This window comes from Alligator mississippiensis, chromosome 4 (assembly GCF_030867095.1).
Source record: "Alligator mississippiensis isolate rAllMis1 chromosome 4, rAllMis1, whole genome shotgun sequence".
Lineage (NCBI taxonomy): Eukaryota > Metazoa > Chordata > Crocodylia > Alligatoridae > Alligator > Alligator mississippiensis.
In genome coordinates, this window is record NC_081827.1 from 84,209,456 (window position 1) to 84,497,813 (window position 288,358).

Below are 288,358 nucleotides of genomic sequence, written 5' to 3' on the forward strand. Positions count from 1 at the left end.
TTATGCAAACACATAAATCAGGACAAAAATCTTTTTTGAAATAAAATGAAAATATGTTATAATAGATGCTTGACTTTTAGTTTATTGGGTTTTTTCCGCTTCCAAGATGGCAACCTCCCAGAGTACTTCTGGGGGCAAGGGGAGGGACTTCTGGTCGCACTTCTGGTCAAGATGGAGACCGTGGGTGGGGCACCAGTCAAGGAGTGGGGCTACCATTGTGGCCCTTGACAGCTCACCAAAACCCATTAAGCAGCCCTCCAGCTGAAATAATTGCCCACTCCTGCCCTAAGATGAACTCAGCCCTTGTTGCTGCCACCTGGCGCCTGGCCAGAAAGATTACATACACAATTGTTAAAAACAGGGTCGTGCATCCTATTCTTCCTTTTGAGGATGGATTTTAATCTAAATATGCTTTTTAGATAACATTTTCAATGCAGACAAGGATTCTATGCAAAAATTGGAGGGGTTTAGAAACAAATCCAGTCCGCAGAGTGCTTCTGAAGCAAATAATGTATGCCAGGAGCTTAATTTTCAGAGGTATAAAAACATAAGGGTATACAAAAAAATCATTGCTGTTTTGATGCTTTATTAAGTGGCAATTTCCTCTTCATTATAAACAAATACTGTGAAGAAGGGTTAAGCAAAAAAACTCATTGAAGACAGCTACTTAATCCACAAGGAAAATGAATCCAGCTTAATCCATGTCATTTGTTCTATAAGCAATGAACTGTTATGCTGAAAAAACCCAAGAGACTCTACTGATCTCTCAGCAGATGCCTACTAGATGAAAAAACTTTTCACCTCTGCAACCTGGACTCTCAATCCATTTAATTATGTCTGCTCTTTCAGTATGGATGGATCTAATATTAATTTTTTGTGATACTCTGTACTCTTTTCAGTTCTTTTAATTATCTATTGATGCTCCTAGGTTTTTCAACATTGTATTTTCTTTCATTTTGCCCTCGCTCTCAGCACTGGGCTTGCTTGATGTCAGCCCTTCTATAGCATATGTTTAACATGTTGAATTTAGGGCTGAAATTCTATATATTTGGTAGAAAACCCAATAAAAAGGGCAAAAAAATGCAAGAGCCAAACTATTCAGCAGTTCCACAGTGACTGAATGACTAGCTCCTTAAAGAAGCTTTCAAGGCCTGTTAGAAAGAAAGCATTTAAATAAAAACCACTGGTGAATCTACAGAAGTAGATTTAGTAATTCAACCCAAGAACTATTTCTCTCCAGTGTTCTCTCTGAATGAACTGCGTGCCATTTAGGCCAGTAATACCAGGAAAAGATTATAATTTTCTGGACTAATACAAGGAAGTACTTCTTTACATAGTATAAGATGTAGAGGTATTCCATAGTCTCCCAAGGTAGAAGTCTGGGAGGAGTTCAGGGGACAGTTGCAGAAGTGGATGGGGTCAGATTTAGAAATAGGAGGACAAGTCTCTGCAGGAAACAAATTCACCTCAGTTTCTCTACTGGAAAACATTTATTGTGTGTTCTCTAGATCAAATTTCAAGCTGTTTTCCCATAGTGGAAGCCTGATAACAGTACTTTGGGGGTGTAGGTTGTAGCCATGTTGGTCTAAGGACATAGGCAGATGAGGTTCTTTGGGTAAATCCGATATCTTTATTAGACCAACTCAAATAATAATAACAGTACTGGTACCTACTTCCTTTTCTGATTGCAAGGAATGCAAGATAATAATATTCATCAAATAATATGACCTACTAAGCAGTTTACTTTGTTCTAAATTACCTGTAACCTTGAAGGAGAAAGGCTTGGGGAACATTCTGGATGCCCAAATAAAAACCTCAGCTCCAATGTGCAGCATTGATTTTAAGAAAGCTAACAGATTTAAGATGCAAAAAGGATATGATGGAATATAATGTTGAAAATGCAATATCATACAAATCAACAATATAACCTCATCTGGAACACACTGTATTATATGCTGATTGCCTTATTTTCAAAAGAATGTAGCAGAAAAACAGGGGGGTGAGAGATAGACAACAAAAAGGAGCAGAGAGATGGAAAAACATTGGTAGATGGGGAAAAGAAATAAATGGGACTGTATGATTTTAGGAGCAAATATGATAAAGAGAAAGTCAATCTGGCATCTGATTAAATAAACTGTTGCTTACAAAAACTTATGCCTCTCTGAACTGGTTGGTTTTTAAGGGACCACTGCTCTTACCTTGACTTCTGCCTGGAAATGCTAGATAATACTAACTGCAATTTTTCCAGCAAAACAGATATGTGATAGAAATGCAGATTTGTCAAACACAAAATATTTTGTGGAAATGTATCACCTGGATAAATTTTTAATTAATCACAGGCAAGGTTCCTGCCCAATGCTAAGGTTTTCTGCCTGATTTCTTACAGCTGACTGAGCAAGTTGCTCAGCAGCTGGGGTTCCCCTGGTCCCTTATTCAGTGTCAGTTTCTTTAGAGCTGTGAATCATGGCTTTACAACAAACTGATCATGCACAACCCCAAAGTCAGGCAGTCCAGGGTTGCTAGTCATTCTGCGAATCTTACATGCTCAGATTCTAGCCAGACCAGGGCGCAGACAGAAGTGACAATTTTCACCCGATCTGGCCACAGACAGCAGTCTACAGCCATGGCCAAACACAAATGCACAGCTGCAGACCACTTCAAAAATGGCTGATCAGGCAAAAATCTGAACCCTCGTTCTTCTGTAACTTGTGTCTGCACTGCCTCCCAGCCTGTCGCTGTTTTCAGAATGGGAATGGGGAAAGAGAGTGGAACTTCTGTTGGGTCTGGGGGATTGTTGTAATTCAGAACACTTCCTGCAAGGTGTTCTCCATTATGGTGGGGAGCTGCACTTCCGTCTGTGCCCTTAGTCTCAGCAGGAAGCCTGGAACCACTGAGAACCTGGCTGCAGCAAGGGCTCTCTCAACTTCTAAGGGCCAGATCCAGGTTAGACTAAAAGGTGCCTACATCAGGTGTCAAAGCATGCTCAGACATTATAGCCTAGGAAAGCGATCCACTGGTCTGTCTCGTATAATAATTCCCACATGCCTATGACTCCTCAGTCAAGGACAGATGCCCAATGCATGCAGGGATTGGAAATGATAGCAACCTGAGGGGAATGACTCTAACCCAACATATGCAGTTCACAAGATGATAGATCATTGATTCAAACAAACGTGTCCAATTGTTAAAAACAGCTTTTTAGTTTTATGATCTGCAATAAAATAGTGTGCATTCAGAGAGCAATGATCTTGTTGCTGTCTTACCAGGAAGAAAGATGTGAAATTCTGCTCTTGTCTCTGGAATTGGTCACTGGCTGATCAAGTTCTTGAGATCAAACTAGAGGGATGAATTATAAGCTCTAATATTACAAAACTTACATTTCTATCACACCAAACACAGAAAGCTTGTTAGTCCAATGGTGCAGGTGTTTCACACTGCTGTTAAAACAGCTTTTAAATAATATTAGTACATATTGTACTAGTATCTTTTAAACAAAGGGTTTTTTAGCAGCTGTCTCCAGTGCACTAACAGTGAGATCACTCAGGCTGGAATAAGTGGAAGTGAATCTGCTGTGAATCACTGTGAAGCATTACTTGAAAATAGTGCAGTATGCCCAAGGGCAAATAAAACAATCAGAACTTGAAAGAGTTCAACTTTTGAGGCTGTTTATTCTGCAGCAGTTTCAGTACAGGCCATACTGATAGTTTTTCTAATGTCTTAAATCAAACAACAGGTATCCACAGCCTCAAGTTAAGAAATATTAACATCTGCCAGGTTTTAGACTTGAAACACTGCAGCAGCCTTATCTGCATGGAATTCTTACTGCTGCTTCTCTGGGAATCCCTTTTGCTGTCATCTGGCAATGCAGGTATATTCACCAATGCTCTTACGACTGTCACTTCCAAATAGTGACTAATCACAAACCCTTGGGGTTCATGTTCAACAACCAGTTTGCAGCCAGTACTGGCATATCACACTGGGTACTCAAGTTTCATACCTACAACACTAATGCAATCTGTTACTTGAGAAAGAACACTATTGTAGACCACCCTTACTGACATCCTTTGGCAGTCAAAATAGTCATCACAAAAACAGCAGAAATGCATGTAAGTTTCCACATCTTTCAGGTCACTTCTAAAGCAATGAACAAACCAACACATAAGAACTGTTATTTTGTTGAGCACCTGGCTCAAGCCTGAGCTCATAACAGATACAATGCTTCTTTGCTCGCATGGTATTGTACAATTGACTTAACTTAGGAGAGCCATCAAAGTACACTACAATTCAAAGAGCTTCTGAGAGAAGAAAAATGAGGTCCATGATTAACTTATGGAATTGAACTCTATGTAAAAATCATACTGATTATGTCAAGCTACTATATTTGCCACTTAACAGCGTGTACACAACAAGTGATGCCTAATTATCCAAAATACTTTAGACATATGGAGTAACAGCAGTCACTAAATCATAAAAGGGTCCACCATTCCAAAGTGCCCTGTTTAACACCGTTTTTTGTGTACATGGGTTTCCAAAAAAGTTGGCACAATGGCCACAAACTAAGGATGAAATGCTTTATTAGGAAACCGGAGAACATTCTTAAAACTTAAAGTGTCATAATTTGCACCAGTTTCTGATTCACAACTTGACAGATCTATTTCTGATAACATTCTGTTTGCCCTACAGAAGAAAACCAGATTTTCCTAGGTAAAATCAACTAGCTCTTAAAGAGCCCATAAAGGTACGCATCCCCAGCAACCACTGTAAAAATACAGGAACATACCAAACAATCCACAAGAACAGTAAGTCCAGTTCTAAATACTGGTGAGCTGTTGTTCTTCAGGAATCCAGACCATGTAAAATCTTTTATCACCCTGACTGTCTGCAAATTTTGCATCATTTCATCATTTGCATTATAGCTTTTAATAAGGAGTTCAACAAAATATCAGCTCTTAGATATTGAACTGCATGCTTTTAACTGAAAGAAGTGAGATAATTTGCTATAAATCTACATTTGATTCCACTCCAAATATGGACTCCATAGACACTTCAGATTCACTCAGTTTGAAACTTCACCTTGAGATCTGAAAGGTTTGGTCTCATTTATTGCCAAGAGTAGTAAAATGAGTTTGTAAGCTACATTAGTTTGAAGTCAGGCAGAAGGCAGGGTATAGTTGCACCTTATGAACTAACTGAATGATTCTGCAGATGAAACGCTGCACTCAGTTAAGGTGAAATCTTGCCAGACAGACATTAAGTACTCCAGTAAAGTGCTTAAGCCTATGCATAATTTAAAATATATATATAGTGAGCAGATCATGCTATATAGTATTCAGTGTCCTGTAGGACAAAGTCTTTCCTCCCACAAAACACTGTTGTTTCCAGAGATTGCCTTTACTTATACCTCTATCCCAGTGGAGCTGCATAGGTGTTACAGGCAGAATCCTTGTAATTTGAATGTAGCTAATAATTCTTGGTTAGTGATGTGCAAACAGCAACAGAATGCATCTCTCGGCTGTATTGCTTTTGCTAATAGAAGTAAAAAGTATGAAGAAAGATGTACTGATTGACAAAATGCATCTTGTTTCCACAGTTCCTTTTGGAGTATGCAAACATTTAAATAACAAGCAGAACCAAGATTTCCAAAGGAATTGAGACATCTTGCCTGCATAGGTATACTTGCAAATCCTTTATGCATCTCTGCATCTGAGTCTGGCCACTCATCTTGATTCCATTGTAGAAACTTATAACTCATTACATCTTCTATGTCAGGCATTCCCTGACAGCACTTGCACTTGAGCTGAGCTTCTCTGTGCCCCATCAATTGTTCAAGCTTTAATGAATAGACCACAAGCTACTGATTTCTTTTGGAAGCTAAACCTCATGAAGAGAAGACTTATTTTGTTATTAGGAAAAAGGATGGATGCATTGTTGTTCATATTTTTGAATATGTCACTGAACAATTAAAAAACATAGAATCCACTTTAGTTTGAATTACCTAGTGTATGCTAGAACAGGTCTGCACATGTACTTAATATAATGTGCATTCACTGCACAAATAATTATAAAATTAATGGGTTTCAATGTTATTATCAAGTCTCAAAGACCTTCCAGTAACTTAGAATAAAATATTTTGCTCTTATAATAACTTTGCCATGGCAAAACCCCCTAAATTCACCATATCCATATAGAAGTAACACATTCAGATATGGTAATGAGAAAAAATATACTACCACTGAAATTGTGTTACTTATCTGATTGAATTCCTATGATTATACTGACCTCTAGTGATGACTATTCTGGTTAGATTTTTTTTCAGAAGCATATGCATTAATATATTTTTAATGTTATTTCCCTGTTGACTTCAGTGGTAGCTAAAGGTACTTAGCACCTTACAGGGAGTGTGGAGCAGCTCATTGGTTCAAGTCTTATATTTATTATTTAAATTCATACTTTTAAATGATTGACACTACATGAGTTGAGAGAGTGCTAATGAGTGCAGAGAGGATGCTTAAAATTTCTCCCTTTATGTTAAGCTTCAATAACTAATTACCAACACAGTTGTAAATTTGACATTTAAAACTCTGTTTTCAGGGAAAATAAGATGTTACACATATTATAATATATAAATATATACCTATACATGTGTATGTGTATACATACCTACATGAGACACACACGCAAGTTATTACAGGCCTGATTCAAAGCCCATTGATGAAAATATGGGTGCGTGCACGCACGCACGCACACACACACACACACACACACACACACACACACACACACACAGAGTAGGTAATTACTTTTTATGATCTATAGGGTGATTCCAAAAATGGGCCCCAAATTTCCTTTCTGTTTCCACGTCAGACAGTTTCCAGGTTATACAGACTAAATATACATATCCTATTTACCCAAATCCAAAATAATTCTCCAATAAGTAGATAGGTTCGAGGCCTGGGCTTCAGTCTTCCCTGGCTTGTCCCTTTTTTTTGGTTGTGCCTCTCAGTACAGGCCCACTTCCCTGGACCTTGGCTCCTGAGCCCTACCCTGTTCTGGCCCCTGGCCCCTGTTCTGTGTGCTTGGGACCAGCCCTCTGGATCCCCAACCCCAGGCTGGGCTGCCTGTCCTGGAGTGCCCCACCAGGCACCCTTCCATGGCCTCCACACCTACCCACAGAACCTGGTCCTCTGGTCTGCAACCCCTACCACCCTTTGAGCTCTCACCTCCCAGATCTCCTGGGTGGCTAAGTGCTTGCCTGCGGACCCCAGATGCTGGCCTGTGTTGGGTAGTTTCATCACGACACTGTATGCGCCTGCCAGCATGACTAGGGGACCCGAAGACTATAGAAAGCCTGAACTTCTACATTTAACGAAGTCATGTCCCAGGTACATGTATTAATTTGCTTTGGAGATGCGCAGTCCACCATAGTTATGTAACTGCGGTGGCAGGAAGATTATGTTCATGAAGTGTGCGGTTCTAAAAGCTGTGGGGAGTCCAACAGTGGTGGACAAGTGATTCAATTAACAATTGGTTCAAACACGTTATTGACAGGCGACATGATGTAACTAGTCTAAAACCCGTGTAAGTCATCACCTCGGCACTGGGTGTGATTGTGCGTGAGTGCGAGCAAGTGGCATTTGGTGTGATCATGGTTGTGGATTTGATCTTAGGTGGAACTGAGAATCTGTGGAGAGAATTGGTGGCATGAGTCCTTGCGAGAGTGAGCAGCAGGGAGCCTCGTTTTCTCCGATTAAAAAAAATCCCCAGTTTTCAGTTTTAAAAAAGTAACCCCAAATTCACATTTTTCGTGATTAAAATGAAATGCCACTGGTAGATAGATACATAGATGGCTTTGACGTGCTCAGTACCTGATTAGGAACAGCGGAGAAATCCTCATTGAGTGTGGTGGAAGTGGGAGGTGCCGTTCCGTTATCCACACGAGGTCTGAGTGCTCCGTACTTCCATCTAGTGTGCGGATGGTGGTGTTGTCTGATTCTGTCTTGTAAATACTGTATATACTGGTTTGTTTTGTGGTTCTTGTTTGCTGTTATTAACATTGATTCGTGAATTTGTTATAATACACACTTTTCCATTTAACATTTATCCTGGGGTCTTGTGGTTATTGGTTTATTGCCCTCCAGGCAGGGCCAGGCAATAGGCCAATACCTGGAGCAGAGACTCTTTTTGGCCCGCTAAAATAAAATCAAGCTGACAGGTTAAGAGGCCTATCTGTGCTTGTTTAATATAGAGACCCTGCTGGCTCCTTTCATGCCAGACTGACTTATCAACCCCTCTCTCTCCAGAGCGTATGCAGGGCCACCTTGCTTTTGGTGCTAGGTTTATATGCCCTGGAGTGCTGCCCCTTCTGGTCAGGTGACTCCCATGTCATATACAGGGGTTTCTGCCTGGAAATCTGCCCCACAAGCAAGCTTGTTGCAGTGCAGCTAGCTTCTGCTCAGCTGCCTGCTTACACACCAAGGCCAACCTGCTGCACTTTCCCCTTAAAGTAACAAGAGACTCTGAAAAACTTTTAGTCTCCTTGTAACAGGAAGCCAAAGGTATGTGTACAGAAAAACCCAGAGTCAGCCTTAGGAAAAATGGAGCCCTGGGTGAACTTGTATTTCGCTCCCCCCGACCCGCCCCAAGTTACTGACACTGCTGCCCTGCCACAGAAGGGCTCCATCCAATAGGCTGGGGAGTGCCTTTTGCAGGGACTGACAGCTGCAGCCCTGTGGAGCCAAGATGGAGGGAGCAAGAGCCTGCAATAACCAGCCGACAAGTACTGGCATGTGGACTTCAGTGCCCTGCAGCCACCACAGGGCTCCTCCAGGGCCTGACACTGAAATGGCTGTGTGCCAGAGAGACTTAGCCGGAGCACTCCTCTGCTTCCCTTCACAGGCTGCTGGTCTCAGCCTGGGGCTGCCTCCATGCAGCACCCTGCCCCACCTAGGTGGGAGCAGATGCTGCTTCCGCCCCAGTGCATGGATCCCTAACAGCCTGTCCCACCCCATCTCACTGAGGCTCCCTCCCCACTCCCCACCCTAGCATTACACAGGGTCCTGAGGAATGTCCCAGGCTGTCACCACTATCTACCACTCATAATGTGCGTGTGTCTGTGGCTCCCCCCAACCATGGTGCCTGCCCAGTCACCCACGTTGTCCATCAGTAAGGCTGGCTCTGGTGACACCCATCAAAGACAGAATCACACATGCTTGGGAAAATTTTCCAGCTTAAAGAATATTCCATTTTATAGGGATAGCTTCCCAGCCCCTCTACTCCCTGCTTGCTCTGTCTGCTTTTTGCCATGTCCCAACTCCTTTGTTCCATGATTTCTGTCTGTCAGCATCTCAGTCTAGCCCATCTACTCCTTGGACACAATATGTGCACGCGTGCGTGCGCGCGCGCGCGCACACACACACACACACACAGAGTAGGTAATTACTTTTTGTGTGTCGCAGGGCACCTTAATGCCTGCTCCTAAGAGAGGAGAAACTGCCAGGGAGAGAGCCCTGGCAGAACCAAGTGAGCACAGCTGTGGGTTGCTGGAGCAACTAAGGGGAGCCAGCTGCCTGTAGGGGGCAGGGCCTGGCCCTTATAAAGCCCAGGGCCGAAGCCAGGCTGGCAGTTCTCTGCCAGCAGCTGGAGAGGCAGGAGCTCTCTCGGCCGAGATATGGGAAGGAGCCTAAGTTGCAAGTACAGCTCAGGATAGCCCTGGAGGCTTGAGCTATGATGAGGAGTTATGGCCAGGCGGCTTGCATTTGTGTTACAGCCTAGGGGCTTGTGGTTTTGCTTTGTGTTTGTGTTATTACACCCGGAGGCTTGGGTGAGGCTGTAGGGGTTGGAGGAGGCCTCAATTACTCGCACGCCAGTACGTGAGCAACTGGCGGCGAGGAGCGCGGCCAGCAGGTCGCGGGCGCAACCCATAGGTTGCAGACGGGGACCTAGACCCCGGATTGCGTGTGGGGGAGCATAGACCCCAAAGGCGCAGCTCGCACGCCACTGCGCGAGCAGCTGGCGGCGAGGAGCGCGGCCAGTGGGTCGCAGGCGCAACCCGTAGGTTGCGGATTGGGACCGAGACCCCGGATTGCTTGTGGGGGGAACATAGCCCCCGGCCCCAGGAAAGGGGTGGTATTACTGAGTAGCCCAGTGTGGGCACAGCGAGCCCCAGAGAAGGGGGGAGCGCCATACTGAGCAGCCCTAGAGAGCGGGGCCATACTGAGTAGCCCAGTGTGGGCGCGGCGAGCCCCCAGAGAGGGGGAACGCCCTTGTACGTTATTGAGTAGCCCAGTGTGGGCGCGGTGAGCCCCCAGAGAGGGGGAACACCATTGTGTTTTATTGAGTAGCCCAGTGTGGGCGCACGGGCACAGCGAGCCCGGCCGCAGGCTAGTGCGGCAATACCCCTCAGACCAAGGTAGGGCGCTGCGGTTGCCCCTGAGAAGACAAGGAGTAGCAGCGCGGTGAGCCAGAGTCAGGGAGGGTAGCCGTGTGGTTGGCCAGGGAAGGGCCGGGGCCCACTAGAGAGTCTCTGAGCGGAACCACACCGGCAGGGCACGAGAGAGGGAGCCCAGAGTGGGCCACATTAGAGAGGAGGCCCGGAAAGCGGGCGTATAGACCGGACAACGTCCATTACATCTGCGAGGCTTGGGGCGTGGTATTAGGGGCTGGTAGGAGCCACGCATAGCCCATAAGGCTAGGGTGCTTGGGCAGCGCCCACTGTACGGGGAGACCCACGAGGGGTCCAGGAGCTGACAGGCCCGAGGAAACACAAGGCAGCCTCCCTACTACATATTCGATCAAGACGTGGCGGGCGAGAATGGAGGGTGCCCTTGGGCCGGAGTAGCGCGGTGAGAGGGCCTCAAGGAGATCACGGCCCTCCGCGAGGACCCCGCCGTGACAGTGATATATAGGGTGATTCCAAAAATGGGCCCCACATTTCCTTTCTGTTTCCACATCAGACATTTTCCAGGTTATACAGACTAAATATACATATCATATTTACCCAAATCCAAAATGATTCCCCAATAATTAGATAATATACATGTAAAAATTATAAATTTGTTATAATTCTACATGCATAGAATCAAATTATTGGTCTTAAATTTGTCCCCAGCACTGCTGGAGTGGGGAAAGTAGTGACAGCAGGGCAGATGGTGGGGGAAGCAGGTCATGGCAGAAGCAGTAGGAGGGCAGGCAGTAGGGGAGGTGGTAGGGGCAGGCAGTAGGAGGGGAACGGGGGTGGGGGGGTCAAGCAGCTTGACTTTTGCCCCTCACCCCCCCCACATCTTACCACCTGCTGCCTGTCTGTGGCCCCCCCACTTGCCCCGCACCCCCCCCAACCCATACCTCCTCCACATACCTGTCCTATGCTTACCTCTGCTCTGACTCTGGATCTAGCTGTGGCTCCAGCTCTGGCTCCATCAGACTGACCCTGTTCCAGCCTGGGGCATGAACTGTGTTTGCTTTGGCCCCAGTGGCCTCATACTAGTGGCAGAGCAGTGTGGTAGCTACAGTCCTGGCTCCTAGACCTGGCCTAAGCTGATATCTTAGAAGATCTGAAGCAGGACATTGAGTGGTTTTTTGGTACCCAGTTCAAATCCAATCTAAGTCAACAATGATTAAAAGTTGTTACTGTAGCGGGCAAACTGAGTTATGCTCAGACTCTTAGCATAACTTTAGTCCTTTCCAGAACTAAGCAATTAAATTGTACAGAGTGCCTTATAAGGCACTTGGAAAAGTGAGTGTTATGATTGGTATGGTGGGCTAACCAGTACAGTCTTTTCCCTAAAAGAAAAGGAAACCAATAATGGGATAGGATTGGAGTACCTTATCTAAAAAAGATGAGGTAAGAAACTTGAGGATTAGCAAGTTTGATATGAGAAAGTTATAAATGTAGTGGACAAACAAAGAGATAGTGTGTGTTCGTGTTGCCACCCTGGGGAGACAGGGGCAGCCTTACAATTTTTGCTTTGAGTAACAAGGAATCCAGAAACTAAGATCCCACGCACCCAGCAGAGGATCTGAAGCCGGTACCACCGGAGGTTGCTGCTCTAACATCTAAGGAACCGCTTGCCAGGTCCTATTACAAGGAAGAATACTTGTAATCAGCCTAGGGGTTACTAAATAAAGTTCACTTGATACCAACTTGGACGAGGGGCCGTGTCAATCCTTGGGGGTCTCTGGTAAAAAGGAATCGTTAGGGCAACAGTTACTATCTTGTGGCTGTTTAGTCAGCTGCTTGAAATACATTTGATGGTGTAGCTTTGTCCTTGAACAGGCTGTCAACATGACAGAAAGCACTACTGTTGTTATTTTTCTGCACCCCCACTCCCCTTCCCATTTTGACAGTCCCAGCAGAAAGGCAGGTGCCTGAACTCCACTCTCCTCAACTGCATGGGCCTCACTGTTCCTATTACTGATAGAGAGGTAACATTTGAAGCTCTCCAAATACCTTTGAAGCACTCTAGACAACAAACATACAGGTAAGTATGGCCAAAGAATCACTTAAAAGGGCTAAAGCACCTAAAATGATTCTCCAAAAATGAAAACCATCTTTGAAGTGCTTCCTACAGTAGTAATTTTCAAACTGGTGTACACACAGAGAGGTGGTGGAAGCTCCATCCTTGGGGGTTTTCAAAACCTGGCTAGACAAAGCTTTGGCTGGGATGATCTAGTTGGGGCTGGTCCTGCTTTGAGCAGGGATTGGACTAGATAACCTCCTGAGATCCCTTCCAACCCCAACTTTCTGTTATTCTGTATCCCCAGGGAGTATGCAGCACTTTGCCAAGGGGTAAATGGTTACATTTGAATAATGGCAGTGAAGCTTCTAATTGGTCAAAGTGCAGTGATAAATGGCATTGCCACATGTTGACCTCAGTGTGGACACTCTACCTAAGGAACGAACATGCAGAGATGCATGGGGTATAAGGGGTATAAGCAGCAATATTTTTCAGGTAAGGGGTATGGCAGCATAAAAAGTTAGAAAGCCACTGGTCTACAAAATGGTCAGTTCTCTGGTATATGGATAGCTGGAGGAGAGCTGAGCAGGCAGCCAGCGAGCACTTTCCTGTGTGCTTGGCTATCGTCTGCAATATCTTGCACCTGAGAAGCATGCAAAGGATGTATCTCCAGCCCCTTGGCTGGAAAACAGAAATACCTATGTGACTCAGTCTCCAGAAGTTCCTGTCTCCTAGTCTTGGAAGGCCAGACACACACAGGGATTCCTGCTCTCCACCCATGGGGCTGGATAGCAGGATTTCTCACACGTCTCTCAAGCTTCAGAGGCACTGAAGGACATGTGAGAGTGCTCATTGGCTGTCTGCCCCACCTCCCACATGGGCAGGGAGAGAGAAGCCACAGACCCAAGCAATCACTATTCATACCCCCTGGCTGGGGAGGACTGCTGCCATATGCTGTCATGGCAAATTTGAAGTGCTCCAATATGTGTGGGAGCTGCAGAGCCACAGAAGTACTTAGAGCACTCTAAATTTGAAGCACTTAAACTATACACCTGTCTGTGGCCATTATGAACTTGCTTTGTGAATAAGAAAATTAAGTTAATTTTTCAAAGCCAGGATTGTCACAAGTACTAAACAATCCACATGGAAAATATAGAGAGAAGGAAAAAGAATTAAATGTTTCTTACACTGTCTTTAACGCAAAAAAGAAAAAAAATTAACATTGTTACGGTTGCTTCCATAAGATATTCTGTACCCTGAATTATAAGGACGGAGAGACTAGTGAATATACATGTCTAAATTTACTTTGCATGAAAGCCCAAATTAATAGTATTTTCAAGAAGTTAAAAAAAAACTAAGCACAACATTCTTTTGAATTAAAATTTTAAATTGCTTCAGGCAGGCAAGATGTACAATGTTGCTTCAGGACAGCGTGTCCTAGAAATCCAAAGCGACAATGTCTAATTAAAAGAAAAAATGGTTTCAGCAGCTTTGCTCTACTACAATACATGAATGTTAAAGTGTACTGCTTTCTGTTCTGCATAGTTTCCCATCTTAGGGTTAAAACGTGTTCTAGATTTTCTATTCTTTCTCTGGTTAGAGAAAATATTCTGATGTATATATAACTGCCTACATGGCTTTGTGGTAGTGTTGGAGGGATGCTGTACCCATGATGGTTTAGTACTGGGCTGGCCAATCTGTGGCACATGTGGCACAAGTGGAATGGGCAGCCTGTGTGTGTGGCACACAACTGATTGGAGAGGGAGCAAGGAATACAATGACACAGGACATGTTCCCATGAATGGCAACATGTGTTTCCCTAGGGACAAGTAGCAGCGGCACACTTTGTGCCACTGCTACTTGTCCCTGCAGAACACCCATGCCATGCACTCTTTGGTGCATGGCACTTTAGCCTGGGTGGGGTAGGGAAGGCTGGGACCAGCAACTGCTCTGATCCCAGCAGCCTTACCTTCTGTCCTGGGGGCATCAGGGAGCTGCAGCCATGGCACTCCTGCAGCTGGGAGCCTGGCCAGCTAGAGCATGGCTCCAGCTGGCCAGGCTCCAGTTTTGGGTGGTGTGTGCTGCACCCTGCTTTTTTTAGCCATGGTTTTTTTTTTACCCTGGGATCTTTTGGGATCAACCCCCACCCTACTGTGCTGCAAAGTATCAGTGCAGGGAATGTCTGCATGTGCGACATGTGGTGCCACATGGGTCTGTGGCACCGCATACTGAACATCCATGCTCATCTGGACACACCTATATGGGGCAGAAAGGAGAGCATCAGATCAGGCAGAGAGAAGGAAGCAGAAAATACAGGGCAGGAAGCAAAAAAATAAAGCAGCAGATCACAAAGGGAGCACAGAGCAGGAAGCACAGCAGCAGACTGAACAAGTCATTCAGGGAGGGCAGAAGGCTAATTTGTGGAATATCTGTCAAAAAGGTTGGATACCACTGGTCTAGAGAATATGTGAAAGAAGACCCTTTTGGGTGTTATATTTTATTGGACCAACTGTATGGTTGAAAGAAATCTTAGGCAAGCTTTCAGGCATAAGGCAATCTTCCTCAGTTAAATGGCTTTAGTTGTTACAGCATGAATTTGGGATCAAAGCTTTCTGCAAAATCTATTGGATGCAGTAGGAGGCAGTGACTGAAGATTTCTAAGTCCTACTAAATGCTTTGGGGGATAAGCTTCAACATATTTTTAAAACTTTAGAGAGGACACAGCAAAAGGCACTGGTGGAATCACTGGATCCCACGGCTCCAGAAGGAAGTTCCAGAAGAACTATCCTTCAAAACAGCTTTGCTTTTAGGAAAAGGCAAAGCTTGGGGTACCGACTGGAAAGTTTATTAATTGAAATAAATGTATTTTAAAACATGTACAGAGGTAACTTGTTCATCTGCATATACACTGAGTAAAGTATTAGTGTCCTCTTATTTCCTAGCTTTTATACATAATAATTAAAGTCTGTGAACGAGTACTCAGATCTGGATTAAGACACAGAAATAAACTTGGAAACTAAATAAGGGTGAAAGGTGAGGTTAGATAGGACCACATTATCTCAAGACATCGGCCATCTGTGATGATAGTAAACTTGTAAGAGCAACTGCTCTTGTGAGATATTGTTACCTTAAACACCATGAAAAATGAAAGAAGAATAAAGTTCGTCTCAGTCTTGGAAAAACCAGGGAAAATTCACAAGCTTGAATCCATTTATTAAAACTGAAACTGAAACATGCTGTGTCTGGTTGAGCTTGTGTGTTCATTTTGGTTTGTAATGAAAAACTTCCAGTAATGCAAGATCAAAAGTTTGCTAGAAAATAGTTAAAAGGAAAGCATTTAATTGTTTCTGGGCTTGCGCAGCTGCTCCTATTAAAAAAACCACACGATAAACAACAGTTGTTTTGATAACTTGTTAGTTTCAAAACTGTGCTCTAATTCTGATAACTTCATATTCATATAGGAGTATAAAGTGTGGCAGATCAGTCAGTCAGACATCTGGATGTGAAACTTTAAACAATGTCCCTTGGAAGGTTGAATGGGAATCCACTTGCATAGGTCTAATACCTCTGTAATTCTAATGATGCAGCATCTGTGAAAGTGTCTTTCTGCTGTATTTTCTGCAGTCTTGCAAGCCTATTTGTAATAGGTTATGCATAATAATCTTGACTGTAATCATTACTTTGTAAATTTATTATTGCTCTTCTTTGTTGGTCTTTTCCATGAAAAATTTTGACCCGCTGTAGGTTGTTTTCCAGGCAATACTATTCCATTCTCCTTTTTAAACGTTTGAGGGCATTTACTTTTAATCGTTCTGTTCCTTTGATAATTGGATTTTTCCTGTGTGCTCTTTAATTTAGCTTGTGATCTCTATTTTTGCCCAATTCCACTCCACTTGCTCCTGCTAAATGCTTTATAACTTCCTTGTCCAGCCTCAAATTCTTGTCTCAGCATGAAGTGAAGGGGCATTCACCATGCTGCTGCACAATGTTCTCTCCTTTCCCCATGAAATAGGCTGATAAAACACTCCTAGAATCTGATTGAATCAAACATCAATTCTCCCAGATAACAGGTTGCTTCTTTCTGCTTCACTAAACCAAAACCATGCAGTGAAAATGAGGAAAAGATAAGAAAAAGAGGTTCCCTAGTCAAACTCTAGCAGATGTTCACTGCTAATTGTAAATGCACTGAGAATTCAAATCATCTTCTCAGCTTTGTTCTCCATCTTCTTGAATAATCTCTTAAATTTTAGCTTTAAAATGTTTGGAATAATTTACCACAGTTAACTATCAGTCTGGTCATCTTATTCACAATACAATTCTCCTTTCCTTGCAATCAATAGCAAACATTCAAAAATAAGTGAAGAGTCAGTCACCAAATATCAGGGTAAGAGTTAAATGATTACCATCCAAAACCATGTCAAAGCTGTCCCTGTGTAGAGTGTGTCAAAGCTGGTATGTATACTGAAATCCTTCTGAAGTGCCAATCAGATTTGCTAGCAAGTCCAGCTAGCCATATCTATTATTAGATTCAAGGTTTTTTTCTTTATATAGATAAAAAATAAGGTTTTGCTTCAATCTGTACTGTACAGCCAGGGTCAAAGTTAAATAATGACTTGAATTGTCAAAATTTCCAACTAGATTAAACTTCAGCAACATGCTGAATATGCCGCAGATCTTCATAACCACACATGCAGCATAGACTTTTTTAATTTGCATTTTTATCAGGTTTGAGACACTACAGTGTACTTCTTGCATCTTATTTTTACAATTTGCATTTTATCATCTTCAGATCGTCAGTGTGAAATACTTTGTAATCTTATTCTTTGATTTTGCATTTTTATATTTTTTCCTCTGAATTGTATGAGGTATCGTGGTTTTCTTTTGTTCATTTCTCCAAATCAGTCTTGGCTTTTTATTTGCTTCCACTTCTTCTTGGCTCTGTAGTCAAAATACATAACAGAGCAAAATTTTGTATATTCTATTATTATTAATCTGTTCTTCTGAAGACTTATTCAGAGTGTAAATGCTTAGAATTTATAATAGTATTTATACTTTATTTAAATAAAGAGAAATGGCCAAGTCTTAATAATCTCTGCACATCCTCAAAATGCCTATAAATACTATCTTTTACTCAACAACTTCCTAAAATGCAGCTTTAAGTACTGTGAGCTAAATTCAGTAAAAGACTTAGGCACCTGACCACAGAGTGGCATTCATTGCTGGTTTCTAGACATAGGGAGAACTGGGTGCCTCAGAATGGGTTCCAGAAAAAGCACACATGCCGAGTAGGAAGCTCCTCAGAGCTAGCCAAAAACTGTGAATCTGAAATCCCACTTTTTCATAATTAGGCATCTGACTCAAGGCAGTAGGTAGAAATCTCCATTTACTTAGGTTCCACAACCTGAAACCTTCTCTTGATGGTGGGTGCCTATAAATATTCTTTCAAAGGATGCACTAAGTGGTGGTGGTGGTGGTGTCACCTACCTTTTATATAATAGCTTAGGGCTGAGAGTTCTCACCTGGATGTGGAAGACCTGGACTTAACTTCCTCCTCACTATGACAGGCTCAAACAACCAACCTACCAAAAGACTTAGGCTGAGCAACACGTTTGCAGTATCTCCACTAGGATTAGGCAGGAGACAGGGCTGAGTTGCTTAGGCCAGGAGAATACTGGGTATATGTGGAAGCAGAATTCTAGATGCCTGGTAAACTTTAAAAATCAGAGGTATCTAGTAAGCTGAGATGCCTCCAGGGGTAGGCAACAACAGAACAAGAGATATCTGAATTGCAATTTTGGGCCGAATTTATGCACCCCAGTCCTTTATTGAATTTAACCTTTTGTGACTGTGCGTCTGTGACAGGGGGCCAACTTGGGGCTGGATCTCAACATAGCCCGCCCACATGTCTCTGTATGGGCAGTCCACCCAGTCTTGCCTGCCATGATTTGCTGTTCCTAAAAGTGTGTGAGGCTGCCCATTTTATGCCCCAATGCCAGGGGACACTGTCCACAGCTCTATACCATCCCTACACTATGGCCCATGCCTTGCAGATGGCATCATAGGTTCTTAATAGCTTTGGCCTCACACTGGGCCCCATAACATTTGAGTCTGGACCGCAGCTAGATCCCTCCTAATCAGGTGGTCTACTCCGCCCTCATCCTGGGCTGTCAGCTCCCCAGACCTCTTTCCCTCTCCGTTGTGGCCCCCCTCTGGGACCTTTGGCCACACAGGCCCTGGCCCACCTCCAGGCCAGTCAAAACCCCAGGCCCCCTGGCTTTGTGCATCCCTCACAGTGGGCTTTCTAGCCCTTTTGCCATCCTGGTTCTGGCTCCAGCATTGACCAGTCGAAGGTTTTGTCTAGGCTCTCGCACTGCTCGCCCACTCTCTCTCACATGGGTCCACCAAACACAGGCCTTATGCCCCTGGGTTACCCACCAGGTTGTGGGGGCTGGGGTTATAAGGTGCCCTTCCCGCCTTTCACTGGGGAGGCAACTGGCCTGGCATTTCTGGGGAGCTACCCTGCCATAGGCAGCTCCACCAAAATATCCTTCCCCAGCAGGGTGCACTTTTCAGTCATACCCAGGACCAGGAGCCTCCTGCAATCTCCATAGCTCCTGCCCTTACCCCCAAGGTGTTGTGAGCAGCAGCTTAGCTGGGTGTTGTCTTTCGGCTGCTTGCAGCAGACTTTTGCTTCTGCCATGTGGACCTGGATCTAAAATGGTCGCCTCATCAGGGCTTGCCCACACCTGCCAGCTCTCAGCCTCAAAGTGGCGGACACCAAAGGAGCTGTCACACACCTTCCCCCCTTTAAACGGCTACCGGGGGGGGGGGAGGGGAGAGAGTGTCTCCCTGCTGTTCACCATGCAGGCTCATCTGTCACCTGCAACAGCCCACTAAGTGGCAAGCACCCCAATGCTGCTCCGCCACAATGTCCATATGTATTAAAGATATACATTATGTATACAATCTATACAGGTGACTTGCAAAAATTTAAGCAAATATAGGTAAATGGAAAAATCTGTTAAAGGTTGTTTAATAACCTCAGTCAGTCAACCATGGAGCCTGATCCTGCACTCAAAAACTTACTAATTTAGCAGCAATTCTAGCAGGTCAGGCAATAAATTTCAGCCCATTAGTAGGCATTTGTCAACTAGAGGATTTTGGTTAAAGTAACAATTTTGAGGACCAGGTAAGACTTTTTGATACAGTAGAGATAGAACCTACCCTGAACCACCTAGCAATTCTCATACCTGGAACCAGGAGAGGATCACAGAGACACCACCACAAGCAGTACAAGTTACATGATTGATAGGTCTCCTTGTCTCAGATCGATGCTGAATGAAAGATGCCACTAAGGTTTACCATACCTAACTTCTAGGCACCTACCTGGCTCCCAAAGTGAAATCCACTGCTGAATTAGATGTGTAGAACTTATAATAGAAATTATACTTTATTGCAATAAAGAGAAAAGTGTCATGAAAGTGAATACACCACAGAATAGGATTTGCAACAGCCAGCAAGCTAAGTGTGGAGCTGCATTAGCCAACACTAAATGCTGAAGAGAGTAGCCTGGTGTGGCACAGGGAAGCTTGCAGCCACACAGCTACTCATGGTGCAGTGTAAGCAAATCCTCCTGCCACTGAACACTGCCAAACTCTAGCTCTGTAAGCCGGATCCAATAGCTGCACTGGCCAGATTGAAAGCATCCTGCCACCATTTTGAAGTGTGGGAATGCTGATACATGAGATGCGGGAGGCTGCTGGAGCATGGCAATTATCATGCTCCAGCAGAATTGATGAATTGGGTCTACTCCAATGCACTGGAATTACAGTGCATTGGAGCAACCACTCCCTGCTCATGTACAGGCATTCTAGATGCCTAAGTCCTTTTGTGGCTCTGGACATAAGTCCCCTAACTTCCAGCTATTGCACATTAAATATTATACATGGAGAAACCACTAGAAAGGGACAAAAGCCCAACTTTTAGTAATCTAGTTTACAAAACCATACTACTTTGTCCACCACTACAAGCCATTGGCCATTCTATTCAGTAAAAAGTGCCTAGTTCTTGTCTGTAGAGGAAGTCATGCATCTGTCTGACATATCAGAAGCACACATAATAGTGACCTGTAAGAAGCAGTTCTTGAGCTAATGTGTAAAAGAACATAGTCTCAACAAGAAAGAGCTAACAACTCAGACTTCTTAGTATCACTTAAAAACAGTAATTTTGGGCTGGATATCTTTTAAAAGTGTTTTCCTGATTCTAGCTGGAGACATAATTAAAACAGAGATGTCATTTTTAACATTCACTGGAAGTAATGCTTTAAAGCAGGTACCTGAATGGATTTTTTCAGACTTAGAGTATGCTTTTGTATGTGGGCTTCTTTTTCTCCAAATTGGTGCATTGTAAGATGCTGAAGTGCATTTGTCTGTTGGAAAATATATATATTTTTATACTTTTGCTTGCAATCATAGTACACAGATTCTTATCCTGCTACACAAGCTAAACAATATTATTAGCTAAAGTATCAGCTGACACATCACACAAATTACATGCCATCTTGAAATAAAAAATACCATTAAATCAGGACTTAGTCACCAAATTGTTAAGAAATTAATTGTATTCCTATATCATGTTTTCAGGAGACTCATAGAAGCTCCCAAACCAGAAGAACTTTTCCACTGAGATCATGGAATTAGGCAGCACAACATTTCCTTTGTAGAAGACCTCAAATGTAGCATAAATGCCCCTGGACTAGCAAAGTCTATTTCTTACGTATCTCTTTAACCTTAAGTTTTGGATGCATGGAATAGTACTGAGGGAATATAACAAAAGGCAGTCTTGTGCTGTTGTCCTATACCAGAGGTTCTGTTGCAGGATGCTGTGAGACCCCCTCAGAGGTGCCATGGCACAAGTGCTACCACTGTGGCTAAGTAAAAGTGCTCTACTTAGTGCACAGCCAGACCAGGAAGGGCTATGGCACATACATGGTCTCCTGCTTCATTAGGGTTCTCTAACAATCCTAAAGCAGGCAGGGGGCCAATTTGTGTGGCAGCTTTTTCTGATCTGCTCCCCACATACTCTACCCCAAAACAGAGGCATGTGGTGCAGTGACATCAGCTCTGTGTGCCTTTGTTTCTGTGACACTCCATGAAGATTCAGGCCAGGAAGGGCTGCACAATGAGGTGGCTCTTCTGCCAGCTTTAGGCTTATCAAAGAATTCTAATAAAGCACGAAAGTATGCACATGTTACAGCCCTTCCGAGTCTGTCTGTGCACTAGGTGCATGGGGCAATTTTATCTGGTGGTGACGGTTTCACTCTGTTGAGAACCACTGAGAGAAGCTGAAGCAGCCCAACAGTGGTTCTCAACCAAGGATGCTGCCAAATATAAAAAGGTGGGGAATCATAGAAAATCAGGATTGGAAGGGACCTCAGGAGGTCACCTAGTCCAACCCCTGCTCAAAGCAGAACCATCCCCAACTAGATCGTATGATGTTTTTTCTCCTTCTTTATATTGTATATGTTTATATTGTATATCTTTATGTTTATATTGATTTTTACTGTTCTATATTACTGTTTTACTGGTACTATATGATTTAGGCCTTATGTAAGTTAGCATAAGTCATGTCAAGTTTCCATTTTGTTTCCATTTTGTTTGTCAAGTCTCCATCCTGTCCCCAGGCCCGGTTGTGTAACCTATGACTCACACATACCCCTCCTATGTAACTTGATTCCTGAATGAATGGGGATGAATGAGGGTGCTTGAGAGACAATGGCAGTAGGTCTAAAAATAGCTCCCTCTGAATGACCAAACCATCAATACCTGGACCAATGACCCAGCCCTTGGAACCACTCATCAGCATTCAAGAAACAAAAGATGAGGCAACCCACCATTGTGCCAGGCTGCACATGCTCAGTAAGAACACCTGGAGCCCTCTGGGACAGGACTGACATTGCCTGGACAGGCCCTCCCCATCGGAGATCAGAGGTAGTCTGCCCCATAAAAACGGGTAGTGAAGACTGACAACTTGGGACGCCCTCTCTATCTGGACCAGCACCATGCCACACCACCTATCCACCCAGAGGCCCTGCTGGCGACCCCCCTCTGGACAACTCCTACTGGACAAAGACCCCTTTCCAGCCTGGATACGTAGCTATCACCCCCACCCCCTCTTCAACCAAGGACTTGGACTCTGCTTCTCTCCCCCACCTGGACTCCAACCCTTCCACTGCTTCTTCCTCCTGCTGCCATTATGAATGCATGTGCATGTGTGTGTACCAATAACTTCATGGGGCTGTGTAGTGTGTTGTCTGTTTAATAAACCTGCTATTTTGAAACCCTGAGTTGGGTTTTTGTCTGTTTCCTGACTTTCCTCCTTGCCACCACTTATCTGCCCCCCCAGTCTCTAAGCTGTCATCCTGTTTCCAGCCCCAAGCTCCCAGGTTTCTGCCTCTCTCTCTCTCTCCCTTTCCTGGCTGTCTCCTCCTTGCCATCACTTATCTGCCCTGCCCCCCAATATCTCAGCTGTCTCCCTCTGTTTCCAGCCCCAATCTACATTAAGTAACCCCAAGTCTTAGTTCTTCAGCCAGCTTCTCTCTAGTCCATTGGTTCTACTCTAAGGTCTGGCAACTTTCACTCCCCACACTTTAACTCTCTCTCACCTTAATCTTCCCCCAGGTACGCCAAGCACACACATATCTACCGTGCCATCCAAGTTAGGAACTTACCTATGTGTAGGTGGGTTGTATGTGTGTAAACTGGTGAGTGTGTGTATATATATGTCACTGTGTGTATGATATATGAATTAGTGATCTGTGTATGTGTACTGAGTGTGTGCGTATGGACAATTGATTTTCGTCTAACGTTTGGGGTGTATAGGGTATGTGCTTGAATTGGTGACAGGTATGCATGTGCCTAGGCTGGTTTGGATGTGTATGTGCCTGAGCTGGTAGTGTGTGTGTGTATGTGTGTGTGTACGCACCTAATTGATTTGTGTGTTTTCATATGTGCAATTGTGTCTCACCCTCCTGTCTAACAATGCAATATCGAGATCCTGAGAGTTGGCCTGACCCCACAGAGCAACAAGATGATCCCACCCAAGGCTACATCTTAAAAACCTCCAAGGATAGATAGTCCACAACCTCTCTGGGTAACCTGCTCCAGTGTTCTAAGCAAGTTTTTCCTGATATCCAACCTAAACTTCCCTTGCAGCAACTTGAGACCATTGCTCCTTGTTCTGTCATGTGCCACCACTGAAAACAATCTAGCCCCATCCTCTTTGGAACCACCCTTCAGGAATTTGAAGGCTGCTATTAAATCCCATCACAGTCTTCTGGGGGTTGCCTCCCCCATTTAGTAAAGGATCCATACTGTCCCCAATCATCCTTTTGTTGTTGACATACTTGTAAAAACTCTTTTTGTTACCTTTAAAGTCCCTTTCTAGCTGCAACTCCAATTGTGGTTTGGCTTTCTTGATTTCATTCCTGCATACCCGAGTGTAACAGGGGGCCTGCTCGGGGCTGATCTGTGTGGCCCGCGCACCTGTTCTTGGGGCAACCGCCCACGTTCTCGCCCGCCATACCTTGATGTTAATTAGTCAATTAGATGTTAAGAAGAGGGAGGCTGCCCATTTCCTGCCCTGATGCCAGGGGGTGCTATCTGCGGCTCCATTCCTCCCCTACACTGCAGCCCAAGCCTCACAGATGGCATCTAGATGTTCTCATCATCACCGGCCCCCATACTGGACCCCAGAATCCTCCTGATTGAACCCCAATCTAGAATCCTTTCATCAAGTGGCCTCTTCCACCATCACACTGACCCACATAGCTCCCCTTGGGTGTGGTCCCCCCACTGAGACCTTCGGCTCCTCTAGCCCTGGCCCATCTCCAGGCAAGTCGGGACCCCAGGCCCTCGCTCTTGGGCGTCCCTCGTGGTGGACCCCTGGCCCTTCGACCCTTCCGGTCCTGGCCCCAGCACGGGCCAGTCAGGGGAAACTCACATAGGCCTGAGTCTTTGGCCCTTTTCTCATTCTCTGAGGGTCTACTCTTTGGGCCCTTCAAACAAAGGGGTAACCCACCTGGTTGTGGGGGCTAGGGGTTAAGGCACCCTGACCCGCCTTTCACCGGGGTGGTAACTGGCGTGGCATTTCCTGGGGGCTCCCACGCCACTGAGAGCCCCACCAGGCCACCCACTCCCAGCAGGGTGCAGTTTTAGGTCATGCCCAGGACCAGGAGTCTCTTATCCTTCCCCTATTGCTCCTCCCTTACCTCCAGATGATAGCAACAGTCCTCCAGCCAGGCGATGTTGTTGCCTGGCCTCCAGCAGCCGAACTGCCCTGTTTATATGGGCAGCTCTGAATCTAAAATGGCTGCCTTCATTAGGCACCTGGCAGCTGCCAGCTCCAGGCCCTTAAAGTGGGAGGCACCAACAGTGCCCTGCCACACCGAGCAATACCCTTATACTCCTTCTTATCTGTTTGTCCAAGTTTCCACTTATAAGCTTCCTTTTTATATTTTAGCTTACTGAAGAGTTCTCTACTAAGCTAAGCTAGACTTCTGCCATATTTGCTAGTCTTCCTGCACATTGGGATGGTTTATTCCTGCACCCTCAGTAAGGTTTCTTTAAAGTACAACCAACTCTCCTGGACTCCTCTCCCCCTCAGACTGGCTTCCCAGGGGATCCTGATCATCAGTTCCCTCATTGAGCTGAAGTCTGCTTTTCTGAAGTCCAGTGTCTGTACTCTGTTGTTCTCCTTCTTTCCTTCCTTTCCTCAGGATCCTGAATTCAAGCATCTATTGGTTACTGCTGCTCAAGTTGCCATCCACTACTACATTCCCCACCAATTCTTCCCTGTTTGTGAGCAGCAGGTCAAGAAGAGCATGGTTCCTTGTTGGCCTCTCTAGCACTTGCACCAGGAATTTATCCCCTACACTCTCCAAAAACCTCCTGGCTTGCCTGCACACTGCTGTATTGCCTTCCCAGCAAATGTCAGGGTGATTGAAGTCCCCCATGAGAACCAGGGCCTGTGATTGGGAAACTTCTGCTAGCTGTTTGAAGAAAGCCTCATCCTGTACACCCTATCTGTAGTAGACACCCACCATGACATCACCCTTGTTGGTGTCCCCTGTGAACCTAACCCAGAGACTTTCAACAGGCCTATTTCCAGTTTCATACTGAAACTCTGAGAAATCATATGGTTCTTTTACATAAAGCACAATTCTTCCTCCTATTCTCTCCTGCCTGTCTTTCCTGAACAGGTTATATCCATCCATGACAGTGCTCCAGTCATGCGAGCTATCCCAACAAGTCTCTGTTATTCCAACCATGTCAGAGAGAGGAGGGCTCTGAGGGTATAACACCATTACATTTACTTCCTCATAACAGAGTATCTATCACACTGGCTAACCATCTAGCATACAGATGCAATTGTAACAAATATTGCTATTAATATCTTTTCTTTTAATTAACAAAATGCTTTGATGAATACCAAAAGGATTCCTATACTCTCTACTGCATTAACATATTCTACCCCTCCACATTAATGATCCCTAAAATTCATTACACTCAGTGAATTTTTAGTCTGATTTTGAATTGATAGAAACTCAGAAATTACTGATCTGAAAGTGATTAAAATACATGGGATTTATTCTGACAAAGTTATTAAAATTTGAGGAAAATGCAATGTTTTTCATAGAAAAACAACCTGGGTTGGATTCATCTTTGTGTGTACAATAAATAACTTGACCTTAACTGTGATGTTGCAATTACTCCAAGCAAATAGTAGCCTATCAGCTATATTTGATATTTTAGTAAGCACAAACATTAAAAAAATAATTTTCAAATGCTGTGTAACTTACAAATGCTTGATGAAACCTTAATAATGCTCGTTTAATGTAGCTTTTGTGTGTGTGATATGTACAAGTTTAAGAAGAGGATGTTCTCAACATTTGTAATAGTCTGAGAACTTTCTATCCTGGAATTTCACATATAAGGGTATCATCTTGAGTATGAGAAAAACTAACAGTCTCTTGAAAAGCTCTTCCTGGCTCAAGAGGTGCATGGGCCAACCAGAGGTGACACTCTGCTAGACTTGGTCCTGGTCAAAGAAGGCAACCTGGTTACCAACTTAAATATAGAGGGAAGTCTGGGCGACAGCGACCATAAAACCATCATGTTCACTGCCCAACTTAAGGCACGCGAATCTGATAGAAGGATTGAAGTCTTGGAGTTCAAAAATGCAAATTTCAAAAAGCTTAGGTCATTAGTAAGGGAAGTGCTGTGGACCAGGGACCGAAGGCAGAAGGTATACACAAAGAGTATACCTTAAGGGCATGATCCTTGAAGCATAAAGGAAGTCCATTCCCATGAGGAGAAAAGGTAACAGAAGGGCTGGGAAGCCCTCTTGGCTTCCTCTTAAGAAAGAGGCTTATAAACAATGGAATCTTGGGGCAGGCCCCAAGAAGGAGTATTCCACGACAGCCCGCATTTGCAGGGAACAGATAAGAAAGGCTAAAGTGGCGACCAAACTTAGATTAGCAATGGGAATTAAGAACAACAAGAAGTCCTTCTTTAGGTACTAGGGAACAGGATTAAAAAAAAATAGGAGTGTGGGGCCATTGCTCAGCAACTCAGGAGAGCTGGTTACTGGCACCCAGGAGAAAGCTGAACTCCTGACTGACTACTTTGCTTTGGTCTTTTACCAGACCCAGGGGAAAACAATGCCAGGTACAGTACAGGATGAGCACAGTAGGAATAATCACCCTCCTAATATTGCCATAGAATTGGTTTATGACCAATTTAAAAAATTATATATATACACAAGTGAGTGGGATTGGATGATGTTCATCTGAGAGTGCTTGAAGGAGCTGGCCAAAGCCATTGTGGAACCCCTGGCAAAACTCTTCCACAACTTGTGGCACTCTGGAGAAGTCCCTGAGGACTGGAAGAGGGCCAGTGTTGTGCCCATCCACAAGAAGGGCAGGAAGGAGGACCCAGGTAACTATAGGCCAATCAGCCTAACTTCCATCCTAGGGAAAATCCTAGAAAAGTTCATCAAGGAGTCTATCTGTGATAAGCTTGCAGAAGGTGAGATTCTGCATGACAGTCAGCATGGTTTTGTCACGGGCAGGTCTTGCCTTACCAATCTCATCTCCTTTCATGACCAGGTAACTCACCACCTGGACACGAGAGAACAGGTTGACATTGTGGGATACTAGATCAAAGGCCTTTTGGAAGTTTAGGTATACAATGTCCTTGTGAGAAAATTGGAGGATTGTGGGCTTAACTCCGAGACAGTCAAGTGGGTGAGAAACTGGCTGCAGGATAGGAGCTAGAGAGTCATAGCAAATGAATCTGTGTCATCTTGGCAAGAAGTGGGCAGGAGTGTCCCACATGGGTCAGTGCTTGGTCCAGTACTTTTCAACATCTTTATTAATGATTTGGATGTGAAGGGAAAGAGCTCACTGACCAAGTTCGCGGATGATGCCAAGTTATGGGAAAGCGTGGTCACGCTTGAAGATAGGCTACAGATATAAGCAGACTTAGACAGGCTAGCAAGTTGGGTGGATCGGCATCTGATGAAGTTCAATGTTGAGAAATGTAAAGTGCTCCACATTGGGATGAGCAACTCCCAACATACCTACAGGCTTGGCAGCACTGAATTGACTAGCACCACGAATGAAAGGGACCTGGGGATAATAATAGACCATGGTATGAATATGAGCAGGCAGTACAATGCTGTAGCCAGTAGGGTAAATAAGACTCTGTCATGCATTAATAGATGCATCTCCAGCAAAACCAAGGAGGTGATTCTTCTGCTCTACTCGGCACTGGTGAGACCGCAGCTGGAGTACTGCGTCCAGTTCTGGGCACCACACTTCAACAAGGACATGGACAAGCTTGAGAAAGTCCAAACAAGAGTCACTTGTATGATCAGTCTTAAAAGGCAAGCCATATGAGGAAAGGCTGAGGGATCTGGGACTCTTCAGCCTGAAGAAAAGAAGGTTGAGAGGGAACCCAGTAGCAGCTTACCACTACACTAGAGGAGTACATCAAGGGCTTAGTGAGCAACTGTTCACCAGGGCACCTGAGGGGAAAACTAGCCACAATATGGCCACAAACTCCTGGAAAAGCAATTCAGGTTCAACATTAGGAAAAACTTCTTTACAGTCAGGGTGTCCAGACTGTGGAATAAGCTCCCTCCAGGGGTGGTACAATCACCTATCCTGGAAATCTTCAAAAGGAGACTAGACAGTCACCTTGCTGGGGTCAGCTGACCCCCAGTTATCTTTCCTGCTTGGTGCAGGGGGGCTGGACCTGATGATCTTCCAAGGTCCCTTCTGGCCTTAAAATCTATGAATCTATGAAAAGAAAAAGGAAAAAAAAAAGAAATTGCCAGAATTTGTGATGGCTCTGTCATGTTTTCTGATGGAGTGGTATGGCTATGACATTTTTTGGGACAGCAGTGAGAAATGAAAGCTTGTCCAAAAAAACACTGCTAATTCCCAGAAATACCTTTGGAAACAGAAATCACAAAGGGCAGGAAAAGCCAAGCTGCTGGATTGCCAGTGATAGTTAAAGTTTTGTTAGTTTAATAAGACAGGTCAGAAGTTAAAAATAAAGAAAAGGCCATAGTGCAAACTTTAAGCTATACTTGGAAAACAGGCTGCCAGAATGAAAGAGACAGGACCTCAGAATCTGACCTGAAGGTTTCTTCTCAAATTCCTGACATGTACTAGGTATTGCCAGGAAGGCAGTGGGTTTCTTCAAAGATGGAACAAGTGCAGAAAGAAAATGTCACTGGTCCCATTCTAAAAGAACTGCAGGCAGAATACTAATTCTGTCTTCAGACTGGCTGAAATAGAAAGTGACAAATAACCAACCTTAAAACTGTACATCACAAAATGCCACAATAGATTTTAAAAAGATATAAAAAGCTTCAGTAATGTCCAAATCCCAGTTTGTATAATAGAAAGTAATATCATAAGAAGGATGTTTGTTTGGTCTCCTGTTGAGGGGAAAAAAGAGACTGAATGTCTGTTAGGGGGAAAGCAAGCTTTTCACTACCGAGTTGTTCAATTAGATCATCTTTGGAATTAATATGCAGCACACAGACTAAAGTAAAAAATGGAACACTGGATTATAAAATGTCTCAAAATGCTTTAAAAATTAATTACATTATAAAAGAATTTATTTAATTACACTAAACCGAAGGCATAGCCTTTTGTGCTCTCTCTCTCTTTATTGAATTCTTAAATTACCTTTTCACATATATAAAGGCAAGAAGAAATAAGACAAAAAAGAAAACCTGGAATAACTAAAGAAGAAAACAAGCACACTGAGACAACATAATACCTGAACCAATTGACTGAACAGTTTTGAATGCTTTGTAGATAATGGATTTAATTAAGAAACTAATGAAGATCAGATGGCATAAAAGCAGTGCTTAGATCATAGCCTGACTGTGCAGGATGAAATACTATGAACATGTATATAGCTAAGAATTCAAATAACTTTCTCAGTAAATTATAATATAGTGCACCTTGGAGTAGTTTCATTTTAAATCTGTTTGCATGCCACATGAGGGATATAAGATGATAAAATACTCAATGCTGTCTTTAAGAAACTTCAAGATTTCTCTACAAATTATAGAGATCTCAAAAGACAGATTTAAAACTCATATGAGTAACTCAAACCAGAAAGGTGCAAAAGAGTGGGACAATAAGCTGTTCCCAGCCTATAATGCAACAAGTTTTAAGAAAACTTTCAGTGCTAAATTATCATCAATCTGTTCTTGGATTTACAAGAAATTCCTCCTGTCCTGTTTCACTCCTGTTCAAGACCTGGTCAAAATCGTTGCTAGGGACTGCAGTTATTGCTAGTGCTCCAGTGGACAGTAGTTTCTAATATGGTAGGGATGGGGAGGGGGCCATGGGCCAGTCCCTTCTCCTCAGGTAGAACAAGTGACTAGACATGGGAACTAATTTATCTGGACCTTTTGTATATAATGGACTTGCTACTCAAGCAAATTGTGGCTGCCTTTACTTTTCAGCTTCCCCAGAACTTAATGACATTTTCTCATTTTTATTTCTGGATTTTGCAATAATTTGTTTAAGATTATCTGACATGAGTCAAATTTTGCTTAGATATATTGATGCAGGGAAGTTACAGGAGCATAATTGGGCCCAATGGTATACAGGATGACAAGGATTCTTGTATAATTAAGAGCCCACCTGTGGATATATTCAGTTTGGATTCTTTACTGAAGCTGACATTGCTGTTGGTCACATTTGTTGATCTTCCAGATTCTGGCGAATAGAAAGAAGTGCTTCTCCCAGAAGCTTTTAGAGAAGGAATATAAGAAGCATTCTCAAAATTCTGCCTTTGATAACTTCTTTGGCAATTTGCTTCACTTTTTGAGTGAGAACCATGCGTTGCTGGAAGTAAAAAAATACATTACATCAAACTTTCAAGATACTTCCTAATATCTGACATATCAGTATAAAGGATACATAGCATACAAACACACACCTTTTAACTGATAGGAGGTTGTGTTTGATCTCAACAGAGAATCAGAAGTGGAAACTGACATTTTAAAAACTCACTTTTTAATTGGTTATTTAAAACTAATTAGTCAAGTATTTCCTTAAAATACCTTTCCCCAAATATGTACTAGATGAGTTTTTTGATTCCTCAGAAATCCATTTCTTTTTCTTCACTCCTTTAAAGTGATGTTTCTTTACAGGTTCAGTGTAGTTCATTCCTAAAGGAATATAGTGATATGGATTCATTTTTTGAAAATATACAATATGACAAAATCCCTTTATTTTCCTGGTTCCTCTCTGATGTAATCATTAGCAGGGATGTTTTACTAATCTGCAAAAGCCATTTCTCTCAGTTTAAGTATTGATAGTCAGAGGTTCCTTTGTGGTCGTCAAAAACCTTTTCTTCTCTGCTTCACTTCCCGGTATCAGAAGTTGACATGACAGCCTGGGAAGTCAGGATATTATACCCTGCTTACTACTTCTCTCCCATCCCCTTATTTTGTTAGTGTTTCATGACTGGATTCTTCTGCTTTATTGGAACCACCATCACTAATATTCTAACTGCTGCTTTCCTCAAAGAGAAGCATGTATAAGAAATCTCTTCCACTCTCTTTGTGTACTTGTATAGCAATTGCATGCATTGTGGTCTTTGTGCTTTGTGCTCATTTCCTATATTTTAACTGGATCTTAACTATATGTCAAGCAGTTGTGGTCCATCAGTGAAAGGACCCCTTTTATTCATTGAATCACCACAAGGTGATTTGAAAAAAGAATTACTAGAATTACTTTCCCACATTTCATATAAAGCTCTTTTTGGACAAAAAGCTTTCTTTTACATAGTAAAAAGCTAATTCTGAAAACAGTCATGATAAGTAGAAATATGAGCAAGTTTTGCCTCGTTAAGAACAAATCACGATATTTCAAAAAAAATGTGAAGTTTATTAAAGGAAAAGCTCATGAAATCTTGCGAGTGGACTTCAAATTTAATTTATAAAATACAGTATTATTAAAGTAATAGATGTTTTTTGTCCAAATCATAGTTCACCAAATAAAAGGCAGAAAATCTGAGTTAATAGTACATTGAGGTGTCATAGATTTTATGGCCTACAAATATCCACTGTAATTCACGCATATATTCTACAACAATAGTTTTTAACCTGTGGTCCATGGACCCCTGGGGGTCGGCAAACTACGTCTAAGGGGTCCACAAAATATGACTATGATCAATCAAAAGTATGTGATTATCCACACTTACAATTCAAAGGGGTTCACACCTCCATCTGAAATTTCTAAAGGGATCTGCACCTCCATTCAAAATTTTTAGGAGTCCACAAATTTAAAAAGATTGAAAAGGCTCTACAACTATGAACTAGGCCTCTTATGCAGCATGCATGTGCAAATCACAGTCCTTTTCAAAAGTTAGTATATTACACCCAAGGTAGAAGTCCATGTAAATTGATCCAAAGCACAGAAAAGCAACTATGGGAGCTGACAGAAGTGACATTTGTCATATGATTAGTTCCCTGAAACTGCTCTACAGCTGTGCCCTGACAGAAGTGCACAGCTGCAGAGCACTTTGAAAGTGCCTGATTACACAACAAATTAACCCTCATCTAATGAGGGTTCAGATGAAGGATCTCCATAGCAAAGTGCCATTATTAATTTCTGGCAGTCCCTGTGCGTGATCATCAGGGCTTCCCATCCCCTGTGCTGTCTGCAAGATGGGAGTGGGGAGAAGGGAGGTGGGGGAGCTCCAGGCTGGGGTTTGCTCAGCCTGAGCTGGAGGGGTGACAGGTGGATTGGAGCCCCTCCACCACACAGCCTCCCCAAGCCTCTCCCCCTCCAACTCAGGCTGGGCAAAACCCAGCCTGGAGCTCCCTGCCCCCTTCCTTCTCCCCACTCCCAACCTGCAGACAGCACGAGAGCTGGGAGTGAGGCTGGGCTGGGGAGAGGAGAGGCTGTAGGCAGGCAGCCTCTCTCCGCTGGAGTGGCTCCAAAGTGAAGCTTGATCCCTCCAATCAAACAGCAAATGTCTGTTTGGGTTGGGGGGTGGGGGTGGTGGGGGCGGATCTAACTCCTGGTGCTTTCTGTGAAGTACCATGAGTTAGAGCAGGGAGCTGCACATCTGTCAGCACCCTATGTTACTGAGTGTAAAAAACACATTAAGGGCCTTGGCATAAATTCTAGGCCTGTGCGAAGCTTCAGGTGTTGATATGATTTGGAGGAGATTCAGCCTAATTCAGTAGCCAAAACTCTGAATCCGAAGTGAATCAGGAGACCAATTAAAATGTCTGAATCAATTCAAAGCTCTCCGAATCGGTTTGGAAAAGATTCGGAGAGCTTCAACGATTCAGGGAGTCCCCACTCACTGTAGCAGGGATCTGGACCTGGACTCCATGCTGGTAAGTAGGGAGTGGGGGAGGGGTAACTGGAGGATGGGGGAAGGGACCATGTGTGGGACCCCTACCAGGCCCCATCCCCTACTTATTCTGCCAGCCCTGCTGAGCACCCCCTGACCCCTGCCCACTGTCCCATCATGGCCCCGCCATGGCTGCCTTGCCTGGCCCCAGCTCCTGGCTCTTTAAAAAAGCCCCCACTCACCAGTGATCCCTGCTGCCCCCCACTGCCCCACACTGCACAGGAGGCTCTGCCACAAGTCCCCTGCCCCCTGCCCACTGTCCCAGCTCCCCCCATGCCTGATCTGCCCGGCCCTAGCTCCTAGCCCTTTAAAAAGCCCTGACTCACCAGATGCTGCAACAGCCTTGGAACTTCTGGAGGCTTGTTGCAGAGCTACCCACACAGTATGGGGCAGTGGGGGGCAGCAGGGATGCCTCCCCCCACCTGGCAGGAGCTGGTGAGCCAGGGCTTTTTTATTTTACTTTTTTCTTTTTTTTTTTTTTAAGGGCCCGGAGCTGGGGCCAGGCAGAGCAGCCATTGGAGGGGCTGGGAGTGCAGGCGGGGGTCAGGGGGCTCATGACAAAGCCCCTCACACAGTATGGGGCAACAGGGGGCAGTGGGAATCACCCTCCTACCTGGCAGCAGCCGATGAGTGGGGGCTTTTTTTTTTTCTTCAAGTGCCAGGAGCTGGGAGAGCAGGCAGGGCAGCCATTGAGAGCAGGTGGGGGATGAGGCCAATTCAGAGATTTGGCCGATTCGGCTGTGGCTGAATTGACTCAGGACAGTCACCTGAATCACCGAATCAAATCACAGTCCCCTAAATCGGACGAATCTGAAATGAATACTAGCTGCTTCACACAGCCCTAATAAATACCTCCATTTTGTATATAACCTCCATTATATAAAATTTATAACAAGCTTTGGGTAACCTTGTAGAGAGACAGGCTTCCAAGGCTAGATTCCATGTTTTTCCTGATGTATACAAGAAAGCACTGGCTAGGTGCTTGAAAATAGTCACATAAACAAAGCAACGGAAACCCATTACATTTAGGAACAACATTCATTGCCAAGACTTGAAACCTAACTGATAAGATTTGAGGCCATCCTAGTTAAACAGTTGTTAAGTATTTATCATAAATGCTTCACTTAGCTGAGGAGGGAGTCTTCAGGATCAACCTCTTCATTATCGTATATCCTATCAGGTTGTTGATAGATGTCATTAATAATACACATGATAGGTGTCATACACATTGTATGTGTATATGTGTGTATGTGTGTGTGTGTGTTTGTGTGACTATATATATATATATATATATATGACAAGCCTGTGTGAAGCAGCTAGTATTCACTTCAGATTCAGCTGATTTGAGCGGAAAGTGATTCAATTTGGCGATTCGATTCATTGTCCCAAGTCGATTCAGCTGCCGCTGAATCGGCCGAACCTCTGAATCATACAGGCCGCATCCCCCGCCCACTCTCAATGGCTGCCCTGTCCGGCTCCAGCTCCCAGATCTTTAAAAAAAGCTCCGTACTCACCAGCTGCTGCCAGGCCAGCAGGGGGGTGGGGTGGGGGGGGGGAGGGAAGGCAGCAATCCTTGCTGCCTCTGCTGCCCCGCTCTGCATGGGTGACTCTGTCATGAACTCCCAACCCGTGCCCGCTCTCCCCACTCGCAATGGCTGCCCTGCCTGGCCCAGCTCCCGACTCTTTAAAAAAAAAAAAAAAATGCCCCCACTCATTGGCTCCTGCCAGGTGGGAGGGCAATCCCCACTGCCCCTACTGCCCTGAGATGCATGGAACGCTCTGCCACAAGCCCCCAGAAGCCCCAATGGCTGCTGCAGCAGCCAGTGAGTGCAATGCCTTTTTTTTTTTAAAGAAGCAGGACTCGGGCCCAGGCGGGGGAGCCATGGAGGGGCTAGGAGAGCAGGCGGGGGTTGCAGGGTGCTCAGAGGGGCTGGGGGAGCAGGCAGGGGATGGGTCCTGGCGGGGGTCCCCTCCCCACTCCTTCAGCCCCCACCCCCTTCTTACCAGCACGGACCCCAGGTCCAGCTCCCTGCAGTGGCAAGCAGGGACTTCCCAAATCTCTGAAGCTCTCGAAATCTTTTCTGAATCAATTCAGAGAGCTTTGAAACAATTTGGCCCCTTTTATTGGTCTCCTGATTCAATTCAGATTCGGAGATTTGGCTGCTGAATCAAACTGAATTTCCTCTGAATCGAATCAGCACCTGAAGCTTTGCACAGCCCTAATATATGATTGCACTGAAATCTTTGCACTGAAAGGCACACACTTTGCACTGAAAGGCAGCTGGCAAGACCTTTAACACTATATTACCTGCTCTCCTACAAGAAAAAATGACTCTGTCTCCTCTTACCTCTAGCTGACCTGCATATGCACTACTTTTTCTTCTTGTCCATTCAGGTCATGCTGGGAAGAATTCTAAAGTTCCACTACATATGTTTATGTGGAACATTTTATTACTTTTTGACATATCTATAGTTTATAATCAGAATTTATCCTTTATTTTTCCCTTCAAAAGATCCAAATGATAAGCACGTAATGACTAATCAACAATGACTATGTAAATAAAACCTGCCAATATTTTTCAGCTGAGAAAAATATTGCATTAAAACATGCAACAACTCAAACATGTTTTGGTATTCTGTAGTGCAAACTGAGGCCCCTGTAGACTTCAAGTATACTTGATAATGTCTTTGATAATTTTGCTGATTTAGGGCATCCACCATTAGGGGCCTGATTCTGTGGGATGCCACACATACTTAATTCTGATTAACTTGCACTGGAGTTGAGAGTGCTCAACATTTCATTTCAGGATTGGACAAATTGGGCCTGATCTTATTCCACATACCAGTATTAGGTACGTAAGCATACATTCATAACCTGCAGTTATCTTAGCCTTAAGACTAAATCATAGAAAGCAGTAAGGAGGTGGACCCAACCACTTTTGCATTAACTTTTTTTTTCAGGGACTGAAGAAGGGTGGACTATGAACACAACCATTGGATCCCATCCAATAAGTAAAACAGAATCTGGGCCTTAGTTTTGAAGAAGATTATGATAATAATCTTGCTCACACTGAAGTCAATGAGAGAACTGGGCCATCATAAAAATATTACTATCTATATTCATGAGGATGAAAGAAGCCAAGATGTTAATTGAATTTCATCAAGTTACTGCATGTCTGTAGTAGTCAGAAGATACAGGTCTTGCCTTATACGTCCAGCCTAATTACCAAGTGAGCAAAAACATTTTCCAAAATTACAAGAAATATAAATAATTATTCAATACCTTTTATATCTGAAGGTTTTGATATAATTAACTGTTTCCCCCCATTTAATGCTTCATTTTTCTTCCCTCCACCAACTCTGTTCCTTTGTGGCACATAACAATCACCCCCTACAGAAAATGATGAAGCATCACAAAATTAGGAATAAAGGAAATAAATGTCATGTCCTTATTAAGATAAAATAGTTTAATATAGTTTTAGTGTGAAGAATGCAAACTATTGACTTCATACTTTTTGTCATACACTTTTTACTAGTTTTAGTTAAATAACTATATATTAAAATTCTAAAAATTAAAAGCAAACAGAAAACTCATATGTAATATATAAAGTGGAAATTTAAGATACTTTTAACTCATTTCTCAGTCTGACTGGGTTTTCATAATTAATTCTCCTTCTACACAAATACTTCTAAATAACAGCTTACAAAACATAAACACAGATACATTTATCACACGTTATATGTACAGGGATCAAAGAAAGAGATAAGCATATTTATAAAATTCTATGTAATTCTTATTTTTGCTACTACCAAGCATTCAAAAAGAAAAGGAGATTGCCAATTCTAGGCAAATATAAATTTCTTAGTGGGTTTAATGCTATTGGTATTCATAATACATTATCTTATTTACCATATGATTATTAATAATAACAAAATATATTTCAAAGCATCTACCAGTATTTCCATTTTCAAGTCTACAGGGCATGAGAATACTTCATCCTTAATTACTTACCTTGGGCTCCATGGATGCAGACCCCTATGACTGCAGAAGATATCACTGAAGAAATCAGTACAGATAAAACAGCTTTTAAGATTTGGACCTATGTGACTGCCAAAAATAAGAAGTGTGTTCACCTTAACTAATGATATTCTCTCAAATATAACTATTTCTGAAAGCATCCTGCACCAGTCTGTTATCTCTTTGTCAAGCCTTTCTGAATGAACTATATAATGTTTCTTTATAGCCAGGGTAAAACACAGAAATAATCTTTTTTTCTGGATTAAATAAATAACCAACTCCGTTTCATCACTAAATTAAAAATATTTTGTTCACCCTGTAGCTAAAATAGGTAGAATCCAAATATGAAATACTAATTTTTTTTTATAAAAAGCACTGAAAAAAAATACCTTACAGAAAATAAATACAGTGGAAATAAATTTCACTGGAGAATACTTGCAAGGCTTAAGTGCTATTGATATTCATAATACCTTTGATTAATTTTATCTACCATAGGATATTCAATAATGACAACACATACTTTAAAGTAATTACCTCCATTTTCAAAGGAGCCAAGGTCCGTCCTGGTGTTTCCATTTAATGATACTATTATTTCTCCTTGTCTTTTTATATTATGAAACTTTGCTGGAACTGAAACACCATCACCTGGGAAAGCAATAGAGGAAAAGTATTAGCCAACTTATGCTGAATCATTTCATTTGTGACACGTAAATAGATATGGGATAGTAAATGAAGTTATGAATAACACTGTACAATTCAGGCTTACACTGATTTTTTGGAAAGTGACACATAAATTAGCATTTTCTTATACAGACTAATGGGGAATTATCAGTAAAACATATATGGATACCAAAAAGACATAACAGAACTAAACCACAGAGTACAAAGCTGAGGCAATACATTTAAATTTTGCTAATTCAGAAAATACAATTTACTGTATTAAAACTTGTGAATTGTCAAGCGGGTATTACACACAGGGTGCATCTACATGTCTCCCTACAGTGACACTGTTATTGCACTGGGCTTTAGTACTTCCTTTTGGAAGTAGTAAAACAGCACAGTGACTGCCCATACTGCGCCATGCGCATGGTGCACAGGTAGTTTTAGCCACTATTTCACCATAGTGGCACACTAAAAGAAGGGAGTGCACCACTACAGCGAAGTAGTTGCTGGTCATGTGTAGACTCATGTGATCACTATGTCATACAACGACGTAGCACATCGTTATGGTGACACAGGGTGACATGTAGACGTGCCCATAAACTTGCCTTAAGATCAGAAGGAAACATATTATGGAACATGTTAGCCATGTTCTGTCCCTTATTGGTGAAAGAATACTTGATTAGATCATACTAAGAGCAAACAATGTTTACTGCACACATATCAAACATATTTATTTGTATTGCCAATACAAATTAACATTTCACTTAAAGGAATTTAATTACGCAGGTGATAGGGGGCATGTCTACATTTACAATTAATACTGCACAGTAAGCATTCCTGAGGAGCCAATCTACATGTGCTCCCTGTTTGGAGCAAATCTGCTCTCAACAGAACAGCCCAGGACAGGGCTGCTCCAACTCTGCTCTGGTTCCCTGCAGCAGCCAAGAGGAGATCCAGCTTCATGCTGAGTGTTAGCCCAGGGGACAGCAGAGAGTCTGATGCTGGTCCTCATATGCACAGGGCCAGGAGAGCTCTGCCATCTTCAGCAGCAGCTGTCTCCTGGCCCTTTGCACATCAGGAGGGGTCCTGATGTACAGGGAGCCAGGAGACAGCTGCATCTGCAGAGCTCTCCTGGCCACCTGCACATGGGGACAAGTCCCATACATAGCAGGGCTTCCGTGCACAACCAGCAGCTGGCCCAGAGCTGTCCCACTTCTGGGGCAGCTCCGAGCCAGCTCTGGGCTGCACCAGGATTTCTCTGAGCAGCCCAGAGATGGCTGAGAACTGTCCCTTCTGGGGCAGTTCCTACTCAGCTCCAGACTGCACAAGGATTCCCCCTTAGTGTTGGGGCTGACCGGACACAAATTTGTTCCCAGTCAGTGTCTACATGTGCACAGTAACTAACTGTATTTACAGGTAGTAGCTAACTGTGCAGAGACTAATTTACTGTATAGTAAATGTGAGCGCATGTAGACAGAGACACTTTCCCATGCAGCAGATCAATGTACTGTGCAGTAAAGCATCTCATGTAGACACACTCAGGGTCTCTCTACTCAGCACTGGTTAGGCCTTATCTGGAGTATCGTGTGTAGTTTTGGAATCCACATTTTAAAAAGGATGAGGAGAGGATCCAGAGGTGGTCAGTAAAGATGAGAAAGAGCTTGGATAACAGTCTTCAAATACGTGAAGGGCTGCTATAAAGGAGAGAGAGAACACCTTTTCCCTCTTGCAGCAGAGATGGACCAATGGCTTGAAGTTTCAGTAAAGTAGGTTTAGATTGGATATCAAGAAAAAACTTCTTCACTGTCAGAACAGTGAGTCAGTGGAACTAATGCCTAGAGAAGTTGTGGATTCTCCATCACTAAAGGTGTTTATGAAGAGGTTGAACAGCCATTAGTTGGGGATGATACAGGCTTAGCTATGCCTAGTTTCTATTGTGGGTACTCTCTATGTTTCTGGGCTTTGCTAGTTGTTGCATGGGGTTTGGGGAATTCTTCCCCCTTTTCCCCCATCTCTACTACATGCATCAGGGTTTTTTTTAAGCCTTCCTCACAGGCATTGAGTGTTGGCTGCAGCCAAGGCTGGGACTTTGACAGGGGTATGCCAATGCTGCTGCTGGGACTAGAAGCCAGAGGTTCCTGGCTGGAGGGTCTTGATCCTCTGCTCAGGGCCAAACCAATTGCCATATTTGGGGTCAGGAAAGATTGTGTGGGTTTTTGCCTTCGTCTGTAGCAGTGGATGTGACCCTCTACCTGGGATCTCTTGACCATAAATTAACAACCTTTTACAAAAGAAGGACATCCCCCTGCTTTACCTGTGGTAGGTTAGGGTGTTACGTCTTGTGTCAGGGTTGACAGTAGTTTTACTCAATTACATTATGGATTTGCATAGGATGGTTTGGATAGGAATGATCCTGCAACAGGGAGGGGATTGGACTAGATGATCTATGGAGGTCCCTTCCAGCTCTACTTCTTTATGATACTAATTAAAGAACTACTACTTGTAGTAAATCTGCCAGTTTAGGTAGATATGGTCCAAATTTAGATCTAGAGAATGCTCCAGTCTTCTCTAAAATCTGGGGTTCATGTTCCACAGAAACATTGCTGTTCACTGTATTACATCTATTTTGCTAGCTAAGGTATATAGCCCAGCGGTACTGTCATGTTATTTGAACATGATGTCATTCTCTTCCTCACATTTATCTCTGTGTAAATGTCCTCTAATCCTCTCCTATGTGTTCCTTTTTTCATTGTTATTAGTCATCTGACTGATTTTTACTGTAATTAAAGTACCTAAAGTATATCTTTTCATTTTATATCTTATATCATATGAAGAACATAAACTTATCAAGGACTTTAACTCTTGTGAAACGTTATCACAAATGGACTATAGGGAAGAACAGCTGCTTTGCACTGCAAGTAGGTAGTAACTTCATATGAACGATGTTTATTAATTTAATCCTCTCTCAGATAGATTAAAAACACAAACTGGTTCAAAAATGGCAGAACCCAGTCTAAGATTTGTCCCACCACCACCACCACAAGGCAAATGTGTGTTATGTTCGCTATCGATCTAAACTACACTGCTGACAGAAAACCTCATAACTTAGATTAATTCTACCTCAGGCTTTTTGAATGTCTGTACTTAGCCTTGGGGACAAACCAGGCCATGAATCTCAACACAGTGTATGTAGGTATATTAGTCTCAGTTCTACTTAGCTGGTGTGACTTTAATCCACAATACTGTAGTCCAGTGGTGCTCAATCTTTTGGCCCAGTGAACCAGATGAGTGGTGTGGGGCAACTCTGCCAGTTGGATCTGACTCCATACACCAGAACTGGGCCCCACTCTGCTTCGGCCAGTGCCATGCACCAGGACTGGGTCTCAGGCTGCTTTCAACTGGCCCTGCGTTCCTTGATCGGGTACTGCACAACCTTGGCCCAGCCTCACATACTAGGACAGACCCCATGCCACTCCGGACAGCCACATTGGCCCTGAACCTGCATGTCCCATCCAGCATGCAGGACCATGCTATCCAGTGTAGACTCACCATGGGTCCAGAAATCCAGCAGCAAAAGAGAGGCAATTAATGCTGCCATTGCTACTCTGCCACAAAATTTTTAGACCTAGAGGGAGCCCTGCTGGCCAGATTACATGGCCCCAGATGTATTGGATATGACCTCCAGGCTGGGGGTTGAGCACCACTACTACAGTCAGTGGAGAAGGTCCATTCTACACCAACAATTTATGTGCAGTCAAATGCCATTACATTCTCAAATGGTAATGAGAGTATTTCTATTAGTTTCATTATGGATAATAATGCTTTTGGAAATGTTCAAAAACTAAATGTCAGACAACCTAGTAGCAAGAAAAGTAAAATCTTTATTCTTGATGTTAAAATCATCACAAGTCAAGTACTTGCCTTCCTGTAAATCTCTGCCAGTTTCCATAGGCTTCAAGAGCTCAATCTGCAGTGCTGAAGACATAATTTTTACTGAGTAGTTTTCCTGAGGAGTCTGGATTCTGTAATACTCTCCTAATCATGTATACCCCAGAAGAAAGAAAAAAAAATCTTTACTATGCTGATTAAATAAATAATTTTAGAAGACTTAATAATAAGATACTTACCAGATTTATAACATATTTCCCTTATTGCTCTTTCTTCCTCAATGTCTGCAGGAGTCTTTGTCAATAAATTAGAGATACCTGTAGAAAACATTTTTAATAGTTAAGGTCTTCCTCAGCATTATTTCAATGTTATAAACAATTTCATTACAGAGAAGTGGTCACTTTATTCCTTTCTGTTATAGGTTCATCCCAACCCTCTGATTTTTGGATTTCAGACAGAAAAGATACTGCTTAATGCTAGATACTGTCAGCAATACAGTCTTAATAATGATGCATGTCAAAAGGCTGATTGATGACTATTATGATGATAATGCCAGATTTTCACTTTTAATGATGGTTTAATTAAAATCACTTACAAGGCTTTCTTGAAGTCCTCAGTCTTCAAAGGAAATGTACTCACATATAAGGGAAAGGATCTTGTGTTGACAAGATTTTGAATAAATGGCTATTGAGTTGTTTGGCGATGCCCTACGTATACTCAATAAATCTATGATCATTTGTTTGCAAGAGTCCTGGCTAGTGGCCTTGGCTACAGAGGAAAAATTCTCAGGCTTAATTCACAGAATCATAAACAAGGGTTAGAAGGGACCTCAGGAGCTGATCAATCCAAACCCCTGCTCAAGGCAGGATCAATCCTAGCTAAGCCATATTTTAGATGAGCTCATTTTAAGCTGATTTAATTAAACCAGTTAAAAACCCTACACATACAATTTAAGAATGACTTTTTTGATGGCTGACCTGAAATAAGATGGTCTATGTAGGGATCTCAATTGACATAAATGAAATTGTTTAAAAACATTTAAAATTAAATTATCATTTGTAGATGCACTCTAAAGCTGCGTCCACCCGAGCGGGGGGGCGGGGTGGGGTGTGTGCAGCAGCACAAACAGTAGCGGCACAAATTGGTTCCACTACTTTGTGCTGCAGTGCACACCCCTGCTAACACAGTTTGCAGTGGGACACATTGCCCCACTGCTTCATGTGCTGCAGGAGGGGCTGGCTGGGGCACAGGGCATTGGGGAATCTTGGTAGCAAATTTTGCCCCAGTGCTGCAAATTAGCAGTGTGGAGCATGGTTTAACATGCAACATGCACAGTTTGAGGCATGACAAAAAGATTTGTGGCACCACAAACCACACATGCCTGCATGATTGGATCCAGCCTAAGTCTATGACTCTGCCCCAAGACTGGGCAGCTACATGCAGTCTGCATTGTCATTCAAACAGCCACTTCAAAAGGGAAAAAACACACTAACACACTAACACACTTCTATGGCTGGTGTAGCCCAGGCAGTTTGTACAGCTTCCATTGGAGAGAAAACATGGGAATGTTCTGACCTGCTACAGATATGTCCCTGCTAAATGGGTAATCTCCCAACATATCATTTAGCATCATAATACTTGATCAAACAAGCTGTCACTTATGAAAGCTCATGTCTTTCTGAACCATTTAGTCTCTAAGGGTGAATCTAGATGAGTGCTCCCATGCTTTTCTCTGGGGACAACTAGCAGCAGCATAGAGTTGTGCTACTGCTAGCTGTCCCTGGGGAATGCCCCTGCATGTGCACTCCGGTATGTGCCAAATTGACCTGGGTGGGGTAGGAGAAGCTGGAGCTAGCACCTGGGCTGCTCCCAGCAGTCTGACCTAGGGACCTCCTGAGGCTGCAGCAGTGGCAATCCAGGTACACGGAGCCTGGCTGGCAGCCAGAGTATGGCACTGGCTGGCCAGGCTTCAGTTTCAGTTTCAGATAAAATAAAAATTATATTTACAGTTTTCTTCTTGTTCCTCCTCCTCCTCCTCCTCAAGGCTGATGTTTATGATCAGTGGAGGGTGAATGGGTCTTAAAGTGCTTTCTTGACCTTTCAGGGGTTCTTGGCTAAGGGAAGGATGCAGAGTACTTTCCTGAAAATCTTGTCTGTGTGTGACATCTATAGGAAACAACATGATGTTCAGTTTGCTAATAAGGCAATGGAGAACCTGTTTCTCAATATTTGATTATACTTCTGAATCATAATCCTGTTACTTTGTTACAAAGAAGCAAATGGCCAAATAGCATCTTTTAGTGTCTTGAGCAGGGCACTGACAAAGTCAATTCTTCCCAGCAAAGAAACACATGAAGAAACTGACTCAGAGGACATGTCTACATGTGAGCATTTACAGCACAGTAACCAAAATTATGCACAGTATGGGCGTGCGTCTACACGTGCATGCCCATACTGTGCAGTAAATATGGTGACTTATGCCAACTTGAGTGTAAATTTGATACCTGCATCATGCAGGTATCAAATATATGCCCAATTAGTTACTGCACAGTAATGCATGTGTAGATGCCTTACTGTGCAGTAACACTGTGTGTGGACTGATTTGGTATTAACTTTAGTCCCAAGTCATTCCATGCACAGTGTTAATGTGCTTTACTGCCTGCATGTGTAAACACTGGCCTAATCCCACTTACTGCACAGTAATTTACTGCAAAGTAAATTTAAGCTGGTGTAAATGCACGTGTAGACACACCCGGAGAGGCACAATGCCTACATGTAATAGTTACAATGAACTGGCAACTATTTTAAGACAAAATGTAATTTTTATAACAGATAAATGCCGTTTTAATATGTGCAATATTATTATGGAGAACATAGATTTATTTTTTTTTCCAATTTGCATTTTCTACAAGTATTTTAGAAATTTATCAAAAATAGCAGCAAGTGAAACATTTTTATAAAACCCTCAAAGAGTTGAGCAATTCCTTCTACTATGTTTGTTAGCAATTCAGTAAATGCTGAAGATAAAGAATGACTGTTTTATTGTTCTCAGTCAAATATGATCCATAAAGCAGAAACATTTTGAAGTTTGTAATATGTAATGGCTTGTTCTCCCAGACAAAAAGAGTAACTGTACATGAAGAGAGCCTGTAAAGATTTACTCCACCAGTGAATAAGACTCAATTTAATTTATCCATATACGTCTAGCTGTGAGTCATGTTAATTCTTCAATATTTCTTCCAGTTGGCCTTGTATATATTTGCTACTTTTTCAAATGTTCTTTTGAAAACAGAGCTTTCTCTGTTAATATTGCCTTAGGTTACCTAGCATACTATGTTTGACCTGAATGTGTATCATGATGGCAGTTGCAAGACACAGGACCCAGAAAACCCAATTCTATGAAACAGATGGCTTTGATGAAATATGAATGCTCCTTTCATATGGATTTTCTCTGAAACAGCAAAGACTCCTATACCAGGCTGCATTATCTCTTATAGTTATGGTAGGAAATGGGAACCTTTTGCCAAAATCAAATGCCTAGTTTGAAAACTGACAGTTCAGTCATTATGGGAAATATGCCACAATATAGGACATTCCAATGTTATAGCAATGATGAGTGGTGCCATTATTAAGATAATGTTGTTAAAGAAATTAATGTACAAAAATCTAAACTACTTTTTAAAAGTCTGAATTTAGATGAGTCAAATATAAACTAAAGATTCACCACATGTACATTGTTTAAGGACCACATACAATTCAGTATTGACTTCAGCGTGAGTCCTATATTTTTAGGATCCATACAGATCCAGATGTTGACATCAGTCACAAAGATCTGCAGTACATTATTAAACCCTATTGAGTCAGTTCCCTCTTAGACTGTGTACATGCATTCAAATAATCTGAGAGAATTCTCCCAGGTTTGTCTTCCTGGTACAGAAACATACCTGGACCTCTGTGTACAGATATTCAAATACTGAGGCCCTGAAGAGCAGAAAGCCTGCAGTGCTGACACTGTGCAGCCAACCCTGTGCACACATCTCAGGCATGCTCTGCAGGCTTCCTTAGTCTGTAAAGTGACAGATTGCAGCTGTGCATAGGGCAGCCCAAATTGGCTGACCCAGTCTGCCTACAGTCAGCTTGTTTCCCTGTAGTACAATGTGGAGATTGTGAAGGGGGAGTGTTCTGCTCTCTGCTGGAGTAGCAGAGTCCAGAGAGTCTCCCTGGGGGCAGGGGAAATGGGGAGAAGCTGGAGGACTACGTTCTCCTCTGAGAGAAGTCATGGCATGTATAGACATTTGCTCTCCCAGGGAATGATTTAACTCTGGTTGTTCTCAGGTTATTTTTCTCCTGGAGTGGCCATTTTTAGCCTGAACTTCTATATACTTGTGTTTTCTCCTGGAAGAACAGTGACTCTCCCAGGAGAAACTGAATTAAGGCCTCTGTATGAGGCCTTAATTCCTTACCTTATAAATACAGTCACAGTTTTGGTTTAAAGAAACACAAGAAAACAAAAAGTTCTACCATTATTAATCTCTCTTTTTTATATATAATTTGAGACTGACTAATCTATATGGTTTTATTTTAAGCAGCTAAAACTCAGCAGCTAGACCAATACTTAAGCACCTTGTTTAACTAGAGTCCAGAGTGAGGGGGAGTTGGCTAGGGAGTTTGCTTGAAAACTCTCTCATTCCTTCACTGTAAGCTTGCTGAGAGGAATGAGGTTTGCAGGGGAAATGAACTCTTCAGGATCAAGGAACAGCTAACAGGTCAGCTACAGAGGAGTTTGCTAAGGAAGGTCTGCTTGGAAAGAGTGAGAGGCAGCAAATTTGAAGACCCAGGGAGATGGCTGGAGGATGTTGCAGTCCCAGAGCCACTGCCACTTCCAGCCCTTCCTCTGCTTGCACCTGTGAGTTGTCTGTCCAGGCAGAACCATATACCATTGAAGCTCCTACCCAGGTCCTGGTTTGGTGCTGTGCAGACTGAAGCTTTCAGGTTCCTTCCAGTGTCAGCCAGGTGGGGGAGTGCCTGAGATGTAAGTGGTGCCTTCTGGTGGTGTCCCTCAGTGAGAAGGCAAGAGAGCTAAAGGAGGAGGTAGCAAGGCTCTGAAACATCCTCCACCAAGAGGACTTCATCAATTCCATGCTAGAGAAAACCTCAAGGACTGTGGAGGAAGGACTGCCAGAGGTAGGGCTAGAAAAGGAAGACAGTATGGACTCCCTGGAAGCTGGAAGCTTGTGACCTCTGGCACCTAGAAGAAGTCATCATCCCCACCTGCAGTGGTTTGCCTGAAGAACAGATACAGAGCGCTAGCAACAGAGAAGGAGGAGTGCATTCCATTGGTGGAAGAGACCAGGCCAGAAAGGTGGGGAGGATTGGGACCACTGCCACAAAGAGGAAGTGTCAGGTGGTGGTGACTGGAGACTACCTTCTGTAGGGAATGAAAGGATCCATCTGCCAGCCTGACCTGGGAGGTCTGCTGCTTGCCTGGAACCCAGACCTGAAATGTCATGAAAGGTTTATCAAGATTTATCCAACTCTCTGATTACTACTCCATTCTGTTCATCCATGTGGGCACCAACAATACTGCCAGGGTTGACCCTGAGCAGATCAAGAGTGACTACAGGGCTCTGGGTGCAAGGGTGAAGGGAATGGGGCAGAGGTGGTGATCTGCTCGATCCTTCTTGTCAAGGAGAAAGGCCCAAGCAGGAGCAGATACATCCTGCAGATCACTACATGGTTGCATAGGTAGTGTTGCTAGCAGGGATTTGGCTTCTTTGATCATGGGATGTTGTTCCAAGGAGAAGGATTGCTAGGAAGAGACAGGATCCACCTGACAAAGAGAGCAAAGAACATCTTCACAGACAAGCTAGCTGAACTACTGAGGAGGACCTTCAATTAGGTGTGCCAGGGGATGGAGACCAAAGCCCTGAGGTTAGTGGGGAAACGAGTGACCCAGAGGAAGCACAAGGAGGAGGGAGCAATGGGGGAGGCCTTTTCACTCATCCTAAAAAAGTAGGACAATTGGCTAGTTACCTCAGGTGTCTGTACATGAATGCACAGAGTCTGAGAAACAAACAGGAAGAACTGAAAGTCCTAACTATGACATGATTGGACTAATAGAAACTTGGTCAAATTGCTCACATGACTGGAGTATTGTCATGAATGGATACAAAATGTTCAGGAAGGACAGGCAGGAGAGAAGAGGATGAGATGTTGCACTGGATGTAAAAATCTGAAATTTTTGTATAAATTTGTTGAAGATTTTGTATGATTGCTCAAAGCTCCAGTATGAAATGTATGAAGCTAGGTTATGAAGATAGGCTTGTTGAAAGTCTCTAGTTATGGTCAGGGGAGAAAGTAAGAAGGGTGATGTCATGGTGGATGTCTGCTATAGATCACCAGACCACAAGAATGAAGTAGAGGAGGCTTTCTTCAAACATCTAGCAGAAGTTTCCCAATCACGGGCCTTGGTTCTAATGAGGGACCTCAATCACTCTGACATATGCTGGGAGGGCAATACAACAGTGCACAGGCGATCCAGGAAGTGTTTGGACAGTGTTGGGGATAACTTCCTGGTGCAAGTGTTGAAGAGACCAACTAGGGGCAGTGCTCTCCTTGACTGTGCTCATAAACAGAGAAGAACTGGTGGGAGATGTAGAAGTGGATGGCAATTTGGGCAGCAGTGTCCATGAGATGATTGACAAAAGGATCTGACAAAAGGAAGAAAGGAGAGCAACAGAGTAAGGACTCTGAACTTCAGAAAAGCAGACTTGACTCCTTCAGGGAACTTATGGGCAGGATCCTCTGGAAGACCAGTCGGAGTGGGAAAGGAGTCCAGGAGAGCTGGTTGTATTTTAAAGAAACATTACTGAGAGAGCAGGAACAAGTCATCCCAATGTGCAGGAAGAATAGTAAATATAGCAGGTGACCAGCTCGGTTTAACAGGGAACTCTTCAGTGAGCTTAAACACAAAAAGGAAGCTTGTAAGTAGAAGCTTGGACAGATGACTAAGAAGGATTATAAAAATAGTGCTTGGGCATGCAGGGATGAAATCTGAAAGGCCAAAACATAATTGGACTTGCAGCTAGCAAGGAATGTGAAGGGTAACAAGAAGGGTTTCGACAAGTATGTTAGCAACAAGAGAAAGGTAGAGAAAGTGTGGTTCCCTTACTGAATGGGGGAGGCAACCTAGTGACAGATGAGGAGGAAAATGTGGGAGGCTCAATTCCTTTTTTTACCTCAGTTTTCACAGGCAAGGTCACAGCTCCCACACTACTGCACCAGGTAGCACAGTTTGGTGAGAAGGTGAGCAGCCATCAGTGATGAAAGAACAGGTTAGGGACTATTTGGAAAAGCGGGATGTGTACAAGTCCATGGAGCCAGATGCATTGCATCCAAGGGTGCTGAGGGAGTTGGCTGATGTGACTACAGAGCTGCTGGCCCTTATCTTTGAAAACGTGTGGTAATCAGAGGAGGTCCCAGATAATTGGGAAAGGGCAAATATAGTGTCCATCTTTAAGAAATGGAAGGAGGATCCAAAGAATTACAGACCAGTCAGCCTCCCCTCAGTTCCTGGAAAAAACATGGAGCAGGTCCTCAAGAAACCTATTTCTAAGCACTTGCAGGAGAAGTGATCAGCATGGAATCACTAAGGGCAAGTCATACCTGACCAAACTGATTGCCTTCTATGATGAGATGACTGGCTCTGTGGATGTGGTGAAAACAGAAGACATGATATACATTGACTTGAGCAAGGCTTTTGATACAGTCTCCCACAGCATTCTTGCAAGCAAGCTAAGGAAGTATGGGTTGGCTGAATGGATTGTAAGGTGGATAGAAAGCTGGCTGGATCACTGGGTTCAACAGATAATGATCAATAGCTCAATGTCTAGTTGGCAGCTGGTATCAAGTAAAATACCCCAGGGGTTGGTCCTGGGGCCAGTTTTGTTCAATATTTTCATCAACAACCTAGAAGATGATGTAGCCCTCAGCAAATTTGTGGATGACACCAAGCTGGGAGGAAGAGTAGATATGCTGGAGGGCAATGAAAATGGTGACGGGGGCTAGAACACATGACTTCTGAGGAAAGGCTGAAGGAAATGGGCTTATTTAAGTATGCAGAAGAGAAGACTAGGGTGGGGGTGGGATTTGATAGTGGCCTTTAACTATCTTAAGTGTGATCCCAAAGAGGATGCAGCTAGACTGTTCTCAGTGGTGGCAGATGACAGCCACAAGGAGCAATGGTCTCAAGTTGCAGCAAGGGAAGTTTAGGTTGGATATTAGGAAAAAACTCTCTCACTTGGAGGATGTTGAAGCACTGGAATGGGTTACCTAAAAAGGTAGTGGAATCTCCATCCTTGGTGGTTTTTAAGGCCTGGCTCAACAAAGCCTTGACTGGAATGATCTAGTTGGGGTTGGTCCTGCTTTGAGCAAGGGGTTGGACTAGATAACCTCCTGCAGCCGCTTTCATCCCTAATTGTTTATCATTCCACAATACAATTTGATCTGTAAAAAAGAACTTTGTATTCTTTAGGAATATCAAGTTCAGTAGCTTTGCCTGCAAAGTCTGAATTCTTGTCTGTAACTTCAGTTCTATACATCTTGATCCCACTCTTGAAAGCCAGACTAGACCAAACTCCATTAGAAGCAATATGAGTTTGTCCTTGGGAAGGTTTGAGAAAGAATTTATCATTTTCCCCAGAAACAGTCCATCTTCCAGAAATCATTGAGTAAGAGAAAAATCATTGGTAAGAGGTATTTGCTTCAGATGTTCTCCTAAAACACCCAAACTGGAAAAAACTTAAGTGATGTCAAGAAAGGAAAGATGAGCACTTAAAGATGACCTGGACGCAGGCTGCAACAGTAGAATTTTATTCTGCCTGCAAATGAGTGAGATTTGACACGTATGTGATGGAATACTAAAAATGCCTTGTGGACTCTTGTTCCATATGATGCCCCAGTATGGACTGCTGGTGACATTATGTCTAGCCATGAATAGTAAATGATTGTAGCTGGCTGTTTTTTTCATTGCAATTCCTAACTACTGTATACAGTCTATCTAGGATCTTAACATTTTCAAATGGTTATCATTGTAATTTCTAAGTGCTAATGACCAGATCCAAGAGTGTACTTAAATTGTATTTTATGCACATAAGTGCCATTTAGAAGTCAATGTCCAAATAGATCATTTCCAGAAGTCATTTGCCACTGGGAGGCCATAGGTTGGTAGTTTTTCGCCAGTATGGGTTTTTTGGATGCTTAAATTCTACTACACCTGACCCAGAGGTGCCACCATCTTGGCATTTATATACTGAAAAAGACCCTTCGGGACTCACCAACAGTACATCCCTCCATTTAAGCCCCTGTGGGACTCAAGATCATAGCTAACACACACAGACAACAGTTAGCTCAACACATGACATAGTAGTTATGACCATTTTCATTCAAATGAAGAAAAACCACAAGAAGGCGTGTTGCTGACAGTTCCACACACTTTTTGTAAAGTAGACTAGTGGTTAGAACACTTGCTCAGGAAGTGGAAGAGCTAAATTCTTCAGGGTTTCCTTAGCTTAAAGGAGTTTTAACCCTACTTCTTCTCCACACATCACTGGAACATGCAAGGAGTAGGACTCCATAGCCTTTTGATGAAGGCACTCTCTAAAAAGTGAGTGCTAGGAATCAGAGCATGGGCAGGTGGCCTGTTCTAATGTTTAAAGCCAAGACTAAGGCCCAAAGTCAGGAGGTAAGCCAGAAACTAAAATCCAGGGTTAGAAAACCAGGGGCTAAGAATTAGGATCAGAAAGCCAAGACCCAAAGTCCAGAGACAAACTAAAGTGAGAAACTGGAATCAGGAGTCAGAATCAAAAGACAAGTGTCACAGAGCAAGGTCAAGGCCAGGTTATCAGAGACAAAGACAAAGTTGCAAGCTTTAGAGCATTAGGCTTGATGAGAGTTCTAGGTTTATGGCCTGAGGCCTGCCTTCCTAGAGCCAGAAAGCTAATCAGGCATTCAATCAGATAGCTCCTGAGGTTCTGGATACTAAGTTCTGGTCACTGCTCCAGTAACTGCTTATGCACTTTGCATTAAACCAGTGATTTTCAATCAGGGTGCTGTGGCATCCTGGGGTGCATTTAAATTCTTTCAGGGGTGCCACAGTGTGTAACACAATGCTAGCACTGTTAGGTGTACAAACATGATTCACAAGATAAGCCCACAAGATTTTAAATGGGAATCCAGAGTGTTAAAAAGACCACCAATCAGGATGTTCTTTACAACAGAAGATTTCCTCTATTATTTTTCTGTGGTCAAAAAGAAGTGAAAACTAAGAGCTTATATTTTTGAGGTGTACTTTGAGTCTATCAAGGGGTGACTTGAGTCTAAAAAGGTTGCGCGCCATTGCAATAAACTCATTAGATATAATATACAAAAAATATTGAGATCAGGGACCAGAAGCTGGAGAGTGCCCTCATTACTGGGCTGCAGATTCATTTTCCCTTCTGCTTTCTCTCTCTCTGGCTCAAAAATTTCATATTTACTTTTCAGAGAAGCAAAACTTCATCAGGAGAGGAGAGTTGACCGGGTCATTAGCCGACTGATAAAGATACTCCCAGGTGGGACATGTGGGTTTGAACTCCCTGAGGCTACTAAAGGCCAACAACCTGGCCTGTACTACAACCTAAGAATATGCCATAACTACTAGGATATTATATAAAAGGTTGTACTGCTACCTCTGATTGTATTTTAAAAGTGAAGAGCAAGTCAGTCTTACGTGATTTAGACACCTACAGGAAGGGATATCTAAAGGGGTTCTTCTCTCTCCTTGGAAGAGGAGAGGGATTTCACATATATCCTCTTGTCAGAATTTTCTATCCTTAAGTGCCCCCCACTCAATGTAATAGTAGTTCTGAATCCTGTTGTGAAGCACTTAAGTCTCCTCTTTCATTATAGGTACCAAAGTTAAATTTGTGACTTCTACTTCGGGGCACGGGTGCATAAAATTTAGGTGGAATGTGGGTGATCCAGCTTCAAATCCCTGTCCTGAATCTACTCTTATGTTCTGGCTGCCTAGACATATGCTACTCTGGCATGGGTGTCTCTAGCTTTGTGTATGTGTTGGGGGAAAGAACTTACAAAACCTCTTTGTTTCTTTTGGAGCAGAATAGAAAAATCTCTATAATTTTTGCTGGATGGGAAAACTACTTCCATCCCAGTTGTAATCTCAAACAATGCAAAGGAGGATGAATTCTTGTTTATATGTTGACATTTGGCTACTCGTGTACTGTCAAGAAATGGCACAAATATTTTTGCATGTCTTCAGCCCTTCAGACTGAAAATTAAATCATTTGGATCAGTAATGTGAGAAGAGCAGCCAGCACTGGATGACAGAAATGGAAAAATTGTTTTTTTCTTCTGATATTAAGATGAAAAACACAGATGGAATGGATGATTTTAGATGGTGTTTCAGAAAGTCTACCTGATGAGCTATGCACATGTGGTGCTACAGTAAGCAAATTGAAAGGATTTTTCTACAAAACAAAATCCTTAAATGTATTTGACTTTTTATACACAATCACTGAGCATTGCAAACAAGACATGACAGTCATATAGTACATCCAAAGATAGGCAGCATTTAAAACATTACAGGCTTTATCGTTCACTTGTGGGGTATATAACTGAGCTGTTACTGAGCACATCACCTTTGGTATAACTGTTAGCTATGGAAATTCCTAACACCATGACTGAAGAAAGCTGTATGACAACCCTAGTAACATAGTTAGTTGCATTCCTTTACTAACTTTGGCCTGAGATCATATTTAACCTCATTAAAAATATTGTAATTCTTCACCTAAATAGGCATTTAATAAACATGTGTCTAGTATGCTTTATGTATGTCTAGTAAGTTCCGAGCTGCTATCTATTTAGCATATCTATTTCAAAGTCCAAATTACTGAGAAAATATTTTTACTCACTGCTACTAGGTGGTAAAAAAAGTCCATTTATATTACGTGGTTTGCTATGATGAAAGACGCAACTGATCCTCACGCAGCCTAAAGGCTGAGTTTCCCAGAAACATGAGATATTGGTGTATTTTTGCTATAAAAAAAAGAGTTTTCAGACATCATTATTTGAACCAACTACAAACAAATAGGGCAATGATTAAAAACAATATGGGTTAAAAAGGAAGAGTGTATTTTTCTGGAGGCTAGCACTCCATGGGCGCCTATACAAGTGCAACAAGGCTGCTCTGACACACTGCAATTACAGTGCATTGGAGTGCTAATTGCTGTGTTCCAAGAGACTTCAGCATCTCATGTATCAGCATCCCCAGACTGAAAAATGGCAGCCAGGGAGCCTTAACTAAAGCTTGTTCAAGGAGCTTTAGCTAAAGCACCCTCAGTGCCATTTTTCAGTGTAGGGACACTGATACCTGAGATGCTCTAAGGGGGGTGGGAGTTAATTTTGATGGCTAAAATTGATGTTTATTTTTAAGCATTTGTTTCAATATTTACCAATTGAAAAAGTGTCAGGATTGCGCAAAATAAGGGGAGCTTTTTGATTTTTATTGATTTAACGCACACACGCGCACACACACACACACACGTGCACGTGCACACACACTGTAACTGCTGCAGGAGCTGGGGGCCATGCCAGTAAAGCTGTGCAGGGAGTGGGAGTTGAAGGTGCAGTGCTGGTAGCGGCTGGGAGCCCAATGCTACCAGGCCCTCACTCTGCACAGTTCCCAGCCAGGCCAGGGGCCAAAAACCCATGGAGCCTGGCCCAGCCTGGCCTCTGTGGGAGTTTGGCCCCTGCTGCAATTACACAGGGGTTGGGCCAGGCTCTGAAGGGCTAGGGACAGACTTTCAAAAAGCCTGAGCCTGAATCGATTCAATCTTTGCACGTTAATCTAACCTGCCTAGGCTGAATCAGTCTGTAACTATAGAGACATCCGCTCTGGACTGAAGAAATGCAGGTACATACCTGCAGTGGCTCAGGCTGGGGGATGCTAGAGTAGCCCTCCCTTCCCTTCTACAGTGCTGAGCTGAGGTGGTGTGTGGCCAGGCCCTAGCAGGATGCTTTAATTAGGGAGGGGTCCCCCCCTTGCTGGTCAGCAAGGGAACCAACAGGGATTTACACAGCATACATAAAGGGGAGTTACACAGGGAGCATTTATCAGCCCATAAGCAAAACAAAAGTATTTCTCATTAGTTCAAGTTCTTTTTAAACAACTGTTTCCAAGGAAGGAATGGAGGGACATTACCAGCTACCTGCTGATTAACTCAAAAAAGCCCTAAGCAGACACTGTGCTGTCTGCCTTTGTTCTTTCTCCCACAGCAGAGACTGTAGCCAGCATGTGGTATGCTAGCTAATGCTGAGAGGTGTCTGCATAAGGCAGAGCAGAGTGGGGAACCCCTGCTTGAGTAGGGAGTGGTGAGAGGGAGAGGGAGCAGGAGGAATCCAGGCAGACCCTGCTCTGTCGGCGGTCTCTGCCGGAGCTCCAGCCAGGGAGAGGCCAGCTCAGCTGGGCTGAAGCAAAGAGCATAGTGCCGCCCATCAAAACACCTGGGATTCTAGGGGACTCTGATTTAATTTAAACCAGGAAGGCGTCTGGGATAGACATTGCATAAACTGGTTTGACACAAATCAGTTAAGTCTGATACTACATTCAACCAGGTTTATCTCAAACTGGTTTCAGCCATTTTCAAACTGGTTTATGTGCACTGAACTTCTGCTCTGTTACAGGTTTAAACCAGTTTCTGATCACTTAAACCTGTTTATGTGTAATGTCTGTCCCTAACCCAGGATTTTGGCCACTGCTCTGACTACTCAGGGGCTAAGCTCTGTAGGAGTTTGGTCCCTGCTTCAGCTGGGACCTGGGCACAGCAAGTGGTTGGCAGTACTAAGTTCTGAGCAGCTACCAGCTTTGCCCCTCCAACCCCCTCTCCTACCACAGCCTTACTGGTAGGGTCCCTAGCTCCTGTAGTGGAATATTCTCACACACAGTGCCCCCTGCCCCAGATTTCCTTACTTCCATCTCAGATTTTTAAAAATTTCTCTTTTATGTAAAATGTGATGATTACCAATGGAATTATTTTCTGTTGGTCTGTGAATGTCAGGTGAAATTAATGTTTATTGATGTCTATCAATAAAAATCAAATCCTGTCAAGCCTAAGTATATATAGGTTTTAAAGCATGTAGTGTGGGTTATCCAGGTATTTTAAAAACAAACAACCATATAAACACACAATATCTTTTATCTTGCTGCCAGAAGGATTTCTGTTTGATCTTGGTGTTAGATGGGAGGTTAGCAGAGGTGAAAGCCACTTTCCCTTAAGAGTGTGTACTTCAGAACTTCCAACATTTTACCTTTATTTCCATATGTCTAAATCCACAAAGTTGATGTGAACATCTTCCCTCTCTCCATAATGAGCAGACAGTATCACTACCAAAGGCTTTTTCACAATGACGGAAGTGGCACTTTGAACCCTGAAAGGTAATAGAGATGATTCTAAAATCCATATCATTCACTCATATCGGCAGTTGCTTTGTTATTATCTTATTAAAATTGTTTGTATTAATGAGAAAGTAGAGCATACCCTGGTCCATGTAGCACACAATTATTGTTCTCTGAAACACCTGTAAATTATGGAAAAGATTTAGGACCTGATTCACTGACATTAGTAAAATTACACAAGGCTCAATTCTGTACTTAACTACACAGATGTAAACCTCAAGTCAATGGGAATCACAAATGAGCAAAAATGAGCCCATTAGTCTCAAGCAGCTACTAATTTATACTAGCACAAGTGGAAGAAATTTCAGGCCTATATGATAATTGTTCTGCCCAGTTTAACTTGAAGTAACTCAAAAGATGCAGTTATCCACTACTTAAAATTTTGGGAGGCTATTCTACAGTCTACTGGATAGTACTTTTCTTTATAGTCAACCAAATTTTTCTCTTGTCCAGTTCTATCTTATTATTCCTATTGATAGCCTGTTAGAGATCTTGAAATAGTTTTTCTCCCTCCTTGTTGTTTCTATATTCTTCAGATTCTTGCAAATGTTATCAGAACTCTCTCTTAATCATGCAGCAAAGCCATATAGATTTTTATTCATGCCCCTGTTCCCCACTATGTAAGAGTTACACAGATGAAGGATGTAGGGGGTGATATATAATCCATAAGAAGCTGGCTGCAGCTTCCTATGCCCCAGGCTCTGACTCACAGAGGAAGAGCAAGTGGTAGGTGTCATGCTCTAACATTGTCACTGATATAAACTCCATAATAGGGTTTATGAAAGCAAGAAATCAGGCACAAAGTAATTCAGTTTAACTATATCCCCGCTCCCCTCACCCAATCCCCAAGTCAACTGCTGATACACTTGTTTCTTCCCCCTTTGCAATGGGAATGTTGCAGGGGAGGTGGGTAGAGGGAAGGCAGCTGATATTAAACAGCACAGAATTAATTTAGAACATGGAGAATCCTGCCCTTAATCTTTTCCTAAAATGTAATGATTCCAGGCTTTTAATTTTGTTTGCTTCTTTTAATTCCATTCATTTGGTCAACTCTGGTTCTCAGTGGTTCACCAATACATGCATTACTTTAGGTCAGGGTAATAAAGATTGAGGCTGAATACCCCCTGTGAAGCCATTTTACTGGGAATTCAGAGGTAGGGTAAGTAGAGGTGAGGCCTGCTGCTGAATTCTCTGCTATGGAGACCCATTGGAAATATATGTCAGCAGTAGGAAAGATGCGTTAGTCCCTGCACTGCTGCTATTCACCCCACTGCCACCAACAGGACTGGACCTAGCTCAGGGGCCCATGTGAGTTTATCAACCCTGCTCTAACTGTATTTTCACTACGGCTGAAGAGTCACTTGTGTCAGCTAGCTTTTGTCCGCAAAAACTTCCAGAGCACAAAAATAGAGACGTTTGAGAATTACTGACACAAGATTTTTCATTGGAAAATATCAATTCAGCAAGAAAGGCTTCTTAGCTACAAAACAGAATTTCTCGTCAAAATAAAAAATAATATCTACTAGAATAATTAATAGTCCACTGCATATGACACTCACCTGAGAATGAAGAAGACTCAAGTTCAAGATATGAGTGGGTTAGGCAGAGCAGAGGCTTGATCAATGGTTTCTCAAATACCAGGTAAGCAACCAGGCTATTGGCTATTCTAAAGCAGGTTAACCTCAGATTTCTCATTAAGAAAATCCCATGTTTTCCTTCAATGCAGGATAAGAATTTTTCTGAAATCTCAAGTTTTACAGTATATGAAAGATTTTTTTTCCCCCAACCAGCACCAGGTAATTATAAACAGACCCACGAGTGCTGTTTGTACAAACCATTATTTTTGGGATAAAATCACTACTGCTGGTAACCTATTACGGATTTGTGGAGAGAAGGATATTTAATCACTCAGTAAGCCTCTAACATTACAAACAGATGCATAGCATAAACTCCTTACCACTCCTTTGACTTTCCCATAGTCATTCTTACATATAATTCTTCAATGGGTAATAGCATCTACAACGTTGCCATTTCAAGAAATGAGTGAGGCAGACAGACACAGGTAGCTGGTTTATTAAAACCAGACAAAATGCCTGTTCCTAATAAGTTTATAAATGTTGTTTCCTTCAGGTTGTGTAAGTACTGTTTTAATTAAAACAACCATGAGGAGTAGTTTTCAGGTAGCATTTACAAAAATGCACTCTACAAAGTGCATGTTATTTATGAATTTAACTGAATGAGTTAATGATATAAGGTGAGAAGTAATGAGCTCTAGGTCTGAAGTTCATGTCAAAGGATAGTTCCCAACTTCTCTGACAACCAGTTTCTGTCTGCACATCAAATATACCTATATGGACACATGCACAAGCTATACACATTGGTATATGAAAAAGGTAATAATTTATACTATAAACTCATCCTTACAATCAAGGATGGAAACCACTATAAATTTTGCAATATTTACCTTTATGCAGGTGGAATAAAAATAGAAATAGCAGTCATTTCCAACTTCTGCCATTTTCACGTTTTGTGCTTGTATTCCACTGTCTTTATACGAATAGTGTATAATCGTAAAAGTAAGAACCATCAATGAGAATGGAAAGAAAACTCCTTTTTCTGAAAACAGTGGTTTTCAGGATCTAAGGATATTTCCTTTTAAAATAACCTCCAATTGCTAGTGTGTCTCAAAATTATACTTAAACTAATTTATAAATCAGACGGTACCTTCTCCAGGTTTGCTCAAGCGTTGAAACACTGAAAATGGTTGCTAGTCATTGCACAGATTCAAACTTCCAGAATCTCTCCCATTGTTACAATAGTTCTTATGACATCATCACAAATGAGATCACCTGACCCTTCAGATTCTGACCGCTCACTTACTTTCATTGCCCTTGCATAAAATAGAGAAAACAAACTAGTTCCAACTAGTTGGTTACCCTGGTGTTTCCTCTGACATAAAACAGAATGGGAAACAAGTTATCGTAGCATGTTGAAACAACTGTTTGATGCAAGAACAATAGTCCTGAGAGGGGAAAATCTGGCATCAGGACACAAACATACATCTCCTATTTTGTCACATTTTTAACTGAATTCCTTTCTGTGTGCTGATGTTTTGAGGGAACACAGGCATTTTCCTCTTTCAGTAAAAATCCTTGCAGCTTCTAGCCACTAACCTGTTGGCTGCGGATTGCTTTTTCTTGTTCCCATCATTTCTACTTCTGCAAAGGAGTATTGGACTCCACCTGAGATCATGCAGGGAGATTATAATTTACCTTCTTTATCCAGATCCTTGACGACTTGCCCAGTAATGATCAGGTCAAATCAGGGTGCAAATAAGGCTTTAATCCAGTTTAGCACTGAGGCATGATTTATTTGGTCAGGAACTTCAAGTGAAAGGAATTCCTTTGCGCTTTCTGACATCAAGGCCTGTGCAAATCAGCCGTTCTTAGCCTTTTAGACTCAAGGCACCCCTTGTTAGATGCAAAGCGCGCCAGCCCTTGCTACACTCAATAGACACTTGGAAAATGCCAGCTCTGCACTTCCTCTGATTCTGTTTGGCTAGGAGGGAAACTCCCCTTCCCCTGCAATTCTTGTTGCACAGGTCTCAGAAAGACCCTGGGCCTTCCAAAATTCTTTCCCTTCTCTGGACACCAATGGGAACCCGCTGGGATTTTGGTGTGAATGAATGGCAGGCACTGGGCCCACATGAGAGTGTCAACCCTGCCCATGCCAGGGAGTGAGACACAAAGCAAGCTCTGCTACCTAAGTGCACCTGGCAGTTAGAGACAGCCTCTCACTGTTTTAGGCTGGGCATAAGGAAAAACTTCTTTACTGTCTGAGTCCCCAAGGCCTGGAATAGACTCCCCCCTAAGCAGCATTCCTTCTAAGCTGTGTGGCATGCATGGCTGTGCAGGTGCACACATGCCATGCTGCCAGACCTGCCTGCGCACACCATACAGCTTAGGGAACACTGCCCCAGAGGTGGTGCAAGCACTTACTCTGCCCACTTTAAAGGAACATTTGGATGCCTAACCTGCTGGGATCCTTTGATCCCAGCTGACTTCCTGCACCTTGGACAGAAGGCTAGACCTGCTGATCTCGTGAGGTCCCTTCCAGCCCTAATGTCTATGAATCTATAACATATTGACCTCCCTGCCTGCCATCTGACACCTCCAGGGAAGGAATCCTACCTGATCTACCCATCAAAGAGCTACTCAGCCCCGCTCACAAAGACACTCTCATGGACTCGGAGGAAGATAGCCTTCCATCTTCAGCTCCCTCTGTACAAAAATTAAGTTTATTTCCTACCTATGGGGATGTTTCACCAGCCTGTACCCTCTATTCTTTTCCCAGAGCCTGACAAAGGGACTTTGATCCTGAAAGCTTGCAGAGAAGGACAATTTGGCTTGCGATTTCCCGGTTGGTCTCCTGAAAGGTATCCTTTTGGTACCGAGAGTTCCAGTTTTCCATATGAAACCATGAATCTTTTTTGCATGACGCGGATGTATGACGCTGCCTTTTACAACTCCTTCTCTAAGAAAGCCTCATTTTGATGAGGGCCCTTGTTTTGTTCTGGAAGCAAGGAGGGCCATGACAACACTGGAGAGGGTCATGGACCAGGTGATGAGCTGGCAGCACGTGGGGAGCATATCTATATCTATATCTAATCTATGTACCCACATGGAAAAAGTGGTGAGCAATGGCAACGACGCCTGCCGGTAACCATTGCCACTAGAAGCGAGGAGCTCATCTCCGGACACCTGAGGGCGCCGCCGCAACCCCCCGCCGGGCTCCGTGGGGGCGGGAGCCCCTCAGGCCCCGCCCCGCCGGACTCCCTTTCCCAGCGCGCCGCGCGTCGGTACAGGCTCAGGCGCTGCGGGAGCGGGGAGCCGCGGCCATGAGCCGCCTGGGCGCAGTGCAGCGGAAGGTGCCCTGCCTCTTCGTCACCCAGGTCAAGGAGGAGCCGTCGGCCAAGCGGGAGCGCCAGGTGCCGGCGGGGGGGGAGCTCGTCACGCGTGTACCCCCCCCCCGGCCGGCCCCGCTCCGCGCATGCGCGCTTGGGAGGGGGCGGTGGCTGCTGCGGGGCTGATGGCCATGGGGCAGGAGCGGCCCCGCCCCTGGGCGCTGCCCGGTGGCCCCGCGTCCCTTCCCGACACGGGCGTGGGGCCTGGGGTCGTGCCACGAGGAGGTGGCGCCGGGCCCCGAGAGCTGAGGGCGGATGCGGAGCGTTTGGGGGCGCCTGTGGCACCGGTAGATGCACAGCCCGACGGGGGTGCAGACGGAAGTGCGGGTTGCCCGCTCTGAACCAATTCTGGGAGATGTGCGACCGGCCGGTGTGCCCGCCACGCACCACACATGCGTGCTCACACGCTTGCGTGTCTCCGTTACAGATGATGGTGCATAGATGTTAGGTCAGAAAGGCGTGGGCGACTGGGGCCTCTTGAGTGCGGGGCGGGGGCACCTGCAAAAGCTGACAGCAGCGTGGGCCGCCAGAGCAGAGCTGGCAAGTATGCACAGATGCCACTGGCCGTGTCGGCAGTGGCCCTGTCAGGGGGAGCACGTGCCCCCACTATGTGGGAAGGCAAATGCTTGTTTCTGTTACCGTAGTCCAGTGGGTTTTTTAAATGTATAAATTGGATTTAACATTATTTATTTTAATGAATGTCCTATCACTTAGCTCATGGTTGACTCTCTCAGGAGTCTCCTGGACATTTATATCTACTTCCTGGAGACGCCAGGGCAGTCCTGAACAGTTGGCAACCCTAACAGAAGTGCGGCTCCCAGCTGTAGCTCGGAAGGATTTTTGCCAAGTGTTCAGAGTTACCCCCAGACCAGACAGAAGTTTGCTGCTGGCTCCGAGGAGGAGGGGAATCTATCTGTGGGCTGGGAGCCAGCACCCAGGTTCCTGTAGCAGTGGTCTGGGCTCCCTGTTGTCAGAATGGGAGTGGGGGAAGGCAGCAGAGGGAGCTGGTTCTTGGGGTGTCCCAGCTGGTGCTGAAGGGTGGGGTGGGTGAATTAGGGCCTCCCCCACCTCAGCAAGGCTCCAGTACATCCATCCTACTGTCCAGGGGGGCTGAAAAGCCCCCAGACTGAACTCCTCCACTCCCTTTCCCCCCTCCCATTCTGAAAACAGTGACCGACTGAGAGCTTAGCAGACACAAGTTATTAAAGATGTTACATTTTGAAATGTCTTTATCTGATGCTTCGTTCAATGAGAGGTCAGATTTTTACCCAGTCCCCCTTTCTGAAGCTGTCTGCAGTTGTTCACTTTTGTTTGATCGGGGCTATAGACTGCTTTCTGTGACCAGATCGGGTGAAAACTGTCACTTCTGTCTGCACTCGTAGTCATAGAGAAGCTGAGCTGGAAGTGACCTCCAGGGATCATAGTCCAACCCCCTGTCTGAGGCAGGATCAGCCCTATCCAAACCACCCCATACAAACCATCATCTAAACTCGACCTATGACTACCATCAACTTGGCAAGATGACACCCAGAGATGTCCAACAGGAGCCCACTGTTAGACCTGTCATCCACAGCATTAAAAAGCCTCCTGGGCTGGTGCAGTGTTTTGAGTTCTCTTGCAGCAAAAAAGATGCTCTGTTGTTTTTTTCCCCCTGCTATGGTCAAAAAAAGACCAACAGTGAAGAAGCGGAGGGGTGCCTTGAGCCTAAGAATTTGACAGCCATTGCTCTAAACAGAGAAGATTGCAGGTGCAGAGAAGGATTAGACACCTAATTAGACAAGATATTTTGAAAATAAAGGAGGATTCGACAAGATATTTTGAAAATAGCCCTAACCAGAAACAGCCTCGTTGAAGCTATTTCTAGATGCCTTGTAAAACAAAAAACAGGATCAGGTTGACAAGGGCTTCTGGGTGTGTGTTGAGACTCCTTGGAACACTTACCTCTTTAAGGAAGAAAGGGTTTGGCTCAAGACCCCACAGTATCTTAACTGGTTCACAGCGTTTCTTTCTTTAATCGCCCCTTCTCACCCTAGTTTGTTTGTTGCCACCAACACCACCATGTCTGATTGATAGGCCTTCCATAGCCAAACTGAAGCTTATGAGCAGTTAGTCTCTTGCTAAATGATGCTTAGAATCTTTGTTGTCATGGTAATGCTGCGAAGGCATCTCTTGAAATTCTGTGGCACCTGCCTGGATCCCTTTTGCATTCTACCTGTACTTCAAAAAGGGGGGAGCAGGTAGTCTTTAGAGATCAGTGAAGAAGAAAAGTGGGAAGTAATCTCAGCCATTTTTTAAGGTGACTTCATTCTTATATTTTGATGCATTTTTAGACTTGTGATGTGCTGCGATATAGTGGCATTCTTAGATAATATTAGAAAATAGGAATAAAAGAGAAACATAGTGCTGATTTATGGGCACTCCTAATTCCCTACAATCAGTGTGGTAAGATGGTAATCGCCTGTGAAAGACTGGATTTTAATCGATGTTTTTAATAAATGCCTTTTTCAGCCGTTTAAAGTTTTGGCAACAGAGACTCTAACTCGAAAGGCAATAGATGCAGATATATACAATGCAATTCCGACTGAAAAGGTGGATGGAACCTGCTGTTATGTAACTACATATAAAGGTAATGGGGAGGAACTGTATAAGGACTCCTCACATTGACCAGTACTTCTGTATTGTGCATAATTTATCTTCCTTATATATTTTTATTGGAATCTTGGAGCTGGGAAACAGAAAAACCAAGCACAAAAACAGCTTTATTATATAGATGCACTTATCTGTAAAATTGTTCTGGCTCTTAATTTAACACTTGAAATCAAAGCCAAGATAAATAGCGTGTTGTTTAAGTTAATGTGGTAGCCAAAGAAAACTTTGAACTGGCTCTTCAGGGTGACATTTTGTATTGAGCTTATTGCCTAATAAATTCTTGTAGAGGCTGTTTTATTTCCAGAGCTGTGAGGAAAGCTGTGGTTCAATGCATTGTTGTTGAAGCCTTGAAAATTTCTCCTATTCTTACATCTGTCTGGAAGAGTATTTCTAATCTGCATGAAACATGTATGCCCTGTGGCTTTTAAAAACATAACTAATAAACCAATTTATGCATAAAAGTAGATGAAATAATAGTCTGAATATAGTTGTTTAGATTTCTATACAATAAAATATCATAAATGTTAAATATATATAGCTGCAGGACTACTTCTTTTTTGGAGGCAGGAAAGAATGGAACATTTGCCAATGGATAGCTTAACTATTATATTTTCAGTTCTATGATGTTCAGAACATTATTTCTGCTACTGCTTAATGCAGTCTGTTTTCATATTGAAACTTCAGGGCGACCATACCTATGGGCGAGGTTGGATAGAAAACCCAACAAGCAAGCTGAGAAAAGGTTTAAAAAATTCCTGTATTCACTAAGAGATTCCAAAGGTTAGTGAGGACACTTCCTTTATTCCCCTCACCCTTTTTTTGTTAATAAATGTGTTAAGGTAGGACAAACGCTTCTTATTAATCATAGTAGACTACATTGTATCTGTCCCGCTTACACAAATTAGATAACTGTGTAACACAATACCAGTCCCAATTCATAGCTTTTACTTGCTTTATAATCGGGGATCTTGGTTTTCTTTCATAAAAAAAAAAAGGCAAATTCTCTGATAAACCCTGCAAATACGTGATTAAAATTAAAGGCCCCATGGCCCTGCTGGTGTCTCTGACATGGCCCCCCCCGCCCCAGCCCCTTGGCCTTGCTTGTGCCTTTCACTTCCCCCTGCCCCAGCCCTCTGCCCTGCCAGAGGTGGCCCCCAACTGCTAGGGCTATGGGGCCAGGGAGCTGGGTTGGCAGCCCCCCACCCCTAGCAGGAGGCAGTGGCTGCTGCAGTGGAGTGGAGTCTGGCTTCCCCCTGCTGCTTGCCTGCTGCAGGCTCGGGTGGGGAGGACAGCTCCCTGCTAGAGTGCGTGCTCCCCAGGAGGGACCTGTGCCCCCAGATCTGTGCATGGGGTAGGGCAGGTTGCACACTGCAGGCTTGTGCGGGGGGGGGGGGGCAGCTCCCTCGGGACTGCATGCCTTTCACAGGAGACAGGAGGGACCCATGCCCCCAGATCTGTGTGTGGGGCAGGGGTGGGGGCAGGTGTCGGCTCAGGCTCGGGCTTCCGCCCTGCTGCTTTACCCCAGGACCTCTGAAGTCCAGTGGGTATTATCTGGCATGGCAGAGAACAATGGGGCTCCATGGAGAAGCTGCTTGTTGCTGTGAGCTTTGCGTTGCCCTGGCAACACATCCCCTGCACGCGCAGCTGAGGTGAGGGCAGTGGTCCGGGGTTGTGCTGATCGAAGCTGCTGTGCACGCAGGAAACATGTTGCCAGGGTAGTGGGTAGCTCACAGCAACGAACAGCTTCTCTGCGTGGCCCCACTGTTCCCTGTCATGCCAGGTTGTGCCTGCTAGGCTAGGCAAAGGCCCTGGGGTAGGGCAGCAGGGCAGGAGTCTGAACCTGCAGCTTGCACCTGCCCCCACCCCATGCACAGACCTGAGGGGCACGGATCTGCCCCCTGTCCCCTGGAGAGTGCACACAGTCCTGGGAGCTGGACCCATCTCCTTCCCCTGCCCTTCCCCCACCAGACTAGCTGCCCCAGGCCCCACACTGCATGGCTGGGTAGCAGTCCCAGCCCCCACAGGGACTCAATTCCAGTCCCCCATGCACCTGCTTACCTGCTGGAGCTGCTCTCCAGGCTGCCTGGGGCCATGTGTGTGTACATGCACATGGTGCTCCCTGTCTGACCGTCCTCCTCCTGCTCCCTCCCAGTCCCCTGCAGGCTAGGAGTCTGCCAGTCTGCAGAGGGCTCATTGCAAAGCTTCAAAATCCGCAGGCTTCTCCCCTGAAATTAAAAAATCCGTGTTTGTCTCCAGTAAAAGGTAAAATCCATGGTTTACTTTGTTTTTCCATGGGGAACAGAAAACCCGGATCTCTGTTTATAATATATGTGGGTTAAGTGCTTATACTGTTTGAGTGTATAGAAATTCTGGGCCCACTTGTCTTGTTTTATGACATCACTGTACTCCCTTTTTAAGTATATAATTGGTGCAACTGATAAGCTTGCTTCAATTCTTGGCTGCTGTTGGAGGCATTGGACACTGCAAAGTAAGATGAATAGCCTTAATGAGATACAAAAAATCTTAGGACGGACTGTTTGTGTATTTAATGAGCATTGTTTGTATTGAGTTTGGGGAAGGGCACAGTCCTTTTTTATTATTGAGGCTATGAACTTAAAAAGGAGTATGGTATTACACTCATTGCTGCTCCACAACCTTTATTTTCTTTGTAAAATACCATACTTAGTCAAAATTGTAGTTACAAAGTATACAGAACTAATTAAGCACTTATTTCTCACTGTGGTTGTATTCCAAATCCTAAAACTTCCTGCATGCTGATCTTCATTGTATATAATATTCTGTTTCTGTGCTGGAATTGAAACTTTTTGTTTAAACATTTTAGTACAGCAAATAATGTTTTAATATTAAACAATAAAAGCTGTAACGAGATTAGATCACCTGCTCATAGTCCTTCTAGGCACATTCTTTAAAGGCTTACTTTGAAATTAGCTGAAATTTTGTCAAAACACAACTATTTATTGTTTTTTAGAATTTATTTGGAATATTGAAGAAGATTTCAAATATGTCCCGGAGTGCTGGATTCCAGCAAAGGAAATACAGCATTCTAATGGGAACCCTTTGCCTGATGAAAATGGACACATTCCAGGTATATAGAGAGAGAGAGCTCAATTTAAATGAAAAGGGGAAATTTTCTGTACCTCTGTAATCTATTAGAATTAGTCCAAGTGTTGAATACCTCTTTGTTTAGAAGATACAGTTCAAACACGTTATTTCCTTAGTCATTCAGTAGTGCTTTTTTCTGCCACAGTAGAAATTATTTTTGTGGCATTTGGCTGCATTGTAAAAAGCTTTGGACTAAAAACAGTTATAACTTAAGTTCCTCTGACCTACATCTGAGGTAGTGTGCAACTCTTTACCCTCCCCGCTCCCCTTTTGTCTCTGGGTTAACTTTTTCTTTGTAATTACTTGCATAGCTCTCCATATTACCTGCAAAATGCTGAAGTTTAGACCACAGGAATCAGAACTCGTGGTAGAGGTGATATCTTTTATTAGACCAACTAGAATTTTGCAAACAAAAATCTTTATTTGCAAGCTTTCAGGCACAAACACCCTTCTTCAGGCATAGGAGAAAAGATTGTAAAAGTTCTCCCAGGTAGAAATGAAGGTTCATTTTTCATAGGAGAGTTGAAGGTTAGACCATTGCTTTCTTACGCACATACAACTTTTAACGAGTCTCAATTAAGGGATAACATGGAATACTTTTCTTATAGGTTGGGTGCCAGTGGAGAAAAACAGTAAACAATATTGCTGGCATTCATCTGTTGTAAACTATGAGGCTGAAGTAGCTCTTGTATTGAAACACCGTGCTGATGACCCTGGACTTCTGGAAATCAGTCCTGTGCCATTATCAAACCTTTTGGAACAAACACTGGAGCTTATTGGAACTAATATTAATGCAAATCCATATGGTAAGCATACCTCATCATTAATACTTTAATGCTGTTAAGATTTTCAGTGTAATAATTTTTAATGAATGAAAGATTTTCACTTTCTTTGAAATGGCTTCAGTGAGTTCCACAAACTGAAGGAAACTGGTACATTCCAAATTTCCTTCTAAGGAAAATAAATGGATAGCTACAACTTTGCCTGAAGGTTGAGGTCCCAAAATATTTTCAGGCACTTCAGTAATTCACTGCCAACCACACAATCCCTAAACTCTTTATGTTGTAGGTTCTTGGAAGAAATGCCACTAGATTACACTTTGCTCCTTTTTCATGAAATGGAAACTGAGTACCAACTGCAAAGAAAGATGTGATGGGTTGTTTTTTTTTGGAGGGGGGGGGTTGTTTAGGTCTAGATAGCTATTGTGATTCAAAAGCTGATGAAAACTGCATTTCCTCCTTCAGTGTAGACTTCAGTGAGGTCAACCCTTTGCTTGGGACTGATCTCAGCTAGCTATAGTGAGGCAAAAATAAGCCTAATTTCTACTAGGATTGGATGGGTGTTTTGGTGGAAAAAACAACAATCAAAATTGTCTGGAGGTAATACTGCCAGCCTTTACTGAGACTTTCACTGCGTATTAGCAAAGTTAGGTGAAGAACTGGGAAGCAGATTTGTTTTCCATTTAAAGAAGTATGTTCTCATAACCAACGAAGGAAGCAACTGTCCTTGGCAAAGCAGCTTACTAAACTTTAAACTGTATCTCAAGAAAATGTTTCTTGAAAAATATACTGAGTATATAATACAGTGATCAACATTGGAGTCCTTTCATGGGAAAACTTTAAAAAAATGCTTTTTGTACAATTTTCTTAATGCAAAATTTGCTGCTTTAGAAGCACTTGTTATGAGTCACAAGCATTAGTCAAGGGCAGTAGGGATCATTTTTCATTATGAAATATTTGGTAAATACTTTTGGAAGAAGTATGGCCTTGGTTACATTTGGGTACATTAATTTCTTTGCATAATTATATGACAATTAACAGACAAGCAAAAAAGACTTTGCACAAAAGGAATTGTTTTTTTTTATTTTTGCAGAAGTAAGCAAATGAAAAGTTTAATTATTTAGTGGTACTCCAAAACCTAATACATCAACTGCAACTGTATAGCTGTTTACATTTATGGAGACTTTTAGCATTGCCTGGAAAATCGGCAGTAGTTCTTTTTGGTCATCCATATAACCACATCAGAGATTTTGTGTAAAATCTGTCATCTTGACTTTTGATTCTCTGGCTCATAGAGGCAGAAATCTCTTAATTTGCAAATGAAAAGGCTTGGGGCAGATCTGGAGAAGGACTTAAGCATCTTATATTCAGTTAGTTAAGCACCTGTCCCCCTGTATACTGCATAAGGGAGAGTTAGGTGCCTTGGAAGGGTGATTTGAAAAACCCGCTGCTGAGTTGAAAGCCATTTAGAGCTAGCCAGTGGGATATGCAAAGTATCGCACTGGGCACATCTACACATGTCCCTACGGTGCTCTTGTACTAAGTGACAGCGCGGTAACTTTAGTACCAAAAGGAAGTACTGAATGATGGCACAGTAACAACTCATACTGCACCTTGTATGCTGTGCATGGTTATTTTTAGCTGCTACATTGCCATAGCAACATGCTATAGTGAGGGAGCATGTTGCTATGGCATCGTAGCTCCAGCGTCACAGTTTGTGACCGATGCTACATTGCCGGAGCATGTTGCTATAGCGATTTATAGTATCGCATGTAGACACACCCACTGTGTCTGAACTCCATTTAGATGACTGCAAAGATAAAACTTTTGTACGCTTGGGATGTGGAGCCTGGAAACTACTATACTTCAGAAACACTGAGGATGCTTACTGTTTAAAATGTGACTGGAAGAGAAGGATTTAGTGCCGTTATCTTCTTATATGCTAACATAGTGGATAAGCACGTGCCCAGGAAGTGGAAGCCTTGGGTTGCAGATAGTTTTCAGTCTGAAGGGATTTCAGCCTGCTTTTTTTCTAGTAGCGTGGTAGGTCATTAAGCATAAAGGAATGCAAGATTTGCAAAGCCAGAAGAACAGCAAGTAATAATGAGCCTGATGCTATAGATTACTAAGAGATAGTTACCAGGGTTAGTGAGACAGAGGGTAGGGCAGCACCTTGGAGAATAACTAGTTTAGAGAGGCATAACTTTTTGTAGGAGACTCCTAAGGTCTAACAACTTCAGAGACTGTTGGTTCAAGTTAACAGTCTACTGCAGGGGCAGGAAATTTATTTTGGCTTCTTTTTAATTAGGTTTTTTTTTTTTTTTTGGTGAGCTGTTTGAAGGTGGCATAGGTAGTCCTGTCCCCTGACAGTTGCCTTGCCTCCTGGTCACTACCTTGGGACCAGAAGTCCCACCCCTAATCCCTGACCTTTGCCACCAGAAGTCCCTCCCTTGGCCCTGGAAGTACTCCTTGGGGGAGGGGTTGGGGAAGACGGGTTTGCCATCTTGAAACTGGAAAAAACAAAACAAATAATGTACTAAAAAAAAAAATCCGGTATGTACTATAACTTATTTTAATTTTATATAAAAATATTTTTTTCCCAGTATGTCTGTTTGTAGTGTATATAGAAGTGATGACATAATAGCTCAAAATACACTCTAACTTTTGTGTATTGTGGGGGCAGTGTGTTTGGGGAATGGGTGTGGGGGAGGGAGAGGCTGGTTATAGAGGGGTATGGGTGTGAGATACATGGGTAGGGTAGGGGTGGGAGAGTGTGGATGTTTGAAGCGGGGATGTGTGTGGATGTAGTGGGGGTGTGGAATTGTGTGTGGGATTATGGTGGGGCAGCTTCCAGTGGGGCTGTTCCTGGTGCTGTTTCAGCCAGCCAGGTGCTGCTATGCTCCCTTTGCCTCCAGCAGCTGCTGCTCCTCCCACTCCTGCCCCATGCTGTGCTACTCTGGGAGAATGGGGGGGGAGGGGGAAAAGAGTGAGTTTCAGCTCAGCTGCTCCTGATAGTGAGGAGAGCAAAGGAACATCCAGCCGACTGTAGCCACACATGAAATAGCCCCACCAAAGGCTTCGCGCTGGCTGGGAGGAGTGCAGGCACTGGCTGCCTGGATGGGAGTGTGTGGGACTCATCCCCATGTGAAGCATCGCAGGGGTAGCTGCGGGCTGGATCCAGGCACTTGACAGACCAGATCCGGCCCACAGACTGTATTTTGCCTGCCTCTGGTCTACTGTCTCCTGTAAAAGCTTATACCACTCTGAAGCAGTCGAAGGTACTACCCTACTCTGCATTCTGCCTGTAGCTTAGTAGTAAGGGCATGTAACTTTGTTACGATGCACGGTTCTAGGTTTTAAATCTTTGCTATCAGGATCATGTGCATGGGGGGTGTCTGCGTGTGCTAACCATACTCATTTAATAGATGCACCTTCTGCCATGCAAGCTGCAGAGGCAGTTATTTAATTTCTTACAAAGCTGAATCTTTGGATTTATCACTGTGTGTATACTATTGCACTTTCATGGGCTTAACTTTTAGAATGTTGCTTAAGGGTAAATGGTTGCAGTGGAACCTGAAAGTGATAGACTTCTTTCTTTCCAATATGAAGATCAATCAATCACTCACACACACACACGCCTCGGTTGCTATACGTGACTAGGTTAACTGTTTCTTTACGTAGGATTAGGAAGTAAGCAGCACCCTGTACATCTTCTTGTACCACATGGGGCATTTGAAATAAAGAATCCACCTGTGCTGAAACACAATGATATACTGTCCTGGCTTGACAATGGCACGGAAGGTAAAATAGAAGGAATTGTATGGCACTGCAACGATGGAACTTTAATCAAGGTAACTGTAGACTGCCATGCGAAAGTCTGCCATACTTAAACTCCCTAATAATAAAATACATTTAAACAAACTTCTAATATTCAAGGTGTAGGATCAATTAAAATGTGTACCACTGAATATCCTTAGGTGAAAAATCCATCTAGCTACTATGATGCAGTTATAAATGGATCAGAATAATTAATTCCCATACACTGAAATATTTTTCAGTTTCAGTGAGTGAGTATTTGAATAATGTTGCACTCTTGAAGTAGCCCTAGAGCAGAGGTGCTCAACCTTTTGGCTCTGTGGACCAGATAAGTCAGCTGGGGCCAGTCTGCAGGGTGGATCAACTCCAGTGCACTAGGATTGGTCTGTGGGGGACCCAGTGATGCTCTCAGCCCTGGTATGTTCAAGGATGGGGCTTGGGGGGCCAGTGCTGCCCTTGACCTTGCCTGGGCACAGGACCTGGGGAACCCTATGGATCTGGAAGCTTGGTGGCTGGAGAGCAGTATCATTGTTTTCCCACTACCGAACTTTTAGACCTTTGGGGAGCCCTATAGACTAAATGACAGGCTGAGCACCCCTGCCCTGTAGGAAGCATGTCAAACATCAACTACACATTCTTTATGAGCATCTTTTCCCAATGATTTTCCTCTCCCCATCTAATGATGTAGCTTTTCCAGTTCTCCTAGCATCCCCCATAGCACTGACTGATAAAATCAATTATTCTTTAGAAAGTGGTATAATTTATGCTGTCATTCTCCTATGTTGCTTTCCATCTAGTGTTGTAATAAAGAATTGCCAGATAACATGGGTGGCAGGAAGAGCAATCAGATCTCGCCAATTATTTGTGTTCGGTACACTAAAACAGTGTACAACAGTCTTACTTTTAAGTACCGTCCATTTTAAAAATTTAAGCATGCCTATCCTGTATAGGTAATATTTAACAACCAGAGCTATTTTTTTATTGTCAAACTGTTAGAACAAACAAAACATTCAGTGCCAATGTGATTGCTGTACTCAAATTGAGCTCTGGAGTCCTCAGATGTCATATGCTTTTTCTCTCATTTGAATGACAGCTAAACATACAACCTCTTCCTAATGCTTTTTATCAAAACACTTGATGTCATTGCTGTATAACACATGGCCTTAAAGTTTGAGACCAGCTGTAACCAGTCATTATAGAGTGAATGATTTAAAGCAGCAGAAGTATCATAACTTGCTTTGGAGAGCACCAGGAAAGTAAGTTGCTTGCAGTGGTATTACCAACTTGCCATTTTCAGATACTGTGTACCATAATTCTGAACTTTAAAGTAGTAAAAGCCAGGACTGTCCAACTGGTGGCCTATAAGGTGTTAAGTTGTGGCTTCTGAGCTCCTGCCCCCTCCCATCTGTGTGTCTGGAGCAGTAGCTGAAGTATCTGGGCTTCCCCTCCTTCCTTCAGCTTCCACTGCCTCCCCTCACCTTGGGGTGCAGGGCAGTGGGGTTGGGGAGAAGAGAGTAAAGCCAGGGCCATGTGGTATAGGGAGGGGTGCACCTGCACAGGTACATGGTGCTGCAGTGGGGGTGGGATATCCAGGCAGGGCAGTGGGGGATGAGGAGCATCTGCTATCTGGGGCCTGAGGTTTGCCCTGGTGTGGCTTCTGGCCACTTTGAAGTTGGATAGCCCAGTAGTAGTAAGCCAGAATTGCTGGTCAACTTTGTCAAGACACTGATGAAAGATGCTCATTACAGGTGGTCTACGTGGTGAACTTTTACACTGACTTCTTCTTTCTCTTTTTCCTTAGCTCCATCGCCATCATCTTGGTTTGTGCTGGCCAATTGCAGAGACGCATCTGAATTCTCAGCCAGTTGTTGTCAGTTGGACTAAATATGACTATGACTTTGAACCACCCAGTTTGTTTCACCATTTTTCAAAGCTGGATGGCCAAAGATTCAGTAGACTCAAAGATATAAAATTTGATTTCTAAGAAAATAAATCTAACTTGGTTGCCTAGGTACTGCTGTACATTCCTTCCACCTTGCCTACAGAATAAAAAATAAACTTTTGCAAATTATTTTGATGGTAGTTTTCCATCTACAAAACTATTGTTGTTGGACATAAGTGACCAGTTCGGTGTAGCAAAAGAGCACTAGTGTAGATAGCACAGTTATAGGTTCCAGAATATAAGCTCCTTTAACTTTTGTTTTGAAAGATCCTTAAATATTGAGTCTACCTTTTTTAAACTGTTGGGCTTGGGAATAATACAGTGTTAGCCACCCCAAGCAGCTTTTATAGTGAATGAAAGAATGTAATGATGGCTTAAACTCAGTGAACTGTAAAGGTATCTCTATGTTTATTTTATATTCCACATATCAATAATGGGATACTGTCAAGTTTAGACCTGAGGCTTAGAAAGAATTGAGCAGTATTATCAGTGAAGATGGATTTAAAGCAGGACAATAACCTGGCCCTGAAACTCTTTTGTTCTGTTCATGCAAGACAGCAGTAATTTTTTTATCTATAAGCTGCAGCATTATTCTACAGCTTGAAAACCAGGTAGTGTAATTTGTTAAGTTATGAGTGTTTCTATTTTGTTGAAGCAAAAACTTTTGTTTATTAATATCATGTAAAAACCACCAGTACTAATAATTTTAAAAATGCTTAGTTATTCAAAGGAGATGAAAATTGGCTTTAGAATACCTGCTTTAAGTCCTAAACGAATTTCGAAAACACTTATCAACAGCTGCATGTAAAGTAACGTTTTAAAACGGAACATAAAAATAAAGACTATTTAAATTGCTGTTTATTCTGATTCCCTTGGTCTGTCTACAGCTGTATTGTAAAGATATATACACCAATAAAGATCTACAAAAATACTGAAAACTTTCAGATAAGTTACCTGTACATCTACATATAAAAATATTTACTGGCATGCTGATTTAACCTCTTCATTCTTGAATTTCTTAAGTGGAGGTGGGAAATAACGCGTGGCTTGAATATCAAAAGGACCACCTGTCAATTCCTGAATTACCCTACTAGTGTTAGACAGCAGGAATACGTTATTTACTACTTGCACTGGAGGCATGAAAGAGTAGAAGTGGTAGGAATAGTTCTAGTCCAACAACATATCTCTTCCAAGCATGATGAAATCCTTTTCTCTCTCCTGATAATTCAACACAGCATTACAGTAGCGCTTCTGAACTAAAGCATACAAGGCAAAATGAGTGGGGAAGATAAGTGTAAAAGCTAAACCTCAGCTATATATAATATATGAACTGATGACATAAGCTTTCAAAAATAACAAGCTTCACTGGCATCAAATCATTGGTCTTAACAACTTGTGAAAACAAGTCTGAATATTGAGTGATACGCAAGTTTTCATATTGATGCTTGCACTAATTAACTGCAAATTAATCAATAGAAACACTAGCGGGGATATCCACTTTAACTTCAAACTGTTCAGAAAGCCTCTTTAATCTCTCCTCTAAGATGATATTTTTTTTCACTTCTTCATTGTAGTTATATTTCAGATCCTCAATTTCTTCAAAGAAGGAAAGATCGAAGTTTTCCAGTTCTTTTCTCAACTTCTTGATTTCTTCCTAATTAAAAAAAAAAATCTGCATTACCTACTTTGAAGAGTTTAAATCGATGCATGCTTCTGTGTGAGAGTGCATAAGAACAATTACTGAATTTCTTTCTCCTTTAGGGGCTAGATTTAAACGTGCACAAGCATCCCTTTTCATACTGGACACTGACTATCACACAGGTACTTATTACTTCCACCGGCAAGGGATGCAAACAACTATATTGAAGTAATGCAACAATACTGTTCTACATTTTCACTTAGTTATGGAAAGCATGGCAAATTTCCTCTCATTTGGTTTTCTTGATTGCCTGGTCCAGGGGGCAGGCAATTATTTTGACTGGAGGGCTGCTTAATGAGTTTTGGTGAGGTATTAAGGGCTGTGAGTGTAGTCCCAACCCTTGACAAGTGCCCCACCCCCCAGCCCCTGACCTTTGCCACTGCGAGTCTCTCCCCTAATCCAGGAAGTACTTTTAGTAGGGGTAGGGGTTTGCTTGTATAATGGGGGTGTGGTTGATAGGGGGTGGATGTGCAGAAGGGGTGTGTGTGTCCGTGTGGGGTTGAGGTGTGGGGTGTGTGGGACTGGTGTGTTTGGCGTGTATACATGGAGTATGGGGAAAATGACTGTTTCAGTGTTAGTGTGGGGCTGTTGTATGTGTGCGTGGGTTTGATGAGGGTAGGGTGTGGGTGCATGCATGCGGAGGTGTAGGGGTGGGTGTAAGTGTGGATGTGTGTGGTTGAGGTGTAGAGTGTTTGTGGTTATGGTGGGGTTTGTATGTATGTGGGGTGTGGTTGGGGTGTGTGGGACAGTGTTGGGTATTTGTGTGGGTATAGAGGGGGTGGGGTGTGGGTGGGTTGGGTGTGCATGTGTGGGGGCTTCCCCCCTGCCTGTTCTTCACAATATGGCTGAGCCCAGCCCCTCCACAGGCAGGGGGAGGGAAGGAGGGAGATCAGTGCTGCCTTTGCCTGGCTCAGCATGCTGCAAAAGGGAAGGAAAGCAGCTGCTGCTGGCTGCAGCAACAGAAGCCCCTATGAGAAGGGTGCGGGGGCAGGGAGTCACACCTGGCATCACCAGCTCTCCTAGTCTCTGTCCTATGCCTGCCTGGAGAGGCTACAGACGAGCCTCCACTGGCTTCTGCTGCTGTTGCTTTTCTCTCATCTGCCTTCCTGGCAGAGCTGCACCAAGTGCACCCTGGCTCCTGCTTCTGCTCCCCCCCTCCTGTCTGTCCTTGCCTGCCGGTCAGGGCTTTGTGAGCAGCTGAGCTCCTTCACACACCCCCACCCCTCCCTCAGCACACACTCCCCTGCCTGGCACAAGCAGGACCAGAGTGAGCTGTAGGCAGAGCCCACCCTGCTCCCCTCAGCGCTGCAGCTTCCCCTTCCTACCTGCTGTTCTGAGCGCTACAGCAGGGACTGGATGAGGAGCTTCTGGAGGCTGGGGGAGCCCAGCAGGTCCCTGGGCAGTAGCAGCAGCAAGAGTCCTGCTCAGAAGCTGTGCCTGCTGGCAAAGGAGGCTGGGAGCACAGCATGCTCTGCCCTGGGTGGGACTCAGCCCCAGGAAGAGCACATCAGGGGTAGCCGCAGGCAGGGCTGGATACACTTAATTGGTAGGTGCCTGCTGGTGGGCCACATGCAGTCCACGGGCCATACTTTGCCCACCCCTGGCCTAGTCATTTGGAAGGTATGTAAATCTAACATACAGGATGGAGAAATCTTTGGCTATATTAAATCTGTGTCATATGGGGAGAAAGGAAGGAGCCAAAGAATGGCAGTTACTGGCTACCAAATTATCCAGGAAAGAAGCAAGTGTGAGCAACTTGATGGTAGAACAGTTCAGCTGCTCAGCATACTGGACAATGCCAAACTCCCTCTCTTACACTACAGGCACAAATTCACAAGAGTCTCTTCAGAGATTTCTAGAGAGTTTCAAAGTAATATTTTGAGACATAATAACTGAAACTTAAGAAGGATTCTACCTTCAACCTATACCTAACTTTGTATGGTCATAAGTGAACCGAATGGCAGACATGCAACACTCACCTTAAGTTGCTGCTTTTCTAGTTCTGATGCTTTCAGATGTGTCTGAAGGTCAACCATATCTGTCATTAGCTTGTCAGTTCTACCTCTATCCAAAAACTCATCTTGTTCTACAAAAATAAGAATTTAGGTTACTAAGTTAAGGCACTGTAAGTTGGGTTATACCATTAACGTGATCAGAATCCTATGCCCATTGTCATTTCACAGTTACCATTTCAGTAGAAATAAAACTATTCTGTTAATGTGCATTTATCCAGTGTAGCCTTCAGTGGTACAATCTGTGCTACATCAGTGTATCTGAGACTATATCAGGTTTTATACTGCTGAGCTACTTTCCCTTCAAAGAAGGCTCTTGACAGGCAATAGACTCTTAGCTTCTCTTAACTTGGCATGGTAATGAAAAACAGTTCCGAAGAAATATAAAAAGATATTTGCTTGTCCCAGGCTACCCACCAAGTATGGCACTTTACAATGTAGGCTCTCAACTCCTGTCTAACTTCCATAGCAATCTTCTCGCCTGTTACCCAATCACAGGAAACAACATTCCTTTCTAAAGCCCCCTTAAGTCTCCTTTCTACTGCAATCTGACAATTGGCTGCAGCTGATTAAACTTGGGTAAGGCAGGGGGTGGAACTCAGGTGAGATTCATCCAACCAACCTGTGACAATATCCTAGAATATTAGGAAAAGAAGAGATCTGTTACATCTGCTTGCATATATTATTTTTGGTCAACTTTTAAATGCTGTAATCGATGGTACTCCTCTTCTATCACTTCTCTTTGAATAATGTTCCAGCTTAATTTGTGTCCACGACCCCTATTCATTGTTGTGAGGTTATTAGTGGATAAATTTAAAGCATGGTGTTTGACATACTGATTTAATGTGTGTAGAACTGAAGCCATGCAAAATTAGCGTTACAAAGGTTGTGGGGCAGTTATCCACTTTTACTGTGGTTTGGCAAATTGGGGAATGTGTTCAACTTAAAATTCTGGTTAATATTATTAAATTATCACACCGTTCTCACTATAAAGTTGTTGCATCACATAAACCTTTCAGTGTGACAAGACTCTTCATCCCAGACAAAAATAAGATACTAAAACTTAACAGGCAACTGAAGAGGCCTATGGCAAGCGTTTGGAGCAAAGGCTGCAGTAATTATTAGAATGGGGAAACGGAAAGAGGAGAAGCCTTGCAATAGGGAGCACTCAGCTGTTTTCAGTGGTAGAAAATGAAAAGAACTACCACAAGATCCTAAGCAAGGGATGCCCAGAAGAGTGAGCCAGAAGTTAGTGGTACTGTATGCAGGATGTTTGGTTTTAATTAAAAAAAGATTTGCACTATATTTTCCTTCAAGTAAAGAGAAATGATGGACAGAAAGTGTGCGCCTGTTTTTAGGTACGTGTTACAGTTGGGTGCAATCAAAGTTAAACTGCAAATCAGAATGCTCCTGGCTTTATTTGAGGTGGGAGGGTGGTGAGTTATGTGGGGAGTCTAAAGAATAGAAATAAGAGCAGAGAACCATATACAGTAAAAGCTGTGTTAACCGGCATTTTACTAACCGGAATACTCTATTAACCGGAATTTCTAATATCCCCTGAAACAAATCCTCACTTTAGCAACAGGAATCTTTGCTGAGTCTATCCAGTATGTGCATCAAGTATTTCTGTTATTTACATTAGTGATGATGCCAATAGAGGAGTTGCCAGGAGCCCTTCCAGTTGATATCCGCGTACGTGGAGAGAGAAAAAAAGTTTGGTGGGGTCTGAAGTGCGTGCATGCATGCATGCACCCCTCCCAGACAGGAAAGTCTGCAGGGGAAGGGGCAGGGGGAAGGGAAAGGGATCTGTGTGGGGCAGGGCGGGCTCAGATAACCGGAATTTTTAGATAAATGGTACCCCCCTTACCCTACTCATGCTGGATAACAAAGCTTTTATTGTAGTTGGAATGAATTCCAGGTCTAATGAGGCAAAGCTAGACAAAGCTGTACTCCAGGACAGGGACTATACCCTGGATTCTGTTCAAACTGAAGATTAAAGCCCATGCATTTCAACAACCAATCTTCTTCACAACAATCTAGTGAGCCTCCAGCAGATAGGATCTGCGATGTGGTCAGAAGAGCTCAGATATTTGTACCAAGACTCTGCTAATGTGTCTCTTCAGTAACTGCAGTTAACTGGAATCTGTAGCATGGCAGGGCAAGTCAAGAGTGAGGACAGCCTCAGGCACAGAGTGAAGAAAAGTCTTTTTCAGGTACTGAAATTGATTACCATTTGCAGAGCCTCCACTTGCATTTATACCTCTCTGATGCTTGTACGTTTCCATTTGATGAGCTAGTTCTGCTTTTTCCTTTTCCAGCCGATTGTTTGTTAACCTGTAAGACAACATCAAATTCTGTGAAGAGTATCTAGAAATGTCATTATTACTGTAAAAATAATATTTAAATTCTCATTTCTGTATATTCTGGAAAAGGGTGTGTTTTCTTATGGTACTCACCTGAGAAGCTGAAGCTCTCTGTTAAGGCCTTGCTCTGTTTTAGCATCTTCAGGAAAATGTTTGAGAAGCTCAATCTTGGGTAAAAAAAACAAACCCATGCATGCAAATTAGGAGACACCTCATATGACAATATCTATAAAAACTACTTGCAAACTCAAAGTCGTTTTGATCATCCCATGCATCAAATACAAGAAAGGGAAAAGTGTACAGCAAGGCAGCATAATGAGAAAATGTTTACCATATTAATCTTGGAGAAAGAGACAAAGAACTTTTTATTGGACAGAAAACCTACACCATAAACATATTCAAGAAAAAAAAGAACAAAACATGTACTTGATCTCTCTGGATATTGGTAATATCTAAGCTTCTATAGAATTATCTACCAAATTACTGTGACTAGTCTATGAGCTTTACATAAAGAAAAACTATATGTACAGAAGAGTCTAGATAACTAAATCTGGCTCAAAGATGTAGCAGGATTTAGAAGAGTGTTTACATGAATTATGGCTATTAGCCCTCTACTTTCAAAAGTTTCACTAGAAATCTATCTGCACGTCTCCCTACCTACGTTTCTTTGTAAACTTTCACTTCTTAAAACCAAATGGCTTGATCCAAGTAAAAAAAAAAATCATTATGAATTTTACCTGTTCTATTTTTATGTTGTTTAAAGGTGATTATAATTAACATATACCTTTTAAGCAATAAATCATAGGGCCTGGTTTTGCAATCCTTATAGAAGTAAGTATTACTTATTCATAGGAGTAAATAAAGTTTGTAGGAGCAGACCCATAATCTATGGCTGAGAAATTACCTTTCCTCGCCTTTATTCTGTTCTCTCTGGGGGATTCTGGGTACAGGGAATAGGTCAGGCTCAAATTGCTTAAAATTCTTGTGGGATTTGTTAGTACCATCAAATGCAGAAAGAAAGCAATCATGAGGTGGCACTGACATGGACAACAAATTATTAAAGAAATAGGACATTCATCAAAGAAATTACATAAATACAAACTACTAGGAACTGTCTCATTACAGGATGGTATCTTCCCATGTACAGAGTTGGAACAAATGGTACTAATAATGGCAGGCTTCAGATACTCCTGAAAGTGAGAGGCATGAGAGTTCTGCTCCAAGCAGCCAGGGAATGATGCTATTTTAGACTAGTTTTGGTGAGTAATCTTTCAGAAGAGCTAGTCTTAAAAAATAACTTAGATCAAATAATCACAAGTTAATTTTAATTGAAATTAAATGGAAGTCTAAAAATAGGTCCGTGATTAAGGTTTTCAATTATAAAAATTTTCACATTTCTTAAAAAATTAACGGTGCTAGCTAGTGAAATCAATGGGGCTTAATATTTCCAGGACTTAAAAATGAAGGTGGCTTGGACTTTATTTAATTCAAAGATGAACATGTATTTGGAAGCTACGTCGTAAACAAGGGTAAAATATTTGTAATGTAGGGTTCCAGACCCAAGCAGAAGAGTAATTCAAGAGAGAGACCTGGAGTAAACACAGCCCACAAAGAATAGGAAAAGGAACAAATTAGCAAAGAAACCTGTGTGTTGGAGGTCAGAAAGTATGAAATCATGCAAGTCAAGCTGGCTTAGACCTTGCAAAGGAAACGGCAAAAAATCATTTGGCTATATTAAAGAGAGGAAGAGAGAGAGAAAACAAACAAGGTAAGTTTGCAAGGGTCAGACTTGATGATCTGCTCAGGTCCCTTCTGACCCTACCAACTATGAAACTATGAAGTTATAGTGGGCCTGCTACAAGCAAGAATTGAGATGAATTAAGTACAATGCAGGTATGGCCAAAACAGTAAATGAATAGCTTGCCTTATTTAACATGAGCAAAGCACAGAGCACTTAAATTTTAAAATGTTTCAAAATAATTCAGTATTCTGTTTATTGTGTTGTCTTTTGACTGCCTACATATTTCTGGATAATATCATGCAAACATTAAAAATAAAGGAAAAAACCCCAGATATTAATCATAAAAGTTGAGTCTTGAGGTTAATTACTGTGTGATAGTTAAAAGAATTCTGCCAAGTTGGGTTAAAAGTTTGGTCAAACTTTTAACATTTGAATATATTTGATTGAAAGACTGAAAAACAAGAAATCAGTAAGATCTGCAAAAAATAGGCTTGGAAGCACCTCTGGGTGCATCTACACATACAGTTAATGCAACTTGATAAACTCTGGAGTACGTTGCTTCTGGGCACAGCATCTACATGTGTGCCTGCAACAGCAGCATTTTGAGTTGGGGTGTAGCAGCCTCAGGCTGGCAGTAGGCTCGGGGGGGGGGGGGGGGGGGGGGGGGTCAGCCCTGGGCTCCACTCAGCATCATTAGGTGGTGGAAAGGTTGGCTGGGGCACTAATGTGCTGAAACTGCAGAGCTGTGTGGCAGAGCCTCCGAGTCTGCTTCCAGCCCAGGGTTGCTCCACCCTGGCTCAAAGTGCTGCTGTCTCGGTCACCATTTGCGTGTGTTGCAGAGCAGTAAACGACTCCATTGTAAGATAGTACTGTACCTGACAGTACTATCTTTATGACAGGGTTAATTTACTGTGTCCTAATACTGGCACACATGTAGACAGTGACGCTTTACTGCAGAGCTAATTAGCAACTCTGCAGTAAAATGCACATGTAGATGCACCCTCTGGCTTGTACATTCACAGAACAGAGTATTAAATAGTGACACAATATCAAACTGTCCCCTATATTCTGTAGGGTAAGGGTGTCAAACATACAGCCTGCTGGAATTCAGGGTTATGGCTATCAGGGGCTGGGGCCAGCCACAGGATCAGGGGCACCTTTGCGCTGGAGGGTATGACCATTGGCAGTAGGACAGTAAGCAAAGGCTGTGCTGATACAGCTCTGCCTGCTCTGCAGTGGCTTCTTTCACTGCCACTGGCTCCACCACTTCCACAGCTGCCATTGCTGGTGACCCCTTCTCTCCTGTCCCAGCCACTGCCAAACGTTGCCCATCCTGCTGATCCCATTGGCCCCTCTGCTGCCACTACAGCTGCCCCCTATCCTGGGCTGCCTATGGCCCATGACGAGCCTTATGGTTTGGATTCAGCCTAAAACATGGAGTGAGACTGACACCCATGTTGTAAGAGACCCACCCTTGGAATCATCACCCTCTTGAAGCAAAAAAGGTCTGCTTTTGAAGCAAAAAAGTGTCTGTGGTATGCTCAAACTCAAACTCAGCTGAATGGGTTAAGAAGGAAGCTAATGTACACTGAACAAATCAGTATCTATACCTCAGCACTTACGAACAATACTACAATGACAAATCTACCGAAGCAGAGAACTGAAGAAAAACTACTGATCATTTTGCCAAAAAGCAGTTTAAAAGTAGTAGTTTAAAAAATGAGAACAACAACCAATGATTTAGGATAAACTATGTTACGCACATGTTGTGATAATCTACACACAGAGAAAGTCCTGGTTAATTTGAAGCTTAAATCCAAACAGTTGGAAGTATGGAAATACACAGTGAAGGTACCATAACAATGACAAACTTACAGAAGGGCATCAGGAGAGAGAGAAAACAGAATCAGATTAAAATAGACAATGAGGAGAAGTGAGTAAAATTTAAGCAATTTTCTTTCGCAGTTTTACTCAAGTTTTACTCACTTGTTCTTTTAAGTCTTGTATGTTTTTTTCAGTGCTGTGTTCATGTTCTGTTGCCTCTTGCAGTAGCTGTTTCAGTTCAATAATGTTTTGATTTTTTTTGGCAATATCTGTTTCCAGTTCCTTCATCTTGGTTTCATACATCCTGAAAAGAAGGAAGAAATTAAGGAGCATTCTACCAATACTAGTCAAGTCCCTACTCCAGAAAAATATCCTTTCCCACCCTGCAAACCTGTTATTCAGACAACCTTTTGAAAAACAAAGATGGTACTTCTACTAGAAGTTTAACCATGTGTTCATGGAATAGAAACACAATATTTTAGTTACAGTCCAAACAAACTTATCCGAAAAGGCAAAGGTTTAAAACATGGCTGTCTAACTGGTGGCCCACAGACTTCTGCAGCCACCTCTCCCACCATTGCTCAGCACAGAGAGTTTGGGAGTAGGGGTGAGAAGGGGCATGCACCAGAGTTGCCCATCTGCCCAGGGTTCTGTGAAATAACTTAGAGGATTGATAGTGTGATGAATGCCTGATGTGACAAGTGTGGAAGATCCAAGAACAATACCTCATGCAACCAAACTGGAGTAATGAGAACTGTGTAACCCTTATCTGGCATTGGGTTCTGTCTCTTATGCATAGAGCAGTAGCAGACTGGCTTGAAAAGGGAATAGCAGCATGCGTGTGTGTTAGGATATCTGGATGCATTTTGTAAAAAAAGGGGGGTGTATTAAGTGCACACTATGTGGGATATAACTCTCCCTTAGGTGAAAGATAGTTGATGTCTTTTTGAACAGTGAAAAACATCATTCAAAGATACAGCCACATTGCATGGTTTTGTGATCTGGTAATTTTTAAATCAACCATCATGCAGTATTTCCCAGTTCTTTCTCACTATCATGTGTAGCAAGGAACTCAGGTGAATTTGGGGTCACTTGCCCTTTATTCTCCTGGGAGAAGCAGGATATATAAGGCACATGCTGGATCCCATTTCCAAAATGTTCTGATGTGTGCATGGGGTACGTGTACACCAAGTGAGATCAATAAAACTCCCAGAAAGAGTGTTTGCTCTAACTTATAAAACAGGAGCTGAATAAGTACATCACAGTTTACATGAAATCAAGTTCTATAATGCGAATAATTCTCTTATCAAATATTATGGTAGTGTCAAATAGATCAGAGAATGAAAACAGCCAAAATGAGACAATTATAATAATGGATATAACATGAACAGTGTTTTTGAGCAGTTAATATAATGCACTACTGTTAACAAAAAATAACATCTCCTTAAGATCAGATAATAGCATTCTTTGACCATGTGTTTTTCCTAGACAAATTAACTTTCATGTACAAAGGAAGTTTGATGATTTAAGGTTTAAGGCTATGATACCTCTTTCCTATCCACATTATTCCATGGAATGTGGAAGAATTGACTAGCTTCAGATCCAACTCACCTGTTTATTATTAAATATATTAGTTTGGGAATAACATACGGATGCTTCCATTCTTTATGCCTACTCTCTAAAATCTGTCTGATACAGGGGTTCATCCATCATCATATTCCTGATTTAGCAAATAAGCTCTTTCCTCTTTTCAGCCAAATGTTTGGATTTTTTTTTCTCACACGGTCCTTTTTTATACCTCTCCCCATTTACCACCACTATACACCTATTTATATGGCAAAGTCTGGGAAATTCAGATTACTGACCTTTGAATGCTCTGGGTTACTTAAGTTCCCTGTTTTGGAAGTTGCCATAGTAAGACATTGAGGAACATACTTACTGCACAATTTTGAACAGCAAAATCTCAAAGGTAGCTTTCAACACAGCAATTCAGCATTCTGCTGTTGCTTAGAATGAATAAAGAAAGTCTCCACAGCCTCAAAGACCAATGGAGCTGAGTAAATCTTTGTGAAGGCTACACTTCTGTATAATGAACATATGACAGAATATTTTGTAGAGTTTAAGACTACGTTGAGAAAACTGGCTTTAAAAGGAAGAATAAGAATTATGAAAAAAAGAATAAATCATTTAAAAACATTTAAAGGCAAACTCAAAAATTACTTTGCTTTTTTTTACATTTAGTTCCTACCTTGTTACAACAATCGATTTCCATCTTTTGCTGTCAGCTCCTTCAAGTAGTGGGCCTCTGCTTTCAGCAGAATTTAACTTCTTAACAGTCTCCTCCAGCTGCACAGTCAACTTTTCATTTATTATTTCTACATTATTCTTTGCTATCCGTAGCTTCTCTGCAGTATCAGCCTCCTATTGTCCAAAGACAGAGACAAAATTATGTACACCGTGGCCAAATGGATTTACATTCCCTTTTTAAAAAGTATCAGACATGCAACATGTAAAATTAATAGGCTATTGTGTCAACTAAAAGTGAGGAAGCACTATCTCCAATTGTTACTAACTTCACTTTCTGCTAATCTGAGGGAAAAGGCAGATGCTAGATCAGGGGTTGGCAACATTTATGGGCTGTGTCAAAAAACCCCGCAACCTCAATTTGGAAGCTGTTGGCATGCCAGGGGCAGATGGGAGTGGAGCTGCAAGGGACCCACTCCTTGTTGCGACAATGCAGTCCTAGCCCCTACCGCATCATGCTCCTCGAGGCGTGCATACAGTCATTGCTGGCAACAAGCTGGGATGGGACTCCAAACCCCGGCGCAGATGATTACAGCCTTGTGGCTGCCTACTGCAAGCAACCTGGGCTCTGGGCAGGCCCCTGCTGCCTGCCACAGAGCCTGGGCTGCTCGCGGCAGGGCTTGAAGCCTCCCCACTACTTGCTGTGAGCAGCCTAGGCTCTGTGGCTGGCAGCAGGGGCCTGCTCAGAGCCTGGAGCTGGCTGTGGCATGCCAAGCAAAATGGCTTCACGTGTCATGCTCTAGCAGGCATGCTGGAGGTTGCTAACTCCTGTACTAGATCATTAACAGTATTTGAAGAAGCATCTGGTATTTTTTAAAGCTTTCCATTCAAGTAATGACGTTGTTGAATTCTTCTCAGCCTGTGGGATCTAACTAGACTGCGAAACTAGCATAACCAGGCTTAGAGGATCCATCAAAATAGTATTTGAACATCTACAGAGAAGTGAGAGTGCAAACTCAAGATCTCTGTTATCAACCATATTGCAAAAGAAGATTCTAAAAATAACCAAAAAATCATTCAAATGGCTGGATGCTCTCCTACAGTCATACTTTTTTCAAATCTTTACGTAGTCTCTCATTTTCAGCAACGATTTTTTCCATGCCTTTGGTCTTGGATTCATAACGCACGCTCAGCTGGCCTCCCAGATGAAGTTTCAGTTTTTCTATTTCAGACTATAATATTACACAAAATGCATTTAATACAACTTGGAAGACTCTTTCAAGTGGTCATGTGGAAATTACATTATAATTGGAATTATCTAGCACATTCAACCCCTAAAGTACTTAAGACATACTCAGATTTTATGTCACAACATTTTTCTTGGGGGGGGGGGGGGGGGGGGGGGGGGGGCAGAGGGGAAGACAGGACACTTATCTGTAGGTCACAACTATTTTTACCCTACTGAACATTCTACTATAGTAGTTATTCATATAAACTGACACTGCTGGTAGAATAAAGTTTTAAACATTTTGTCTGCAGGTCTGAGTGTTTTATACAGTGCCAGTATGTAGAGCACATGCAAAGATTTTCTTCTGTCTATTACGAATTTCACATATGTGGTTTAACAACTGAATTCATTTTTGGTGCCGAATATGATCATTAGACTTCATTTTATATTTCACACACACACACACACACACACACACACACACACACACACACACACACTTGAAATTTGCCATGTTTTAGTGAACATAATGCTATTGTTCAGTTTTGTTTTAATTTACATAGAGAATGCTATATAAAATAGTAATTAAAAAGATAACTCGATACCTTTAGCCTCTCATTTTCATGTTCTAAGCTAACTAGTTTCTCATTAGAGACTACTCCTGGGGCCTTTTTCAGATCTTCATTTTCTTTTTGGACTCTCTCCACCACTTTTTTCATCAAACCAATAGTTTTCTCTAATTCTGGTACCGTCTTTCCACTTCTTCCAGACTATTCAGAAGGGAGAAAAAAGCATAATGAAATAACTTTAAATCTATAAATATCTCAAGATACTATCCCTTAGTTTTTTGGCTATTTTTTTTCCTGTTTTGTTGTACTGCAAGCAAAATATGGTTACAAAGTTTGGGATTATAGCTGTGCTGCACCCCTAGCAGCACATATGCCCCCTTGCTTAAGAAGTGACAGGATTGGCCTTTTAATTAGTTTTAGCGAAAGAAATTACATTTCACTCACAAACTATGGTTGCCACATGGTGTGAGCACATAATGAAGCAACAAGAAAATAAACCCAAGTAGTAAGATTTTGGCATGTCTAAGATTTAAATCAAGACAGAAGCAAACCTCAAGAAAGAAAAAATACTTCTGTATGAGGGAAACATTATTATTGTTGCAAGGGCACTGTAGCACAGGGGTTAAGGTATTGCACTAGGCTCCAAAGGCATGAGTTTGCGCCCAGCTTTGGGACTTGTGTCAGGTTTGCTCCCAGCCACGTAAACTGTAAGCAAGTACCTATTTTGGATGGGGGAGTTAAAGGTGGCCAGGTACAATATTAGCTTAATTTCTCCTTTGTTAATCTGAAAACCATTTATTTTTCATCTGCTTAGCTCATTTCATACTTTTGGCAAGTTTGCCTGGTTTCTTAATGATTGGTTTTCACTTTCTTTCCATATTAAATAAGAAACTAACTCAGCATGCCTTCCACGCCCTCTTCGTCACATATACACGTAACCCTGCCCCCCTCAACACTTTCTTCCAGGGACTATTTTTCAGTAATGCAATTACAGAGATGCTGTTTTTGAGTTTGACCGATCGGCCAGAAGCATTTCTTTTTCCTGGGAATCCCTATAAATTGCTGAAGACCATTAAAAAAAATGGAAGGTTCAGGGTGAAGCTCCCATAGTCTAATATGGTCTTGGAAAGGAGGAAGAGGCTGGCTTTTTACTTGCCAAGAATATTCTGCAGATGTCGCGGACCAGTTTAATAATTGGGCTGCCTAGGTGGAATATTGCTGCTACAGGAAGTGCTCACCGGCAGGCAAGCAAGCAGGCAAACTGGGAGGTAGCAGTCAGAGGAAAGTTACTTGGTGGGGATGTACTGCTTGGGCTAAAAGAATAAAGGGAATCATATAGATGCTCCCAATAGCACTACTTGCTATTCTCACTCTTTGGAAACCTACAAAGCACCAGCTGTGGGGAGTGAGGGTAGCATAATTCACCCTATGCATAGTGTAAGATACACAAGTATGGCTCTTAAAAGTACTTGCATCTTATAGAACCACATGTATGACAGTTACAACACAAGGACAATGGAGGAATCTTTAGAGAAATGAATTAAGAGTATGTTTCATACCCATTACAGTATTTCCATAAAGGTTAAAACAAATTTAGAATTGTGTCAAATCAGTAAAGTAGGTTAAGAGTACTTGTGGTTAAAATAAAGACTGTTTCTTTTGCAGTCTTCTTGTATATTAACAAAAGAATTTTCTTCACTAGTAATAGGTACAATTATCTAACATTTTAAGACAAAGTTCTATTCTAGTTTTTAAATCCTAATCCCATTTGTTTTGCTGTACAGTGAGTTTTATTAATTTATTTTTAAGTATCATATTTATATACTCAGGGCTACAGTCTCATTCTGGTACAGAGATTGTAGCAGTAAGTTGTTAATCCAGGTGGCAAATTAAGGTCTGGTCCCACAAAGATTCAAGTGTGTAAGCAACTTTACTCATGGCAATAATTCCACTGACAATTTGACAAGGACATAAAATGAGAGATAACTAAGTGTCAAAGTTATTTTTTCTAATTTTCTTTTGATCAATTATAAGCATCTCAGTTGTAATTATGATTAGTAATCCCATGAATTTCAATTTCAATACAACATTTTGAAACACATGTGCATTACTTACCCCTCTAACATTGCCTAATTTACGCTCAGCTTCTGCTTTCTCTTTTTTAAGCAGCTCACACATTTCTTTCAAGTCACCCACTTGGTTCTAGGGAACAAAACAAGAATTTTATTCAGACTTTTTCACTTATAAAAGTAAATGTAGACTGTTTTAAATATTAGACATTTTTAAATCCCAAATTTGACTTATTTCAAAAAACAAAACATTTCCCATTGCTTTACAATTCTTCACCAGTCATTGCCTATAACCCATGTTGCATTATACCTTTACCCTTAAAATTGTACTAATTTTATTCTATGAGGGAGATGCTATTGCATGTATGCTCCTGGTCTTATATGTATATTGAATACAGCATCATGACCCCTTTCTAAATTGACCCCTTCAGTTAAAACAACTGAACAACAGGGAATATTTTAAGCAAAAGAGCTTAAAAGCCTGTTTAAACTGCTTTTGATCTTGCCTGGAGAGATAAAGGTGGGCCCCATTTGTTTTTCTTTTTAAGAAAAAGAACCTGTATCAGGAAATTAGCTTCAAATATTCCATGGAACAGCTCCCTGCTCTCCAATATGCATAATGCAAATGGCCAGTTTTTAAAGGGACTGCCTATGCTCACCATAAAATATTTTAAAACTTGAAAACAGCAGTGTGTGCTCTATTGCAGTTTCAAATTTAGATCCCTCAAGCAAGCTCCATATTCATGGATTCCCCACCCCCGTGTAAGTACAGCCTCACTGACTTCAATGGATTCTGTGGATACAAAATTCATAACACAAAATATAAAGTTATACAGACATTTTTCTTTATCTAACCCTATTTCTGCATGTTTGCCTACAATGATGTTCTTTAATGATAACTTGTTGTATTCTTCATCTGCATATCATTAATATGCAGTTTTGAGGGCTACCCATACCAGTTTTCACTGTTTCTGGGTTAGGGTTATACTGTTTCGGGTTGACGTGTACAGTTGTAAATGGCAGGTGGATCAGATTTTGTGTCCACTGGCCCTCCCTTCCAAAACTGATGTTTATAAGCACATAGTTCATAGTTGGTAGGGTCGGAAGAGACCTGAGCAGATTATCAAGTCCGACCCCTTACCATGGCAGGAAAGAGTACTGGAGTCAAACGACTCTGGCAAGATGTTCATCCAGCCTCCAAAATCCTGGATGCAGGGTCCCAAGCACACACCAAGGCTTGAACTTGCAACTCTGTGGCCCCAGAGTCAGGACAGTGCCCCATAAGCCAGACAAGTAGGCCAAACATAAATGCTCTTAATGTGAAATTAAGTCACTGTGAGCTCTGCAGATGCCTGCAGTGAGGTGGACCTCTGGCACAAAACAGCATGTGTGGGAGAAGTCCAGTCACTCTTTGGATGGCTTCAATCAACTCAAAAGAAAAGTGCTTTTGAGCACAAGATTCCATGGTTACCATATTTACTCAAATATAAAGTAAACTGGATTATATGACCACCCCCCAATAATTAGATTTTGTATATGGAAAATTTACAAATTTGTTAAAATTTTCCACATGACTAATTATTGGAGATTTGTCTTGAATTTGTCCCCCTCCCACTGCTACAGCAGGAAAAATAAATCTAGGGGATCAGGAAGCCCCACTGCCTTCTGCCCCCCACCAACTTCTTCCTCTCCTCCTTACTGTCAGACCTTGTTCTCCCTGAACACATGAAAAAGAGGGGCAAAGTTTGCATATAAGCAAATTACTACTGGTACCCATAGGCTTAGATCATTCAGAATTGAGGCACTGTTCCTTTTTGAAACTGCTGCAAGTTTTAGCACAGGTACTCTACAAACACACGTTTAAACAGCATTTTTGTACTTAAATATAGCACAAACTATACTTTTTTTGTGCAGTAAATAAATAAATAAATAAATAAATAAAACACACACATACACACACCCCCCAAGCTGTCTTGTGACTGCTGTGGTTCACTTGACAGTCCAAAACACACCTTTACCATTACACCATTCTTTCATAGAGTGTAGAGTCGGAAGGGACCGCAATGGATCATCGTGTCCGCACCCCTGCCCCTGCTTATTCCTGTTACAAAACTGTCCCATGCACCCGCGTTCCTATGCACCCATTTGCCCGTCACCATCACCTTTAACCGTCATAATTGTACAAAGGACCTCAGTGACTTCCCCCTACCGTACCTCCTCCCTCCTCTCCCTCCTGTTTGCTCAGTCCTTTCACTCATCATTGTATTTGTTGTCGTCTCTGTCACCATCAGTGTCCCTGTCATCATCAGAGCTCTCTTCAGGAAAACCCACCTCTGAACAATTTATGCCAGTCCCCTTTCTTATGTCTGCCATCTCTTGCCCATCATCTTCTACCATCTTCCTGCAGCATCAGTTCATCTCACTCAGCCCCATTTTGAAGCGGTCCTCAGTTGAGAGGTTTGTGTATCTATTTACGAGCAGGTTCCCTGGTCTTCCACAGGGTATTCCTGAAGCAGGAGATGAATTGATCTAAACAGGCTATTGGTCACGTGCCCATACAGAACCGCCTCACTGGTCAGAGTTATGAACCGTGTCACCACCAGGAGGAGTATGTGTATTTTGTTCCACCTCTCTCTGGCATATGAGCACTCCCAGAGGAGGTGATCAATTGTTTCTACCTCCTACTGGCAGGTTTGCCTGGGGCACTTGGATGGGCCTCTCTGTCCCTTACTGTTTCTCCATGCCTGTGCTAGGAGTGTCTGGCAGGCTACCTGCCAGTTCAGGTCTCTGTGCTCCTTCTGCAGGTCCTTCTGGAAGATTTGCTCCCACGCAGCCTGGCAACTGCCACCGGGGTAGTAGGTCCATGGGTGACATGATATCACTTGCCCTTACCACCTTCTGCATCTTATGGTGGTTTATCAGGGCTGCTGGGGCCTCGTCGTGCAGCTTGTATTTGTCCCGAAAGCGTTTCAGGACCTCACAGAACCATGGCAACTCCATTGTACGTGGGCTTGTATTGGTCATCGTGTACATCCACCACTTTTGCAGTAGCTGCCCTGCAAAATACTTTACAAAGCAGATGTTTTGGATTCTCTCTCTGTTGCCATTTTGCAGATCTGGCTCATGTATTTGGCCCAGACAAAAAGCAGAACGTCTAGCATTCCTCTGCCTCCAGTTCGCTTTGTACAGTGTGGTCCCATTAGTCCAAAGCCAAAAGGCTCATGATCTACAATATAATTCACGAGGCTGGGCCCCAGCAAAGTCAAGTGTTTCAAGCCATGGGTGACCCCACAACTCAGCACTGCTCAGTATGTGTGTGTATTCCAGATACCACTCCCAACACAAAGGATCTGTGTACTAATTAACTCCCCACTCATGACTGGAACTGGGTGTTTTTGTCATGAGTCCTGGGATGCTCCAAATATTTAAATGCAGATGAAGTGCAGGGCAACCTGGTCTGGCTTCACCTCATGGGGGATGGGGCCAGACTAATCGTATGCACCTGGCTGAGAGAACGGGCGACAGAGGGATATTCTGGGTGAACTGTTTTGAGACCCCATTTGACGATGTCTGTCAGACACTTAAGGCTGGTGAAGAAGATGAATTGAAGGCACAGCTCAGCTATTGGAACGAAGTAGTTGCCAAAATATATTCAATATACTGGCTCATTGTGACTCCCTAAAAGAGTTGGTGCTGAGGGGGACTGCATGCAATGGGCATTCGTTGTCATCAGTGATTCCTCAAGATCAGGACGATCAAGCCAGTAGTAAGCCATGTAAGGTTTTTGAATGATTCAAAGGAGTTGGAACTCATCTGGCTAATTTGACCCGAGACACAAAACTTTTTCCTTAAAAATAAAGGTCTGTAGATGAATCCGCTGTTGGCTAAAAAGTCATCCTAGGATCCATCTAGGCAAGACTCCAGCAGATCCTACAGGTGGTGGTTAAAGTGAGGGTCGGACCACAGATTTCTCAGTCTTGTTTCCTTTCCTTCCACTTCCGTACAAAGGGCACTACCCTATGTTATTCCAATGGGCTGCCCTAACCTAGCCTTCTGGTAGGTTCCCATTACTACATTTATCCCATATGGGTCATGTTTTTATAGTTATGCTCAGTGTTGGCTGCAGTTAATCAATTTCATAGTTTTTTTATTACTGATCCCACGCTGCTTTTCACAGCAGTTTAATGCTAGATACTATATTTAATGAGTTTTCCCTGTATGTTGTTATAAAATGAGGGGTTTTTTCCCCCCATACTGATTGTAAGGTATAAATCAAATAAATATGGTAAATTTAGGTGAAAGTCTAAGACTCACCATACTTGAAGAGCTGAAAAAGTCCTTGAGCCTGTCACAGGGCAAGATCTAAAAGAGCTAGGAACAACCTGAAGAGGACTGGAGGAAGAACAGCAGAGATCCCAGGTGACATGAAGGGACAGAGATCCCAGGTAGCACAGAGGAGCAGGCAATACCCCCAGAAGTGCAAAAGATCATCAGTGACCCTCAGAGGCAATGGCCAGAGCAGGGCTCCCCAGCATCAGAGTGGCAGCAACTTTGGTATGGGCCTTCCTACTCGGCACTTGATATTTTGGCTGGCAAGACTCTCAACTGACTGGGCTAGGTGGTAGCTTCCCAGATTGGTTTGCTGGTGACTCTGACTGTGATCTGTTTTAGGTTTCAGTTAATGTCTGACACAGTGACTCTCAACCAGGGTGCTCTGGCACCCTGGAGTGCCTTGAGATACTTTCCAGGTTGCTGCAGGGTGCCATACAACGTTAGTACTTAGATGTGCAAACATGATAAACCCAGAGATTTAAAAAAGGAATCTATAGCATTAAAAAAAAATTCTGACCTGCTGTGGTCTTTCTGAGTTCTTTGAAACATAAGAATTGCTTTATTTTTTTCTGTAGTTAAAAAAAGAAGTGAAAACTAAAGAGCTGGCATTTTCTGAGAGATGCCTTGCGTCTATCAAAGTGTGCCCCGAGTCTAAAAATGCTGACAACCATTGGTTTAATCGTTAAATTTTTCCTTAAGGTGTATGTTTGTTTCTCTTTGTCCTTGTAATAAACTATGTTTTAATTTAGTGTTTGCTTTTAAAGGGGAATTTTGTTCATGGTAGATCATCCAGGTAAAATTTGATTTTCCTACGTTTCTGGTTGTCAGCTCCACCTAAATTTGAAATGTTGATATAAACCTCCAAATGTGAACTTGGCCCTTGTTATTTCTTTCCTGTGCCTGGTAGAAAAATTACACTTAAAAACACATTAAAAAGGTTGTTTGAAAATATTACCTTTAACCTTGGCAAATCTTTATTAGCTTGTTCTAACTGGAATCTTAATTCAACATTTTCAGATGATAGTCTCAAATTCTCCTTCTGAAATTCCTGTTCCCTTTGATATTGGTCATCTGATCCTATTCCTGATGTCTTCATGAGAAATGAAAGAGAGAGAATAAATTATTTTTAAATGTTAAGGCATTCCTTTTTATCTTCATTATATAAAAATAATCTGAAAAAGAAAATTCTGAGGATAAAACTGCTCAGTGAGCAAAATACTTTCCTTTTAGAAGTTCACTAATTACTTTTTTATTACAATATTTAAAAAAAAAAAAAAAAATAGATAAAATAGCATGCAAACATGGACCACGTGAATGGCCCAGTGTTACACCAAACACCAACCTTGTAATTTGAGTATTTATTTAGTTGTGCAAGATCAGAATTAAAGCAAAGGGAGACAATGAATTATTTCTAGATGACTTTTTACAGAACTATCAGTGAATTTTCCCTACACAAAATGCCCCAATTGCTAGCGTAATTTATGCATCCTAGAAGTTATTCCTGAGGTTAAGAAAAAAAATCCCAAAGGCATTTATCCTTTTTCAGCAATTTCAAGCTCTGCAGAAACAGATAGTTCAAAAGAAGCAAATGAACAAAAGGCTTCACTTTGCAACCAATCCTGCAAATGTTAGGAATTTACCATCACAATACTAATACAGAAGTACAGTTGTGTGTGTGGACATATTACTTATAGGACAAACACCACTCCCAATGATAAATATGTTCATGGGTTTTCCCTCTTCAGTAGAAAAAGAGCAAAACAAAAAACAAATATAAAAAGATAAACCAAAACCAGCTGATAATTCCACAATAGTTGCATATAATAATATATTTTACTATATATATCATCAATGAAACATGGGAAGTGTCTACTTTACTAGTAAAAAAGAAAAGTAAGAGGTATTGTCGCAATACAGATTTCTAGAAGGAGTATTACAGAGCATCTGGAATCAACCTATTCTATATAACTGGAATCAATCTATTCTACAGTTAAACAGGTAAGAATGAAGCTAATAAAAAAGCAAAGGGTTAAAGAGCTGCTGTAATGCCAAACCTGAAGATTTTCACAAACTTCTGGGATTGGTTCAGCTCCCTCTGCATCAGTTTGGTGATCTGTGTGTGTACCCTCTTCAGTGTGTTGATCCATTCCATTATTCATCTTTATAACTTTTGGCTCATTGGATTGATTAGCTGATTTCCCTGAATCGAGCTGATTGCAGCTTATTTCATCAGCACAAAACTCTGCTCTATTTCCTTCTTCATCAGTGCCATTTGATTGCTTGCATAATTTTTGTTTCCCATCTTCTTCTCCTTCACATTTTTCATTATTTTTTTCCTCTCCAGGTTCTGATCCATTTTCCTGTTTATCATTGCAACTCTCTTTATCAGCTTCAGTTTTCAGAGAACTATTCTTTTCATCTTTTGATTCTTCCCTGGAACTATTTGGGTCTTCATTATTTTCACAATTTTGAGATTGCTGTTCTGGAACTACTGTACTCTGTCCCTGATCATAATCTTCATCAGGAACATCTGTACCCTCAGCTAAAGTGTTGCCATTTGTAATACTAATAGCATCCTGATGCTTTACTTGATCTCTACTTAAAGTAGAATTCTTTTGTGGATATTTTAAATGCTTGTGTTCACTGACGTGGTTAGTAAGAGAATTAATCAATGCAGTGTTGTCATGTACAGTATTCTTAAGCAGAAGGAAGATGGAATGGAGCGAGAAAAGAACAAGAAGTAGGTAGTAAAAAGAAATAACAGTAAACAACCTAACCACAAAGCAGCATTTGTAGAAGTGTTAATAAGACCCAGATAATTTGACATCAAGAATAGTGAAGCCCACATAAGAAAAGCAGCAGCAGAAGCCAAATTCACAACCTCCTCCACAAACCACCTTTCTTCCAGTTCTTTGTCTACTGCTAAGAACAGCTAAAGCATCCTCCAACTCTCAGTCTCACAATCGATTACTCCCTATGTATTAGGGCAAGGCTGTCCTAGTGATGGCCCTGGGCTTCCAGCTGGCCACATTTGCCTCTGTCACTAGCTGCTTCAGGAGCTGGGGTCTCTGTCTCTGTCTTCCCCCCCCCCCCCCCCCCCCCCCCCAGCGTCCACTGCCTGAAAGAGGGCCAGGGAGCAAGGCAGGATGGCACAGCATAGGGAACGATGGCCAGGGGGCCTCAGCTTCTACTGTCTTACTGAGGCCTCACCCAACCCTCAACAGAGGAGATTTTGCTATCTTAAAAAGCACACCTGGCCAGCGATAAAGAATATATATCCTCTCCTCCACAGAAGAGGCTCACCTATATAATCAAATGCTCTGACATCACAATTGCCATAGATTGCAAGTATAAGAAATAGCTAAAAGGTGTATTGCAAGAGAAACATATAAATCAGTAACTGTATAATGAAATGCAGAGATGTAAAAATAAGCTAGGAGAATTATGATTGTATCTAGCTTTCCATCTTATCCCTCAAAATACAGCTTCTCCCTCTGACCCACTGTCAGTTTACTGTATGCCATACTGTCAACCTGCAGTCCCCAACTTTCCCAAGTGGGGCACTAAACCATCCAAAGTTTCATGGATACTTAGACAAGAAGCTACTACCAGGTCAACTCTTAAATACTCATCCTTACCTGCTCATCTATAGACTATAGTGAATTCTTGGGGAAGCACATATTATGCATATACATTTTCTCCCCTGGATGTAAATCTGTTTGGCAGGTCAGGCTTCTTGCTTGATCCTGAAATGCATGTTCCCACTCGTGGAGACAAACCCTGTGGTGCCTAAATAGGACTACATAAGGGACCAACCTGGATTTTGTCCACAATGATAATTAGCACAAGAAGCCTTGCCTCCTGTATAAGCAACTTCCTCTTGCACCCAACCACCTCACTGTGTCTGGTTTTTGTTTTGGTTTTTTTTGGATGTTCCAAGTAACAGAATTAACAAAAGAGAACAAGATAAAGATGGATTTTGCTCTTTACAAAATCTATTTTAGAATGAGTTTGAAGCTCAAAGGAAAAATAGCAGGTTGGACACTTGCAAGGTTCCACTTCATTTAAATGAGGTAAGAAGGAAGAGAGCCAAATTCATGACAACTCTGGTTTTTTACATTTTTGTATGGGAACGCAAGGGGCCATATTTAGAATAATCTAAATCTCTTACACACCAAGCATATGCATAACCAAAGTATGATCCATACAGAAAGACACTCCAAGAAAATTGTGTGTTCTGACTCTCACATGCTACTTTGGGCTTTCTTCTAAGTTGTCCACTGTCTTGGTGGGCCAGGTTGCCAATGTATCCACAATCAAATCCTTTTCAAAGAAGCACCTATTCTCTGAAGATCCTAAACACTGATTAAGACATGAAATAAAAAAATTCCTGTAAGCCAAAACCTTCCCCTGGGTCTCCCAGTGTGTCTTGCCATTTAGATTGCAATATCCATAGGCCAAGAGGGGGGTCTATTTTCAGCCTTAACTCACACTGACTGCAACTCAATAAACACTGTATTCCATTCCTTTCTCCTTTTTAACCCCATAATCTTCATGATAAACACTGATAAGTTTTAGTGCCTGGCCTGAAAAAAAAAAAAAAAAAAATCAACCGCTTATCATGATGTTAATAAAGGATGAAAAGGTACACTTTTTTAGAAGTTGTATTAAATCTTTGCATGCTGAACCAAAATGGACCATACACTACAGAATAATAGATGGATGATAAAAAGTGTCAAACTAAAGAGATCTATACCCAAATAAACACGCAGGTAATAACATTAAATTGTATTCTTACAGATGGTCTAGAAAAAGTCTCTCTTGAAAACTCTCTCTCCAAGGCATGAAGCTTTTCCTGTAGATATTGATTTTTTAAATGCAGTTCTTCTACAACAGAGTCTCGTGGGATAGCTTGTTGGGTTCTGCATACAAGAAAAAATGAGTATACATCTATTAGTGCAAAAAAATCATTTCTAAAAGTAAGGAGATATTTGTTTTCCTAAAGATTTTGTAATATCACTGGGTTAGACAAACATAGCTGCACTGCCTCAAAATCTGAAACTCTAAATCTGGCAACAAATGTTCAGCCTCAAGAAATCCTAGTAGTCTGTTCTCTTATACATATGAAAAAAAAATCCATTATTGCAATTTACAATGTACTGTATATGCACACTAAAAAGATAATGCTCTTAGATACTTTAGAAGAAGGAGCAAGAGCTAAAGAGCTGCACTAACAGTTCAACTACATTTTCACTTATGACAAAGGTGCCAGCTTTTAATCATGTTAAGTTTTAAAATGATAAACCAGAAAGAGATTTAAGGAAAAATGCATATCAGTTCTCTTAGATATCTAAATGGGGTCTCTTGTTCAAAGACAGCTCTTACCTCATATGTGCAATTTCATTTTCTAAGCCTGCATTCCTTTTCCTTAGTTCTTCCAGCTCCTTTTCTGTCTCTGAAGCTCGTACTCCCACAACGTGATCCACAGTTACACCAGTGGTTTTGAGTTTCTTTTGCAATGCAGTTTTCTCTTTTTCAGCCCTGTGACATTCAATAATTTTCACTGTAATCTTGCTATGTCTGAATTGTATCCTGATAAATCACAGGGGCCTCAACCAACTAGATTGCTTTAGATGAGAATATTTTCCCAAGATTTTAGACCTGCATTTTATTCGCTCACTTAACTTCCTTGATTTAAATTACCTTATAAATGTATATATTTTTTGGTTTCTCAAAGAAAAAATGCTAACACTCAACACTGTTTATTTCATAAATCATCTGTTGATGGTGTTTAGCAGTGATATCTTACATGGATATAACTGTTTTATGAGATTTGCTAAAAAGGGAAAGCCTAACTGAAAATAGCTAAAGCATGAAACCAACAAAAATATTTATTTTCCTTTGTTATTTCTCCTCGCATGAGACCCAAATCAGTGAAAGTGTTGATATAAATTATACTGAAAACATGGAACACACTCAATGTTCCTTGATCTCTCTTTGGTATCTTTTAAAAAAATCTCTCACACAACAGAATGCTGAAGATATTGTGATGCTGCAGGTCAACAGTAATGCAGCAGTTAATCCTAGCAGTCTGATGAAACTAAACAGTGCTGAGAAAATGCCTCTTTACCTCCAGCTGGTGCTGCTTTGATGTGAATAACAGATTGTGATATAAAAGAATCATTACATTGAGAATTTAAATTAGTTTTGTTCAGACAATATTTCTTATATATAAAACCTGCCAGCTCCTGCAGCTTACAGGATATTAAGAAAGGCAGAAGACAAAAATGGCTGGTTGTTTGGAAATAAACTATTCCTTAGAGTCTCAAAAATAATTTCAAATTATAGATTCATTTTGTAAATATACGGAAACTGTTCATATTGTTTGGAACCAAGGAAACCAAATTTCTTTAGGTGTATACCATCAGTTTGGAGATTTGTCTAATTAGATTCAACTCACTTGGAATAAAGTTCCTTTAATGTACTGAACTGTTTTGTTAAAGTCTCTGTCTCCTTCTCCTTCTCTTTCAGTTTGTTCCGCATCCCTTCCATTCTGGCTTGCCATTTCTTACCCTCTTCCCATCTAACTAATTCATCCTTAGAACTCTGTGAAACATACAAAAACAAAATACACACTTCCCTTTAGGATTATTTTAACACCACAGAAATTAAAAAGAAAAAAAAAAAAAATCATACATCCTCCTGCCTGTTCACTCCCTCCAAAAACAAACAAAACCAAAAACAAACAAACAAAACAAAAAAGAAAAGAAAAAGTACAATTTGGTTAAATACTCCATTTTGAAATTTTAACAAAATATAGCAAAAACAGTATAGGTGCGTTAATACAGGGCAAGTCCATGCCCTAGTTTATAACCTGTTCCAAGTGCAAGTGGAGAACATATCCATAAAATTTAAAGTTTACAAGCAAAAAGAAAGAAAAAAAAGAAACATATTATAAAATCCACTATTGGGGGTGCGTATCATTCTACTTTTCAATACAGTTTGGTAAAGATGGATAGAACAGAGGATATGATGCTTGTCTTTGTCATTATAATTTATGTAAAAGGACCTCTTTCATTTTCAAGCCGGTTATGAGCTCAGATACCACTTTAGTATTAGCAGCTGTTTGGTCCAATAGATATTTTTAATTCATTTTCTACTACAGGAAATCAATTTCTATTTATTAACACTATGAACAACAGGTTAGAACTTGGCATTTTGACCATAAATGGCTATGGAAAAAGCTGCAAAAAATGTTTTTAGCAGCAGAAATGAGACTGTTTTGTTTTGGATTCTCTTCCCTTCCATCACTTCCTTTCTTTTCCCTTCTTCTACTTTCCTTTCCCATTCATTTGAAAAAAAAAAAAAAAAAAAATCAGTAATGTATGAAATGGAACTGAAGGCTTATTCAGGGAGAACAAAAAGGGTAAGTGTGTGCGTGCACATATATACTCTCCCCTCCAATAGTTTAATAAAAATACAAATCTCAATTAGGAGGTAATGTATGTACAATGTCTCAAACTTACCTAATGTGAGCTGCAAGCTCTTCTTTCAAATCAGCTTAAATGCTTAAAATGCCAATGAATGCAATTGAAAGGGCATATTACAAACATGCATTGCTCTAGTCACATTACTAGGTACCAAGACAACTGACTAGTCTGGTGCCATGACAGCAAAAACAACAAACAAAAGAGTGGACAAACATCTATAGTTAGGCAGAATCTACTGAATACATATGAAGTACAGAGTCATTATCAAACATAATTATTTGAAGGGACACAAAATAAATCACAATTTTCTTGCAACATATTTAGACAATTCCACTACTGGTTCCACCTTAGCTGCTCTCCTTAAAAGAAATGAGAAGGAAAATAGATTTCTCTATTTTTCCCTACTTTCTTTAATTGATTACATTAGAAAGCATTTTGTATATAGCTGGTTTCACAGTCGTTTCTGTAGTCAAGTCAGTTTTCTATGCTTTCACGTGGATTTTTAATTCAACAAGAAAAGAAAAACAAATACAATACTGAAATGTTGAATTATAAATCTGAAATATTTGTATGGGGACTCAAAAGCAGGTGAAATTCCTGAATGCACTTCTGATTTGTTTTTCTTTTTTTGAAGAGCTAGATTTTAAATTGAGGGGGATCCCTTTAACCTCCACAAACAAATACCTTATCACATACCTTCTCCTCTCTTATGCTTCTCTTTTCTACTTCTTCATTCTTCTTTTCAAGTTCATTTTCTAACTTCTTAACCTTTTTCTGAAGTTCATCTATCTGATTCTGTTCATCAGCTTTGCTCTGAAAAAATGACAATTATCTATAAGGTCATGATGACTATTCTGGCACTGCTCCCAATTTCCCACTGAAGCAAATAAGGAAATAGACTCAATTATTAATTTCAGAGGTCCCTTGAAAAGACAGTTCAATTAGATTATAAAGTCTTCATTTACAGGTTATAGTTAAGAGTTACTCTAACTTTACACTGTCATAGATTTCACAGACATTAGGGCTGGAAGGGACCTCGCAAGATCATTGGGTCCAGCCCCCTGCCCAAAGGGCAGGCAGTCAGCAGGGTCCTAAATACTGGGCAGCTTTAAACTGGATTAAAAAATGTTTGCACAATTGTTGTTTTAAAACTTACCCAAACTAATATTATAACATTATACAAATATAATGAATATAAGAATATTTACCTGAATGCTACTTGTTAGTCTTTTTATCCGCTTTTTCAATTCTTCATTTTCTTTTTCCATTTCATCTTTTTCTCGTATCACTTTAGTAAAGGCTTTTTGCTTTTTCTGAAGTTCTTGGTTTAAATCATCCATTTCCTCTAACACAGAGTTCTCTCTATTTTTACTTATTTTAAGGGCATCTTTAAATTTTGTAAGCTGCTCATTTAACTCCTCTATTTGAGCCTATAAAAATAGAAATGTAGTTAGTCTTACCCATTGAAGGGTAAGATTAGGGCTATGGATAGGCATTACATTTGTATTGGACAAATGGACTTTCTCCTGAAGTGTAGAGGCACTTGCAAGGGGTTTTTTGCAGAAGAGAACTGTCTCTCTCCTCCTGCACTAACAAGAATGGGACACTTCTTTCAGACATTAAGGACCCTCAGTATTCCATAGTCTTTTGTTCCCCCTCTCTCCCTCTAAGGGAAGGGGAAGAAGCGCAGTGGCTTCCTGAAAGCTTGTCCAAAAATGAGCTGTCAGGTAGCCCTGTGGGGCTCCTGCTCCAAGTTCAAGTCAGTGACAAGACCTGGATCACCCCATGATGGAGGGCAGGGCTAGGATACAGAGTGACCTAGACAAATTGGAGGATTGTGCCAAAAGAAATCTCATGAGGTTCAAGAAGGACAAATGCACAATTCTGAACTTAGGACAGAATAATCCCATGCACTGGTATAGGCTGGGGGCTGACTGGCTGAGCAGCAGCTCTGCAGAAAAGGACATGGGGGTTACAGTGGACAATAAACTGAATATGAGCCAACAGTATGCCCTTGTTGCAAAGAAGGTTAACAGCAAACTGGGCTGCATCAGTAGGAATGTTGCCAGCAGGTCAAGAGAAGTGATTATTCCCCTCTATTCAGCACTGGTGAGGCCAGATCTCGAATACTGTGTCCAGTTTTGCCCCCACTCCCACTACAAAAAGGAAGTGGACAAATTGGAGAGCATCCAGCAAAGGGCAACAAAAATGGTGAGAGGCTAGGGGACATGACTTCTAAGGAGAGGGTGAGGGAGCTGGGCTCATTTAGTTTAGAGAAGAGGAGACAGAAGGGATTTAATAGCAGCCTTCAACTACCTGAATGGGGGTTCAAAAGAGGATGGAGCTAGACTGTTCTCAGTGGTGGCAGATGACAGAACAATGAGCAATGGTAGCAAGTTTCAGCAAGGAAAGTTTAGGTTAGATATTAGGAAAAAAATTCTCACTAGGAGGGTAGTAACATTCTGGAATAGATTACCCAGCAGGGGTTGATGGAATCTCCATCCTTGGAGGTTTTTAAAACCTGGCAGGCAAAGCCTTAGCTGGGATGATCTATTTGGGGATGGTCCTGCTTTAAGCAGGGAGTTGGACTAGATGACTTCGTGAGGTCCCTTCCAAGCCTAATTTTCTATGATTTTGTGTGTGTAAGGGAGTGGGAAGGGGGCTATTTCTCCAGGCTGGAACCAGCTCCAGGTATCAGCAGCATTCCCTCTAAGCTGTGCGGTGTGTGCAGCATAAGCACACCTGTGCACGCCATGCCGCTTAGATGGAACACTGGACATCTGTCTCCTATCCCTCCCCAGTCCAGGAACCAGTCTTTGCATGGACTGGATGCATTTTCCCCAGCTGGACCTCATCCTGCTGTGGGGTGGGTTCAGCTACACAACCTCTGCTTCCTGCCCTGTGCACTCATCCTGGGTGCCACCTCTGTCCAGCCTGCCAATCAGCTGGAGCCCCAAGCAGAGGCATTCTCCCTGTGACAAATCCTTTAACTTATATATTAGGGACCTACCCAAATGTAGGCAGTAAAAGGGAGATTTCGTAGGCCAGTCACGGTGCCAGCTGCCATTTTAGTGGACTTATTGTGGCAGAGCCCACTGACTTGATCGGCAGATGGCCCAAAATTGTGGATAATTACTCTGATTAAGCTTGTGGAAAGCCTTTAGTCAATGCATTATTAAGCAATTTAAGCATTCAATTAAACTCTAAAGTAAAATGTTTTATCAAATTAAAGCTATACATCCCATGAACTGTAACAAATACTATCAATGTACTTTATTAATGACGTTGTAAAAAAGGAGTTTAGCAATACTCAGTGCTAACCTTAAGACAGGCAATTCATGCTAATTGTTAAATGCTAGCATGCAGCATTTACTGGCAGTTGCCGCTGACAACCTTTCTTTGCACGATGAACACTAGGTGTACACTCAGCATCCACTAAGTTGGCTAGATATGCATTTTGCCAGTGCATACAGATATGGAAACCAGTCACAGAGTCCCAAAACACAAATGCAAGCATCCGGCATTCTTTGACAAAGTTCATGTAAGAAGCTTGTTTCCTGTCATGCTCTTTCCCCCATCCAGGGATTAATTTCACTAGCTGAGGGTCACAACTCAGGACAGACACATAATTGGGTTCCAAAATGCAGACAGCACTAAAAAAAAAAGGCAGCTGGTTGTCTGAACTGTAGTGGCAGTGATGGGTCATACCTGTAGGACTGGTTCAGCTTCACAGCTATTGCCTGGAACAGGTCCCAGCCCCACTGTTTTTCAGTGACAGCTTGACAGTTTTTGTGATGCCATGTCTTTGACCCAACTTATCAAATCCATCAGCTTGGGGGGGAGAGGGGGGGTGTGTGTGTGTGTGTGTGTGTGTGTGTGTGTGTGTGTGTGTGTGTGTGTGTGTGTGTGTGTGTGTGTGTGTGTGTGTGTGTGTGTGTGAGAGACAGTGAGAGAGAGATGGATCAAAGCCTGCCAGGTTTCAAACCACATTAGGAGCTCCATGAACTGGGTAGCATTTCCCACCACAAACTTCACTTGAATTTAAATGTCTCCATGTTTCAGGATATCATATAGCTTAAGCATGCCTGCGTGCTGGGTGTGATTTCCAGTTCCTCACACACAAACTGCTGGTAGGACTACATATGCTTGATGTGGTAATGGACTCCATTGAACCACAAATTCCACCTGTGAGCACAGCCGCTGGTGGCAGCAACAGTTGCATGTAGGTCCCCACTTATGACTAGCAAGGGACTCCATGTACCGGAGCTTACGGCCTAAACAGTGCTTGAAGACTTTTTTGAAAGGGAACACTAGGCTATCCACATCAGAGAACTGCATGCACCAGATGTCACTAAAGACAGAACGTGCACATTGCAGGTGATATGAACTGCACTGGGCATCATTCCACAGAGCATGTCAGAGAAGGCCTTGCACGTGGTGGACTTACAGATACAGGCGGGCATGTCTTGGGCTCGTAGAATTTTCTTTGTGATTGGGTAACTGTTGGAAGGGCTTTGCCCTGCCCCTACTTGGGACAAGAGAGAGGAAAAAAAAGAAAAGAAAAGCCTTAGACCTGGTTCTAGACTGCACTCTGCCAGTCTGGCAAAACTTCAGGAAGTGGAGTCTCTGAAGAGAATAAGCTGCATGCCCAGCATGCAGCAGATGCATTGAGGAATGGAGAGAAAAGCAGGGCTTAGAAGAACTGAGGATAGCTGTTCAGCAGGGCGAAGCAGTAGCCTGGAAGAGCCCCTGAAGACTTCTGGTGGCAGGAAACGGTGGACAGCTCAGTGGCCAGGCTCTCAGTGCGCAGCATGGCACATAGCATCCAGACCCTGGGAGCTGCAAGTGGCTGCTCAGGTCTGCAGCCCCTGGCATGCAGCCAGAGATATGGTGCACAGGCCGGTGCTTGGAGCAGGACCCTGGGAGCCACTCGTGGCGGCTCAGGTCCCCAACCCCTGGCATGAGGCCAGGAACTCAGTGCAGGAGGCGCTGCACGGAGGGTAAGAGACCCTGGGAGCCGCTGGAGGCAGCTTGGGTCTACAGCTGGTGGCACTGGGTCAGCAGCTCGGTGCAGATGACACTGCACAGAAGGTCTGGGAGCAGACCGAGCCCTGATGCTGCACAAGGTGGCCCGGGCCTCCAACCCTTTAGCAGAAGGCAGAGCCTTGGGTATGCGCGAGGGTGCACAGGGCCCCGTGCTAGCCAGCGGGTCAGAAGGAGCAGAGGCAGCTGGATCTCAGCAGGAGGGGTGCAAGCTCGCCAGCCAGAAGACACAGACCACCCACCTGGGACCCTGGAGGTGTGAGTTACCCAGGAAAGGGGATTCCGACAGGGCAGGGGAAAGTTGCCCTGGGTGGTGAGGCTGCAGGGGAAGCCTAAGTGAGGGAAGACTCCCCAAGTCTAAAGTCTCTCCCTCTGAGCCTGTCCCTGAAGGTCACAGTGGAATCTGGAGAGCACTGAGAATTTCCTCTCCCATTGGTTACTGGAGCGCCACCAATGCCCCAGTGGGCCACTTGAGGAGTTTTGGGGAACGGGCTTAAGTGGTTAAAGTTAACCTGAAGTTGCTGCACCGTATATTTTGAAGGCGAGAGGGGTGGAGTAGGGATACCCCATCCAGGTCTGGCAGTGGCACAGGCTTGGGACCACAGGTCCAAGGGGGCAGATGCTATTGCAGGTGGCAGCAGGTCATGGCCAGGCACCAGCCCCCACTGCTAGACTGCTGCAGTGGGTAGAGGGTGCAGGGGCCACTCCAGGCTAGGGCTGCTTCAGCTGTCGAACTGGCACAAGGGGTAGTGCACCAGATACCAAGTGGCCAGGCCTCAGAAGCTCCTGAGGGCAAGTAGCCCTGAGCTGCTTGCCAGGGCAGCTTTTTATACTGCTGGGGCCAGCACAGGGCAGGTTTTTATACTGTTGGGATGCTGGCCCCAGGCTCTAACTCCCCCTGGCTGCAGATCCAAGAGGAACTAGGCAGGATTATTTTGCCCCAAGTGGCACAACCTCCCCCACATCAAAGTCCATGTCCAGGCATGTGCACTGAGGCGAAAATCCCCAGCTCAGATTTGTGCTGCTTCTATTTGAGCTGTTGCAAGTGCATGTGCCTGCATGTGTGGATGTGCCCTAAGTGTCAATCTATACTGGTTTTCCTCAACACATTCAGAGACATGCTGTAGGCAGTACACAACTGAAGGATTCCTTTTTATTATCCTGCTCAGTCTTCTCAGGCTGCAGCAGCATGCCTCTGGCTGCTTAAAACATGGCAACAAAACCCTTTTGCTTCCCTGACTGGCATCTGTACTGAGCTTATATCACAACCTCAGCCTCCCATTTGCTTCCTCTGACCCTGCTCTCCCCCTCTGTGCTCCAGGGCTGCAGGGCTTCCCACCCTTTTCTCTGCTTCCCAGTAAGTTTTTGGGGGTTTTTGGTTTTTGTTTTTAGCAGTGAGCCCACCAACATTGTAAAGCCCACTGTTTTTTTGCAGAAAATGCCTGATTTAGTGTTTTCCGCAAAACTGCAATTTCAGTAGGTCCCTATTTATATAGACTTAACAATATTTAATAATAATAATAATAATAATAATAATAATAATAATAATAATAATAACAACAACAACAACAACAACTATAATTATACATATATATAGCTAACAATATTTCAATAATAACATAGATAATATAATTCTTATGCATCTGCCGATACTATTTCTTATTTTTTTAGCACAAAGACTGGACTTCTCAGACTTTAAATCAACCAGTCTAAAACTAAGGACTGAGAATATTAATTATCAAAATCAAAAGAAAAATAAGTTATATTTTTGTTTTATAAAAAAAGAAAAGAACTAAATTTATAGTCTAGGCCAAAGGTGCTCTAAACTGAAATTTTATATTCCAAGTACAAGGCAAATGCTATAAATTCCAGTACTCTGGATAATGTGAATTTTACTACAGCATTGCATATGCTTATACAATTGTTTTTTGTTTTAATATTTAAAATGAAATGTACACAGGAGGGCTAATCCAACTTCTAATGGAGTCTATCGCAAAACTAATATACTAAGTTCAATGGGAGTTCTATCACCAAATACAACATTCAGGCTAAGGCTCAAAATGAAATTAATGAACACTGTATTCTCCTTTCAGATAATATTACAACATATAAGACAGCGTAAAGAGGATACTTAGCACTCACTGTGAGCTCCTTTGTTTGCCTGTTAACGATCTGCTGAACGTTCATGTATGTTTCTTTTTGTGATGCTACAGAAATAATCTGCTGTTCAGCATTTGCAGTCATTTCTGCTCTGAGCTCTAGAAGTGCTTTACTCAGGGCCTGAAAGTGTTTTCAAAAAACACAATTTTGTTGATAAGTTTGCTGAAAATTAAATGTTAAAAACAGCAAAAGCAGTTCAAACGTATTATTTTTATATTAAAAATTACCCAACTGTATTCCATCACCGGTTATGCTAAATTTCATATAATCCATAATCATCTCTGTACAATTTGTGGGGAGAAAAGTTTGATTATCATGGAAACTTCAAATCAACATGAAATTTGCTGGACAGCTCATACTGCTAGTATTAAACGCTCTCAGAATTTGTGTATATAGTTAAAAAAAAAATATAACTAGTTGAAGTCTTCCATAGGAGTTCGCACAGGAGGGTGAGTGGGAGGGCCTGAGGTCCTGCCAGTGACCTCCCCTAGAGTAGGCAGTCACATCAGTAACCAGCCTACCAGCGGCACAATGCAGATGGGCACATGCCACACCCCAAGTGTCCCCTTGGGGTCTGCGGCCTCCCCCTCTGGCACCTCACAGGCCTCCACCCAGATGGAACACATGATTCCGGGCTCCATGCAGGCAGAGCCTCTTGCTCTCGGCTGCAGGGGCTGCCTGGCATGTTTCCAGGCTCATGGCCACCTCCCCTTGCCAGGTTTGCTCCACTTTGGAGTCTCTGGGGCACCAGATAAAAGGAGCTCCAAGCTGCAGCCCAGAGACTGTGCGCCATCAGGGATGGCAAGCAGGAGATCGACTCCTACTGCCAGGCCCTTCACCCGCTGGAGGCGCAGGGTAGACCAAGGTCACCTCCCAGGACAAGGGAGGACTAGGGAATCTACCACACTGTCCAGCCAGGGGGCTGGAACAAGGTTGTCAAGGGACCCAAGGCCTGCCGCACGAAGGTCCCCTCCCCTCTGGGGCTTTGCAACAGGTACAAACCTCTTACAGCCTCAGTTGAGCCTGCAGAGATGCCAGCTCCTGCAGGCAAGGGAGGATCACCCACCCCTACTCTCCTTAAAACGAAACACAGAGTGGTTGTCGTGGGAGACTCCCTCCTGAGGGGGCAATCTGCCGCCCCAAACCCCTAGCTTGGGCGGTCTGCTACTTCTCAGGGGCCCACATCAAGGACATAGCAGAGAGGATCCCAAAGATTATCCGGCCCTCCGACCACCACCCTATGCTCCTTATCCATGTTGGGCACAAATGACATGGCTCGGCGCAATCCCAGCTGGGTCACGAGAAACTACAGGACTCTAGGAGCGGGGCTTAGCAGGTTGGGGGCGCAGGTGGTCTTTTCCTCGCTCCTCCTGGTTGTGGGTCATGGGCTGAGGGAGAGACGGGCTGAGGTAGTTAACCAGAGACTGCGGCGCTGGTGTCATCATGAAGGCGTTGGCTTCCACGATCACAGTCTGCTCTTTGGTGAGAGAGGCAGTGGTCTCCACCTCACTCCGCTGAGGAGAAGGCTCTTCTCAGCCAGACTGGCTGAGCTGCTCAACCAGGCTTTAAACTAAGCCTGCTGGGGGTTGGGGGGGATTATCGCCACTGCTAGCCCACTGGGCAACCCTTGTAAATCCAGCAGGCTAAGGCACTTAAGGGAACCCACCCCTACCCTAGCCCTGGAACAATCTGTAGGGAAGGCAAGGGCCCCCAGTGGGACACTTGCCTGCCTGTACACCAATGCCAGGAGCTTGGGGAATAAACAGGAGGAACTGGTCCTCCTGCTAAACACGAATGACTATGACCTCATAGGGATAACAGAGACCTGGTGGGACTCCACCTATGACTGGGCCACAGGTATAGATGGCTATACCCTGTACAGGCGTGATCGTGCAGATAAAAGGGGTGGGGGCATAGTCCTCTATGTCAAGGACAGCTACACATCCCTCCAAATTGACATTGGCACTCAGGAAGGACGACTGGAGTCTCTCTGGATCAAAATACGTGGGGAACGTGGTTCAGGGGACATCATGGTAAGAGTCTACTGCAGACCTCCTAACCAGAAACATGAGCTGGACCAGGAATTTGCCAGGGAACTGGCTGAGGCTGCATGCTCTTGGTGCATGACTGTCATGGGAGACTCAACTACCTGGACATCTCATGGGAAGAGCACTCGGCCAAATTTGATTGGTCACAAAGCTTCCTCATGTGCGTGGACAAGCTCTACCTGACTCAAGAAGTCTATGGGCCAACAAGAGGTAAATCATTGTTGGACCTGGTACTGGCCAAAGGGGATGATATAGTCAGTGGCCTTAAAAAAAAAAAAAAAAACAAAAAACCACACACGATGGAAAGCTGGGTGACAGTGATTACGAACTGATCACCTTTACTATCCATTGCAAAGCTGGCAAGTCAGTCAGCAATACTGAAGTCCTCAACTTCAGGAAAGCTGATTTGACAAGCTCAGGAGGCTCGTTCTTGAGGCCCTAAGGGACCACGACTCGACTGGAAGAGGAGTCCAAGAGAACTGGTTGCTCCTCAAGGGAGCGATCCTGACAGCACAAGGGATGGCCATCCCATCTCAGAGGAAGGGTAGCAAAACGGCGCAGCAGCCCCCTTGGCTCAGCAAGGAACTCGAGGACCTCCTACGCCTCAAAAGAGAGACTTATAAAGGATGGAAGGTTGGAATTACCACCAAGGAAGAGTATTCCGCACTGGTCTGTACCTGCAAGGAGTGGATCAGGAAAGCCAAGGCTACAACCAAGCTCCATCTGACTTCACATATCAAGGATAACAAAACGTCCTTTTTCGTAGGACGTCGGAAAAAAGTATGGGTAACATTGGGCCCCTGCTGAACCAAATGGGACTGCTGATAACCGAAACCCAGGAAAAGGCCAACCTGCTTAATGGGTACTTCGTGTTAGTCTTTCATCAGTCCAATGGGACCGCCCTGCCCAGCAAGATGAGGGACAGCCAGGGTGAGGGTGTATTTATACCCAGCACTGGTATTGATCTAGTAAAGGATTACCTTGAGAGGCTGGGCACTTTCAAGTCAATTGGTCCTGACAGATTACAACCTAGGGTACTCAAGGAGCTGGCAGGTGTCATAGCCCAACCATTGGCAAAAATATTCAAAAATTCGTGGCGCTCAGGTAAGAGTACCTGAAGACTGGAAGAAGGCCAATGTGGTACCCATCTTCAAGAAAGGGCGGAAAGTAGATCCCAGGAATTACAGGCCAAACAGCTTGACCTCAATCCCCGGTAAGATTCTCAAGAAAATGATCAAGGAGACCCTTCTGGACAAACTGGCTGATGGCAACATCCTGAGTGATAGCCAGCCCGGGTTTGTCATGGGTAGGTCTTGCCTGACCAATCTCATCTCCTTCTATGACCAGGTGATGTATCACCTGGACAAGGGAGAAGAGATAGATGTCATATACCTGGACTTTAAAAAAGCCTTTTGATCTGGTGTTCCATGACCTCCTCATGGAAAAATTCGCCAACTGTGGCCTCGGCTACACCACAGTCCAATGGCTGGGAAATTGGCTCTGAGGTTGGACCCAGAGTAGTGGTCGATGGCAGCGAGTCACTATGGCGTGCCATGACAGCAGCGTCCCCCAAGGCTCTGTCCTTGAACTGGTTCTTTTCAACATCTTTATCAACGAAGTGGACATTGGTATCAGAACACACCAGCTAAGTTCGCGGATGACACTAGACTTTGGAGCATAGTGTCCACACCTGAGGACAGGCTAGTGATGCAGGCTGACTTGGATAAGCTTAGTAAGTGGGTGGACACAAACCTGATGACGTTCAATACTTATAAATGCAAGGTATTCCACCTCGGGGGGAAAAAAAACAAAATCCCGCTGCATACTTATAGGCTTGGCAGTGCTATGCTTGCTAGCACCACTGCTGAAAGAGACTTGGGGGTCATGATTGACCACAAAATGAACATGAGCCACCAACGTGATGTCGCAGCTGGTAAAGCAAACAAAACCCTGGCTTGCATCTATAGATGCTTCTCAAGTAAATCTCAGGATGTCATCTTCCCGCTATACTCAGCTTTGGTGAGGCCGCAGCTGGAGTATTGCATCCAATTCTGGGCTCTGCAATTCAGGAAGGATGTCGAGAAGCTTGAGAGAGTCCAGAGGAGAGTCACACACATCAGAGGGCAAGAGAATTGGCCTTATGAAGAGAGGCTGAGAGCCATGGGACTCTTCAGTCTGGAAAAGCACAGGCTTGGGGGGACCTGGTGGCTGCCTAAAAGTACACAAGGGGTGTTCATCAGGATCTGGGAAAGCATCTGTTTACCAGGGTGCCCCAAGGAAAAACAAGGACCAAAGGTCATAAACTCCTACAAAACCATTTTAGGCTGGACGTAAGAAAAAAAATTCTTTACTGTCCGAGCCCCCAAGACCTGGAATAGTCTCCCTCCAGATGTGGTGCAGGCACCTACTCTGGACTTATTCAAGAAATGCTTGGATGCTTATCTTGCTGGGGTCCTTTGACCCTAGCTGACTTCCTGCTCCTGGGGCAGGGGGCTGGACTTGATGATCTTCAAGGTCCCTTCCAGGCCTAACATCTATGAAATCTATAAAAATATTATGTTCTGTAAAAGACAATTCTCTATAAAACTTTATCTTGATAGAAATGAATTAATCATCGCATTCATAGTTTCATAGTTTGTAGGGTCGGAAGGGACCTTGACAGATCATCAAGTCCGACCCCCTGCCATGGCAGGAAAGAGCACTGGGGTCAAACGAGCCCAGCAAGGTGTTCATCTAGCCTCCTCTTAAAGACCCCCAGGGTAGGAGCCAGCACCACTTCTCTTGGAAGTTGGTTTCAGATCCTAGCTGCCCTGACTGTAAAGTAGTGCCTCCTGATGTCTAGTCTAAATCTACCCTCTGCCAGCTTGTGACCGTTATTTCTAGTCACTCCTAGTAGTGCTTGGGGGAACAGGGACTCCCCCAATGCCTGCTGGTCCCCCCTGACTAGTTTGTAACAGGCCACTAGATCCCCCCTTAACCTTCTAAATTATAAATTAGCATTATAAATTAGTGGTGGCTATTACATTAAGTAAAGCACAAGGGATTATAATTTGCTCATATACACTATGTAAAAACAGAATAAAGTCAAAATGAGTATATATAAAGCTGCCAAGAGTATATGTGCATGAGCAGACACTCAAAAATGCACCAGTTTTGAATTAAAAGAAGCACTTTCCCCAACCTGAAAACAATTAAGAACCAAATCAATTACAAGAAAGGTTTAAAAATAAAAAATGGCATAATTTGAAAACTGTTTAAAAACATTCTATCAGATGACCACACAGCAACACTCTCATTAGTGAGCAGGAAGGCTGCATGGATTTCAGAAAAAAAAAAAAAAAAAAAAAAAGCAAAGCAAATTGCTAGCTTAGATGGGAAATGAAGGCATCTACTAATATATACTACTTATATATACATATATATACACACACACACACACATACATAGTATATATTAGTAGATGACTTTGCTTCCCATCTAAGCCAGCAGTTTGCTTTGCATTTTTCTTTGTAAATCAATGCAGCCTATATATATATGTCTATTATATATATTTCAAATATATATACACACATATCATATGTAACAAAGGAAAGCACAAGCAAGTAGTAATGAACATCTCTCAAATTAAGAACTGTAGAAGATTAATATGGAAGTAAAAAGGGCACAAAGAACAGTCAATAGGGAAAATAAGAATTTGATTATATATTAGGAAAAAGAAGAATTCTAGCATAATTTTATTAGATGGAAATGAGAAAACTGTGAATAGCAACACAGAAAGAGCAGATGCATTCAATAAATATCAAAATCCAATAAATATCTATTTGAAGATAGGACTTTTGTAGAACTTAAGATGTAATTTAGGCATATTTAAGGTATTTAAATAATTTCATTGCTTAAAAAAAATGTGAAAATAAGTACTGATGACTTACTCTCTGCTGCTTCTCTTTTAAAGTTAACTGGTTCTTCAACCGTTCTACTAGGTTTTTCATTGTAGTTGTTGGTGCCCTATTATTTGCTTCTTTCTGAGCTTCTAATTCAGTTTTTACATTCAGTAATTCCTTTTCTATTTGAGATAACTTGTTTCTCAATTCATTTGCTTCATCTTTCAACTGTTTCACTTCAGCTGCATGCTTTTCTTCCAGTCTTGCATAGCAAAATAATAAATAGTTATGTCATGGAAGATTTAAATTAAGAACCTCAAAGTAGACTAGAAAGACAGAAACATTTCTTTTTTGTTATTACAGGAAGTATTTCTTATATAATAAATAAAAGAAAAAAAAAAACACATGTACATTGGAAAGTCACAAAAATTAACTGTACCTGCTATCATACAATAAAAAACAGAAAATTGCATTATTGAATGAGTATCAAAACAGTGATTGGTTGCACAACCTAAGTTCTTTTGTGCATCAAGCCCAAAAGAAACATTGTCACGGAGGAGTCCTTTAGGAGGGCCGTGATCTCCCTGAGGTCCCTCGCTCCGTGTTAAGGCCGGCCCAAAGCACCCTCTTATTCTCGCCCGCCACGTCTTGCTGGTAAATATAAGGTTGGGAGGCTGCCTATGACTCCCTGGGCACGGCTACTCAGGACCTCTGTCCCCCCGGTTCTTCCGGACTCCTGTGGTCTCCCGGTATGACGGGTGCTCCCCAAGCACCCCAGCCTTATGGGCTGCGCGTGGCTCCTACCACCCCTAATACCACGCCCCAAGCCTTGCTGATGTGAAAGACGTTGGTGTGTCTGCACGCCCGCTTCCCGGGCCCTTCTTCTATAATACGCTAGTCCCCTCTGGGACGTCCCCTCGAGCCGCCGGTCTTTTAGGCCCACCACACCACTACCCTCTCTAGTACGGGCTCACCGCGCTGCTACTCCCCATCCTCTTGGGGGCCCCCGCAGCACCTTGCCTTTCCCTGGGACGCTGTACTGCTAACCCTTTCTGTCTGGGTCCACCGCAGCACCCTTCCCCTGTCCTGGGTTCTCCGCGGTGCTAGCCTGTTACCAGGCTCGCTCCTCCTGTCCTGGGTTTCTCAATCGGGCCCCTCTTGGGCTCCTCAATATCGCCCTGCTCTAGGGCTCCTCAATAATCGCCCCTCCCTGGGGCTGGGGTCTATGCACCCCACAAGTGACGCCCTTGCTGGCGTCTGCTGCGCCCGTCCTGGGCTCCCTAATATGGCGCTCCCCCTCTTTGGGGCTCACCGTGCCCACCTTGGGCTCCTCAATAGACCAATATGGCGCTCCCCCTCTTTGGGGCTTGCCATGCCCACCTGGGGCTTCTCAATAGACCAATATGGAGCTCCTGCGCTTTGGGGCTCACCGTGCCCACCTTGGGCTCCTCAATAGACCAATATGGCGCTCCCCCTCTTTGGGGCTTGCCATGCCCACTTGGGGCTTCTCAATAGACCAATATGGAGCTCCTGCGCTTTGGGGCTCGCCGTGCCCACCTCAGGCTCCCTAATGAAATCGCCCCTCTCTCTGGGGCTGGGGTCTACGTACCCCGCGCACAACCCGGGGTCTGTGTCCCCCGTTCGCAACCCACTGGTTGCGCCCGCAACCAACCGGTTGCGCTCCTCACTGCCAGCTGCGCCTGCACTGGCACGTAAGCTGCGCCTTCACTGGCGCTGTGAGAATAATGCGCCCTCCTGGCGCTAGACTGCGCCCTCACTGGCACTGGGGCACCCCACCCCTATGGGGTACCTATGAGGCTCAGCCGCTCCTCTCTGAGGTTAACTGACCTCACGACTCTGCCCTGTAACTCTCAGGGCCTAGCGCCTCACTGGCGCCGGGGCCTCACACTCCTTTGTAAGTCCCCAGTGAGGCCTCCTCCAACCCCTACAGCCTCACCCAAACCTCCGGTGTAATAAACAATCACAAAATATACTGCAAGCCTCCTGGCTACAACTAAAACCTATGGCACCTAGCTACTACAAAGTAAGCCGCCTGGCTATAACCTAGCACCATTACTCCAACCTTCGGAGCGCTCATGAGCTGTACTGGCCATCGGGCTTCTACCCATCTCTCGGCTGAGGGAGCTCCTGCCTCTCCAGCTGCTGGTAGAGAACAGCTAGCCTGGCCTCAGCCCTGGGCTTTATAAAAGGCCAGGCCCTGCCCCCTTCTGGCCAGCTGATTCTTATCAGTTGCCCTGGCAACCTGCAGCTGCGCTCGTTATCTCCGCTGGGGCTCCTTATGTACTGTCAGAGCTTCTCCTCTGGCAGCTTCTCCTCTCTAGGAGCAGGCACCGAGGTGCCCTGCGACAAACATATTTTAAAATTACAACCTTTGCTTAATAAAGTTTTTGGGTTAGTTTCTTCGATCAAATCCTGAATTCACTAGTCTGTGAATAAACTTCACTACAACAATATTTTGCTAAAATATGTTTAATTCAATAAATTATCTCAATTCACTTAAAACTTCAATCTAATTTGGCTAATCCAATTATTATTTGAATTGTAATAATCTAAAGACTTACTGAGCCCTAAAATTTTCAAACTCTTTGGTTTTCATTAAAGTAATTTGCTTTTGTTTCTCTAAATCAGATGCAGTTTTCTTTAATTTTCCTAAAAGTGAAGCAAGAGAGTTGTCTTGCTCTACTACTGTTTGCTCCATTTCAGCCAGACGAATGAAATGTTTGTTTGTGGAAACCGATAAAGAAGGCTTCTTCATCAACTCCTATAAAACAAAAAAACAATAGCCATGATTACTATCATATGCCTTATACAAGGAACGATTGCTATAATTTCTTTATTCAAATTTGAATTTAAATATAATCAAGCAGCAATATTTAACCCATATTTCACAGCTAATGAAATGACTCATAACAAAGGGCTTAAAGGTTAGCTACCCTGAGTATTTTCAAAAGGTCTCTTTATACCTAAGGAATAGTTGTAAAACTGGTTAAAGGTTGACAGTCAACGTATCAGAAATCAGTACCAAAAGATAATATTGCAGTAGAATAGAGAAGACTGAAAAAAAGAATAGAAAAAATGAAAGACTTCTTACTTTAGGACTAGCACCAGCTGAATTATGCATTAGTACATTGCACACCAAGTTTGCTCAATGACAATACTCTCTCTTTCAGTAATGCTGTATTGACAGCTCCACATTTTTATTGTGGACTGAAAAACTGCTTTTGTTATGGTAGGTTAATATTTTTTCATTTGCAGAGAAAGAGGGCAAATAGCTCTAAAACACTGCTTTCCTTTCAAAACTTACCAGTGCAGTTTCTTTAAATTTATTAAGTGAATTGTCAGCATACAAGTCTAGCTTTTGATGTAGGACCCTGAGGTCGTCTTCATGTTTCTTTGCAATTTCTGCTTCCTCCTACAAGGACAAAATGAACATATAATCTAATTTCATAATCGTCAAGGAATCTATAGGACTTCTGTGCTTTCCTTGTTAACCTCCTGACTATTTAGAAATATCATAGTTTTCTAGTTCCTTCTGAAAGCACTGAGAAAAGGGACAATTTTCCTTTAACTTGCAAATTGCCAGACAAAACAGAGTTTAGAAATTGTGTGCGTGTGTATGCACATGCATGCATACTTGCATGCACATATGTATGTATGTGTGTGTGCACATGCACACGTGTTCTTGCACACTCCTAAGCTACCAAGACTGGTACCACTCTTCATTCAGGCTGGCAATCCAAGGAATACTTAACAGGATTACTGAGGAATCGCTTCTTCCTTATCTACATAAACCAGGGGCGGGAAATTATTTTGGGCGGAGGGCCACTTACCAAGTTGTGACAAGCTGTTGAGGGCCACATGGGTAGCCCCACCCCCTGACAGATGCCCTGCCCCCTGGTCACCATCTTAGGACCAATGTCCCAATGTCTTGGGACCAATGTCCCAGGGCCAGCACCGATGAGGCCCAGAGCAGGGCGCAGGCTCGCAGGGGTCTGTGGAGCTGAGGTGGACTGCACCAGCAGGGAAAGGGTTGAGCTGGCCCAGCTCCATAGAGCCCCTGCCAGCTGGGACCCTGTACCCCTGCAGCCCTGCCCTGGGCCCTGCTGGTACTGGCCCTGGGACACGGGTGTGAGCCTTGCTCCTGTACCCGCTCACTCTCAGCGCCCCACAGCCCCGTGATACAGGCAGGGGGCAGTGTGCAACCCTGAACCCCTGTTCACCAGAAGGGAAGGAGCTGGTGCTGAGCGCAGGGGAAAAGCGGCCCTTTCACCGCCCCACGGCCGGCGGTCCCTACTGCAGCCACTTGCAGCCCGTATGGGGCTGTCCTGAGTAGGCATCTGTGGCCCCAGGCAGGCTGCGAGCGGCTGCAGTGCGGGGTGTCAGGCACAGGGAGGGGGAGGCCCACTTTTCCCTGCGCTTAGCACCAACTTGTAAACCGCTCCCGCTGCCAGCCTGGGCCCCGCACCAGCTCCGGGCTCACTCGTCGGAGCTGTGTGTACCACCCTTGGTTCCTGTCATCTTTGACAGGAACCAAGGACAGATAAATTTTAATTTTCTAAATTTTTTTAGGGGCCCTGTGGGCTGGAGAGAATGGCCTCGCAGGCTGGATCCGGCCCGCAGGCCATATTTTGCCCACCCCTGACAGACCCTTAAAAAATGAAGACAATTTCAAAGCCTCTCAACCTTGTTTTACTTATTACATCTCTATTCCTCCTTGTTCCAGCTGTTGTCTCTATTGCAGGGGTGCATACCATATGCCTAAGGACCACCAGTAACCTGCCAGGGTAACATCAGCAGCCGGGTAAATCTACAAATTGTGCAAGATTGAGTGTAATCCTAGGAGGACCTCCACTGGAAAATGTAACTTGTAAGTGGCCCTCAGAGTTTGAGCTTGTCACCCAATCTTGCTCTAAACCATCAGTCTTAAGGGATTTCTCTCTAAATTTTTCTTGTCCCCTACAATCTAATCTTGTCTACCCTCAGTTTATGGGATAATCTCAGTTTACATCCTTCACTCAAGCTTTCTCCCTAGTCTGTTCTTGCTGTGGGAGAAGTCTACTCCCAAACCTTTACTTTTGTGGTATATTAGAAACTTACAGTCTATCCTTAATATGCACTAACTTCACCTTAAATATTTTTTTTATACAATAATTCATATATAGCTACTGAATGAATGTTTCCAGAACAGCAATCATAGAATCACATTTTACAATGAGATCTACATGCATGGGCAGATCTAGGATTTTGAAAAAGAAAAGGGGGTGCAGATGGTTTGGCACATCACATATAAACACAACACATTTTTCTCTAGTAAAAAAAAACAAAAAACTAGATGCTTTACTAATAAGCTAGGAGGCCAGCACTTTATTATTCAGTTTAAAATCAAAGCAAAAGCAAATACAAGCATGGGATTGCACAAATTTGCTGAAGTTAAAAAAAACACCAACAAACTAGGCAAAAAATAGTCAAAAGTCATTATCATAAATGTATGTCTCTTATTCAGAATCACATAAGAGAATCTAGCCTTCTTGAGCATCTTGACTGTGTCCCCAGTTTTCAGTCATTTATTTCTACACCTAAATTAGTATTACCACAGCTGAGTTAAGGTTTTTAGCTAGAGCTAAAAACAGTCTACAGGCTCTGAAGTAGGAGATAGAGAGTACCAGGAATGGTTAACAGACAGCAAAATTGCAGAAAAAAGGATAGTTTGAATAGTGGAATATGAAGACCATTAAAAAGAAGAGAGGGTCATTAATACTTGTGTAGAGCAGGAATCAAAGGTGGGGTGCAACTGCACTACTCCCCTCCCTGTACCTTGTTTGCGTCATTTCTATCCCTCCATAACTGCTAGATGAACATCACCATGACCTCCTATAAGCACGGCATTTTGATTTTTTTTCCCTAGAAAAGTACATGAAAAACTGCAAATCTGGAATAATATGACTAGTCCATTTGCAAACTTTACTTCCTGATTCTGCTATGCTAAAACAATTTCAAACAAGACAATTTGATATATAAACCGTTTGAACACAAGAGGATAGAAAATTGTTCTTTACACAGTAAGAACTGCATAATAAAGTTCTGGCTAGGACTGCACTAAAAGTGGACTGGGCAAAAAAAAAAAACAAACTCAGAGCTGTAAGCAAAATAAGACAAATCAATGCAAAAAGTGTAAATACCTCTCTTGCTTTTGCAAGAAGATGCTGATACTTTTTCAAGACTTCTTCCTTCTGATTTAATCTTGCTTGCATATTTTTAATGGTTTGGTAGGAAACTTTCAAAGCATGGTGGCCTTCTGAGTCATCATCTTTTCTACCTAACTCAGCAATAAGCCTCTCTCTTTCTGATGTGGCAGGTAATCGAAGTCTTAGTTCATTTATAACTTTATCTCTTGACAAAATATTTTGTTCTGCTTTCCACAGAGCAGCTTCCTTCTCTTTCAGTTTCTACAATACAGGAAATCATTATCATTACAGATATTGATACTAAAAAGTATTTATTTTTATTAAAATGCATCAAAAAAGGCCTACATTTAACAACAGACTAAATATGCTGTATGTTCAATGTTGTCCACTTGGAATTTGATATATATTGAACCAAATCACTCTTCAATATATTTTTTTGTTATTAAGCTTAATTTTCACACCACAACATATTGATGTAATAAGTTTGGTAACAGAAACAGTTTAATTTAGTGTTTTCAAAAGATTACTATAAATAAATTGCCAAATGAAGGTCACACTGAACTGCCATGAGCACAGAATGCTTTTGGTGGCGTTTTTTTCTTATATTTATGAAAATTTATACGTAATGAAATATGGGGAAAACGGAAAAATGCAAGATCCAGTTCACTGTCATTCACACACATGCATTATATGTATGTAGTGTTTGACTGAAAAAAAAAACGAACACAGATTTTTAATTTGGGGCCCTATCTTCTCATCAGTAATGTTACTGGTTAAATATTAACAAACTTAGTTTTCACTAGAGTTCTAATTAACTCTAATTAGCATTTAGAAACCTCATTTTGTACAGTCCCAGAACCTTGATTTACTAAATAAGCAATCAGAAATGTTTCCAATTCTTCTCTCTAATTAGTCCTAAGGGAAAATAATTTACATTTAATGATAATGATAGAATTTTATACTCTACACATGCTATTAAGGCAACAAAATAAGCTCCAGTGCAGTTTGCACTGGAGTCAGCTGCTCCCAGGCACACATTTACACATGCGCCCAAGACTGCAGCACTTTGAACAAGGGCAGAACAGCCCGAGGCTGACAGCAGGTTCGGGGGGGGGTCAGCCCTGAGCTCCAGGTGGTGGCAGAGGGGCTGGCTGGGCCATGAGGGTAGTAAAGTACAGGGCTAGACAGCAGGCAGGCCCCCATGGTTTACCAACCTTGTGCCTCAGTCAACCCATCACCATCTACACGTGCATTCCAGTGCGTGCAATTACTCCACCGTAGGATAGTACTGTCTTTGACAGTATTCTATCCTACAGCAGTCAGTTAATTTGCCGCACCCTAATACAGGCACACCCGTAGACTGTGGCGCTTTACTGTAGAGCTAATTAGTAGGGCTGTGCAAAGCTTTGGTAGCCGATTCAATTCGGAGGAGATTCAGCCCAATTCAGGGACTGAATCTTTAAATCCAAATCAACTGGGAGACCAATTAAAAGCTCCGAATCTATTCGAAGCATCCAAATCGATTCGGAAAACCTTCAGAAAAGATTTGGCCGCTTCAGAGATTCTGCTGTAGACTAAACAAGCAACTGACACAGCTGCCTCCAGCTGCTAAGCCTGTTGGGGTTGGGGGAGGGGGAAACAAAGGGTTGTGGGGGAGGGAGGGCCTGGGACAAGCTGCCCAGCTGAAGCAGGGGGGTGCATTACTCGTGGAGGGGAGCAGGGGGGCCTGGGATGCGGGTGCAGCAGCTCTGGGAATGGAGGCTCTGCCCTGCTGCCGCTTGCCAAGCCATGATGAGGGGTGGGGCACACGAGATGCAGGCACGGCTCACTCCAGGAAGAAGGGGGCAAGTGGCAGCAGAGCAAAGCCCCTGCTCCCAGCACTGCCAAGCCCACAACCCATGCACCCCTCCTCCCCCCACGCTGGCTGGCAAGAGGCAGCAGGGCAGAGCCCCCGCTCCCAGCACTGATGCAGGTGCGGTAGTGCTGGGAGCGGGGTTGAGCCTGCATCATACCCCCACCCCGTGCTGGTTGGGCAAGTGGCAGCAGGGCATAGCCCCCGCTACAAGTGCTACCGTGCCTGCATCCTGTGCCTTCCTCCACCAGCTGGCAAACGGCACCATCGCCTGCCCCCCTGCACCGACTGGCAAGTGGCAACAGGGCAGAGTCTCCACTCTTAGCGCTAATGCAGGTGCGGCAGCACTGGGAGCAAGGGCTATGCCTTGCTGCTGCCCGGAGTAAGCCACACCTGCATCATGCCCTCCAGTCCCCGAGCCAGCTGGGCTGGGCAGGGGATGGGACCAGGCAGGGGAGCCATGGGGGATTCTCCTGTGGCTTCCACTGCCGGGGCAGAGGCAGTCACAGCTGGAGGAGCTGCAGAAGAACATCCCACAGCTGCCTTGCCTGGCTCCAGCCTCCTGGCACTTAAAGGAAAAGAAAAAAAAAGCCCCGCACCGACAGTGGCCATCAGGGCCCCTGAGGGCTCATGAGAGCCCCCCCTCACACAGCGTGGGGCAGTGGGAGGCTGTGGGGATTGCCCCGCACACTTGGCACCCATGCAGCAGCTTTTGCATTGTGCTCAGCAGGGCACCACGCGCTGTGTGGGAGCTGGGGCAGTCAAGCACCACTCAGCCAAGTGGCCCCAGATCCCAGACAGCGCACAGCGCCCTGCCAAGCTGTGCTGCACCCATGCCATGGGGCAGCTGCTAAGCGGGTGCCAGGCGGGAGGTGGGGGTTACAATCCCCTCTGCCCCCCACTGTCCCACGCTGTATGGGGGGGCTCTGCCATGAGCCCTCAAAGGCCCTGATCCCTGCTGCTGCAGCTGGTGTGTGTGGGGGGAAGCTGGGACCAGGCAGGGCAGCCATGGGGGCTTCTCCTGCAGCTCCCCCCACCCAGGGAGAGGCAAACACAGCTGGAGAAGCCGTGTGAGAACTTGCAGCTGCCCAGCTGTGCCTGCCTCTCCCCAGCCTATCCTTATCTTTGAAACAGCGCCAAATCAGCACCGTATCTCAGATTCCAATTCGTCTGAATCGAATGGGGACAGTGATTCAAATCACCAAATCAAATCACTGTCCTCTGAACTGGCTGAATCCAAATCTGAATTGAATACTTCCCTATTCGCACAGACCTGCTAATTAGTCAACTCCACAGTAAAGCACATGTGCAGATGTACCCTGAGTGAAATACTCTAATAGGATTAAAAGTTTTTTTAGTTTCTTTTGTTCATAAAGAGCAAGTCAAGTGACCTTTTCATAAGTTAGATATTGAACCACTCACAACAGACACTCTTTTCTTTTAGTGCCTTGCAAAACACATTAGAAAAATTCAGGTAAATACATTCACTCTTTGTTACATGCATGTGTTCTTTTTTATTAAATTAACCATCTAATTACCTCTTCTAATGATTTGCAGGTTGACCGAGTTTCCAGGATTGTTCGAACATGCTCCCTAATTTTTCTTAAAGCTAGTTCAAGCTGCTGTGGAAGGGGTAAGCTAGAATCTGGAATGGATCCTGTAGCCTCTTCAAACTATACAAAAAGAATAGACATGAAAATTATTTCTCTGACAAGCCTAATCAGCAGACTTATTAATTGAGTCTGTAGGCATAGGTACCTTTCGAGCAGTACTAAGGATTTCACTTTGCTGACGTTCATATATATCCAACTGACGTTCTAATTCTACTTCTCTTTGATCCCAGGCCATCTGTCGCTCTTCATGAAACTGCAAAAATGGATTTAAAAGAGATTTCTAGTGAAATCCCAGACCTCATTATCCGTGAGAATTTTACTCCTAATTTCCAGGGTGTAAAGATTGCACACCTAACTTTACAGAATTTGAAAGCAATACATCTCAACTATAACGTATCTGAACAGGATTAAGTATATGTTTGGGGCATTTAAGCTAAGGGTGTTTTAAAACTGTAGCAGAAGTATTTTAACAATCCTTTATGGAATGAAAATAATTTTTGTTAGTTGAATATAATGCAGATGTTTGTACCTTATTTTGCTGTACAATTTCTTCTTCCAGACTGTTGATTGTACGTTCATACTCAGAAATGATATTATTCAAATATTTCATCTCTTCTTTTTGCTTGACTAATTCTCGATTCAGTTTAAGTTCCTGGAGACGAAGTTCCTCCATTTTCATATGCCATTCAATTACCTGGTAATGAATTGTACAAATTGATATAATAATTTGTCAAGTCATGAACTTTTAGATGTTACCTGTAACTGCGATGCTGCAGTCTTTGTTTAACCAGCAGGAAGGAAACATAACATCTTCAGAAATCATAGATAACCAGAGGGGTTTATGTATACTGAAGAGAGAGGGTAGATAAATGTCCCTATCTTCCCAGAGTCCTCTTTCAAACCAGAATAGTAGTAGTAGATCAGTATTTATTCTATAAAAAGGCTAGTTTCCAAATAAATTGGAGTCCAAAGTGGATTTTGAAGACGATATCTGTAGAGACAGTTCAGCCTTTTGACGCTTGAGTGGACTAAAATGGTCCCTTAGGCCTAAAAGGTCTAGTTGCCTTGACATAAGCAGGCTAGAGTGCATTCACAGAGCTAGTATACGCCACAGGCTATGATATTGTGGACCCTGTTCTTCTATGCTGGGCTGATGCAGAGAAAGGTCTGATGCAGCTTGTTTTTCTGCAGGAGTCTGATGATAAAAATGCTTGTTATGAATAAAAGGGGTTGTCATGGTGCATTCCACCCATATCTGGAGCAGGTGGCTCCTGGTACCAAGAGGGGAAAAACAATGACAAAATGAAGACATAACCCAAGTTGGTGATGGAAAATGGAAAACTGGCTTAATTGGCTTAGCTACCCGACTAAAGGACTATAAATATTAGACCCTTTTCCCTTAACTTTCTCTCTTGCCTCCCCTTTCCCTTCCCCTCCCCTTTTCTTTCCCCTCATTCTAATGAAGCCTAAGAACTGAAGACATCTGACCTCCCTTCAAGGAACCTGCTCTGAGATGCCTGGCTAGCTCTCGAGATGTGTATTATTAGGACTGGTAATATGCCATTACTTGCTTGCTAAGATTATATCTATACGCACGCTTGGAGTTAATATTTTATAATGTTTAATAAAACTGATTTATTAAAGAGACAACTGTGTCCTCATTTGGACACAATAGAATAGGTTCTCATTTGGAGAAAACTGAAGCATACTTTAATGCAATATCAACCCTGCTGTTTGCTCTCACTCAGTTTGGAAGGAGAACTAGATACTTCTGATTCTTAGCGCAACACATCCCCCTTAAAAAGTTGAGGAATGGTGGTTTAAGCTCCTAATGTATAGTGCAGTAAGAAAAACACTCCTTTTCATTAAGCCCTACAAATCCTCACATGATAAGAGGGCAGTGGGGTTCCTGTAATAGGCTGGGATCAGGTTTGAGGAGGGGGTACTGACATCAGCACTCAGAAAAGCAGAAATGATTATAGAAAGAACAATGCATGATATATTGATGCACTGTGTTTTATTGATGAATAGTTCCCTAGATGACTTATCAAAGCTGTGCCTCAATTAAATTACATCCCTTGCATCTGCATAGTTGGGACAGAAGATTTCAGAAATTTAGTATCTTTTCCAAAGTAAAATTAAATTTACAAAACAACCAAGAAGCATTTATATATAAGAACTACAGCTATTTGAAACAATAACTAACCCATAGATCACTAACTGCTCTAAAAGCCTTGGAGACTGGTTTAAAAATTAAAAATACCCAGGCCATTATAATCACCAAATGAACGAAAATGCCTTTAAACACAGAATGCAACACACACACACACACACACACACTAATTTGCAAGAGAAAAGACTGGCACTTCTCCAGTTGAAAGACAATTCTATTAAGAATGACAAAAGTTACCTGAACTAAAATTTGTCTAGACAGTTGAGTTAATTTCCCTACTTTGACACCCCATGTACACATTACACTTAAGGCAAGGGCAGGTAAAATACGGCACACAGGCTGGATATGGCAGGTCATTTCTAGCCCATGGGGCCCCTAAAACAATTTTAGAAAATTATTATCTTCCTATTGCTACCTATCAAAGATGACAAGGCACCAGCAGCAGCAGGACCTAGAAGGAGCTGGTGGCATGATCCGGTGGCAGCAGTAGCAAGGCCCACCCGGCCCTGCTCCAACCCCCTGCTCCCTCCCAGCCCCCATCTGAAAGCTTCTGCTTAGCTGGCAGTAGCTGAATGTAGTTGGTAAATAGTGGAGAGGTACCTGGGGAGTCAGATGTTAGGCAGGTTATAATGTGTCATAAATCTAATGTCTATATTTAGTCCATGAGTTTTTGTATCCAGTAGGTTGATGAAGTGAAGGCTGATAAAGTGAAGTATTTGAGTTGGTCTAATAAAAGATATCAGATTTACCCAAAGAACCTTGTCTGTCTATGTCCTTAGACCAACATGGCTATAACCTATACCCCTGACATCACAAAATTAACATTTATTTGAGGATATAACATACCTTTTGTGCTCCTCTCGTATCTTTCAATGTGCCTATTAACTCTTCTAAACCTTTTAGCTTTAACTCCATCTCGAGTGCTTTGTTTTCTGCATTTCGACGTTTTTCTTGGGCATTCTGAACTTCTTCCATGATTTTCAATTTGTCATTCTGTAGCTGAATCATGGTTTTAGAGAATTTCTCCTGTTGGGCCAAGGGCAGAGCACCACAAAACTGTCGTCGCAGAGACTGCACTGTCTGATGTAGATGTCTGACTCTATGTCTCCCTTCTAGCCGGGCATAATATAATGCTTGTTCTTTGTCATCGAGTTTTTGTTCCAGGCGTAAATTACAGATCTCCATCTTTTGAAGTTTCAGTGCAAGTGTCTCTACCTTCCCCACAGCAGTGGACTCACTAATTTGAAGGGCTACAATATGCTGATGTAGTTTTGCAATAAGTGCTTTTTCATCCGACTCTGCCTAGGGACCAAAAAATATAGCACAGACAATTTAAGTATATAAAATCAGTCATATAAAATGAAATACATTTCTGCATGAACTGTAAATGATTAATAAGCTATTGCAGAATCTACTGAAAATAAATAAATAAAAGTTTTATTGTATTTTCTTGCATATAACCTGCATCTTTCCCCCAAAAAACAGCTGAAGAAAAATGGGGGATGCATTACATGCAAGGAAAATGGGTAAAAAAAAAAAACTGACAGGGGAGTGCCTGCACTAATTGCCACACCTCTGGGAGCCCTGGAATTAATGTTTCCACTGCCTCTTATTTCCCCCACCTCCATTGCCAAATTTCCAGACCTCTGGAGAGCCCTCATCCCCCCATCTGTGCGCTGAATCGGCCTCGCACATGGGACTGGCCCATGCCTAGACACAGCACACCAGTACCAACCCAGAATATGACCCTACGGCTGGTACGGCTGTGTCTGATCAAGTGTGCTGGTTCTAGAACCACATATTGGGTTGAACCCAGTGTGCCGGGTTCAGGGCTGGTGCATAACCCCCAGTCCTGGTGTGCAACTTCCAACCTTGACGCACACGTTCCCAGTACTAGTGCATGTCCCCTGAGCTCCAGAGATCCCAGACCTCAGGAACTTACACTTACTCTAACATAAGATCTTTTTCTGTCTTTGGGCCCTTCCCAACATAGGATGCGTGTTATATTTAGGGGTAAGAAAATATGGTATTCCCTCCCTTAGAAAAGTATAAATTAGTTTTATGTCTCCATAAATGCAGACTTGATCATACCTGAAAGTCTAAAACTTGCATTCTAAGGGATTCAACTTCTTTCTCTCTGGATTGCTGGCGTGCCTTTAGTGCTGCAACCTGCATTTTGGCAATATCAGACAGCTCTCTTAACCTTAGAGAAAATAACAAAGACATTGTGCAAATTAAAAATAGTTAATAATCCATCAAGCAAAAATGGTCAAGTTATCAATAAAATATTAAGTTGGTTCATAGAGAAGGTCCTGAAGAGAGGCACTTAACATTAAATGTTTTACTATGCCTTTTCATGTTTTATCATTTCCAAGTTGATGTCCCCACTTACTATACCATACTATCCCTGTTATTAAAACTGTTGATAATTTCCTTTCATCCCTACCTTCCAAACATTATTCCAATAAATGCATCTATGTACAGTCTTACCTAAAAGTGCTAAAGGTTAAAGATTTTTTTGTGGGCCATTATCTTTTATTGACCAAACTACATATTTGATAGGGATCTAGACAAGATTTCAGGTATAAAGTAGAAGGTTGCTCTATGCCTGAAAGCGTATGTAAATCTCATCCAACCATGCAGTTGGTCCAATAAAAGATAATGTCCACAAAGATATTGTACTCTCACATATTTTGTGAACAATCTTGGATACGACATCAATCCAACACTGCTTTAAAAGATAAATTGTTTCTCCCTCCCTTATTTTCATAAACACATAAATACATTTTATTTTGCTCTAGTTCAAGCTTGTCCCACAAAGTATTTTGGAAACAAAGCCTAGTTTTATGGGCCTCATCCTTCTCATTTCAGTACTGTGATTAGCTACAAACATCTCCAATTAATTGATTTTTACAGGAAAACATCCTGTATAATCATCTTGTTTTAAAAAAAAAAGAGAACTCTTTATAAACATTTTATAATGCCTGTATATGGAACAGAAAGAACAAAGACAAGCGTGCATTGGAAGGGAAGTACTTTAGACACAGACACCGATGCCCTTAGTCATAACTGCATCTGTAGGGCAGGAAAAATAGTATTTTAATTCCTATGCATTTAGTGAACCTTATGCATATACTATACTATATATAGTAAAGCTGCTACAGAATATTCATAGTATATCTTTCTGACTTCATTCATAACATTCACTACATTTTGTTATATATACACACACTGTATATTAATTCTATAACAAAAAATGTATTAATTTTTTATTTACAAACACACAAAACACACACTACTATAACTTAAATATTACTACAAATCCTTTCAAACTTATTGCAATACTAAATTGTAGCTCTTTACTTACTTGGATACTTCTATTTTTAGCTCCATCTCACTCTTCTCTAGATCCATTATTCGTTGTCTATCTGCATCACTTACTGCCTTACTCACACTGTTTGCCAGCTCATCTCTTAATGTTTGTTCCAACTTCTGTGCCTCAAGGTTGACTTTGGTAAGCTAAAACAAAGTATATTTGCTAAGTACATTTAGAATACACATGTAATATTTTTAGTCAAAACAAAGTAAAACAAGTTAGTTTAGAGAAACTGTTTTCTTTTGTTTTATGTCTTTTCTTCCATTTTAAATAGTAAACTTCTTGTTTATAGAATTGCACACAAGTAGAAGTAGCTATATAGGCATCTATATAGCAAGGCATTCTAAATTAAAAACTATTTTTTCTCTGCTTACAATTCATTAAACTGAACGAAAACAAGCTACTTATACCTAATATATGGACTACAAAAGGGAACAAGACTAAACTCCACAGAACCAGGCCTTTCTTTGTTATACATCTGTAGAGTGACTAGGCCAATAAGGCTGGTAATACAAAGAAAAAGCTTACTGTCTCCTAATAATATCATTATAATAGTATTGTTAGCAAGGATTTCCATAATGAAGTGACTATGACTTTTGAAAACCCAGGGCTAGACATCTTACTTTCTAAAAATCTGACCCTTGTAAGTGCTCTGCACTTTTTGGAATTAGGCCTCACAAAAGGATCATAGCTGGTCATAAAAAAAATGAAGCACCTAAAGTTACTAGCAACCTTTGAAAATTAAATAGATTGGACAAAGACAGATATCTGTAAGATCTTAGGTGGCACTGCAAAATGGCCTGGAAATGGGTTTACTATAGGTAGATCACTCCAGATAAATTGAAGAGGTTTTTTTTGTCTGTTTGTTTGCTTTTTTAAAGATAAGGTGAGCTTCTAGAGAAAGGGTGCAGACAGACAAAAATATACCAAATAAAGAGGAGGAGAGAAGGGTTATTACTGCTTATAAGCATGTCAGCTGATCAGTTGCAGCTGTTTCATGTCTGCTCTATCCCTACAATAAATGGAAGTAGACCTGAGGCAGTTTATTCTTTAGGAAAATAGCTACTAAAATTTCTATGATTTAGAATCCATTTACTTCGGGATAAAACAGGCATGTGAAACAATTACAACAGATCAGCTTGACATATGATATGTCTTCCACTTTATTCATAAAACTGTTTCATTTGCCCATATCCAAAGGAAGTATGATACAGCTCATCTCTCTAGGCTTCAGAAAACATTTGGTATAATGAAAAATATTTGTGAAGATGGAGATTATATTCCAAATTGTAAAATAAGTGTGAAACTAGCTACAGATGTCAACAGATATTGTTAAAAGGGAAGAGGAAGATTAGTAGTGGAGGTCCTCCAGGATCAGTCAGGATTTTTTGTAATATTTTCATAAATAACCTTGGCATAAAGGATAGGAATTTGACACAAGTTAGGAGGTACTGTCAATATAGAAAGAAAATTGGAATATCATATAGAAAGAATCAAAAGAGCCAAATGAATGAAGCATGGTAAGCCATGTTCAAGAAAGATAAAAATCACACTGGAATATTTGTGGAGAAAAGCTACCAGAGTGATCAAGAGAATGTAGAGTCTATCATACAAAGGGTGGAAACAGATGTCTCTGTTGCGCCTCCATAAAAATGTCATGGTGGCACAAAGTGAAAGCAAACAGACATCCCTATCTTAAAAGAGGTTATAACAATATGACTGCCTATAATAGCTGGGAGCTGTATCCAGTGGCTCTGGAAGTCCTTTCAATTCTATCTTCCTACATTATGACTTGTATTTGACGTGTCAGACAATCATGCGGACAACTTCCTGGAAAAATCAAGATGGCAGTTCTTCAAGGGAAGAGTGAAGGGTGAGATTACAAACCTTATAAATGCCATGAACAGGTGTTACATTTGAACTAGGAGAAAAGCCTTTCTTCTGGCAAAAAAAGTGTACAGGCAGCTGTTCAAGAGCTTTTTTACAGAAGAGAACTGGCTCTTCTGCAAAAAGTTGGATTGGATACTTATCAGGAAGATTCCCCCTCCTGCTGACCCAACTCAAATAGTTGTACACTTCTTTCTGGTGAGGAGACCCACAATATCCCATAATTTTCCACTTTCCTTCCATTCATCCAAGGACAGAGGGCTGTTCTGTAGCAGGAACCTGCCACAAGGGGAGAATGGCTCCCCATCCCTCTAATAAGCTGATTGGCAAGACATTCTCCCAGGACTGGAAGGAACCTCCTGGGGCTGCCTGTGGCAGCTTCTACTGTTCAGCAGCTGCCAACTTCAATTGACAGCCTGTTTCTTTCCCAGGGAGGGGAGAGGGCTGGCTGTCAATTAATGGATGGGGGTAGCCCAGGGAGAAGTTCTCTAGTACCCTCCAGTTGGTGAGCTCTCCAGCCAGAGGGCTGGAATACATGTACGCTCCAGCTCCTGAGCTACTTTTCTATGGGTAAGATTCAAATATTACTGATAAATAAATGAATTATTATTAAATAAATCCACTCTTCAAGCTAAAGTGTATTTTAAATAGCTATACTCAGAGGTCCATAACTATCAGAGCCATTATTGGTATTCATTATTGATATAGTGGGTTTCATCAGTAGATCAAAGGTGCATTTCTAAAATTTAACTTACAGATTGTACGTCTCAACAGTTTACCTCAGCAAATTTTGTCTCCAGTTCAAAGTTACGTTCTTCCACTTGTTTTAAAGTATTCCTTAGGTGTTCATACATTCGTTGAGAATGTTCAGCTTTCTGTCTTTCATTCAGTTCTTTCATTTCCAGCATGGTGATTTTCTTAGAAATAGAAACGATCTCACTGTTGGTTATTGCTTTTGCAGCCTTGTCCATGGTATTATCACCCCCTGTATTCAACAATATTTTACTTAGCAGATATACAAGGATTTTAAAATAGAGAAACAAAACACAACTTCTTAGAGAGTATGAAATACAATAGGATATATTTGCTTTACTAAGCTAAACTGTCCCAGAACACATACGTTTTTGAAAATGCCAGGGTATTTAACTAGTCTTGTCTTGTTACATTAAAAAAAATATTATGAATAGTATAACTAATTACAACAGGTGCAGCCACATCCATGTTCATAAAGATTGTGTTAATATTTTCAATGTAACCTCCTGTTTTCAATCATTCAGCTAGAAAATAATCCACAGAAAAAAAATTAATAATAATAAGTGAATTTAAGTGAATAAAAGAGAAGAAGAACCCATTGCCAAATGCATAGCAGAGTGCAGGGAAGTAAGATGGATCTACACTATGCCTTAGATATCAAAAAACAGAAACAAGTTTGTTGCAGCTGTCCTGGCAAACTACATGTATGACTTACATGACTGTAAGTCCAGTCAGTAGCCATAGCTTGTTTCAGGTCCAGTTAAGTTCACTTAAGATCCAGCTTTCAAGAAGGGAAGGTTACTGATACCACTGGGATTGGTTTTGACTTTGAGTGAACCAGACGATTCTGTCACTGCTGGGTAAGGGAACCCCAAAAGTTGACCACTTGTCACTTGGAATTTACAGCCTATATTTATTATACCAGCAAGAAACCGTGCACCTCTGGCCAGTTGAGAGACTGTTCTTAGCTGATGCAAATTGTCATGGGTTCACTTACTTCAGGTGAGCTATGACAATACACATTGACTGAAAATTTGTCCTAGGAGAGCACTATACGAGAAATGGCCATGTTAGCAAGTCCATGCACTACAGGAGCAGTCAAAAAGCAACGATAAAAAGATGTCTCATTTCTTTAACCATGCGAGAGAATAATTAAGGTAACTAAGGTAACTAAAGCCACAAGGTGTCCTCCATATGGGATAGTCTTTGGGGGAAAAATACCAACTAATAATTTGTCCATATGAGCTAACTAGCCATACATTTTGTATGTCTTGTTTTTATAATATATGTTCTTAAGTCTCTGAATGTAGGAGAGAGAAAGACTAAAGGATTTATTCTAAAGTCTTCTGAAGATTTAGAATTCTACTTGTTGATATAAAATGTGGACATACTGTTCTTCATGTCTTTAATACTGTTATACCTACCCAACTTAGTTGTTTGCTCCCAAGCTTGTTCTATGGTATGAAGCTTTTCTTTTGTGATCTCAAGTTCCTTATTTAATAAATTTATCTGTTCCTTCAAGGATGCGTTCTCACGCTGTGTAACAGGGAAAAATAACAACAAAAAAGAATGCAGCAACATAATAGTGTTGAGGATAGTTAAAAATTTTATATAACTTGTGTAATAAGATGAACTATGGTATCACTTTCCTATAAGGATAAAAATACCTGGCTTTGTCCAGGGCCTGTTGTATATTTCTGTTATTTGTTACTACCATACATGTTTATCAACACTTATGTTCAAAGACTAATCTTTTATGCTAGAAAAGGAAATGTTAATGACTACATAAAGGTTTAAATCTTCGATATTTTTTTTTTTTGGTACTTTAAAGTTCCTTCTCTCCTTCAAATGATGGCCTAAACTCAAACTTAAGCCAAACCTTTTGATCTTTCAAATTACAGAGCTAAGCATAATAGATTAATTTCTATCTCTAGTAGTAAAAATGAAGCTTAAGAAACTTCCACTCTGTGGCTACTGACCACACATTCAACAGACCAAAAGCAAATATCTGCAGCAACTGGTCAGTTAGTCAACCTTGCATCTGTCGTTTTAACTTATTGCCACCCATAGAAAAGTTCATGGAGATCTCCCTGAAATATCCCATCTAATATGAATGAAGGAAAGAAAAGAGCACTGATTAGGAAGCTGTGTCCAACTTCTAACACTAGAGACCTTGGTAGACTTTATTTTTTTTTGGAGTAGGAGGAGAAACACTTGCAGGAATCACCGTGATTTTTCTCAGTCCCATATTTCATTTTGTGACTATATTTTCTAAATTAAAGAGATGGGATTCTGCAAAGACTTCCTTCCCTCTCCCACCCCTTCAAATCTATCTTTCTGAAAGACAATTTCACACAGCATACTTTAAGGGACTATCACTAGCAGCACCTGGCTCTGGAGCTAAATACACTTATTTTGGAGTATGAGATTATCTCTGGTAACTCAGTGTTTATCTTTAAACACTGAAGAAGAGTAATTTAATAGTCACTGTGGGAGGAAGTATAATTTTTATTCTGGGTACATTTATTCCACTTTTCTCATGAGCCTAAATACTACTAATTAAGCTGAACTCCCTTTCCATTGTATTGTGCTTAGCAAACATACAGCTAGTTATATTCTGTATAGAAATACAACTTGAACAGACTTAATACTTAAATAAAAAGCACAAATGTTTTGACCAGTGAAAGGAAAATCTGGAATACTTCAGGTGCATCTCAGAGAAATTAACTGAGACACCAGGAGATCATAAGAAAAATACAGATGGCAAAAGACAGGATATAGGGCTACTTTATTCTTACCAGCACAGCACCTGCAGGAACTTCACTGACAGTGGCTGCACACAATCTTGATCATTTACTAGCACCCACAGAGAGGAAAGTATTAAAGTTTGGTGGTCTAGACTTTCCGTCTAGATTTTTACTACAAATATCAGAATTTTGTTTATCTGAGATATTTCTGAAGTTTACTGCTATCCTATAAATAATGGCCATCTTACTCCAATCTCTTCTAGCCCATTACAGATCCTTCACTGTGAGAAGCTCCAGCAATGGAATTTGAATATAAGTGAGATAGGGAAGGAAAGGCACAATGCTGAGGCTATAGAGCCACCTCTTAGAGAAACAACAGGGGACAGTCCTTCAAATTAAAATCAGTAGATACAGCTATTGCCACAACCAGAGAAAAATCACATAACATTACCTCTAAATGTTCCATGTTAGTTGTTCTCTGGACAAGCAAGTTATCTTTTTGTAACATATCTCTGTATTTAGCAGTTAACTCGTTATACTGCTTATTAGCCAGATCTAGCTCAGATAGAGGTACACTGCTATCCAATATTTTTTGCAGGGCAGCAATCTTGAAGTTTGCCATTTCCTATGAGAGTAAATATAGTACTGGGTAACTGACACTTGTTGAGTTTTTTTTAAATGAAGTATTATACTAATTCTTTAAAAAATAAAAATAAGAAGGAAAGAGAGATTAGTGAATGCTGTTTTTAAACAAGATTTCAGAACATTTTACCAAACTTTTCAGAGTTATCAACCCCTTTCAGTGCAATGAAAATATTTTTGAAGTACTCTTATCAAATGAAGTGCTAGAGAAATTTGTATGTAAACAGAAAAATGTACTAAAATACCATTATTTTCTATTATTCCAATTTACTATAAAAAGTAATTATAAAACTCAATGTATAAGAACAATACGCATAACAAAAGCAAATGCTTACTTATTTTGCAATTATACTGATTGATAATATTATCAACATTAGTTTTCAAGGGAGAATATTAATAATTCTTACATTTTAAATCTTGCCACTGTTTAATTACTAAAGATATTTCAAGTATAGCTTTTAAGTATCTATCTGTTTGCCCAACATGGTTAAAGATATACAACAACATGAAGAGAGAGTTGCACTGAAAATCCCATCCCTAATCCCAGATCTGTTCTGGGGATGCAAACACTCAATACCTTTACCCTATCAAAAAGGTTTAGCGCTGGTTCTAGGATATTGTTTTCAGCCTACAATTTTTAGTACCAAAACATATGTATTATAAATGTTATTAAACACTTTCTGAATTTAAAAGATGAATCATGAAAATCACTTTGCACATCTTATAAAGGGTACTTTACATTTAAATGAAAACATTTGCTGAAACCAACTGTCTTCGCCCAAAAAAATAATGCAGGGTGAATCAAGGGAATATCCAATGTCAGATATCACAAAGAACCACCAAATTTATGGAAACTTTCAGAATGCTGTAGAAAGCACAACAAATATAACTACAAGACAAAAGAAGGATACATATATCACTAGCCATGCCTTGAATCGCTGAAAGTGTCCAAACTTTTCTGTAACTGCCGTCTCCATCAATGTTAGTTCAGCTTTCTGTTTTTCATTTTCTTTTCTAAGATATCGCTCCATTTCACGTATGGTTGTATACTGTCTTGTCAGTAACCTTTCATTCACTCGTAGGACTGTCATTTTTCTACTGTTTTCTGCAAGTAGTTTTTTGGTTTCATCACCATCCATCTGAAGTGCATCCGTTAAATTCTATAACATAAAATATTAGTCTAAGTTACATACAATAGCTTGTTTTGGCAATGAGAAAATTGCTCAGTGCGGACTAATCCTTCTAGCCCATCTCAACCAGTCAGTGAAGTGTTAATAACAACATGAAACTGAGTAGGTCCCGAAAATTTCAAGGCTGCTATTAGATGCAAAGCAACACAAGAACTCTTCATAAAGGTGCAAACAAAACATTCAGCAAAGGCTGATTGATTATACCTCTTTATAATAACACAAGGAACATCAGTGAGGTGTAGAAGTTAGAAAGCAGATTGTTGCTGCACAAAATAGCAAGTACATTTAACCTGGTTTAAAAAGTACCTTTAATGCTGATATCAGTAAGAGTTGGCAAATAAGCAGTGCCATTTGCACAATTTAAACTGCTGCTTCCAGAAGTCTTAAGCAGTTTATATTGTTTTACTGTTGTACTCACAACTAATTAAATGAATGACAATAAACTGATCAGAACTCAACACTTCTCAGACACACTTTCCTTGTTAATATAAGTTTTACTACTTCAGTAACCTACTATCTCACATATCCATTTGTCTTGATACCGTTACAGTGATGTTGCAGCCATGATGGAGCAGGAATTATGCAAGAGGCAAGTACTGAATTAGGTCAGAAGAATATTTTGCATTCAAAAGCTTGTCTATGCCAATTATGCAATTGGTCCCGTGCGCCGCCCCCACCCCAACCACAAGGCAGAACCTTAACAAATCCTTGCCCCATTCTTCTTGACAAAAGAGGAAAATATTCTTAGATGTACAGTACCACAAAAATCTTAAACACTGTAGCCTCAGTGAACTGCAATACACCTTGATCACATCAGAGCAAAAAACAAACCTCAAACTTCAGTTGACAAGTTTTTTTTTAGTTTACAATGACACAACAACTTCTTTACACATTTTCCTATCATTAATGTGTGAAGGACAGTTAGGGGCTAACTTGCAACAGAAGAATTGATGCAGTTTTAGTCAAATAATATCTCAATTGTATATTCACTTGTGTTATTTTTGGCTTTTACTGGAACAAAAGGCAGATTCAGCATGCGTAAGCAATTATTGCTAAAAACAACATCATCTTATGAAGTTGAAATCTGTTTATGATGTTACTGTTTTTGCAAACTATTTACATATACTACTACTACAGTGTATAAGATGCACTGTGAATTCTGTTATAATTCGCGGTAATGGTTGTAATTTATGCTAGATACCAACTTCTCTGTGACCTTGTGTAAATGGCATAACAGAATTTTTTTCAACTCCTATACTGAAATCTCTGTTAACACTAAAATGTACCACATACTAATTGAAAGCATAAAGTGTCCTGCTTACAGTATATTCCTTTATTTTAACTGCATCCTGTTCTTTTTGTTCTTCTAGCTTTTTCTTTTCTTCTTTCATTTTTTCAGATTCTTTTTGCCAACTTTCTTTTTCACTAAAAGGAGTAAAGAAGTTTTGTTCACTTATTTTTGCATGAGAGAGTTTAATATTCTTTAACTTACACACATTGGCCAGGTTACAGACATTACATTTTTTCTGGTGTACTTGATGGGAAACCAGTCTGTACCCAGTAACAACTCTGGTGCACAGACTGGTTTAAAAGTGGCAGAACCCAAGCTAAGATTCCCGCCTCCCCAGCTCCCCCCCTCCCGCCCCAGTGCAAATGTGTGTTCTGTTCACTGTCAATCTAAACTATGCCGCTTATAAAAAACAGCATAACTTAGATTCATTCCACCTCAGGCTTTGTTAATGTCTATACCTAGCCTTAGATGTATGCCTTCAGTTGTCTTGTAATAATCACCTTGAGCGCCTTTCTACAAAGTGGCTTAAGTTTGAAAATATTTTGGTAAGACAAACATTTTCATCAACCAAATTCATGAATCATAATATTTTCTATGATAAACCACGGATTTCAGTCCCTTAAAGAATGACACTTTCCAATTACCTGCACCGTGTATGAACATGGAAAAAAACCCATGATATTTTCCAAGTATATTAGACTGGGCAGGTGTGATATGAGCATTTTATGTAACACATGAAAAATGTGGGGGATAAGAATCTGTTATGGGTAAATAGCAAAGTTTTTGTCAATGATTTAAACATAAGACAACTATTTCTTGGTGGGTACTCTAAACTACAGGCTGTAGAACATCATGAGAGGTCTCCCTCAATCCATCTGTTCTACCTTGTATAGAACACTTAAATAATCACTGAGCCAGAGAGAAAACATGGCAAAGCACCTCTTCTTTCTTCTGTGGCAGTTTTATGAATCTGCCTTTAAAGTTTTTTTCAATCCAAAACACTACATATTTTAATTCAGCAATATTTTCAATTATTCATATACCACTAATGAGGAGATTCATGGAGCCTTTTTACATCTTATACTACTGATCAGTGTTAGTGCTAGCTTAGAGTTTGGAGCGGTCACACTTCAGGCCAGCAGAAACCTGGAGGACTGAAAGGTAAGAATCCCCTGCTCTGCCCCTCCAGTCTGCCCCCCACACTCCCGGGGCTCCCCTGCTGCTCCTCAGGGTTTCCACACTCCCTCCTGCCTTCCCCTACCCCCAGGTCATTATTTACTTGTGGCTGCCCATGATGTATGTCCCTAGGGAGCAGGCAGGGAAGGATTACACCAGTGGTGACGCATATGGGGTGCACAGGGGTCCATGTGCACCCCATGAGAGTGCCATTGCATGCCCTGACAGGCTGCATTCCCCACTCAGGCGACAGGCAAGGGGAGCAGGCGGGAGCGCCAGCATCCCCGCTGCAAGTGCCGACCGGGGAGTGGGGGCGCCAGATGAAGCAGCTGCTTCCACTTCCAGCACCAGATGAAACGGCTGCTTCCAGTCCAGGTGAGTGCGATTGGCCGTGGGCCCCCGCATTGCTGACTGACTGCTGGGGAGCACATGCCCCCCCTAAGGTGGCACCAGTCGCCCATGGGTTACACTATCTGCCAGACCAAAGCTGTTCCCTGGCTGCTGCTCTTTTGGCCCAGAGAACAGTAGCAGTTGTAGGCAGGTTAACCCTTCCCTGCCTGCTCCATGGGATAGACAATGTGCACAGCCACAAGTATGCCAGGCAGGGAGCAGTGAGCAGAGTGCTGGCAGGGGGTGGGGGGCAGTGGACCCAATCCAGGCCAGTGGAAGAGTGGGGGGATGTTTACACTAAAGTGTAGCCTAGAGTGCCTGCACCTTACTGTAACACAAGCTGGGTAACATCGATCAGAGATAATCCTGCTTTTGAGTGGCATAATTTCGAGCAGCATAACAAGTGCTTAAAACTAGTTTCAGGTGTTTAATGTGTGGGCAATCCAGGTGTTAAGAGTACCAGGCGCTGCCCAAAATTACCATGTGAGAGGACCCTTATAAGCAATTCAGACTCTAAAACCTTTACCCTGAAAGAGTATGCATCTATGAATGGAGTGGAGTTTGACAGACCTCTACTTTGGTTCTCAAGAGATGTTCTCTTAGGAAAGACAATTTTCTGGGCTTCAACATGAAGAAGAAAAAAAGCCAGAAAAGAACAAGTAGTTCTATCTGGGGCAGTATACACACGTTCGAATAATCTGAGAGAATTCTCCAAGTTTGTTTTCCTGATAGAAAAATGTATCTAGAGTTGCATGTAAAGACATTTGAATGCTGAAGCCCTGAAGAGTACAGAGCTTACAGTGCTGACACTGTGCAGCTCATGGCAGGGGGTGGGGAGACATGTACACATCTCATATTGCTCTGAAGGATCCCTTAATCTGCCTGGTGACAGATAACCCCAGACAGTTCATGGCTAGCCTATATTTCTCTGCAGCACAATGTGGAGGTTGTGAAGGGGGCATGTTTTGCTCCCAGCTGGAGCAGCAGGGTCCAGCAAGTGACACGATCTCCCTGTGGTGGGCTGGGGAGGGAGAAGGAGAAGGGCAGATTTTGAAGGACTATGTTCTCTACTGAGAGAAGCCATAGCATGTAAAGACTTTTGTTATCCCAGGACAAACTCTCCTGGGAATAATTTAACTCTGGTTGTTTCCAGGTTATTTTTCTCCTGGAGTGGCAGTTTTTACTCTAGGAGAGAAAGCCTGAAAAGCTGCACACTTGCAGTTTCTCCAGAGACAGCAATGACTCTCTGACGAGAAACTGAATGCGTGTATGAGGCCTGTGAGGCAGAGGCCTAAATCAGGAAGATTTTGCTCACTGATACTACCCAAAAGGCTTTAAAAGCTTAAATGGCTTTGGAGGAGGTGGGAACAACCTGAAGCACCCTCAAAATCAAAATCTTCAGTTTGCACATAGATAGTGAAGTTGTTTCCTCTGTAACATCATTCTGTTCTGTCATGAGATTCTCTCCTAGTTACTCTCTTCTTTTCTTATACTTGAAAGCAAACAAGACCAAAACTCTGACTTTCACAAATGTCAGGTATACATAAGATTAATTACAAAGGTCATGGTTTACAAGATGCTTCCCTGATGCCAAGGTGATCTCTGGCACAGAAAGAGCATTACATGGACCAGTTCTTATAACAAAACAGGAGTCAAAATGACACTGCTTTTCTGGAAACTCTCTGGCACCAGTGGGAGCACATAGGCAAATCTCAAAAAAAGAATGATAAATGCCTTCAGAAATTATTGTCAATACAATGGGAAAATGAATATTTTTCTTATTAAAAAAAAAAATCCACATTTTTGTAGCTTCTTTTGTCATACTAACACTTTCAAAAGATAGATGCAAAATAATCTGTACCTTTGATATTCTTTGTACAACAAACCCTGTTGATGACGAATGACTGCAAATTTTCGCTTGTAATCTTCCACTCCTCCTTCCAATTTCTTAAGTAACTGCTCCTTATTTCCTAGTTCCTAATAAAAATGAAATCATTAACAACATAGGCTTTAAATCAAAGTATTCAACAAAGCTATGGTCATTCAGCGGTATTTTCTAATGGTAACCTTTGTGGAACTAAGCTCAATATGCTACTGAAATCATGCCTGTCCTTTTGCTAGAAAAACAGAACAAAATACTCAAGTTAAATTTAAATATATGTAAGTAATAAATGTATTATTTTATGGGTCACTACTAAAACACTGAGAATTACCCGGCACATGGTCTCACACAGCTGACAAATAACACATTTGTAAAATGTCAAGTCATTCTCTTATTCCAAAAAGCATTTATACTAATCACACACACAAAAAAGACCTTTCTAATAAACAAAAGCAAGGTGACAAGGTAGATTACAGGCAGTAATTAATCTTGTTACAGGCAGTGTTAATTTAAGTTCACTTCCCCCATTCATCCCCTAATCTTCTCCCTACCCCACAAGCCTCAACAGTCATATTATTCCTCCCAAACAACTGAAGAGTTAACTCTTACAATAAATGAGTATGCAGAAATATGCGTGGATTGGTATTTCAAGAAAAGTTGTACAAGGATATAATTTGCATCTGTGGATGAAACTGCAGAATCAAGGTCTTAAGCCTCTGCTACACGTTACATATATTATACAATTAACTGGTTAATCATGCAATAAATTTAGACCAGCCACACATGCAAAGTAAGACCAGCCACAAATACGAAGTAATTTTTACACAATAGAGCTGTGAGAAGCTTCAGTAGCCGATTAGATTTGGAGGAGATTCAGCCTGTTTTGGGAACCAAATCTCCAAATCTGAATTGAATTGGGAGGCCAAGTAAAAGCTCCGAATCGGTTGGAAGCATCTGAATCAATTCAGAAAAGCTTTGGAAAAAGACTCATCTGATTCAGAGATTTGGCCATAGACTAAACAGGCAGCTCACAGCTGCCTCCAGCTAGTAGGCCTGTTGGAGTTGGGGGAGGAAAGAGGGAAGGAGCGTGGGGGAGGGAGGGATTGGGGCTGGGACAAAACTGCCCAGCCAGGGCGGGGGGGGGCACATTACTCGGGGAGGGGGCAGGGGGCATGGGATGTGGCTGCAGCAGTGCTGGGAGCGGGGGCTCTGCCCTGCTGCCACTTGCCCAGGGCAGGAAGGGAGGGGTGGGATGCGGCCTTGGCTTGCTCCAGGCAGAAGGGGGCAAGTGGCAGCAGGCCATAGCCAGGACTAGGCTGGGGCCAGGTGGGGGATGGGGCCAGGCAGGGCAAACAAAGGGGCTTCTCCCGCAGCTTTCCCCACTCAGGGAGAGGCAGGCACAGCCAGAGGAGCCGCCCAGCTGTGCCTGCCTCTCCCCAGGTGATCCAAATCACTGAATCTCTCCAAATCAGTGCCGAATCTTCCGAAGCCGATTCGATTCAGGACAGTGATCTCAATCTCCGAAGTGTATCACTGTCCGCCGAATCAGACGAATCTGAATCGAATGCTTCCCTATTCGCACAGGCCTATTACACAATCAGCTGGTTAACTGTGCAGTAAATTTAGGCCGGTTACACACACAAAGTTATCATCACATAATAAAAACTGCTATCCAGATATAAAAAGAGCCAACCACCTATAAAGTGAGCATGTGAAAATGTGTAACAACTTAATAGTTGGTTTCTATCCAGCTTTAATTTGAATGTATAGCAGGGCCCTGAGGCATCACAGAACTAGTAGAAAGAATTAAATGAAAAAAGCTGTGCAGATCTGCAGCACAAAAGTTTGTTTAAAATAGCAAAGCTACTCCAATGGCAACCCTGCTTTATCCATGGGTTCATGAGAATCTAATGATTACAGCATAATAATTAAGTACTCCTGAGCAGTCAATCCTCCTTCCTTTTTGGGGCCAAACTACAGATGTCCATATGCCCCAGTTACATATATTCTGGCAAGCTTCTGACAATCTAATTTTTATAGTTATATCCAAGTAAAACTATGATAATGCCCTGTTAGTAAAAGAAAGTAAACCATATTAAACATAAGTTGATTTTTTTTTTTTTTTTTTTAATAAACTGACAGGAAAGACCTCCCAATGGCCAAATTTGGATGACTGTGCTCCTTCACCTTTTATTATGATAATCTTTGATTAGATCTTCTTAATTTTCCACACAATTTTTGCTACTGGAAGAATTTATTAAATTATTTTAAAATAACTTTCAAAGCAAGTCAAACTTCAAAGCAAGCCCATATTGAAAAAGTGCTACTTCCACAAACTGTCCAAGAGGTAAGTCCATGCACATAAAACAGCAATTCTCAGTAACTGTTATAATTATCATCATCATCACCACCACTGCTAAATATACAAATGCCTACCCACAATTGACACAAAATAAACAAGAGGTAGAAATCCAGCGTAAAAAATATTCTGATCTGCTGTGGTTCTTCCGAGTTCTTTGCAATAGAAGAACTGCTGTTACTTTTCCACGATCAAAAAATGAGTGAAAGTGAAGAGTTGGCATTTTCTGAGGGCTGCTTTGAATGTAATTTTAGTTAAGAATCACCGATACAGAGATTCCTTTCAGTCACAGTGCAATGTTCCTGATTTTCAAACACTATGTTGATAACCATCCTGAGTATGAAATTCAATGTAGTTTTAAGAAGTATCTGATTTAGCAGCCAGAACAGAGGAAAGAGGACTTGGTGCCTCTTGTCAAATTGCTTTAATGGATTTAAAAATATGAGAATTTTCCACAGCCAGTTTCTAGAACCAGAAATGTCAGGCAAGGAATTGATGAACAGGACTAGGGAACTACACTTGATCTTAGCCACAAGAGGCCGAGTATTAGAATAACATAGAGAATAATTTCAGAGGATTCTGCAGTTCCCCCATACACAGTATAGGAATGGATTTGGAAGTAGTCAGATGTGTGTTACAAATATCTGTAATAACCAGATATAAATCTATTACCTGTAAAAGATGTATTAAATATTCATTCTGAGAATTAATTATATTAGCACTTGAAGGAACCATCCCATCAGGAAGATTTACTGTTCTGAATACTATATTGGCCCCTTCTGACTGCCGTAACAAATGAAACTCATTTTCAAGTTGTTCAATCTAAAGAAAACAAACAAAAATAAGAGCAGGAAAAAATAAATACATCAGTCAGCGATTAACGTTGACATAAAACCTAGTTTCCCATCTTAGTTTGTCATAAATTATAAGTGCCTTGTCATGGCGGGGTCCTCGCGGAGGGCCGTGATCTCCTTGAGGTCCCTCGCTCTGTGTCAGGCCGGCCCAAGACACCCTCTAATTCTCGCCCGCCACGTCTTTGATGGTAAATACAATGATGGGAGGCTGCCTTGTGTTTTCCCTGGGCACGGCTACTCGGGACCTCTGTCCCCGCGGTTCTTCCAGACTCCCTGGGGGTCTCCCGATATGGTGGGTGTTCCCCAGACACCCTAGCCTTGTGGGCTATGCGTGGCTCCTACCTCCCCTGATACCACGCCCCAAGCCTCGCAGATGTAATGGACGTTGTCCGGTCTGTCTCTCTCGTGCCCAGCCTCCCGCTGGGCCTCCCCTGATGGTACGGTCCCGCTCAGGGACTCCCTAGCGGGCCCCGGTCTTATGGGCCAACCGCACAGGCACCCTCTCTGACCCTGGCTCCCCGCGCTGCTACTCCCTGTCTTCTCGGGGCAACCGCAGCGCCCTGCCTCGGTCTGAGGGGTGTTACCGCACTAGCCTGCAGCCGGACTCGCTATGCCCGTCTCGGGCTTCTCAGTATGGCCCCGCTCTCTAGGGCTGCTCAGTATGGCGCTCCCCCTTCTCTGGGGCTCGCCGTGCCCACATGGGGCTACTCAATAACATCCAATGGCGCTCCCCCTCTTTGGGGTTCGCCGTGCCCACACTGGGCTACTCAATAATATTGCCCCTTTCCTGGGGCCGGGGTCTATGTTCCCCCCCCACACGCAATCCGGGGTCTAGGTCCCCGTCCGCGACCCACTGGCTGCGCTCCTCGCCACCAGTTGCTCATGCACTGGCGTGCGAGCTGCGCCTTCCCTGGCGCTATGACAATAATGCGCCCTCTTGGCGCTAGGGCACCCCACACTCTCTGGGGTCCCTATAATTGAGGCCTCCTCCAACCCCTACAGCCTCACCCAAGCCTCTGGGTGTAATAACACAAACAACGCAAAACCACAAGCCCCTAGGCTGTAACATAACCACAAGCCGCATGGCCATAACTCAGTATCATAGCTCAAGCCTCCAGGGCTATCATGAGCTGTACCTGCAACTCAGGCTCCTTCCCATATCTCAGCTGAGGGAGCTCCTGCCTCTCTGGCTGCTGGCAGAGAACTGCCAGCCTGGCTTCGGCCCTGGCTTTATAAGGGCCAGGCCCTGCCCCCTACAGGCAGCTGGCTCCCCTTAGTTGCTCCGGCAACCCACAGCTGTGCTCAAACAGCTCTGCCAGGGTTCTCTCCCTGGCAGTTTCTCCTCTCTAGGAGCAGGCACTAAGGTGCCCTGCGACATGCCCCATAATTTAACTATTTTCATTTCTTTCCAAAATCTTTTAAAGTAATCCTTCATTTTTTAAAGGTTACATTAAAGTTAAATACTTAAGACTTTGAGCCAAAAGGTTAAATGCTAAGCACTTGAGCAGGTTCACACAACTGAAGATCATGTTAAGCCTCAGTGCCCTATGAGACATGGTTAAAAAAAAAAAATAAATAAATAAAAAGTGAACCATTCTTTGGTCTTTTTTATCTTCATAATTCCCTTTTAGCATAACTGTCCCTCAGAAGTTAGCTGTTTCATAACACCCAATGATAGGATACAGGACATGAATATTTTTCTAGAGATGAAGAAATGTTAGGAATGTAATTAACTGAGGACAAGTCTGCAGATGTAATCAAAATTCTAATTTTATAGAAGCCTAAGTTTGTCTGTCTGTCTGTAGGTAGCACTTTATTCACACTCTGATTGACTGACAAACAGCCAATCAGAGCTTGAAGAAGCATTCTGACAGAAGGCAGCCTGCCACCATGATGGTGGGGACAAAGGAAACAGAGTGGGGGTTGGGGCCACCCTGCTCCCTGAAGGTGGCGGCAACAAAGTGAACAGAAGGTGGGGGAAGCAAGGGCAGTAGCACTGGTCTCCCTCCCTCCCTCCCCCTGCCCTGCTCCCTACCAGTAACACGCCATGGCATCAGTGGTGACGGTGGGGCCAGGGAAGCAATGGGCCCAGGTCCAACGCGGGGGGTTGGGGGGAATGAGCCCGAGCCGAGGGAAAAGCCAGCCTGCTGTGGCAGTGGGGGGGGGGCAGGAAAGCGGGCCCGGCACAACATGGCAGGTGCAGGGGAAAGGGAGGAGTGAGCCTCCTCCCCACGTTGGGCCCAGGCCCATTCCTCCCCCACCCCCACTCTCCCACATCGGTGCCGAGCCCGCTCCTCCCATCCGTCGGCTCAGGCCTGCTGTTCACCCCTGCCCCCCTGCAGCAGTGGCCCGGCTTCTCCCCACCCTTGGACCCAGTCCTCCCCGGCATCAGGCCTGGGCCTGCTCCTTCTTTCCCCCCACCGCTGTGGCGGTGGGGGGGGGAAGCAGGCCCAGACCCCAAGCAACAGGAGGGAAGGGGGAACAGGCCCAGACTGGGGGGGGGGGGGGGGGGGCAGGACTCCGTCCCCACCTGCTCCACCCTCCGATCATTCTTGACAGGCAATTGGCTAGTCTGCAAATAAAATATCAGTGAAGTTAAAAATTAGATAAGAAGCATCATTTTTAAGACAACTATATCTGATATTAAGTGCACTTCATTTGGTGCTGCCACTGGAACCATTTTTTAAATGTAAAATCATAAGTACTTACTTTTACATTTGCTTTTGCTAACTGGTTAGAAAAATTTGTTGCCTCCTTCTGAGATACTTTCAGCTCCTGCCTTAACTCTTCATTTCGCCCTGTAAGTTGGTCAGCTTGAGCCTTCAAATGCAATCTGGCATCAAAGAGTCCCTCTGAATTTTTTGATTCAATTGCCTAATAGATATCAATTCACTTAGAAAACAGAAAAACAAAACAAACAGAAGAATCCAAAACACTTTCTACATATTTCCTAAAAAAATGACTTTTCCAGCATATGTAACATGGAATTAACAAAAAAAAGCAACCTTTTAGATTTTTTTTAATAGCTAAGAGCAATTTTGTTGATAATGGTATTTACTAAAGAACTTGATTTAATTATATTAATTTTGTTAGAACCAATGCTTGCTTGGCAAAATCTTTTACTAGAACAACTGTATAGTTGGGAGATATTTTAGACAAATTTTAGAAGATTGCCCCCTAATGTCTGGGCCTTTTTTAATTCTATGTGGCAACAGGTTTTTTAGAAAGATGGTTCAATAAGGGAAACAATGCCAACTATTAATAAGCATGTTAATATTAGGCCAGGTGTGTCTGAAGAGAACATCACAGAAGATACAGAAAAGTGTACAAATATACATTTTTATCCAGGCTTTTTGTCTGAGGCAACAGCTCATTTTGTTTTGTTTTTGTTAACTTTGTTTCAGTTGTGCTATGCTTTTAATCTGTTTTTATTTATTGAAAAAACTGATTCTTATTTTCCTAAAGCTGCAAAAGCTGCACTGTGAACATTAGAAGATAAAATCAATGGTGGAAATATCAATACAGTAGCATACTAGTAAGCTATGTTCTTCTCAAATATTTAGGGTGAAAAGCCATATAGAAACTAGGTATTATCTATTGATCATCCGTATTTTCCCCTTCTTGCTAAGATTTTACATTTAAAGACTCGGATAAATAATTGCACTGCTCTTTATACGGTAACACAATGAGATGGAAGAAACAGGAAACCTATTCTGTTCTTTGGTATCAGTCCACATAAATGAAGATCAAAATGAAGCTGTAGAGAGGCTCAGAAGTAGGCAGAGGAATAACTTGCCCCTCCCCCTTTTAATTGCCCCAGCAAATATCCAGCTGGCTGTACTGAAGGGCCACACTGGGAGGCATTTTGGGCCTAACAGCCAATATTCAATACTAAGGTAATACCATGCTTGAAATATAGTCAGTAGTATGTATACAACTTCTATGAAGTCAAACAGTTCCAATAAAAGACAATTTACGTTTACTAATCTTTCCAGACTAGGGATGATTAGTGCTGTTTCTCCTCCTTTCACACTAGGATCCTTCTGCATTTCTTTGACAGCTTCTAGTATTTCTTTCATTCCTTGCTCAAGTTGTTTATTTTCTTCTGATAATTCTTTTACTGAAATAAAGTTATGGATATTTTTTAAGTTGCTATAATATTTCAAAATATTTTAGAAAACCTGAATTTCATTAGTCTCTGACAGTTTGAAAGACAATAAGAATATTCATCTTAAGCACATAAATATTGATCTAAGGAATTAATAGTAGAGCTGGTTGGAAGTTTTCTTGAAACATTCTGCATCAGAAAATACCAGTTCAACATCATCAAAATTATACATGGAAATATGTTGACTGTGCTAAATCTAAGTGGGCTTCCTGTTCTCTTATCTGGTATTCAAACCTTGCCACCCCTGGAAGCCCCAGTTCAAGTCAAAACTTCTTAGGCTTCCTAGACTTCTTGTTACAAGTATGGAAGCCCTGATGGTAGGGAGCCTGGCAGCTGCAGAGCAAAAATCTTCTTAACTAGGCTGCCAGATTTCAGGGACCTCATCTACCTCGTTTTAAAAATCAAAATAAAACTTCTTTACTTCATCTACACAACATTTCAGAATTCCCTTGTCATGAAAAATTGTAAGCTTTCACTTCAGTGAAAGAAAAAATCTTCTCTTGAAAGTTCTGAGTTTCCTATATTCCAACCATTGTTTCTTAAGACTTTCATTTTCAGTACTTTAAAAGCAAATATATCCAATTCTCTGATTCATGTCCTCATCCAGCAAAGAAGTTATGCGTGTGCTTAACTTTAAACAAGTGAGTTTGACTATTAACTTCAATAACATGGTTTTACAAGCTTAAAGCAAGGGGTATGTTTAAGTACTTTACTGGATGCGGCAAAAGAAAAGAACTATTTGGTCATTTTCATTTCATATACTAAAGTGAAGACGACATGCTTCCTATATACTGTAACTCAGTGGTTTTCAACCTTTTTTAATAAGTGCACACCTGGCAGCCTACTTTTTAATAAATGTACCCCCAGCGGGAGGGAGGTGGCAAGGGGCCGGACTCAAAGCAGGGGTGTGGTGAGCGGCAGAGCAGAGGCTGCGCAGTGTCTGTGCGGCCCTGCTCTCATCCCGCCCCTGCTCCTGTGAGGCAGAGGCATGGGGTGGCAGCGCTCCTTCCCCGCCCACCCCCACATACCCCCTGGGTCATTTCATTAAAGTATCCTCAGGGGTACGCAGTTGACAACCCCTGCTGTAACTGATCTATATCTTTAATGTTTAAATTATTAAAAGTATATATAAACATAATGAGAATGCTTTTAAAGAGAGAAGTTGAAGTGCTGAGTGAAATCCTAAAGACATAAGACATTGGTCTCGAACCTTTTTAAGTAGTTCACCTTTGGCATTTAAAAGAGACCCAAGATCTACAGTGTGCCATCGCCACCTCCTCCCCCCCCCCAGCAGCTAAGTCTGTAGGGAGGGAAGGGGGGGGGGGCAGGGCAGATTGAGGCAAAGGGAGAAAAAATTATTTGGGGGTGCACCTCCACAGCAGGTAAGTCTCACCCGGGCAGGGCCCTACTCAATTTACCCTTGCTCCTGCCTCTGCGGCACCATCCCTCACTGCGGGGTCCTCGATCTAGCCCCTGCCCCTTCCCTCCCCAACAGACTGACCTCCTGGGCTAGGGCGCATGCATGTATGCACTCAAGCACTCAGCCCCCCACCCCAGCCTCAGATCATCTCCAAGAGGCTCTGAGATGTACCGGTGGATCGAGATCCACTGGTTGGTGACCACTGATAAAAGAGAATTTGGTAAATAAAGCTTTTTCTCATCATTTTAGAGCTGTCATGTTTTCATCTGGATTAATCCTCAACCTAAATTTCAGAGTTGAGGTACTATTACCAAATAAATCTGATGTACCTCCCATATATATATGCTCATTCCATGCATTAAAAAAGATACTCAGTAATTTATCATTTTAAACATGAGAAGAAAAAAAGCTACAAATAAAGATATGCCTGATTCAACAAAAGAATTACAACTTACATTTAGACTGAAATTTAGCTATTACAGTCCTGTTCTGTTCCAAGTCTCTCTCTCTCTCATTTAATTCTTTTGCAAGGTATTCATACTACCAGGGGACAAAGAAAAAGAAACAAATTTAAGAATGGATTTTTAAGACAAAAATTCAGACTTTTAATGGTGAAATATCAAAGAGAATTAAGTCATTGAGGAATCCAAAATTCCCATTGAGGGGATTCCCATTGAGGAATGGGTCATTAAATAAGAAAATATGCTCAAATAAGTATTGTTAAATTGTATATATTCTACACTTCCAGGAACAATTATGTCTTGTCATGTAAAAAGTCCAAATCTGCACAGGAAGAAAGCCAGAAAAAGAACTGTTAAAGACATAAACAATCTTAGTGCACACATTTATCATCTCATCATAAATGTCTTTGCAAAATCTTGAACTACCTGCACTGCCTGGCTTCTGCATTTTTCAAGCTCTAATTCTGTATTTCTATTGAGTATGTTCTTGGCCAACAAATTCCTGGATATCTGCTCATTCTAAAGGAACAATGAAATATAATTAAAGGATTGATTTCAATTTGCTTGCAATATTATATTTCTGAGATCTTTTTCTATGATATGAATAAAGAAAGATATATAGATATGCACAGGAAAAACTAAATTGTATTACATGCTTTGCAGCTTTGTTATATTACTGGATTTACCTGAATCCAAGACAACTTTGAATTTAAGATGACCCCTCCCAATAATTACATTCTATAAAAGGATAATTATAAATGTTATAATTTTTCATGTTTAGAATCTAGTTATTGTCAGGTCATCTCAAATGTGTACCCTACCACTGCCATGGCAGGAAGACAGCAGCAGAGGGGCAAGCAGGGAGCAGGCAACGAGGAAAGCAGAGGTGAGGGAGAGGAGGCAAAATGGGTGGAGGGAAAAACAGGGGCAGGGGACAGGTGGTGGAAAAGCAGGGGTGGCCTGGCTCCCATCCCCTGGCTGCCCCCACCCCACCACTTGTTCCCCACTTCTGCTGCTTCCCCCTCTGATCCAGAAACAGGGAAGCCCCAGAGCTATTTCTATCCCACACAGCAGGGAGCAGCTGTACCAGGATCCTGGCTCAGCAGGGGTTGGTTCTTCCTTCCGTTCCTGGCTCGCCTTCCCTGGTACCCCCTCCTCCACCACCCCTTTTGGCTGAGAGCAGACTGAAAGGTACAATCTGCATGCTGCAAAGCTGGGTACCCTGCACAGCTGCTTCCTACAGCACAGGGCAGGAAGGGCTCTGGAGCTTCCCTGTGCCCGCCAATGCTGAGAGTCAACCTGCTCCAGCTGGGAGCTGTGGGGAGCCACTGCACAGGGAAGCCTGGCTGTCTGGAGATTGCAGTAGCAGTGTGCAGAGTTCTCCTTTCCTGCTTGACTCCCTGCCAGCAAGGGAGACTATAGGAGGGGAGCCTGGCAGGGAGCAGATGATGGAGGCATGTATGTGCACACTGCTGATGCTGTCTCTGATCCAGCCAGGCTCACCACATAGCTGGTCCTCACAGCTGAAGCATTCTGATACTCGATTCTAAGATGAGCTTTTATTTTGCCCATGAAAACTTTTCCTAATATGGATGGAGATGAATAAAAGTAGTTGCAAGCCAGCTAAGGTACTCTCTGCAAGTTGGAGGGTAGCCAGGGGGAAAAGGAGCCATTCACCAAATTTATGCACTGGTCCTCTCCATTGACTAATGTTCTTGGTGACATGAATCCCATGTCCTAAAGCTGTTGCATCCTCTAGCAGGGGGTACCATTCTCATCTTCTGCATCTCTTAGTAGAGAACAGGCTTCCCTGTCTTGCCTCATCCAGATAAATGGCTGTGAATCACCCAATTTTGTATAAAATTTAAATTAAAAAGGAATCCTTTCAGTGTTGTGGCTTGTTATTTAACTGGAATTAAAATTTAAGATTAGAGAGAACACTATAGACATAACAGTGTCTAAAAGGTAAGACTGCAGGGATATGGAGTAAGGAGGAGGGAAAGATGACAGAGAAGATAAAAAAAAAGAATTTTATCTGCATTTGTAAAAGCTTGAGTAGGCCAAAGAAATAAAAATATTTTATATATAAAAACGGAAAGAAGTATGACGTGGGAGATTTTTACTGTCTACATAAGGGTACCAAATCAGCTACAGTGCCACTGGCTTTATATTAAAAATCTCTCATTACTTATACTGCATACATACCAATTCAAGTGAAACTGCCCTATATTTATTTAAAGTAAACTGATGAAGTAATAAGTATTAAAATGATATACTCAAAATAAATGACAGAAAATATTCACCTAAAAATTACAAGAGATAAACTTACACATACTGTGGCAGTGTCTCACCTGTGATCTAAGGAAAACTAATTCTCTCCTTAATTGCCCTATGAGGTTTTCGACTGGATCTATCTGACGTGTGTATTCCAACTGTCCACTTTCAAGTGAAGTCCTCAAATTTTCTACCTGCAACAAATCTGGAGAGCCCATTTGTTCCTTGCTGGCATCTTGAAAGGCAGAACACTTTATTTCAGGGTGGTCCTGCTCAACTTCCAATTTTCTTAATTGTGATTTACATGGGCTTGCTGGCTTTCTAAGAACAGACTGACTGAAAATTGCAGACTTTTCACTAGGAGATGGCCTTCCCTGGAAATCTGGAAGACATGTTTTGTCTGTGTGCTCTTGAAAAGATACTTTGGTTCCAGAATTTTGGCTATAGCAGCACCCTTCTGTCTCTTGACTTTTGAAAGCTTTTTGTGTAATTTGTGAAACAGGAGACAAACTTGTACAGTCCGATTTTAAGCCTTGTGATATCTGCCTATTGTCTGTACAGTCTGGTGCTGTTCGTGTCCCTGTAGATTGCAGTTCTGTTGATTCGTAAAGTTCTTTTATAGAAAAAGCTTCAGAACTATGCCAATCATTTCTAGAGTCTAATGGGACAAAATAAATATTTCTACTTTTTTCTGACAAATTTAAATTATGAAGTATTCCAGAAATTCTTCTTGAGAGGTTTCCCAAAGCCTTGGTGGTCTCACGCCTCTCTCTGTCTGGTTTTAACCCACTAAGTGATGCTCTTCTAACTGAAAGCATTGTTTTTGTCTCCATATTATATGACCTGCTAACCTGCATTCATGAAAAAACAATGTTTGTTATAGTTTCACTAACACAAAAATTGTTTCATTTAGGGTCTTTCTTTTTTTGTTTTTTTGGGTTTTTTTTACATCTTTACAATACTGGCAGATAATTAAAAACTTAACGCCCAAATGTTCAGAAAGGAACTTTTTTTTTACTTCAATTCATAATTATATATACAATACTCATTTATCCATAGACATGACCCTACCTTGGCTTTAAATTCATCAGCATCATCTGTGCTCATGAAATCTGATTTCCTTTTATTCGTCTTCATCTCCTCAGTAAAGCTATCAGTCAGCTGGAGGTCACCTGCATCCAATCCTAATTACAAACAAATTTACAAATAAATGATTATAAATGTATTTATCTACCACAAGAACATGGTGAAATGTTCCCAGCAGTAGATCAGATTTCTGGTCTCTCTTCTCTACTACAAAGGGATTGTAATACTGCTCTAAAAAGCAGCTCATAATTTTTTTTGGCAGGGAGGGGGCAAGGAATTCCTTTGTTGGCACAGAAATGGCAGATTCTTATATCCAGCTCTTTGTAACACCCACATTATAAAGATTTGCTGGAGAGTGAGTATATGGAAGGAACACCCCATATATTATCAGCTGGTGGAACTATCTTCAGTGGAGCCATCATAAGTCAGAGCAGGTAGCAGGCCAGAGAATTAATACAAAGTACGCCATTCCATCTTTCAGATACAAATGGAAGTCTAGGCCAAAAATAGTGAGTCAGTTTCATAATTTTTAAATACATTTGCAAATGAGCACATTGTCAAGTAATGCCCAGCAAGACCACACAAAATCACTTTGTCGCTGGTCTGAAAAGGCACAGTGCAAAAATCAATCAAAATACAATGCAACGATTACATCCTACCTAATAATGCAGCTCTTTTTCCTTTCTCCTGAGCCAGTTTACGAATCTGTTTCTTCAGTGCAACTCTTTCTTCTTCTAGTGTTTCAATCTGCATATATTTAAACATTAATAAGCATTTCTCTCCAGCTGAATTTATAAAACCATATTTAAAAATAGGCTTTTACTTGCCTCTTTCAAAAGAATCTGGTTTTCTGCTCTGTACTGCTGTTGTTTCAGTGTTTTGCTCTTTCTAAATTCATTTAAATTGATCATTGTCTTTGGATCAAGACCTGAAACACAATACAGACTGTTTTACTTTAGCTATAGTTGGTTGATTTATTAAGGAGAACTAAAAACAGTAGATTACTAATACTACAGACAAAGCATACTTGGAGACTTAAACTTAGGCCACATACAGGCACCATGTTTCTACTGGGAGAATCACTGTTCTCCGTGTAAAAAATATCAGTGTACAAGCATTCACTCAGTTTCTCCTAGGGGAGAAAAAAAATTTCCAACAAGTACCTTAATTCACATTAAATTTATCTGTCCACATTTTTCAATGCAGTATTATGTATAAAATAAATACATGTACAAATAAATGTAGTTGGCTCATATTGTACCATTTGATTGGATTAGGCAGACTATGCATCTTGGAATGAAGAAAAATTTATTCAGTCTGTTTATTTCCTATGCAACACCCCCCCCCCCAAAAAAAACAACAACAAACAAACCCAAAACAGCTCAGCAAAGAATAGCTTATTTCTGAAGGGTTTCCCTCTCCCCTTCGCCCCCACCGCACTTCTGTAGCTTCTTGGCTGTTCTTAATAAATTAACTAAAAACAATTACTTAAATTCTGACAGTATGGATAAAATTACTTCCATATAATTAAGGCCAGATAATAGCCTAACTCTGTGACACATATGGTAAAATTTAATGGACAAGACCCTGAGCTTTCTTGACGATGACAACAAACGTAACTAATGACAAAAAATCAATACCTAGACGTTCTCTGAGGTCTTCATTTTCATCAAGAAAATCATTAATTTTAAGTTCCAGTTTGTTCACTTCTTTGATTAAGGCTTCTATCTCATGATCTCTTATTTTAATCTGCTTTTTTAAATCTTTTATTTCAACCACAGCATCTTCCAAACCATATATTCCCTGTAACGGTTCCAAAGTGGATATAGTTGGAGATATTTCTTATATAAAAAAAAAACCATAAGAAAACTATAATTTCCTATTCCGTATTTTAATAGTATTTCTGAGCATTAAAAACTAAATAGTAATATTCTAATATTAGAATAATATTTAACATTAGCTGAAACTAATTAATTATTAGTAAGAAATGCTTACTGTCCAAAACAATTACACTAGGTGGAAAACAAAAACAAAAAAAAGAGAAGGACAGTATTTAGGATAGATAAGAAGTAGATATGGAGCAGGAATCCTGGTTGTCTCTGATAAAAAAAATTCCTAATTTTTGGATTTAAAAACGTTACCCAAATCCACATTTTTCCATGATTAAAATGAAACACATGCATACACACACACACACACACATATATTAATTAGTGGTGTTTCAAAAATTGGGGATTTTTTTTTAATCAGAGAAAACCAGGATCCCTGATAATGAGTAAGCAAAAGATTTCATTTTGGAGGCTATTGAGTTAGGATTATGGTGGAGTAGTTGATCCTGTTGCCAGGCTTGACCTGTAAATAAGTACATGATTTTTCTAATCAGTGAAAATAATACTTGTTATTTAAAATGGGAGTCTTTTACTTTAGAAAACTATGTTTCCTTCATCATTTAAGTGTTATTTAAGGTCACAAGCCAGAGTGTATCTGTAAGCAAAGAAACCATTACAAGATAATTGATTCTGTTCAGTTCCAGACTTTCTAGAATAGTTGTGATCTCTACACAGGTGGACTGCCTTCATTGGTTTGAGGTTAGTTTTATATAACATTTGAAGAATGTAAAAATATAACGCATAGCTGTAATCAAGAAAAGGGAGTAAAAACACCATCTGCTTATTCATATGCTTACGTCTCTGTAATATTAGATATCCTTCTAGGTACAGCTGAAGCTTTTAAGAAGTTGTCCCCCCCTCCCCAGACTGTAAAACGAGGTTCTCATCAGCTTACATGGTGACTCCTCAACAGATCCTCACCTTGCCTATCCAATTTCCATCATTTCTGAATGACAGCTCTATTTGGTCAAACAGTAGTTTAACAATTTGCCAAGGGCAGCTAACTTAAGATTCAGCTGGCTTATCCACCATTTAGAGCAAAGGTAAAAAGAGTATGAATAAGAAAATACAGAATAAGCAGCTCTTTATTAAAAGTCTGTTTTGCTTTGTTTTGTTTCTAAACTGTGGTACAATCGTTAGAATGTCACAAAATGATCTGTAAAGAATGATAAAAACTACTGATAATAATAAAAACTAATGATAAAATACAATTTTCTCAAATAAATTGTGTACCATTTCATAATCTTTCATCCGCTTCAGAGTCTCAATAAGTTCTCTATCCTTCTCCATAGCATCTGCTTCTGCTAGTTCTGCTGACCGTTCAGCTTCTTTAGTTTTCTGTTCCAGCAGCTGCAATTTTTCCTGTATTGCTGCAATGTGATTTTGCTGAACTAGAGAAGAGAAACCTGGGAAAAAGCAATAATTCGTTTTATATAAAAATATTTTATTTTTTAAAAGTGGTTCCTGATACAAGGTAAAAAATGCCTCAAATTATTTTGTATCTGTTTTGATTTCCACAAATTATTTATCCTCTTCTGAAATAAATAATTACACAGACATTCAGATTAAGGCTTTATTTTTTTATTCTTATTACTTTAAAAAGCAAATTTAATAAGAAGCTAGTATATATGATGGACTACTCTATTCAGCTTAAGTTCAATGGCATCAGTTATAAGTTTTTTTTCCTGGATCAGGATATTCTTTACTGATCATGTAGTGCTACAAATACTTATATATTTGCTTCATTTTATGCACCGTGAATTCTCCTTTAAGGCCAACTGGAGTTTTCACAGCAAATAGAGTTATTCTACTGCTTACCTCCCCTTGTAAAATAGATCATTCTGTTTCAGCTTAAAGAGATCTGCAACCTACAACCAGCAGGGTGGATCCAGCCCCAAAGCCATTTAATTTAGCCCATGAAGCTAGGACATTGGCAGCAATTCAGTGATGGGGGAAGTAGCATCAGGAACACCAGCTAAGTTGCAAGCAGCAATTCCGATCACTCCAATAGGTTGCCTGCCCCTGGCTAAAACTAATACCAAAGTGACAAACTAAACTTGCAAGCAGTACTCATTAAAACAGCAACAAAACCAGAGAGGTTTACCTTCAATTCCTTTCTTTATACAAGTATAACTTTCTAAGGTAGACACATCCTAAAAAGTATGTTTGGCCACATCCTTAACTGCTTTAAAACAGGAAGGGGAGCTGCTGTTGCTCAGGAATGCACATCAGCTCTTACAACCCGTTATACCTGCTTTGTCCTGCAGCAACACAATTTAGCTAAATCATACTAATTTTAACACTAAATGAAGCAGAAGTCAAGTTGGAGCAGTTTTACTATGCTTGTAATAATAAAGAACCACGCAGATGTAATAACTATAGTCTAACAGCTTCTATCAGATACAGAATTGTTGTATCTTTCTATGCCTTCAGTCTATGAAGAATCACAGTCCACATTGGTAAGTTACTGTTTTCAGAAGGAGTTTCTAATAATTTTTACATTCTATTTATGCAGTTTCAAATCCAAATGTACTTACAATTTTTAAAATAAAATTTGGAAGATCTGCTTTTATAAATGGTATTTATGAATAATGTAGTATTTATGAATAATTATATACAACTCAAGTGACATAAAATAGTCTATAGAATTTAAATAAGCCAAATTATGAACAGACTTTTGACATGTTAACAGGTATTTTAAAAGCTGGCTGCATTTGACAAATGGAAATGGGCAATCAGAAAGGAGATAAATGGTTTTGAATACTTTAAAGTAATCTGATTAGCATTTAAGGGGAAAAAAGGACTTTGATGCATCTTTTCTAATTATTATTTTAAGATGTATATTAAAAAAATATCAAGTAACCTTTATCTTTTTGGAGTTCATTTTTCAGGTCTTCTATGATCAATGCATTTTTTTCCATGTCTTTTGTATATTGTTCTACTTGCTCAGTAAGCAACCTGATATGACTGTCTCGTTCCTGTATACCCTTGAAAAAAGACAATTATTTGGGGGGGGTAGGAAATGGGCTTTATGGTTTAATGATGAACTACCAACATAAAATAAATGAATGCTTCAAGCAGAAAGGCAAATGAAGGGATGAAAAACAGCTAGTATAAACATTGCATTAAAAAGTTAAAGAACTAGCACTTAGAGAGTTCAGACATTATGTATAAATGCAAGGCAGCAAAAAACAGTACAAGATACAAAAATTAAGTGTATATTTGATACATACAGATCTATGAAAAACCAATAAAATATTATTTTATAATTTAACTGCATTAACTGGTTCTGGTTATGTGGCTAGATGATGAAGTGGGCAAATAACTAGACTAGAAAAGTCAGAACACCAGTTACAGAAAGTTCAGCTAGTGGACATGGAGAGAAGTACATTAGGCTAACCTGTCTCCCTGAGTAAGTCAGCTCGCTTCAGTCATCACACGTGGACTTCTGGTGTTTGTAAAGTAGAGAAGGCTGATTATATCAAACTAGTAGTGTGCTTAATGAATAATTCATACACAGGTACTTGTGCATAAAACAATACCTGCTGGAGCACCATAACATTGTTTTTGTCTACATCAAACTGGGCCATTTTCATTTTCTCCCTCAGGTTTAACAACATTTGCTGATATTCGATGATCTCATCATCTTTTGATGCCAAAATTCTCTGCAAAGCACATGAATAAATAAGAGGCATCTCAAAAAGTTCCAAAAGATAACACACACAGCCACATGATCAGAAACATATGATAAAAGTACCTTCCACTCTTCTACTTTTTCATTTACAGCTGCCATGAGTGGATCATCTTCTTCATTCTTTGCTTTCAGTTGGTCTGATAGCTCTTGCACCTGTATATATTAGCGCTTTGATTAGTACCACAAGAAGCATGCATCCATACTGTTTTTTTAAAAACACATATTCACTCCAAATGTACCTACTATACTAAGCAGCAGTGTAAGAACATGGCCAGGTACCTGGGGTGGCTGCTGCACTCAGTAGCAGTGGCAACTTCCAGCTGCCAGTCCCACTGCAATCAAATAAATCACACACCTGCAGCAAAAGCCAGTTTTTCCATCTTCCTCATCCCTGTCAACATCTGGGGCAGTTGCACTACCCTAGTTACACCACTGATATTAAGCTATAGTATGTAACAGAAGTTATGATTCAGTTAAAGGTACAGTATGCTAGTATTTTATTTGAAATTATTTCTCTGTGATTTATATTCAGATCCATCTTAAAACATTGTGCTACACTGAAAGATAACTCTCTATGTAAAAATAATTTTTTTCAACAGCACTACTATTTCAAACTGGATAAAATAAGGTGGACATTTTCTGCTAGAAATAAAGTTTACTTTTTGAAACCTAACAATATATTGTTTAAAGTTAAGAATGTCACTTGGAAGTATTATCTGTCAACCGATTCCTTACCTGAAATTTATACTGTTCTTTTTCTTTTCTTAACTGATCCATCACAATATCAGATTGCTGCACAATAAGTTTCATTTTATTATATTCATCAGTCATCTTTTCCATTTCCTGCACTGATTCTTCCAAATTCTTCCTCATTTCTTGGTTTTGTGCTTCTAGTTTCTCATTGGTTTCAGTCAAGTTCTGCAAAGATAAAGAAATGCTATTTAAAAAAATAAGTGTCTTGGTACTTGACATAGTTTATCAACAGTTCAGTTCAAAGAGGGCTATGGTTAAACCAGCATAATTAACTTCCTCAGTTGTCAAGAAAATCAAAGTCATATTGGCAGAGCCATGTAGAAAAATATACACTACTGCTGGACACTAACTTATTTATTGGGGGAAAAGGTGTCATTCTAGAACCATTTAAGAACATTACATTTCTTCATTTTTTCTAAAACACATTTTCAATGGTTGTTATAAGTTTATCTGGAACTCAGAAACTTTACCTGAATTTCATCCAAATACTGGACAAGTTCATACTTCTTTTTGGACAACTGAGATCGGTAATCAGAATCATCTCCTCGTCTCATCAGAAGTGTCTCTTTTTGTGAATCTATTTGTCTCTGATAATCAACTACATCCTGGCGAAGTTGTTCATTCTGCACATAAGGCAAACCCAAAAGAGAGTAAGTAAAGGGAGAGATTGAAAAGATTCTGTTTTTCTAAAAAATATGACACACAGCTATGATTCATTCAAACAGTTCATTCAAATTCCTACGAGCTGGTTCTATATACTTTGGTATCTCACCTTTTTTCTTATTTGTTTTTTCTCCAAATTAAAAGGCAGAGAAAAGAATCAGAATAAAAGAGAAGAAAGCAACAGAAAATTAGAAAAAGTACATACACATGTAAGATGCAAGCTAAAAATAGAAGAAAATAAAAATAAATGAATAGATTAAAATGTAAAAGTTAAAAAGAACAATCAAACCCTGTACAAGAAAATAAGGATAGCAAAGACTTCGCTTCTAGACTTAAGCAGTAAAAATAGTTTTTGTCTGCGGACATTACATTTCTGAAAATGTAGTGTGGGAGCTAGGTGTTTATTTCTCTCTAGTTTTCCCCTCTCCTCCTCTTCCACCCTTTCTCCCACCCCCCCAAAAATGAAATTTCTGCAGAAAATTGAAGTATCTTCAGTAATTACTTACTTATCAAAACTAAATGTTACAGTTAGAGAAACATATTATGTATAACATAGCTTATAAAGAGAAAGTACTACTGCATATATGTATGAAATGTAAGAAAACATTTTTTCATAGGATTATGATCATAGTTTAAATGCAACTATATACAAAACCACGTATTCGGTAAACAAGTAATATGACTTAATTTACTTATTCATGCAAATATTGTGGGAATAACAGCATAACTCAAGATTTATTCTCAACTCAGAATCTGTCTGACAAGATCCACAAGATTCTAAACTATCAGCATGATCTCCATCTACTTCTTTAAACAGAAGATTTCCATAAATTGAAACAAGTAACATTTTTTTAACCCAAGCCTGCTTCTTGATTTTATGAACATATGTCCAAACATTGACCAGTTTCTTATGTCCAAACATTGACCAGTTTCTTTCACATGCTGTAGAAGCTGGATAAATCCAAAACAGACAAGAACATGAGAAGCCAGAGGTTCTGCTGTTTCCAGACCTTGCCACAATGCTGTAGGAGCAACATACATTCCCAGATGAAACTTTTGGACCAAGTAATTGAAAAGGCTCCATATGCTGCACAACTTGAAAATACTTTCCCATGATGGGTGTGGTTGGCTTGATAAAACTCGCCAAACACTTAAATCACGGATGTCAAAAGTCACCTTGCATCCTGGACCAAATCTGAACTATGGAGTTTCTTGCAGGCTGAATCCAGCCTGGGGAATGAAGCAGCAGCAGCTTGGGCTCTGACCCAGGCACATGGCATGGTGGCAGTTCTGGCTCCAGCACTGTGCTTAAGGCCCCCATTGCAGGTCCCATGCCAAAGCTACATTTGCCACCATGTGCCCCATGCTGGAACAGCAGCTCTACCTCCAGAATAAGGCATCAAGCACACAGTGGTGGTGGCGGCAGCCTCAGCATGAAACTGCAATGGGGTTGCAGCAGTGGCAACAGGCCAAAGAGCAGGAGGATGATCAGGGCTATATCAGCCCTTGCTCACCCTTCTACCACTGATCACCAATGTCCACTGGGGCCCAAGGGCCCTTGATTCTACAACAGTCCACTCCTCTAAGCTATACCTCCAACTTTCAGTGCTCTGCTGATAGCCTGGTGGGCTGGATTGAGCAGCTCCATGGGCTGGATCTGACCCATGGGCTACATCTGACGTGTCAGGCTGTGATCCTGAACCCAGGTCCTCAGCCAGCCTGGCACAGCTGCTCACCCAAGTCTACCACCTCCCCAACTGAGCATCCAGGCAGGAACAGGTGGTCAGAAACTTCCATCAGGGCCTAGTAAGGAGCCCGCTCTGTGCCAGAGTGGCCAGCTAAGGTCAACTGTCCCTTTACCACCTCGAAAAGGGCCCCTGACCCAGAAGAGGAAGTGTCTGGGCAACAGGGACCAACCTTGTACTCATAGGCAACTGGTAAGGGGTGCACAGGTGTGCACATGCCCCACCTGATGGGGCTGGTGCCCCCCCAATGGCCGACACTGATGCTGATGGCAGCGCTGGTGCCCCCCCTGACAGGGCCACTGCCATTGGCGGCTTTTGCAGGTGCCTCCCCAGATGCAGGAGGCACCAGTCACTCATGCTTGTACTCAAGCTACTTTGTCCTCAGCTTGAGCTTCTACCAGCTCTGATTGATTCTTTGATTACCCAACCTGGCTCACCCATGGACCCCGAGTTTGGCTTGACCATTCGGCTCCCTACTCTGACTCCTGTTCTGATCTTTCAGATATCCAACCCAGCAGGCCTTCTGACTCCATGCTTTGCCCAACCCTCCAGGTCTCCGACTTGGCTCCTCAGACACATCTCCTGGCTTTTGGCTTCTTGGCTCCCCTACACTCCGACTCTACATACTTCTGATCTCAGTTGCTTCTCCAGGCCCTGGGTGAATCCCTGACCTGGCTGCCCATGACCTGGCATAACAACACCCCTGCTGTAAACCAGGGGTGTTGCTAGCATTGCTAGCATTACTGTCTTGGAACCTCTCATTTACGACATTTGTTCTCAATAATGGCCCGCTATTCAAAATGCTACCAATCTGTAAATAAAATCCTTTACTTTCATTTTTTTCATGAATTGTGAGTGCAGAGACACTTATATTTTCAAAAAACTTGACTTAAGTTTGGCCATAAATTTAGTAATGCTTGAAAAATGTTTCACTCAATTCAGATACAGTGACTGTAGAAGAAATTGGCTGTAGAATGATCAGAGGGTGCTATTAGTAAACCCAAAAGACATCATTATCAAGTACAGTATGTCATCACTTTTAGGGTCCTCAGTAGTCACCATTTCCTGAAGCAGTTTTTTTTTTAACTTGCAAATACTATCACATTTACTGAATTTGTTAGAAAGTTTCAGGGTTACCACATCATTCTTACCATGCCTGTCTGCTTGCTACTTAAAAATGCAGCTAGAATAAAAGTATTTTTCAGGTATTTTACTACTTATTTTGGTCTTTTCTAGATCGTTCACAGTGTGTCTAACCTCATAAAATCATTAAAAAGGAGGTTTAGGCCATGAGAATGATTTTATTATAGTAATATGTGAACATTTGTCTATTATGATGGCCCACATGTTCACATTACTAACACTTGACTGGCAGAAAAGCTACTCTCTTACTTCCAACTGTCACTAGCACCAAACATTTTTACTATTAATACACTTCACAGAATATCTGTTCTCTCCTGTTTCAATATTCAGTTAAAAAGCTAGTTGAGGTATTACAATCAAAGTCTGGCACATTCCCCCAGAAATGTTTCAATTTAATCTAACTACAGCCAAAATCCTTTGTTTATGTTTTCTTCTAATAGTTTTACACTGTAAAATACTGAAAACTAGTATACTGCCCACCAAGAACTGTTTTCAATAACTAATATGGGATTACCAGAAGCATGTCACTCTTGTGTAAACTTGATCAATTTTTTCTCATTTCCAGATGTCATCTTGTCATTAGGAGTCTTATTGATATAGCTGATTGACGTACATGTTGTTTTCCTAACGACTGAAAAACTGAAGCTGAATGTGCATCGCTTCTAGATGATGGTGTCACAGGTGCAGGATGACTTCTGGATTTAAAATGTTTCTCACAAGGGTGACCATTGTCAACATCATCTGCATCATGCTCTTCTCCATGACCTTCATTTCCACTCATCTAATTTTTTTTTGTCTGCAAGCTATTTCATGCATATAATGTATTCGGTGTTGGTCATCCTAGTACCATTTGGTTGTCCTAGTAGCATTTGAAATGCAGTATTTGAAAATTACTAAGTGACTCTCGATGTAAAAACAAAATGTTTTCAAATGTTAGAAGATAGTCACAATATTCTTGCTGGGTTTGGTTTGGATCCTCCTATGAATCCCAAGGTCCAGACATGGAGGCCAAATCCATTTTAGCTCCTCAGGATTCTCTTCCAAGATCCAACACATACAGCCCTCAACATATCTGCCCTAGTAACTGTACATAAGCAGAGGAGCAGGCAGAAAATGTTGTTCCTTTCCAGGACAGAGGGTATCAAATCTGTGTCCATAAAGAGATATCACCTTTAGGCTGCTCACAAAGGTCAATGACAGAGACATCAGCTTCATGGCAGCGACTGTTTCCCACTGCCTGCTTACTCTCTTGCTGGAGCAAACTGCTTTTCTGAACAGAAGTCACCAGAGGTAGGTGGGCAGCAATCGCACACTTCACTCATTCCTTTTCTCTATTAGTAAGAGTAGCACCCTCTACTGACCAGTGACTGTAATAATATGTACAGCAGGCTACACATCAATACTTACCTGGCAGGGGAAACAACATGTATCTGGGTCCATGAAGGTAGTTTTCTTTAAGCCCTCCCTGGAATAACTGTTCTTCTGCCATGGTTTAGTACCTGCTGAGGTGTTGGGGCTTAAAAGCCCATTTTATGGAAATGGCAGATTCCTCCCTAGCTTGCTCCTGCAGCCGTGTGGCTGAGGGCAGGCAAAACTTGGGGGCATCCAAACCCCAAGCCGGGCTTGGGTCTGCATGTAGGATGCCTGCCAAAAGACTTTGGAAGTATCTGAAGCCCCTGGTAAGGGTGGAGGAAGTTTTCTGGTTGTAGGGCCACTTATGGTTCTGGACTGACTCATGGATTTGGACTTGATTTGGCTTGGAACATGAAAAATTTCTTTAACCCCCCCCCCCCCCCCCCCGCAGGCTACACGTAGATAGAAACTAGTACTGAAGTATACAAAATGTTCTTAGAAGTGTCCTAGTATTGTAAAGTTTGAATTAAGACTTGAAATACTTCATGTGAAATAAGAGATTAGTTATTAGAAAATATTTTGGAGTAAATAAGTGACCTTGGAAAATGTTAAGTCCGCTTAAAGTCAATTATCTGGATATTTCTTAATAGGGACAAATCTAAGTTCTAAGATTTTCTAAGCATCTTTAAAGAAAACTTTAAAACTAACTTTAGGTGGGAGTAAAGCACAATTTCACATAGCCAGCCAATACAATACAGAATACTAAAATCATGATATTAAAAAGAGAAAAGGAAAGAATGGTGAACAAAATACAGCAATACAAGTCAAGGAAATAGTGTAACGTAATCATGATGGTCTAAAAGGGGATCTAACCAAAAGATACACATTAGAAAGGGGGGGAGGGGAGAAACTGCACAAGTTCCCAAGCACAGGGAAATAAATAAAGCAATAAAATAAGAAGCCACGAGAACATCTACAAGGAATCTACCCTGAGATATCAGTTTGGCTATAGTTGAACTTAATTCAGAATTTTCAAGTAATGACATTTACCCCGTAATAACATAAAATATTAATTTCAATTTTTTACAACACTAGAGCTTGAAGGCCCCATCAAGCCTGGGACTACATGTAACAGGCCATGCAAACACAGACACAGTTTCTGCCAGAGATTTCACGTCACCCATTTCAGAGAAGTAAATCTCAGCTATCCAATTCTTTCTAAGCAGATTCTTTTTTAGAATTTAAAAATTCACATTCCCTTAGCATCAATACCCAAGCAATATACCAAAGAAAAATTAGACTATGATCATTCCAAAACTTACAGAACAAGATAAAACATATGAAATTGTATTAGCTACATGAGCTGTTTAAATCTAATTATATGAATAACTTTACTAACCTCCCTTCTTAATTTGCTGTTTTCATTGTCAGCATCTTCATTTCGAAGGGCAAGCTAAAATAAAAGGAATGGTTTCTTATTTATATAAATAATAAAACTTAGTCTCCATATTATTACAGAATCTCTGAGCCAAATATTACTTTTAGACAGATATATTGGGAAAGTCAATTAAACTACCTAAATGTATCTTTAGCTTAGAATTTCAATTCAATATTCAATAGAGTATGTAGTGCTTGTGTGAACTAATTCAACTCCTATTTACTTATGAGCTCAACTGCACCTAAAACTCCAACATGATTTATAAAAAAATCAGTTTCTTTAACAGTACTTACAAAATGTAGAAGCACTGTATAAAATCTTGATTATCACAGTACCTCAGCAACATGGGCAACATTGCTGCCATTTTACAAATGGAGAGAGACAAGTAGATTAAATGACTTTCCAAAAAAAAGCAAAACGCAAAGTGAATTTGTACTGAGATAGTATTAGAATGCAGGTATTCTCAAATCACTCACCAACCCCCCCGCATCAAGCTTCTTCTCCAAAAACTTAATTTATTTACTTATTATTTTGACACTCAGAAACACAAAACAATATGAAAATGGGACTTGCAATTGTATTGCAGTCCATTTGTTTTTTGCTTAAAAACCCAGTTAAATTTTTATAGGCTGTGGTCCCATTTAATCAGTGCTTTTCATTCCAGTGACTACTTTCAGAACACTCTTCCAGACTAAGTTGCCCTAGAACTTTTATCAATTCTAGAACTATTTCTTTAAAATTCTTCTTACCTGTTCACTGACTTTCTTCTCTTTTTCTAGCTCTTTTTCCATATCTGCTAATTCTCTCTCTTTTTGTTCCAACTGTTTTTCCAACTGATGGATCTCATCACGCAAAAAACGAGTGTCACGACCACCAGTAGATCGCCGAGCTACCTTAAGGACAGAAACAAATATACATTTTGCATTTTCAAAATAAAAAATTCAGGTCACTTACCAAGACTGATTTACTCACATGAAGGTAATGTGATTCTTGCAACCCCGGTCACATGTAATCAGTGATAATTCCTACCAATTTCTAGCAACTAAATACTCGAGTGATATTACAGAATCCTCTGATACCCTGTATACATAAACACCTCTCTGAACATCTGTACTTGGTATATATTCAAAATCAGTTTTGAAATTAAATACTACGCAGAGAAAATGCATCTTTTTCAAAAGCAGATATAGTTTTGATTTGTAATTTCCCCCCACCCCCACTTTTTATAGAGACTACACGTTTGAACTAAAGTATAGATAACATAATACGCTGATCTTACCTGTCTTTTCATGAGTCCTTAAGTCAATGACACTTTAAATCTAAACATCTATCCAGTTTTGCCAAATGTTTGTCTGTTTATAAATATTACCAACATTTCCTTTACAATTTAAAAACTGAACATTTTTTTAAACTTAGAAATTCAGTGTCAAGAACTTTGTCATGACCCAAAGGTCTGATTTTTTGTGTGTGTTTCGGCACTAAGAATTATCCCCGTGGGTTTACAGCTTCATTGCACGGAGGAGTTCTGCTGCACAGAGAACCCGCGTGCAAAGGAGAGAGTTCCCGCCACTTTGCAGTTGTCTTTGCAGGGTGCATTTCCCTTTGCAACACAGAAATGCACGGTGCAAAGGAGTTCCCGCTCTTCGCATGCAAATTTGTTCCTCGCTATTGGCTAGCGCTAAATTATTCCCACGTGGCGGCTAGAGATTGGCCTGCTAGCCGTATAAGAGGCTTGAGCAGTTTCCGCCCAAGCCGAAGAGGACTCCGCATCCATCTCGTGGGGACTCTGGGTGTGCGCGGCAGGGTAATAGAAACCCTGTGTGTTGCTCAGAGGAGTTTGGCGGCCTGATCCACCGCCCACTTCTTCCCTTCTTCGAACAGAACCTTCTATAAGACGTATTGACGAGTTTTATGCGCACTTGTCCTGGACATCCGGAGTTCTGTCTGTGTGGAGCCTAGCAAACCCCACGTGACTGTTCGTGTTTTCTGTTGTAACCGCAACTCAAGCAAGTCTCCAGCCTGCACCGCGACCATCTCGGTGTAAGTAAACAATCTTAAAATCAACCGTTACGTGTCTGTGCCTAATTCTAGCTTGGCGCCTGCCCTCTCCGACCCGGCCTGCCGGCCACAGCCCGCGTGCAGAGCGACAAAAGGGCCCGGGTTCTGACCCGGCCCGCACAAACTTCACTAAATTCAAGCTGAATAAACATTAAAGATTTAACAAAAATTAATTTAATATAAAAAAAAAGCATACCTCCAGTTCATTTTCTAGTTTCATCATCCTTGCTTTCAATTGATTTTCTGTTGAAATAAAACAGCACACAGTTATTCAGAGGCTTTAAATAAAGTAAAAAACCAGATACCTCAGCTAACAGTGACAGAATTCAACCATGTGTATACAGGCAGTCCTCGACTTACAACGTTTTGAGTTACAACATTTTGCACTTACAACGTTTATAAATTGACACCCTGTTTCAACTTTATGACATCAGTTTCAACTTACAACGCTTGAGCCGATACGACACCACACCATCGAACAAGTTTGCTGTGTTGCTCATCTCCCTGGAGAACATCTGTCCAAACTTGCTTGGACACTTTCTTAAAGAAAGCAGACAAGACTCCAGAAAAACTTGCAGCTAAGACTCCTGAGAAGACTCCAACCAAGAACCCTTCAAAAAGTCCAACCAAGAGCCCTTCAAGAAGTTCAATAAAGTCACCTCAAAGAAATCCTTCCAAATCAATAGGATTCCTATTTACGATATAAATACATTAAAGTAGCTACATTACTCTTCTATAATTAACAAGTACAAAATTCTGGGGTATTTTTGGTGAAAATGGGGTATCGGGCCTTGGTTCAGGAACCAACCTCCCATTTATAACATTGTTTCTTATGAGAAAATTGGTTCCGAGTAACTACGTTTCGACCTAAGATGCGGTTTTCAAGAACCAGTTGTGTCGTAAGTCCGATGGCTGCCTGTAAACATTTACGGTAAAATCCTGACTCTACTGAAGTCAATGGCAGCTTTGCATTTCAGCTCAACAGTTTCAACACTTCACTTACAGATACTTCAGTACAATACATCATTAGTTACATAATCCATGTAACAAAACATTTGTGCACCTTATTCAGAAAAAATATATTTACCAACTTTGGCTTGCTCCTCTCCAGCTTTTTCAACTTCTTCTACAGCCAGCTCCGCTTCTTGAACTTTCATCTAAAAAAAAAAAAAAATACACAGAAACATTTTACAAGGATTAGCTTTAGCTAACTTCTGAGATGTTTCTACAAGCTCATGAGAAAGCACCACAGACTCATTTAAGTACTAAAGGAAACATGTACCCTTTTTTATTGAATAAAAGCTCCGAAATGTTTATTAGAGCCACATTGGCATGAGAGTTAGGACTCTGCAATATCATCTTTAGACACATGTCCATAGGAGTTATATTAACTACAAAGAATTCTATGGTACTTTATATAAATAATTCTATGGCACATTTTGGAACAGAATTCTATGGCACATTCTACAGAAACGCCAGAAAATGTCCCTACAAAAACAGACCCTTTAACCTACATGGCTGCTAGCAGTGCATTTTTAATACAACTTAAGATGTTATCATATGAAAGATTTAGAAGCATGGTTTTAGGATGGCTGCATTTCCAATAATTAATTTTAAACCTCATAAATTTAAAATTACTCTAATCTAGGTCTAACTTAAATCTTCATTGCACTCGTGTATTTTGTACCTGACAAAAATATAACAGAAAAAAAATTATTGTTGCACATATGTATTCTTGGAGTCACATGTGTGACATGAAAAAAGTAATTAAAAATGCATTTACTCTTAGTTTCATGTAGCAGCTCAGCTCAAGCTTAAAAAGTATATCACACTTTAAAAAAAAAGAATTGATACAAACCTTCATTAGTGACTGAGTAATTTTAAAAAGATGTATTACTTGTTCAGGATTTTCACTTTTTAGGTCATTTCCTTCAACCTAAATAGACAATAGAATGATTTCCATAAATAACACAGAATTAAACAAAATTTATACTAATGCTAAATCTTTGTGGAACCAGAACTGGTTCACTAAATATGCATAACAAAAACATTTACATTTCTTGTACTTCATACACGTACTTTGGACACAGTCTCCAGCAATCTATCCGCCAGTTCCTCTTGACGTGGAAGAGCATCTGGGTCAACTCTCATAAGCATCTTCCAGTCTAAGTTGGGGGCCATCTTAAGTTTAAAATAGCTTTGTTTCTTCCCTGAAACAACAACAAAAATAATAATGATCATTACATTAAAGCTAAAACAATTGCCAAACGCAAGAAAGTGAATCACAGGAAACAATACAAGACTTTACACCTTCCAAGGGTGAACTGTTTCATTGGTTTACACTCTTCCCACATCTAGATTACTTTTGCAAGCATGAGGGATAGAAATGTTCTTTTCCTTTTAAATAAAATCTTGGATACTGCACAATATGAATGCATCACTGGGAGATATATATACAAGAACCAGATCAAGCACTACATTGATACCTCTGTCTTATCATCTGCTTCTCACAACCTGTTGACCAAAATCTATCATGAGGGTGCTATTAAGCATTAGAAGCAATACACCCACCCAAGTGTAAGTTTCTTTCTACTGCCTATAACCAGCCAGTCTACAACTAGGTACTGCAAAGTTTTTGTGTATTATTGGACATTATGTGAGGACCTGGAAAAGATTTTACATGAGGTAGAGATTAATTGTTTGCTACTGTTCATTGGCTGCTCCTACCCAGGCTGACAAAGTCCAAATAGAGCAATTAGATCCTACTACATATAAATAATTTACTTATTCTCCTTATGAAAATGGCTCTCACAGTTGGAAAAAAAAACAAGCAAGTCAGTTGCTGCTAGTTGACGTAGAAAATTAGAACAGATATTTTGTGCAAATTCTCAGATAGGACCTCTGTACAGTGCTGCAAGACCTTTGAGATCTTTTTCACCATTCATTTTACTAAAGTTGTGGGAAATTTCTGCACTATTAGAAACTGATTCACATTCCTCTGCATTAAATGAACCCTGGGTAGAGATTTGCCAACTTAAAACTTCCTGCCATTACCATCCTTCAAAAACTTTCCTATAATTGTCTGAACAGTCTGCCAGAAAAACTTCTCCAGCTGTGCAATTAAGCTGGGATACAAATCACTCATTTTCTTTGCCACCTCTCGGTTTACTAGGAGTTTTAAAAAATATGCAATATATGTATATGTATATATATGGAGAGAGAAACATAAACCGTTTGAGATTAAGAACAGACCAGCGTCTGTTCTCAGGCCAGCATTTACGCAGGTTATGCACTTATCCAAACTTTCATTTAAACTATCAATATTTAAGTACACAGTCCTGTTAGTGCTGTGGTATTAGCAGCCCGGAAAATGACTATCCTCCCATCATTTTAAAGACTTCTAATAGTCACTCTTGGAGTTATTAGAAATCATGAAAATGAGATGAGATGACAATCAAGGAAATAAATACCCCTCATCATTGTCAAAGCTTAATAGCTGGCCTTTGACAGCTGCTGCTCCTTCGCTGCACAACTAGGATATGAAGTAGAGTGGTTGAAAGATACACAGGCCTCTAACCATTTTATGCATCTAACTCATATGTGGATAAGAAGAGTCTGTTACCATACAAGCAGGTTGCAATTTTTTGCCTGTTAGCACATGTATCAATTATTTGCATATGGATTAAATGTATAAACCAGGTAGCTTCTACTACCTGCTGTGTAATATAATTTTAATCCATGTAAATACATAATATCTGCGACAGAAAGGCTGAAAGGAAACAGCTGTCAAAAAGCTGCCCTTAAAAGCCTTGAAACTGACCAGAGCATGCCAATTTCAGGGCTGCTTTTAAAAGCTTTAAAAATGTCCAGAAGCCAAGTCATTATCAGGACTGCTAATAGCCCTGTACAGTACTGAAAAAGACTGAGATAGGATATTGTGTTCTTAATGAGTGCTGCTTACACTGAGTTTGGGTAAGTTCATAAATCAGGAAAATACACAGCCTTTTTATGTTTCCAGACAGAAAGCTATGCATTTAAACAGAGTACATTATGATGTCTGATTTCCCAAGGAAGATGTGACAATATGCACATATTTCTGATCTAAAAATTCTCTAAATTAGGGTGAAACCACAGAAGGACCTCATGCAGAACACAACAAAATACCTTCTGAAATAGGAGAACAGGTCTGTTATTTGAGAGAAAAGATGACAAATGAAGACAAAAATATTCCTGGAAAAGAAAGAGATGATAACCCTGTCAGAATAAAAAGCAGAAAGAGAGCCTAAGACAACAAAAAGGCTAATGACATCAGTACAATGATTATAAGAGACACGAGATGTAATGACCTAGAACCCCAGCCCCTACTGTTCTGAACCTACTGTTCTGAAAGAGCTCATAAATCCTTCACATGTTTAACAGCCAGGAGGCATCCAGGAACCTAAGCACAGAATCATCTCCCCTCACCCAGCGCCCATCTGGGGCAGCACTTGAACCACACAACCTGCTGCCTGGAGGAGAAGAAATCAATGGATTTATTATTATTATTATTATTAATAATAATAATATATTTTGTGTTCCAGGTCAAATCAGCTAAATCAGTTCCAAATCATATTGACTGAGCAGAAGTCAAGCGCTCCAAAAACCGTATCAATGGAGCAGGCAGAATTCAATCTTTCTAAACACCATGTATGGTGCTACAACCAGCATTCTCAGCCCCAGGCTCTCACCCTGGGACTTCACATCCTCCCAAATCCACTGGCAGGTGTCCTAGTTGCAGGCCCAGGCCCGCAGGTCTTGGCATTCGGATGCCTGCAGATGCTACAGGAAATCATCCTTCCTCCCAGACTCTTTAGTCCGGGACTTCAGATACTTCCCACACCTGGTCTTAGTGTGTAGTTTAAGTGACAACTGCTCTGACAGGAAAAAATGGACTTTCCCACCCACCCTCCTCGCCCCTGCACCGGCCCGTGCGCTCTACACGGAGCGAGAAAGACCTCGCAGGTCCGGGGAGCGAGATGAGCTCCACCGCTGCCCATCTCTCGGAGCCGGACACCCAGGCAGGCGACTCCTCTGACCCTTGCAGCAGCAGGCCCCGAGCAGCTGGAGCACCCCCGGCCGGGCACCCCCGAAATTGGCCGCGCCCACACGCCTCCTCCTGCCCCTCCGCGCGCTGGGAACCCCCCACTAGAGCGACGCTCTCCCCCGCCCAGCGGCACCCGAGGGACGCCCTGGCCTGGCCCAACCCGGCCCTCACTTGTCGCCCCGGGCCCTACGGGAAGCGGCGGCCGCTGCTAGGCGACGCCATCCACCAGCCCCGCTGCTTCCGAGCCCCGGATGGACGCTCGGCCAAGGCCAAGCCTACAAGCCCCAAGGTGCACGGCGGCACCAGGCTTGGAACGTGAGGCGCCGCTCGTTAGAGACAGCTGTGCCGCGGGCGAGACGAGCGAACTACCGCTCCCAGCATGCCCCGCCACCTGCCGGCAACTACGATTCCCGGCTGCGCACTACACCCGGCATCCTCCGCGGCTGGTGGGGAGGGAGGGAGATGGTGCGCACGCGCATTGCAGAAGGGAGTCACCGCCTCAGGCTCGGCGGCAGCGGCGGGGCTGGGGACATGGAGCCTCGCGGCTGGGAGGCAGTGTTAGCCTGCGGCGCCAGGTCTGGAGCGGCCCGGACGGGACGGGACGGGGCGGGGCGGGGCGGGGGCGCGGAGCTCGTTTCCGAGCTGGTGCTGCCTGCGCTGCTCCCGGGAGCTGAGGCCGGCCCCTCCCCCGGGGCGGGGTCGGGATGCGGCGCCTCGGGGCGGGCGGCCGGGGCCGGGGGCACCTTCGACAAGAGTGCGAGGCCCAGGCGGAGCTGCCCGGGGCTGCGGCGAGGCGCAGGGTGAGCAGAGCCGGAGCAACGAGCTGTCAAAAAGAAAAGGGCACGAGGTCTCCCGCGTGAGGCCAGGAGCTGCTGAGGGCCGGGGGCCAGGAAGGCGCGCTGCGCCGGGGGCCCTCGTGGCTTTCTCTGAAGCCCCTGGGGCTTGGCGTCGCCTGCCGGACTGATGAGATGCCAGGCACGGCGGCCCCGGCCCTCATAGCAGAGGTGCAAAGCTGCCTCTCCCTGTGAGCGCCTCTTGGGGCCCGGTGGTGCCTGTAGGGCCCTGGGTCTATCCGTGCACCTGGGATGGTCAGGGCATCGGGGCAGAGCACAGGAGATAAAGGGGTATAAAGCCCATCTTCGTGTCCGCGCCCCGCAGAACGGATTTGGTTACGAGTCTGAGAAGCTTTTCAAATCGCCAGTGAGAAGTTGAAAACCACGCGGAGGTGGACATTACCAGATGGGGTTGGAAACGCTCAGCTCTGTAGTTTTGGGGGCAGTCACAGTACACTCTGTTTTCACAGAGGTGCGAAAAAATGCTGAGCAAAAAATGTGTCTAATGTAGCAATGTTTTAAGTATGTAAATGGTTAAACAACAATTTTATTTATACCGTTTACTGTTTAGAAACCTCCAGCAGGAGCAGCCTTGGCCTATGCCCCTTGTGTCTTCACCATACAAGCAGCTCTGCGTGGGCCCCAGGCCACTGGCAGGGAGCTGTGGGTGGGGGATAGTGGTGTGGCTGAGCCATTTGGGGGTGCAGCCCAGCTGTGGAGCTGCGGCTCCTTCTCACCATCGTGGGCTGGGGCTGTGGACAGAGCCGGGGCTGCGGACCTCTCCTGTGCCTGGATCCCACCACCTCAGGGAAGCAGGGAGGTGCTGGGTCCCCCCACATGGGTCAGGCGGGGCCTTCCCATCCCTGTGATGGGTTTGTCGCCCCCTCATCTCCAGCAACAAGGTCCAGGTAGGGTGACAGGGTCCTGTGCCTTCTGCCGCACTTATGCCACTGTGGCCTGGACCTGAAAGGGCTGCTAAGAGGTCATTGCTGGCCCCTCGCATGGTGAGCACAGCCTTATGGCATTCTTTTGGAGCAGCAGGGATCCCAGGGGGAGTGTTAGGGCTGAAACAGCAGCCTCCTAGGCTGGAGCTCATGAATGCTGTGGGGCTAAGATCACCGCTCAAGGAACTAGCCTCAATCCCCTCTCTAACCTGGAGCTGCCTGCTACAGCTGCCATGGTGCCTCTTTAGGCCATGCCAGCCCTGCCTCAGGGCTGGGCCAGGCCCCAGGTAGCCCCATTGCCACAGACAAGAAGGGGAAGGACATAGTGCACCTGGCAGAGGCCACCCCACTGGGTCTGGACCTCATCTTCCCCCAGGGCAAGCTGGGGAGGGCTTGACCCAGCAGCACAGAGACTTCCAGGTCCAGATCAAGGTGGGACAAGCTCAAGGAATCTGTTACCTTGCCTGGGCCCCGCTGCTATAAGGGGCCTGGGAAGACCCTCCATGGAACTAGGAGTCTTGCTGCTGTGATGGGAAGGCTCCCCTGTGGGGGAGCCCAGCACCTTCCTCTGTTCTTTCCTCCCTGTGGCATGAGGATTTGGACACGAGGAATCTGCAGCTCCAGCCTTGAGGGCTGCGGTTCTGCAGCTGGGCAGCACCCCTTAGTGGTTTGGCTACACCTGCTGCCTCCAACCCATGGCTTCCTGCCAGAGGTCACTACACTTTGAGTTAACTGTTTAACCAATATAATTTGAGGAGATTAAATGGATAACTTTTAAAACAATATTTATATTTACATTCCTGATTTAAAGGCTGTGTTTCTCTCAGCTGTTCAGTCTATCCCACAGATGACCCTACCTGTTAGTATCATCCTGATGTAGTCTTTTTGCCTAATGCTGTTCTGCTACTTGAGGGTCTGGTGCTGTAATAGCACCTGGATAAGACAGGGAGATAAGAGAACTTCATGGGTGTTTGCTCTTCATTATGGAATTAAATTCAAAGTAAATATTCTGGAGTAATTGCATTGTGTGTCTGAAGCTTTACTCTTCTGTTACTTTTCTTAGCTCAACATTTTAGTTGAGTAAAATGTGAAGATGATGATGAGGGTTTTTCTGAAACATTTCTAGGGAAATAAAGAAAGAAGGTTAAGGCAGGGTGGCATTTTGTTACACTGTAAAGAAGCTGTATAACTGGCAGCCTGAGGTGTTAACATGCAGGTTGCAGGCTTCTTTCTGTCCAGCCAACGCTCCCTACTTCACTACCACCCTATTGCTCCTGCAGTGGCAGCCAGGGTCTCTGGGCTCTATCTCCCTCCTCCAGTTTCCACTTTCTGCTCCTGGTCCTTGGGGCAGGGTGGCACAGCACAAGGAGGTCATGGTACCCATGCTATGCACATAGCAAAGGGGATGGAACTCTCGGCTGTCTGTGCTGCATCTTAGGCTGTCTTCCCATTGTGCATGGAGGGAGGGGAGGAAAGGGTGTTGCATGCATGATGGTGGGGGATCTGCTCTGCATACTTTGTAGGGATGGGCTGCCTGTGTGGTGTGCATGGCAAGAAGTTGAGAGTGCTGTGTGTAGTAGTGGGGAGGGAGGAGTCAGGTCTGCTGTTCCCAGTTGTCCAGAAATTGGACAGCCCTAGTCTTTAAAGTGCCACCCTGCCTTGCCTTCTGCCAAATTCCAGACTACCAGGACCATCTCTAGAGAAAGAAAGATGTGCTGGGGACAGATTCCTCCCCCCACTTCCTGCACTTTCTAAGAAGGTGGTCACCTTCTCACACCCTTCTCTACAACTATTGCTCAGCAGTGGAATATTGGTTGTCTCCTTTGACAGCTGGTTCTTTGTCAAAGGATTTCTTATCCCATGCAAGCAGATGCAGCTAGGTAAGGAGAGAGGCTGTGCTGCTGTGCCCCCTCTTTGGATGCTCCAGAAATGACCTCATCTTCCATGCTATTCTTAGACAGAGATCCAAATATTGGTTGCTCATTGAAGTTGTTTGAGGTTGCAACTGCTAGTGATAGTGATTCTTGGAAGAAGATAAATCTGGAGGTGTATTCTGGGCAGGGAGGGAGAGCAAATAATACATTCAGTTTGTTATTCACAGTTTCAGTTCTGACTTCAGATAGTGGACTAGTGACATTATTTCTTGCAGCTTTTACCTAAGGAGGGTGATCTGACTTAAGGGGTAATTAAGTAGGGGAGTTCAGACGAACAGGGGATCCTGAACAAAGGCAGGTACTTGAAGTGATGGGTGTGTCAGCTCTGGCAAGGTACTGGCTCTATTAGTGCAGTACTTCCATGTGGGTGCTCTGTTGCTTCAGCCTGCAGTAATTGGAACAATCTTGTTTATCAATACAAAATCCAAAGCAATGCATTTCTCTCTGGCCTTTTCCTCTTGAATCATTCTTGTGTGTGGTCACAAAATGTATGCTATTTCAGTTAGTTAAGGGTAACCAGTTGTTACTACAGTAAATTTCCTCCGGGTAGATGAGGCATGGCTGTGCCCAAACTTGTTCAGGGTATGCCCCTGCACCCACTTGGAGCAGTACTGTAGTTCTACATTTCTAGTTTAGTATCTACATAAATGCTCATTCATACATTGGTTGTTTTCAGAAATACAAAACTCTAGAACTCTTGGTTCAGAGATGATACCTTTTATTAGACCAGTTAAGAAATCACAAAAAAATTATGTATTTTTCTGCAAGCTTTTGGGCACATACGCCTTTCCTCAGGCTTAGGGAAAATTGAAGATGGTAAAATTCCCCATAGTAGAAAATAAACTTCATTTTTGTACAGCGGAAGCTCAAGGTGGAAATCTGTTCCTCTGGGTTCAGGAGGGTGTTGGTTGTTTTCAGTGCTTTTCAAGTGAATACTTTATTCTTATGCAACTAGAATGCTTTAGTTTCAGGTTGGTTAATTACTATAAGATAACACACTAAGCTTCTAAGATTTACATAGAAATTACAGTTCATATTGTACAGTAATGCATGAGTCAACGTAGTTACTTTAGGTCCCCACCACTTAGTCATCTGCAGGGAATGGTATTCTTCAGCTATACAATCTGCTTGTAACACAGTGATAATACCTTATGTGATGAGCTTATTTTACTAACAATGGTTACTTAACAAAAGTGGGGAATTGAGCTGCCCACAGATTATCAAAATAATAATAAAAGTCTATCTCTGTAGGAATCCTTACAAAAAACTGCTGAGGTTGAGGGAGTTCAGCTTTTTGCAGCATTTAACATTATTGATGCTGGTTTATTATTAATGTTTTCAGTTGAAAGCTTTTGAAAGAAATCAAAAGATTAGGAAGTATTGGAGCCGTTGAATATTGATGAGATGCTAATTTTGTGTAATATTTTTCAAGAGTATAACATTAGCATGAGAATCGCTTCAGTCTGAAACTTTGCAATCAGTGTCTCAATGGAATTTTAATGGAGATCTGTATTTTTATCATGTTCCCCAAAAGTTTTGAAGAAGGTGAAATAAATGCTACAGGTTTTCACCTGTGGAAAAAGGTCAGTGGTAAAGCCAAAAGGTAAACCCTTCTTTTCCAGTGCCCTGTTACTGTTATGGCATGAAAGACATCATGAATTTATAAAAATTACTTGTATAGAGAGATTTCTTTGCAAAGTGGTGTTTATTGGATCATTAACTTTTCTTAATACACTTCTCAATCATGTTTAGATTAATGCTTTGTCACCAGCCTATTAGTGACTTCATACAGAACCTGAAAAGGTACATTACAGCTATAAAGTAATGTAAAAACTACCCTATTTGCCAAAATCCAAGGCTAGCCTGAATTTAAGATGGACCCCCCCCCCCCCCCGATAAATAGATTCTACACATGGATAATCTATTAATTTGTTATAATTTTCTGTGTATAAAATATAATTATTGGAGGATTATCTTACATTTATTGTGTCCCCCCAATGCAGGCAGTAGGGGGACAGGTGGTGATGTGGGCAGCAGTGGGGCAGGTAGTAGGGGGTGGGGATGTGAATGGTTAAATGTTTGATTGTTTAACCAGTCTTCTCAGTGATAACTGGTTCTAGCTTAGCAGTTACCACAGGGGCGGACAATTATTTTGGGCAGAGGGCCACTTACTGAGTTTTGGCAAGTCATCGCCGCATGACAGGCACCCAGGAGCAGATAAATACTAGTTTTCTAAATTTTTAGGGGCCCCAAAGGCCAGAAAGTGGCCTGGCAGTCCTCATCCAGCCCGTGGGCCGCATTTTGCCCATTCCTGGGTTATCATTTAGCCTAGGGATGGGCAGTCTGGGAGGGAAGGGCAGGAGAGGAAGCCATGCAGTGTTCCAGCAAAAACCAGAGGGCAGCAGTACTGACTCTACACTGCAGCTAGAGTGCTGGGCTAGGGCTGTGTCTTTGCCCCAGGCTACAGTCAGGTCAGAGCAGTAGTGTAGAGGAAGGGGGAAACCAGGAAAAGGGAAGTGAGGGCCTGAGGATGGAGGGGCAAGCACAAAGTAGGGTTAAGTGATGGGAGGGAGGACAGGGACAAGCTTCCTGCCCTTCCCACTACTCGGCCTCCTACTGCTTCCACATCACCTGCCCCCAACTAGGGATGTAAATACTGATTAAATAAATATTAACAAGTTAAACAATTAACTGGTCAGGTGCAGCAGTGCTGGGCTCCCGCCCATGACTCCAAGAAGTGGGGGTGGAAGAGGGGGAGGTGATGGGCCTCGGGCCAGTGTCTGCCTGCCCTGCTTGGAGGAGGGGCTGCACCCACCTGCCTTGAGCAGTGTAGGGAGCAGGGGGCAAAAGCAGCCCCACCAGACAGATGGCACAGCCCAGAAAACCCAGGGGGCCGGGGATGGTAGGGGGTGGGGTTGGGATAGCAGATGGGAGAGGTGCAGCCACTAGCATGCAGCATCCTGGGGCCAGCTGCAGTAGCGTAGGAGGGAGGGGAGAGGCAGGCAGTAGCCAATGAGGGGCTTCGCCAGCCCACTGCAGTTGCTGATATGCTGTGAGGGAGGAAGCAGGCAACCTGTCCCCTCCCCACTCATCTCCTCGCTCATCTCTCTGTCCTGGTCGCCTAGCTATTACATCAAGGACGGGCAAAATACAGCCCACCAACTGGCTGGATCCAGCTGCGGCTGCCTCTACAATGTTCTACACTGGGCTAAGCCCCACCCACTTCCACCCAGGCAGCCCACATCTGTACTCCCCCCAGCCAGCACACAGCTTCTGGTGAGGCAGTTTCCAGTGCAGCTGCACCTGGCCAGACATTCTTCTGTTGCCCTCACCTCCAACAGGAGCTGCCGAGTTGCAGTTTCCCTCCCCCTACACCCGCCCGGAGAGGCTCAGCAGGGGGCAGGAGTGGGAGGAGGAGTGGCCACTGGAGGCAAGGGGAGTACAGCAGCACCCAGCTGGCTGCAGCTGCACTGGGAACAGCTCCACTGGAAGCTGCATGTGCTGGCTGGTGTCGGCGGGACTGTTCTGCTCCCCTCGCCTCCAGGTGTGGCTCCTGTTTCTGCCATACCATGCTGCTCTAGGCAGGTAGGTAGGGGGAAGCTTCAGAGGGAGGCTTCTGCCTAACACCGAGAGATCTAGCTTCATTTCCCAGCTGCCTTCCACCTGCTCTGTGTGCCTGCAGGGGCTGCTCATCCAGCTAGGTGGATGGGGTGAATGGAAGGCAGCTGGAGCTCCATGAACTTGGCAGGAGCCTCCCACTGAAGCTTACCACCTGCCCACCCAGAGTGGTGGGACATGGCAGACGCAAAGGCAGCTGGAGGTGAGGGAAGCAGAACAGCCCTGCTGGCCTTGGCCAGCACGCAGCCCAGCTTGGCACAATACAGTGCTGGCTGCAAGGCCTGGGACTGCATGACATGGCATGGGGCCCCTCTGTGCTGTGCCGCGTGGGTCCTGGACTTGCAGCTGGCAACTGTGTGCTGCTGGGATGGGCTAGGCTGGGCCAGCTCTGTGCTGCTCCACGTGGTTCTCAGCTGCAAGGCTGAAACCCTCGCAGCGCAGCATGAAGCCAACCCAGCTTGGATCATCGTGGCTGCTGTGTGCAGTTCCGTGCAGCAAAGCCAGGACCCACACAGCATGGTGCGGCACAGAGGGGATGGGATGGGATGGGCTGGACTGAGCCAGGCTGGCTCTGTACCATGCTGCATGGGTCCCAAACTTGCAGCCAGGAACCGCACACCACAGCCAGGATGGGCCAAACTGGGCTGGTTGCGTGCCATGCTGTGCAATCCCTAGCTTTGCAGCCAGAACCGTGTTGTGCCAGGCTGGATGCTTGTGCCATGTGGGTCCCAGCCTTGCTGCTGGGAGCTGTGCACTGCAGCTGAGACGGGACGGGATGGGCTGGGCTGGCTCCCACCCCCCACCATAACCCTTCACACACCCACACACAGTCCCACACCATATCCACACATACACCAATACCCTCTCACCGCCTCCCCAACATACCCCCAAACAAACCCACACCTTCCCACAGCCCCCACAAACACTCCCACCCCCACCCCAACCACACACCCCTCCACACCCACCCTCACACACCCTACTGACCATAGCCACACCTCACATGCACACCCTCACACCTACTCCTCAACCACCCAGCCCCCACATATATGCCCTTAACCCCTCCACACACAGTATACAAGAGTAAGAGTGTATTTTGAGCTATTATGCAATTGTTTCTAGATATACTATGTAAACAGACAGAAATTGGGACAAAAATAAATGTTTTAAATAAAATTAAAATAAGTTATAGTAGATTGATTAGTAGTTTGATTAATCATTAGTAGTTTGATTAAGATATAGTAGTTTGATTTTTAGTATATTATTTGGGTGGGTTTCTAGCTTTAAGATGGCAACCCCCCTTCCCAAAAGGACTACATTTGGGGTAAAGGGAGGGACTTCTGGGGGCAAAGGTCAGGGGTTGGGGAGCAGGGCTTTCACCCCCAAGAGGGTGACCAGGAGGCGGGGCAACTGTCAGGGGGTGGGGCTACCCATATGGCCCTTGGCAGCTCACCAAAACTCGTTAAGCTGCCCTCGAGCTGAAATAATTTCCCACCCCTGTATTGGATATTAGTCACCCCCCTCTCCTCCTCCTCTCTCTCCCTCCCTCCCCACTTATGCTGTGGCACCAGCAGACTCTGACCCCACTGCAGTCTGGGACAAGAGCCCAGCCCCCTAGCTGTGGTGTAGAGCCAGTACTGCTGCCAAGTGAAACTGGGTTGGTACCATGCTCTCTGCTTCAGGCTGCAGCTGGGATGGAGTCTGCCAGTACCAGAGCAAAGCCAAGCAGGAGCGGGGGCAGAAGTAGTATGGGGAGGGGGAGGCAAAGGTGACCAGTACCAAAGCTGTAGAGGGAAAGGCAGAGGGTGTGGAGGCAATGGAGTTCGGGGCTGCAACCCCAGCAGCTGCCTGCCTCCCGACCACCTCATTCTTGATTTCAAGATAAGGGGCTTCCGTGTGTTGTCCGTCCCCATTTTAAACAGCAGGGGAACCTCATCTTCAAATTGAGTAAGCACAATGTATACTTCCTAGGCTCAGACAGAAATTACTCAGTTTTAACTTTTTTCCCTTTTTGTCCTGTACGTTTCAATTTTTTAGCAGAAGAGAAGTATTAAATGTACTTTCTGCCTTCGTTTAGTACTCAGTTAAAAGTCTGGCAAATTAATATTTGGCCTATTCTTTTTACCTACAATCATATGTAGCTATAAGACAAAGAATACACTTGTTAGAGGCTTGCTAATTATGACACAGTGGGCAAGTCTACACAAGATGTTTACGGCTGAGCTGCCTCATTATCTCTGTAGTAAAGTGTCAGCATCTACACATATGGCCCTATTAGGCTGCAGTAAATTAATAAATGTTGCTGCAGGTTAGTACTTATAAACATAAGTACTCTCCTGAGGTGGTGTTGTTTAATCCACTGCAATGCATGTGTAGATGCTGACAGGGCTGGCTGGGCCATGAGGGTACTCCAGTGCAGGGGCTGCCTGCTGGCTAGCCCAGTGCTTGGGGCCCCAGCCAGCCACTCTGCAGCGCATTGAGCCAGGTTGGAGCAGGTCCCAGCTGGCAAGCTGAAAGCCATGGGCCGCCTGCCAGCTGAGCCTGCTCCAACCCGGCTTAACCTGCTGTGGTCCCAGGCACATGTGTAAACATGGCACCCAGGAACAATAAACTTGGATGTAAACTGCACTGGAATTTATTCCGTTGCATTAATAGCATGTATAAATGTGCCTAGTGGGTAACTATGCCATATTTGGGGTTGGAGCAGCATTTATATCTAAAGATAAGTATTCTAATTTCTCTGAAATATGTATAGTGATCCCCACTGCCTTGAAATTTGGCCTCCAAGTTCAGAGTAGAGGTTATTGTGGTCTGCATTTGTGGCTAGCTGGACAAGGGATTACCAGTTCCTGGGGGGAATGCTCTTCCACTCACCTAATCACCAGTTTCCTAAATTCAATTTAGGTTTTTTCTCAGAGGCTGGGAGGGGAAAGACCATGAACCAGAGAAACCATGGGTAATAACCCTGTAACACTTTAAAACAGTTAACTTACTGATCTAAGAACAGATATTAAAATGTTGGCCCCTGGCAGACATTAATTTAATGGAGTGATGTGATCTGATCCCCATCCCAGCGGTTTTGTGTTCAGCAGGTTCAGAGCTGCATGCCTGGGAGTCTCACGTGCACATTGTGTTGCCAAGTGGGAAGCTTTGAACTTGCTGAACTGGGAAGGAGAGGAGGTTAGAGTCTGGTTGGCTCACCTGCTTGGCATTTGCAGACTCCCATGCAGGACCAATGCAGTTCAAAACCTTGGGCTGCCCTGGTCCTTATATTTGTTGGCACAGGAGCGAGGGCAACCCTGGGTCTCCAAGCTGGGTAGAGCTGCCCCATCCTAATACCAGCAATTAGCTGATTGTTGGCATGGGGATGAGGTACTATACACATTTATTTTAAGATACCCTACACACAGCCACAAAGATGTTCTGTGTTACATGTGGAACTCCTTTGTGGCTGGTTTGCTATTTTATGGTGCTGTAATTGGGCCTTAATATTAATTGGAATTAATATGTCTGCCATAGACATTAGATTTCAGTGGGCATGGAAGATGGAAAAGAAGAACTAGCAAAATGGGGTCAGGAGGCTGGGGATCAAGCTTAGGCCCACCCTTTTGTGTTTTGAAGGAAGAAAATAAAATACTGTTTTTTGTAATGAGCTTGACACAGTGCAGGCCCAAGTCAAGTGTAACATTTTAAAATGGCAAATAATGATTAGGTTTTTTCCTTTGAGGTGGTATTTAAGTGCTCTTGTTGGCAGGCAGTAGCTGTTTCTGGAGAACTGGTGTCAAGGATTATTTCTGAATCAAAATGCATAAGATGGAAAGTAATGTCTAATATCAAGCTTTTGCAGGCAATATCCCAGCTGCAAGACAGTGAATATGTTCTGTTGATGGAGATATTAGAATAGTCTGCCAAATTCACTGATTCATTTTGGGATTTTTTAAGAGTTACTTCGCTTTAAAAATGTCAAATTTGAAATATAACAGTATATTTTTGTCCCCATGACCACCTGGGATTTTGAAACTTGAAACATCTGTGTTAGAGAACCATAAAATGCTTGGTTGAGATCTTGCTCAGAAGATATACTGAAAACGCACATTATACAGGCAAAACCCTCTGCCTAGGAAAGCCACTGTGCATGTGTCAGCATTGCTTCCATTGGGATGACTTTAGGCATCAGGATATCACAGCATATGACTTTTGCACTGATTTATACCTCCATGTGATCACTTCACATAAGTACATCCCTAATGACACTCACGTGTTTGGGAGAGCATTGTTGATTAATGTATTTTCCAGGAGCTGATTTAGTAAGAATCACAATAAAAATATATGCTTAAGGGTAGTTATGGTGGTGTGATCTTCTTCAGGGTCTCCTTGATACAGGAATTGAGTAGGCATGAAAGACAGAGGCAGTGTTGTGCTGTCTTGGAAGCAGCTTCTTTACCTTTTTTTGGAAGTTGAGAGCTTAAGAGTTAGTTTCCAACTCTCAAAGTGTTAGGTGAGACTAAGTATATGTTTTCTGGTTAGGTAGCATCTGAGTTATCCGCTCTAGAAAAGTATACAAAAGTAGAGGATCCATATTGTCCAGGAGCCTTCCTACATCCTTCTTAACACATTTTTAAGCAATACTCTATTATAGTTGACATTTCATTTTTAAAAATTAATTGATATTTCTTTTTATTGTGAAGGTGCTGGTGAATCTGAGGAAAGCAACGCTGTGATGGTTGAGCTGTTCCGTTACCCTGTATCTTGATTACTGAAGAAACTTCAGGATCATTTGGTAAGTGATATTCATAACTTCTAACACCTTCACTTCAGTAATGTCAGCTTTTTGACTGATCCTTGTTATGGTAACCAGGCAGACTGCATCTCTGGCCTCTTCTGATCTCCTTGAGTACATACAGCCCTCTCAGGTTTTGTACCTCAAGCCATCATTTCCACCTTGAAGTGGAATCAAATGGTTCTCACACTTCACAGTGGACTACAGCCAAAGTCATTAAACAGAACACACAATTACCTTAGCACAGCAGTAGGCAACCTTTTCCAGCTGTCAGCTGGAATGACTCTCCTCAGGTCAGATGTGAGTGAGAGCTAAGACCCGTCCATAGGCCTCTGCTTTTCCCTGTAGTGGTATGGGAAAGCATCTGCAGGTCTGTCTTGAGTATCTGCAGTTCTCAGTGGTAAACAGTGACAAACAGCCTCCTTAAAGCAAATACTAATAACTAAAAGCATTTGTGAGGAAACAGAATATGTGAGCTTATCAAGTGTCTAGTTATCTTCCACATGGGCATCCTGATTCATATAAGCTTCTTCTAGACCCCAAATACCTCCAGGGTCTAGCTAACAGAAGCTGTTCCCATAATATAGCTTCAGGGAGAGAATCCTCTTAAAACTACTTAATCCTTTTGGTCACTCCCTTTTCCCCAGAACCTTTTTAACTGTTTATAGTCTTTAGGTATGTTAGTTCTCAACAATTGGCATAACAGTTGTGTCCTGCCAGCCTGCAGTCTGAAAGTAATACTATCTTGAAATTCTTTTCATCTGTTACTCCCTTTATTACACTTAACAATATGAGTTTACAGGAAGGTTGTATAACGTTATGCCTTTAAGTAGTAAATTACTTCACCATAAGACGTCGAGTGGGTAAGGTAACTAGTAGGGTGAAAGTGCTAGACTTTAGGAAAGCTGATCTCAATGAACTCAGGCGATTAGTCAAGGACGCACTGCAGAGTAGGAGTTTTGAAGTGATGGGAGCCCAAGAAGGGTGGCTGTGCCTTAAGGAAACGATCCTTTGGGCACAAAGCAAGACGATCCCCGAGCGAGGCAAAAGAGGGAAAGGGGCTGACCACAGAAATCCAGTGCAGCCTAAGGACCAAAAGGGGAGCACATAAAAAGTGGAAACAGGGAGAGATCACCAAAGACGAATATACCTCCTCTGCTCATGCTTATAGGGAGGCAATTAGATGGGCCAAAGCTACCATGGAGCTGAGGATGGCAACCGAAGGAAAAGACAACAAGAAATTGTTTTTTAGATATATAGGGAGTAAAAGGAAGACCCAGGGAGGAATAGGACCCCTGCTAAATGGGCAGAAACAATTGGTGCCGGACAGGGGGGACAAGGCTGAACTCCTCAATGAGTTTTTTGCCTCAGTGTTCCTAAGTGAGGGGCACGACAAGTCTCTCGCTGGGATTGTAGAGAGGCAGCAGCAAGGCTCCAGACTTCCATGCGTAGACCCTGAGATGGTGCAGAGTCACTTGGAAGAACTGGATGCCTTTAAGTCGGCAGGCCCAGATGAGCTCCATCTGAGGGTGCTGAAGGCACTGGCTGACGTCATTGCAGAGCCACAGGCGGGAATATTTCAACACTCGTGGCGCACGGGCCAAGTCCCGGAGGACTGGAAAAGGGCCAACGTGGTCCCCATTTTCAAAAAGGGGAGGAAGGAGGACCCGGGCAACTATAGGCCAGTCAGTCTCACCTCCATCCTTGGCAAAGTCTTTGAAAAAATTATCAAGGCTCACATTTGTGAGAGCCCGGCAGGACAAATTATGCTGAGGGGAAACCAGCACGGGTTCGTGGCAGGCAGATCATGCCTGACCAATCTAGCCTCTTTTTATGACCAGGTTACGAAACGCCTGGACACAGGCGGAGGGGTGGATGTTGTATACTTAGACTTCAGGAAGGCCTTCGATATGGTATCCCACCCCCTACTGGTGAACAGGTTAAGAGGCTGTGACTTGGATGACTACACAGTCTGGTGGGTGGCGAATTGGCTGGAGGGTCGCACCCAGAGAGTCGTGGTAGATGGGTCGGTTTTGACCTGGAAGGGTGTGGGCAGCGGGGTCCCGCAGGGCTCGGTCCTTGGACCAATACTCTTTAATGTCTTCATCGGTGACTTGGACAAGGGAGTGAAATGTACTCTGTCCAAGTTTGCAGATGACACAAAACTGTGGGGAGAGGTGGACACGCCGGAGGGCAGTGAACAGCTGCAAGCAGACCTGGACAGGTTAGAAAAATGGGCAGAAAACAACAATGCAGTTCAACAAGGAGAAATGCAAAGTGCTGCACCTAGGGAGGAAAAATGTCCAGCACACCTACTGCCTAGGAAATGACCTGCTGGGTGGCACGGAAGTGGAAAGGGAGTCCTAGTGGACTCCAAGATGAACATGAGTCGGCAGTGTGACAAAGCGATCAAAAAAGCCAATGGCACTTTATCGTGCATCAGCAGATGCGTGACGAATAGGTCCAAGGAGGTAATACTTCCCCTCTATCGGGCGCTGGTCAGACCACAGTTGGAGTACTGCGTGCAATTCTGGGCGCCGCAGTTCAAGAGGGATGCGGATAACCTGGTGAGGGTCCAGAGAAGGGCCACTCGTATGGTTAAGGGCCTACAGACCAAGCCCTACGAGGAGAGACTAGAGAAACTGGACCTTTTCAGCCTCCGCAAGGGAAGAGGCGACCTTGTGGCTGCCTATAAGTTCATCACGGGGGCACAGAAGGGAATTGCTGAGTATTTATTCACCAAGGTGCCCCCGGGGGTTACAAGAAACAATGGCCACAAGCTAGCAGAGAGCAGATTTAGACTGGACATTAGGAAGAACTTCTTCACAGTTTGAGTGGCCAAGGTCTGGAACGGGCTCCCAAGGGAGGTGGTGCTCTCCCCTACCCTGGGGGTCTTCAAGAGGAGGTTAGATGAGTATCTAGCTGGGGTCATCTAGACCCAGCACTCTTTCCTGCTTATGCAGGGGGTCGGACTCGATGATCTATTGAGGTCCCTTCCGATCCTAACATCTGTGAATCTATGAAAAATGTAAAAATTTGTCATCGTATGTATCATATGTAAAAATCTCAAATTTAAGAATGTTGCACATTTCCAAAACTCTTTATGGGAATTAACAAATTTATCAGAAAACTATATGGAAGATTTAGGAATGTAAGTGAAAAGTGCATTCTGGGGTTTTTTTGTTTGTTTGTTTTTTTAGTAGAAAAGTTGTGATTGACAATGATACCAAAGCAAGTAGCAGGGTAAGAAGAATGACCTTTCATGAGTTTTTACAGAGGATGCAAATGAACAAAGTGTAAGCCTTAGTGGTAAGTTTTAACTTTTCATTGCTTTCTTCACATTTAGAAGCACTTCAGTTTTATTAAGAATATTTACTCTGTATCCTGAAAATGTTAAGTTCATAAGGTAGGTTTTATTTTTTCAGTTGTTGCCTTCCACAAGCAAAATGATATTAAAGAACAGTTTTAAAACTACAAAACATTATCAGTTAGTTCACTGTGTGCCAGCTATGCAGTGTTTCTTTTTTAGTGATTGGATTCAAGATCACTTCAGTTTTATAATTCCCTTATGCCATTCACAGGATAGACTTGTAGTCAAGCACTCTCTGGCACAAATTAGAGTATTGAGGGAGGTACGTTTTGAGGTTTTATTAAGTGAAATATGGAAATGAAATTTCAGCAGAACAGTTTTATTTGATTGTAAGCAATTTTTTTAATGAAAATGTGAAAACGTACTTTCATATCCTCAGTTTTAAATTATTACTGTGACCAGACTTCAATATTACTTGAGTTTTTTTAATGAACATGGTTGTATTGTGTTGTTCTAAAGCTAAGCTCAACAATTGAACTAAAAATTAACTAAAATATGAATCGATAAATTTTGTTTATTTGGTACTGTCCATATTTTCTAGCTTTTTAGTCCATGAAATCTTTTGAAGAAGATGGCTGATATTAGCCTGAAGGAGGTAGCACTAATAATAGGTGTGGTGGCAGCTTGTTACTGGAACAGTCTATTTTGTGGCTTTGTTTTTGATGATGTATCAGCAATTCTGGACAACAAAGATTTGCATCCTTCAACGCCTTTAAAAAACCTGTTTCAGAATGACTTCTGGGGGACTCCTATGTCTGAGGTAAATTAGATATGAAATATTAAAGTGTTTGCATATTTATATAATTTAATGTTTTCTTAATTTCTGTGTTGTAACTTCATTTTTGCATAGTAGTTTTTGATTCATGTATTACATTATACCGAATTCTAATACCATCTGTTCCTGACTTATGTACTTTATATTCTCCCTCTATTATTCAGCAGAATTTATTGAAACCAGTTTTTATCACATAGCATAATTTTATCTATCTAGTCTTATTTCTTATATTGGAATTAGGAAATACTCATTACTCCTAAGAATTAAAAATAAAGTGGAATAGGGAAGAGGCAGAAGTAAAGCATAATGTTACGGTTTCTTTCTTCCTTGTATAGAAGCCAGGAGATAAGGTAATCTTCTAGTTGTGTACTAGTCTGGGACTCGGTGCATGTGGATTTCGTTCCTAGCTCTAACGCAAGCTGTCCCTTCAGCAAGTCACTTAATCTCTTACTCAAAGGTTCTCAATGTAACATTAAACCATGACATGGGTCTGTGATCATCACATGTTTGGAAAGATCTCTTTGTTTAAGTGGGTCTGCAATTTTTTTATAAAATTGTGTTGAAAAGTGCAGCCAACACGACATTTGGAAGGCTGTATGTGTTAAAGGTGCATCGATATATTGGATTGGCATTGATGATAGGAAAATTAACAGTATTGGCAATTGGCTTTTTTTGTTGGGGCAGGCAGCATGCACAAATCTGGGCGGGGGGGAAGCACATGCCCCCATGCTTCTCCCAGGGGTGTGCACAGCAGCGGGGAGCCATACCCCTGTCCTGTTCCCCACCCGCACTGGATGAACTGCCCGTACCTCTGCCCTGTGCAACGCCTCAGGGTCGCATTCACTATCCTGGCTAGGCAGACCCTGTCCCTTCCCCACTCCCTTGCTCTCTTTGGGGGCCTTGATTTGCCCCCCCATGCCTCGCCCCTTCCCCCTGCCCCCACAGACTTACCAGCAGGAGGCTACTGTTCTCCAAGCTGCAGGGCTGCATTTCTATGTATCGGCCAAGAAAAAATTTATTGGTGCACCCCTAATACATGTAGCTGCCAATGTTGAACAAGTTGGAAACCACTAATTCAACATGGAAGTCCCTACTGAAATCAACAATGAAATCCTGTTAGCTGCTGTGCGGGTTAGAGTAGCAGAGCCGGCCTTAGGGGTGGGTGATCTCCTAGGTCACCATGGTCATGGGGTGCCATATGCGCAAGCACTGTGAGCAACTGGTAGCAGAGTGGTCTGGGGCATTGCTCAGGGCCCTGCGTGATGCTGGTATAGGAGAGAAAAGGGCCTCACCAGGGCAGGTGGACTGCCTGGGATTCTGCACATAGGGGTGGCAGCAGCACGTGCTCCCCCCTAGGTGGGACAGGATGGAGTGGCACATTTGGGAAGTCGTGGGCTGGGGCCAGTGACCCACAGTGGAGCAGGGTAGTGTCCCAGCCAGGTCTTGGCTATATGTAACCAGAAGGGCTGCACCGATAGAGATTTTGGGGGCCAATACCAATAGCCGATTTTTAAGGAGGCTAATCAGCCAATACCGATCTGATTTCTGATATGCGGTTCTTCAGCTTGAAGAGCTGCATACAGCTGGTATGTCTGGTGTGGTGGAAGGGGTGTTGGGGCAGATCAGAGCCCCTGTGGTGAGGGAGGGAATGTGGCTGGAGCAGGCACTGGCCAACACGGGGTGGGGGGGGGAAGTGGGACAGAGCTGCAAGTGGCTCATCGGGGGGGGGGGCGCATGTGCCCCCCGTATCTGCACAGAGGAAGGCTGTGGCTGTGGGCTGGGGCCAGGGCAGGCGTGGGACGGAGGTGTGGCTGGGGGGGGAGAAGGGGGGGACCCTGCCACTGCGCAGCTTGTCTGGTGGCTCTCGCTGCTCATCCGGGAGGGTAGAGGGGGCCATGTACCCCCAGATCTACCTGGCTGGGAAGAGCCTGGCCCCAGCCCTCCCCACTCCACACAGATCCCGGAGGCACCCTCCCTTGCCCTCCCGGACAAGCAGCGGGAACAGTGGTGAGAGCCACCAGATGAGCACTGGATGAGCTGCGCTTAGTGGCAGGAGCCACTCTCTACCTCCCCCCCCCCCCCCCCCCGAATGAGCTGCCGCCTTAGTCCTGCTCTCAACCCGGCCCCGGCTGGGTGGCCCCCGCCCCAACCCCACACCCTTCCTCACCACAGGGCTCTTGATCTTCCTCCATCATTCCCTTCCCTCCTCCCTTTCCCCTTCCACCACACCAGACTTACCAACCTACACTACCAGCTCTGGTCCTCGCTGCATATGCCCTGAGCTGCAGCTGCACACAGACACGGGCATTTATTGGACAAATTATTGGCCGCATTGGCCCGATTTCTGATGCAAAATATTTTCTTTATGTCTTTGCCAATCTGATATTGGACCGATGTATCAGTGTACCTTTAGTAGCCAGTTGCATGTTAGGCCCTGGAAGAGCCCCATAGTGGCTGCAGGGCACTGAAACTCCCATGCCAGCACACACCCTCCACTCATTGCAGGCTTCTGCTCTCTCCGCTTCAGCTCAACAGGGCTGCAGCCGGCAGCCCCTGCTACAGTCAGACACCCTGTGCAGCTCCTGGGCCATTCAGGCAGAGACCTTGTGTGGCATGGCAGCAGCACCAGGAAGGGGGTTGGAATTGCCAAAATACAAGTTTGTCCAGGGTGCTGTTCTCCCTAAGGCCAGCTCTGTAGAATAGTTTTTAGTGCACTTAAAATTTTGTATTTGTCTCATGGGGCAAATATTTATACGTATGCATGTCAGAATAGACAAACGAAATCCTAGGTCCTGGCTGCTGCTGCTGCTCCTCCCCACCTCCCAGCTGTGGTGCAAATGCCACTGAAGCCCATTGGTACTGTGAATCATATCCAGTGGCTCTGTGGCCCAGTCCCAACCTGTAGGCCTGCTTTATTGGCTAAAACAGTGGATCATGTTGCTTGGGAGAATGATCAAAATTAATCCCACTCTCTCATCCTAGAATTTCTTTATTTACTGCTGTAAATGTTTGCATAGTACTACTGTGTTTAGCTTGCTGATGTTTAATGGGGGGGGAAGAAGTGAAAGACTCTTTGTAAATGTTGTTTGATAATTTTATTTCCCTTTAGGAAAGAAGTCATAAATCATATCGTCCTCTCACTGTCCTCACGTTTCGTTTAAACTACCTGTTCAGTGAATTAAATGCAGTTTCCTACCATCTCCTAAATCTGGTTTTTCATGCTGTGGTTTGCGTAGTCTTCCTCAAGGTCTGTAAGCTTTTCCTGGACAACAGGAGCAGTGTGATAGCATCTCTGCTGTTTGCAGTGCACCCAATACACACTGAAGCGGTAGGTGAACCTGAAACAGTTTATGTTTATTCATTCTTAAAACTTACTCTTGGCTTAATTTTTAACTTTTTTTTTTTTTTTATTTAATTTTATGTGTGTCAGCATAGCCTAAAACACATGTTGATTTGTACTTGTAGTGTTTATGTTGCTGTGAGGGGAAAGTAGCATAAAGTTAAACATCCTTTAACAGGAAAGATTTGATATAGTTTTGTAGTATGCTTCTGCAAAAGAAGTTGCGGTTTAAATTTGTCCCTGTACAATAAAAATAGACCAGTCTAAATCCAGTTTCTAATGGACAAGTGTTGCATTGCAAGGAACATCTTTAGACCAACATGTCTACAACCAACACCCCCAAAGAACATCAGTGCTTTTAAAAAACGGTGATAATCTTGGCACAAAAGTCATGGGTGAGCCAAAATATTTTAAAGGAGAAAATGATAGAAGCTAAAAATGCTAGTTTGGGGTGAAATTCACTAAAGTGTATTTTGTAACATGCAAACCCCCCATCTACCTATCTAGGTAAGACCAGCCTTTGATCCTTCCTTTGTCATCAGGCTCAGTGATAGTTCAGTGCACAGAAAAGCTATTTAGTGATGTTAATTTATTTCTGACTAAGCTAATGAAATCTCTTTTGAGCTTGCTGTTATCAAGTGTTTCAGGCTTTTTCCATGAAAACTCATTTTCTCAGTGGCATTATGAGCAAACCTTTGTGTAATGATCCATCCGACCTTGAGTTTTACAAGATTTAGTTAGTATTTTTAGTTAGTATTTTTCCAAAGGTGGTAGCGTGATTCATTCTAATTAGCCACTAATTTTGCTAGCTTTTTCCCTCACTGCACATCTGTCCTAACAAGGCCTTTTTCTTCAAGTCTAGGATTATTTGTGGGGTTTTTTGTAGACCGTGCACTAAATTTCCAAGAGAAATCTTTCCTTAGGAATATAAAAATTGTCCTAGATTCGGAGTAATGGTACATGTAGTTCAGTGTCCTGTTTTTGCTATGGCTACTAAGAATGCTGTGTCTAAATGGCTATCTGATTGTGTATCTAAATGCTCCAGCCAGACTTCAAGCAGGAAGATTAATGTCACAGTACATTCTTTTTGGAGTAGAACAGCTCTAGTAAACTTGCTTCAGATCTGTTCCTATTAAGGATATTTCTACACTAGTTGCATGTATTCTCTGCCCCTATTCTCAATATTTTCGTTTTATGGTTAGGGTTTGGTAGAGAAACTATGGCTTATGTTGTATCTGTTCTCCAAACTCCAGTAGGAGTTCAGCTGGTATATTTTTTTATTTTTTTTATTTTTTAGAGTTCCTGAACTGCATAACCTGGTTACACACACTTTTCTGAAGATATGTTAGCCCTCTATCCCTGAAATAGATTACCTGCAGCAAATTTGGTATTCTACAACTTTGGAAGTTTATGAGACAGTTTTAAAGAAATATCTGTTACAAATGACTTAAAATTAAAGTCGTCTTAGTATGCAGAGAGAAACTTGATGTCCCTTCCAATCTTTTAGCCCTTTTTTTCTGAGATTTTTTTTTGCATTCTGAAGGAGTTATTTTATTAGTATATCTGGAAAGTAAGATAAATGTTGCTTTTGGGTTTTTTTCCCCTTTAAAACCCATGTTACATTTTTGTCCTGTTACCTCATATTTTATAACTGTAAAATCAAGGGGCTTGGGGTGGGATGGGGCTAGGGCTAGGGCTTTGACCTGTAATTTGCGTTCTTCAAAGAAATAATCACCTCAAATAAGTACTCATCAACCTTTCTTTCCTTGTATTATTTTTCCAAATTCTAATGTTAAATATTTTTTATTTACTTCTTAACTTGCAAGTGAGTGACTACTATATACATTTTCATTTAAAAACAAGCATCTTGTTAAGTGTCAGTTGAAAATGTTTTTGCTAAGTCTATTTTAGGAGCACATACTGAAGAGTGGTAATTTGAAGAAAACTATCTTTGGGAAAAGAGGCTTACACGGGTGGGGTTTATTTTTTTTTTTAAATTAAATTTAGTATTGTGCAATAAAATTACCAGTAAACGTAGTATAATGGCTATAAACTACACTTAGTCTACAATGATCTTGCATTGAATTTGACTGTTGTATGCTTTTTGCAAGGTTTATTAATTAGTAGTAGATACTGAAATAATTGTTAGATACCTGGGTAATTCCAGACATTGGCCACATGAGGGCACTCGAAGACCATATATGTTAGCTGAAAATTGGTGAAAGTATTTAAGACCCCATCTGATCTCAGATATATTTGTGCAATTCTAACTGAACTTAACAGCAATTGCACCTGAGAAAGAATCGGTCCCTTATTTATCCATGCTTGGTTTTATAATTTTTCTCCCATCTTTGGGCAATTTAAGACCCAATTGTGTTGTGAAGTTGCATATATCTCTCTCTTCTCCTTTTGAATTTTGCCAGTGAAGTACCTACTATAGGTGTACATGTGCTCTGTACACTCCAGTGTGAATTTCTTTTAGCTAATAGTGTCTGTCTGCTCCATACAAGGAAATAGAGGGCCTAGCAGCTGTGACCTCCCTTAATTTCTTCTTACTATTCAGGGCAGTAACATGGTATATCATTGTGTTTTGACTCGCTGCACTGTAGAATCCCTTAACCCTTTTACAGACTTCTCAAATTTCTGAAAGCCTTCAAAATAGTCTGTGTTTTAGTTTTTACACCTTGGACTGATTAAACTTCATCTGGACTGAATTTGTTCAACTCAACCCCTTAATTCTCCTGCTTTTCTGTATAGGATCCTCAAATTGCAGAATTAAAATCTTTAGGCTTCAAACCTTGACCATGTTGAGTTGGGCTAATATTATCCTTGAGGATCATCTGAGAACCTTCATTCCAAACAGATGCTGAGTCTCTTTCATTCTCTGCCCAGATGTGAAATCTAGAGATGTCAAAATGAAATGCCACCTCTCTTAACAGTTAGTGTGTTAGTAGTGCTGGATTCAAGACTTGGCTACGTAGAGCAAGAGCCCACACCAAAGCTGGCACTGACGTTGGCATAGGCGACGTGTAGGGGAGGCATGGTGGGGCACGTGCGCGCGCCCCCCCCCCCTCCCCCCCCCCCCGGTCTTGGGAGGCACCAGTCGTTCATGGACATTGGCACTGGACCTGCTATGCTATTTTACTAAGGCACAGATGCTCAAACTCTACCCTATGGAGCCATGTGATCCAGCTCACAGGGCTCTCTACCACTCTTAAAATTTGGTGGGTGAGGAGTAGTAGTAGCATTAGTTGCAGTTTCCCTGCTGCCAGATTTCTGTGGTGAGCCTCATAGGCTGGATAGCATAGTGTTGCATGTAAGACCAGGCACACAAGGCTGAGTGGAGACAGTGTGGGGCCAGTCTGGGCAAATGAGCTATGGCTATTGCTGTGTGTGTCTGATCCAGACATGCTGGAAGCGATATGGAGCCCAATCCAGTTTGACAGGGACCTGCCTTAGTTCCAATATAGGGGGAGCCCAGGATTGCCATCCCAGGGTCCCCCTGCACCAGCAAGTAGCAAACTCTTGCGGCTTTTTGTCCTGTAGCTCACAGGACTCTCAGCCATGGTGATGCCCCGTGCGTTGCCACAGCTGCAAGCCCCATCAGCTTCCCATGTAGTGCTACAGCTGCAAGTCCCACAGCTGTGGGCACTTGGCCACAACAGTGCCCCATGCAGTGCCATGGCTGAGAGTCCTGTCAGCTGTGGAATTCTCATTTGGGGCAACTGTAGGGCATTGCTGCAGCCAAGAATCCCACCAGTTGATGGGGGGATCCAAGCCATAGCTACCTTGCTACACATGCAAATTAAATTGGATAGCAAACAGTTATTAAATATTTTCCAGCTCTAACTTTATAGCTGGATGGACCTTTTTATGACATGTTGGTTACTTTGCACTTGTAGCCAGTCTAAATTAATTGTGCAATTAACCAGTAAATTGCATAATGCATGTAACATGTAGACGAGGCTTTACAGAGAGAAACTGGAAAGCAGCTGTTTCTGGTACTTGACACAGGCTTTAGTGCTTCCAATAGTTGTATCTGTTGGTGTCTCTCAGAATTGTTTCCATGTGGTCCTTGAGTGCAGCTGCAGAGGGACTGTGTAAGGATTAGCCATTTCATCAGATCTGCTGCTAGCACAGCCAGTAGCTAAGTGAACACCCTTGTGGTTATAGGATTCTGCCATTCCATCCCATCAGGTTACTGGGAAATTTGTTTTTATGCTCTAATGAGCTATTCATCTTTATCCAGAAAGGAAATAAGGTCTTTGCAGACAGCAACCCTGATCGAATTTGAATGCAAGAGTGACAGGAAACTGGAGGCACAGGCATACCAGTTTCTCTTCTAATGATCTCTTACACATCTTCAGACAAAATCACCACCTTGGTACCAATCCTGACTGTACACAATTTGAAGAGTTCCTGATTTGGATCATAGGTGCTTTGGAGATATGCTATCAGACTTTTCCCTGTTAACTGCAGAGAGCGTTGGAACCTTTCCCCGTTAATTAGGAACTCTTAGTCTTGCCGGGAATACTTTGGCAAACTTCAGTGACTGTGACACAAACAGCAGAATGCATTTAAAAAAAACTACCCACAATCATACCATTCATAGAAGTCATAGTTGATTTGTATTCAACAGCCCTACCCAGTAGAGGACAGATTCAAGTTCCTTCAGTCATTCATACAAGATATGAGGACAAAACTGGCTGTAGCAATCATACAGGGCTAAATCTACTGAACACATTTTCAATTTGACACTGCTTACCAAGCTTAACCTTTGACACTTACAGTAATGGCAAGAGACAGTGTGCAATATGAGCCCAGTCATCAGTGTCCCATCCCAGGTTCTGCATGAGCACGCCTTGTGGCTAGAGCACCTGAAATATGGCAGTCCTACTCAGTATTCTAATGATGAGCTATGCAGACAACTTATTCTCAGCAGGTACAAGAGAGTCCCTCTAGAGCAGATAAATTTATGAGAAATGTTTGTTCCGCAAAATGGAAAGATTTTCGAGGTAGACTGCACAAAATTATTTGAATCATTCCTAAAAAATAAACCCTTTGTTTCTTAAAAACTCTTAACTGCAAGTGAAATTAGAATTTGGCTACTTTGAAGTCTGTCTGTCTCAGTATTGGCCTAAAATGTTTAACTTTGTTTCTTGCAGGGTCCCTTTGAACGTTCAGGTAAAGGCAGGATAGGCTGTGATGCATGATTTTGTAGGGAATATTTAATACTTTGACAAACTTCGGTCACTCTGACACTGCAGAATGCATACCCCCCCCCCCCCCCACATAACCATACTGTTCATAGGAATCATAGCTGATTTGCATTTGGTACAGCCCTATCCAGTGTTAATTGGGCAAAGTTAATCAGGTACAGTTTTCCCTCAGTTTACGCTGTACATGCGTTCCCAGAGAACAGTGCATAAATCAAATTCTCATAAAGCAAACCCATTTTACAATGTAACAAATAGGGATAGGTTCCCATGGCAGTGAGGGAGGGAGTGAGGCTGGGACTAAGGAAGGGGCACCACTCCCAGGGCTGCACAAGGCAGCAAAGCAGAGGGAACAGAGTGGTACTCACCCCATCCCTGGCTGCAGCGGCCCCGGGAGCAGCTGGCGCCAGCTGCCTACAGCCACTAGGCTGCACCGTGTTCCGCCTGTCCCCGCTCACCTCTGCTCTTGGGCTGCACTGTGCTGTGTCTACTCACCCCAGCCTGTGCTCCAGTCTTCATAGTTAGCATTATGTTAGCAAGAAAAGTCAGTGAAATCCAAATCCTTATTCCTGGACCCTTTACTGCAGCACAGGGACAAAGATGATGAAGAGCTGCATCCTGGTTGCATTTCCAAAGTAGTATCAGAATTCTGTCAGAACTAGTCCAACACTACCTTTCCTCTTTTATCAACGTCACGTGCTTCTTTAAGAGGAAAGAAGAGGGATGCTCTGTTTCTGGAGCTTTCTGTTGCTATTTATGCAGAACTAAGCTCTTCAGGCTCTCTTCTGCCTCTGTGTCCTTGTCAAGTTCATTGAAGGAAGACTGTCTCATCCCATAAGCCTTCAGGTGATTCAGATATGGTATTGCATCTGAAGCCAGTTGACTGGGACTCTTCCACTGAACCTCAAAATCTGCTTCACTAGAGGGTAAATTACATTGTGAGGCTACTTCAGATTCATGTCACTTTCTAGAATTTGTAAAGCAGCTGTGTGGAATATCCTACTGACTGCATATTAAATACTAGGCTCTTGATATGGTAGATAGAAAAGATGTTAAGCAATAGGGTCCATGCTGACACAAACGTGAAGGGAGATACTGATTGTCAGTCACAAGCAATAGGGTCAATGCTTACACAAATGTGAAGAAAGAACAGTTACCTTACAGTAACTTGCCTTTCCTTATGTTGTAGTCTGCAGATTCTGTAGCCTACCTAATTCCTCATTCTCCGTGTCTTCAGTTATATGCTTCGAGTTGCAAGTGATGAGTGAGGGTAGTGGCCATTACATTCCTTCATAGGAGCAGGAGGTGGCATGGGGCGCATGCACAGGCCCCTGCAGACACTGTTAGCCAAAAGAATCTGATCTGGCAAGAATGAGGTGTGTACACACCTGAAATGGGATATGCAGTATTTTGAAAACCCACAGTTACTATAGGGTAAGTAACCATTATTTTTCCTTTCCCTTCAGGTAACTGGAGTGGTGGGGAGAGCAGAGCTTTTATCATCTATATTTTTTCTGGCTGCTTTTTTGTCCTACACTAAATCTAAAGGTCCAGACAATACCATAGGTAAATGTCTAATTTCTTCTTTATTGGTTTTACTAGTACTGATAGAAGCTAGCTTCTATGTAATACCTTACTTTTTCAGCTGAACCTTAAAAATAAGGTGTCCTATATTTAGGTTCATGGGGAATCTTTATATGTACTGCGGGGGGGAGGGAGGGAGGTGCTGTAATTAGAGCAGCTCAGAGATCCGTTCTAATTAAAGTGCAGCAGCATCATGTGTATTCAGAGTCCCACACTTCAAAATGGTGTCATGGGTGCTTTAACTAAAGCCCGTTAGAGCATCTCTGTCACCATTTTGAAGTGCAGGGACACTGAATACACTGGATGCGGAGGCTGCTGGAACATGCTAATTAGCACGCTCCAGCAGACTTAGTTAATTGAGTTTGCTCTGACACATGCTATTAGCATACACTGGCACAGACATCTGACGTGTATGTTAGGTGCCCATGGTAACTTGGTGGTTTTGTAAATGCCATATTTTCTCACATACATCACGCACCTTTTTCCCCCCAAATTGGGGTGCATTCAGATAGGAAATTGTTTTCTTCAGTGAAAGAGAAATGAGTCTGGAGACACTGTGCATGCCATGCTGCTGCCAAGGTGGCTGCCACTTGTATCTGTTTCGGCAAGCTGAAGGGGCATAGTTCTAACTCTCTTGCATCTCTAGGTGTTGGCTGAGCATGGTTGCCTGTGCCTGAAATGGCAAGTATGCTGCTATCTTGATGAGACTTGTAATGTGGAAACAACATTTTATTTACAGGAATTTATGTAATGAACTACTTTCAGTAAAAAACTAAATCTTGCTACTGTCTTCGCAAGGGTCTGGATCCTAACTTTGTGCGTCATAAAGCAAGTCTTCTTGGAAAAATGTGTCCAGAAAGTGAAGCATTCCAGGAGACAGTCAGGAAACAGAAGGAACTTCCTGGTGATGGCTGCCTTATCCAAGATGCCATGCTTCCTGGATACTCTGCTTCTCAGGAGTACTTGCTCAATGTCGCAAGTTGACCATGACTCCAGGAATTTTTTTCCCCTACATTCTGCCTTCCAAAAACAGAGTGCATGCTTCATTTGGGTGTGTTTTGTTATATGTGAGCAACTACAGTAATTTTTTTTTTTTTGCTTCAGGATGCCTTTTACCTGAGGACTTTTGAATGGTTTTCAGTCATTTAAATATATTATACAACAAGGGTGCTCAGGAGGCACTACTTCACTGTCAGGGCGGGTAGTAGCTGGAACCAACTTCCAAGGGAAGTGGTGCTTGCCCCTACCCTGGGGGTCTTCAAAAAGAGGCTAGACAGCCACCTAGCTGGGATCATTTGACCCCAGCACCCTTTCTGCCCATGGCAGGGGGTCAGACTAGATGATCTGCTTAGGTCCCTTCTGACCCTACCAACTATGAAACCTTCAGCCTGCAAGACGAATTGCAGCCCACGGAGCCATTGTTTATGGCACACGTGGTTCCATGTGGGGTAGAAAATGTGGCGATGGGGGAGTGGTGACTATTAATGTGGTCACTCTCCCCCTCCCCCCACCAAATTCCCAAAGCCCAAACCCCGCACTGCCAGTCACAGCCAGGCCATGCTCCCTCCCCCACAGTCAGATCAATGCCAGGCCACAACCCCTTCTCCCATGGCGGTCCAGGTTGGGGGCAGGCCATGGTCCCTCCTCCCTCAGGGCCAGACTGGGGCTGGGCCATGCCCCCCTCCCCCCTCTGCAGAGCTGGGTTACACCCCTCCTCCCCACTCCATAGGGCCAAGCCCTTTCCCCCATGGAACCAGGCCATGCCCCCCACCCCCACTGGCTAAGCTATACTCCCTTTTTCTTTGTTGGGCCAAGCCATGCCCCCTTTCTCCTCCAGGTCCAGGTTGCAGTTGAGCTGCCCCTTGAACCCTTCTGTATGGTCAGATGGTGACCACCATGCCAGAGCTGGATTAGGACCACAGGTGGGATCCAGCTTGCAGATGGAAGGGTACTTCCCATACATCCTGCTGGGGGAGAAAGGTTGAGCACCTCTGTGTTAATACAACTTTTCTGTAAGGTTGGGTGACTATTACTCTTCTCAAAAAAAAAAAAAAAAAAGTATCTATTGCAGTGCATATGATGAGTAGCTCTCTAGAACCTGTTCTGTCACAGACTAGAGTTCTAAATATGTCTGCTGAAACATTAGGAAGATAATTTGTTTCAAAATATTTTAAATAGCTATAGATGGGAAATGGGACTTTTGAAAAGTTAAGAAAATAAGAAGAATATTCTATGTTGTACATACACTTACGCACATGTACACCAGCCTTATATCTTTTTTTTCTTTAGTCCTTTAGTCCTTTTTCAGGTTAGGAAACAAATGACTGATACGGTTGTAAAATACTTTGTGGGCTAAGGCAAAGATTCTCCCTTTCATGACAAGTTCTGAGTAGTGATGATTGCCACTATTTAACTGTGAAGAATTTAATTCATTAAATCGCAGTGATATCTAATTTTGTTTTTATAATATCTTTTTTACCTTGCAGTGTGGACTCCAATTGCAGTAACAGTGTTTCTAGTTGCTGTTGCAACACTGTGTAAAGAGCAAGGAATAACAGTGGTAGGAATATGCTGTGTTTATGAAGTATTTATAGCACAGGGGGTAAGAAACATTTATAAAAAATTCCATTGTAAAAGTTGGGAGTTTTTTTCTGTCAACTAGCTCTTTAAGCTGACTACAGATTAAAGTTTCCAAAGGCCAGAGGTATATAGGAATTGACATTAAAGTATTGAAGGCTTTCAAGGCAAAAAAAAAAAAATAGAAAATGTGCTCTCCATACTCGTCTGTCTCTCTTTAGTGAAAAGTCACATGCTCTAAAAATTATTTAAATCAATTAGCATTTAGATTTTTATGAAATTCACAATTCCTACTATTCCTCTTAAGTCAGCTGGTAATTCATAGAATCATAGAAAATTAGGGTTGGAGGTTATCTAGTCTAGCCCTCTGCTCAAAGCAGGACCATCCCTAACTAGATCATTCCAGCCAGGGTTTTGTTTAGTTGGGCCTTAAAAATCTCCAAGGATGCAGACTCCACAACCTCTCTGGGTTGTGGAGTCTCTGTTCCTGTGATTTACTATTCTCCTAATAACTAACTTAAACTTCCCTTGCTGCAACTTGAGACCACTGCTCCTTGTTCTGTCGTCTGCCACCGCTGATAGTCTAGCTGCATCCTCTTTGAAATCACTCTTCAGATAGTTAAAGGCTGCTATCAAATTCGTCCCTCAGTCTTCTCTTCTGTATACCAAATAAACCCAGTTCCCTCATCCTCTCCTCAGAAATCATGTGCCCCACCCATCCCCCTCACCATTTTCATTGCCCTCTGCTGAACTCTCTCCAACTTGTCCACACCCTTTCTGTAGTGGTCACAGTACTCCAGATGTAGCCTCACCAGTGCAGAACAGAGGGGGATAATCACTTCCTTTGTTCTGTTGGCAGTGCTCCTGTAATTGCAGCCCAGTATGCTGTTAGACATTTTGACAACAAGGGCACACTGTTAACTCATATTTGTTTTATTGTCCACTGTAACCCCCAGGTCCCTTTCTGTAGAGCTGCTGCTTAGCAGCAAGTCTGTAGCAGTGCATAGGATTGTTCTGTTCCAAGTGCAGGAAATTGAATTAGAAATTAATTTTAAAATGTTAGGTTTCATATTAAACTTTGATAGTTAACACTTCATTAGTCTGTAACTTTAAAATTAAATCTCATCCAGGGAAATAGATTTTTCTCCACAACTGAAACTGATAGTTAACATACTTTTATTAGCATGCTTCATTTAATCATGTTTTAATTATACATGTTAAGAAAATCTGTTTAGGTTACAAATTCAAACTTGTAAAAAGTAGTGGTGAACTGATATATTGGTCTATATCGGATTGGCACCAATACAAGGAATATTGACACTATTAGCAACTGGCTTTTTAAAACTGATTAAAGTCACTGATAAATGCTGTCTGCATGTGCGCAGTCACACCATGCACACAGCCAGGAATGCAGCTGGGCCTCTTGGAGAGCAGTCTCCTGCTGGTTAAGTCTGTAGAGGGAAAGGGGCATGGGGGAGGGAAGAGGTATGTGTATGGACAGGTCAGGGCCCCCACGGTGAGGGAGGGACTTCGGGAGCAAGGACAGGCGCTGCCCAGCCAGGGCAAGGTGTGGGACAGAACTGCAGGCGGCTCGTCTGGAGGGCTAGGATGGGGACGCAGCTCCCTACTGCTGTGCACACCCATGAGGGGCATGTGCCCCCTGGATTTGTGCACAGGGCGAGCGCACGCTGCCTGCTGCAGGCTCTTGGTTGGGGGCTGTGGAAACTTCTTCCTCATGGGAGGGCTGGGACAGGGCCACACTAGGGGTGGGCAAGTGACAGCACTGGGAAGGGGGGCTATGGAGTAGGCTACAGCCACCCCAAAATTCATCATAGTGCCGTCCGGGTGCTGCCCCGAGCCCACAGTGGGCAGACTGGCCTCACCCCATGCACAAATCTGGGGGGGCACATGTCCTGCATGCCTCCCCCAGGTGTGTGCACAGTGGCAGAGCTGCCCCCCTTCCCACCCTCCCTGTGCCTCCTGGACAAGCCGCCCATGGTTCTGTCCCTGCCCTGCCCCTGCCGCACTCCCTCCCTCACCTTGGGACTTGATCTCCCCCCCCCGAGGCCCCTTCCCTCCTCCACTCCCCTTCCCCTCCCCCCCCCACCCCGACTTACCTCCTAGACACTGCTCTCCAAGCTGCTGGGCTGCGTATCACCTATTGGATCAGTATCAGCTGATATGGCTGGTTAATAATCAGTGATTGGTATCGGCCAAAAAACAATTTTTATCTGTTCACCCCTAGTAAAAAGTAATATACCAAACCAGCAATGGCATAAGTAATAAAATACAAATAGTATATTCAAAGATGACTGTAAAAATCTACATTGTAAAACTACTTTTTTGCTTGCGTTTTTCAAAGGGGATATACTAAATTTGTCACAGAAGTACTGAATATACATGCAAATCTTCTGTTCACATTAATTTGTTATGCAAACAGATTTGTCCAAATCCATTAGTTGTTTATATGAAAAAGTATATAGCAAACTGTACTTGTATTGAACTGTATGCATGCAGTTCCATTTAGTGAAAATGTAATTATATGTTGAGCTGTATAGTTAATTGACTAAGACTTTGAATTACACCTAAAGAAATCTGGCTGTTGCTTGAAAACAAATGAGTACTAGTAACCCTGGTGAAAATGTATTACATGGAGAGAAGAGATCATAGTTGCAGTGAAAATAGCCCGAGTGTTAAAATAGAAAAATTGATGCCATAAAAATTGTATTTGATTATATAGTGTGTTTGTGTTATTTGACAGTACCTTAACACAAATGTATGAGAGGCAGAATTAAGGTTGATGTTTCTTGGGTGGTTTTTTTGTTGTTGTTTTTGAGGGGTTTTTTGAGTTTGACAGTTAGAAAAATAATGTTTCAGAACTACAAGGCTTCTTTCTTTAAGGCATGCACTTAAATTATCTGAAAGTAACTGATTTCATAAAATAGCCTGTCCCATACATTTTTTTTTTTCTTCAAATGAACTTTTCATACTTCGCTAAGTTACTCTGAGAGGAATAGAAATTTCAAGCCATACAAAAAGGGTCTCAGCAGTTTTCCTTAGAACCAAAAAAAAGTATGTTTCCCTTTTGTTTAAGAACCGCTGAAATATTTTTGTTCTTCCAGATTCATTAAAACCGTAACCTTTCCCCAGACATTAAGAGTGTAAGGAAAGCTTTTTCATAGAATAAAAAATAAATACTTCTGTTCGAAGTATGAAAGCTTCAGAAGCTTATTGAAAACGCTAGATCTTGGTAAAGTATAGTGAATTAATAAACTAGAGCATTGTCTAATAACATAAAACATGTTCTTTTTTCCAGTATACCTTTCCAATGCTGTTGGATGCTGCTGTACAGATTCTCCGAGGGAAAGGCAGTATTCCTTATTCAATGCTCCAAACACTGCTAAAACTTATTGTTCTGATGTTCAGTACTCTGCTTCTTGTTGTAGTCAGAGTCCAGGTCATTCAGTCTCAACTTCCAGTATTTACCAGGTAAAAATGCAAGAAAAATCTGTTTTAGCTTGATGTACCAGAGTTTGTAACTAATGACTTCACTAAGCTGCACTTTAAACTAGATTGAAAAATACTAGCTTGGAACTCCTGTAGAATATTATAATTATCTGTGACAATTAAGTACTTTGTTATAGCAATAATTGCTGTTAAACACCTGTATGTATATTTATTTATTTATGCAGTTTTATATGCTGCCTTTCCCAACAAAGACTCAGGGTGGTTTCCAATAAGGGAAAAAGAAGAACATAAAAGGATAACTAACATAAATAACATTTTGTGACATTTGTGAAGTCATGGAATAAAACTTCTATTTAGGGAAGTTTTTTGTGGTGTCTTTTATTGGGCTACCTGTATAGTTGGGAGAGCTGTTTGACAAGTTTTCAGGTGTCCAAAAGTAATTTCTAGTTATTAGTCTGTTCAGCTTGGCAGTGAGGAAATGAGCAATTTTTGAAGCATTTGCACCGTAGATCTTGTACATGAATAATTTAGTTTTTAAAGTTAAAGTCTCTCAGGTCTATTACCCAAACCCATTTATCATCTTCATGTATTGGTATTTGGCTTCTACATATGAAATACCTGAAAAAATAGAAATTGTTCTATGCTTGGATAAGACAAAAAAGACAAGTTTTCTAAGAGAACATATCATATTTACCCGAATACAAGATGAACCCGAATATAAGACAATACCCCCCTGTAATTTAGATTCTACACACAGAATCTTTACAAATGTATGATAATTTTCCTTGTATAGAATCTAACTATTGGAGGATCTTCTTATATTTTTCCTCCCAGGTTCGGGGGGAGGTCAATGCAGTAATGGGGCAGGCAGTGGGGGGCCTCCATGAATTTGGTAGGACCCTAGGTATAGCCTACATTTTATAATTAAGTATGTAACCATAAACATAAACTATACCACAGCAAGTTAATGTTGCTGCATAAAAACATAATAGCCTGTAATACTTGATCTTGCACAGAATTTTATTCTGCTAAATGTTTCCTACCCCACCCCCTTCATGGTAATTTTAATCCCTATACTAACTTTTCAGTCAGAGTGTAGGAATACAGTATTTCCTTGCATACCACACCTTGTTTATAGGAAGGCAGCATGGTGCGGGGGGGGGAACATTTTGTGGGATTTCTGTTCTCCCACAAACCTAAGCTAATTATGTAGCAAGCCATGTCCCCTGAATACATTTTAAAGCATTTATTTTAAGGCCTGCTTTACATCATACTCTCTGCTAGTGACCAGAAGGGACTTACATGCATATAACAACTTCAGCTACTTCTTTCCCAAACCATGTGCTTTTATAAATGGAGCAAAGATGAGAGAAATTGTATAAGCTACTAAGTTGCCTTCTTCCTGAAGCTGTCTGCTTTGCTGTAAAAGTAACTGCTCTGAAAGATGCTAGGCCATAACCTTTTTTTTCTTTTTTTAATGGATGGTCACTCTTTCTTCTTTTTAGGTTTGATAACCCAGCTGCGGTAAGTCCATTTCCTGCAAGGCAGCTGACTTTCAACTACCTCCTTCCTGTAAATGCTTGGTTGCTGCTTAATCCTTCAGAACTGTGCTGTGACTGGACAATGGGTACAATTCCACTTGTAGAGTCATTGTTTGATATACGGAATATTGCCACCATTACGTTCTTCTGCTTTTTGGGATCTTTGATTTTCTTCAGTCTACGATATCCTGGGGATTCATCCAAGACTGTATTGATGGTAAGAATGATTCAGGATTTTTTTACTTTCTCATTTATGACAGTAAAGTGGCTTAATATACTGTGCTAATACATGCTTAATTCTGCTATAGCTAGGCGAGATTGATGCTTGTCTTTGTGGGTTAAGAATAGGGGCTTAGCAAAGAAGACAAGAAAACTTTTTAGTTTCAGCATTTATCATGCAGTTTGGTATTAAAAACAATGAAAATGAATCAGGTATGAAAGAAGCTGGACAGCAATTGAGTGAGGAGAAAAAAGATAGGTGGAGGGAATTAGTGATACTCAAACTGTGTTCTTTATGGTGCTTCTCAGGTATTCAGAAATCAAAGTGGATTAGTTTAGGATTTCAGCAGTGCTTGGTAATGTGTATGTGTGAACACTAGGATCAATGAAAGTTGTTTGACTCTACAGCATATTTAAAATACTCAAATACAGCAGCTGCCTTCCAAGTATTGACTGGAGGTTTTCCTTATTTGCATGCAAGCTGGTGGGTTTAGTGAAATAAGAATGTTTGTAGCCCTTAAATCAAGATAATATCTTTTATCATCTTTTGAATAGGTTAATTCTGGAGAAAATATGATCATAGTTTTAAAAAAGAGGGTTTCATTAAAATCAAAAATGTCATTTACATAATATTTGAGAGAGAATCATGAAAATGCAGTATCCCATACCACGCCAATTAGATTTAATCCTTTTTTGGTTTTGAAAAGAAAAATGTTAGCCGCTATCCTTGTAAGATCTTGCAATACGAGTTTTGGGTTTTTTTCCTGGTATTGGTTTCCTTTTACTAAATCTGTTCTGTGATTATGTTGTAGTGTTTTGCTAAAACCTTAGAAATGTTTGGAGTTTTTGCACATGCGAGAGAACATATGCATGTCTCCTAGTTACCCAAAATAAATACTGTTTACTGTTAATACTGTACTTAATCATGATAATTGAAAATGTAGATTATGCAAGTTCAAGAAGGTATGCGAGTAGAGGGGTGATCACTACATAGAATTTATTTCTAAGTTTTCTTCACTAAGCAACTGACTCTTGAGAGACATAAAGCTATTATTCTTAACTAAATTATTTTGATAGTCCAATTAAACTTTTTATAGATTCATTACAAAATTAGTGGAAATGAGATGACAATGCAGCCGTATAGGCATTAACTGGACTTTGAGGACTGTGTGTAAGTAAAAGAAACCTAGGTACCCATTTTAGATACTACATTTGAAAAAGTGCTATAGCTAAGGACATTAAGATATTTTTATATTTTGGCCACTGAAGACTTTCTACTTACTGCTGTCTCCAGAAAATATATTGCTATTGATATTTATGTACCATTCAAAAACATAATGCTCTAGGCAGCTGTTCACTGGTATTAAGAAACACTCCACCTTTGTCAGCAAAGGATTCTTAGGGTAAACATCATTTCTGGTATACTTAGTTTAGTAATAACTTTTCTTAATGAGTTTTTTTTTTTTTAATTTCTAATGTTTTAAAATGCCTTCTATTACAAACATCTGTTTTTAAAACGGAACGTTATTCATAAACTTGCATGTTTTTTTTAATTCTTTCATGTACTAGATTTTATGCCAGAAGAATCAATCTCAAAGTGCCTGGAGGCCAGTTTTCCAGGAAATGAGAAATGTTTTATCAGGAATATTTATATTCTAAATACAGTAACATGAGAACAAGACTGTGGATCAGAAACTGCTTCTAAGTAATCATTTTCAATGAACTCCATGTAGGTTGGACGGAGATGGCTCTACCAATATAAAGAAATATTGGCTTCTGTAACTGTCATGATTTCATTATCAAACTTTGCTCAAGATAATTGCTGCCATTCACTTTTTCCCTCCTAGTTGGCTATTCTTTTAACAAAAGTTGTGCAACAAGCATTAATCATGATCCAATCTTTGTCAAAGAAGACTAAATTTAATTGGTACAAATATTTACTTCTTTAAATAAGTACAGTTTATAGTACTGTTATCATGCTAATCATATGGTAAAACAACTTTTACCAGTCAGAGTAAATGAATGTGTAAACTCTGGTTATCTACATGTACATAAACAACACCGTTTAAACAAAGTCATAAACTAAGCCCTATCTTGGTAAGTAAAACTTAGAAATATTTTTCTAAAGTACTATATTAAAACCAAATTTGAGTTTTATTTTCATGGGTTTTGAATAGTTTTGAAAGGGGGAGCTTCCCATGACTTGTTTAGTATTCTGGAGTTAAGAAAGCTCCTTTCTTTACGTAAGTTTTTGCTGCTTTAACCCACCACAGTGTAGACCTAGCTTCTTTAGTATGAGAGCTTATACTGACATAAGTTATTCTGAGTTAACAAAGCAAAATACATTATACCAGTAAAATGCCTTATGGCAGTATAATTGTCACTACACCAGGGCCTTGCCTACACTACACTACTATTGATCTGTCTTTGTTTCCTGTCAAAAATGACAGGACCCAGGGGAAGCCCAACAAGCTCCTGCAACAGCAGGGCCCACTCGGCCCCATCCCTCGCCCTAGCCAGAAGGCCCAGCAGGGACCATATGGCTGCACGGCGCTGAAGACTCAGGTGGGGGGGGGAGGGAAGGGGAGGACCTCAGGCAGGGAAGGAGCCCAGGGAAAAGCAGCCCCTCCCCCGTCCCGTAGCCGGCGCTCCCTGGTGCAGCCACTCGCAGCTTGCGCAGGGCTGTCCTGAACAGGCACAGGCAACCCCAGGCAGGCTGCGAACAGCTGCGCTCAGCACCAACTTGTAACCCGCCCCTACTGCCAGCCTGGGCAGCAGACTCCAGGCTTGCCTGTCAGGGCTGCGCCGTGGCTGCAGCAGCTGCAGCCCCCCCTGCTTGCTGCATTGGGAAAGAGTAAGAAGGAAGTGGTCTCCAGAGGAGTCAGGAGGGCACAGAGTTAGCTTCAGGTGCCCACCCCTTGCATCAGCTATAGAGAAATTTCCATGATTTTGCCTACCTTGCATTAAAGTTCTCTTACCTTTGTACACTGAGTTAATTATGAAGTGTGTGTTTTGTGCATGGACGCACAAGTCTGGTGCCACAAAAAGAAAAGCAGAAAGAAGGTGCACAGGAGAAGCAGGCAAAAATAAACTTTAGAATGCTTTGGGAAAAAACCAATTTTGGGCAGTAGGCCACTTCCAAGGAATAGTGAATCAGCCATACCTCATTTAATTTATTTAAGTAAAGTAGAAAATTGGAAGCCTTTTGAATCTGAAAGAAAGATGGCAGTTCTAACATAGTTGACATGCATCTTGAGAGTGATGAGAACTATCTTGTGTTCCTTAATTGTTTGTTGCATTTCATGTTGACCTTTGGCCCAGGATGCAACAACATGGGTGTTCTTCAAACCTTGGCCAAGTCAGCCGGATGGACTGTAAATACAGCTGACACCAGCTGTATAAACTGTCAAAACCCAAGGGTGTGATTTTGTTTTTGTGTGCGCTTTGGCACCACTGAATTATTTTCCCGCCGTTTTGGAGCTTTCTTTGCAGGGTGCATTTCTTCTTTGCAGCACAGAGATGCACGGTGCAAAGAGGTTCCCGCCATTTGTATTAGAATTCGAGCCCCATTGTTGGCTTGTGTTAAAATATTCCCACGTGGCGGCTAGCAATTGGCTTGCTAGCCGTATAAAAGGCTTGGGTGGTTTCCGCCCAAGTTGGAGAACTCCAAGGAGAACCCCGCAAGGGAGGACTCCATGAACATCAGGAGGAGGAGACTTCATGTCTTGTGAAGATCTCTAAGCGCTGCGGAGCCTATTGGACCCAGCGTATTCAAAGAAGGCAACAGGGGTCTGATCAGCCTCTAGCCTCTCCCCGTCACCGAGCGCAATCCTCGACGTATCCCTCTTCCCTGTGCGCAAAAGGATCCACGGAGCCTTGACAACTCCATGGGTGTGATCCGAGTACAGTCTGAGTCCTCAAACTGGGGATTTAAGCGGAGCTTTGCCTGGGAAACTGTCCAGCCTACACCGTGACCATCTTTGGTGTAAGTAAACAATCTTGAATCAACCATTACGAGTCCGTGCCTAATTCTAGCGTGTCGCCTGCCTTCTCCGACCCAAAAAAGGGCCCGGATCGCTCCCGGCCCGCACATAAACTAATTCCTGAATTTGAAAAAAATATATACAAAAATATATTATTTGAAATGAATGATGGCAAAGAGATTAACAGGTGATTAAACCTTTCACTCATTGTTTGAGAACTTTTGAATGTGGGGAAACATGGAAGAAAATACTAAAATATATATATTTTTAGATATTGTTTTGTTTTTTGGAGAACAAGGCTATTTTTCTCTGGCAGAAGTTTCATTTTTTTTTGATAAATCCAGTGGCAATATTATTTAGTTGTTACCCAAGTATAATCTGATTTGGTTGACCATGTCAAAAGGCACAGCATGAGAGAGCTCAGAGCAAAACTGAATATATTAAGGAATGTGCAGAGCAAGTCATGAAAACCTATCCTTGAGGAGCTTGAAGAGCCTGAATATTTTTTCAATAATTTCCAGTGCCATACCAGACACAAACAAAACACCGAACAGACAGTGCTGTCATCAGACATTTATCGTGCTTACCTGATTCCAAGACAACTTTGTATTTAAAATGACCATCCTCAATAATTGAATTCTATACCTGGGGAATTTATAAATTGGTTATAATTTTCCACTATGTGTAGAATCTAATTAGTGGAAGATAGTCTTAAATTTGTCTCCTCCTCGTACATCACTGTGAGGTGTAAAGCTGCAGTGGGAAGAGAGGTGCCAGAATGCCACCCCTTGCCCCTCTTCCAGTACCAATGTTTGCCCCTCCAACCTGTGTCTACCCCACTGCCACTTGTCCCCTCCTGCATATGCCTACCCTTCTGCCACCTACCCCTGTGCTGCCTCACCCCCTTACCCCCTCCCACACACCTATACCTGACCTATGCTCCAACCCCTACTTCTTCCTGCTACCTGCCTCCTACCTCATGCCTATGCCTGCCACAGTTCCTGGCTGTCCCTACCCTACTCCCCCTTGCTGATTGTCTGCCACTTACCTTCTGCTGCTCTGCTCAGCTTTTGCTCCAGTGTAGACAGCAGCGGTCATCCTGGCCTAGCCCTGCCCAGCCAGCCAGAGAAAGTTGTGCGCTGGACTGGGCTCAGCTGGAGAGGACAGGAACAGAGCAGAAGGTAAGTGAGAAGGAGAGGGGACAGGAGGAGGTGGTGCCCTGGGCAGGGAACAGGCTGTGCAGTCTTCCCACACAGGCTGCACAGGTGGGTCTTCCTAGTGCTGCTCCTCCCCCTCCATGATATGGTCTCCCCCATGTTTCCATACCATAGATAACTTTCATAGGCATTAGGGTTAGAAGGGACCTCACAAGATCATTAGATCCAGCCCCCTGCCAAAGGGGCAGGAAGTCAGCTGGGGTCAGATGACCCCAGCAAAATAAGCATCCACATGTTTCTTAAAGGTATCCAGAGTAGGTGCTTGCACCATTTTTAGAGGGAGTCTATTCCAGACTCTGGAGACTAAGACAGTAAACAAGTTTTTCCTTATGTCCAGTGTAAAATGGTCTTCCAGTATTTTGGGCCATTATGCCTTCCCTTGGGGTGCCCTAGTGAGCAGATGTTCTCTCAGTTCCTAATGTGCACCCCTTATATACTTATAGGCTGCCACCAAGTCACCCCTGAACCTTCACTCCTCCAGGCTGAACAGTCCCATGCCTTTCAGCCTCTCCTCATAAGGCCTGCTCTCTTGACCTGTAATCGTGCGTGTGGCTCTCCTCTGGACTCTCAAGCTTCTCCACATCCTTTCTAAAGTGTGCAGCCCAGAATTGGATGCAGTACTCCAGCGGCCTCACGAAGGCCAAGTAAAGCAAGAGGATGACTTTTTGGGTCTTGCTTGAGATGCATCAGTAGATACAAGTCAGACTTTTATTTGCTTTGCCGGCTGCAGCATCTCATTGGTAGCTCATGTTCATCCCCTGAGTCTCTTTTGGTCGTGGTGCTAGTGAGTATAGAACTGCCAAGCCTATAAGTATGATGTCAGGTTTTTTTCTCCCAAGGAGGAGCACCTCGTATTTCTCTGTTGATTGTCCTCAGGTTTTGATCTGCCAACCTTGCAAGCCTGTCCAGGTCAGTCTGAATTGCCAGCCTGTCCTCTAGTGTGACCACACTTGCTCATAATTTGGTGTCATCCATGAACGTAGCCAGTCTGCTTCTGACACCTGAATCTGGATCATTTATGAATATATTAAAGAGTACTGGTCTGACTACTGAGCCATATGCCATGTTGACTCTGTTTCATCGACTGCCACTTTCTGGGTCCAACTGTGGAGCCAGTTCCCCAGCCATCGGACCATAAAGTTGTCAAGGCCACAGTTCCCCAATTTTACCATGAGGACATCGTGGGAGACCGAGTTAAAGGCTTTTCTGAAATCTAAATATGACATCAACCTCTTCTCCTTTTTCCAGGTGATGCAGCACCTGGTCATAGAAGGAAATGATGTTGGTCAGGCAAGACCTACCCGCAGCAAAGCCATGTTGACTATGTCTTAGAACATTGTCTTCCACTAGCATGTTGTTGATGGTTTCTTTGATTTCCCCCCCCCCCCCCGAGCTTTCCAGGGATTGAGGTCAAACTGATTGATGCCTGTAGTTCCCTGCATCTTCCTTTCTTGAAGATAGCACGACTTTGTCCCTCTTTCAATCTTCAGGAACCTCTCCCAAGCACCATGAGTTCTCAAATATTCTTGCCATTGGTTGTGCTGTGATATCAGCCAACTCTTTTAGAACTCTTGGGTGCATTCCGTCCGGGCCAGCTGACTTGAGGATGTCCAGCCTCTCAAGCTGTTCCCTCACTATCTCTTTGCCAGTTATAGATCACCCTTACCCTGGTAGTCCTGCATCCTGTCAGGCAGAGCGATCCCCTTGGGCTGGTGGAAAACTGACACAAAGTAATTGTTGAGGAGATTAGTTTTCTTCTGAGTGTCAGTTGTCAGCTGCCCCATTTGGTTCCACAAGGGTCCAATGTTGCCCTTGTTTTTTTTTATTCTGACTTCCCGTGTATTTGAAGAAGGACTTTTACTGTCCTTGATTCCTGTAGCCAGTTTGAGTTTGGTTTCAGCCTTGGCTTTTCTGCTCCGCTCCCTACAGGTGCAGGTCAGTGCTGCATAATCCTCCTTAGTAGCAGTTCCCCACTTCTGTCCCCTATAAGTTTCTCTTTTCAAATTCAGGACGTCCATGAGTTCCCTATTGAGCCAAGGGGGTCTCTCAGCCCTTTTGCTACCTTTCCTATGGGCTGGACTGAACTTCCCTTGTGCTTTTAGGATCACGTCCTTTAGGAGCAACCACTCATAGTGAACTCCCCTCCCTGTAAGATCATCGTTTCTCAGGGCCTCAACAACCAATGTCCTGAGCTTGTGAAATTTAGCTTTCCTAAAGTCAAGGATTTCTGCTTTTCTGACTGATTTGCCAGGTTTGTGATGGATAAAGTGATCAACTCATGGTCGCTGTCACCAAGCTTCCCGTTGATCCTCAGGTCACTGACTGCATCATCCCCTTGGGCCAGTACCAGACCCAACAGCCCCTTGCCTCTTGTCAGCCGGTAGACCTCTTGAGTCGAATAGAGCTCATCAATACAAGTGAAGCAGCTTCACAACTGATCAGATTTGGCTGAGTGCTCTTCCCATGAGATGTTAGGGTGGTTGGAGTCACCCATGACTACCATACACCATGAGCATGCAGCCTCTGCCAGTTCCCTAGCGAATTCGTGGTCAAGCTCTTTCTCTTGGTTACGAGGTCTGTAATATACTCCTACAGTTATATCCCCTTCACCACGTTCTCCCCAGTTTCTAACCCAGAGGGTCTCAAGTCAGCCTCCTTAGGTGCCAATCTCCTCTTGTAGGTGCGAATCTCCTCTCTCCTTCAGAGAGAGAGCTACAATCCTGCCCTTCCTTGCAACATGATCCCTCTGTACAAGGTATAACCAACAATACCTGTGTTCCAGTCACAGGAGTCATCCCACCAGGTCTGTGTTATCTCTATGAGATAGTATTCATTTTTGCTTAGCAGAAGGGCCAGTTCCTCCTGTTTATTCCCCATGCTCCTGGCATTTGTATACAGGCAGCTAAGTCTGCTATCGGAAGCCCTAGGCTTTCCTGTCCTCTTAGAGTCCCGTCCTTGGGCTGAGGTAGGAGTGAGTTCCTTTCTGTTACCTGACCTGCTGATTCTGTGGTTGTCACTTCCAGGGCTTGCGCTAGTGATCATCCACAGATCCCACCTTAAGCCCCCTCTCCTCCACTGTGTGAGCCACCCTGGCTTGGGGCAAGTAACTCTGGACTTGGGCCCAAGCACAGGTCCAAACCTAGAGGTGAGCTGCTACCTACCCCAGGCCGGTACTCAAATCTAAGACCGGACTTTATTTTTCCCCATGTTGTTTGGATGTGAGAAACCACATCTTGAATTCAAGTAAATATGGTGGGGTGGGTGTGAATATCTGTGTTATACACAGGCATTTAAGAGACTTTACCTAGATTCATAGATTGTAGAGTTGAAAAGGACCACAATGGATCATCATGTCTGACCCCCTGTCCCTAGTAGGAAAGAAGACCGAGGTCAGATGACTTCAGCCAGGTGACTGTCTAGCCTCTTCTTGAAGACCTCCAAGTTAGGTGATAGTACCACCTCTCTTGGAAGCCCATTCCAGATTCTGGCTACCTTTACTGTAAACAATTTCTTCCTAATATCTAACCTGAATCTACTCTCCACTAGTTTGCGCCCATTATTCCTAGTTACTCCTAGGGGCGCTCTGTTAAATAGCGCATCTCCAATTCTCTGTTGTCCTCCCTTGATCAACTTATAGGCGGCTACAAGGTCTCCCCACAGACGTCTCTTGTGAAGGCTGAAGGAGATCCAGATCCCTCAGCCTCCCCTCGTAGGGTCTTTCACGGAGGCCACTAATCGTGCGAGTGGCCCTCCTCTGAACCCTCTTCAGATTCCCCATGTCCCTCTTGAAGTGCGGTGCCCAAAACTGGACACAGTACTCAAACTGCAGCCTGACCAATGCCGCATAAATGGGGAGCATCACCTCCCTCGATATGCTGGTCATGAATCTGCTAATGCACGGCAAGGTGCGATTGGCCTTGTTGATGGCCTTGTAACATTGCCAGTTCATGTTCATCTTGGAGTCGTAGTTGACTCCAAGATCCCTCTCAGCTGCTGAGGAGGTCATCCCCCTACATATAGGTGTGCTGGGGATTCCTCCTCCCTAGGTGGCGTACCTTACATTCATCTTTGTGGAATTGCATCCTATTTTGTTCTGCCTGCTGATATAACCTGTCCAGATTGGCCTGTATCTGCTCCCTCCCCTCTGGTTTGTTAACTTTGCCCCATAACTTGGTATCATCTGCAAACTTGGAGAGGGTGCTCTCCACACCCTCATCCAAATTGCCGATGAAGATATTAAATAACACCAGTCCAAGGACCAAACCCTGCAGGACCCCACTGCCCACCTCCTTCCAGGCCAAGAACAACCCATCCACTACCACTCTCTGAGTGCGGTCCTGAAGCCAGTTGGCCACCCACTTGGCTGTGTAAGCATCCACTCCACAGCTTGCTAGCTTCCCTGTGAGAATAGGATGTGTCGAAGGCCTTCTTAAAATCCAGGTAGCTGACATTGGCCTCAGCTCCTATGTCAAGGCAGTGTGTGACCTGGTCATAAAAGGCTGTAAGGTTTGTCAGGCAGGATCGACCTGTGACAAACCCATGCTGGCTTCCTTTCAGCGTCATTTTCCCTGCTGGGCCTTCACAAATATGCTCTTTGATTTTTTTATTTTTTTTTTCCACGCTCTTCCCCCCCCCCTCCCCCCCCAGTATTTTCCCAAGGATATAGAAGTAAGACTGATGGGCCTAAAGTTAACCGGCTTATCCCTTCTCCCCTTCTTTAAAATGGGCACCATATTGGCCCTTTTCCAGTCCTTGGGGACCTGGCCCCATGAGTACTCAAACAGCCATGCCAGCAGCTCAGCTATGACACTGGCCAATTCCTTGAACACCCGTGAATGGAGGTCATCTGGGCTGGCTGACTTGTACCCATCCAGCCCTTCCAAGTGCTCCTTAACTAAGTCAGCACTAACCTTTGGCTGTCTGGTGCCTTTTGGACATCTGTCTATTTTCAAGGTGGGGGAATTGTCTTAGTCAGTACTTAGGAATACTGAAGCAAAGAACTCATTGAAGAGCTCTACCTTTGTCCTTGCATCAACCACCAACTGTCCTGATTTGTCCTGCAGGGGCCCTATGTTACTCTGCGCCTTCCTTTTGCTCGCTATGTATCTGTAGAAGGACTCTTTATTGTCCTTGATTGTTGTAGTCAGCCTAAGCTCCAGTCCTGCCTTGGCCTGCCTAACTGATTCCCTGCAATAGCATGCCAGGGAGGTGTATTCCTCCTTGGTGGCTGCCTCCTGCTTCCACTGCCTATACATCTCTTTCTTTGCCCCCAGTCTTTTCTGGAGTTCTCTGTTCAGCCAACGGGGCTTTTCTATCCCCTTGCCTGCATAAGGATATAGACTCCTTTTGTACCCTAAGGATCACTCCCTTGAGAAACCTCCAACCCTCCTGGACCCTCATTTGCTTGATGTTCTTGAGTTCCGCCACCTCACTGACTAGCCTTCTAAGTTTACTAAATTTGGCCCTTCTGAAGTCTAACACTTTAGCCTCACTGGATATTTTTACCACCCTTCGCTGGATAGTGAACTCTACCAAGTGATGGTCACTAGCTCCAAGGTTTTTGTAGATTTCATAGACATTCGGGCTGGAAGGAACCCTGGAGGATCATCAAGTCCTGCCCCATGGGCAGGAAGTCAGCAGGGATCATAGGATCCCAGCAAGATAAGCATCCAAATGTGTCTTGAAGGTGTTCAAAGTGGGTGCTTGAACCGCCTCCAGTGGCAGTCTATTCCAAACCTTGACATCAAATGATGAACCTTGGGGGCTCAGACAGTAAAGAAGTTCTTCCTTGCGTCCAGCCTGAATCGGTTGCGGCGGAGTTTGTGACCATTTGATCTTGTCATCCCTTGGGGCGGTCTGGTGAACAGCCGTTCCCCCAGATCCTGATGAGCACCCCTGATAAACTTATAGGTGGCTACCAGATCGCCCCGAGCCTGTGCTTTTCTAGGCTAAAGAGTCCCATGGCTCTCAGCCTCTCATCATAAGGTCTGTTTTCCTGACCTCTGATCATGCACGTGGCTCTCCTCTGCACCCTCTCAAGCTTCTCCACATGCTTTTTGAGTTGTGGAGGCCAAAAGTGGATGCAGTACTCTAGCTGCAGCCTCACCAAGGCCGAGTACAACGGTAGACTGACATCCCAGGATTTGCTTGAGAAGCATCTATGGATGCAAGCCAGCGTTTTGCTCGCTTTACTAGCCGCAGCATCGCATTGAAAGCTGCAGCATCACATTGAAAATATGTACTTGCATGTTCCCCACAAGATCATCCCCTGTTGCTAAGACCAGGTCTAGCAAGGTGCTATCTCTGGTGGGATTGGACACCACCTGGGTTAGGTTCAGGTCCTGCATGCAGTGTAAGAACCTACATGAGTGGTTTGTTTTGGCCATCTGCTTCTCCCAGCAAATATTCGGGTAATTTAGATCCCCCATGACCATTGCCTCCCTCGCCTGAATGGCATCTGAGAGCTACCTGGACAATACCTTATCTAGCTCGTCATGCTGATAAAGAGGCGTGTAGTAGATGCCCACTACCAAGTCCTTTTCCCCTGCCGCCCCTCCCCCCCCCGATCCTGACCCATGATGCCTTGGTATTTCCCTCCTCTACCCCTGCCTTGATGATGGAAGATGTGTACTGCTCCCTAACATAGAGAGCTACACCCCTGCCTTTTTTCCCCACTCTGTCTCGCCTTTACAACCTCTACCCCTCAATGCCTACCGCCCAGTTGTGCGTAGAATCTCACCATGTTTCAGTTAAGCTGACTAGGTCATACTGTGTGCTGGCAAGTAAGAGTGTGAGCTCCTGCTTATTCTCCATACTCCTGGCATTTGTGTAAAGACATTTTAGCCCCCCATTGGGTGCTCTTGGTGCCCCTTTGCCTTGATGGTTAGTGTGCCCCTTAGTGCTTACCTGGTTAGGTCTGGTGTCTTTTTTTGTGGCTCACCAACCCTGGGTTCTCGTCGACCACCAGTTCCCTGTCCCCCGTTGAACCTAGTTTAAAGCTCTTCAGAGGAGACCAGCCAACCTGCAGAGGAACAGATGCTTACCTCTAGGAGAGAGATGAAGATCGTCCCTTCCCAAGAAGCCTTCTCCCTGGAAGTGCTGATCGTGGTTGTAGAATCCGAAGCCCTCCTGAAGATGCCATCTCTGGAGCCCCCGGTTGACTACCCTGATGCATGCATCCTGGTGCTTCCAGCTGCTGCCAACTAGAAGAATGGAGGAGAATACCACCTGTGCCCCCAACTTCCTGAGCCTGACCCCCAGCTCATGGAAGTCCTTTATGATGTGGTCAGGACTACTCACAGCCGCATCATTTGTGTCCACATGGACAAGGACCATGGGGTAGTAGTCAGAGGGCTTGATGAAATCAGGAATCTCTTCAGTGATGGCTGGCAAGGAAGTAGCTGAGATGATTCACAGCACTGTAGATGAATGTGGATTAGGTTTCAACCTCTGTTGTAGGCAGGCATATAATAATGGTGCCCAGTATGATAGGAGAATACTCAGGTGCTACTTCTAGGAAAGAATCCCTGGGTAGTCACATGCATTGAATTTGGTTGGTACTAATTCAGCTGAGCTATCAACTGTTTCTATTACATTCTTTGGATCTTTTAGTCATTGTAAGGTATTTTCAGCACAAGTCCACAGCAACAGTAAATTTTGAAGAAGAATATTACAGATTTACTCCACTGTTTATCTAATACAGTAAAAGTTCTGTTAACTGGCATCTTATAAGTCGGCATGCTCAATTAACTGGCATGCCAGCTTGTAAGATAAAGTAAAACTGGAAGTGCCCACTGTGGCACTTCCAGTTTCTCTGATTTCCCATGGCCTGGGGCAAAGCACCCTGTGCTGCCGAGCCCCCACGACCCAGGGGCATAACAGGCTGTGCGAGGCCTGTTTCCTGTCCCGCAGGGCCCACGGGAAGGGTGGCGATGCCCCAGGAGGGGCAGAGTGACGCCCCAGAAATGGTGGCCCAGGCCGCTCAATTAACCAGCATATTTTGTTATCTGGCATCCCCCATTCTGAGGGGGGGGCAAAATTCTGAGCAAAATCTGAGCGGTCGCAGAGCTTCCTCTAGTGTGTGGATGACCTCTACCTGACTCGAGAAGTCTATGGGCCAACGAGAGGCAAAGCGCTGCTCGACCTGGTGCTGGCTACTGGGGATGACCTAGTTGGTGACCTAGTGATCGATGGGAAGCTGGGTGACAGCGACCACGAGCTGATCACCTTCACCATCCGCCAAAAAGCTGGCAAGTCAGTCAGCAACACACAAGTCCTTGACTTCAGGAAAGACGACTTTGACAAGCTCAGGAGGCTTGTCAGTGAGGCCCTAAGGGACCGTGACCACAGGGAGAGGGGAGTTCAAGAAGAGTGGTTGCTCCTCAAGGGAGCGATCCTCAATACACAAGCCAAGTCTATTCCATCTCGGAGGAAAGGCAGCAAGAGGGCACAGCAGCCCCCCTGGCTCTCCAGGGACCTAGCAGACCTCCTGAGGCTAAAAAGAAAGGCCTACAAAGGATGGAGGATGGGAGTCGCCTCCAAGGAGGATTATTCTGCACTGGTCCAGTCCTGTAGGGAGCAGACCAGGAAAGCCAAGGCTGCAACTGAACTCCAGCTAGCTTTGAGCATCAAGGACAATAAAAAGTCCTTTTTCAGATATGTGGGGAGCCGGAGGAAAAGCAGGGGCAACGTTGGACCCCTGCTGAACCAGATGGGACAACTGACGCCCAGGAAAAAGCCAACCTATTAAATAGGTACTTTGCGTCGGTCTTTCATCAGCCCCATGGGACGCCCATGCCCACTACTGGGCCGGGAAGTCCAGGTGAGGGTGATCCCCTGCCCTCCATTAATGCTGACTTCGTGAAGGAACATCTTGAGAAGCTGGATACCTTCAAGTTAGCCGGCCTTGACAATCTTCACCCCAGGGTACTCAAGGAGCTGGCGAGCATCATAGCCCAGCCTCTAGGGCGGATCTTTGAAAACTCTTGGCGCTCTGGTGTAGTGCCCGAAGACTGGAAGAAGGCCAATGTGGTGCCTATCTTCAAGAAAGGGAGGAAAGTAGATCCGGCTAACTATAGGCCCATCAGCCTGACTTCTATCCCGGGGAAGTTCTTAGAAAAGTTTATTAAGGAGGCCATCCTTAATGGACTGGCCGACGCCAACATCTTAAGGGATAGCCAGCACGGGTTTGTTGCGGGTAGGTCTTGCTTGACCAATCTCATTTCCTTCTACGACCAGGTGACCTATCACCTGGACAAGGGAGATGAGATTGATGTCATATATCTTGACTTCAAAAAAGCCTTCGATCTGGTGTCCCATGATAGTCTCTTGGAGAAACTGGCCAATTGTCGCCTTGGGTCCTCCACGATCCACTGGCTGGAAAGTTGGCTCCAGGGTCGGACCCAGAGGGTAGTAATTGATGGAAGTCACTCATCATGGTGTCCTGTGACCAGTGGGGTCCCCCAGGGCTCTGTCCTTGGACCCATACTGTTCAACATCTTCATTAATGATGTGGCCACTGGAGTCAGAAGCGGACTGGCCAAGTTCGCCGATGACACCAAACTTTGGGGCAAAGCATCCACACCAGAAGACAGGCGGATGATCCAGGCTGACCTGGACAGGCTCAGCAAGTGGGCAGATGAGAATCTGATGGTGTTCAACACCGATAAATGCAAGGTTCTCCACCTTGGGGGAAAAAAAACCCGCAGCATCCTATGACTCCAGCTGACTTCCTGCCCTTTGGGCGGGGGGCTGGACTCGATGATCTTCCGAGGTCCCTTCCAGCCCTAATGTCTATGAAATCTATTCCTGGGGGATGCCAAATAACAGCTTTTACTGTACTCAATGTATTGTTTGTGCCCATCCTTTTGCCAAGAATCTGAAAGGCTTCCAAGTGGCATTGACCAAGTCATGTGAATTCAACTGGATTACCAAACCAGAAGTGATACTGCTGGACTAGTAAAACCCATGCCAAAATTTAAACATGTTCTGTTTTCCTCACTTTGGTTGAAAATTTGAATTCCTTTCAATGAACACAATATAATACACAAACAGAAATGCCATATTTGATGTCGAGGAAATCAACCTGGAGGGTTTCTCATTAAAATGACCCAATTGTGAGAGAGAAGGAACAAAATTCATGATGAATGTGAGCATGTTGCCGCAATTTTGTCACATGTTCCAAGGGCAACACGTTCCTTTTAAACACAGATGCAGATGAGCAAGACATGCCTGAGGCTGTAAAGGACTAACTTTGGAACATTTTCTTCTTTTCCATCATTGACTCTTCCAGTTTGCTGCACTCAGGTGTATCTGCCAAAATTCTGAACTTTTATGAATCTTCCTTATCAAGAACGATGTTGATCTTAGTGACGTTCTGAATTTCTATTCTAGTGATGTGCTTGTTGGTGAGAAGGAAGGTAAATTTAATATTTCTTAAATGCATTTACACAAAGAATATTGGTCCCAAAATAATGATACCATTTATTAAGAAGACTGTATGAAACTTTTCTGAAGAAACTTCCCAAATCTGTTTGTTGTACTTTGTATATTTTGCTGCATACCAGCCTCTGTGCCTAATGCAAATAGATCATTTAGTGTGCTCAGACGTGTCAGGAGTTACCACTATGTACCAAGAGTTAATCAAGAGTTGAGGATCTAGGAATTCTTGCATTTTAAAAGTGATCTTGTCAGATCAGTCAGTTGCAGTGACATCCCTGACTCCTTTGCAGCAGACAAGAAAATCACCATTAAGTTGCAAGTTTTAAAATAAATTTTATGTTGAATTGTATCTACCTAGTTGCTTGACTGTATTCCTTCTTGTCATAACGTGGCTGACAGTGCTGTCTTTGTTTGTATTTAGTATGTGTATTTCTTAGTTTCATATTTACCATCTTTCTGCTTGTGTCAATGAACTGAATTCATAAGTTTTACATAAGTTTCTAGGGATTGTACCTCTACTTTATTTGTGCATGTTACATGCAGTTATTTTACTCGGTATATTTTCATGTTTAATAAGAAAATTCTAGTAATTGGGGGAAGAGGGCAATTTAGGAGCCTGATGCAATTGTAGCCCCCCTTCCCTTCATAGGACCTATACCCATGTGCATCCAGTGTATATATTTTACTAATCTTTTTCAGTAATAGAATTATGAATTCCAAAATCCTATATGGAACTATTTATTAGTATTTCATATTATATGTAGTAAACTGAGGTTCAATAATATTAATGTTTGGCCAGGTTTTCCTCATTAATCTTGTAGGCATTCAGATAAATAAGCATTCTTGATAAGTTTATTAAGGAATTAATTCTATTTGTAAATTTAAAAAAATTGTCCTACATGAGCACTACATTTGTGGTGTTAGGAAATTAATTTGAGGTTTAGTAACTATACTTTTTAATGAGGTATTTCAAATTTACCTGACTGTTTAGTGGGCAGCTGTAATGAGTAACTATGTAGTCTTGCTTATTAAAATGTCTTTTCTTTTTCTCTCTAGGCACTCTGCTTAATAGTGTTGCCATTCATTCCTGCATCAAACCTCTTCTTTCCTGTTGGATTTGTAGTAGCAGAACGAGTACTGTATGTTCCTAGCATGGGATTCTGCATTTTAGTAGCGCATGGGTGGAAGCGACTGTCAAGTAAAAAGTATGTGAGAATTTGAGGTTGGGGAGAACTTATGAAATGTAATATGTCTACCTAATGTTTGATGTAAAGTGCTTCATAAATATGTATTATGAAATAAAGGTAACTGCACGTTATCCCAATAGTTTTTCCCAAGTTTTTAACTGTCTTAGTATGTTACAGGTTTTGAGTAGCGAGTGCACTGTGTGCTACTTTGATGGTATAAGCAAATGTCCACTCCAGACTATTGTTCTGGATCTTCAGTGTCATTTTTTTTTTTTAAATGTGGTGTATTTATGTTGCTCACAGAAGGGAATCTGCATAACTTTATGAGATGGGACTGTTCAGGTAACCTGAATGAACAAGGACTTTATTAGTATAAAAAGCTAGCAGAACAAACAAGGGGGAAAAAGAATACAAGGTAAAAGCTTTCTTGCTAAGTTTCTTTCCTCTGCCTCCTTATTTTTGGTCACACAGTGAACCACAGTCTTGGTTATTTTACTTGTTCCCATTATAAGCGTTTATGGATCTGACTTGTATGGCCTAGGGAAACAGTGGAACATTTGAGAGATTTCTTTGTTTTATGACCCTAGTGACCCAGATGAAGCTAGTTCTTCTCTGGTCCTTAAAGTGTGAGTTAAGTAAGATTTAACACTAGCTTCAGTTGATTAAGATTGGGTTTCTTAGTTTCTTATTGACACCTTAAACATCAATTGGTGCTGAACTATAAGTTACACCTTTTCCCTATTTAACACATGGATGTGTTTTACATCAGCCAAATTTTTAAAAATTGCCATGCTTTGTTCTTTGTGTTGATCTCAGAATTCCAGAAAATTTGTTCTTGCTCTAAGCATAAAATTAAGTTACACAACTCGCCTCCTATGCTTAATATGCAGTTTGTATGTAATCATAAATATCTGTAATTTTGTAAGCATCTTTTAATGCTTTGTTTTTGCTTTGTTTGGGAACTAAGGCCTTCCTACACATAACAGGTATCAGCTCAATTAACCAGTTAATTGTGCAATTGCCTTGAAACTAGCTATACCTGCAAAGTAATAATTTCACAAGAAAAAGCTCCCACCAGCCAAAAAATTAGACATAAAAAAATATGTACTAACTTTATAGCTGGTTGCTATCAAGCTTTAATTTGCTTATATAGCAGGGTCTCCCCTGTGGCCAGTCAGCTTAAGGGGCGAGGGGGCTGGGGGGAAGGGCTTCCAGCTATACAGTTGCAACTCCCAAGCCCTTGGAATCGGAGCTGGGGATCACGGCTGCCCAGGACTCAGGGGTATGTGAAACCCCTAGGCCCACATGGGGCTCTTGGTTCTGACTGCACATCACCCACAGTGGGACCAAGAGTCCCCCAGCTGATAGGGCTCTGGGTCCTGGCTGCTTGCGGTCCCCACAACTGGGATCTTCCTCAGCAAAACTGGCTCCCAGCCATGGGTGCCTACTTCTTGCCAAAGCAGGGAGAGACCAGGATTTGGCTCCCTCTACCCCAGCATTAAGGCACAATTAGACCGAATGCACAATCCCACAATTGCACCTCCTGTTAGGCTCATATGGCAAGGCAGGAGGCCTGATTGTGTGGACCACACATTAGATCCAACCACACTTTTACCTGCACGTGTAGAAGGGACATAAGAAGCTTCTTCTCCAGTCAAAGGAACCACTGAGATCATGGAATTTGCTTCTTAGATTAAGGTATTACAGAGGATATATAAAATTAGTTCTATTCTAAATAAATTTCTAGAACTAAAACTAGAAGATAATCTAGAAGCTTGTTTTTCTGTTTTATTTGCAGGATGAAAATATTTTCTATATGGTTTTCACAAATAAGATATTTTTCAATTTTTTTTCTGCTTCATGCTGGTGTCTCTTTTTCAAGTGTCTGCACTAAAAGAATGCAAAGAAAAAGGTTAATTTATATAATCCCAGCTCATTACTTCCTACTTCAGATTCAAATATTATTAAATGAACTTGGAATGAACACCAACATACTTGCACAGGAATGTAGAAGTTATCATATCTTATTCATCACCTTTTATCTTTAGTGTGTTGCATTAAGCCGTTTATAATTCAGTGTGTTACTTTAACGTGTTTATAATTACTTTTTAATGCATCTGATTCACAGTGACTCACCACATCTCAGTGAGATTTTTTTGATTAATAAGCATACTTTTATTATTGTGTGAGGCCGAATTTGGAAACTGAATTAAATATTAGGAAAGGAAAATATGATCCTTTGTCTTCCTCTCCTAGTCCAAAATTGTGGGTTTTCAGGATTTAACTTGTGCAATTTAAAAGGGTTTGACTTGTTTCTGTAAAATATTAGATGAAAAGCAAATTGGAAGCTTATTTCAATTTCTGGGAAAAGGCTTGACTGTATTATGAAGCTGTTCCAGTGGACAGTTTACTGTACAATATTTCTTTTGCTCCTAATCTAAGTGGGGATTCCAGTTCAGTCTAAGACTTCATGACTGAGCATCTTCTTAAAACTTTTCCTTTTCTCCAGCTATGACTAACAAAATGTGATTTTTCCCAAAAAGTATGACTTTTGGTGGTGGTGATGTTTTTGTTTAAATGTGCTCTTTGAAATACCAAGCTTGCACCAAATATTTTCAGTTGGAATAAAAAGTTATACAGTAAAAGCTGTGCTATCCAGCATCTTACAAGCCATCATGCTTTATGTTACAAGCCGGCATGCCGGTTAGTAGAGTGAAACCGGAAGTGCCCACCATGGAACTTCTGGTTTCTCCAAGCCCCCACGGCTGGGGGCAGAGCAGCCTGTGCTGCTGAGCCCCCATGGCCTGGGGGCATAGCAGGCTGCACGGGGCTGTGTGGGGCCCGCCTCCTGGAGGGATGCCCCAGACGCGGCAGAAGAAGCGGCGGCCGGGGCCACTCAACCAGCATATTTCGTTATCCAGAATCCCCCATTCCCAGGGGCGGGGGGGAATTTACTGCTTCTAGGTGCTACATCTTCACATACGCCTAGGACTACAGCACATTAAGCTGGGCCAGAGCAGCCCCAGCTGGCAGGGAGTCCAGGAAGTCAGCCTGCTACCCTGGGGCTGCTCTGAACTGGCTCAGTGTGCTAAGGAGGGGCTAACTGGGGCACAAGGATGCTCCAGTATAGGGCTAGCCAGCAGACAGCACCACACCGAAGCACCCTCATGCTCCATTCAGCCCCGTCAGTATCTATACATGCATTGTTGCGCAGTAAAAAACGCTGCCATGGGTTAGTACTTGTATTTACAAGTACTAACATGTGGCAGAGTTAATTAGTTTCCTGCAGCCTAATAGGACCGCATTTGTAGACATTGAGACTTTTTACTGCAGAACTAATGAGGTAGCTCTGCAGTTAAATGTCTTTGCTCCTAAAGATTTAAGCACAAAGTAATGTAAATTAAGAACCTGTTGCAACTTGAACCATACTTTATTAAAGGGGTAGGTACATTCAACTGTACAATTTTGTATATACAGACTTATAAGATATTGGTTACTGGTTTAGCTTTACGAGGTGTAGGCCTAAGGATGAATCCCTCAATCTTCGATCTCCCCTATGACAGCACAGAATTACAGAAGAGATATCACAGCCCTAGAAATACAGTAACCATACTTCCCCTCCTCCAAAGATGCTACTTAAATAGGAGCACTTGGGGCTCCAGTGGCCTCCCAGCACCATTTGTACCCCAGTCACCATACAGCACTTGTAGAAAGGGGAAGAAGAAAAGGCTCATTGTCTTACAGAAATGTGTGAAGATGTATGTGACCAAAAGCTTGCTAGGTACAGGTTTCTGGCTGCTTCCACTTTTTTTCATTTTCCAGAACTCAATACAAATTGCTAAATAAATACATTCTACCATTAAGCAGTTATTGTCATGAGGATAGTATGTGTTTATGGAAGGGCAGGTGATCCTAGTGGCAGTCTTTTCACTAAGATATTTCAAATGGGGAAACACTGGAGAATCTTTGCATTAAAATATGTGGAAATGTTCTAGGGATATAGCTTATACCCATAGTGGTCTGAAAAGCAGAAGCAGACAAAACTCTTGTGCTAAAAGAAATGTCTTTTATTAGACCAAATAAATAGTAGCAAAAAAATTTGCTTCCTTTGCAAGTTTTCGGGTACAATCCCCCTTCTTCAGGAAGAAGAATGTTCAAAGATTGTAAAAGTTCTCTCAGGTAGAAAGGAAATGTTCTGTATTTTGCAAAACGGATGGAGCTATGATCCTCTTAGGCCTTTCCAGTTTCTAACATTTAAAGTGCTGTAGAATGTACTTAAAGACATTTTCTGGTTCATGTCAGGGTCACATTCTTTGCTTTAAATTTAACTTCTGAGAGCTTACCATTTGTGTAGATTTCCCACATTTTATTATATAAACACTTTTTAATTCCATTCTGTTAATCCAACGGCTAATGTAATGCTACAAGTTCTATAACAAATACCAATAATTTTGCAGCTAAATATTTGGGTTTTTTTCAAGTTTGGAGTTTTAATTATTTTCTAGTTTTTAGCTGAAGTTGCAACATCAATGTAGTAAATATTTTCCTATAAACGAACTGATGAGTAAAAGCTTTAATCTGTGCTTTAGATGGAGATAAAATATGCAACTTAGTAAATTGATACTGTGTACTATTCATTCAGTGATTTTTTTTTTATGTACTTTTTTAATTTTTATTTTTTTAACAGCATGCTAAGAAAGCTCTCCTGGATTTGTCTGTCTGTGGTGCTGTTCACTCATGCCTTAAAAACACTGCACAGGAATTGGGATTGGGAATCAGAGTATACATTGTTTATGTCCGCGTTAAAGGTAGAGTATTAAGTTTCAAGGTGGCTCGGGGTAAATGCATAATCGGTAATTTTGGTCAGTCTTTTCAAAATTCTAAGTATCAGAGCCTGATAATAGGGGAAAATGGTAATTTTTTTTTAGAAGTTATATTTCCACCATTATACTATTTACATGCAATTGATTCTGTGAATGTTTAGAAACAAATATGTAATCCTGCATTGGAAATAATGTGCAAACAAATTTAAAAAAAAAAAAAATGTTGAGGCTTTTCCTTGATTTGTTTTTGCACAAGGTAAATCAAATATTCAAATAGGTCATATAGGGGAACTGCTCATTTTTTAGGAACCTACAAATGCATTTGTTGAGTTGCTGACCTAGGTTTCAAGAATGTACGGTCCTGAAATAAGCTATTTTGAAATTCAGTGTTGGGTGGTAGGTTAGTTTTGCTTACTGTAGGTTGGACTTTTTTCCTTAAGAATTGTAATGTAGATTAGTTTTCTTTAGAGGTGGAATTTGGTAAGTCTGGTGTAGATTCTGACTAACAAGTTCAGTTATTGTAATCCTGCCAGTCTGGGACATGACGCATCTTTTACACAGTAGTTTGATTAATTTTATTAACATCTGAAATTATGTTCTGTGCAGCTTTGAATGTATATAAAGTAGTTAAAAGCACATTGTGTTATATAAGCGGAGTTTTAATATCCTGCATGTGTATATGCTTTCCATATTTAGGTAAATAAGAACAATGCCAAACTGTGGAATAATGTGGGTCATGCATTAGAAAATGAAAAGAATTTTGAAAGAGCATTAAGATTCTTCATTCAAGCCACACATGTGCAACCAGGTAGAAATTATTGACAGGTTCTCATATATTCTGGATTTTTTTAATAGTGTTTTCAGAAATAACTTCTGCAGTAATTGTTGACCGTAACTGAATCCTTTATTTATTTGTATATCACACACAACTTTTTCTTAAAAATTAACAATCAAAAATTGGGGTACGGGTCTTAAATGGTGGAAATTTGAGCAGTTTGTTTCAAAGTCCCAGCTTCTAAGGAGGCCATCAGAGTGGAGGCAGTCCCCTTCATGCTGCTGCAGAGAGAGGTGTCTGCTCAGCCAACAACAAACCTTCTCACAGCCGCTGCTGAATTAGGCTTTTTTATAGTTGTTACATACCATTAAGTGGCAGCTAAGAGAGGGTTAACCTTTTAGCTGGTAGGGAGTGAGGCTGACAAGGGGACACTCCCCACTCCATTTGCATGTCCAGAGCCTTCAGTCTACTGCTAGGTATGCCTCAGGGTGAGCTCATGCCATGGCAGGTCAGACACTGCTGCCTTTCTCCTTGCCCCGACCCTGATCTACTTTTCTCTTTTTTTCTTCTTTCTGCCTTCCCAAAAGAAAGTGCATGTCTATGTGCTGTGGTATGTACCATATTTGGTAGGCTTAGTCTTACCTGTAGTATGGTGAAATTATTCTTCTGTAAGGAATTTAAGGTAATAGGAGAAACAGTTTTACTGCTATCATGATTATGATTCTTTAGCTCCAGTTCACTCAGTGTCACCCAGCCATTTGATTATGGCTTTGTACTTTGCTAAGTTGAAAGAGAAATTACTTCCAAAAAGTTTATGATAAGTTAGCTTCTCAGTTGTGTGTTTTCTTTCTGTTTTTAATGATCAGTTGGTTTGTTTTTTATAGTATCAAAATCAAACCTTTAAGTATTGATACAACTTACAAAAGTTCTGGAAAGAATCAAGTTACTTTGATATTTCATCTTGTTATTACTCAATTATGAATTAACCTAATTGCTGTTTCTCTAAACTATAGAATCATAAAAAGTATTGCAGCTTGCATTCCTTTGTCAATGAGACATGAGATATAGGAGGTTTAGATAATTGTATAAAATTAATCTGCATCAGAAAAAGAGATCAGCATTCTCTAATAGGAATTCCTGCTTACGTCTTTGAAATATAGTTTAGGTAGATATAAAGGGTGGCTTTGTATGTTCAGTGAGGTGGATGAATCATTTTACTGTGCCCAAATCACTTTTCACCTACAGGATATGAGGATTTATTGGATCATTTCCTCTGCCTTGTTCTATGAAGTAAATATAAGAAGACCTCTAGGTTTTGCCTTGCCAGTTCAAAAGCCTTTGAGTCAAAAGGGTTTTTGTTCGGTTCAAAATCCATACATAACAACCTTCTCTATCTGTATAAACTTTCTAGAAATATTTATAACTTATTATTTCATAAGTCTGTCAGAAAAAGGCCATAGCAAAACATTAAAGTTCGTAAGCCAAATTGTTATTCTGTCATTACAGCTAGAACTGATCTGCTAGAAAGAACTGTATTAATTTATATTGCATGACTTCTTAGTGCATCTTATACAGCAGGGCTGTCCAAATGATGACCCATGGATGTGGTCCATGGGTCCTAGCAGTGTCCTCTTTTGCTGTCTTGCAGCAGGGGAGGGTCCAGGGGTCTGCATGCATGTATGCTATCAATGCAACCCACAGGGTCAGGGGGCTGTGTACAGCCACTTCGGACCACACAGTGGGCAGAGGGAAATCCTGGAGGTAGTGTCCCCACAGTATTTTGTCTGTAAGATGTGTGGGTGCTGGGGTCATTGCCAAAGTTGGGTGACCCTGATGTGCAAAATCATAGGTATGTGTGTAATATTTAATCAGTAGGACACTAGGAACCTTATTGTTTCATGTTGCAGCATTCGGTTCTTGACAATGTGACGGTTTAGCCAAGAGCCAGTTTTACTAATACGTTTGAAATAAAACCTGTCAAGATCCACCGACTGCTTATGGATAAATAATGTTCCCACAGTACTGCATATGTATTTTGTCCATTGTCTTTTATTTCATTCTTACAAAGATAAAATAAAGGTTATCTCCTGCTTATCTTGATATAGAGGCATAATTTTGTATATTCTTATAAAACTAATCTTGACTCTTTGCCTATACGCTATTTTGTTTCTGACACAATTACTGTAAAGATTTTATCGCAAACAAAATCACGATAAATAGTATTGAAAATTTTTAAGTATTAAATAGAAAAATGTATAGACTCTTTGGCTATTAAAGTTAACATTTTCCTACTTTGGGAGGGGGAGGGAATCCAATCGGAAATAGTCTACAGTATATAAGGATTTAATTATTTCCTCTGCCTTTTTCTATGAAGTAGATATAAGAAGGCCTCTTTACATTGTCTTGCTATTTCAAAAACCTTTCAAGTCAAAAGGGTTTTTGTTTGGGTCAAGATCAGTACATAATGACTTTCTCTGTCTGCAGAAACTATCTAGAAATACTTATTACTTATGTGATAAGTCTGTCACAAGACCATTCTAGCAACATATGTTCTCACAAAGACCATGTACTTTTCCCCCTAAAATAGGGGTGTGTGCGTTAAGCAGGAAAGCTGATTTTTCTGTCTAGGGTTGCAGGGGCACCCTGGTTCAATTTCTGCTCTACAGTTCAGGAGCTGTGGTATTATTTTTCAGATGGCTGAGAGTCAGTTGACTTAAGGGCTCATTGTTCTTCACTCAATTTGTGTTAATAATTGCTTCTCCTTTTTAATGGTCTTGATGTTCCACTAATCAAGCTTGCCTTTCTTAGGGCAGTTTTGCTGTCTACTAGCTTTCCTTGTCTCTGTCTCTCAGACTGTTTTGCTCAGACTTTAACTGCTTACCAGAGACTCTTTTCAGAATCATAAAGGACTCTTGGAGTCGTTATTGACTCCAAAATGAACGTGGGCCGACAATGCGAGGTCGCGGTCGGTAGGGCTAACCGGACCTTATCGTGCATCCACAGGTGAATCTCAAGTAGGGCCAAGGAGGTGATCCTCCCCCTCTGCACGACACTGGTCAGGCCACAGGTGGAGTACTGTTTCCAGTTCTGGGCACCCCACTTCAAGAGGGATGTGGACAACATTGAGACAGTCCAGAGGAGGGCCACCCACATGATCTGGGGACAGCAGGGCAGACCCTACAGTGAGAGTCTGCAGAACCTGAACCTGTTCAGCCTTCACAAGAGAAGGCTGAGGTGGGAACTGGTGACTGTCTATAAACTCACTAGGGGGGACCAGAAGGGTTTGGGGGAGACCTTGTTTCCCCTAGTGCCCCCTGGGATAACAAGGAATAACGGCCACAACTTGTTGGAGAGTAGGTTTAAATTAGACATCCGTAAGAACTACTTCACAGTTAGGGCAGCTAGGATCTAGAACCAACTTCCAAGGGAAGTGGTGCTGGCTCCTACCTTGGGGGTCTTTAAGAAAAGACTTGATGCCTACCTGGCTGGGGTCATTTGAAGCCCAGTTTTCCTCCTGCCCAGGCAGGGGGTCGGACTTGAAGATATACAAGGTCCCTTCCGACCCTACTTCTATGATTCTATGAAATGCACCCGTAGAGACTAGTCTTCAGCAGCACCTAGGGATTCAGCTTTAGTTATGCAGGAAGAGGAGGGTAAATCATCTAAAGATTAGAATCTTTTCCAGCTCTGTGTATCCAGAGCTGGGGAAACCCCTTTTTTTCCCTCCATCTTTCAAAAAAGTGTCTATTATATCTGGGTGCATGTTGTATGCAAGAAAATAAGGTACAACTAGGTCAATAACAAACAGAATATTTTATCTGTTTTCCAAGAGGCATCTCAAATGCTCATCTGTCTCTCAATTAAATTATTGTATAATCTCAGAGTCCTAACTGTTCAGAAGAACACTGTGCTAGATGCTGTGCAAAGAATAAGACAGATAAAAGGCATGAATATTTAACACTATTCATGGATCATAATTTTATAAACTCTTATTTATAAAAGTTATGAAACATGAATGGAATGTCAAATGCATTCTCTTTTTTTATTTAAGATGATATTGGTGCCCATATGAATGTAGGAAGAACTTATAAAAATTTAAACAAAACGAAAGAAGCTGAAGAATCATACATGATTGCTAAATCACTGATGCCACAGGTAAGTAGTAATGGTTTTTTAAAAATACTCACCATCCAGAGAAGCTTTTCAGACTTGTTTTAGATTGACTGTAGTACAGGAAATGTATCTATTGTTTCCTCATTTTGAGTGTAAAGACTTGTAATATTTTTGATTATTTCAGGAAAGTTTTATTTTTTTCTCTTTTAAGTGTTGCAGTCTAATTTAAAATCATATTAGGTTTACACTTGTTTGTTAAAGTGAGGATTTTTAAAAATCTTTACTTTATTATTGATGCTTCATCCCTGATTTGACAAAAATAAATAGGATGTTCCATTTTGTATGTGTTGTTTCTAGTAATTTTATTTTGGTTACCCTGCACTAGAATGCAATACTGTTTGTTTCCAAAGTTTGAAGAGAGAATTTACATAGAAAAGCCTTTGTTAATATTTTAACAAATAGATACTTTCAAAAATCTCATTAAAAAAAATTGGCCGCTTCACATTACCCTTTCCAGTCTACAAATTCTGTTTAGGGAATATTACTTATATTGTGTTGTTTTTTAAATGATACCAGTGTGTCAAGCTACGGACATGTTGTTAAAATCTTTGTGTGTAAAGCATGAACATAAAAAATATTGAGGATCTGATACAACTTAAACCCTAGGGCGCACTGTTAATGTCACTCTAAATAACATTGTGTGGCTTCTTTAGGAACCAGACTAGCATTAGGATGGATATCTTAAACCTAAAGTTAATTTCTTTTTCTGACAGATGGTTGACTAGTTGGTGCATGTATTGGTTTTTGGGTTTGGTCAGTTCCTAGTGAAAGGCTAGGAAGAGTTTGTCATGGGGCTTTTTATTGCTTGATAAGTATCTGATATCATCCAGTTACGTTATTAGACTATTCTTCTGCGTAGAAAAAATTGTCAGTTCTAACTTAAATTTAGTGTTGCAATTTGTAACTGATGGGTAAATCAATATGAATGTTGGTTTTTTCAGTTAAATTCCTGGTATGTCAAATGACTCTTATTTTGGGGGGAAAAGAGAGGGAAGGATGATTGCCATTTATTCTGATGACTTATAGTTTCAAATATGTATTTTGTTTCCAGTAAAAGCAATTGTTGATGTGGCAGTGTAAGCTATTACAAATATACCAGGTTACCTTGGTAATTTAATAAAATTTGAAAATTAATTTAATACATATAACTATACTCATCCTTCTGAGTTAACTTCCATTAATTCATTTTTTGGCATATTTTGTAATATTTTTCCAGATTATTCCAGGTAAAAAGTATGCAGCACGAGTTGCTCCTAATCATCTAAATGTTTATATAAACCTTGCAAACTTGATTCGGACAAATGAGTCTCGCCTTGAAGAAGCAGATCAATTGTATCGACAAGCAATTAGTATGAGGCCAGATTTCAAGCAGGCTTACATTAGCAGGTATTTCTGTTAATTTTGAAGTTTTATTCTTCAAAATATACAAAAGTCTATTTGCCATTACCAAGCACTAATAGTTTATTTACCTAATATCGTGGCATTAGTTGTGAGCTGTTTAGAAATATAAAAAGTATCAGCCACTCCTTAAGTGAAGAGGATAAAATTTTGTTGGTGGTAGTTAAGTAGTCAGTTATCCATCATTTTTATTGTAAGTCGTGACCTTTTGCTATATAAAGTTTGTTTCCGGGGACGTTGTGCAATGGAATGATTATATAACTGTGTAATCATGTTGTTTTAAAAGATATTTGTTCCTGGTGTACTTTTTCAGTGTGCTGTGAAGTTGGCAGGTGGTTCAAATGGGCAGCAACCTTCCAAAATGCTCTACTGACTTCTAAAGTCCTCAAATTGAACCTTTCCTTCATGAAAATCCTGTTTATCACCAAGGGCCCTACATTTAAGAAAACAAACTAAAAAAACTTTTAATGTGTCCTTAACATGTTGACATGAATTATTCTGGTTTGTCAACAGGGGTGAATTACTACTAAAAATGAATAAACCTTTGAAAGCTAAAGAAGCATATCTGAGAGCTCTGGAATTGGACCAAACTAACGCAGACTTGTGGTACAATTTGGCAATTGTTTTTATTGAGCTAAAAGATCCAACGGAAGCTCTGAAGAACTTCAACCGAGCATTAGAATTGAATCCTAAGCATAAGCTCGCATTGTTCAACTCTGCACTATTAATGCAAGAATCTGGTATGTTGGTTAGTTACAAGTAGGTAATGTAGTTTTTCATTTACAACATGCAACTATTTGGCTTCTTAATGAATTCTGATTTGCCATCTTGAGAAAATAGCAAATAGTGGTATCTTTTTCGCAAAGCCTGCTTTAAGAGAAGATAGTTGAGAGAGGATTTACTGTTTATAATTTTCTCTGTGCACTTATCTGGAACATATAGAATATCTACAATATAATTATTCGCATACCTTATCTGATACATGTACTTCTTTTTAAGACTTCATTGATTTTTTTTATACTGTAATGTATTGTTTTAAGCATATAGGGCACATCCACACATACAGGCATGTGCGCTTGCAGCAGCTCAAATAGAAGCAGTGCAAATTTGAGCCAGGGCTTTTTTTCCTCAGCACACATCCCTGGACATGCACTTTGGTGCGGTGCAAGTTGTGCCACTTGGGGCAAAATAACCCTGCCTGGCTCCTCCCAGATCTGCAGCCAGGGGGAGCTAGAGCCTGGGACCAGCACCTGTGGTCCCCCCACCCCATCCTTACCAGCATGGAGCCCAGGTCCACCTGCGGCTGGCACACTGCCTGCCCTGCATGGGCAGGCAGCATGCTTCAGCACCAGGGCAAGGGCCAGCCATAGAGACGCTCTGGCTGGCTGCCAGAGTAGGTCTGTGGAGGACCTGAGCCTCCGTTGCCTCAGGGCATGGTCAGGGACCATGCCCTTGCCCGCTTTTTTCAGCCGGAGTTATTTTTGATCCATGGATATCCAAGCGTCTAATTTTGCCTCCACACTGCAAATTTGCAGTGTGGGGACTTTTTTTTGTTCCCACACATGCTTCTTGCAGCGTCTCAAAGGAGTTTGAGATGCTGCAAGAGGCACATGCATGCTTGTCTGAATGCACCTATAAAATATACATAAAATCCTCATTTCAAACAATTTTTCTAAAATGTTACTAGATGCATTTTTCATATCGTTTTGATTACTGCATTGAGCTTTATATCTGTCCCTAAAAAGCAGGTACATCTCTTGCATATATTCTTCTGTAATGTTACTAACATAAATCCAAATAGGGTAAAAATTCTCTTAGAAATTCAACTGTCTCTACCTACATTATATGGCAAAATTACTACTTATAGATTTTACTGTTTGCGGGAGGGCAGGGATAATGAGCACATAAGATATTTATATAGTTGAGGTTTGATCCTACGCTAAAATATGCATAGTAGAATATTTATAAAGGTTATCATAAGCCACAAGCTAGTTCTCATTCTAACCTAATCAGACCCAACTTTTTTTTTACAGTATTTGTTCTAGAAGTAAAACATTATATTTGACCGAATGAAGCACAGTAATGTTAAAAAAAAAAAAAATTAGTTATCAAGGTTACAGAACTTTGTATTTGATATTTTCATGGAAAATATTTTAGCTGGGCTTTGAGGTCAGCCTTGATAATTTCATGGTCCACTCTTTCAAATCTATTAATCTATTTTTTAACAAGAAAATGACATCTGCCATGCTGAGTTTTCTGTGAGAGATCTTTGTCCAAATTGACCTTTTCTCTTCATTCTATTACTTTACATCATGTGCAAAAAGCCCTCTTCTCGAACTTGTAGAGATGCTGTTATTTGTATCTACCAAAACATAATCTTATTCAACAGGAAATAGTGGTGTTACGTAACTAGTACTTTATATATGACTTTTACTATTCTGAGTAAAGTACCATTAAACACCTATCACTGTTTTGTTTTTCTTGAATATTTTAATTGTTTATCACTGAATATTGTTATGTTTTAGTTTTGGGTTATATGTGGATATTCATAAGAGTTCTGGAATTTAACTTTTTCTGTCCCTTTAGGTGATGCCAGGGTCAGACCTGAAGCTAAACAAAGGCTGTTAAATTATGTGAAGGAAGAACCACAGGATGCAAATGGCTACTTCAATTTGGGTATGTTGGCTATGGATGACAAAAAGGATACTGAAGCAGAGACTTGGATGAAGAAAGCCATAAAATTACAACCAAACTTTCGAAGTGCTTTGTTTAATTTGGCACTTCTTTATTCTCAGACTTCGAAGGAGCTAATAGCTTTGCCAGTCCTGGAAGAGCTGTTGAGTTACTACCCTGATCATACCAAAGGTCTGATATTAAAGGGAGACATTTTAATGAACCAAAAGAAAGATATAAGTGGAGCTAAGAAGTGTTTTAAAAAAATTCTGGAATTGGATCCCAACAATGTTCAAGGAAAACATAATCTCTGTGTAGTTTATTTTGAAGAACGAGATTTAATAAAAGCAGAAAAATGTTTGGTTGAGACGCTAGCATTAGCACCACATGAAGAATATATTCAACGCCATCTGAACATAGTCAGAAGTAAAATTGCATCTCTTGGTGCTCCAGAACAGTCAACAGTTCCAGCAGATGGAACTGCAGCTGTAGGGGGGAAAAAAATTGCGTTTGAAAACTTGAAAGTAGTAAAAAATGAACAAAAAAACACCCAGACAATTAGTAATAAAAACAAAGGACAGTCAAAAAGCAAAAAACGAATAGAAAAAAACAATGCAGACAAAGAGACACAAAAAAAATCTACTAAAGAAATCAAAGACATTGAAAAAAAAAGAGTAGCTGCTTTGAAAAGACTAGAAGAGATTGAACGTATATTAAATGGTGAATAGCTTTTTATCATTTTACAATAGAGAAAGGGGTGGACACTACTTTAATTATTATGTGATATTTGATCAAAGTGAAAGGTAGGCCTGGTGCTTTGAAAATGGAAAGAATATTGACAGTACATCATTAATGAGCAACAGAAGGCTACTTTACTAAACAATCTGTTAAGAAGTCCATAGATTTTAATAAACTTTTTGAGTCAAGGGTTGAGCGTGGTATAATACAGCAATCTTCCAATGGTGAAAAATGGCATTCTAACACTAAGATGTTAGTGCAAGAAATTCAATAACACTTTTAAAAGAAGCAGCAAAAGTTGAATGGAGAATTTAATTGGGTAAACAAGATGCACTGCTGGTTTTTTCTGTATAACCTTTTTTAAGAACTATTTTTCTGAAATTCAGTTTACATGTCAGCCATTGGAGTCTTCTAGATCTTCACTATGCATTAAACCTTTTTCTTTGCATTATCAGTGTTCTAGAGCTTAACAGAGTAAATAAAAATAACACTGGCTGTAGCGTGTATGTAATAGGTAATCTTTCAGATTCTACAGGCTGATGAAACAAGAAGTTAAAATAATCAATGCAGTTGTTTCCAAATATAGAGTAATACACTAAACTTTATGTGCTTTTCATTTACAATAAATGGGTTGTCCCACTTATCTAACTGATCAAAACAAATCTTACGGTGCTCTCATGATACTTTACTAAATGTTTTCTTTTGGGGGGAAAAAAAAGTTTATCCATCTTAACTTCCAGTAAGCTGGTTGGTTTTGTTAGGTTTTTTCCCACCCCTAAAAATCATTGTATATCAAACGTCTGGGGTTTTCTTTCTGTTTACTAACCCAGTTTGTAGGACACTGACTAATGCACAGTAACCAGCATGCTCCTCAGAAGCCCATGCTGCATTTGTATTGATGATGTATATGGTTTGATTTCTTGGTGTAGTATCTCTTCCTTTTGTATAGTAAGCTGGCTTTACTATTTGCAATCATTGGAACAGTGTTTCTAGTCTTCCCACTTTAAAACATTTTTAAATGATTTACCACTATTTAAGGTGGCATCATAATAAGCCACTAAATTTAACACTGTTTAACATTAAAAAAAAATGTAATTTCTGATTTACTTCCAACTGTTACGATCTGTCGTTGTTTTGTCACAGATTAAGTGTGTGAATTTTTTTATTAAATATTTATTTTGACTACTGAATTTCTAAAATTTCCATTTACATTTTGGTCACAATGCATCCATTTAATTTCTTGCCTGAAAATTATGATGTTGACTTCATGGTTGCATTATCGTTTCATTTTTAAAGCATTGTTGAAAACCTGATGTTCCTTATTTTGATTTACTGTAACTATGGGAAATTAGAAGTAGCATAAGAATCAGGATAGTTTGATAACATTTTAACTGATCTGAAACTGTGACTTAATCTGTTATACAAATCTCCATATTTATTTCAAATAATACTTACTTAAGAGCAAGCTTCACAACAGTTTGCATTTGTTTTGGCTGGTTAGGGGTTTCTTGTGTGTTTTTGTTGTTCTTCTTGTTTTTCTTTTTGGTTGCATTTCGTGATTTTTATGGTTTTAAAAAGTTAGTGGTTTTCCTGTTACATTGCATTGTTTTATTGGTTAGGAGGCAGCTCAGCTTTTTGTTTCTGATTAACCTTCTGACATGCTCAAAAGTAAAGAGCAAAAATATTTAATTTGTTTTGTAGGCTGATTTTTTTTTTTTTTAAACCAAACTCTTAAATAAACCTTTAGTTTAACAAATCATCTTCTATTTTATTAACCTCAAGTTTTAGCCTTTAGGTCAAACAGGAAGAAATCACCATATGCACTCGACAGTGGACTGTAAGTGTTTGCAGAGGACCATAAATTTCCTTTTTTGTACGATAAATGTGATTGCGGTGCATCCCCCCAAGCTCCTTTTCCCTCTCCCTTCTGCAGTAAAACCTTTGAAAGCCTGTCCTTGAAGTCAGATTCATACTGTACTAAAACAGAATGGATATAAGTGAGGTTGCATGCATCTTCTTATTCCTTGGAATTAAATGAAAGAAATAGTATTGCATTATTTTCCACAGAGTACTAGGCCTCCCATGTCTGTGTCTAGGATTACTATCATCATGTCATGTTACCCCCAACCCCCTCTTAGTGCAACATGACCTAACGATGGTAGCGAAGGAGCCACCATGAGTCGAAGCCTCTATAATATATTAAGGTAGAGGTTTTCAACCTTTTTTAACAAGTGTACCCCTTTGGTCTCAGAGTTTCAGCTCATGTACCCTTTTATATTTTGTTCTTGTTTTAAAGGTGGGGAGTAGATACAGGACCCTGCAGTGAGGGAGGAAGGGAGTGGGGCTGGGGCAGGGACAAGCACTGCATAGATGGAGGGAGAAAAAAATATTTGAGGGGGCTGAGCACACCCCCCAGCAGGCAAGTCTGTGAAGGAAGGGGGGGGGGGAAGGGCCATAGGGTGGGGCAGATCAAAGCCCCTGTAATGAGGGAGGGAGTGGGGTACAAGCAGTGCAGGGGGTGAGTGGGGACCTGACCCAAGGCTGCAGGGGCCTTGATCTGTGCCACCATGGTGGTGAGGGATGGAGTGGGGCTGGGGATCAAGAGGGTGAATCATTCACCTCTAACCTACTTCCTCCTGCACTGTGGAGATTGTCCCATGACCTGGCTCAGCGAGGGCCCCATCCACTGTGAATAGGGCCCTGGCCAGGCTGGGTCATGAATCAATCAGAACAACTGGAGTCCAGTGGTGCTCACCAGCAGTGGGAGCCTCCTCTCCCACCCACCCCCCCCCACACACACACACACACACACACACACACACACACACACACACACACACACGCCTCTGGACAAGCCACTGGCATCCCAATTGTCCCGCAAGGGGAGCAGGAATCTTGCTGCTATGCACACACCTGGGTGGGCATGGGGGTGTGTGCCCAGCAGATCTGCGTGGGGGGCGGGGCAGGCTGTGGGCCTAGGGCAGGGCTGCACTGTGTTCTTTCCAAAGGGAGCTGGGCCAGGCTGCACTCAGGGTGGGCAGAGGTGGCGCTGGGAGTGGAGCTATACCGCGGGCTGCAGCCACCCCAAAATTTGCCATAGTCCCCATCCCAACCCCCTCCTAGTGCAATCTGGCCCAACACTCCTTCCAGGAACAGCCTGGTGCTGCCCTGGCCCCAGCCCACAGCGGCCCACAGCCTGCACTGCTCTGCATGCTGATCTGGGGGCATGCACCTCCCCATGCCCTCCTGTGGATGCATGTACCGAACTTTCCCATGGCTGGTCGCACCTCCATGGGCTGCTGACAAGCCTTGTGCCCGGCCAGTCATGTACCACTGGGAGCAGACACAACCCCTTCTCTGCCCTTCTGCCATTCAGACCCTTGCAGCTCCCCTGTAAGGGAGGGCGGGAACATGCCGCAATGCGCTGTGTGAGGCTGGCAGCGCCCAGTGCGTCCCTCCCCTGGGTAAGGCAAATGCACTGGAGGAGACGCCACCACCATGCCCTGGGATGTGCTCTGTCCCCACCTGCACGCCATGCCCCTGCATACCCACTACAATCTTTCTAAGTACCCTTGGAGGTACGCATACCCCCAGTTGGCAACCGCTGTATTAAGAACTCCTGTGAGAGAGACTCTAGCTTTTATGGGGTTTTTCAGGTGGTGCAGTCACAGTAGTCTTCCTTTGTATGTTCTTCTTTTCCTCTGGGGTTTTACAATTGAAATGTCTGATATGGGCCACAATGAGCCATATTTCCCATCCAGAGTAGACCATATTTAAACATGCAACTTAAAGGCTAGTTGATGTGTAAAATCTAATGTTTGAAATATTTTTTTCCTATATTATACTTTATTCCTCAAGAATACTGTAAGAGTGGAATATTTTTAGTGAGTTCCTATATAGGTTATAAGCTTCATGATGCTTCTGTTCTCAGATCTGACTTCAGCTTAGCTTAGTATCTAAAGAAAGCCATTCATTGTTTAGCAAAATATGTACCCACCCAGGATTTTTATTACTCAGACTTCTGTCTTGGACAGTAGCTTTATTCATGTAAGCAACTGTGGTATGGTAGTGAGGTGTCAAGTAGGAGAGAAATAACCCACCAGAGGAGAAGGGGTTAAGTATGCCAGGACAATTTAGAACAGATTGAATTTTATTAGTAGATTTTTAGAACTATGCATCCAAAAAGATGACAAAGCCAGTAGGAAAATACAAATTGCCCAAACGAGGGAGTAATATAAGAGGGATGGGGGTGAGGAGGAGAATATAACTAGATTACAGAAAATACAATGTTAGCCAACTAACCCCAGGAGTGTGGGAGGTGAATGGGGGAGAGGAAGGGGGTTTGCAACGCTCAGAGAAAAGGAGATGCACACAAACCCGTACAATGGTCTGTAATGGTGGGAGAAGTAGGTTGACGAAGGTTTCTCAGTCCATATAGAGTCTTATCATGGGGGTCCTCTTTGGGTGGAGCGGGGTGGTCCATTGCTGAAGATTCCTCTGGAAGTGAAGTCTATCAGGTGCAGAGGGGGGGTTCAGGTGGTCCCCTCTGGGTCCAGTCTGGCAGTGGTCGGTGTACTGGCAGTGGCCTGTGATGTGCTCCACATAGATGTCACAGGACCAGCAGATCGTGTCAGACACCATGAGGCAGCACAACAGCTTGATGTAGCGGCAGGAGACTCTGCAGGCACGCAGGACACTCTTGTTGCTGGGGTCCCAGGCTCCAAGCATTCCCATGATGAGCGTGTCGACCATCACGTCATAGCCGTGGCACCTTAGGATGTCGGCCAGTTGGGCATGCTTGTCCCACTTGTGAGCCTGGGCGTCAGTGAAGGCTTGGCGTCAGTTCTCGAAGGGGATGGTCACATCCACAGTCACAATCTTCTTGGCCTCTTCATTCATGATCACAATGTAGTAATCTCAACTCTTACCTAGAATACTTAACCATGTCTCCCTTTAGCATTCTTACTTTTCTCCTAGTATTGATTACTTGTCACATCATTGCCACAGCACTTGCTTACATGGAAAAGCATTAATTTGGGAAAGAATTCATATTTTTGCAACTAAACTATTTCATGACTAGAATCAAGGACAGGAGAGCAGGTATCATATAACCAGCCTTTCTCTGCAGACCCCTATGAAGTGTATGTCACACTTAGAGAATCTCTGTTATCTTTCATCATGAGATAATTATGGAAATAGTGGTTGGCACATGGCACTTCTTGAACGTTAAGCCTGCTGTCTGTCTCAGACTAGTGGTAAAAACAAGATTAGGTTTAGTTCCATCTACTTGGCAGTATTCCTAGCTTACATCTGAGAGGTAATTCTACCTGACCTAGCCAGGTAGTGGGACATTTGAGCTCCCCAAGCAGAAGGAATTAAGTGTTTATCCATCTAGTTTAAGCAACTAGTTCCATCCAGTTCCTCTGCCCCACAAACCTTGAGAGATGTTCTAGAAACCAGGGGCCGCATCCTTTTGCTGTTCCATCTGCACTCCTATGACTGAAGGAAAAAAAATCATATAAACACTTATCTGCATGGAAGCATTCTAGAAAAGCAAAGAAGCTAGAAAAACATGTTAAAAAGCAATTCTCTAAAAAAGCAGTGGCTTAATTTTTTTTTTTTTTTTTTTTTTGTAAAGCCATTATGTTCCTTCTTTATGCTTGAAGTACTTCCACTTTGAAAGGGATGAGTTATTTTTGGGTTTGTGTACTTGAGGAATTGAGCCAGTTTTAAAATGGAGGCTTTGGGTATATGTTTGCCCTGATAGTTTCTTAAAAAAAATGTTCAAAGAAGTGAGGGTACAACCAACACACAGGGTTGAAGCCATAAGTCTGTTTAGAATCATAGAAAATTAGGATTGAAAGGGACCTCTGGAGGTCATCTAGTCCTAATGGTTCTCAACCTATTTGTACTAGGACCCATTTGTAAACATCAATGGCCAGTCCTGACCAGTGTCCCTCATTCCCAACCCACTGCCACCCCCAGGCCCCTGTGTGTGGGGCAGGAGATGGATGTGAAGGGTAGGAGGAGCCCCAAGCAGCCTCTCACAGGCTGGAACTCGTAACCTGCAAGGGAAAAGCCACGGTTTCCCACTTTTTCTTCTTTAAAGGAAAATCCATTTTTAAAGTTTTTTCGCGACCCTTTCATAAATTCTTGAGACACACTTTTGGGTCGCAACCTATGGGTTGAGAAACGCTGTTCTAATCCAACCCCCTGCTCAAAGCAGAGTCATCCCACCCAAGGCTTTGTCTAGCCAGATCTTAAAACCTCCAAGAATGGAGACTCCAAACCTTTCTAGGTAACCTGTTCCAGTGTTTTACTACCTTCCTAGTGAGAACTTTTTTCTTACTATCTAACCTAAACCTCCCTTGCTGCAACTTGAGACCACTGCTCCTTGTTCTGTCATCTGCCATCACAGAGAATAGTCTAGCTCCATCCTCTTTCAACCCCCTCCTGCAGGTAGTTGAAGACTGCTATTAAATCCCCTATCAGTCTTCTCTTCTCCAGACTAAATACACCCAGTTCTCTCAGTCTCTCTTCAGAAGTCAGGTGCCCTAGTTCCCTAACCCTTTTTGTTGCCTTCCACTGGACTCTCTCCAATTTGTCCACAGCCTTTTTGTCATGGGGGGCCCAAAACTGAGTATGGGGTTCCAAATGTGGCCTCCCCAGTGCAGAAAAGAGGTTAATAATCATTTCTCTTGATCTGCTGGCAATGCTACTAATGCAGTCCAGTATGCTGTTAACCTTCTTTAAAACGGGCACACTGTTGGCTCATATCCAGCTTACTGTCCACTGTAATCCCCAGCTCCTTTAATGAAGAGCTGCTGCTTAGTCCATTAGCCCTGACCCTGTACCAATGCATGGAATTGTTCCATGCCAAGTACAGGACTTTACACTTGTCCTTATTGAACCTCTATGAGATTTCTTTTGGTCCAATCCTTGAATTTGTTGAGGTCTCTCTGAATCCTAGCCATACTCTCCCGTATACCTGCTACTCCCCGCAGCTTGGTGTCATCTTGGGCTGCTTGCAGATATTTAAAAAGGTGCTTTATCAGAAGAAGTAGCATATTACTTTGACCCAGCTCCATAGCATCTTTATAGGTCAGGTGCTACAGCAGGGTTTTTTGAGGCTTTTATCTAAAGTTGAGTCAATCAGCTATTAAAAGCACCAAAAAAGCCCTACACATACATAGGGCAAGCTGGGCCCAACTAACCTGCTGCCTTTTCTGGACAAGTGCTGGATTTGTCACAGGAATGTGCTGAGTTTAAAGTAAAGCCCTGGGGGGGGGAGGGGGAGGTTGGAGTTTTTTAACATCTGCAAGCAGCATATGTGTTTAGTTCAGTTTAGCTCAACTGAAATAAAAGAGTTTTAAGACAGGGGTCAGCAACCTACAGGTCAGACCTGGCCCACAGAACTCGTCTTTGACCTTCAGACATGGAGCTTCTGCAGCATTTGGCAGCAGGGGCTACAGCTGCAGGTGCTTGTCCTAGCATCAGCATGTGAGGGAAGGGGGAAGCAAAAGCAGCTGAGTCCTAGCTTCCACTCACCCACCTGCCTCTAGCTTGGAGTGGGTCATTCCAGCCCACAAGCTGGAAAAGGTTGCCTACTTGATTTAAGATGGTAAGATTTTCAATCTGTACTAAGTAACAGCATCCCTTTCTTTTTTTAAAACATAAAGCACAGCATATTAACTATCATAGTACAGCAAGCCATACCTTATACTAGTGACCTCATAAAATAATGTAAAAAAAGAAGTTTCAAACTGAAAGTTACATTTTTGAATTATTAATTCTTTCCTGAGTATCCATTTGGGGAAAAATTGGAAGATTGTTTTTTTCATAACTTTACAAAAAAGTATAAGTTGTGCAGCCTCTTGTGACTCTCAGCACACTGTTAAATACAGTGTTAAGCTTTTTAGTGCAACAGCTTCTGGACCATACAGGCACACAGTAAGCTGCTGAGACATAATCATTGTAAGCATAGTGGTTCTTAGAACTTTCAAGTTGGCACCCCCTGTCATTCTGTATAAACACCTTCAGGCAGCTATCCATGCAGAGACTTTACTGCTGACCTTCTGAATGTAATGTTCACTAGGCCTGTGTGAAATAGCTAGTATTCATTTCAGATTCGGATTCAGCCGATTCAGGGGATAGTGATTCGATTCAGTGATTTGAATCACTGTCCCGAATCAATTTGGTCAAATTTGATTCCAAGATTTGGTGGCCGCTCAATGGCTGTTCCTCCCAGCTCTTTAAAAATAAAAAAAAAAGCCCCGCATGCACCAGCTGCCCACCATTAACCCTGTGCTGCATGGGAGACTCTGCCATGAGCCCCCAGAAGCCCCGATGGCTACTACAGGAACTGGTGAGTGCGAGGCTTTTTTAAAAGCCGGGAACTGGAGGCAGGCAGAGCAGCCATGCGGGGGAGGGAGCTGGGAGAGTGGGCAAGGGGCGAAGGTGCCCAGGAAGTCTGGGGAGCAGGCAGGGTATGGGGCCTGGCCCGAGTCCCACCATGGTCTCCTTCCCCCCCGCCCCTTACTTACTGGCATGAAGTCCAGATCCAGCTCCCTGTAGCAGTGAGTGGGGACTGCCCAAAGCTCTCTGAATCTTTTCTGAATCAATTTGAACCTTTTTTATTGGTCTCCTGATTCTATTCAGATTTGGAGAATCAGCCACCAAATCAGGCCCAGTTTCTCTGAATCAAATCGGGACCCAAAGCTTTGCACAGTCCTAATGTTTATAGGTGAGGGAACAGTAACTCCTTGGTAGTTTGGGATATGCTCATGGGAAAGAATATGGTTGACTAATATACAGTATGCTCCTGGTTTCATGATTGTCTAGGTGGAAGAGTGGTAATACTAATTTATTGATGTTCCCAATGACCCCATGTCTTTCAAACACCACCCTCCCCAAACCCCAAGCCACTGGCCTGGAATGAAGCTTAGGGGCCAGGGTTGTTACCCCACTCCTGATCTCAGGCGCTTGCATTGAATGGGAACATTCATCTGGTTAATTGACAACTGGCCATGCTATCCCTCAGGGACCTGGGTCTCTCTCAGGAAAGCAACATATGTTGATCTGGAACCACTTAGCCTAAACCAGCCCTCAAACGGACAATGAAAGGCAATGAAAGCTTTTTTCAAGCCGCACAGCCAAGGCATAACCAACAGTCACAACTGTAGGTTTCTGCTGGCAAACCCCCAGATGCTATCACTACAGGGACATTTGGCAAAGCACCTACATCTAGTACTGCGGGAACAGGAATATTTCCCCATAGCCACAAATTTTCCATTCCCTTTCTCTTGCCCCCGCCCCCCCCCCCCCCCCCGGCTGGGAACTGGAGAAGGCTTATCAGTCTTGGCCTGCCCAACTCTCACTACGGGAATGGTGGGAGCCTGGACACGTGATCAGAGGCATAGGACCAGAATGACACCCTTGGAAGGAGAAACCAGGAGGGAGGGTGGTAGCATACATACCCCACCATTTCAGTTGCAACTTTGGGAACTTGGTGCTGCTCTGGTGGACACCCAGCACTGAAATGTCTCTCCTCTAAGGGTATGGCAGAGGAAAGAGACCCTTGTAGGAGACCCACTGGAATTCCATAGTTTGTTCAGTGCCTGCCAAACTGCAGGGATGGTTCAATTTCTGGCCCAAACCAGGGTCCTCAGACCTGGTGTGGAAACAGTAGCCCGGGAGCCTGAATGTCTGTTCCGTCTCCCAGCTGTGGGAGCCCGGACGCCTAGTGACATCTTCCACATGGGAGAGCCCAGATACTTGGGTTTCCAACTTCCTAGTTCTCCCAACAGGGAGGTGGAACCCAGGCATCTGTGTCTTCCCTGCTGGGAGATGAAACCTGGGTGTGTGTTTTGGGGTGACCTGAAAAAGATTTTCACCAAAAATACCAACCCAAACACAGCTCCTTATTCAGTGCCTGAGCTCTCCCAGCTGGGAAATGGAACCCACCCATTCCACAGCATGGTCCATGCCAGTTTGCAAGCACCTACATGGCTTCTGGCCCTGGGGGGAGGAAAGGGGCCACATAAGGGACGCACCATAGCTCTCTTGGTGTCTCCTTTGTTTACAGACTCCACGTTTCTGCATAGGAGAACCAGTTGTGGAGACCGAGATGCTGGATCCAGGATGGTGAGCCAGACACCTGCAGAGTACGTGAGATGCGTGTAATTGGAACCAGCAAAATAAGGAACAAATGCAACTCCATGTGGAGGGGGAATAGGCTGGCAACTGCTTATACCTGTATTGTCACAGCACTTGAACAAACCACCCAGGCCCAAGAATGTGCTGCAAAGGTCCAAGAATGAGGTGTCCGTGTGGCCACCCACTCTCTGAGGGATGGCTACACCACTACAGAGCTGAGAGAGTCTCAGTGCACAGAGTCAAAAACTGCTTGGAATCCAGCTACAACACCCCTGAGTGGCATCAGCACCATCTCCTGTAGAAAGACCACAGCCCTCTCAGGCTGGAGTGTTGGGAAAGGCTGATGTCTATTTAGATCGCTTTTGCTTTAACTTAGAAGGCTTTAAGTACTGCAAAATAGTTAGAAATCCTCTGCCTTAGCCCTTTTTAAATGTCTTTACCTAGCCTGAAAGAGAACTTATTTAGCTAGTTGCCTCAAGAACGTTCTTATTGAATTATTATTAGTTGTTGTTCAATACAGAGGCACAGACAAATGTTGTATTACAGTGAATTCACAGGCCAGATGCTAACTTCATAGATTTCATAGACATTAGGGCTGGAAGGGACCTCGGAAGATCATCAAGTCCAGCCCCCCGCCCAAAGGCCAGGAAGTCAGCTGGGGTCATAGGATCCCAGCAAGATAAGCATCCAGTTTCATCTTGAAGGTGTTCAATGAAGGCGCTTGAACAACCTCCGGTGGCAGGCTGTTCCAGACCTTGTGGGCTCAGACAGTAAAGAAATTCTTCCTTATGTCCAGCCTGAAACGATCTTGTAGTAGTTTGTGACCATTCAACCTCATCATCCCTTGGGGCGCTTTGGTCAACAAACATTCCCCCAGATACTGGTGGTCACCCCTGCTAAACTTGTAGGTGGCCATCAGATCACCCCTGAGCCTGCGCTTTTCCAGGCTAAAGAGCCCCAGGGCTCTCAGCCTGTCATCGTAGGGTCTGCTTCCCTGACCTCTGATCATGCGCGTGTCTCTTCTCTGGACTCTCTCAAGCTTTTTGAATTGTGGAGCCCAAAACTGGACACAGTACTCCAGCTGCGGCCTCACTAAGGCCGAGTACAGGGGGAGAATGATGTCCCGGGATTTGCTTGAGAAGCATCTATGGATGCAAGCCAGCGTTTTGGTCGCTTTACTAGCCGCAGCATCGCATTGCAGGCTCATGTTCATCTTGTGGTCAATGATGACCCCCAAGTCTCTTTCTTGCATAGTGCTAGCCAACATAGCACTGCCGAGCCTATAAGGATGCTGCGGGTTTTTTTTCCCAAGGTGGAGAACCTTGCATTTATCGGTGTTGAACACCATCAGATTCTCATCTGCCCACTTGCTGAGCTTGTCCAGGTCAGCCTGGATCATCCGCCTGTCTTCTGGTGTGGATGCTTTGCCCCAAAGTTTGGTGTCATCGGCGAACTTGGCCAGTCCGCTTCTGACTCCAGTGTCCACATCATTAATGAAGATGTTGAACAGTATGGGTCCAAGGACAGAGCCCTGGGGGACCCCAGTGGTCACAGGACACCACGATGAGTGACTTCCATCAATTACTACCCTCTGGGTCCGACCCCGGAGCCAACTTTCCAGCCAGTGGATCGTGGAGGACCCAAGGCGACAATTGGCCAGTTTCTCCAAGAGATGATCATGGGACACCAGATCGAAGGCTTTTTTGAAGTCGAGATATATGACATCAATCTCATCTCCCTTATCCAGGTGATAGGTCACCTGGTCGTAGAAGGAAATGAGATTGGTCAAGCAAGACCTACCCGCAACAAACCCGTGCTAGCTATCCCTTAAGATGTTGGTGTCGGCCAGTCCATTAAGGATGGCCTCCTTAATAAACTTTTCTAAGATCTTCCCCGGGATAGAAGTCAGGCTGATGGGCCTATAGTTAGCCGGATCCACTTTCCTCCCTTTCTTGAAGATAGGCACCACATTGGCCTTCTTCCAGTCTTCGGGCACTACACCAGAGCGCCAAGAGTTTTCAAAGATCCGCCCTAGAGGCTGGGCTATGATGCTCGCCAGCTCCTTGAGTACCCTGGGGTGAAGATTGTCAGGGCCGGCTGACTTGAAGGTATCCAGCTTCTCAAGATGTTCCTTCACGAAGTTAGCATTAATGGAGGGCAGGGGATCACCCTCACCCGGACTTCCCGGCCCAGTAGTGGGCATGGGCATCCCATGGGGCTGATGAAAGACTGACGCAAAGTACCTATTTAATAGGTTGGCTTTTTCCTGGGCGTCAGTTGTCAGTTGCCCCATCTGGTTCAGCAGGGGTCCAACGTTGCCCCTGCTTTTCCTCCGGCTCCCCACATATCTGAAAAAGGACTTTTTTATTGTCCTTGATGCTCAAAGCTAGCTGGAGTTCAGTTGCAGCCTTGGCTTTCCTGGTCTGCTTCCTACAGGACCGGACCAGTGCAGAATAATCCTCCTTGGAGGTGACTCCCATCCTCCATCCTTTGTAGGCCTTTCTTTTTAGCCTCAGGAGGTCTGCTAGGTCCCTGGAGAGCCAGGGGGGCTGCTGTGCCCTCTTGCTGCCTTTCCTCCGAGATGGAATAGACTTAGTTTGTGCATTGAGGATTGCTCCCTTGAGGAGCAACCACTCTTCTTGAACTCCCCTCTCCCTGCGGTCACAGTCCCTTAGGGCCTCACTGACAAGCCTCCTGAGCTTGTCAAAGTCGGCTTTCCTGAAGTCAAGGACTTGTGTGTTGCTGACTGACTTGCCAGCTTTTCGGCGGATGGTGAAGGTGATCAGCTCGTGGTCGCTGTCACCCAGCTTCCCATCGATCACTAGGTCGCCAACTAGGTCATCCCCAGTAGCCAGCACCAGGTCGAGCAGTGCTTTGCCTCTCGTTGGCCCATAGACTTCTTGAGTCAGGTAGAGGTCATCCACGCACGAGAGGAAGCTCTGCGACCGCTCAGATTTTGCTGAGCGATCCTCCCACGAAATGTCTGGGTAATTGAAGTCACCCATGACAACCACGGTCCTGGAGCAAGCTGCCTCAGCCAGTTCCTGGGCAAACTCCTGGTCTAGCTCAGGACTTTGGGTGCGAGGTCTGTAGTAGACTCCCACCATTGTCCCCTGTGCCGTGTTCCCCACGGATTTTAACCCAGAGGGTCTCCAGCCGTCCACCCTGGTCGCCAATATCGGCTTGCAGGGATGTGTAGCTTTCCTTAACATAGAGAGCTACACCCCCGCCCCTTTTCTCTACACGATCCCTCCTGTACAGGGTATAGCCATCTATCCCTGTGGTCCAGTCATGGGTGGAGTCCCACCAGGTCTCCGTTATCCCTATGACATCGTAATTGTTTGCACTGAGCAGGAGGATGAGCTCCTCCTGCTTATTCCCCAATTAGTGTACAGACAGGCAAGTGCCCCCTGGGGGGCTCCTTCCTTGGCCACAGATTTTACCAGGGCTGGGGCTGGGGTGGGCTCCCTTGAGTGCCGTGATCCGCTGGCTTTGCAAGGATTGCTCAGCGGGCCAGCAGTGGCGGTAGTCCCCCCGTCCCCCAGCGGGCTTAGTTTAAAGCCTGGTGAAGCAGGTCAGCCAGTCTGGCTGAGAAGAGCCTCCTCCCTAGGGGAGAGAGGTGGAGACCATCTCTTCCCAGCAGCTCGCTGCCTCTCTCACCAAAGAGCAGGCTGTGGTCATGAAAGCCAAAGCCTTCCTGATGACACCAGCGCCGCAGTCTTTGGTTGACCACATAGATCCTCCTGTCCCTTCTCAGCCCATAGCCTGAGACTGGGAGGATCGACGAGAACACCACCTGTGCCCCCAGACCCTTAAGCCCCACTCCCAAATCCCTGTAGCGCCTCATGACCTGACTGGGAGTGCTCCAAGCCGTGTCATTGGTGCCCACATGAATAAGGAGCATGGGATAGTGGTCTGTGGGTTTGAGGAGCTTGGGGATCCTCTCCGCAATGTCCTGGATGCGGGCCCCTGGGAAGCAGCAGACTTGCCGGGCTAAGGGGTCGGGGTGGCAGATTGGCCCCTCCGTCCCCCTCAGGAGGGAGTCTCTCACAACAAACACCTTACGTTTTGTCTTGGGGAGAGCAGGGGCGGGAGCTGCAGTTAGGCCCATGTTGCCTGTGGGGGCCGGCAACTCAGCAGGCTCTGCTGGGGCAGCAAGAGGTGCGTACCTGTTGCTCAGTTCTGGCGGGGGAGGGGCCTTGGTGCGGCAGGCCTTAGGGCCCTTGACCACCTTGGTCCATGCCCCTGGCTGGACACAGCAGGAGGTCCCAGAGTCCTCCTCTGGCCTGGAGGGAGACTGTGATCTACCCTCTGCCTCCCAGGGGAGAAGGGCCTGGCAGTAGGAGTCTATCTCCTGCTTGCAGTCCCTGATGGCACGCAGTCTGTGGACTGTGGCCTGGAGCTCCTCCAGCTGGCGCGCCAGAGACCCCAAAAGGGAGCAGACCCCGCAAGGGGAGGTCACCATGCTCCCAGGCCCCAGAGCCTGAAAAAGGGACAGGCAGCTCCCACAGCCGAGAGCCAGGGGCTCCATCTGCGTGGAGCCCAGAACCAGGGGCTCCGTCTGGGTGGCTGTCTCTGAGGTGCTAGAGGGGGGGCCGCGGAGCCCGAGGGGACCCTCGGGGTGCGGCGCGTGCCCATCCGTGTCATGCCTCTGGTAGGCTGGCTACGGCTGGGACTGTCTACCCTGGGGGGTGCGCAGGCAGCGTCCGGCACCCACCCGCACTACCTCCCGCGCGAACTCCGCGCTAACTCACGCGCCGGCAGAGAAGCGCGCCTGTTTGTGCAGCCTGTTCGTGTGGCTCCGGTTGCGTGCCTCCCTGCGGGGCTGGGTGAAGTAGGGTCCTGGGCGGGGCTTGACCCTGCCCGGCTCCACTCAGCCGCCGCCTCCCACACACACACTAAGGGGTTAGCCCCTTCTCTCCACGGGACCCGCTTACCCCGGCTGCACTGGGGGTCAGCGGGGGGGCTCCGCGGCTGCTGGAGGGTTTCTGGGGGGCTTCGGGGGAGCGGGGGCGCAGCGAGCTTTCACCCGCGCGTCTCGCCGCTCCCGCATCTAACTTCAGTAATTATTAGTGTTAGACCCCAACTTGTGCAGCACCCAACGACTAGGAAGATGACAATCCAATTGCTCATAGGTCCTGTTACTCATTAGCCAGAGCAAGCAAGGAGCAAACACCAGCATACATTGCTCGCAACAGCTTTATTCAGAATGGAGACAGCTTTAGGCAAAGGTCCCTCACAGACACACAGGCCGTGAACCAGGGGACCTGCATTGAACATTAGTTTTTTTCACAATTTATACACCTTGGCTTATACTCATTAACATTTACTCCACCTTTGCCCCTCCTTTGGTTTCACCCATAACTCCTCCTATCTCAAGCTTCACCTTTGTTTACTTCGTTAGCATGGAAATGCCTATCCATTTCATTCATTTATATGTCTTGCTATAAGCACATGTCTAAGACCTTTACCCCACTTCTTGGGTCACTGGGTGGACTTTGACCAACACCTGGAAGCTTCTGGAGGCTTCTTCACCAATTAGCATTCACCTTTTTGCATATGTTTATCTCGGATTCTGTTACCAGTTGCATGTTTTTCACATTTCAATCTGTTTTTCAGTCCCATGTTGTACCATTTTCCACATTCCTAAGACTTCACCTCATTCACAGCACACAGACTCGCACAGACTTACTTGAAAATGGTTGACGCAGTTAAGATGGTTACTTAGCATAAGCACTCATAAGCAAAATCTGTTTTACCTTCTACCAATACGTATTTTACAACACTATTATATTGTTAAGAAAATGCTCACCTAAGCACTTTACAATGTTACTTTGGTTAGAAGCTCTGCTAGGCCACAGGTTACAGCCTTTTATTCAGCTGCAAATCCAATGCTCCCCAAGATCCAAATAGTTACCCTAACAATTAGTATCTGTACAGAAAGATGCAAATAATAAAGTAAGATGCATGAGTGCTATGAAAATATTCTTCTCTGGGAAGCTGTGCTTTGACATTGTGAAGAGGCTTCTGTGTTATAATGACCTTGAGCGCTGCGCTACCAAAACCTGTAGTTCATGGTAAAACCACCAAACCAAAGAAATCAGAGTACAGGAAGCAGTGATTTGGATAATGTCTATACAATTTATCAATTTTATGTGAATCCTTTTGCTAAGCTGCCAACTCCATTCTGAATGAATAGCCCAAAGGGTATCAACTAGTATAAATTTGAGCATAGAGGTCATTGCCACACTTATGCAACATCTATGTTTCCTTCTTGTAGACTGGTATATTCGCTCTTAGGCTGTTGCCTTTTTAATACAGCTAGCAAGATACTTTAATTAAATGCTCATTCACCCACACACAATAGGGATAGGTGGGGGAGAAAAGTGCAACAATTACAGGATGTTTTACACAAAAGAAGCGGTAACAATCTTTATTTTTAAATAAAATAATACCTCCTTGAGTATGTTCTCACCTTTATTAGATTTGTTTTTCTTAGTTTAGTCCTATAATTTTGTTACATGAGATCAGAAGAACGAAATACTGCCAGAAGAATGAATGGCTACTATGGTTGATCATATTTACAAAAAGCAGGTTTCTCTGCAGGGTGGTTGTTCGCCATTATTTGTACTTGTCATTTTTCCCACCCCAAACAAACTTGCAGGGCAGAAGGGATGTTTGTGTGTTTTGTTAATAGTTGTAAAAAACTCCTCTCAACTTCCATAGTTACAGCTTTTTTAGTGCGTGGGTGTACTGCTGTTTATCACTTCCAGCAGCTTGAAAAGACATATCTGGTGCTGTCAATTATGTAGGCTTTTAACAATGTCTCTGCAATTGTTAAAGTGTGTACCCTCTCATTAGGAGACAAGGAAGGTATAAATATATTCTCTGGGAAAGCGTAGGTGGTTAAGGAAGTGGAGGAAGCAAAAGTTTATGAAATAAACTGTTAAGGATTACTGAAATCTAATGAGATGAAAGGCACACAATTACTCCTTTGTCAAAGGTGATATATATAGGGGGAAATCTCATTCTGTTTAGTGAATCGAAGTAAACAATTGATAAAAACAAGTAAAAAAAAAAAAAAAGCTACTATACATATTTTTTATTGTTCTCATTCTTTTGTTTTAACGAATATATAAAATACTGATTCTTTCCCCTCCCACCCCCTGCCCTTCAGAAGCATGCCAAAGCATTTAGTAGCTTTCCAGAATATGAAAATACACTCAAGAAATATAGAAAAATGTGTGGCAGCACAGTAGGGGACGCTACTATGCAGAGCCACCCACCTCACTGTGCCAGACCCAAAACAATGCTTCGGGAGTCTCCCCTGGGGTGCCTATGTCTGGCTGTCCCCCTTGCTGGAGAACACCCACAAACCTTGGGTAATGCTGCCACCACCCAAGCACTAGTGTGTGTTAGGACTCTGTGCATCCTGGGGTACACAGACCCTGCAAGCCTTGGGGGTGCTTCTTTCTGCCTGAAGCATCCAAAGATAGCCTCCTGTACCAGAGGAAAGTAAATAGCTGAACGCACCTTTGCCAGCCAAGCCAAGGGAACAAAAAGGCCTGTCTCTCCCCTAAGGAATTTACAGCCAGGCACACTGTAACCAGATAGCTCTTTTTTGATCAGGGGGAGATAGTGGTGGAGGGAATAGAACAAAGTAAGTTAAGAGAAAACACCTTGACCAATTTCTAATCAATTGAGTCTTGCAAATGTGGGCTCAATGGCCCTTTTAACATGTGACTAAAATGCTTAGTTCTAATCTACTGGCCAATTTCTAGGTCTGTTACTTACAAATCATCTTCAAGCAGCAGCCTGAGGTCCTTGCTTGTGTGCTGTTTCCAAATTGCTGCTGGAGGAGAAGAACAAGAGGAAGGTTCCCTCCCCTCAGAAATGTTTACAGCCTGGTTGCCTAGGTGACCAGGTTGACCAAAACCATGCAGCCAGAGTGAAAAACCAGAGAGGTGGCTGAATGTCCCAATCCAGGGACATACAGGGGGATTTCTACACAGAAGGTTGTCCTACAAAATCTAAATGACTAAGACATTCATGTTCTATGCTGCATTAAACTTTTCCACTATGTAATCTAAACACCATAAAACAGGTTAACTATGGATCAGTCCATTATTACGATTTTTTAATGGTTCAAAATATGCTTTTCCTTTCCATCGCTTTCCCATTCCTTTTGTTCCTCCCTCTTCTGTGAACTACTAATTTTTTTTTATGTCTCCCCCCCATCTCATTCTTTCTCCTTTCTACAAGACTCTCCTCCCCTAAATAAAAGCCTGTTTTGTTGATCTTATTACTATAAAATTAACACAGAGGGCCAGTAGTCCTTTTGCTATGAACAACATAAACACAATTCCCAGTAAGGAAAAGTTCAGAAAGCAGCTGAAAACTGAACAAAAATTTTTTTTAAGAGAAATGTAATAAAGGACAACAAAAGAACATGTCTACCTCAAACGCACTAAATTTCAGCTCTAAAAACCTGTCCTTTGCCCAGCTACTTGTTTCTTTTTTTACTTCGCCATTACCCAGTTAACACTGCGTTCCTCTGAGTTTAACCCTCTTCTAGGAGCTTTCCTCAGCATGCTTTTTGTTATCTTGTCCTTTAATTATAGGAAGGAAAAGCAGCTGCAACTTTAAAGTGATTAGAATATGTTTAAGTAACACAGGCTGCACCTTTACAAGCTAAGTATGCTTATTTCCTGTTTTGTTTGGTTCCTTCCCCCCACCACCTTCGTTGTATGTTTTTTGCCTTTTTCTTGGTACTATGGCTGGCACGTTCTAGGGACAAGGTCCTGTCATGGGGAAAAGAAAAAAAGAAAGGTTGTAAATTAAAAGATTTTAAGGTGTTTGTTTTATAGTGATAAATTCTTATTTTGCAGTTGAACTATTCTGCTGCTTATTTGTTTTTGAAATTCTTGCATGTAATTCTTGGTCTGAAGGGAATGAAAAGCTTTGCAACTTGAATAAACAGACAGACAAAACACAGTAAATACTAAAATCCAATGGAAATGTGGGTATTTACAGTATCATTCTTATCCATAGTCATCATTGCTATATAGCTGTTTCCAGTGATGACTGTAAGCAACCAGATCTCCCTACTGAGAAACAGAAATGAAGCATCGCTGAATATTATCTCTACTCAAGGTTTCTAGGGTTTCCAGGGTGGCAAGAGCAGTGTTTTGTCTGTGGTGCTGATAATTCTTCATATTGTTAATCTAAAATCATTTTTACTCTCTGAGGGAGACCCTCACTATTGTTCATAGTATCTTGACAGGAGAACAGGAAGGGCAAAGTTTCACAAGTCAAAGAAGAATGAGGTTTCAGGAAGAACAGCATAGCTGATGGTATCAAAAGCACCTGATTTGTCATTGTCAAAGAATATTAAATTATTACAAAAACTAGTATGTGATGGTATATCTATCCAGTCCTTTGCCATTTATAAGGAACTTTTCTTTAACAACGATAACTAGTTTGCTACACTGGTCATTTAATTATGAGTGCCATAGTAGGGCCATTAGCAGAATTTAGTTTGGCTTCTTTCGTTTTCATGTTGTGTAGTTTCCATTCCAAATTTGATATCTTCCATGTTACAGGGGTATAGGTTGTAACCGTCTTGGTCCAAAGACATAGTAGGGCAAATGTCTCATCTACAGGCAGTCAAGATAGTTCTCTTTCAGAGCAGTCATGTATTCAGGGCTTAATACTGCAATTGATTTAGCATTTGTAAATGATGAGGTTCTTAGGCTAGACCAGTGGTTTTCAACCTGTGATCCATGGACCCCTGGGGGTCTGCAGATTCTGTCTAAGGGGTCCACCAAAGATGACTTTGATCAGTCAGAGTATGCAAATACCCACACTTATAATTCAAAGGGTTCTGCATCTCCATTCTAAAGGTGCAGATGAAAAAAGGATGAAAATCTCTGAGCTAGACCATCAGGATATGTTTGTATGAGTACATATATGGATCAGTCTCCATTCTCTCTTCTTGAAATCCCAACTGAAATGTGTATGAACATACATGCATGTATGCATTATCACTCATGCATAGTGTTGTATTCCATGTTCCTTAGCTGTTTCCATTTTGTGTTGTTTCTCTGCTTGTCCTACACTCTTGTACTTTTTGGTCCCCAAGTACTTTTTCTTTCCTAATGGCTTGTGACTCTTTCTGTTCCCAACTGATCTTCTTCCTATGTTCTGGAACTAGAATTTTTTAGTTCAGTATCCCCAAAAAGAGGTTCCTGGCACCTTCCAACAGTGGTTTCCTTACCTCAGACCTTACTAGAGGACAGGATCTGGTGAGCCTCCTTTTCCTTCTTTCTCATGAAAAAAATGGAGCTGCCTTGTTTCCCTTTAGCTCATCCTGTTTCTAGAATCTGGCACTCTCCTTCTTCTCTTCTCCATTACAGGTTCAAAATGAGGAAGGAGTTAAGGAAAAGACCTTTCTCCCTCCTTTGAAGCATAGGTAAGGAAAATATAAGGTCTAAAAGGTTGTATTTATGTTTTGATGGCATGCAGCAGTTTGTGCTCTTTCTCTGCTTCCTCTAACTCATGGTAAAGAGAAGATAAAGTCATTATTACATTTTTACATCCATTCATAAAAAATAAAATGGTGTTTGAAATGTACTATAAATACACACCTAAATGTTATATATATGTCATCTTCTAAATGTGCCTTTCATATAGAGGAGGAAATTGAAACCAAATGGACAACTCAACAGAGGATGTAGCCCCTGCCCTAAGAAGATTTAAAAAATCAATGTAATGTGTTCTAACCCAAATTATAAGGAAAAAAAACATAATGGTTCTGTGTGTATTTGGCACCTAACACAAAATGGTACTCAGTTCCTAATGGGAGCTTCTGGGTAGTACTGAAATATAAGCAATGTAAGTATCTTATAGTATCCAGATATGCAAATAATAGTTTTCCCTTCTTGCCTATATGTTTACTCATTAATGCAGAAGTTGCATAAAATTTGCAGGATATTTGGAAATACATACTAGGTTTTTTTATACACTGATTAGTAAAGCTCATAGCTACAAATCTTTGTAAGTAATTAGGATTAAAATCTTCATAACTTGCCTAACATTTACTTACAAAAGCAAGATAATGAACAGTTAAGCTACCTGACAGTACATGTGCTTTATTTCTTCACACTTCTCACTGCCACCACATTTCTGCTCCAGCACAGATTGTCAACTATCTACCTAGTTCTACTCAGTTTCCACACAACCATTTCTATCATCTCATTTCTCCCGATATTAATTTGTGGATGTTATGTGATGAATGTTTGGCATAACAGTTAATTGTATTGAGAGGGTGACTTAGTAAAGATGTGTTTTCAAAGGCTGGTGAATAAGAGCAATGACAGCCTTAGCTAGCAGAAGTAAGGTGAAATTACTGTATTTACCTGAATATAAGATGACTTCAAATTCAAGACCCCTCCCCCCAACCATAATTAAATTGTATATACCTATACCTTTCCATGTATAGAATCTAATGATTGGATGGTCATCTTAAATTCATCCCCCTCCCCCCCTTTCCTCCCAGTGCTTTGGAGGGGAAAGTAGACCCTTGCCCCCCACCCACCCCCAGCCACTTGTCCCCCTTGGTGTCAGCCCCCTGGTCTGTCCCCCCAGACTTTTGCCACCCACAGTACCCATTCCTTTACTGCCTGTCTCCCCTGTCACTTACCCCACCACTAAAACAGGGTAAGCAGCTGTGGTGGGGTAAGCTGCTTACCCTGTTCACCAGCTCTGGCTCTGACTACAGGCATTAACCATATGGTGGCTCCAGCCCTAGTCCAGCCAGGCATCAGCAGCTCCAGCCCAAGCCTAGACCTGGGACAAGTGGCAATTTTGACTGTGACTGCAGCTTCAGTCTCAGACCAGGGCCAGGACCAGTGCCACAGCTAGAGCTGCAGCAGTTCTCCTGCCCTGGCGTGGTCTCCCCTGTACTCATACCACATAATCTCCACATGCTTCCCCTGCTAGGTGCCCCCACCCCTGTACTCTCCACTCATTGTGTTTTCCTTTTGCTTCACAAGCAACCCCGGCCCCAGCACAAGGTAGATGGCAATCCAGCTCCAGAGCCCACTCCAGCTCAGGTAGCTGCAGGAGCTGCTTACCCCAGGCCATTGCTCAAATCCAAGGTGGGAGGTGGGAGCTTCCCTCATACCATAGGCAGGAATTTGTGTCTTATACTGAATTTCTTTTACCATGTAACTCTAACTATGGGGTAGCTAATCAGATGTCTTCATAATAATGGCCATGATTGCTGCAAGGTACAACATTTTGCATATGAAATCTCTGCAGGGAGCAATATATCAAAATGAAATTCCCTGAAAAATGCCTCCTAGATAAATTCATTTTTTTGTGGTCTTGACTGAATATTGATTACTTTTAAATACAAATGCAAAACTCATCAATGTAGGTGTGCTTGCATCACCATTCCTCCTTGCTTGAAATAAATTGATAAAGTTTTGGTAGTGTTGGAATGATGTTGTAGCCATACTGGTCCAGGAAATAGGCAAGAAGCAAGGATTTTAGTGGGTGATATCTGTTACTGAACCAACTTCATGGGTGTGATTGAAATAGACAAGCTTTCAAATGCAGTGTATTCATCTTGGTTATTAAAGTAATAGTGAAACCTTATCAATGAGCTGACAGTCTGAAGGCAGTTAACTTCCTATATGCACGAAATATTTGGCAGTCAGATGGGCTGATTTGTTACTATGCAATCACTATGAGTCACAACAGAAGGTTGATTCTGTAGTATGTATGGCCTTTTGGTATTTGCTAGATATGGAAGTGGTAGCTTTATAGACCACAAGCTAATCACAATTTCAATGATGTGTTGCAGTATGAAAGTGGAAGGTAATACCTAAGACCCCTTCCATTCATATTTCTGCATTACTAGACAAACTGAGTTTATGGGCCTGGATCTACAAATAGTACATAGCTTTAACTTATGCAGATACGTTTATGCATTAATAATAGTGCAGAATTACAACCTATAAAAACCAAACCAAGAAGCTGTCTGTATAAAGACTAAAACAAAACTACTGAGTTCCCTTCTGAAATCTGCTTTTACAGTAGTAAAAAGCTGGTAGTAATGAAAAAAAAAGAAGTAAAACACATTTCATGTTGGTTTACATTAAATACCAGTAATTTTTATTATTGAAGTGGTTAGTTTGAATGTGTCAGATTATGCCTTTGTTAATAGAACTGAGTAAAACTAATTCTAAGATGAAGCAATAATAATGTGAAGTATGAAAGCATACAGCTGAAAAATGAAATAAGCTTTTGTAGAGAGCTTCCAAGTTTTCTCTCTTACAACAAGCAAACATATTTTTGGAAGGCTTCGTCTATTCATTCCCCACATGTTGTTTTCCTCCACTGTCCATTTTTCTTCTTGATTCTGAATGTATTTTATTGCTAAGATCTCACAGACATACTTGTACAATCATTATTATTCATTTAAGCAAAGTGCATTGTAGCAAAGACCCACACATAAAACTAACTATAATCATTTACCATTTTCTTTCTCATGGGTTGAAGGTTTGTTCCAAACAAATTTCATTGTATTTGAAGTGCCAGGTGAGTCAACCTCTGAATTTTCAACCAGCATTATCACATTTTTATATTCATGCTAAAACATCTATTAAAATTCTTGACAGACCTTTTCTAAATTGAAGTGTCTTCTGCTTCTGTTTATAAAGAAAAAAAATGGCATTTTGACAGTAGGGTCAGCTTCATAACAGTGACTTAATCATTGCAGTGCCTGCCACCCACCATCTACTGGAATGCATAGCCCTTGACAAGGTATCAAGGGTACCCTGTACAATGCCTGGAGAAAGTTAAGAATCTAAGAACAAGGGAGCTAGTCAGTAAAAATGCTGCAAGGAAGGGATGTACGTGTCTAACTCTTTGCTAGAGGAACGTGTCTGTTTCTGCTCGAGATTCAAAACTGTTAACTTCTTTCTGGAGTTAATTGCCATTGCCAGGTCAGCTTCCTCAAATAAATTCTCCCATGCACCTCTACTCTCACAAATTCACTGAGAATTCTTAGCGTCAGTTCCATTTGAACTAAAGGAAGATCAGAATTTCTGAAGGAATTTGATTATTATTGGGTTTTTAATAGCATCATCTTATGAGAAGAATACAAGATTAAAAATGAAACGGATGCAAGATTACTCTTTCATTCCTAAAAAATCCTGAATCTCAGACTATTTCAGTTTTTCTTGGAGGAACATGCCATATGTGATGTAATATTACATATAGAATGGTTAAAAAAATTAGCTCATATCCTCATTGACTTGACTCATTTTATTTTTAATGTAGATCACCGAGTTTTAACACATTTTAAATAACAGTGTCTTTCTCTCATATCATTTTTCTAAATAACTCAAATACTTCAAGTGCTTACTTTTTTTTTTTTTTTTTTTTTTGCTGTGAAAAATAGTATTCAGGCCCCAGACATTTTTTGTATTTCTGCGACTGAAAAGAATTCTGACTCAAATCCCTATAGGAGGAGAAGTGTGGAAGTGAAGAGAAGTGTGTGATATACTTCTACCTGCTCTCATCACTGAAAATCCACAGTAGTGAGTCCCTTGCCTACTCTGTAAATTAGGCCCGGAGCTAACCATTTTGTGACACTCTCCCTTTACTAGTGGCAGATATGATCAGATAACTGCACTCTAAATTCAGAAACTTTCTACTGTAACTCAACAGGTTTGCTAATCTAGTGAGGATGCCTTTCAACTTGGTTTACCAGGCAATGGGGACAAAAACTCAAAAGACAAGTAAAGAGCTAGGGGACCTGAATAAAAAATAAGGGGTGGCAATAACAGAAGCCTTAGCAATGTTCTCATGGAGGGGAGAGAACAAGTCAGATGCCTAAAATGTTAATACATTAATGTGAGAAGCATGGGAAAAAAACAGGAAGAATTAGATATCCTAGTACAAGCACACAATTATGATGTAATTGAGATTACAGAGATGTGATTGGATAGTTCATATGACTGCAGTACCACCATGGATGGGTATAACTTGTTCAGAAAGGATATGCAAAAGAAAAAAGGAAGTGTTGCCCTCTATATATAAAGGCAAAGTACATGTGTTCTGAGGTGTAGTATGAAGGGGAAGGGAGGCTTGTTGAAAGCTTCTGGGTAAAGGTCAATGGGGAAAGCAACACGGGGAATGTCATAGTGGATGTCTGCTACAAGCCTCCAAACCGGGAGAAGGAGGTAGACAAGGCCTTGAAAAAATGAAGGGAAGTTTCCAAATTGCAGAGCTTGGTTCTCATGGGGTACTTCAATTATCAGGATATCTGTTGAGATAGAAACACAGCAGTGTACAAGCAGTCCAGCAAATTCCTGGAGTGCATGGTGGGGGGTGAGTACTTTTTAATAGAGAGGATAGAGATGCCATAGAGGGGTAGAGAAGTGGGATGGTGCTCTTTTTGAATGACTGATCACAAACAGAGAAGAGAGTGCGAGAAGGTGGTTGAGAATGTGAAAGTTGAAGGTAACGAGTGACAACAGCCATGAAATGATAAAGTTCAAGGTCCTGAGGGGGGCAATGAAAGAGAGCAGCAGAATAAGGACCCTACAGCACCCTGATATGCAACCCAAGGCTCTACTGACATATTGGCTCTGCAAACTGGAATTTTGCCCTGGTGGCTCTTACCCATTGCAGTTCTCACCACGAGGCCCAACTCCTTGTTAGGCTTCGGTTCAAACAAACCCTCCTCATCCTTGCACCACCATCCCTTCAATCTGCCCGTGATCATCATTTCACTTCTAGTAGGTACTGTTCAACTCTTCTCCACTACTACTTCATACACTTCAGTTTGACTATCTGTAGTGTACAGGGGAAAACATCGGCCCAGCAAGGAACAGGAACAGTCAGCAAAGTTTATGGTGACTTGGAATTATTTTAGGAAGTTGGCTCCCAATAAGACGTCTTGCCTGGCATCTTTCAATACAAGGAATGTGCATGGAAGCTGCAGGTCTTGGAAGTAGATGGTTGTACCCCACTCCCCCAGGATTGGGAGTGTTTCCCCATTAGCTGCCTTGGCTACAGGGTTGTAGGTCACTTTGTGTCCCAGTTGTAGCTTGTGCTCATACTCGGTGATGTACAAGGGATACCTGGGCACCTGAATCTAGGAGAAATTGGCAAGGGGCCCCTCCTATCTTTCCTTCCAGGTAATACCCCAAACCTGCAGACCCAACAACTAGTAAATCCTCCTGTGGGCCTCTTCAAAGAAGCAGATGTTAACAAATGCAGGGAACTGATGAGCAGGATCCCCTGAAAAGTCTGAAGAGAAGAGGTGTCCAAGAGAGCTGGCTGTGCTTTAAGAAGGACCTCTTAAGGACACGGGAGCAAGATATCTTGGTGAGATGAAAAATAGGAAGTAAAATAGGAGACCAGCCTGGCTAGACAGCAATCACTTCAATAAGTTGAAACTCAAAAATGAATCCTATAAAAAGTGGAAACTTGGTCATAGCACTAGGAAAGAGTGTAATAGTATTGTATGGGCATGCAGAGAGAAAATTAGGAAAGTCAAAGTCACTATTGGAGATGTATCCATCAAGGGACATAAAAGGCCATAAAAAGGAATTCTACAAATATGTCAAATAAGAAGAAGACCAGAAAAACTATAGGTCCCGTATGGATAGGGTTCTACTGAACTTCAGGCGGTGGCTAGATGATTTCACAGACGGATCCCAGCGCAGCTGCCTTTTTCAAGGGCTGATTGCAGTGTCCCAACCCCCCAGATTTCTGATTGGCTGAGGGGCCCCAACAATCCCATCTCTCCCTACAGATTGCCAGATGGCCTGAAACCGCAGCTTAATTACTCAAGTAAGCCTGGGTAGCCATTAATCCATGCTTAAGAATGCGTAGATTAATGACTTTCTCAGGTTTAATCAGGATAATTAAGCCATAGTTTCAGGTCATCCTCAAGCAAGAAGGTTGCACAAGCAGATGGAACATGGTCCTGGGCCAGCTGTGGCAGGCACCCAGAAGACTGCAAGTGGCTGCACCAGTGTCCGTGGAACCCTGGCATGGCTTGTTGAGTGCATGTGTGCAATGAGTTGTGCCGGGGATTCATGGACCCTAGTGCACCTGCTTGCAGCCTTCTGGTTGCCTGCTACACCTGGCTTGGGTCCATGGTCCAGCTGCTTTTGCAGCCTCTCGCTATGTGCATGGTGAGTAATGTTGACGAGCAATATAACAATTGGATATAAAAGTTGCCTTAAACCAACAGGGAGTCATTTTCTCTCCTGAAAAATCATTAGAAGGAAGCTTATGTTGACAGAGTAAGTTAGTACCAGGAAATAGGTCTTCATTAAATCACTTCCAATACAATTACATTTTTTACGATAAATCGTGTTGTTATTGAAATATGTTATTTTGTTTCTTAAGGGAGAATGTGGTCTTTGAGTAGTCTATATTCCTTTTGCATGGCATTTTCAACAGCTGTTTTTCTATGTTCATCTTTTACTTATCTTTCAAGGTAGTAAAGGACAAATTAGAAGTTACCAGAAAACTTATTTTTAATGTTTTTATCGAATTATGAATGAAACTTTGTTCCAGTTTTTACAAGTGTTAGCACTTTAACAATGTTTCTTTGTGGAAAGAGTGACAAATTTTATAGAATCTGAGGAAAAAAGAGCTGAAAGGAACCTCAGAAAGTCAACTGACTTTGTGACTAAGACAATGTCATACTTGGCATCTATCACTGAACTTTTTTAGGAATTTCTTAAATTATTCTCCAAACATCTTGTACTTAAAAACAATGGTATTTCCCAAATTTAAGTAAAGTAAAAAGTAATTATGAAAGTACCAAAACAAGTAGTAATATAAAACTATTTAGTCATATAAATTTTGTACTAATATTTGCACTATTTGCAATAAACATTTGCACTAATATTTAATATTAGTGCAAATATTGTGCACTAAGATTGAAGTATATCCCATGCAAGATAAAAATATGGTACATAATTATGTACCATCATGCTTATTAATGATAAAATCTTGACTGTCTACTTTTAGAATTCACATGAGTCTGTTGCCACAGTATCTGAGTACTTTAGGACTTTAATGGATGCATTTTCATACCACAGTGACTCTTGTGGAGAAATTTCCAGAGAGGTTTTTACCAAACAAAAGTTGCATTTTGGCTATATTGACTTGACACTAATACACTTTTAGTATATATCTATTTCTGTACTTAAAATTAAGTGGATATTGCCAATTTTTCCAGTGGGGAAACTGGCCAGAAGTAATATCTCCTGAACAGTGAGCTCATGTCTGAGTTAGGAGCAGAACTCAGATTGCTTTGTGCATCTTCATGTTCTCTGCTTACTCGATCAGGCTGCCCCCATTCAGCTGTTTCACAATAAATACCACGTGACTTAAAATAGATGGTATTTTCATAAGTCCCATGAAAAGGGGACTTGTGTTCTCTGTTAAAAGTCATCACTCACAAAAATACCCATTTAGAGAATGACATCCTGCATTCTGTCCTTTAAATGCAACTCTATTAGTCCTGGCCTTAGAGAAAACCATCATTGAAAAAAGGGCCGATTTTGTATTTGGATTAACTCATCATTAAGAGGTTACCATTATGCTCTAAATATACATCTTGCCTTAGATGTATTATCATAAAGGGAAAGCTTTCACCATAACTTTGTCATCCTGTAGTAATTTATGCTCAAAAAAATCCAATATGAAATTGATATGCCAGAGTTTTTTGCACTATAAAAGGAATTATACAGGGGGAGGGAAGGAGCAAGGACTTTGAGCGAATATAAGAATAAGGATGTCATTTACTCAATGTAATCTGAATAATATAGGATCTTGCGGGTCCAGAATAAAAGGGATTGATATATGATCAAGAAATCTTGACTTGCAGGATTAAATTTGAGTTTAGTTCTGGAATAAGGACTGTTTTCTGGGAGAAATGTGAACAAAATTGGCGTTCCCCCCCTTATTGTTCTATAATATGTATGGTTGGTGCTGACTGCAGAAATAATCTCAGCAGTCAGTATGTTTATGACACATGCCTCTGATTCTCACTTTAAGATATAAGAATTCCTCCTCTTAGCCTTAGGACTTCCACACCCTGCAGTGAGCTATCTTTCTATTTACATACAGAACTTTAACAATGAAATAATAGGATTTATGGAAGTTCTCTTTTTCAAGATCACTGTCATGAAAAACTCCATCCTGTTACAGAAGCTGTAAGTCATACCTGTCAAGATGAGTTTTAGTTATATAAAAAGGGAAGAAAAAAACACTTCACACCCTGTACACAGCTGCGTGAGAAAAAGCATGCCAAAAAAATGTTTCCCTTGCACAGGGACTTTGCCAGCTTTCAACCCTGAGTAGGATTATATTGCAGAGTTAGACCCTTCTTTGTTGAATCTGTATCTGACGCTATTACGGCCTAAACCCTGCTGGAAATCTGTTTATTTATCTTCAGTAATCAGCATCAATTACATACAAATCCTTGGGGTGGGGGTGGGAGAAACAAATCTCTTTCCCTTATATTCACTTAAAATTTTTTTCTGTCAAAACTGAAATGCTGTTAACTTGACCTTAACAATTTAGTGTTCTTAACTGTAAATTGAATCTGATTGGCCATGTTTTTAAAAAAAATCTGTTTTCAGTTTGTCTTAGCCAAACAATTAGTGTGAACATATTTTTTATTTGAAGTGTCTTGGACATGTACTATGCTACGAAGACAAAGATGATAATTTTTTGACAATGGTATTAATTAACCTAAGAAAAAAATGAAATGCAGGAAGATATAATAATGAATCAAGTAAACTTACTTTGACTGACTAGAACATAGAAAAACAAGTTAAAATTAATGCCGTGCCACACACACCTGCCTGCTCTTTTTGTAATTCATTTATGTAACTCAGTAGGTCGAGCCATAGCTCTCTACATGAAAAGGTATAAGGCATTCATTTCAGTTGTTAGCAGATTGTTATTAAACTGAGAAACTCCTGGCTTGGGGAATTTGTTCTAAATAACCTTTTGCTCTAAAAAAAAGACCAGAAAGCTCCCCGCCCAAAACAAACCACCTGTTAATTGTATAAAGCTGTTCAAACAAATAATAAATATTTTTAAGTCTTTTAACTACAGCTTGTAATTATAAGCTGTGTCCCAGAAAACATTTCAATAAAATGTACATAGGTCACAGAACACAAGTCTAACACGTTTTCACAAGGCTTTAGGCTATGAGTTGTGGCACCCTGGGGTGCCACAGCAAGCAGCTTCTGTGTAAGGAGAAGGAGGTATACAAGATTTGGCTCCATTCAGCAATGATGGCCAAAGGTTGAGAACACTAGAGCCCAATGACTGACAGCCTATGCTCTCCCCTGCTAGGGAAAGGGGCAGGTTATCGATGGGCAGTTAGCAACTCTAAAAAGCAGGAGCTGTCATGAGTTAGGAGAACTGCTCTCCTTGCCCCTCCTAGTCTCTGCCTCCTTCCAGAGACCTGGGTCACCTCAGTCTGTAAGGGGCAGGGAGCAGAGGCAGCACAGCTCCACTTGTCCCTGGGTACCAGAGATCGGTTGAGCTCTGGGGAAATCACCCCCCCCCCATCCACACCAGGATCACCTGGGTCTGTTCAGTGATGGGGGACATTGGCAATAGCAGCGGGGTCCCCACAAAGCTCCTTGATAGCTCACTCCTGGATGGATTATCAGGGAGCCAGCATTCTCCCTCCTTCCCTCCCTCTACCTTGGAGGGAGGGAGGAAAAGTGGAGGATCATGGGATACTGCTGGACCTCTCTACCCAAGAAAAGCATATACCTATTCAAGTTAGTGTGGGAGGAGGGACATCTCTTTGGTTGGAAGTTACTCTCATTTTCTTGCAGAGGAGACAGTTCTCTTCCCTTGAACAACTTGATGACTCTGAAGCGCGTGCTAAACTAGGGCTTACTCACAAAAGTTAAAATACAAAATACTGATGCTAACCGCATAGTGCAAGAGGATGCGAGTTCATGGCTAGGCCATCTGAGGCGAAATAATGAGGCAATTCTTCCAGGTTATCTTACTATATTCATAATTATTTCAAGCAGGCTCCTAGTTGTCTAGTATGTAACTGTGTAAAATGCCTATCCTTGATTCATTAGTCTGGTAAATATTTTTTTTGCGATTAACTTGTGTTTATGTGCGGGAACAGACATTCTCCATATGTGTGATAGGTGTCTCTTCTTGATTTACTTTCGTTTTGCTATTTCCTCCTCATTTACCTTGTTTTGCCTAGTGGTTTATGCAACTTAAAAATGCTTTGAAGATGTTGTACTAAGAGTATAAGAACGAAGTGAAACAGCTAACAGCACGCACTTCACGAGTGAGAAAGCTCTCTGACACCAACTACTGCTGCGCCCACCTTACTCGAGGAGTTGAAGAGAAACAGACCGCCTTTTTGTCACCAGTTTGGAGAGAAATCATCACCTTATAGCTAATTACTGGACTTTGCTTTGGCTTGGGCTCATTTGACTTTGAAAACTTGTACTAAATAAAGCCTTTCTGTCACTCATTGAACGCTGCTCTTAAACTGTAAGGTAACTGAAGGATTAGCTTAAAAAATGAACTAACTAACATAAAGTTAAAGCTCTAATTTTAAATATTATTTAATAATTTACCACCAAAAAGAAAAAAAAATGAATATAAGCATAATGTTGAAGTAAAATTTCAGCCCTGTTATGCATGTATTAGCAGATTGTATATTCATAAATTGAAGATACTAATGAGCCTGTCATATCAAGGTATTAAGCCAGTGAAAGGTGACAGTAGCTGATGTCTGAATTTAGCAACAAGTTATGCCTTCTAACTTTAATCTTACCATTTGACAAGAATAACACAATTTTTTATGGCCATTTGTATGCTTATGTTCTTAAACGCCTATGCACTATCATGCGTATCATGCACCCATCTCGACCCACATCTATTTAAGCAAGCAAACAGCAGAAACAAGGCAATGAAAGAGAAGAAAGAAGCCATGACACATTAAGAAACAACAGCTTTCTAGCTCAACTATCTTCTGCAATATGAAGACATGATTGAAATTTCAAAACACTGGGGAGATGGAGTTTGGAAAAGCACTCTTAAGGGATTAGATTTCTGGTAATAATTTTAATGGGATGTTAAAATGCTGATGTAATTCAGTCTATTAAAAAGCTTCTGTTAAACAACAGATTGTACTTCTGAAAAGCAAATAAAAACTAACTTTGGTATGCAAAGAGGAATAATGATGATTTGAATTTAATGATTCAATAATGTGTGTTTCAAGATTGCTACTTGAAAAACTTTTCTTAACTGAAATTAAAAAAAAAACTGTCTTATGCAACTTTTTATAGTTTGCTTATCTCTATCCTTTTTAGAACTTGTTAAATTATCTTCAATAAATAAAACACAACATACATAAATAACCCTTCAGTGAAATTCCTTTGCCTACTGACAGACTGTTTCATTTATCTATAATACACTAAGGGAGGAGTCATTGCTGATTTTGAGAAGAATATATATTTGTCAGTATGGACAAATATACATTTGAAAGAGCTTTAAAAAAGAAATGGGAGCTGCTGCTTCCGACCATGCAGCAGCTGTTAGTGGTTATGTTGTAACTGTTATGTGTACGTGAGTCTGTAGCTGTATACATGTAACACAATCATTCCAACTTCTATTTGGCACTGGTGAGGCCACATCTGGAGTACTGAATCCAGTTTTGGGGCCCCCACTACAGAAAGGATGTGGACAAATTGCAGAGTCCAGAGGAGGACAATGAAAGTGGTGAGGGGACTGGGGCACATGATTTATAAGGAGAGGCTGAGGGAAATGGGCTTATTTAATCTGAAGAAGAGAAGACTGAGAAGGGATTTAAGAGCTGCCTCCAACTACCTGAAGGGGGGTTCAAAAGAGGATGGAGCTAGACTGTTCTCACTGGTGGCAGATGACAGAACAAGGAGCAATGGTTTCAAGTTGCAGCAAGGGAGGTTTAGGTTAGATATTAAGAAAAATGTTCTCACTAGGAGGGTAGTAAAGTACTGGAACAGGCTACCCAGACAGGTTGTGGAGTCTCCATCTTTAGAGTTTTTTAAGACCCAGGTAGACAATGCCTTGGGTGGGATGATCTAGTTGGGGATGGTCCTGCTCTGAGCAGGGTTTGGACTAGATGATCTCCTGAGGTCTTTTCCAACCCAACTTTTCTGTGATTCTAACTGATTCTGATTCTAACTTTGCCCTCAATTCTCCCAGGGCACTGATTCTCAACTGGGGTGTTGCAAGATTCTTTTAAGGTGCTGTGATGCCTGGTTGGCATCTGAGGTAAGTGCTTGCTTTCCCCGTGCCCAGTCCCTCACCCCTCAAGCAGCACACGTGGCTGCTCCTTTGGGGACTCCCATTTCCATTATGACCCCATCCTGCAGCATCCCTTGTGCTCCAACTTTACCAATCCTTCATCCAGGGTTAAAGTTGGAGTGGTTTCCCTGTATTTGAATCATTCTCAGCTTGTTCATGGATAACAATTAGAACATAGGAGCTGCCGCCCTTGTGAAATGTTCCTATTTTGAAAGGAGTCCAAGCGTTCATGTGTCCACACCCACAGTGTCAATATATTCTTTTGAAAGTTAGTTCTAATTCATATTTACATTTCAGTAACATTCTTATTGTTCCAGCTTGGGAACTTTTCCTTTCCCTTTTTTTGTAACTCTTGAAGCCCTGTCTAAAACCTGTTTGCACTTAAGTCCATGGCAAGACTTCTATTACACCAGGATTTGATTCTCTTTCTTCAGCAGTTGTGGCCAAACTTTGAGACACCAATGGCAGCTTTCCAGGCATCAGTGACTGCTCTCATTTTGCAAACAAATTTCCACAAATCTCTTGATCAGAAATAAAAGCACCCCAACGTAGCATGTGATTATATTTCTATATTTGCTGATAGAGGACTAGAAATCATTTGTAGCCTAAGTTTACCAGCAGTAAAAACCTGCGATGGGCTTGTTTTTTTTTCTCACCTAGAAACTTAAAAGCAATGCAGGTCCAAGAGTTATGTGTGAAGACTAAGCGTTTGGCCACTGGGTTGCCCTTTAGGCAATATGGCTTCTCATACAGAATGAAGAGAACAACTACAGCAGCCCCTGTGCAAAGAAATAAGCACTTGCTACTTTTCCTCCTTCTACTAGATTGGTATACCACTAAATTCAGAAGAATTATGGCAGGGTGCCTTGAGTCTACGATGGTTATGAACCACTGCCCTAGTCTGGTATTTTATTTAGCTCTTATGCTTCTCACCCTTGGGTGCTGTGATACTGTGATATCCTTTTAAGAGAACAGTATGCACTTACCCCACTTTACCCCTGTGTAAGAATGTAACTGCTCACTGCTCCCCTTGCCCCTCCTGCAGCTAGTCTGAACTGCAGTTGCATCCAGAAAACATATGGAGGGTGTTTTGAATCTAAATCATTGAGAATCACAGCTCCAAGGTGAAAACTGGGGCCATTTAGCTCTGTAGCTCAGATTTAGCTCATAGGATCACACACATAAGAGTTTCAGTGTACCAGCTGTTCTCAGGGCTGGCCCACCATTTTTTGGGGCCCCCTACCCCAAAGAAGCTGTCGGTGGCATTGACAGCAGGACGGGGGTTGGCAAGTGGCCGGATGTGAAGTCGGCGCCAGTGAGTGGCCAATGCAGGGGCATAGGCGGAGGAAGAAAACAAAATTTGGGGGGGTTGACCATGTGCTCATGTGCCCCCCCCCCATGGGAAAGTTTGAGTGGGGAGGGGAAAGGGCCAAGGAGGGGCAGTTGCATTGCCCAACACTGAGTCACCCTGGACACCTTCCAGCCCCAGCTCCAGCTGCCTCCCAGCCCTGACCACGCCAGCCTGAGATGCCACACTAGCCACAGCTTCCTCCCGGCTCCAGCCACACTAGCTCCAGCCCTGGCAGCCTCCTGACTGCACCAGCTCCAGCCCCAGCAGCCTCCTGGCTGCACCAGCCCTGGCCCCACCTACCTCCCAACTGCACCAGTGCTGGCTACACCAGCTTTGGCCACCTTCCATCCCCGGCTGCCTCCCCATCCCGGCCCCAGAGCCAGGGCCTGGAGCAGAGCCAGCCTCAGCAGCACTGCTGGGCTTGAGGGGATGGAGTCACAGAGATGTCTGCCCTGCCCTGTCCTGCGTCATCCCCAGGAAGAGCCTGGCAGCTCCTCCAGAGGCATGGTGTTGGGCAGCCGAGCAGGGGAGGGCACGTGGCTCCCTAATCTTTGCATGGGTGAGGGTGGGCCACAGCTGTGCGCTGGGCTCAGCCTCTACTCCATGTTTCTGCACTTTGCTGCTGCCACTTCAAAAGCAGCAGGCACTGCCATGTGTGTCCCAGTGAGGCACATGGCGGCATCCGCCACTTTTGAAGCAGTGCTGGTGAGGCACAGAGACAAAGAGCAGAAGCTGAGCCCAGCTTGCAACTGAAGCCTGCCCTTACTCATGCAAAGATTGGGAGGTCCACGTGTCCTCCCCCACCCTTGGTTATGGAGGAGACACCGGGCTCTGATTGTCTCATGATCTGGCTGGAAAGGGGCCCCAGTCCAGGTGAATGGGGGCCGGGCCAGGTTGTGAGACAATCTCCACAGTGCAGGAGGGAGCAGGCCAGGGGCAGGGGTGAATGATTCGCCCTTCCCCTACCCCACTCTCTCCTGCACTCTGAGGGGTCTCGATCTGCCCAACCCCCAAGCCCATGGAAATAACAAAAAACAGATTAAAAGAAACTTATGTGCCTGCAGCTGGGCCAGCTGTGATCCTGGTTGAGTGCACAGGGTAGCTCAGCATGCCCATCCCTCCCCCGCTGCTGTAGGACCCTGTAGTTCGGCTGCCCTAAGGCAATGCCTGCTGCTGCTCTGTGTTTGAGGGGGGGCTGAGCCCCATTAGCCCCATTTCCGCTGCCTGTGCGCAGGGGGCTCCTTAGCTGCGGGGCCTCCTGTGGCTGCAGGTTTCACAGTATAGGATGGGCCGGCCCTGGCTGTTCTGCAGTCCCAAGCAGCATCCTCTCTCCTCTTTTGAAGCCACTCCTAGTGTACTTTTGTTCACCTTTAGAAAATGGGTGTCAAGCTTATGGCCCATGGGCCAGATCCAGTCCATGGAGCCTCTGCATCTGGGCTGGTGGGCTACCAGAGATTGCAGGGGTGGCCTACCAAAGAATACCAGGCCCATGGCCATTGCAGCTGCCTGCAAATCCTTATTGTGCCCCTGAACCCCCACCACTGGCACACCCCTGACTCGGGACTCATTGCTGCATTCAGGACTGCCACAGTGGACACAGTATTTGTCACAGTGGACATGACAGCTGCCCCTATCTCCACAATTGGATGCAGCCCACAGAGCCCTATGGTTAAGATCTAGTTGGTGTTTCAAGTGAATTTGACATTCCTGCTTTAGGAAAAAGAGCAGATCTAGTCTTACTTTGTTATCTAAAGCAGAGGTTCCCCAAATTTTTCTTATTGCCTACCCCCTTCCAGATTTACCAGCTGCCCGTGTACCCCTACCAGCATACCCTTTAAATGCCAATTATGATTATAATGGAAATTAAATCCACAATTACACACTTTATCTCATGCACCCCGAAGAGATGTCTTCCATATCCCCAGGAACAGTTTGGGAACCCCCATACCACAGTTTGGGTACCCCGATCTAAAGTATAATCTCTGTTAAGATGTCCGAGGGAGAGAGTACAGAGAAACAATTATTAGGATATGGCCTAGTATACCTCGTCTTTTTTGGCTATAGTATTACAGCATTTGGGAACAAATTTGTTAGTATTCAAAGTCTTATATAATTGTTGTAAAATCTGTAAACCAGAAGTCTATCACTACATGAAACACAGTGATAACAGTTCCAAGTGAGAAGCTGGCTCATTTTAACACTTACAGAAAATCCACATTACATGATAGAACTTGTTTGATTCAGTTCCCAACAGATGGGAATTCAAGAGTTTTATAGCTGAGGAATTTTGGCAACTATTTTCTTCTCCATGTCAGAGATATTATATTTGCCTCCTGTTAGAAATTTAGAGATGACAGTCAGTTTATTCTTCAAAAAACTTCCTTATACAAGTTTCTAATATATTTATTTCCTTTACTACTTTATTCTGTATCAAACGTTTTGTTTGTAGAACGACTTTTTCCTCTGATTCTTTAACTAAATATCATTTTTATTATATTTTGAGTGAACTCTTTGGCACAATTTTACTCTATTATGATTCAACATGTGGTATCTTTTCTTTCTTGCTTGCTTCTGTCTTGTATGTCTTTTCAGACATGTAGTACTTTCCAGAGCTATTCAAACTCAGACTTAATTTAAAATATTTTCTTCAGAACAGAGAAGGAGGTAGTTCTACAACACAGCATATGTGCTTGAGCTGGATATCAGTGGTATTATCCGTGTTTGTTTGTTTTTCAAGTTTTTGCACCATATGCAAAATGAACTCTCGACACTTTTCTAAAAAAGTCTTGACAAGAATAATAAAGATATTCATCTAAACTTACCTTCTGAAGCACTTAGATTAGGGCTGTCAAGCGTTTAAGAAAATTGATCATGATTAATTATGCAATTAAAAAAATTAGTTGTAATTACTCATGATTTTAATTGCACAGCTAAAAACTCAACATTATGTACAGAAAAACTCAAAATTATGCAAAATTATTTGGGTAATTTGTATAGTTGGAAGTGGGTGTGGAGTGTGTGGGGGGAGGAATTTGTGAAGGTTGGGGGGACTGTGGGTCTGTGTGTGGCTTGGACCCCAGGGGGAGAGGGGTCCCTGCATGCCCTGGAAGAATGCAGGGTACTGTGGGTCAGGAGTAAAGGGCAGCAGCAGGGCTTGGGGGACAGTGGCTTGGGAGTGAGGGGCAGGGACAGGGCACAGGCATATCATTGTTGGCAGTCCCTCGGACTCGAGGATGATGTCCATCAGGCTTGATGGGTCTTCAGGTAACTGAGGAGCCTGATTCTGGATACACATATTATTTGGCAATGGAGGCATGTTGTTAGGGGAGTGGGATTCACAGCTCCGGATTGGTCTCTTTCCTCCACCACCACTGTTCCACCTCAGTATCTAGTCATTGACCCTCAAAATAGTGTGCTCCTTGGTGGACCAGGTGCAGCCACACCAAACGGTCAGCAGCTTGCTCCTCCCAGCCATTGGTGTCGATGCCTCTGTGCTTGAGGGCGACTTTGTGTGTGTCTTTGTACCGTTTCCTTTGGCTGTCCTTTGAGCATTGGCCTACAGAGAGTTGGGAAAAGAGAATCTGGTGAGGGAGGCAGTTCTTGGACATCTAGATGCAGTGGCCCATCCATCAGAGCTGATTTCTCAAAGCAAGGCTTTGATGCTGGTGGCCGCTGCTTTATGGAGGACGCTCACACTGGTCTGGTGGTCCTCCCATTTGATCCCCAGGAGTTGACGCGAGCACCACTGGTGAGGGTCTTAATGTGGTATCAGTAGATGGTCCATGTTTCACTGAAGTAGAGGAGGGTGGTCAGCACAACAGCCTTGTAAACCAGGACCTTCATCAACTTCCAAAGTTCTCTTTTTTCAAAGACACGTTGTCACAGCTTCAAGCAGGCGGCACTGGCACAGTTGACCTGGTGCTGGAATTCTTCATTGATGGTAGCCCATTGGGAGAGGTGGCTGCCAAGATATGGAAAGTGATCCAGAACCTCCCCATCTACGTAGATAGCACAAGGGATGTTCAGCTCACTGGAGGAGGGTTGGTGGAGAACCTTCATTTTGGCAATGTTTGAGGATAGGCCAAGTCTCTTATACAAAGCGTTGAAGAGATCTAAGGTCTCTTGCACATCCTGTGCAGTGAGCCATCACATAGGAATCATTCACGAACTGAAGGTCATGGATGTCTTTGGTGGTAAGTTTCATTTTTGCCCTGAAGCACCCAAGATTGAAATATCACTGCTCCTCCCACAATCATATCCCCCCACAGGTGTCCTCTTTTTTGAAACTGGAAATATGGTAACCCTACAGGAATGCAACCTGGTGGTGTGTAGAGCAGTGCCCAGTAGGTAAGTCTGGGGAGGGGAAGGTGCAGGGGGGGGCAGATTGAGACCCTCACAGTAAGGGAGGGAGTGGGGCAGGGGCAGGGGCTGGGGTGAATGGGGCCCCGGGGCCAGGGTGGGTTATGGGACAGAGCTGCAGGAGGCTCATCTAGGAGTGCAGGGGGAGGTGTGGCTCCCTGCCACTGCATGCACCCCCAGGGGAAACACGGGGGGCATGTGACCCCCAGATTTGTGTGTGGGACAGAGGAAGGCTGCCTGCTATGGACTGGGTGCTCTTGTTTGTGTTTATGTGCCTGTGTGCTCCATCCCACCTTCCTGCTGCAATAGCCCAGAGCTCGCACCTATCCTGCCCTATGGTCCCCTGTACTGCCACCACTGCCCTGCTGGGCAGCCCAGAGGCAGCAGTGACAGCATCAGAGTGAAGCCCGGGTGTGGGCTCCAAAATGATGTGCACAATTAATACATTAAAAAAATAATCCAAGAACCAATTAATGCATTAATTGTACATGTTAATGGTGATTGCCAGCCCTAATTTAGATCTTTATCTGATATTTAGTGGCCCCTTGTTGATTTTAAGGATCGGCGCAAAAATATGTAAGTATCAGAAAATTATCATTTTAATTTGTTCTAAGCTTTGTTAATTTTTGACAATAAGTTTTTGGCTGATTTTATTTTACTTTCTTTTGGCTGATTTTATTTTTTGAAAGAACAATATAAAGTATTCTGGGCGTATGAGTTTTACATGGAAAAAAGGAGTATAACTTAAACTGTCTCAGTTGTATCCCTTTATTTTTTATTAATGTAAGCAAGCATCTTTGCCCCCAAGTTCACAGACTCAAATACTGGGAAAATAAAAATAAACACTAACATAGATTTCATACAGCTGCTTTGGTACATGTTCTTGTCCCATAGGTTATCTATCATTTAAAAACAAGAATTCATTAGCTGTAGTTAAAAAATGCTGGGTAGAACTCTTCTTGTGATGCGATAAGACTTCTCCATATTAACAAAAGCTTTTGTCATATTTAATTAGCTTTGTGACAAACAATTTAATTAAAGACTCAGGTGTCCCTGAGGCTTAGACTCAGGATATCTGAATTCAGTTGTCATATGTGCCACAAGCTTTCTGTTTTCCCTTGGATACTTCATTCAATCTCTCTGTCTTTTGTTCCACCTTTCAAAATAATACTCACTTTCTTCCATCCTTTTCCTCTGGTATTTAAATTATGACCTCTTTAGAGCAGGAACTAATTTATTTTGCAACTAACACAATAGATCCCCCAGGCTGGTTGGAACCTCTAGGCACTTATTTAAAAAGAATAATAGTGTAATGCGATAGTTTGGAAGCAAACTGTTCCCATAGAAAAATAAAATCTTCATTTAGATTACAGTCACAGAACAGGATCTGCATATATATTAAAGAGGGAGAGTTAGAAGCCTAGAAAATTCTTGAACCCAAACATACAAAGGACTTCATAGTACTTTAAGACTTAGGGTATGGAAACACATACACTTAAAGCAAATTCAACAGAGGACAGGTGCCTGCTGTTTCAGACCACACAGCCCCAGTTACATTGTACCTGTTACTTGTGAATGAGCCTGTAGTAATTCTAGTTCCAAGTGTAACCCTACAGGGTCAAAATTGGGCCAATTTAGCTCATCTGCATTGCTCAATGATTCTGCACATGTGACTGTTACAGTGTAACAGATGCTTCATACTCCCAAGCAACACCTCCCCTTTTGAAGTGCCTCCAAGTGTATATTTTCCTACATACTTGATTTTCAGATTAAGCCTCGCAATCAACCTTTCAGTCAATTCTATTTATTTATTCATTTGATTTATAGGCTGCCCTTCTCAAAAAAGGCTCAGGGCAGTTTACAATAGTAAGACAGAATAACTTAAAAACAGGAAGGCAACCAGAGGACCAAAACAATTTAAAAGAGAACTAGAATATCAAGATAAGACAGAGACACCCTAAACAATATCTAATTCTAGTTTTGTTTTGTAAATGCTTTCCCAAATGGGAAATTCATACAGTGCTACTGAAATAAGGCCAGGCTCAGACTATGATAAGCCTTAACAGGCCCCCTCAAAGCCGAGGAGAGACTTTGGGATGTGGTGACATCACACCAGAAAATGACATGTTTTTGCCAGGCAGGCTTGGTATACTGTTGGTACTTGTAGGAGGTCACTTTCAGCTTCCCTTAAGCATAAGGGACAAGGCGTTTCTTAAGATATGTAGGGCCTAGACCATTTATGGTGTTATAGGTCAAAACCAGCACATTGAATTTTGCTTAGAAAGATTTGATTGCCAGAATCCCTCTAACTGCTTTAAAATAAAGAAAAAGATATATGTCCTTGTTATATAAACATCAGTGGCAGGTACTTTGCTTTTTGTTCCATGAATAGAATGATATCTGAATGGATTTTCCTGTATCTCCACAAAACACTATACCTATTACATCAAGAGCTTTATCAGCACTGATGCGTAACAACCGAACACTCACCTGAGGACCCATGAAGCCTAATGGACGTCATCCTCAATTCTGAGGGACTGCCAACAGCAATATGCCTGCGCCCTGTCCCTGCCCCTCACTCCCAAGCCACAGTCCCCCAAACCCTGCTGCTGCCCCTCACTCCTGACCCACAGTACCCTGAATTCTTCCAGGGTATGCCAGGACCCTCCTCCCCCAGGCTCCAAACCCCACACACACAGCCCCCCACACCTTCACAAATTCCTCCCCACACATACTCCACACCCACTCCCAACCATACAAAGTACCCAAATAATTTTGCATAACCTTGAGTTTTTCTGTGCATAAGTTTGAGTTTTTAGCCGTGTGATTAAAATCATGATTAATTGTGACTAATTTTTTGAATTGCATAATTAATCATGATCAATTTTCTTAATTGCTTGACAGCCCTGATCTAAGTGCTTCAGAAGGTATGTTTAGATGAATATCTTTATTGTTTTTGTCAAGACTTTTTTAGAAAAGCATTGAGAGTTCATTTATTTTAATAACAGGGCTAAAATAAGTTGATATTGATGGAGTATAGGCTAATGTGCTGAATGCATCAAGTGTGGGTGTCATTCCACTCTCCCAGATGAATTTTCTAACCTTCAAGCTCTAGACTCATGTGCTCTCTCACTCCCTCTATGGTTCAATGAATATTAAATTATTTCATACAGTGAAACAGTGGAGGGATTGGGAGAGCCCACTACTGTATACCCTGAATACCTTGATAATTAGAGTCAATGGACAACTGGCTGCTTCTGCCAGAACTAGGGGCTGTACACTGCAGGGGGTGGGTGAGGAGTTGAGCATATGGCGCACTCCCCCTCCACCCCCCACAACCCACACCCACAAACCTCATACACCCACCCACAAAGCCTTCACTCCCCCATACCCACCCTTACACCACCTCCTACCCCCACATCCCTACTTACCTGGGACAGTGCCTAGGTCCGGGTCACACTGCAGCTTTGCCCCACTCATATTTGCCCCAGCACACTGAGGCAGCATGCTGGGACAGCAGGAGCACCATAGAGACACTCCGGCCAGATGCCATATCATCGCTTTGGAGCACCCAGCCTCTGGTTGCCTCAGGGCATGCTGCAGGACCCTTGCCCTCTGCTGTTTTTATTCCACGGGGTTTTTTTGATACCTGAATTTCCAGGTATCAAATGTAGAGCCTGTGCTGCAAAAATGCAGTGCAGGGAGCGGTTTTCTTTTCCCAGCGTGCCTCTTGCAGTGTCTCAAACTGGTTTTTGAGACGCTGCAACAGGCATATGCGTGCTCAGCTGGACGCCCCCAAAATGTTTTGTAAGTATTTTTCTGATAGAGAGCTACTGTTTATTTGGGGTATGCTCAGAAAAAAAAAGGGTGCTACTAATCTGTCACACTGCTTTACATGGATAAATGCAGGATACTTATAAGAAGCCTTTTTCTTTTGGAAAACATTAATGTTTTGCTTTGTGGAAAAAGATGTTCCTCAGAGGTTTAAAGTGGAGAACATTAGAGCTCTTTACAAGAAAAGGAACTGTATGGGGCCAGCTGGCTTCTTCTGAGTGTGTATCTGTTAAACCTGCAGAGGATTAAAATAATAACAATAGCATTCCAAGATTAGGAAGACTAAAGGCAACGTGATTATAGCACCAAAAGTATTCTAGGGTGAAAGACATTTTGTTCTCAAAACTGAGTGTATTGTAAGAGGTCATACAGCGGGATGGATGTATATTTGCCATCTAACTAATAATGAATTCACAGAGAGATTACAAATTACTACACTTTCCTCACTATTGATTCCATTACCTGATGTTCTTCAAAAGTATTTAATATTCTAATGACATGTTATTAAGTACAGCAACTTGATTCCTGTCTTAACAAAATGTGTATTGCTATCATTAACCTTTTTGGGACAGATGTGAAAAAAAAATGAACTAGCACTTTACTGGAAGAGGCAACACATTAGTTTGAGCTAGCTCATCATCTGTATAGATTGGGGGCTTCTTTTTGGCACTTGTATCTAAAGCTTATTCAATCTCTAAATTTAATTATTATTCACATGGCGAATTTGTCTATACTTGTCATAAACCAAATCATAAAACAATATGCAATCTAGCTCTAAATTTAAATAAAATTCTAGAAAAAATATTTTGGACACCTTAGCAGTACAGTTATCCTTTCTGAAATAATGGCATTTTACTTTGTCTTCAGTGACTTCAGATGCCATATTACACCTCAAAAGCATGCAGTACTGTTAATGCACTGGTATTTGGAATAAGCTTCTCACAAAAGCTGATAAGATTGAGGACAAACAAGTAGTAGTCAAAATGTTTAAATTTTACTCACCAGTTCACTTTGCATTTGTAATTCCAACATTTTTATTTTTCACACAATTTCACACAATTTTTTTTCCAATTAGGTACATGAAGACTGAAAGCTCCCTTAAACCAATATTTAAACATGAGCTAAATGGTCCCCTCCTGCTACATGAAGAAAGGCCAAAGGCTTTGTTTCGTCTGGTGGTTTGTTGTTTTGGGCAAGGCTCATTGTTTCTGTTATGAACCATTGTTTGGACTTGCTGAGGGACTCCTAAGGGGACAAATCCTCTCTGCATGGGAGCTGGCATACCGACCTTCTTCAACACACTTACAGGTGCTGACAAACACAGGCATTCCTCAGCCTTAAGCCAGCAGAATGGACCCCAAGGCTGTGCTGAAATGAATGGGGAGGCTGTATTATGAGCAGCAACAAGGATTTTAGCAACAGCAGCAGGTGTTTCAGCAGCCCCAGATTCAGCAGCAGCAGTTTCCGCAGAAGTGGCAGAAGGAGCAGTAGCACTTTATGCTTAAATTGCTGGAACAAGTGATGCCCAGAGCACAGGTGGCTGTGGCATCCCTAACTCAGGCTGAAGTGGAGGGAATACTTACCAAATGTGGCCTGACAATGAGCCTGAAGCATTTTTGGAAACATTCAAGTGTATTAGTGGCCCTGGGAATAGTAGGCTACCAAACTTCTGCTCTGCCTGACCAAGGAAGCATGATCAGCCTACAGGACACTAGGGCCTGAGGCCACATGCAGTTATGACACCCATAAATCCCCCATTTTAGATTGAGTAGGACTCAAGGAGAAGGCATAAACTCTAAAGCACTGCTTGGGGTTGAGAGTATGGGTGAAAAGGTTCTTCCTGGAACTGAGGCAATCTACCTCATTAAGGAATTTTTAGAGGTGGAATTAGAGGGTGAGGAGTCTCCAGCTGGGCCAAAGGGTTGAGTTTACAGGAATAAAAAGTGAGAAAACCTGGGCATAGTTCATGACGCACTAAATGAAGGTCATGTACTTGGCCCAGGAATCCTATCCTGCTCCTCAAAATGATAAGTACTGGTTCAGCAACCTGGGATCATGCAGTCAGGGCCAGAAGAGGATTGCAACCAAGAGCTAGTACTAGATCCAGGGAAAAGGGAGCCCTATGTCTTTCTTGTGTAGCTATCCCTGGCATTGGTGCCAGGACTGTCCATTCTTGGACTGCAGTTATGTCTATTTGGGGTTCTCTAAGGTTCTGATAGAAAACTCTGAACAGAGAGCCTATACAATCCCTGCAATAGCTGGAGATTTCCAGGTTCTGGGCCTCATGAACTCTGGCTCAGGTGTTGAAGCTGGCACGTAACATACCATGGGTGAGCCATTTAGGGGTTGAGAAGACCCAGGAAAATGTGCTTGCCAGAGTCTTCCAGCTGGGAATTTAACAGGATATTAAGGACTATTGTTCCTCATACCTAAAGTGCCAGCTGGTGGCCCCACACCCACAGTCTCAAGCACCGTCATTTCTGTTACCCTTGATGGGTACCCTGCTTGAGTGGGTTGGGACAGATGTTGTAGGATGCTAGGAAAAGTGGGTGCCATTTTATTTTGCTCCTTGTGGAGTATGCTAGCCAGTACTCAGAGGCGGTGATAATCCACAGTACCTTGGCTCAAATAGTGGCCAGGGACCTGCTAAAAAATTTTTTGTGTGGCCCTCCCATGAGAAATATTAATAGATTAAGACACAGTCTTCATGTCCCATCTTCTGCAAGAGGTATGAGCATTTCTGAAAGTCTACCTTGGGGGTTTTCAATCTTTTTTTAGTAAGTGTACCCCCGGGAGGGGGTGGTGAGTGGTTGGATGTGGAGCAGGGGGGTGGAGGTGGTTGGTGAGCAGTCAGACGTAGAGCGGGGGCAGCACAGCATCTGTGCGGCCCTACTCTTTCCCCACCCTGGCCCTGCTTCTGTGATGTGGTGGCAGGGGTGATGGCACTTCATCCCTACCCGCCCCCACGTTACCCCCTGGGACCTTTCAAAGTACCCTCAAGGGTATGTGTATCCCTGGTTGACAACCCCTGGTCTACCTAGTCAGAACTTCCATTTACCATCACCAAATGGATTGCTTGGCGGAGAGGTTCAGCCAGACTCTGAGGATGTTAAAGTAGTTTGTAACAAGGGACCCCTGGAAGTGAGATGTACTTCTGCTCGACCTACTGATTGTAATCCAGGTGCCTCTTTCTTTGAAATGTTCTTCCTTTTGAACTCCTATGTAGAGAAAGTTTAAAAAAAAAAAAAAAGACACAGCTACTTTGCACAAAAACACTTATTATTTTCTCACAGGTATTGGAAAGATTCTTTAGAGTCTGGGAGTCCAAATAGGCAAGCAATTTGTTTGCATCAGTGTATAGTGAGAGAACTTTTTTTGCCTGCCCCTCCTCCAATGTGAAGTCCCTCCATATGGCAAAAATCCCTTTTTGCAGTATTTGCCCCCTTTTGGGGATGCTTTCTCTTTTCTACCTTTTCTTCCTTCCTCCCTCTTCTTCTTTTATTATATTATTATTTTTATAGAATATAAGCTGTATTTTTTATAAAATATAGTTTGTAGATGCTTTTATGTGTATAAAATAGTATTCTGCATCAGTATGTCTCCCCCATTGTATTTGGTCTATTTGTTTTATGTGCCATGGCATTTCACCCTTTTATGTTTTATATTCTATGCTTTTTAACTTTGTAACAAATGTACTTTAAGTTTAAAAGTAGTTGTACCATGTAACAATGTTAGTAAGGGCAGGAATCAAACCTCAGCTTCTCTGTATGGAGTGGGTCCCTGAATGAATCTTGGTTGATTGCATAACAGTAGCTAGACAGGATAACAGGCTAACAAGAGTCAATTAACACCTACAAAACCACAGACTTAGGAGAGGAAAGGATCAATACAGAGTCAGGAACTCCCTTAAACTTCACTGTTAAAGGTACAGAAGCCCCCGTTTGAACTAATCACAGCAGTGAATTAATCAAACTTTATCAATGGACTCCCAAGACTGCACCTACCTGCAGACGTGACCCCTGGGGCTGACAGCTGCTATCCAGCAACCACCAAGGGGGATGTCCCATGGGGTCAACGACTCCTGGATTGGGTAAGCCCAAAAATTGGGGAGTCACCAAAGTCTGCCAGAGAGGGAAAAAGGCAGCGAAGAATGATCCCCAATGGCGCCCTCTCTGACCTGACCTGCACCCTGCCTGCCCAGTCAGAAGGACCAGCTGGCAACCCCCTTCTGAAGCAACATCGCACTGAAAGAAGCCTCCAATGGACATCGACAGTGGACTCCAGTGCTTGGGGATAGGTATATCTTGACATTGGTGCTTAGCGTTCATAGCTAGCTACTGTGAGTGTGTGCGTGTGTGTGAATGTGTGTGTTTGAGGGAATCAGCCTCAAGGTTTATGATGTAACTTTTACATCTGTCTAATAAACTAGAATTTTATGCTGATCCTGTGAGTCGGTCTTTTGTAGCCAACAAGTGGTGCTGGTGGGCCTAGGATGAATAACAAATAAGTGTGATTTAAAAAGGAGGTTCTCCAGGGAGATACTGACTCTGGAAGACCTGTCAACATAATTAATTCCATTAGTGCAGGAGCGTAGAGGAATGGAAGATAGAGTCATGACAGAGGTTCAGGAACTTTGATTTTCCTGGGATTCACTTTTAACACACACATCTTTGAATTATCAATTACCTTTGGACTGGAAAATCTGGAATTACAGGGAAGATACAGCAGTTCAAATGAGGGGTACTGTTTTTAACTGAAAAACCAACTTACATCTCTTAGAGAAGACTTACTGCATTGATGAGTGAGCCTGGCAGGCCTCACCAACTGGCTCCTTTCTCAGCACATACTGAAACATAGAAATTAGGCTATGTACCTGGTTTTGCTTAGCCTTGAAAACACTGCCAAGATGCACTTTCAGACTCTCTGGGTCAGAGTATACTTTTTGGGGACATGCTCAGGGCTTTGCTAAACCAGCAACACCATCTAATTTCTGGGTTCTAGCATGCTCTAAATGGGGGTGAGTGGACAAGGTGTGTTTCTTGTGGCTGCTCAGCCATTTTTAAAGTGTGTACAAAGGTACAATGTGAGAATTGCTCATGCAAAAGGCGGCCTATACAGAACTCAGGGATTTGTGCATAGGTATTTTTAAGTGTAAAATTAAAAAAAAAAGTCAAAAAATGGTAAAGTGAAGTCTAGAAGTGCCTATAATAAATTTCAGAAAGTTAATTAAAATCTTGGCTCATTTACTTTGAAATGTAATACCCAATTGTTTTTAAACATAGATTTCTCTGGATGAACTTCCTAAAATTTTGTCCACCATCTTTAAAGGCACAATTGCATTAAATAATATATTGCCCTGTTTTAAAAGTTAAGAATATCTTGTCATTAAATATAGAATTGTGTGTCCCTCTTGTCACTTCCAGACTTTGGTTAGGCAGAGTTGAAAAATAGAATATATTATAGGATCAAACGTTCTTAAATAGCTTGTTCCATTGTCCTACTGATCTAACAGTTAGGAAGCCTTCCCCCCCCCCCCCCCCCCGATGGTTCTAAATCTGTTTTGTTGTAGTTTAAG

At 42.7% G+C, this 288,358-nt stretch overlaps 4 protein-coding genes across 20 annotated transcripts; 2 read left to right on the forward strand and 2 right to left on the reverse strand.

Annotated features, from left to right (window-relative positions):
- Nucleotides 1–14,512: 14,512 nt before the first annotated feature.
- On the reverse strand, nucleotides 14,513–63,570 carry C4H12orf50 (chromosome 4 C12orf50 homolog). Of its 3 annotated transcripts, none has more exons than XM_019480892.2 (12): nucleotides 63,401–63,570; nucleotides 56,349–56,468; nucleotides 53,954–54,077; nucleotides 43,992–44,150; nucleotides 42,224–42,301; nucleotides 42,018–42,131; nucleotides 37,968–38,078; nucleotides 36,699–36,806; nucleotides 31,107–31,214; nucleotides 30,685–30,888; nucleotides 20,788–20,880; nucleotides 14,513–17,390 (listed from the first exon to the last, which is right to left on the reverse strand). In XM_019480892.2, the coding sequence occupies exons 2-12, from the start codon at nucleotides 56,358–56,360 to the stop codon at nucleotides 17,365–17,367; spliced, it is 1,137 nt and encodes a 378-aa protein (XP_019336437.1). In that variant the 5' UTR covers nucleotides 56,361–56,468; nucleotides 63,401–63,570; the 3' UTR covers nucleotides 14,513–17,364. The 3 variants fall into 3 exon arrangements, with proteins under 3 accessions (XP_019336437.1, XP_006275105.1, XP_014466386.1); XM_006275043.3 differs by lacking the exon at nucleotides 63,401–63,570 and adding an exon at nucleotides 59,221–61,372; XM_014610900.3 differs by lacking the exon at nucleotides 63,401–63,570 and adding an exon at nucleotides 56,579–58,536.
- On the forward strand, nucleotides 61,330–74,623 carry RLIG1 (RNA 5'-phosphate and 3'-OH ligase 1). 2 transcript variants are annotated; one of them, XM_006275045.3, is made up of 7 exons: nucleotides 61,330–61,483; nucleotides 63,968–64,085; nucleotides 64,793–64,888; nucleotides 67,098–67,214; nucleotides 67,840–68,037; nucleotides 71,692–71,861; nucleotides 73,628–74,623. In XM_006275045.3, exons 1-7 carry the CDS (start codon nucleotides 61,394–61,396, stop codon nucleotides 73,808–73,810), a joined length of 972 nt encoding a protein of 323 aa, XP_006275107.1. In that variant the 5' UTR covers nucleotides 61,330–61,393; the 3' UTR covers nucleotides 73,811–74,623. The 2 variants fall into 2 exon arrangements, with proteins under 2 accessions (XP_006275107.1, XP_014466405.1); XM_014610919.3 differs by having other exon boundaries at nucleotides 61,331–61,447.
- CEP290 (centrosomal protein 290) lies at nucleotides 74,609–174,364 on the reverse strand. Of its 9 annotated transcripts, none has more exons than XM_059726145.1 (55): nucleotides 174,262–174,361; nucleotides 173,172–173,237; nucleotides 171,087–171,217; nucleotides 170,866–170,943; nucleotides 170,095–170,164; nucleotides 169,204–169,250; nucleotides 167,699–167,842; nucleotides 166,911–166,964; nucleotides 161,078–161,230; nucleotides 160,590–160,772; nucleotides 159,918–160,007; nucleotides 159,703–159,825; nucleotides 159,024–159,147; nucleotides 157,394–157,566; nucleotides 155,912–156,074; nucleotides 155,099–155,199; nucleotides 154,931–155,018; nucleotides 154,257–154,369; nucleotides 151,338–151,430; nucleotides 150,906–150,990; nucleotides 148,840–148,982; nucleotides 147,572–147,736; nucleotides 144,681–144,830; nucleotides 141,629–141,744; nucleotides 138,233–138,335; nucleotides 136,650–136,880; nucleotides 135,530–135,703; nucleotides 133,756–133,867; nucleotides 132,358–132,563; nucleotides 129,683–129,834; nucleotides 128,407–128,518; nucleotides 127,162–127,617; nucleotides 124,672–124,836; nucleotides 124,288–124,395; nucleotides 124,068–124,202; nucleotides 120,672–120,938; nucleotides 117,797–117,904; nucleotides 117,054–117,253; nucleotides 114,520–114,733; nucleotides 108,525–108,662; nucleotides 102,548–102,769; nucleotides 102,036–102,152; nucleotides 100,310–100,455; nucleotides 99,235–99,390; nucleotides 98,648–98,771; nucleotides 94,805–94,939; nucleotides 89,564–89,650; nucleotides 87,485–87,649; nucleotides 86,761–86,883; nucleotides 85,656–85,828; nucleotides 83,570–83,711; nucleotides 79,936–80,009; nucleotides 79,740–79,813; nucleotides 77,447–77,553; nucleotides 74,609–75,422 (listed from the first exon to the last, which is right to left on the reverse strand). In XM_059726145.1, the coding sequence occupies exons 3-55, from the start codon at nucleotides 171,186–171,188 to the stop codon at nucleotides 75,234–75,236; spliced, it is 7,473 nt and encodes a 2,490-aa protein (XP_059582128.1). In that variant the 5' UTR covers nucleotides 171,189–171,217; nucleotides 173,172–173,237; nucleotides 174,262–174,361; the 3' UTR covers nucleotides 74,609–75,233. The 9 variants fall into 9 exon arrangements, with proteins under 9 accessions (XP_059582128.1, XP_059582127.1, XP_059582124.1 ...); XM_059726144.1 differs by having other exon boundaries at nucleotides 79,710–79,813; nucleotides 159,024–159,138; nucleotides 174,262–174,360; XM_059726141.1 differs by having other exon boundaries at nucleotides 79,710–79,813; nucleotides 174,262–174,360.
- Nucleotides 174,365–174,563: 199 nt separating this feature from the next.
- Nucleotides 174,564–240,883, forward strand: TMTC3 (transmembrane O-mannosyltransferase targeting cadherins 3). 6 transcript variants are annotated; one of them, XM_019480894.2, is made up of 16 exons: nucleotides 174,564–174,665; nucleotides 186,105–186,196; nucleotides 189,397–189,505; nucleotides 190,108–190,326; nucleotides 193,451–193,669; nucleotides 200,364–200,463; nucleotides 202,968–203,083; nucleotides 206,375–206,547; nucleotides 208,032–208,284; nucleotides 224,983–225,131; nucleotides 229,801–229,921; nucleotides 230,633–230,744; nucleotides 234,763–234,866; nucleotides 236,101–236,270; nucleotides 236,796–237,022; nucleotides 238,869–240,883. In XM_019480894.2, the coding sequence occupies exons 4-16, from the start codon at nucleotides 190,138–190,140 to the stop codon at nucleotides 239,681–239,683; spliced, it is 2,748 nt and encodes a 915-aa protein (XP_019336439.1). In that variant the 5' UTR covers nucleotides 174,564–174,665; nucleotides 186,105–186,196; nucleotides 189,397–189,505; nucleotides 190,108–190,137; the 3' UTR covers nucleotides 239,684–240,883. The 6 variants fall into 6 exon arrangements, with proteins under 6 accessions (XP_019336439.1, XP_019336442.1, XP_019336441.1 ...); XM_019480897.2 differs by having other exon boundaries at nucleotides 202,968–203,041; XM_019480896.2 differs by lacking the exon at nucleotides 174,564–174,665 and adding an exon at nucleotides 174,828–174,890.
- Nucleotides 240,884–288,358: the final 47,475 nt, after the last annotated feature.

Coding starts and splice junctions, on each gene's coding strand:
- RLIG1 (XM_006275045.3), top strand. CDS start 61,394: ATGAGCCGCCTGGGCGCAGTGCAGCGGAAGGTGCCCTGCCTCTTCGTC. Junction 64,889..67,097: donor TTCACTAAGAGATTCCAAAG/GTTAGTGAGGAC, acceptor ATTGTTTTTTAG/AATTTATTTGGAATATTGAA. Junction 67,215..67,839: donor TGAAAATGGACACATTCCAG/GTATATAGAGAG, acceptor CTTTTCTTATAG/GTTGGGTGCCAGTGGAGAAA.
- TMTC3 (XM_019480894.2), top strand. CDS start 190,138: ATGGCTGATATTAGCCTGAAGGAGGTAGCACTAATAATAGGTGTGGTG. Junction 190,327..193,450: donor GGGGGACTCCTATGTCTGAG/GTAAATTAGATA, acceptor ATTTCCCTTTAG/GAAAGAAGTCATAAATCATA. Junction 237,023..238,868: donor ACTATTAATGCAAGAATCTG/GTATGTTGGTTA, acceptor CTGTCCCTTTAG/GTGATGCCAGGGTCAGACCT.
- C4H12orf50 (XM_019480892.2), bottom strand. Junction 42,132..42,223: donor GGAAATATGTTATAAATCTG/GTAAGTATCTTA, acceptor ATACATGATTAG/GAGAGTATTACAGAATCCAG. Junction 20,881..30,684: donor CAAACTGAATATATCCACAG/GTGGGCTCTTAA, acceptor ATTTTCCAACAG/ACAAATGCACTTCAGCATCT.
- CEP290 (XM_059726141.1), bottom strand. CDS start 171,188: ATGGCCCCCAACTTAGACTGGAAGATGCTTATGAGAGTTGACCCAGAT. Junction 138,336..141,628: donor TTGTACAAAGAATATCAAAG/GTACAGATTATT, acceptor TACTCCTTTTAG/TGAAAAAGAAAGTTGGCAAA. Junction 124,396..124,671: donor AAATTGTACAGCAAAATAAG/GTACAAACATCT, acceptor CCATTTTTGCAG/TTTCATGAAGAGCGACAGAT.